We start from the raw sequence: 283,890 nt of genomic DNA on the forward strand, positions 1-283,890 counted from the left end.
AAACAATCAAGCTACTGAGTATAATGTTATTTTACTATATCAAATATCCTAGATTGTGTTTAACTAACACTCTGATCGTACTTGCTTGAAATGAATATGGTGAATAATGTTACCTCTTATGGAAATGTCAGCAAGGAATGGAAAGGATCACCATGTCCACTCTGTGTGTGTGCCTGGAGGCCCTATTCAACATCTTGAAGAGGCTGTTCCAGCAGCCATTAGGAAAGCAGGGCTAACGAACTGAAGATTGTGGTTCACATTGTAAAGAGCAGTGCCTTTCTATGGGCTCCATGGTCATACTTGGAGCGTTCCAACAAATGGCAGAGAAGTTTGAGAAGTCTAGCCACATTTATGGAATTTCAACAAAGCTCAGAATCTGCAACATTGTCTCCAGAACTGATTGTGGCTTTCTTCTAGATGTATCTGCACATCCAAAGAAATATAAACTGAAGGGTGTATGTAGCATCCAAGAAGCCTTATCAGAGAGTCGAAATTCATAGCTTTTTCTAGGAAAGTGCTGCTGTGATTTGGTACAGTTCATTTCTTCTGCCATAACACAACGCTACTTTCATTTCCGAAACCCATATATCCTGAGGTTTACAGGTGTACACTGAAGTGTGGTTATAGTCGTTTGTGTACATTACATCGTTTGTCTGTGAACATCATTGCGTTTACATGTATCGGAGATTTGTGACTATCCTGTCGTTTTCCTGCTGTTGTCACTGTTCGTTTCCACTTGAAAATGTAATTTTGCAGAAGGAAAAGGGCTGCGAGTCACATAAAAGAATAATCCGGTATGTTTTACACTTTTTGTACATTTGCTCTCATTGATGTACCGGTAATTTTATTTTGAACAATAGATGTGTAGTACACTGCATACGTTTTACATGAATGTCTTTTCCGACTTCACACCACGATATCTCTGTCAAATTCCCTCCTGCAGTAGCGTGGGAGCCGGTAGCTTTATAAATTGGGATGTTTTTCCACTTTCTATACAATGTTAATGTTCACAACCAGCTCGTTTATCTTCATATTAACCCCTTAATGCCGAGCGTCACGAATTCTCATCATACCAGTGCGATTCTTATGCCGTAAATGTAAGGTTACCTGTTCTCCAGCGCCAGTGGCGGTAGGTGCGGATTCTGCAAGAAGCTACCAACGCTTCTGACATCTGCCAGAGTGTTTCGGGTACTAATAGAGCGACATAATTTTTTTAATTTTTTTCATCCATGAGAAATTTATTCAGGAACTAAGGGGTTAAACCAACACACAGCTGTGCTGGAGGACACGACGCAACTCAGATCATTCCGCAACGCAGAAGCCGAGTGGCTGGCATCTGGTTAGCAACTCGTTGCAAGCGATCTACTGATGAGTAGGGCCCGGATTTTAATGACAAGACATACTTTTTCTGAACTATAGGGTGAATTTTAGAACAATTTATACACAAATCTAGACATTTCAGTGTCGAAAAATGTATTTTGATTGTGCATATAAAGTCATATTCCAACAAATTTTAGTAATAGGTCATATTGCGGCTAACTTTTAATATGATAGGTCATATTTCCGTCAACTTTTGCCAAAAATGCATATACCGTTTTTCTCGTATCTTACGGGACACACGAATAAGAAAATGAATATGTTGCTCACGAGACAACATTTAACGTGCTATTATGAAAGATAAACAGAGAAATTAGTACACAGCTTTATTTCTCAGGACTGTAGCAAAAAATCGGTGTGCCACAACAGTCGTTTTACGAACATAAAACATTGTTAAGCAGAGTCGACAATACGCTCTCAGAGCGAACAAAGGCGGCTTCTGCCGTAATAATCATAGCAGTCACACAGGTGTTCCCAGTAACCAGTTTGAGTACAGCCTTTGCCTTGTTCAACATGCCTAAAGCAAAGTGCTCCAACAGCGTGAAGTTGCGAGGATATGTTCGAGAATTTGGAGAGAAGTTCTTTGGTACTGATGGGAAAATATTATTTTGAAAACTGTGTGAAGTTAAAAGTCAGTACAGAAAAGCGCTTTAATGTGCAACAACATTGTAATACCGCTAAACACAGCAGCTGTGTGAAACGAAGTGCTGAAAATAACAGCAGGCAAACGCTGTTATTTGAAAAGACAGGTTAATCGTCAACTGTGCAATCATTCTGCAAGGATTTGTGTGAGATGATGGTGTCCTGCAACATCCCATTGGAAAAGTTGAAGAATCCACGCTTCAGACGGTTCTTGTAGAGATACACAACACATCCAGTTCCAGATGAATCTACACTGAGAAAGGACTATTATCCGTATGCTACAATGATGTGCTCAACAAAATACGAATTACTATTGTTGAGCAAAAGATCTGGCTGTCGATAGATGAAACTACGGATATTAGTGAGCGATATATTGCAAATGTTGTTGTTGGTGTTCTAAAAGTTGATGGCCCTGGAGATATGTTCCTACTGACATGTGAAGCTCTCGATAGAATAAACAATTCGACGATTGCTATTTTGTTTGACAACTCTCTGAAGCTACTGTGGCTGGATGGTGTGAAAAGAGATAACGTTTTGCTGCTGGTAACAGATGGTGCTTCATATATGGCCAAAGCAACCAAAAGGCTTCAGATTCTCTTCCCCGGTATGGTGTACGCCACTTGCCTTGCACATGCGTTGCGCAGAGTTGCCGAAGAGGTGCGATCAAATTACCCTGACGTCGACAAATTAATTTCCTGTGGCAGGAAAATCTATGTGAAGGCTCCGCTACAGGTGCAGAAATTCAAGGAACAAGCATCTTCAACGCCCCTCCCACCTAAACGTGTTCTTACACGATGGGGTTCTTGGCTTAATGCTGCTGAGTATTTCTGCACCAATTACACCCAAATAAAGAGAATCTTCTGTGAGCTTGATAGCGATGAATCAAGTGCTATCAAAATTGTGAAAGAAGTTTTTACAGATGCATTGTGTCGAAACTTGGCATACATCAACGCCAATTTTTCATTGATATCAAAAGCCATCAAACGACTAGAAGCTGTTGGCACTCAGCTATGTGAGGCCCTGAGCATTATGCAAAATGTGCAGAGTGAGTTGGGTCGAGCTCGTGGTCATGTGGCTGACAAAGTGAAAACCAAATTGCAAAGTGTTCTCCAACGGAATCCTGGATGTTCTACACTGTGCAAAATTAGCGGCAGTCTTTCAGGGAATGCCGCAACATTTGAAGATACTGAAACAAAGCTGAACTCCAGTGAGCTGGCTGGCTTCAAATACGCTCCAGTGACGTCTTGTGAAGTGGAGAGGAGCTTTTCCAGGTACAAAACTATCGTCAGCGACAACCGTAGATCTTTGACAATGGGAAACTTGAAAAAGCACCTTATGATCCAGTGCAACTTTGCTGATACTGAAGATCATACGGTATTAAATAACATGAAACGCTTTAAATACTATGTAGAAATAAAAACATTGTTTCACTGTTTTTTAGGTAATTAAAATCCGGGCCCTACTGATGAGTCACTCTGCAGTCGTGCCATCTGTGGAGCTCTATTTAACTAAATAGGAAGTAATTTGTAAACGACCTATCACTACAGACCTATTTCCGACTGGCGTCGATAAGTGGTTTCATTAGGGTCGCTCCGTGTGCGAAGGTCTCTTAAATAACTAAAACTGTGTGGTTCTGGAACTGAAGAAACGTATAAACAAATCTTCGAAAGCTTGTACAACTTTCCCCCTTTATTGCTAATTGGTCTATTTGGAATTATTGTCACATGATGTGTCAAGCATCATACGGTGTAGGAATAAAGGTAAGTGGCCTGTAGACGGTAGATTTTAGTAGAAATGATTAAAGCTGAAAGAAGAATTATGCAAAAGGCATTAACAAAATTATTTAGGTATACTATCTAATTGCCCAGTGCCGGAATAACACAGTAATTCTTTTACTCCATAAAAGGGAGTAACCCAGGACACAAAACATAGAAACTTTCCAGCCTCCTTTTCATATTACCGGTAAACAAGAAAATATACTAAAATTACTAGAAATCACGTAAAGGATCACTAGATTTTAATCAAGTAAAGTAAAAAAAAAAAGTGGGTAGCTGAAATCCGTAATTATAATCAATTCTGGAGGGGGGCTTCAAATAGCTAATGATGAACAGTTTTCCTTCGATTTTAGAAGTTAATCTGTGATGCCAGTATTTTAATAATATTAACAGTCAACACGAAACCGCTCGCAAGCGAATACGTTATCTCGGACGCTCGGTATTCGGTCCGTGCGAACAGCTGTGAGTGCCGTGATCCGGCCCGCGTAATCACAGCGTGACCAAGGTCAGCTTTGCCCACCCGTCTACTTCTCCGGCAACGTCTAACGCAGGGGCTTCCAGCGTGATCACCTCACTGTTTCACTCTCGCTATCCCGCCCGCCACACTGCTTGATAACCGTGCATGATTAAGAATTTTATGCAAGCATGAGCTAATCCCCCTCCCCTCCATACAGTCCAAGTGTCCTTGCACACTATCAGTTTACGCTTCGAATATGTGGAACTCGAAAGGCGACGAGTTTTCTGTTTAGGCCGATTTTGCCTTTTTGATACGAAAAAATCGAAAGAGATGAGGCGATACTGTGCGAAAGACTGGTTAGTAAAGGAAAAACTTATTCTCATCTAAATTTACTCTGTGAGCTGAAATACTTCTGCATTACTAGTACAATTATATCAGGATCAATGTAGAAAAATATTTGAATTTCGGATCACGTGTAAAACCTCTGGTTAAAAGCAGGATTTTTTATTTATTTATTTTTTATTTTATTGCGATTTCCGTTGATCCTGATAGCAATGAAGTTGGAAGGATATGGAACGAGTCAGTATTTCTACAATGTTAACAATACAGCAGCACACAGTATAGTTAGTTCATGACAAAACTCATTGTAACAACATGGGACACTAGGAGAAATAAAATCATATTACAAAGAACAGAATTAACACTTCAGTGTACACATTCAGATTAACAATATCAAAGTATTTGAGCAACAATATAACATTACAGCAACAAATAGTTTCATTTATGCCTACATTGCATGGCTAACTCAGTTGTATAATAAAAACTTGCTCCTATGTACTAAAAATCGCTAATTGAATAGAATTAGGAAATAAACAGTTTTTTCAGCCTTCAGTTGCAAGGTAATTTTTACTCGTTTACCTAGGTTTCGATTCCAGTGATGGAATCTTCTTCAGAAAAAAAATTAAATTATTTTGAGAGCCAAGCACTGGCCATGTCACAGATTAAAAATTAAAACAATAAAGACACATAATCATAAGATTATGTCTGTCAAGACTGAAGGCTGAAAAAATTGTTTATTTTCTATACATATACGGTTGCTGGCACGCTGCAATATGTTAAAGATTTGAATAGAATTACTTTTGTAGTAGGTATACCTTTAGTTTGCTCTTGAAATTTGGTGTTCCAGGAGCAAGACTTTTGATGACACTGGGTAGAGTATTATAAATTTTGATGCCTGTACAAGTTACTTCTTTCTGTACAAGGGTATAGTTTGACTGGGTCCTATAAAAATCCTCTTTTCACCTTGTGTTGCGACCATGATATTCACTGTTGATTTTGAAGAGAGAGTGGTTTTTATTAGTGAAAAATACAAGGGAGTATATGTACTGAGACATCATTGTAAATATCTGTAGTTTCCTAAACAGATTGCTACATGAGTGCTTTGGTTGCACATCACAATAAAACATTTGCCAAGGGCTGGTTGCCCCAAAACATGATCAAAAAAATGTGTGTGTGGAATCTTATGGGACTTAACTGCTGAGGTCATCAGTCCCTTAGCTTACACACTACTTAACCGTAATTATCCTAAGGACAAACACACACACCCATGCCCAAGGGAGGACTCGAACCTCCGCCGGGACCAGCTGCACAAAAACATGATCCCGTATGCCGAAAGTGCATGGAAATATCCGAAATAAGCAGCTCTTATGGCCTCCTTGTGGGTGGTTGATGCAATTTCACGTAAGACAAATGTTGCAGAATGTAGGCGTTTTTCTAGATATAGAATGTGGTTGGACCAATTTAGCTTGCAGTCTGTGTACACACCCAGGAACTTAGACGAGTCGACTTGCTTTATTTGTTGTCCATTACATTCTATATTTATATCTCCCAGTTCTTTATGTGCCATGCGAAACTGTACATAATGAGGCTTTTCTTGTATTTAGAGAGAGTCCATTACAGTTAAACCATTTCAGAATGTCATCAAATGCATTGTTCACAGATGTTTCCTGGTTGTTCGCTGTTGCTTTGTAAACTAGAAGAGAAGTATTGTCAGCAAATAGGGTGAACTTACTCACTGACGTGATGCAGTGTGGGAGGTCATTTATAAATATAAGAAACAATAAGGGTCCCAGTACTGAGCCTTGAGGAACTCCAGTGTTGACTGTGCCTCACTTGGATAAAGCTGAAATTCCACTACCGTCAGTAATTAGTACCCTTTGTTTCCTACCTGTAAGTTAGGATTTAATCCATGTTCCAATATTTCCTCTTAACCTCATCTACCAACAGCCATACATTCATATTTGATACGCACTTTTCGCTATTCATGTTAGTTGATAGAATCTTATTTAGCAGAATTTCATGGTTGACACAGTCAAAAGCTTTGGATAAGTCACATAGGATACCGTTGCGAAAGAAAATACAGCACTACACGAAAGACTGACAACAATATGACGATTTCTCTGGAGATGAAGGGGCTATTATGACCTCAAATACCCATCTATAGGCAGATGTAATACACGAGTATCGATTTATGTACCTCATATCTTCCTGCCAAAGATTAAAAAAAATCACAGGAGTTGTTAATACGAAAGTAAAAGGTAATAGTCTGAATAGAATGCCTGAGTACACAGAACTTACCACGTTGAGTCAAAGAGTAGCGTCAAGATCTTGTCAACTTGCAGTAAGTCAATCAGAGAGCTCCATGAAAACAGAACAATCAGGAACCTAAACGAAATTTCACTACAAAACTTTGCTTGAGGAAACCAAAAGACTACACAGGACAAAAATATGGCACCTATGCGAGAAAAGCATACTTCAATATAAATGTATATACTAGCCAAGCCTGCAGGTTGTGCTGTTGTATTTGACTACGAACGTCACATGTGCGTTGTCCTCAGTACGTTGCAAGAGTCAATCGTAGTCAGAACAGTGTTCTGTGCAATTGTGAGTGCATTGTCTTGGGGCTAAGCGAATTCGAGCGAGGATATTGTTGGTGTTCGTATGGGGGTGCTTCTGTTACCAAGGGAGCCGAAGTGTTCGGTGTTTTAAGAGGCACAGTATCGAAGACAAACTGCATGTAGGGAAGGCGGAGAAACATCATCAGCTAAGTCACAACGCGGACGAAAGTCTGTACTGAGTAATGTGACAGACACATATTGAAGAGGAGCATGAAGAAAATTAAGAGGACAGCAGCTGCAAAAGTCACTGCAGAACTGAATGTTGCACTCGCGAATGCTGTCAGCACCAAAACAACACGAAGGAACCTCCAAAAGCAGCGAATTGCAGAGCGACCTGGAGTTTCAAAACCACTAATCAGTGACGCAATGGCCATAACAGAGAAACTTGATGCCGAAGCATAAAACCTGGACTGTGGAGCAACAGAAGAAGTTCATTTGGTCGGAGGAGTCGTGTTTCACACTAGTTTCCAATTTCTGGCCGAGTTCATCGTCCCAAGAGTGAAACATAGCGGGGGTTGAGTGATGATTTGGACAGCCATAGAGTGGTATTCCATGGGTCCCATGGTAACTCGGCAAGGTCACATTACTGCCAAGGATTATGTGACCATCTTCGCCGATCAGGTTCACTCCATAGTACTACGTTCATTCCTCGGTGGTGATGCTGTGTCCCAAGACGACAAGTTCCCTGTTCACATAGCTTGCATTGTCCAGGATTTGTTTTGTGAGTGTGAGGATGAACTGTCGCATCTCCCTCGGTCACCACCGTCAATGTTATTGAATCACAACCTCCATCAGCGCTACCTGAACTTCCGCTGTTTTGCGGAAAGAACGGTATAAGATGCCCTTGAAAATGATATGGGCCTTGTATGTATCCATTCCGAGACGATGTTTTGAATCCCAACAGTTTTTCCACTCCGCATTAGCCATAGTAACGTGTTGCGTTTTTGGTGTTTCCATATTTTTGTTCAGTCCATGTCCAATAACTTCAGTTTGATACAAGAGGAAGAATGTATGAGTTGTTAACGGAGAAAATTATGGAGCCTTCAGTCATGCAAAAAATTCGTACAGACCATGAGTCATTGACCTTCGGTTAGAGGGACTTTTAAAAATTGCATCTTCATGATCGTATTGTATTGCATTAAACCGGGGACCTAGAAACGTAGAAACGATGGAGAGACTTCATCCTGCCGTAGCTCTCAGTGGTTCACAACCCCACAACAGGCTACAGCAGTCCACCCACCCCACCACCGCCCCACACCGAATCAAGGGTTAGTGTGCGGTTCGGGGTTCGGTCCCCAGTGGACACCCCCCTACCCCCCCTACCCCCCACCCCACCCCTCTGGGAACGTCTCATACCAGACGAGTGTAGCCCCATATGTTTGCGTGGTAGAATAATTATGGTGTACGCATATGTGGAAATGGCATTAGCGCAGCGGTCGCCGACACAGTGTAACTGAGGCTGAATAAGGGGAACCAGCCGTCAATCGCTGAGGTAGATGGAAAACCGCCTTAACAACCACCCACAGGCTGGCTGGCACACCGGACCTCGACACTAATCCGCTGGGCGGATTCGTAGCGGGGACCGGCACGCCTTCCTGCTCGGGAAGCAGTGCGTTAGTATGCGCGGCTAGCCGGGAGGACCACAACTTCATGATACTGAAACACACTGTCAATTTCTAAAAAACGACATAACGAATACGACAAATCATCTGCTAGTGTTACCATTCCAACTGGAAGAAGTTCCTGTTACTACTTTCAGACTGAAAACTGATCAAGTCACTGGTGGAGATGTCGTCTACTTTGAGGTGGTAGAGATAAGTCTACTTACAGCACCTTACTTTACGTCATTGCTGCACGACCCTTTACAAATAGACCGAGAGGTCTGGGAAACGGGTTAAGCAATGGCCATCAAAAAATTAAGTGACGAATTCCTGCGCTATCAAAACGTTACAAAACCATTTGGTTACTAAACTCTTTGGATAAGGTCCAGGCACGCTGCACAACCGGCTCCAGACACACAGGGAGAACCTGGAACATATAGGGTCAAAAATAAGCAATTAATAAAGGAAGATTAGAGTCAGGTCAGGAACGGAGCACATGCTCTGATAGGTGAAGGAAGTCAAGCTTGCCCCCATTTGTCTTCAGCGATTTAGGTAAACCACAAAAAGCCAAATCTGGTTGGCTTGATGGGCATCTGCACCGTCACTCTCCTGAACTGAAGGCTAGCGTCGTATCACTGCGCTACCACGCTCGATGGCAGTTGAAAAGGCTCGCCATGCTGTAGACAGTTCGACTCTGAAACATACAGTTACAGCCACGATAGATATCACAACCGCCTAGACAATCTGTGGTGGCCAGTGATATTCACACACCTGTGAAAAAGCTAAATCAATTATTTATAACCTGTACACCCCCCCCCCCCCCCCCACACACACACACACATACACACACACACCACCGATTCTTTAAATAACCGCTATCCCGCTACGTGCTATCGTTATCAAACACTGGATGAGTACAGTTTGGACAATTTGCAAGCCGTCGTCAGAAGAGCTAATTTTTCACTCGTCTCGACGTTTTTGACGCCGTAACTTCTGAACTATGCTGTATGTCGTACAATGATGTAACTTTGTAGGCAGTGGCATAAGTCGATATTGTCTGCAAGATGTTTTGCGAATAAGGGTAGTAGTAAGTTGGTAAGAAACTAAAATGTCATGTGTCATGTCTGAGGCTTAAGTTTTACCGAATGAGCATCGAAAATGTAGTAAGTGATAAGCTTTTTTTTCTTCTTTTCATTATATTATAAGAATTGTCAGCAAGAAAAAGTTTCGAAAATGTTTAAAATTGTGTGTAAAGTTTATTGGAAGTCGCTAAGTCCTGATGAATGTAGTGTTGATAATTTACACCAGAGTCACGATGCCTCGAGATACATACACAGTTTGTTAATACTTAACTTATTGTATTAAACTTTACCATAAGGCTACACCTCTTAATGAGTAGATTTGAGAGCATTTTAAAATTTAAAAATCAATCAATAATGTATGAAATATGGAAAATCAGATTTTTGCTGTGCCAGGAAGCCCTTAGATAACCTATCTACAACTGGGACTGGTGACAGGGTCACCGTTTTAGCCATTTGTGATATATAATAGAGACGCGCCGTCCACTGGTTCGCGCAGTGGAAAAAGGTAAGCAGAAAATGACTAAGGTCTGCCCCCAAAGGCCAATAATGGCATATTGTTGTGGGATCTCAACACTGAACCCGTTTTACACCTTTTAGATGGTGCTGGGGGTAGATGCGTATGCGCTTGCCATATCAGTAGTTGTGCCTCCAGACTCCTGAGCAAGGCTTCGTGGAAAGGTGAGTGATGTGCTTGTGCAGATACAGCAATGGTCCACGCGCAATACACTGGTGACTGGTGCCCATAAAACTTCATACATAGTTATCTATTGCAGCCTATTTGTCAACAGAAAACCTAGTATAAACTAAATGGATGTATTACACTGAAGAACCAAAGAAATTGGTACATCTGCCTAATGTCTTGTAGAGCTTCCTGCGAGCATGCAGAAGTGCCGCAACACGACGTGGCATGGATCGACTAATGTCTGAAGAAGTGATGGAGGGAACTAACACCATGAATCCTGCAGGGCTGTCCATCAATACGTAAGAGTACGAGGGGGTGGAGATCTCTTCTGAACAGTACGTTGCAAGGCATCCCAGATATGCTCAATAATGTTCATGTCTGTGGAGTTTGGTGCCCAGCGGAAGTGTTTAAACTCACAAGAGTGTTAATGGAGCCACTCTGTAGCGATTCTGGACGTTGGGGTGTCGCATTGTGCTGCTGGAATTGCCCAAGTCTGTCAGAATGCACAATGGACATGAATGGATGCAGGTGATCAGACAGAATGCTTACGCACGTGTCACTTGTCAAAGTCGTATCTAGACGTATCAGGGGTACCGTATCACTCCAAATGCACACGCCACACACCATTACAGAGCCTCCACCAGCTTGAACAGACCCCTGCTGACATGCAGGGTCTACGGATTCATGACGTTGTCTAGGTTGTCTCCATAGCAGTACACGTCCATCCGCTCGATACTATTTGAAACGAGATTCGACCGACCAGGCAACATGTTTCCAGTCATCAGCAGTTCAATGTCGGTATTGACGGGTCCAGGCGAGGCGTAAAGCTTTGTGTCGTACAGTCATCAAGGGTACACGAGTGGGCCTTCGGCTCCGAAAACCTACATCGATGATGTTTCGTTGAATGCTTCGCACGCTGACACTTGTTGATGGCCGAGCATTGAAATCTGCAGAAATTTGCGGAAGGGTTGCAATTTTGCCACGTTGAACGATTCTCTGCAGTCGTCCTTGGTCCAGTTGGTTCAAATGGCTCTGAGCACTATGGGACTTAACATCTGTGGTCATCAGTCACCTACAACTTAGAACTACTTAAACCTAACTAACCTAAGGACATCACACACATCCACGCCCGAGGCAGGATTCGAACCTGCGACCGTAGCGGTCACGCGGTTCCAGACTGAAGCGCCTAGAACCGCACGACCACAACGGCCGGCTTGGTCCAGTTCTTGCAGGATCTTTTTCCGGACGCAGCGATGTCGGAGGTTTGATGTTTTACCGGATTCCTTATATTCATGGTACATTGGTGTGGCCGTACGGGAAAATCCCCACCTCATCGCTACCTCGGAGATCCTGTGACCCATCGCTCGTGCGCCGACTATAACACCATGTTCAAACTCCCTTAAAACTTGATAACCTGCCACTGTAGCAGCAGTTACTGATCTAACAACTGCGCCAGACACTTGTCTTTTATAGGCAATGCCGACCGCAGCTCCATATTCTGCCTGTTTACATATCACTGTATTTGAATACGCATGCCTGTAATAGTTTCTTTGGCGCTTCAGTATAATTTTATGAATATAAACTGAACTATTTAAATATATTTAAATTTTAAAATTAATCGTTTAACATTGCCAAGCATAAAACAAATAAAAAACGATGGCAGCAATAAGAATGGAACCCAAGTCATGTGGCCAGCCCACGCAGTTAATCAGTAAGCTATGTAATTGATATGTGTATTGCTACTCGAAAATCCATATGCTGCACACTTAGAGAAGTTAAGCGTTATTAGCGTATTTACGTATCCTATTGCAGAGCCTCTCTCACTGTTACGAATGAGTTACTTCCGTATCTCGATAAATTAAATACTTTTAAATATTTATCATAAGATATACGTGTCTCTTTGCGCGCTGTGATATGTAAAATAACTCGTTTCGATAAACCATTCATAAAATTTGACAATTATTACGACCACATGATTCCCGGTGAACAGGTACGGAAATGGGTGTATCATGATCGACCATCCGACAGACATAAAAACAATATCTCGAAAATGAAATGGGATATCGTTCTACTTTCAATTTTAAATAAAATTTCGATATTTTATCTACATTTCATAAGCAGCAATGTCTGGCCTAGAATTAACCACAAGCAAAATGTACACAACCCGTTTTTACCTCTGCAAATTCTTTAAAATTTTGTGCAATGCTGCACTTACTTTTATGCAGCACAGTAACTTTGATAAATAACGAAAAGAAATTCAGTCCTCTATGGAGCAAAGATATCAAACTATAAAACATGTAAAAAAACAAATTTTATGACTTATTAGTTTTTTAAAATCGAAAGATAAGTATTTCATAGCGGATACTACACGGGAGATCTTCGCAAAAGTGATCGGCAACCCTTTGGACACTTCCGCCGTGCGTGCAGCCTACATGGCCCCTGCACGCCTCAGCGTCACGAACTGGCCTGTCGCAGTAACGGGCGGATACCAGGCGGCTGTACCAGCGCTACAACAGGCCGCCACTTCCTAGGTACCTATCCGCATCTGCCACTCACGTGACCAGAAAATAACGCCGCGAGTATTCCGCCGCCTGTCGCTGTAAACGACGGCGCCAGAGCTGCCGAGGTCAGTTCTTCTAGCTCTCCTAGTCTCTCACCCCACCGTCTTAGTACGCTCTCGATGTCCACCGCAGAGGCCGACGCCGCTATATTCAGCATTCGTCGTTGTTTTCCTCGGTGCAATCAGACTGTATCCAGGATAGGCTGCTCTGTTCATATGTTAGTGTTATTCAGGCCAGCTTCATCAGACTTAGAATATATTCCATACAAGTGTATCTTTCTATGAAGATCCTAATTGTGTTACTTTGTCAGACTCTGAAATTACCATACTGTCAAGTCTTCATACTTGTGAGGCACTGTAATTGTGATTTTTTTTATTATTGTCAAAGCAGACGTTTCTTTCCTCAGTCAACTTTGATCATTGTTTTCCTTGTGTCAATGTGAGCAACACATCAATTTGGTGATGAGGTAAAAGTTTAGTGATGCGTGTCTTCCAATCAAGTGCTCTTACATTTCAACAGTCTCTCTCCTCAGCCTGATTATGGCAGAACAGGTAGACTTACCTCAAAATCTGCTACTTGTCTTTCAACAGTTACAACGGAATGTGGAATTATTATTTGAGCGTGTAACTGAGGATATCCCCGCCCAGCCGGAACTCTCTAATCACCTGACGGATCTCTCGTCCAGTCTCCAGATTCAGATCGGCACCCCCAGCATTCCAACAATTTGACAAGAAGATGGAACCTTGGGTAAACTACACTGCCCAGCTAGAGCAGTATTTCATTGGCCACGAAATAGTAGTGCCGCTTATTTCTTTGCATGTCGGACCAGAGATTTTCCAACTCCTTAAGCAGCTAAACCCCGAAGCAGAGTCACATTCGCTCCCCTACGATCAACTGAAGTCAAATCTTCTAGAAGACTTCGACACATAAGTCCATGTTGCCGCCACAAGGCAAAAATTTTCCGGTTGTCACAAACAAGCCAATCATCCATATAAAGAAAGAATCGCCCGACGGCGGGGCCTGTCCTGAGACTACTGTTTCCAGTGCACTAACCCCAACTGCAAACAGTTATATGCTGCATCTTTGGTCAGAAACACGCTCCTGTCCGTGCACCGGATGACAATCTTCGACAATTGAAGGATACTCCTCTGGAAACATGCGTTCCTATCATTCGAGCATTCGAACAATCACTCCGTTCCACAGCGCCTGATGAAGACCGACCGACAGTGTTAGCGACGAAGTCGGAACATCCATTGAGTCGGAAACAAGGTCCATCCTAGAGACAGCCTGCTAACCCCTCTGATCATTCACATCGTTGACGCTCGAAGCAACTTTCCTCTTGTAGTCAATGTTTCATATACCATCTGCGGCAACAATGCCGATTCAGGCGGTCGAAGTGTAACGAGTGTGGCAGCATAGGACACCAAGCTAAGGTCTGCCGGTCAGCACGTAAAATGTCAGTGGACTGTAACAACTGGGACGAAGCCAATCATAAAACAGTGCGTGACGACATTCCCTGCCTAACCACAAGTTTTGTTCAAGCTACGTTGCCCCACACCGTTGGTCCCACGTATCCCTTTCTTCAGGTCAACAGACAGCCAGTCAGTTTTCAGATTGCTACAAGATCTTCGGCTACCACCTTTGATTGGGCCACACACTCCGCTTTGGGAGCATCAACTCTCATGAGATGCGTTGGTGGACATCTTCAGATGTGTGCCAGGTTCTGCTGAGTCTTACCGACTGACGGGTCGGACATCAGAGGATGACATAAATTACTCGTATTGTGGAAAAGAGGTGTGGTCAAGTTTACACGTAATTGGCAGAGACTTAACTATCGATTGTTGACGGCTAAGATAAAAATTGTTTACGAGTCTGTAGAGCTGTTGTCCATATAGTACTAAATTTCATAGATTCTTCTTTTCTGTGTCACAGAGACACGTCGGAATCTAGAGGTTGGATGAATGGTAGTCCACTTGGAACACTAGGATCACTGCGAGACACATAGACGTCAATTTCTCTGGTATAAAGATTAGTCATAAGTCTCCGTACAAATGATGAAAGCAGTGACTTAATGTTCAGTTGATTTGCGCAAATGGTATAATATCATCCTACAGTTACAGGATATATTCAACATGTCTCCTTTCCATCTCGACTCATAATAGCAGTAGCTGTTTGTTACAATTATAGGATTTGTTCCACACATCTCTCTTCCATGTGGACACACAGTGACAGCCGCTGTAACAAATTTTGACGAACATTTGACAATGTATTTCCTGTTATTTGTTGGCAAGCAAATGTAATTCTTCTTTGAAGATGGTCTTTTCTGGTGATCGGAAAATGTCGAATGTCCAGGAAAATTCAATGCCATAACGCGGTGGTACCCTCTTTTACTGGAAGAATTCTGGAAAGTCACCACTACCGTCCAAGACAGACTTGAAGTCACTTTTGAACTGTCCAAGATAGCCCCTCAAATACAGGTTCGTTTCAATAAAAATAGTACCAACGGTACAGTGACCCAAAACCTTGTACCACACCAACTATGAGTTTGTCTGCAGCTTAGTTTTTACAGTCCGACATCCCCTGTGAATTGCTGTCCATCCAGTATTTGACATTTTATTTGTTCACTTCACCACTGATGTAAAAATTTGCCTCATTTGAAAAAAGAATGGAATTAACAAAACCCTTAACATTCTGGTGCATCTCCAGTGCCTACTCACAGAGCTCTATTCAACATTCTGTATGAAGGCATGATTCACTCTGTACCCAATCTGCACAGTATTGACCCCTCTCAAGGTATGGTGCACCTATTGGTAACTCACAGGCTATATCTGAAACACAGTCTAGTGGGATGTGGGTGAATGAGGATAAGAATCTGCTAGTCATTTGTTTCTGAATTGATTCCGCTTCCATAAAGAGGGGGAATGGAGACTACTTGATTACAAAGTAGAAATACACTACTGGCCACTAAAATTGCTACACCACGAAGATGACGTGCTACAGACCCAAATTTAACCGACAGGAAGAAGATGCTGTGATATGAAAATGATTAGCTTTTCAGAGCATTCACAGAAGGATGGCGTCGGTGGCGACACCTACAGCGTGCTGACATGAGGAAAGTTTCCAACCGATTTCTCATACACAAACAGCAGTTGATCGGCGTTGCCTGGCGAAACGTTGTTGTGATGCCTCGTGTAAGGAGGAGAAAGGCGTACCATCACGTTTTCGACTATTGATAAAGGTCGGATTGTAGCCTATCGCGATTGTGGTTTATCGTATCGCGACACTGCTGCTCGCGTTGGTCGAGATCCAATGACTGTTAGCAGAATATGGAATCGGTGGGTTCAGGAGGGTAATACGGAACGCCGTGCTGGATCCCAACGGCCTCGTATCACTAGTAGTCGAGATGACAGGCATCTTATCCGCATGGCTGTAACGGATCGTGCAGCCATGTCTCTATCCCTGAGTTAACAGTTGGGGACGTTTGCAAGACAACAACCATCTGCACGAACAGTTCGACGATGTTTGTAGCAGCATGAACTATCGGCTTGGAGACCATGGCTGCGGTTACCTTTGACACTGCATCACAGACAGGAGCGACTGCGATGGTGAACTCAACGACGAACCTGGGTGCACGAATGGCAAAATGTCATTTTTTCGGATGAATCCGGGTTCTGTTTACAGCATCATGATGGTCGCATCCGTGTTTGGCGACATCGCAGTGAACGCACATTGAAAGCGTGCATTCTTCATCGCCATACTGGCGTATCACCCGGCGTGATGGTATGGGGTGTCGTTGGTTACACTTCTCGGTCACCTCTTGTTCGTATTGACGGCGCTTTGAACAGTGGACGTTACATTTCAGGTGTGTTACGACCCGTGGCTCTACCCTTCATTCGATCCTTGCGAAACCCTACATTTCAGCAGGATAATGCACGACCGCATGTTTCAGGTCCTGTACGGGCCTTTCTGGATACAGAAAATGTTCGACTGCTGCCCTGCCCAACACATTCTCCAGATCTCTCACCAACTGAAAACGTCTGGTCAATGGTGGCTGAGCAACTGGCTCGTCACAACACGCCAGTTACTACTCTTGATGAACTGTGGTATCTTGTTGAAGCTGCATGGGCAGCTGTACCTGTACACGCCATTCAAGCTCTGTTTGACTCAATGCCCAGGCGTATCAAGGCCGTTATTGCGGCCGGAGGTGGTTGTTCTGGGTACTGATTTCTCAGGATCTATGCACCCAAATTGCGTGAAATGTAATCACATGTACGTTCTAGTATAATATATTTGTCCACTGAATACTCGTTTATCATCTGCATTTCTCCTTGATGTAGCCAGTAGTGTAAATAAGAAAATCCAGATTAGTAGACTATAGTTAGGCCAAATATTATTATAAATATCATTTCAAAGAAGTAGGTGCTCTTCTTCCCGCCTTTAAGGTCAAGTGAAAACTTGAAATATCCATCAGACATAAGTGGGTCTAATGAATCAACTCAGTTGAGACAAGTAACAAGGACTACTTGCACAGCAGTAAAATTGTAACTGTAATTTAAATTTACAGTTTGATGTAGATTACAATTATAAGATTATTTGTATGATGTGCTTATCCACACGAAAATGCGTAGAAGTGAGGGTTGCTAGGGCACACATGTATACATTCAAAGACCACGAAAGCTAGAATAATGCACTGATAGCCATTAAAACTGCAGCACTATGAAGGTTGCTTGAAACTAATGTAAAACTGGCACGCTTGGATGCGCACATGATTAGCCTGGCAGTGCAGAGTTAGCAAGTGTTCTATTTTTACGATCTGTGTGACGGCGTCTGGAACACAACGACTGTCAGCAAGGCGACCATTGTGGCAGATTCTATGGTGCGTCAGCAGAGGGGCGTGCCGCCATTGGTGCTGGCTAACGACAGCACTGGACACTGGAATGGCACCGTTCTGCGTAAGAATAATGATGGATGTATCCGTGGATACAACACGATCGTCTTACAGCTTGACAGATCGAATGGGACAAGTGACGTAGATACTTTCTGACTATCGATCCCTAAATTACTACTTCACCATAGTTCGGCGGAACAGTTGAAGTGTGTGCATAAATTCTTCTGCGGCGTCTAGGGGTATCTACAGGATGGCTCACGGGAAGTAGTACATTTTCAACCGGCCACCCTGCTAGCGCCATCTACCGCATCTGATCGGAGCCACAAAGAATGCCATTCAGTTCAGTATGGAACGTTGACCAGTGCGGGTGCGTACTGAGGCAGTGGGGTTGTTCTGTCGTGTGCAGAACGTTGTAGCTATCCAGTGCGCATGTGCAATGTAAGAGACCGCGATTTCCGTGTTCCAAAGAGGAGGGCAGTATCCAGGTGTATGAAACAACGGTACGAGACCGGTTCTGGAACCAATGTGAAGCATAAGGGATCTGAAATGACACTTCTGCAAAAAGGCCCCCAGGGATCTGTCCGTCCCCATTACAGAACTCTATAAACCCCTCGTGAGTCTTTGCAGGATTTAAATTTTCATCCTTAAAAGCTGCAAGTGGTTCGAAAAGGCTTGAAATTATGTGTAAATCTAAATAGTAATATGTCTGGATGACTGTGGTCTGGGTAATTTGCTCACTAAGTTCCACTGCCTCAAGACAGTTTGTAACTACACTTACTGTGTTAAACCCTTAAAATAAGGTTATACACTTTAATGAGTTGATTATGACAGCATTTTATATATCTAAATTAGGTAAATAATTTATGAAATACTGATAACCAATTTTTAATTGCCCCCTGGAAACCCTTAGACAATCTGTAACCTGGAATGTGCACCAAGAACAAAGTTAGCCGTTTTGTAATATACAGGGTAGCCCATGGAAAACAGTACATTCTCATTTGGTTATTGTGAGGTAATCACATCAATACAACTCACAGATAACTGTTCCACAGACAGTCCGTTACTCAGCCAAAGATAAGTTTATTTCTTCAAAACTACGTCACCAAATAGCTTCCATCGTTGGCGACACTTTACTGTAGACGTTCATAGAAGCTCGTCATTAAATTCTCGATCATTTCTTGAGAAATGGCCTCTGTCTCTATCAGGATTGTGACTTTCAACTATCAGCATTGTGGAGCCGCTGGAAGGAAAACTTTCTTCTTGAGATGCCCCACAGACAAAAAAGTACGGGCTGAAAGAATGGGTCATCTCGCTGGCCATGGGATATCAGTGAATCGTTACCGCATTCGAATGTGGAAATTGGCGGCTAAGAGTAACCATTGATTTACGTGCCGTCATGGCTGTGCCCCATCTTCCTGAAACCATATCGCGTTTAGACGGCTATGTGCCTGGAGCTGTGGAATGAAGAAATTGTTAGTCATCGCTGCATACCGCTCGAAACTGACACTCACTGGCGGGCCGCGTTGTTTAAAAAAAATGGCCCAGTGACTCCAAATGACTGTCCAGTAGCACACCAAACGACGATCCGTGGGCTGCCCAGGGTCTTCTCAGGAACGAGATGCGTATATGTATTCGAGTAATATCGGAAATTTATTTTAATTGACAATTGCCTCATCAGACATCACCAGATTTGTCAGAAATGTGTAATCCTTGTCAATTCTGTCCAGTAACTCTGTGAAAAAGTTAGCCTACTCAGTTTATCTCGGCGCCCCAGCGAACTGACTGAGAATTCTCTTTGAGTACAAAAACATCGGTTTTTAAAGGCTCGTTTCGGCGCACTATTTCTCCCTTCCTCTAGTCGATCCACCAATCCACAGGCACTTCGCAAGCTTTGGCACTTAACAAGCTTTGGCCGCTCTGACGAGTCGCTCTGCACCTTCAATGCGCCTCTGGCCAACCACATTTAGATCCCTCCCCGCAACTCCAAGTTCGGTAGTAGCACGTACAGCTAAAACCTAAACGTCACTGCCGCTCCTGTTATGGACAGCAGCAATAGTGTTTTACGTCACTTGGCCCCGCCTTCAGTCCTTTTGTGAGTGGGGATGATGTTGCAATCCTTCGGAAATCAAGCTTGCTGCCTCTGCTAAGACGTGCCTTTTCATGACGATCTTCAACGGTGACGCCTTGTAACAGCGTCTAGGCGGTGAATGGAGATGCCAGTTAATTCTCTAAAGGGAAACTCCAACTGCTGAGAGCTTCTTCAATTTGCAGGGCTACAATGGTACTATTTAGCTCCAGTAACTTAAACGCTACCACTTTTGCCTGCTCTCTGCATTGTGTCTCCGATTTCCTATCTTGGAGTGCCCTTGATGGCTCCTAACAGCCTTAAGCTTAACAATGTACAAGTCATTACGTCGTCAATATATGACATCTCCTCCCATGGGAAAAATTTGTTGACAATTATTTGGCAACAAATTTGTAATTTGGCTTCCGTTGTAGTTAAAACATCTCAGCTCCAGAAATGACATTACAGTCATTCTTGGTTAATGACTCTAGTTCTCTTTACATTTTGCATTTTGTGAAGTTCGTATTTCACTTACTTTTGCACACTTGTAAACATCAACACAAAACACTGTTTCATTTTTCACTGCACTTATATATACTTAGGTACACAGGCATAGAAGCATCATTGTAAAACATTCATTCATTTTTCATGAAGACATACATTACATAGAACATAAATTTAAATCACTGGCTAGTTAACTGTTTTCCTTTTTTACATTACAGACACAAATACACAACAGAAATGAAATATTTGTCTCCCTTTTTATGTTACTTATACTCAAACTTTTTATTTGTTTATTTTTCTTCACATCATTTTTACATAAACATATCAATGCAGCACATTACATATCATCATTACAATAATAAATCTGAAAGAGGACCCCCAATCCTGCTAAATTCTTGCTTACAATTTATTTATGTAATTCAAAACAGTTATTTCTTACATTCTATGGGAATTTCACAGCCTTGCACTATCTTGATCTCTGCGTGGAGGAAGCATAGGTAGTGCGTCTTTCCTCATTGCATTGAAACGTAACGGGGCCTTCATCACGCTCTTCAATATTTCCTCTGCTTGACCAAAGAGGTTGTCTACTACGAATGTGTTATTTCCAACCCTTCACATGTGTTTGCCATGGTCGTCCTCACACACATTCTGCCATAACAATCATCGCCCATGCCTTTCCACATATAGTTAAGGCACTCTCTAAAACATTTGCTGTGTCTGCATAAACAACATATAAACATAATGGTAAGTATTACAACTCCTAGGTAAGACCAGAACAAATAATGATACCAAGGTTTTTCTGAGAAACTCTGCTGCTCTTGGAATGCTACTTCCTTTTCTATTTCTGTTATTTCATGAGCTGCTACTTTAAGGCCCTCTAAATGTTGTATTACATGTTCCAACTGTTTGTCTAACTGTACCTCAGAAATATTACTTTTTTCTTTATTTATAATACAGCAATTAATCAATCTGCATGTTTAAAACTGGCACTACCTCTTCACTGGTCACATTAATTCTTATTATTTGTTCGGACTGCGTGAACATTTGTGTTTCATACCTTTACATTTTCCATAAATGTTAGTTTCCCTGTACCTTTAACAAGTACACCTGTTGGCTTTTTGTCGTTACACAAAATTGTCTAGTCTTTCTCTTTTGGAGGAATGAATAACCATTGGTCCGGACTCGATGGAGTCCAAATACTATCCTTTAGATTCGCAAACTTCTTGATACAATCTTTGGGGATTTCCCTTAACGATTACAGCATCCTTGCTCCATATGTTTCGTATTCATATGTGGACGTTACAACAAACTCTTATCTACAAATTTTGAGAATGCGATCTGTCTCTTTACACAACAGTTTTCCATAGCGCCGCCTGGATTCATTAAATAACAAATAATCTTTTTCCGGCTATATGTATATAAAGAAACTTTGACTTCCATCAACTTCAGTAGAGAGGGTGTAATACTTTGTACACATCAAACAGATACTTTACGACTAATGGTGCATTCAGTACATAACTTAGTATATGACCAGACATAAACATATCAACATCAGTTATGTGTAATAACTTTCACCCACTCTATTCTGTGAGAGCAATTGGGAACTTCTTGTCTTTTAATATCATCCAGAATTAAATGCAAGAACCTAACTATTTGCACTGGGTTAATTACGTGAAGTTTCAGTATTTCTTTCTGAGCAATTATTATGGCAGAAATTAGCATCTTTTATTCCCTTTCTAAATCATGTAAATCGATGCCAACTGTATTAACTGTTCATTAACAGTAGTGATCACAGCTATGTGCTATATCTTTTGAACAGTACTATTAGCATATTCATTCATGTACCTTGTTTTTAACAATCATCTCCTCGTTACATGCAAAGCTAGCTACTGTATGACTGAAACTCGTCAAAGTTGCTTTTACTGCTGTTACTTGATCTTTGGTCAACTTAAGCAATCGCCTCTGTTCATTTTCAGTTGAATCAATCTTTGATTTGAAATAGGAGGCATCCTGTTTATCTAATGCCCCAAACAAAATTTTACTAATTTCACCCACAAAAGACACCTTGATTCCTACGTGCCTCACATGGTTAGTCCAATTAGACCTTGCGAATTCTGAATATTTTTGACATGCCGCTCTAAGGCTTGCTCTACATTGGTACATTCTTGATCGCTTATTCCCAGACTTGTTAATTTCCGTTTACAATATTCTGCCGATAAATTACCAGGTTAATATAACTGAGGATTTCGACGTCACGCTGTAGATTTGTAACTTGCCAATACTGTCGTAATACAAGCCCGGTGTGAAGGATACTTCTCTACACTAAAATCTTGAAACTGTCCAAGTGTATACACTGCGGCAATACAGCTCATCTGGTGCAAAACTCCCGTCAATTTCTTAACCCGAAATTCAAGAAAAAGTTCTATTTGAGTAGAACTCCTTTAACCTATTGGCATGCAACTTAAAAATTTGTTTCTCTTTAAAAAAATGACATTTGAGCCCTTTGTCCTTGCTACAGTGTATGGGCCACACCACTGCGTGTCTTAGTTTACGGCTTCTGCCCCTTCTAACGCTTTATCGCACGGTAGGACTTGATCACCTGTTCTAAAATCTTTCGCATTCTGGTTTCTATGATAGTACACTTTGTTCTTCTCCTTACACGTTCTGTTATAATCTCAAGCACATTGGTGCATCTGTCTCATTTTCTCTTTTAATAAGAGTACATAATCATCGTAATTATAAATAAAACATGCGGGATCTCTCTGCAATACACCCGGTAAGTTACATGCTTTACCGAAAAATAACTTACGTGGTATGTAATTGTGGCTCTATGGGACGTGATATTCTACACGAATATCGCGAATGCAAACAATTCATACCAAATTTGATTGAATCGTATTGATATATTGTCTCAGGAATTCTTCTATAGTTTAGTCCGATCCTCCCAATGCTTCATCGGATTTGGAATGGTATAACAGAAGGTCTGTATCTTACTAATTTTAACAATATGCGCTCTCTTTACCGTGACGTCAAAAAATTGCTACCATTGTCACTGAGTATTACTGAGGATATCCCAAATCTCAGAATTATTGTTTCTTACATGACACGAGCTACTGTATCTGCATCCTGCTTTTTTATCGGTTCTGCTACAACGAACTTTGTTAGAGCATTCAGGAATGTTAGTACCCTTTATATATCTATTATTTCTGTCTGTTACCGTCAGGTACGCCGCCCGGAGTGGCCTCCGGTTCTAGGCGCTTCAGTCTGGAACCGCGAGATCGCTACGGTCGCAGCTTCGAATCCTGCCTCGGGCATGGATGTGTGTGATGTCCTTAGGTTAGTTAGGTTTAAGTAGTTCTAAGTTCTAGGGGACTTATGACCTCAGATGTTAGGTCCCATAGTGCTCAGAGCCATTTGAACCATTTGTTATCGTCAGGGATAGACGATATCAATATCACTCCTATCAAACACCCCTTCTGGTGTTGGTGCTATAACCAACATTATTTTTGTCTATTTTGCGGTTTCTCCGCCTTTTTTTCAGCGGTTATCTCCTGCTGTTCGTCTTCATCGTCTACCGGCACATCCTCACTTTCAGTTGTCCCTGTTTCGTTATCAGTTGACTGTATTTCTCTTATCCTCGACAATGCAGCCGCTACTCTATTGTTCTTACCTTTTTCGTATAACATTTCATAATCATACTCATCCAATTTCAAACTGAACTTCACTAAGCATGAAGCGTCCAGTCCGTTCAAAATTCCATCTACACGTGTAAGTGGGAAGACTGTGTTCACAGTAATGTCATTTGGTTTTCTGTAACCAGCTACCACCCTCCATTTCCTTTTTTCAGATGCAATTCTGTAAGGATGGCAGAAAATTACTCGTCCCTCTGCTTCAGGTATTAGTTTTATTTGAAGCCAGATTGTATCTCTATATGTCAACTTAACTCCAGCAAAATGGGAGCTATAAATATACGCAGAATACACCTCTATTATGGAACCTTTTTCTACGACATTTAAATGATCTAGCCGTAAGTTTTCTTTTAATAAAGTGATCCTTGATTTTTTCTCACTCGAGACCGCGTCTGCCTTGCGCACAGCCTGCTTCGGGCTTGGGCTAAATGGCGGAACTTCTTCCGCCTCAGTGTTAATCATCTCCATAGAAACCGCCTCTTCTCGCGTATTTAACACGCTAGTTAAACAAAAGCTTTTCCGTACCCTCACCAGCCCCTCTGGTAGGTACACGCCTTTCTGCAACACTTGTTTCTTGACAGTGCCTTCTCTTAGGCTAGTATCTGCAGTCTTTATCCTCAAAATCCTCTCCTCACGAGGACCCAACTGTAATCCATAAGTTGTGATCATTTACCTTAATTTTCGGATCGCTGATTGTCTGAATTCTCACGTTGTCGGCTGAAAACTACTCGATTAGTAGAACCTTCCTCTCCACATTCGCAAATTGGAATGTTGCTACATCACACTCTATGCAGATGTTAGGGGATATGGGCCATGATCTGTTAACGCGTGCACCATACCTCGATTAGGAGTTATGTCGCGGATACTGAGCCTCTACCTAACGCTTAATATTATGCTACATACCTACCTTGCAGTGTTTCTGGTGTCCCAGACAGACTGTCATTTGTCTGATTTCCAGACTCATGTGTTTACAACAGTGCCAAATATGTTCCGATAAACACGGGCCAGAAAACGAACCGTTTGCGAGATAAATGCGAATACATGATTACGAGCCGCAACTGGCTTCAGTATGGAATATTTAATTTAGTAATAAAAAGCATTTAAAATACCAATATTTCAATTACCTCTTAATATTTCATCCTTGGCTTACCCTGCACATTCTGCTGCTGATATAAGGTTGGTTTCTAAGCACTATGGGACTCAACATCTGAGGTCATCAGTCCCCTAGACTTAGAACTACTTAAACCTGACTAACCTAAGGACATCACACACATCCATGCCCGGGGCATGATTCGAACCTGCGGCTGTAGCAGCAGCGCGGTTCCGGACTGAAGCGCCTAGAGCCGCTCGGTCACAGCGGCCGGCGCTGATATAAGGCGACATCAAAGAAGGCAATATGGTCCAAGACGGATAAGTTGAACACAGCCTGTACATTGGCTTCCAAAACCACTTGACTCAGTCCTGCTATATGGGATCATCTCAACTACCCTCCTGTTGAAATGGTTTAAGAAGTGGAGAAGCTAATTGTACAGTCTTGTCAATACTTAAGAGATGATCCCAGGGTGTTGGAAAGAATTAATAACTAAGTGGAAAGACGAGTACACTATTGCTTCCAAATCTGAGGACGATATGTAGAGCACGTCCTTTAACAGGTATTAGTATAAAGTAAATTGTAACGTATCGTGTGCCAAGGGTCATGGGTAAAATTTGAACATAACCGGGTGAGTAATAAACCAAAGTTTTACATTTCAAATACATTTATATTAACTAGGACAATAATTCGTAATTCATAATAAAATAAGGGCTCATAACCAAACATTTACAGTTATCCCGCAAACTGTTCGTTTGCAGGTCCATGATTACTGGAACGTTTTTTTTTTTCCTATTATCATACGCCTTCGGCCGGGTCAATTTTTGCTACTAACTGTGATACTCCCTGACTGGAAATTCTGTACTTTGCGCCTCTTGCGTCCCTCTCAACTTGGCGCCCCAAGCGCCTTTTTGTATCGCTTGACCTTACACTGGCGCTGCCTGTGTGCCCCCAAATCACCCACGGTTTTCATCTTACATTCTTCCTACTACACTGTATATGTACAATAAATTACTCAATTACAGGTCCATATCGTTAACGCCGATATGCAGCAGGATTTTGGAACATACACTGTGTTTGAACATTATGAATTACCACGAAGAGAACGTTCCACGGACACATTGTCAACAAGGGTTTAAAAAACATCATTCTGCACTGTGAAACACTGTTAGCTCATTACTCACACGGAATGTTGAGTGCTATTCACAAGGGATTTCAAATTGGTTCCATACTTCTAGGTTTTCAGAAGACTTTTGACACTGTACCTCACAAGCGGCTTGTAATCAAATTGCGTCCTTATGGAATATCGTCTCAATTATGTGACTGGATTCGTGATTTCCTGTCAGAGAGGTCACAGTTCGTAGTGACAGACGTAAAGTCATCGAGTAAAACAGAAGTGATTTCTGGCGTTCCCCAAGTTAGTGTTATAGGCTCTCTGCTAATCCTTTTCTGTATATACGATTTAGGGGACAATCCGAGCAGTCGCCCCAGGTTGTTTGCAGATGATGCTGTCGTTTATCGTCAAGTAAAGTCATCAGAAGATCGAAGTAAATTGCAAAACGATTTAATTAAGATACAAGTGTGGTGCGAAAATTGGCAATTGACCCTACATAATGTAAAGTGCGAAATCATCCATATGAGTGCTAAAAGGAATCCGTTAAACTTCGGTTACACAATAGATGAATCAAATCTAATGGCAGTAAATTCAACAAAGTACCTAGGAATTACAATTACGAACAACTTAAATTGGAAAGTTGGAAAGAACACATAGTAAGTGTTGTGAGGAAGGCGAACCAGACTGCGATTTATTAGCAGAACACTTAGAAAATGTAACATATCTACTAAAGAGACTGCCTACACTGCGCTTGTTCATCCTCTTTTGGAGCTGCTACGGTATGTGGGATCCTTACCAGATAGGATTAACAGACTACATAGAGAAAGTTCAAAGAAGAGTAGCACGTTTTATATTATCAAGATATAGCGGAGAGAATGTCATGGACATAATACAGGATTTGCGATGGACATCATTAAAATAAACACGTTTCTCGTTGCGATGGGAGCTTTTCAGTCACCAACTTTCTCCTCCGAATGCGAAAATATTTTGTTGGTGTCGACCTATAGAGCAAGAAACAATCATAATAATAAAATAAGGGAAGTCAGAGCTCACTAGGAAAGATTTCCGCGCGCTGTTTGAGAGTGGGATGATAGAGAATTACTGTGAAGGTGTTCGATGAAGCATCTGCCAGGCGCTTAAGTGTGATTTGCAGAGACTCCATATAAGTGTAGATGCAGATGAAATAAAATTCGTTATTTGCTGTTCTTCCTGGTGTTGCAATTTTAGTGGCAAGCATTGTAGTAACATGGTTGTACGTAGAATGTACATAGCTTCTTCCAGGAAGGTATTGTAAACTTGAGCACTTCAGAAGTGACCAGCATTATAAAGAGAGAATTGAATAAAGAAAAATCGAGAAAAATAACAGATAAGCGTACTTTACTGACAGCTAATTTGTTGCACGTCCCGGTTCGATGTTTCTCGGGACACTTTCAGTGGTAGGCATGCTATGAAGCTCTTTCGCAACGCGGCCCCAGCATATCTTATCACAAGAGAGCCTCGGCCATACGATCAAATACTGCACAAAACTTAAAAACTACAGACGGCTATCATCACCTTCCCCATAATGACAAAACTATCAATATCTGAGCTGCGGTACTTGTCACAAACAATCGGAGTAATCTTGCGTTTTATTTCAATGGTTTAAAAGAGGCTCGTACCAAATATCGAACTCAAATTGTTAAGATGCCTACAAAAAGCGTGCGTAAAATTCAGGGTTCTTATGAAGATGACAGACCATATTAGAGATGAAATGACGTCCATAATCGGCAGAGCTCTTACGCTGAACCGAAGTCACGTGACCTTGGGGTAGGGAGTAATATGTGTTGACAAAAATGGTGTTCTGCACATCTGAACGCTCATTCCGTAGAGATATCTACTGTCAACGCCTGTCCACCTTTCACAAGCGACATGGATTCGTGTTCATTTTCGGCTTCACTGGTAATAGATTTTATTTAGGAGGTAGCAGTTGGAGCACGTTACTAACAGCAGCAGCTATGCGGCATCGAATGTCATCTCTTCTGTCTTGTCACTGCAGCTTCTAAGCCTGCCATCACTTAAATTGCCGACCCTTGACAAAGACTTAGGACATTCAGGACATTTCGGTCAAATTTGATTATTTTCCCGGAAACATATACCGTCTGTCGACGTTTAGCTGGTCGGTGGCCAGTGTCCCGCGGGGAGCAGGGACAGGAGAGGGGGAACGTTCCCTCGTCTGTCTTTCAGTGCTGACAACGCCAGCAAGCGTTTGCCTCGTGGCAGGTGAAAAAAAAAAGAAAAAAATATCGCTAGCTGAAAAATCTTCACGAACATAAATGATACAAACTTACTTAAGTAGGTATACTGCAATATCGAATATTATTATGTTTCCACCACGTAAGTGTGGACTGAAATACACACTTACACAATTGGCTTGCCCACGCACAACTGTCTGGCGGGAGGGGCGGCGGTGCGGTGCATGCGATCGTCGATTGTCGGCGTGTTCTTCTAGTCATCAATAAAGAAGTATAGGTAATGTCTATACGAGAGTGTCTAAGCCTGCCTGCTGGTGGTTTTTTAATATAAAACGAACGAAACTACCAACGCGCCAGTTCTTATTTACGGAATTTTAGCTAAAATTTAAATAAATCGTATTTCCGTCCAATCGTAAGAATTTCTTTACACACAAGAAAGGCCCGTGTTTACGCCCCAAAAACTAGGACAAATCCGGGACGAATCGAACTTATGGCAGCCCTAATTTCAACCCCTTAACGGTACTCATTTCATATCAGTGAATTAATTTTTCCTAACACTAATAACTGTTGTTGGTGATTATGAGCTGCGTCACAAGATAAAGTGCTTACTTGATAACATACGTATCATAACAGTAGAGATAACAGTTTCACTCTCACGTTATACCTTAAAGTTTACTCTCGTCTTACGATTTTTTTAGGAAGTTGCTTATGGCTCTCGTTTATTCAACACATTCTTTCTCTTCCGCCTTTCGTTTCTCTCTCTCTTTCTCATTTGCTGCATTTTCTCTCGCGCCAATCTCACGAGGCAACGTTGCCAGCAAACGCATTGGCTGACTCGGTGTGATCGGACGTATTGTTTACGGCTGCAAACTTTGATATCTATTGTTGATGACACTAACATTGACGCTACGTGGAATTTATTTCACATTCTTCGTCCATTTAACTAAGAATAATTGTCATTTGAGTACATCCTTCTACAGAATATAACGTTAGGAATTCAGTCTCTTGTCTGACAATCACACATGCATCATATAACACAACAACGCCAATAAAAATGCCTTTATGTAGTTAGCAGACAATCTAAACAGTTCTTGTCAGTTTCCTAGAAACGTCTGTCGGTTGACTTAAGCCCATTTAAAAATATTCGATTCAAATGCTGGATGAGTATAGTCTGGGCAATCTGAATGTTGTCAGGTATAGTGCCTCAAGACATATACACAGTTTCAAACTGTAATACTTGTCTTGTCGTGTTAAACCATTAACATAAGATTATACCCCTTAATGAGTAGAGTATGAGAGCATATTATATTTTTAAACTCTGTCAATAATTATATGATGTACTGAAAGTGAAATTTAGGCTGCCCTTGAAGCCGTTAGGCAACCTGCAGGCGAAACTGTGTTACTGTGGTCCGAGTTGGCCATTTAGTAATGTAGATTCTGCATGGGAGCTGTAATTGTGTCCCTGAGAAGCCTGAAATCCGTACAATGATACGTATCATTATCGTCTTGTGTGTAATGACGGAGGAAGGGGTATTGTCGTACCAGATTCTGTCCCGAAAGTACCATTTCAAGGCACCAGTTAACGCTTTGGCACCAAAGATCAGTCTTCTTCTACATCTGGACCTGCATACTACTCAGCAAGGGGGGAGCAAAATGGGATGTTGAAGCTAGAGGAGGCCAATAAGGCTACATCCGAGCATAAAACGCCCTCCGCCAAACAACTTCGAGCAACCGCCACCACTCAACTCAGGTGGTGACGCACCAAAGGACGGTTCTTCCACCTGAACGGAACCGCAGCCGCCGCTCAGGTAACAGCTTCAGGAATTATGATTTTTAAGACGTTACGCAGCGATAGAAGAAGGGTGAGAGTCCAAAAATCCATGTTTTCTGGATCTTCTCTTAAGCCTGCATGAGAGAGTTTCGTACGGTTCCTGCAACTTGAAAATGTGTGTGTCTTTAATACCTGTTATTCTTATCGCTGCCTAGGTGATTACTATCGCATTAAGATACTCTGCCCTATGCCCCTGATAATATCCACGATAACGATATTATCACGCTTAATCTGTAGCAATTGTTGTCACAGATGTAATTGATTGAGTACCGCCAAGCCATTTGTACCAGCGGACACGTAGGTTTCCCCCGATCTTCTTTGTCAGCCGTTTTTATGGAAAACAATGCTTCTCGATTGGCTCTAAGCACTACGGGATTTAACATCTGAGGTCATCAGACCCCTACTTACACCTAACTAACCTAAGTACGTCACACACATCCATGCCCGAGGCAGGATTCGAATCTGCGACCGTAGCAGCAGCGCGGTTCCGGGCTGAAGCGCCTGGAACCGCTCGGTCACAGTGGCCAGCTAATGCTTCTCATACATGTCGGATAAAATAGCTCTGAGTAAAATTACGATGATGAACTGTAAGGTGAACCTGAAGTTACCATGAATCTGCTAAAACTAGATGGACAGAGGTCAATTTTAGAAGTGAAGTTTGTCCAAAACGAATACCTTTGACTAGCTCTCAAAACAGAACTTTCTTGTATGGGAGATTTTCTTGATACCTTGCACCTTCGTGGTATTGAAATAACTACGTTTACTCAATAAATTTAAGTCTACAAACACAAAATGAATACGAATACAGGGACACTTTCTGAGTATTTTGATACAAGTGTCCTATGGTCTCTGGTTGCTCGATACTGAGTAGTAACAGACAATGCTTGACAATTGCGAAGGAACAACTGACACTTGTGAAGTAACAACTGCCGATTGCTGTGGAATAACCGACGAAAGCTGCGGAACACCCGACCAATGATAGTAAAAGGAAATTAAAGGGCAGGACGTGTTAACTGCAGCGAAGCCTGTGCACGAAAGGCCTGTATATATTTGACAGTTCATGCAGTACGCTGTTTGATGAACGTTGTTATGGAACCTATTGGTGCAACATTCCGTGTGGTACAGCAACGTGTCTGCAAGGCATCATTTTAGTGCTTACGATCGTGGACAAGCAACTGGACGACTTGAAGCCGCTCAGTGTCATGTCAAAAAACGCCGCTGAAGATGAAAATGCTATGCGAAAGTATGCCCGTGGTCGTAGACAGACTACCACTCCGCAAGAGGATCAATGTTAAGCCCTAGTGGAGAAAAGGAAGAGTCATCTCACTCCTAGGCAGATGGCTGCAGATCTTGCAACCGTTACCAGTACACTTTCTGCCAGAAGCATTTCGCGGTGATTAAATCAGGTTTGTTTGTATGTTCGAAAGCCTGTTAAATGCATTCCACTTCAGTCACACCATCGTCGGTGTCGGTTGGGGGCAGCAACAGTCGTCCAGAGTGATGTTCCCCGACGAATCCCACCTCACCGTGGCAAATTATTCTGGCCACCAATTACTGTGGAGCGAGAGGGGAACACGTTACACACCACGAAATGTTCATGATCGTCATCGGTATATACCAAACGTTATGGTGTGGGCAGGCATTATGCAGAATGGCCGAAGGTTGTCGCATATATTTGCGAGATTATTCTGGATCATGTCCGTCAGTTTAGAAGTGCGGTAGTTCCCGACTTTGTGTTTATGGATGACAATACTCGCCCACCGCCCCCCGTCACCTGAGGTGTCGGACACACTGGAATATGAAGATATTGAATGTATGGATTGCTCTGCGTACTCTCCGGACTTAAATCCTATAAAACATGCCTAGGATGCTCTACGCAGACTCGTTTCTGAACGAACACCCTCTCTCCGAAACGTGCAAGAACTGAAAACTGCCTCTAGAGAGGAGAGGAGAGGCACAGTTCCCCCGAAGACTCTTCAACAGTCTGGTAGTCAGCATGAAGAACAGGTGCCAAATTCGCATTTGTGCCCGAGGAGGGCATCTTCTTTACCAGGAGTCTGATATCCATGTTTATGTTAAGAGTCTGAAAGGTGTCAAACGTGAAGAAATCTGTACCATCTTTTGTTACAAATATACCACTCCACCTCTGTTACGTATGTACTGTATTTCATGTCGCCCATCACTACTTGTGATTCTTCCTGTCCAACAGTGGCCCTGTTCCTCATCAGTTACAAAACAGCGTAATTTCATTATTTGGTTTCGTACCCCAGTTACCTTTGCTTTTATGAAAATGCCTTCACAGTAGTGCAAAAGCCTGCAGTACAGAATCACCAAAATGTACTATGTACCACTGTTAACGCACAACTAATACTATAGGCAAAAAACAAAACTGAGACGGAACTGAACAATGTAGTAGGAGAGAGTGTTGTACAAAGGGCGTTCAAAAAGTTTTGCACAGTCATCTCTATTTTTTTTATTTTTTACAGGAGGAGAATGATTTCTTGCGAACATACTTGAAACATTTAGCTATACTTTGAGCCTACTTAATGTAGCCTCCATCAGCTGTGACGTATCTGACCCAACATTCTTTCCATTATGTAAATGCACTTTGGTAAAATTCTGGGGATTGTCTTTTACACCATTGCTTGACACAGGAAATAAGGTTTTTCTCACTATCAAATGTTTTACCGCGCAGGTGGGTCTTCAGACGAGCAAAGATGTAAAAACCGGACGGAGCCAAATCCGGAATGTAGGGAGGATGAGGAACAATTTCCCAACCAATTTCCCTGATTTTTTCCTATGTCATAAGGGCTGTATGGAGTTTAGCATTGTCATGGTGTATTCTGATGAGCTGGCCCTGAAGATGTGGTCTGTGGGTCTTGATGGCACGTCGCAGCTTGTCCAATGACAAGCAGTAACGGTCCTGGTTAATTGTGGAGCCAGGTTCCAAAAAGCCGATGAAAATGACACCACACTGATCCCAGGAGAAGAAGGCCATCACCTTTCGGCCTGCTGTTCGTGAAAGTCTTGGTTTCTTCTTCCGAGGGGAATCCGAATGACGCCTCTCCATGGATTGGGTTTTGCTCTCCAGTTCGGACAAAAACAACCATGTTTCACCCTGGGTAAGGACGCCGTCAAAACACTGTTTCCACTCTTCAGTAAAGGTCTTCATGAGACCCTCGCACACACTCTTCCTCATCGTTTTCATTTCTCTTGTCAATAATCTAAGCACCCTACGTGCACAGATTTTTCTGTACCCTAGTGACTATACCAGTGATACCACACTACCCAATTACAAACGAGTCATTTCAGCAAGGTGTCGTGTAGTCATACATTTGTAATTTTGGCTGATCTGATCAATGGTCTCCTTATTCACATCACTCACTGCCGTCGATAGTCTACCGCATCGTGGATTGTCCAGTAGAGAGAAATCACTTTCTTAAACCTCTGCAACCACCGCTGGACACTGCTGCGATCCACTGTGTCCTCCCCATAAACAGGGAGCAACAATCGATGTGGCAGAGTCAACGCCGGTCTTGAAGAGAAACTCCCTCACCGACGTTGTCGTAACCTTACAACTACTTCACGGTCCATAATGGCTTACCTGCAAATAAAACAAAATACTTTTATATACCAACTTATAGCTAAATGTTCCAAGTACGTTCACAAAAAATTTCGTTCTCCTCCTGCAAAAAATAAAAAAAAAATTAGAGACGACTGTGCAAAACTTTTTGAACGCCCTTTGTACCTTGATGGTAGTGTGCTTGGTGACACGTGATGTTTCGTGCCCGGTGTTTCAGTCTAATGACCAATATTAGAAACACTTGAATGACTGCGCACTAGAGACCATCATAAGAATTTTCCAGCGTCTATGTTACGAAAAAGTTAACTCAGTGCATGGTCGTGAGGAAACAATTGCAGGTTGCCTATTTACAAGCTTCTAGGGGCAGCAAAAATTGGATCTTCAGTGTTTCATATAATTATTGGCTGAATTTAAAAATTTAAATGTATCATAATCTACTCATTAAGAGATATGGTCTTACATTAAAAGGTTTGGCACAATAAGAGTAGCAATACAGCCAGAAACTGTGACGCAGCGTAGCTCACAACATGCAAATTACCCAGACTATATTAAATCAATATTTGAGAATGAGAGCACTCAGAAACTTCCAACAAAATTTACACGTGATTTCAGTCACTTATGAAAATTTTCTCGCTGAGGCTACCGGCACACAAACTATAGTTCAGGGGATATGACGTCATTAACACTGAGATTCGTGATAAACAAGCTTTTGCTTAAAACACAGCACAAATTACCCACAATGTACTCCAAAAACGTTAGGCTATGAGAGCGTTTAGCGACTTACAACAAATAATAAACGTAATTCCAAACTTTTTCTCGTTTACATGCTTAATATCAAAAATTTAATGCGTCAACTCACTTGTAAAATAATCAGAAATTTGCAACTATTTTATACATGGGAGTTTGATTCTTTAAAGAACCGGATGTTTACTGGCTTTCTGTTGTTTTCGTTGTTGTGAGACATGAGACTGTGTTTTGCGCAGATTTGCAAGCATTACATTTTATATATATTTTTAAAAACCAATTATACAATATGTGGACAGTTAAATTATACGTCGTCGGTTGTGCCTCATTTGTACCTTGAAACGGAAGATTCTTGACCGTATGACATGTAATAGCTGCAAATAAACTGAATTTCTTTAAAGCCTTAACATGTTTACGTGTCCTGAAACGGAAATTTGTGTTTGTTTCCAATATCTTCTATTTCAAAATGCAATTAACTTGTAACTGGTTTCAGATAATACTTCAACTTAATTTCATTTGACTCACTGATAGTTGATATGTAATGGAGTAACATTGGAATACTCTAACTAAAAGTAATTAAACAAACTGTTATTGAAAATGACTACAAAATAGACAGCATATAAAATCTCAACAACAAAATAAAGATCAAAGATAATGAAAGTTGCCACCCATATGTAGAAACACGTAACTGTATACTCGTCAAACACGCAGTTTGCGCAAGCATCAGGACTGTACAAGCAGGTTGATACTTGATCGAATTTCGATTATGCATGCTTGTGCAACTGTTCAAGCATGTGTATACTTGATCGTGCTTACCAAGATTAGGGAGGCATGTGCAAGCATTTGTCAGTGATCTGATTTGATGTAATTTTTATTTGGTCCTGTTAAACTTGATTTTATACAATGGCTGTACTACAGCTTGTGGCTGCACTGTAATGTAGATCAAGTCAAAGAATACCGTATTAAATGGAGAAAGAGAAAAGAATAACAACAGTACTGTAAGACCGTTTCCATAGCGTGCCTACCGGGAATAATTAATATGGTAATAATGTTTTCGTTTCTTTAACGTCTCTTTGCTCAAGATATTACGTTTCCTCTTTAGTTTTTTCCTCAATACAAGGCATAAAGCTGCCGAAGTAAGCGCAGCGTTGTCTGAGCTTGATATTTTCTGGTGAACAAGTATCCTTGAGCCGCGTGGAGGTGAGAGGATTTTGTGCAAGTTTGCTCAAGGACGCTTGCGCAAGCTGCTTGTCAATCATACAATTACTCGTGTGGCCGCCTTCACGGGGTCTTTCGTGCAGCCGGGTACCGGTTAGCGACCGCAGAGAGCGGATCCGCCAAGCAGCGTGGAGACTGTGCAGCTAGCAGACGTACGCCTGCACCAACTCGCGGGTACCTGGTGCACTTTGTAGAGTATTAAGGAGAAGCAATCCGTAAAGTATTACGAAATAAAGTATTTTTATACAACAAGTTTTGTTCTGCATATTCATTTGAGTGGAAAGAGGAGAAGGGTTGTGAGGCCTCCCCCACTATACTTTCAAAATTTAAATTTATCCATCAATGCAGAAACAGAGGCCTGAAAGTGAACTACGTACAACATATCATAACTTTACTTCGTAATGTATTGTAACGATGCTGATTTTTGCATAATTTAGAGTAAAGGAACCCACTGAGGGTGGCAGCATTTCGTTGAAACTATTTTGGGGAAGTAAACAAAAGAGAAGAGTTTTGCCTGAGGGTGCACTCATAATCCCATATTGTTTTACACAGACACGAACCAACAGAAAAGTTCATGTTACAATGAATGTAACACATGGACTATTAAATACAGTATTAACGAGCTTTTCTCCATTGAAACTCTTTTAAATTTCAATAGAATATTTCCTCCTAGGTGCATGACCATTTCGAAATACCTTACCTTTCTAGAGTAATTTTTGTAACTTCAGAAAAAGATTGTGAAGCGCAAAAAGCGAATGCTATCGATTAAAAATGGATTAAGACAATGTATTAAACTTCTGTTACAGAGCTGGCTGGAGGCGAAGTATAACGTTATCCCCTACTGAATGCAAGCTCGTGAGAGAAAGCACTGTGAGTGTATTGTCGCACTGTTGTGCAGATATTTTAAGTGAAATACAGATTATGAGATAAGTGTGGTTGGGAAACCAAACGAAATGCAATCACCTTGTTTCGTTACGGGTCCCTAATACCAAAATACTCTGAAAATATCCCTGAAAAACCTCCAAAAATTCCTCCGTGGACTACGTGTTCTCCAGCCATTGCACAATAAATGGCTCTGGTTGCTGGTGCCGTTATTTATAGACTCCTTTTCACATTCTACTCGCGAATGAGAGCAGGACTGATCCATTAGACTTCGGACGTGCAGTGATAGAGAAGGGTTGCGAGGGCTCTAGCTTCAGTCAGTTGCCTCCCTCGTGAGACGGCAGAAAGGTATTCAGCCGAAACATCAGTTGAATAAACGAAGTTTTGTAACTGCACGTCCGAAGTGTGTGGGATCAGTTAATACGCTCCGAATAAATGAAGGCGCACATCGAGAGCCGGATTGTCTCTATGATACCGTTCGCACCATAATGGTAGAGGATTGTACCGCAAGAAAGCAAGAGATAGGATGATGTTATGGGTTTCCAGTATCCTCTCTCTACAACACAAATGCACGCATGGATTAACACAGTTCTTTATTTACACGAACTGGAGACGTAACTTGAATAGAGTGCATGCGTTGTGGTACAAGCTCATCAGTAATAATTCTCTTGCAGACTGATGTAAAGTACAATTCTGGTTGAGGTGAACTAGTCCTGCTATAGTCACTAATCTGGTCTCTATGTACTGTCGCAGCCTGTGACGAACTAACCCACTCTACGAGTAAACTGACAAGACACCAAACTGCTTGATTGAGTCAGAGACCCTCCGGTCACCAGCGGCGGCCTAAATACTTGCTGCCAAGAGGGCGTTGGTAGGTGTGTCTCTGGCCTCTATCATGATAGGCGAGCCTGATCCAGCGCCTACTAATCGATCTTCGTGCTTCATCTTTGCTGACCAGTGTGCTGGCGACAGCTTACACCAGCACAATAATCTCTCTCTAATCTGTTCGTTTGATTTTTACACCGGACGTCTTTCCATTATCTCTAAAAATGTATTTTTCTAAAGAGGCCAAACACTATTTCAAGTAACCAACGCCGCCAAGTTAAAACAATTTTCACACTCATCTTTGCATGTATTCTGCATTAACTGTACCATATGTCTCAAGTGGTCATCTTCACATCAATGTGTGTCCTAGTAGTCTTAGGACCTTGTATCATCGCTCAAAACATAAACGCTATTATTGTAGGAAATTAAAAATTGTTTTAATACATATACCTACGACACACATGATTATAACACCATACTTCACAGGGAGAACGCCTTTCTTCAAAATATTCTTATATCAAGTAAATGAATCCACTGTTGACGTATTGTCTGAAGTGGTCGCTTGCGATTTGGCGCAGACTGGTATTAGGTCTGCCGATTTGAACCAACCTGTTTTTCTTTCTTTCTTTCTTTCTTTTTTTTTTTTTTTTTTTACATCATGGATGTTAGCCAATTACCAGCACCGAACCCATACTGCCCCGAGATGCGTTTGTTTAACTTGTACCGGTATGGCTCTAGAGGTTTCCCTCTCTTCCCTTATACCAGACAGGTGCGAATTTCAAACCTTCGAGGAACACTTAAGACTGCTGAGTCTTGTGCACCCCTTCCTTTCTTGGTGTACTATTCACACCTAGAATTTTTGCACTTTGATTTTATCTCCCACAAAGAATTTCACGTATTCATTCCACTCCATACCTCTTCCAACTATTAAGCAAATGCCTTTAACCTATGGGAAAGAGTCCAGCGATTAGCAGTTTCTCCTACTCAACGCAAGATACTTAACTGCAACAAGGGTCTCAGAAAATAGTCTACAATCTCCCACATACTATAAAGGAATGGTGCGATTTAAACGACGAAGTTTGTCAGATTGGGCAAGAATGGAGAAGAACATGACCTCATCCGTTTATAAGGATACAGAATTAAGCTAGATTAAATTCGAGATTTTTCTCCTAAACATCATTGATGCGAAATTTTCTGTACCCTCGGCATATGTGATGAGCGACCACGTTTACAACTAGTTTTATTAAAATTTGATAATAATTAATTGGGACAAAAAATTGTTATTTTATATGTAGATGATATCTAGTAAACGCTCAAATATTTATTATTTGTTTAACATGGTTCATGGGAGGCATGTGCGGAACGAAGTTTGACAGCAGAATTTCTACGTCACAGTAAACATTACGATGTACCTCAATCAAAATGTAACACAATAATATTGCTGAAAAATGAATGATGGAGAATGAATGAAGGGAACTCTAGCAGAAACTGTTATTTTAGTACGAACTGCAGTTATCCTCAAACTAGGTGTATGTACTTACACATTGCAATAAAAGTTCAGCGATCTTGGGAAACAGAAGAAGAATTTTATTTAGTAAATGACAGAAGAGAAGAAAACACTAATTTATTATGATTAAATGAGAAATTTCCTACTGAAATGTTGAAAAGCGAAGCTGCAATAATGGGGAGAACAGGATACCGGAACAAGTCCGAGTTTGATAAATGTTACACAATTTTTGGTTTAGAAAAATTCAGACAGGAGAAGATGTATATTTAAAAGTAAATGCTCGCCACTTTAAGTTCTGACTCCTATGATGAAAGAATTTCACCCTTTCACATTTCAAAGGAACCGTCCAAGCATTCACTTTAATCTAATTAGGGGCATCACGGAGAAGTTAAATTGATTCCCTGGATGGGATCTGGACCACAATTAACTAAAATACAAGTCCAATGTGTCAACAACTGCACCACCTAGTCCGGTAGCCACAAACTGACTGCTCGTAAAGGTCATGAACATAAAACCAACAGCCATTATCCCCGCACTACTTCCATGAATTCGACGTGGAGAAATGTTACTGCTGTAATGAGAAAACGTGAACTGAGAAGACTAGGTCATAGAACAAGCCACTACATACAGACAAAATGGTGCTACAGCTAAAAATTTTAAACATGAAAACAAACAAGCTTTGTAGTAAATATGAAGAACGAAAACATTACATTTAAAACTCTGAATTACTGAGAGGAACTTCTGTATAAAGTTACAGTTGTGTGCTACATGAAAGTCTTTCAACTTTGATATAAAAATCTGGGAATTACCACATAAAACCTCTGCATTTCAGGAACACGCCTATTGAAAATGGAATCTGCAAAATAGTTCACATCATCCTGTACATTGGTTAAGTATGTTACACGGACTTCTAAGAAAAACACAACAGCCGTCTTGTAAACAAAATTCTTTTATTATGTCTCAATTTAGACTCACAAATACAATAATAGAATTTTGGTTAAGGAAATATTATCCCAGTAGAAACTGCCTTTCCACCTAGTGTATACCAAGTGAATGCTATAGCTCCTTTTGAATGAGTCCATACTCTCAACCACTAATATCAATTTGGAGTATGTAATAAGGAAATGTGGTACTGCCTTGAGCAAACACAATTTTTATTGATTTACTACCCATACATGTTTCAGAGTAGTTACTTCATCATCAGGAAGTTTTATTTATCATGTGTTGAACAATATACAAAATTTTATGAGTTCTGATATTTATCTGTTTTTTGAGGTTATAGTATTTACGTTACTGTAAGTAACGGCAGGAATATTAACACAAAGAATAATTATATACATTATTATTACATATTGGTTTTAAAAGTATGTTTGCTATTTGAAGCACAGCTACAATTATTGACGTCCAGTATGTGATCTGCAATTAATAAGGGTTTATCATTGTTTTGTCACATATTTCTCATAATTTTAAGCGTGGTATGATATCGTCGGTTTTTTTCTTTCTATAGCAGTATTGTCATTTCCAGAGTTTGAAAGGCGAGACACTTGAACAGTGACCTACCAGTTTGTGACAGCGAAATTTCGGTTTTACGAGAGGTCTGTATCAGCAACTTCATGAACCATATTCTGCCGCACTTTAAACACAATCTGTTCTCTGCAGCCGTCGCGCTGATGTTTTTGTATTTCTTATATCATTTTTATTACATTCACGGTTTTCCGCTAAGTCACTTGTGTAATCCGCAAATATAAGACAATTTGTATCAACTGTCTTGCCGGCCTACAGCAGAAGATAACTTATACAGTATCAAGAAAATCAGTGGACCTAGAATATAAATAGTTGCTTCTCTTTCTTTGCAGATCACAAGTCAGGTTCAAGTTTCCTTCCTGCTCCTTCACATTGGAGGAAAATCTTCCACTTCTTTTTTTTCGGAGACAACTGAACATGTTAGTGAAACTAACCCTTAATTCCCTAATGTCAAAACTTGTTCGAAAGTATAATGCGACCCACATGATTAAACGCTTTTGTTAGATCAAAGAAGGTACCTAATGTCCTGGAGGTACCATTCAGCCTTATACTACTTTGCACATCTGTTGTTGTTGTGGTCTTCAGTCCTGAGACTGGTTTGATGCAGCTCTCCATGCTACTCTATCCTGTGCAAGCTTCTTCATCTCCCAGTACCTACTGCAACCTACATCCTTCTGAATTTGCTTAGTGTATTGATCTCTTGGTCTCCCTCTACGATTTTTACCCTCCACGCTGCCCTCCAACGCTAAATTTGTGATCCCTTGATGCCTCAAAACATGTCCTACCAACCGATCCCTTCTTCTAGTCAAGTTGTGCCACAAACTTCTCTTCTCCCCAATCCTATTCAATACCTCCTCATTAGTTACGTGATCTACCCACCTTATCTTCAGCATTCTTCTATAGCACCACATTTCGAAAGCTTCTATTCTCTTCTTGTCCAAACTGGTTATCGTCCATGTTTCACTTCCATACATGGCTACACTCCATACAAATACTTTCAGAAACGACTTCCTGACACTTTAATCTATACTCGATGTTAACAAATTTCTCTTCTTCAGAAACGATTTCCTTGCCATTGCCAGTCTACATTTTATATCCTCTCTACTTCGACCATCATCAGTTATTTTGCTCCCTAAATAGCAAAACTCCTTTACTACTTTAAGTGTCTCATTTCCTAATCTAATCCCCTCAGCATCACCCGATTTAATTTGACTACATTCCATTATCCTCGTTTTGCTTTTGTTGAAGTTCATCTTATATCCTCCTTTCAAGACACTGTCCATTCCGTTCAACTGCTCTTCCAAGTCCTTTGCTGTCTCTGACAGAATTACAATGTCATCGGCGAACCTCAAAGTTTTTATTTCTTCTCCATGGATTTTAATACCTACTCCGAATTTTTCTTTTGTTTCTTTTACTGCTTGCTCAATATACAGATTGAATAACATCGGGGAGAGGCTACAACCCTGTCTCACTCCTTTCCCAACCACTGTTTCCCTTTCATGCCCCTCGACTCTTATAACTGCCATCTGGTTTCTGTACAAATTGTAAATAGCCTTTCGCTCCCTGTATTTTACCCCTGCCACCTTCAGAATTTGAAAGAGAGTATTCCAGTTAACGTTGTCAAAAGCTTTCTCTAAGTCTACAAATGCTAGAAACGTAGGTTTGCCTTTTCTTAATCTTTCTGCTAAGATAAGTCATAAGGTTAGTATTGCCTCACGTGTTCCAACATTTCTACGGAATCCAAACTGATCTTCCCCGAGGTCCGCTTCTACCAGTTTTTCCATTCGTCTGTAAAGAATTCGCGTTAGTATTTTGCAGCTGTGACTTATTAAACTCGGTAATTTTCACATCTGTCAACACCTGCTTTCTTTGGGATTGGAATTATTATATTCTTCTTGAAGTCTGTGGGTATTTCGCCTGTCTCATACATCTTGCTCACCAGATAGTATAGTTTTGTCATGACTGACTCTCCCAAGGCCATCAGTAGTTCAAATGGAATGTTGTCTACTCCCGGGGCCTTGTTTCGACTCAGGTCTTTCAGTGCTCTGTCAAACTCTTCACGCAGTATCTTATCTCCCATTTCATCTTCATCTACATCTTCTTCCATTTCCATAATATTGTCCTCAAGTACATCGCCCTTGTATAAACCCTCTATATACTCCTTCCACCTTTCTGCCTTCCCTTCTTTGCTTAGAACTGGGTTGCCATCTGAGCTCTTGATATTCATAGAAGTGGTTCTCTTCTCTCCAAAGGTCTCTTTAATTTTCCTGTAGGCAGTATCCATCTTACCCCTAGTGAGACAAGCCTCTACATCCTTACATTTGTCCTCTAGCCTCCCTGCTTAGCCATTTTGCACTTCCTGTCGATCTCATTTTTGAGACGTTTGTATTCCTTTTTGCCTGCTTCATTTACTGCATTTTTATATTTTCTCCTTTCATCAATTAAATTCAATATTTCTTCTGTTACCCAAGGATTTCTATTAGCCCTCGTCTTTTTACCTACTTGATCCTCTGCTGCCTTCACTACTTCATCCCTCAGAGCTACCCATTCTTCTTCTACTGTATTTCTTTCCCCCATTCCTGTCAATTGTTCCCTTATGCTCTCCCTGAAACTCTGTACAACGTCTGGTTCTTTCAATTTATCCAGGTCCCATCTCCTTAAATTCCCGCCTTTTTGCAGTTTCTACAGTTTCAATCTGCAGTTCATAACCAATAGATTGTGGTCAGAAGCCACATCTGCCCCTGGAAATGTCTTACAATTTAAAACCTGGTTCCTAAATCTCTGTCTTACCATTATGTAATCTATCTGATACCTTTTAGTATCTCCAGGATTCTTCCAGGTATACAACCTTCTTTCATGATTCTTGAACCAAGTGTTAGCTATGATTAAGTTATGCTCTGTGCAAAATTCTACAAGGCGGCCTCCTCTTTCATTTCTTCCCCCCAATCCATATTCACCTACTATGTTTCCTTCTCTCCCTTTTCCTACTGACGAATTCCAGTCACCCATGACTATTAAATTTTCCTCTCCCTTCACTACCTGAATAATTTCTTTTATCTCGTCATACATTTCATCAATTTCTTCATCATCTGCAGAGCTAGTTGGCATATAAACTTGTACTACTGTAGTAGGCATGGGCTTTGTGTCTATCTTGGCCACAATAATGCGTTCACTATGCTGTTTGTAGTAGCTAACCCGCACTCCTATATTTTTATTCATTATTAAACCTACTCCTGCATTACCCCTATTTGATTTTGTATTTATAACCCTGTAATCACCCGACCAAAAGTCTTGTTCCTCCTGCCACCGAACTTCACTAATTCCCACTATATCTAACTTTAACCTATCCATTTCCCTTTTTAAATTTTCTAACCTACCTGCCCGATTAAGGGATCTGACATTCCACGCTCCGATCCGTAGAATGCCAGTTTTCTTTCTCCTGATAACGACGTCCTCTTGAGTAGTCCCCGCCCGGAGATACGAATGGGGGACTATTTTACCTCCGGAATATTTTACCCAAGAGGATGCCATCATCATTTAATCATACAGTAAAGCTGCATGTCCTCGGGAAAAATTACGGCTGTAGTTTCCCCTTGCTTTCAGCCGTTCGCAGTACCAGCACAGCAAGGGCGTTTTGGTTAATGTTACAAGGCCAGATCAGTCCATAATCCAGACTGTTGCCCCTGCAACTACTGAAAAGGCTGCTGCCCCTCTTCAGGAACCACATGTTTGTCTGGCCTCTCAACAGATACCCCTCCGTTGTGGTTGCGCCTACGGTACGGCCATCTGTATCGCTGAGGCACGCAAGCCTCCTCACCAACGGCAAGGTCCATGGTTCATGGGGGGGTGGGGGGGGGGGGGGGGGTTTGCACATCTACGCAATCTTCACGCCTCACAGAGTTGTTAGCACAGATCAGTTTGGTCGTGACTCTAGCTGATTATCCAGGCCACGTGATCTACTTCTACATCTACATGGATACTATTCAATTCACATTTAAGTGCCTGGCAGAGGGTACATTGAACCAACTTCTTAGTTCTCCATTATTCCAATTCTGTACAGCTCGCGGAAAGAACGAACACCTATATCTTCCCGTACGAGCTCTGATTTCCCTTATTTTATCGTGGTGATCGTTTCTCCCTATGTAAGTCGGTGCCAAAAAAATATTTTCGCGTTCGGAGGAGAAATTTGGTGATTGGAATTCCGTGAGAAGATTCCGCCGCAACGAAAAACGCCTTTGTTTTAATGATGTCCACCCCAAATTCTGTATCATTTCAGTGACATTCTCTCCCGTATTTCGCGATAATACAAAACGCGCTGCCCTTCTTTGAACTTTTTCGATGTACTCCGTCAGTCCTATCTGGTAAGGATCCCACACCGCGCAGCAGTATTCTGAAGAGGACGGACAAGTGTAGTGTAGGCAGTCTCCTTAGTAGATTTGTTACATTTTCTAACTGTCCTGCCAATAAAACACAGTCTTTGGTTAGCCTTCCCCACAACATTTTCTACGTATTCCTTCCAATTTAAGTTGTTCGTAATTGTAATTCCTAGGTATTTAGTTGAATTTACGGCCTTTAGATCTGACTGATTTATCGTGTAACTGACGTTTAACGGATTCCTTTTAGCACTCATGTGGATGACCCAAATTGTTTATATGGATAAGGAACAGCAAAGGGTCTATAGCACTACCTTGGGGAACGCCAAAAATCACTTCTGTTTTACTCGATGACTTTCCGTCAATTACTACGAAGTGTGAACTCTCTGACAGAAAATCACGAATCTAGTCACATAACTCAGACGATATTCCACAAGCACGCAGTTTCACTACAATCCGCTTGTGTGATACAGTGTCAAAAGCCTTCCAGAAATACGGAATCAGTCTGAAATCCCTTGTCAATAGCACTCAACACTTCGTGCGACTAAAGAGCTAGTTGTGTTTCACAAGAACGACGTTTCCAAGTCCATGTTGTCTCTGTGTGAATAGACCGTTTTCTTCGAGGTAATTCATTATGTTCGAACACACAATATATGTTCTAGTGTGTGATTATTTTGTGCGGGGAGCCCTCAAGTCTAAGGCGTATCGCAACAACTATCGCTGTATTCAAGAATTGCAGCAGAACATTTCGGATAAGATTGCAGCAATTCCAGCACTCCAGCTTCGATCCGCCTTCTGCAACTTGCTGACTACGGTCCAAAAGAGCAAAGAGATGAATGGTGGTCACTTTCAACATCTGCTATAGTCGGGTAGTGCTGTGTTTCATTTCCTCCGCTGTGTTTCTTTGTACCCAAGAACTCTGTTGTCCGGGCCACTTTTATTTGACCCACCCTGTATAAACAAGGTGCATTTTATTGCGATGCCCTTTTTCTGAAGTCAAATTTGTTCTGAATGTAGTTATTCTGCAAGCAATATACTACAAAAATATCCGTAAGCATTGGTAATAAATAAATTGGCCTGTAATTGTCCAGTTATCTCTTTCTCCCTTTTTATAAAATGTTTTTCTAACGAGTGATGTTCCTGTTTGGCAACTAACCGGTAACCACACATGAACGACACTTTACACAGTTGTCTGAGTACTGTGCTAACGTTTGGTGAACTGATTTTCGAAGTACTACTTCAAGCTTTAAAGTGACAAAAGTCACGAGATAGCGATGTGCACATATACAGATGGCGGTAGTATCGCGTACACAAGATATAAAACGGCAGTGCATTGGCGGAGCTGTCATTTGTACTCAGGTGATTCATGTGAAAAGGTTACCGACGTGAATACATCCGCACGACGGGAATCAGCGTACTTCGAACGCGGCATGGTAGTTGAAGTTAGACGCATGGGACATTCCATTTCGGAAATTGTTAGGAAATTCAATATTCCGGGACCCAGAGTGTCAAGAGTGTACCGAGAATATTAAATTTCAGACATTAATTCTCATCACGGACAACGCAGTATCCGACGGCCCTTCACTTAACGACCGAGAGCAGCGGCGTCTTCGTAGAATTGTCAGTGCTAACAGACAAGCAGCACTGCGTGAAATAACCGCAGAAATGAGTGTAGGACGTACGACGAACGTATCCGTTCCGAAATTTAGCGTTAATGGGCTATGACTGCAGACGATAGACGCCAGTGTCTTTGCTAACACCACGACATCACCTGCAGCGCCTCTCCGTGGCTCGTGACCACATCGGTTGGACCCTAAACGACTGGAAAACCTTGGCCTTCTCATATGAGTCCCGATTTCAGTTGCTAAGAGCTGGTGGTAGAGTTCGAGTATGGCGTATACCCCAAGAAACCGTGAACCTAAGTTGCCAACAAGGTTCTGTGCAAGCTGGTGGTGCCTCCATAATAGTGTGGGCTGTGTTTACATGGAATGGACTGAGTGCTCGGTTATGTTCCTCTGCTTGGAGACCAGTTGCAGGCATTCATAGCCTTCATGTTCCCAAACAACGACGTAATTTTTATGGATGACAACAGGCCATGTCACGAGTCCACAGTTGTTCGCAACTGGTTTGAAGCTCATTCTCGAGAGTTTCACCGAATGATTTAGCCATTCAGATCGCCCGACATGAATCCCATCGAACATTTATGGGACGTAATCGAGAGGTCAGTTCGTGCACAAAATTCTGCAAGGGCAACACTTTCTTCGCAATTGTGGACGGCTATAGAGGAAACATGGCTCAATGCAGAGGACTTTCAGCGACTTGTTGCTGCACTACGCCGAGCAAAAGGGTGTCCTACAGTGTATTAGGAGGTATCCCATGGCTTCTGTCACCTCCGTGTACAAGTTCATAACCATGGGAATTTTTCCTTTTCAATGATTTAATCATTGATTCAGTTACTTTTTTGCTTGTTCCCTGCAGCTACAGTACACTACACGTTACTGTCTTAAGACACCAGCTTCTGCATACTTGTCTCTATCAATAATTTCGTTTTCCTATTGTTCCCAGAAAAATGGTTACTTAGAGGTTTCCACAGTTCTGAAGGATCACGGGGAGATATATTCTCCAATAGTAGAAGTAATAAGTTGAACACCCACCTTCTGCCCTCATTCTCCTTTCACAAAAGGTCATTAGAGAAGCAGCATAAGCCCTATTTGAGGAGGGACATCGAAGGAATCGGGCATTTCGTTTCAAAAGCAGACAGGTCGACATATTCCTTAAAGTATTTAAGGAAGCCACGGAACACTAATGTCAGGATGACCGTGCGAGTATTTGATCCGTCGACCTCCGAATGCAAGTGCGGCGCCTTACCACTGCATGGAGTCATGGACTGTGCGGCTGGTCCCGGCGGAGGTCCGAGTCCTCCCTCGGGCATGGGTGTGTGTGTTTGTCCTTAGGATAGTTTAGGTTAAGTAGTGTGTAAGCTTAGGGACTGATGACATTAGCAGTTAAGTCCCATAAGATTTCACACACATCTGAGCATTTGAACCACTGAATGACCTAGATGGGTGTGGATATCAGTGCCGTCTTTGCATACTTTATGGCTATGACGACAAGAGAGATTCTGTATTTCAATACTGATGTGGCGACTGTAAAGCCGGGTATCCAAAAATCAAACTGAAAATTAGATTTCATCTAATGAGTAAGAGTTTAGCAGTTAATCTCGTATTTACGATCCGAGTTTGTAGTATCTCACTATACCACTTACAAAAGTGGTACATTTTCTCATCTAGTATATGATTACGTACTGAATGTACTGACTATTTACATCTTCATCTTCTTCATGTGTCTATACTCCGCAAGCCATCTTACAGTAGGGTACTTTGTGTTCCATTGTCGTCGTCCCCCCCCACCTGTCCTGTTCCAGTCGCAAATGGTTAATTGGGCAATAGATTGTTGGTAAGCCTGTGTGAAGACTCGAATCTTGCTAATTTTAAGTTCGTAGAGTTCTCTTAAGATATACATCGCGGAAAGCAACATATTGCTTGACTTTTCTAGGAACATGAGTGCTCGGAATTTTAAAAGTAAACCGCACCGTTGTGCACTGCATTTGGCTTAGCATCTCTGTGACGCTCTCGTACTTATTAAATGACTCTGTAAGGAAACGCGCTGCTCTTCTTTGGATCTCTGTATGTCTTCCGTCAATCCTATCTGAATTGGATCCCAGACTGACGACCAATATTCAAGTATTGGCCGAAGGAGAGTTTTGCAAGGTCGCTCTTTGTGGGTAGGCCGCTTCCTGAGGCTTCTTGCAATGAATCTCAGTGCACTACCTGCCGTTGGTTTCATGTGATCGTTCCACTTTCAATCGCTACTGAGGCATATTCCTAAATACTTTATGGATGTGAATGCTTCCAGCGATTGTTCTGCAATCGTGTAATCATACAATAACGGGTTTTGTCTATTTACGCTCAATACGTTACATTTGTTTATACTTAGAGTGGCTACACCAAGCGTCGGTCTTCTGCAGGTCCTCCTGCATTTCGTTGCAGTTTTCTATGTTTCGACTTCTCTGAATACTATAGGATCATCCACGAAAAGCCTCTTGGAAATTATGAGGTTATACACTGGTTCATTATATATCTTGTGGTAAGTAGTGAACCTCTAACACTTTCTTGAGATTTATCCGAAGTTGCTTTTACGTCTGAGGATTTCTCTACGTTGATAATGACATGGGCTGTATTCTGTTTGCTAGAACGAGCCAGTCACATAGCTGGACTTATATTCCGTACGCTCTAATTTTATTCATCAGGCCGCAGTGCGGAACTGTATCGAACGGCTGTCGGTAGCCAAGGAATACGACCTGAACCTGGGCGCCAGTATACACTGTTTTCTGAGTCTCGTTGACGAACTGAGGGTTCACACAATCGTTGTTTTTGAACCCACGTTGATTCCTACAGCGATTTTCGGTCTCAGGAATATCAAAAATTCTACAACAGCCCAACGTCAGAGATACAGGCCTATAGTTCCGTGTATCTGTTGGACGACTAGTTTTAATTCATATCTACAATATACTTAGCCACATTAATTGATTAATAAAAACTCACACATTCAAATACGCACACAGTAACATTATGTATTCAAATTTCTTCTGCATATAGAGGAAGTTATTGATCAATATATTTAAATATTCGTTGTAAAAATTTAACTCACTTTCGTTGCTACAACATTACTACTTGTTTTCCAGGCATTGTTCTCATTTTGTATTAAAGACATCTTCAGTAGATCTTTTTTTTTCTTTTCGTTGCCTGTCCTGATAATTTATATGTTATCTTTCATATATTCGTAGGTTAAAAAGCGCAGTTCCGCCTCACCCAAGAAAATTTGACTTATATAAAATATTCGGTTTTATAGTTTGACAAACTTTGCTTTGTATGATGTGAAACACTTCGCTGACGATCTGGCAGTTGCCTAACATGGTTAATACGACAATTGTGATTTATTTGTTTACTTAAAAGCCGCACACAGCAACGATATTATTTCAGTTACGCTTGTAGTTGTTGCTTTTGTCCATCAGCATATGTCCTAGGGACTTCGCAGATTCTCGGCTTCTGTCTTGACTCAGGTATTGTCTTGAATAACGGTTGACACTCTTGTTCCTGGTATTAATTATGAACGCTGAGAGTACTTTCAAATTGCTAATTGTGTTACGACTGTCTCCATAAACAAGTAAAAGTACTGTAAAACAGATGTTAGCTTGCAGAGCACGTTTAGAGACTGTGAATTTGCAGTGTACTGGACTCGCATTCGGGAGGAACTTACCATCACGCCATCCATTTGTAGTTACGGTTTTCAGTTCGAAGACTAGTTTGACGCAGCTCTCCAGGCTAGTCTGTTCTGCGTAGACCTCTTCATCTCTGCACGACTACCGCAACATCCATTCATTTGAGTCTGTCTACTGTAATCAAGCTTTCGTATCCGCCTACAATTAGCCCCCTCCGCCCGTCGCACTTCGTTCTGCCCCCCTCGATGCCTCAGGATGTGCCCTTTCAACGTATCCCTTCTTTTAGTCAGGAACTGTAGAATGTCATGTATCGTTTTTTCTCCGATTCTATTCAGCACCTCTTCACTAATAATTTAAGCTTCAGCGTTCTCCTGTACCGCCAAATTTCAAAAGCTTCTTTTTCCTTGTTGTTCACACTTCACTTCTGTACAAGGCACACTCCAGATAAGTACCTCGAGGAAAGACTTCCAGACACTTAAATTTAAATTAAATGTTAAAAAAATCCCATTGTTTAGAAATGCTATTCTTGCTATTGACAGTCTGCATTTCGTATCCTCTGTGCTTCGATCATTGTAACAAAAATGTACGGCACAAAATGCAGGTCTCATTCCTCACACACACTACTACTACTACTACGTGATCAGGCCCAGTGCACCGCACGCATCTACAAGTTTCCTACTCCTCTGTATTCTGTCCATTGCTGCTATCCGCCATTCGTCCACATCTATTGACACTTGGTTTAAATCTTCATGGAGTCCATCCCTCCAACGCTTCTTGGGTCTCCCTGGCGATCTCTTTCTTGTAGGTGTGAAATCCAGGAGCTTCCGAGGCCATCTGTGATCCTCCATCCGGGACACATGGCCGGCCCACTGCATTCGTTTGGCTTTGACAGTTCCTGCAATGTTGGGCTGCTGGTAAAGTTCCTCAAGCTCTTGGTTGTATCTGACCCTCCATTCCCCTGTATCTGCATCCAGAACCGGACCGAAGGTCTTCCGAAGCACTTTTCTCTAAAAAATAAGGAGCTTATGTAAGACCTGTTTCCGGATACTCCATGTCTCACAGCCATATAGAACAACAGGCTGGATCAGTGTTTTGTACAGTCGAATCTTGAACTGTCTGGAGAGAGATTTGCACCGAAGCAGTTGTGCTACGCTGTGGTAAGATCGGTTTCCTGCTTGTATTCTGGCATTGATATCTACTTCACATGACGAGCTCTCAGTGAAAAGTGCCCCTAGATATTTGAATTCTTGCACACTCTTGTAAGAATGGTCCTGCAGTGATTGTAGATGATCAGCAGTCTTGACAATGACCACGCGTCATAACGAGGTACTCTGTCTTTGCTTCGTTTATGTTTAGCCCAAATTTGCTGGCAGCCTCCTTTAGTGCTTTGGTCATTTGCTCCAACTCCTCTTCCGACATAGAGAGTAAACAGATGTCGTCTGCATAGACTAAGTATGCCAGTCTCTTTCCTTCGATTTCAATCCCTTCGTTCTCTTGGAAGGTCTCACGTACGATCTTCTCGAGGGCAAAGTTTAACAGGATAGGGGACAACCCATCTCCTTGCCCGAGTCCTGTCACAATTTCAAACTCCTCAGTTACGCGATTTCCCATCTTCACCTTTGCACGTGTTTCATTCAGACAGATCTTTATCAGATTGATGAGTTTCTCTGCTATGCCAAACTCCCTTAAACAGTTGAGCAGGCTGTTGCGATGTATGCAATCATAGGCCTTCTTCAAATCAACGAATAAAGTATGCAAATCTTTACCATATTCAACCAGTTTCTCAGTGAGCTGCCGGAGACTGAAGATGTGATCTACTGTTGACCGTCCTGGCCGGAAACCTCCCTGGTACTCCCCAATCACCGATTCTGCCACTGGCTGAATTCTATGTATGAGGCAATTGGACAGGATCTTATAACAGACGTTAAGCAGGGCGATTCCTCGATAGTTGCCACATTTCAGTTTGTCACCCTTCTTATGTTCTGGACAGATCAGAGCTGTTTTCCATTCTCCTGGTAGTTCTTCTTTGGTCCATATTGCCTGTATCAGTCGGTGTATTTTTTCTGCAAGTTTCTCTCCTCCTGCCAGGATCATTTCAGCCTGTATTCCATCTTCACCTGGACTCTTGTTCTGTTTAAGGTGTCTGATTCTGGTTTTTATCTCATCCAGGGTAGTTGGGGGATAGTCTGCATCGGCTGTAATTGGGTACTGGAAATCAAACTGCAGTTTGGGTTCATCACAATTTAGCAGCTGTCGAAAGTACTCTTTCCATCTCTCAGCTATGTCCCTAATGTTCGTCAAGATCTTATCACGGGAATCTTTGACAAATTTCTGCTTGGCCTGGTGACCTTTGCAGAGGTACTTCACCCTCAGAAACATTTCCCTAGTCTTTTGTCCTCTAAAGTCTGTTTCGGCTTCAGTGATGATATTCCTCATGTATTTCCTCTTTGCTCTTCTCAGAATTGCTTGTGTAGTCTATCGGACCTCCTCAAATTGTGCTTTGGCCTGTGCCAGATTTGTCCCTTTCAGCCATTTGTTCCTGGCTTCCTTCCTCCTTTCCAGGGCATCCGCACATTCCTTTCCAAACCAGATCTTCTTGCCCACTGGGTTTCCCATGAGTGTTTCCTTTGCTGTATCCCTAACTGAGCTCTGGATGTTTCCCCACATTAGTTCGAAGTCCTGATTCGCGTCCATTTCACTGACTGCTTCAAACCGGTTACTAAGTTGCAACTGGTATCTGGTCTTCGTTGCCTCATCTTTCAGTTTCTCCACATGGTACCTTTCCACTCTTTTTAACTTAGGCCTCGTTCTTCCTTTACACTGTATGTTTAAACGGCCTCTGGTCAGGAAATGATCACTCCCACCTTCGGCACCCCGCGCTGTCTTAACGTCTAACACCCATCTCTTGGCTCTGAGATCAATGGCAACATGGTCTATTTGATTTACAGTTCTCCCATTTGGTAATACTCAGGTTCCTTTACGTATGTTTTCCGCTGGAAGTTTGAGCTGGAGATGAACAACCCTAATGATGTAGCGAAGCTGATGAACCTAACTCCATTGCCATTGCTTAGGTTGTGTAGACTGTGCCTACCTGTTGTGTCTTGGAATATTTGTTCTTTCCAAACCTTGGCATTGCTATCACCAAAGAAGATCCTCAGGTGTCCATTTGGTATAGCGTCCATCACTGCCTCTAGCTGTGCATAGAACTCGTCTTTCACTTCACGTTCGCTCTCCTCCGTGGGAGCATGACAGTTCACAAAAGTCGCCTTAATATGCTTTACGCTCAGTGTTAGAACAGATATTCTTGGGTTGACTGAAACGAATTCTGAAACATTAGTGGCCAATGTCTTACTGACACAGAAACCAGTGCCTAACAGATGACCTCGTTCACAGGCTCCATACAGAATTGCACAGTTTTCAACATCAATGCTCCCAGCATCGTCCCACCGGATTTCTTCCAGTGCAACTGGGTCTAGTTCGTACCTCTGAATTTTCTTAACCACACTGATTGCAGCTCCTGTCTTGTACAGACTCCTTACATTCCACGTTCCAAATCATATACCGTTTCTTTGCCATTGACGTCGTCTATATTTGTCAGTAATGTTCCGAGGCTTACTTGAAGTCTTGAAAGCATGTTTAATTTTTTACGGAGAGAGGGTGCTGGCCTCCCGTCCAACCTGCGGTGTTACCCTCACAGCTTACAGGACTGCTGGCTTTTCTTAAGGCGTGGGCTCCCCTCACACATAGGCGATGAAATTATATTATATAAACATGGATCTGGAAACGCTTCGTTTTCATCTTACAACTCAACCTGACCTGTTAGGAAATGTGCCTTTACACGTGCGACAAAAACATGTACTTCATGCACGATGGAGAACCTCCTCATTTTAGTGTTAAAGTCCGTCGGCTTCTAAATAACAGATTCGGTGACGGATGGATAGGTAAAGATGGACCAATTGCCTGGCTTCCATGTCTCTCCGGACCTAAACCCATCGGACTTTTATTTGTGGGGGTATTTGAAAGCCATTGTGTATGGAAATCCAGTACAAGCTGTTCAGAGTCTCCGTGCCCATATTATTGAAGGCTGCGAACCCGTACGCAATACTCCACAGGCACATCAGCGCTTCCGATATTCACTACCAGGGCGGGATGATAGATGTGAGAAGAGCAGCGTGCGCTACGGTGGTGCGTTCTGTTCGCGAGTGTTCCCCATGGTTATTGAGTTGGAGAAAATAAGTTGTAACACTGAGACAAAGCGTTCTAAACCCATGTTCATATACACTACTGGCCATTAAAATTGCTACACCACGAAGATGACGTGCTACAGACGCGAAATTTAACCGACAGGAAGAAGATGCTGTGATATGCAAATGATTAGCTTTTCAGAGCATTCACACTAGGTTGGCGCCGGTGGCGATCCCTACAACGTGCTGACATGAGGAAAGTTTCCAACCGATTTCTCATACACAAACAGCAGTTGACCGGCGTTGCCTGGCGAAACGTTGTTGTGATGCCTCGTGTAAGGAGGAGAAAGGCGTACCATCACGTTTCTGACTTTGATAAAGGTCGGATTGTAGCCTATCGCGATTGCGGTTTATGGTGTCGCGACATTGCTGCTCGCGTTGGTCGAGATCCAATGACTGTTAGCAGAATACGGAATCGATGGTTTCAGGAGGGTAATACAGAACGCCGAGCTGGATCCCAACAGCCTCGTATCACTAGTAGTCGAGATGACAGGCATTTTATCCGCATGGCTGCAACGGATCTTGCAGCCACGTCTCGATCCCTGAGTCAACAGATGGGGACGTTTGCAAGCCAACAACCATCTGTACAAACAGTTCGACGACGTTTGCAGCAGCATGGAGTGTCAGCTCGGAGACCATGGCTGCGCTTACCCTTGACGCTGCATCACAAACAGAAGGGCCTGCGATGGTGTACTCAACGACGAACCTGGGTGCATAAGTGGCAAAACGTCATTTTTTCGGATGAATCCGGGTTCTGTTAACAGCATCATGATGGTCTCGTCCGTGTTTGGCGACATCGCGGTGAACGCACATTGGAAGCGTGTATTCGTCATCGCCATACTGGCATATCACCCGGCGTGATGGTATGGGGTGCCATTGGTTACACGTCTCGGTAACCTCTTGTTCGCACTGACGGCACTTTGAACAGTGGACGCTACATTTCAGATGTGTTACGACCCGTGGCTCTGCCCTTTATTCGATCCTTGCGAAACCCTACATTTTAGCAGGATAATGCACGACCGCATGTTGCAGGTCCTGTACGGGCCTTTCTGGATACAGAATGTGTTCGACTGCTGCCCTGGACAGCACATTCAACAGATCTCTCACCAATTTAAAACGTCTGGTCAATGGTGGCCGAGCAATAGACCAGTCACTACTCTTGATGAACTGTGGTATCGTGTTGAAGCTGCATGGGCAGCTGTACCTGTACACGCCATCCAAGCTCTGTTTGACTCAATGCCCAGGCGTATCAAGGCCGTCATTACGACCAGAGGTGGTTGTTCTGGGTACTGATTTATCAGGATCTATGCACCCAAATTGCGTGAAAATGTAATCAAATGTCAGTTCTAGTATAATATATTTGTCCAATGAATACCTGTTTATCATCTGCATTTCTTCTTGGTTTAGCAATTTTAATGGCCAGTAGTGTAAGATAATTTCTTCGTCTACGTGTGAGGAATGTGTCCTCCCACGTGTGCCGTATATTTTTGTTACACTGTGCAAAACATTTCACATACCACTTTCACATTATTTTTTCTTCTTTCTTTCTTTACTGGAATAGCTTACTCTCATAGCTGTGTAATGTATAATATTAACACCGTATTCTCATTCTGAGCTAAACATGTCGCTTGTTATAGAGAGATGCTGACTCAGCTAACAGTGTGTAAATGTAGCATTATGTTATGAAACAGTGTGTGTATAGTATGTGGTTTTGTGTGTGTAGTGACTGGAGTGACAAATGAATGAACTGTGCAGCACTAGCCTTTTTATGTTATTAAATAACTTATTTGTAAAACACTATTGTATACTAGGTACAAACCAGATGAGGCAGCACTATTTTGAACAGTGGAAGGACAGAAACTCCAGTCTTCATCTGACAGTTGTGATCTGGATTTTCCGTGGCTGAGCTGCTTCCGCATCCTCCCACTATCCGAGCCTGTGATCCTCCTATAATGACCTCTGTGTCAACTAGACGTCAAACCGCAATCTTAATTTCCTTCTCCATAAATGAAGGTGGCAAACGGCCTTGCCGCAGTGGTAACACCGCTTCCTGTCAGATCACCGAAGTTAAGCGCTGTCGGGATGGGCTAGTACTTGGATGGGTGACCGTTCGGTCTGCCGAGCGCTGTTGGCAAAGGGGGTGCACTCAGCCCTTGTGTGGCGAACTGAGGAGCTACTTGACTGAGAAGTAGCGGCTCCGGTCTCGTAAACTGACATACGGTCGGGAGAGCGGTGTGTTGACCATATGCCCCTCCATATCCGCATCCGGTGACGCCTGTGGTCTGAGGATGACACGGCGGCCGGTCGGTCCCGCTGGGCCTTCCAAGGCCTGTTCGGACGGAGTTTAGTTTAGTTTTATAAATGCAGGTGCTCAAACAACTGGATACGCAGATATAATAATGTACACGCACATACATTTGTCTTTGCGTGTTTTTATGCAGTATGTGTTTTACGGCCTCTAATATCACTACATGAAGCATTAACATAAGGAATAAAGCAGAGTAAACTGTATTTCTTTAGTTCAGATCAGCAGTCAGAGGCAGGTTATTCTGGTTTTCAGGAAGGATCGTGGGCGTAATTATAGGTCTATATCGTTGACGGCATTTATTTGCAGAATTCTGGAACATGTTCTATGCTCGAGCATTATGACGTTTTTAAACAATGAACGTCTCCTCTATAAAAATGATCATGGATTTAGAAAACGGAGATCTTAAAAACACAGCTGTTCGCCCGGGAAATCCAGAGTGCCGTAGATCAAGGCACTCAGGTTGATGCCATGTTTCTCGCAAAATGACCGCAACAAGCAAATTAGAGAAATTAGGGCTCATACAGAGGTTTGTTGAGAGTCACCATAACGACGCAACATTGGCAAATGGAACAGGGAAGGGGGAAATGAAACTGGCACCAAAAATTCTCTTTGCCACACACCGTAAGGCACCTCGCAGAGCAGAATGCTAAAGTAAACGTCTGGTTTTCAATTACAGTTCTCATTTTTTTTCCACTAGGAGATGTGTGCATGTAACAGGGCTGGTATTTAAATCTCCGTGCTGTGGGCATCAGATTCCAGTAGGGAGGGATCGTTGACCGCAAGAGGTCGGCGCGTGTTGTGACCGCGCAATCAGCAGTGAGCAGCGTCAGCTGGGAAGGAGCCAACAACTGGCGCGAGCTGTCACAACCAGCTGACGGCCTACTTTCGCAGGCAGCGAAAGCGTCGTGGGCGCGCAAGCCGACAGAGCAGCGGATGAATGTAACAGTACTCCAGCAGAGAGGCACTAACAAAGCAAACAACAAGGAAAAAATGGTGTGTGTCCCAGAAATGATATGACACCCTAGTGTCCCAGTGCAGTTGATCACACACTTAAAAAGAGTACAGTGCGCTTTGGAGTGCCGTAGATAGTGTAGAACTGTAATCAAGCGGCCACGTGAGCCTTGTAATACAGTCCGCGTTTCTGAACAAAGTCTTGGTAGTATGTTAATATGTATGTATGTACGTACACTCATGCTCATAAATTAAGGATAATTGCAGAATGTGGTGCCACACAACGTGGCACTACACAAAACTGGAGCTAATAGCATAGGCACATAGGGAACACACACGACACGGATCTGTAACTCCATGGTATTGGTGATAAGTTGAGAAAACAGTCCCGAAACACATATGCTACAAAACGCCACTGTTTCCTGCACATGTACCCCGACATTAATATGGGATATGATCACCATGCTCACGTACGCAGGCCGCACAACGAGTTGGCATACTCTGGATCAAGTAGTCGAGCAGCTGCTGGGGTATAGCCTCCCATTCTTGCACCAGTGCCTATCGGAGCTCCTGAAGTGTCATAGGGGTAGGGGTTTGAAGACGTGCAGCGATACGTCGACAGAAAGCATCCCAGACGTGCTCGATGGGGTTTAGGTCTGGAGAACAGGCAGGCCACTTCATTCGCCTGATATCTTCTGTTTCAAGGTACTCCTCCACGGTGGCTGCTCGGTGAGGCCATGCATTATCATCCATCAGGAGGAAGGTGGGACCCACTGCACGCCTGAAAATGTGGACATACTGGTGCAAAATGACTTCCCGATACACCTGACCTGTCACAGTTCCTCTGTCAAAGACATGCACAGGTGTACGTGCACCAATCATAATCCCACCCCACACCATCAAACCACGACCTCCATACAGGTCCCTTTCAAGGACATTAAGGGGTTGGTATCTGGTTCCTGGTTCACACCAGATGAAAACCCGGCGAGAATTACTGTTCAGACCATACCTGGACTCGTCTGCGAACATAACCTGGGACCACTGTTCCAATGCCACTCCATTGGTGTGACTGTCAAATACTGGATGGGCAAGACGTGTGATATTAGTGCACTTACCGGCAACCAATTTGTGGTTATCCAGTGCATGGACAACGCGCCTCTGCAGATGTGATATTTGCATGTGCCACCATGTCAAACGTGTACTATGAATCCTTCAATTTGGGGAAAAGAGTCGCCACCACAGCAACACTCAACTGACGCGAGTTTACACTGATGAACAAAAATATTGTGACCGCTACCTAAAAAAGGGTTCAAATGGCTCTGAGCACTATGGGACTTAACTACTGTGGTCATCAGTCCCCTAGAACTTAGAACTACTTAAACCTAACTAACCTAAGGACATCGCACACATCCATGCCCGAGGCAGGATTCGAACCTGCGACCGTAGCAGTCGCGCGGTTCCGGACTGCGCGCCTAGAACCGCTAGACCACCGCGGCCGGCGACCGCTACCTGCCGCGTAACCGAATTACACCTGATAACGTTATGGGCACATGATGCGATGAGGGATTTGTTGGAAACTTGCGTCTAATTGTTAGCTTGTCCCAACCTCCGGTTCCCGGGCGCCTAAACAGAAATATTAAGTTCTGGCTCAGGTGAAACTTCGATAAAAGACGACCATAATATCCAAAATTGCCGAATATGTGAAACAGGTAATTGACTATACCGTCTGTTTGTGGCCCCAAAATGTACATCTGACTGACTGTCTTTAATATAAAGCTTTTCATTACGTGACAGTTTTAAGTTAGAAGAATCTATATCAGCTCCAATGAATAAATGTCCTACTCTAGTTTCACGTAAAATTTTTCACTTCAATAAAAAAAAAATTGCACTGTATTTACGTTCTAAGAAAAAAAAAAAAACCACCACGACGGAATTATCCGAATGGGACAGAAATCGGTAGATTTGATGTACATTAGAGACAAACAAGTGACCACTTTTGCAGAAAAAAATTAAATGATTTATTCAAGAGAAAGAGCTTCACAAATTGAGCAAGTCAATAACGCGGCGGTCTGCCTCGGCCATTATGTTAGCAGTTACTCGGCTTGGCATTGATTGATAGAATTTGGGAATGTATTCTGGAGGGATGTCGTACCTAATTCTGTCCAACTGGCGCGTTAGATCGTCAAAATATCGAGATTGTTGAAGGGCTCTTCCGATAACGCTCCAAACGTCCTCAACTGGGGAGAGATCCGGCAACGTTGCTAAGTAAGGTAGGTTTTGGCAAACACGAAGACAAGCAGTAACTTACGCCGTGTGCGGGCGGGCATTCCCTTGCTGAAATGTAAGCCCATGTTGGGTTGACATAAAGAGCAACAAAATTAGGCGTAGAAAATCGTCGACGTACCGCAGTGCTGTAAGGGTGGCACGGATGTCAACCACTGAATGAAATGGCACCCTAGATCATCACTCCTAAGTGTTGGACCATATGGCAGGTGACAGTAGTGTTGGTATCCCACCGCTGTCCAGGGCGTCCCCTGGTACGTCTTCACGTCTTCGCTGGTCATCAGGGTTGAATTCGGGTCTCATCACTGAAGACAATTACACTCCAGTCAGTGACATTCTAGGTCGAAGATGTGGTTAGAGATGCCCCAGTCTGTGGTGGAATACGAACCCGACTGTCGCCCGCCATACCGCCCGAGAACCAGGAGTGATGGTCTGAGCTGACATTTCTTTTCATAGCAGAGCCCCTTTGGTTGTCATCAGCGGCACCCTTACAGCGCAGCAGTACGTCGACGATATTCTACGCCCCGTTTTGTTGCCCTTCATGGCAAGCCATCCTGGGCTTCCATTTCTGCAAGATAACGCCCGCTTGCGCACGGCGAGAGTTTTTGTGGCTTGTCTTCGTGCTTGCCAAGGCCAACATGGTCAGCAACGTCGCCGGATCTCTCCCCACTTGAGAACGTTTGGTGAATTATAGACAGGGTGCTCCAACCATCTCGGAATATTGACGGTCTAACGCACCAATTGTACAGAGTTTAACATGACATCCCTCAGGAGGACATCCAACAACTCCATCAATCAATGCCAAGGCGAGTAACTGCTTGCATAAGTACCAGAGGTCGACCGAAGCGTTATTCACTTTCTCAGTTTGTAAAGCTCTTTCTTTTGAGTTGATTGTTCAATTTTTTCTGAAATTGTAATAATTTGTTTGTCCGTACATGTACATCAAATCAACGGATTTCCGTCCCATTCGGTTAATTCCTTTGTGCTGCGTCGTTTTTTTTTTTTTCTTACATTGTATTAAAGAATACAGTTAATGATACATCACGGGAATACCTAATGAACATTTACTCAATGTTTACGAAAAATATGGTTATTATAAGTAATTAGGCTTCAAACATCACAAATATGTCCGAAAGAACAGACACCATATTCATATAAGTATATAGTTTTGGCAATACTGGCCAAAACCTTCCGCTTCTGTGCGGATGCACACATATTACCCGAACTCTTACGGGACTTGGTAAGAATGTCTTCCACGAGTAATGAGTGTGTTGGGTAGGGACACTACAAATGTAGTGTATGGACATACAAGGTGAGAATGTGGGTCTCACGGGAGGCGTGCGAGAGATAGTCCCTGCAGTCGCTTTATACTCTGTGCCCTCGGTGGCTCAGATGGATAGAGCATCTGTCATGTAAGCAGGAAATCCCGGGTTTGAGTCCCGGTCGGGGCACGCATTTTCACCTGTCCCTGTTGATATATATCAACGTCCGTCAGCAGCTGCAGGTATTGTAACATCCACGTGATAAATTTTTGGCTACAGTGCGACGAGAGGAAATTATGCCTCCAACAGTTATAAACATTATCTATTCGACGTATGAAAAAACAGTGAAAACTTATAGATATTAATTATTTATATAATATTCTATGATATAATTGGACAGATCGATGTGTATCATACAAAGACAATGATAATTGTAATTTCCTTTTATGATCTGCGTTTGTCTTCCTTTGTTTTTACCTTTTGTTGGTTGGCTTTTGTAAGTTGCGGACGCATATCAAACTGAGGTCTGTTAAGAAATTGTAATTATTTGTTAATTATAACTTGCAAATAGAGTTCATTATTACAATAAATATGAGTGAATAATTAATTTTAACTTTAATTCGTCTCTCAGTAAGCATTATCTGTTAATTATTTCTTTCCGCTGCAACGAGCGGAGCCATTGATGATAGCGACTTGTATCGCGTTTTTGTCTGTGTTTTCCTTAGAAACAAATCAAATGTTTGCTTGATGAGGTCTAAATAGTGCACAATATGAAAGTATAGTTTATAGAGTTCAATAATCATTTCAAATACTTACTTATTTGATCTAACAATAGAAAGTCTCTATCAATTGTCTGCCGCCATCTTAACAATTATCTCAGCAGCAAATTCAAATTACCTAACTCTGAAGACATAAATGCCGAACGTAATGCAAATGTGTAAAAATAAATGTGCACCGGTTGTTCCGAACTTATGTTAATGAAAATGATTCGAACCAGATTGGTTCTTTAAAAACAGTGCTCATAGCACGATCGTTATAACAAACTTTTCTAGCTGATGTATGGAGCCGAAATTAATTACGCACGAGTTGCGAAGAATATTGTTTCAGGTAACATACGTCAGTGTTGTGCGCGGCTGATATTCGGTGGTTTTAATGATCATTTTGCTGAAGATAACTGTTTCCATCATAATCCATAGTTGTATAGAATCCGTTGTATGAACTGTGATTTAGTGACACTTACTCAACTTACAGACAACACTTTAACACGACGTTAACTTGGAGTTCTTTAGCAACTTGATCAAATCTTTAGCCGGGAGAAAAATTATTTAGTAATTACTCAATGTAATAAAATAAGATTATCATTTCCATTCACAAATTAGTTAAATACCAAACCACTGAATAACACAGCGAACGCCACAGTATTAATATATAATTATAATTTCGTTCTAGGCGGCTGCAGGTCATCAATGGTGTCTGTTTTTTTGGATATGTCCAAAAGAACAGACACCATATCCATGTAAGAGTAAAGCATCAATTGGACGTAATTTTGCGTGATATACCTCAGGAGGATTTCCAACAATTCTGTCAATCAATACAGAGCCGAATAACTGCTTGCACAAGAGTCAGAGATAGACCAAAGCATTGTGGAGTTACTCAATATGTGAAGGTCTTCCGCTTGAATAAATTTTCCATTTTTTCTGAAATTGTAATTATTTATTTGTCTGTACATGTACATCACATCTACCGATTTCCGTCTCATTCGGATAATCCCTTCATGGTACGTCGTTTTCTTACCTTGAAGTGTACTAAATGCACACATTCACTCAGACTTTCTCAAAATAATAAGAAAAACGACGTAATGCTTGCATAACACAACTTCTACGTGCATTCTGTAAATAAGTGTTATAAGAACTGCGCCTCGTAATTCTCTAGATATCATTCAAATATTTCAATCAATATTAACAGTAAATAAATTCAAATAACCGTCCTGGTAAGGCTAATATCAGTACGTCAGACCGCTAAGTATACATTGAAAGACTGACCGGACATGTTCAAATCAAATATTCATTAAATGGTGCTGGCCCCCAGACGCTCCTTGCTCTTAGACGCATTGTCATGCTACTGTCAACGTGACCCCTGCTACGGCCAGGCACTTCTTTCCCCAGCAAGTTGAATTACTGTGTGACTGCGTGTTATTTTACTACAACTGTTTTCAGACATATTAATAGAATGTTTATCCCCCACGTGAAGCTCAATTCTGTCGCTCAGCAACATTTTTCTCACATCATCCTAGCATTGTTACTTAGTTGGAGCGAATAAAAGAGGCCCAAGGGCGGACGATACAGGCGGACCGTCAAACGGAGGAGAGATGAATGCGGTATCTTTCGAGCAACGATGCGGTTGCAAATGAGGAGATCCACTAACATGGACGACTTTCACAAGAGGCAGATTTTTCGACTCGTTTCCTGCCAACGAGGATCTCAGAAACGGCAAAGCTGGTCGGCTGTTCGCGTGCTACTGTCGTGAGCATCTATGGAAAGTGGTTGAAATACAGCGAAACTTCGAGCAGGTGACATGATGTTGGACGCCCACGCTCCATGACAGAACGTGGAGATCGCAGGTTTGTCTGCTCTGTAAATCAGGACAGACGGCGATCTGTGGCGTATGTGACGTCAAAGGGCAAGTGCGTAGGAGACCATCGTTCAGTGGACACTATTTAACGGTGTGTTCTGCATCAGATGATCCCTAAATGTTGCCAACTTGTCCCAACGATATCGTCAATTACGATAGCAGTGGGCATCGTCAATATTGAACCGTGGATCAATCGAAACGTGTCGCCTGATTGGATGGATCACGTTTCTCGTTACACTAGTAGACGGTCGTATCCAGAGACACCGTCAAGCGGGTGAACCGCTGCTGGAAACATGTACCGTGCCACTGAAAGGAACCGGTAGCGGCAGGAAGCAGTCGTTTTGTACATATGACTGCTTGGCTCTTAGCAGCATTAAATTTGAGCCTCCATTTCGTGGACCATCTTCCTAGCGCTTCGCTCGCAAGCTGGAGACGACGTCGCATTTCTAATATGTTCTTGCTTCGGACGAGTAGCGCCGTGTCGTCGGCATATAGCGCCAGCGACACTTGCGCCACCCGCGGCACTCCAGTCTGAATTGGTCGTTGGGCAGACACTCCCTCGTCCAGGCGCACGTGGAAAGTGCCTTTTTCTAGGTATGATTTCAGTAGCACCCCATGTGGCGTCGGGACCCCGTGCACAAATAGTTTATACACGAGGCCGTCGTGCCACACCGAGTCAAATGCCCTGGAAACGTCCAGGAACACTGCCCCTAGGTATTCCTGGGTTTCCAGGGCTCACATGGGTCTTCCACGAGTCGCAAGTGTTGGTGGACTGTGGACTGGCCCATGCGAAAACCGAACTGTTCGTTTGGAAGGAGATGTTCAGCTTCCACGTGCCTGAGGAGCCGCTTTGCACATAACCGCTCGAATACCTCTGAAAGCGTGGGCAGAAGGCTAACCGGATGGTAGGATGCCGCCAGACGAGGGTCCTTGTTTGCGTTCGGGATTGCTACCACATCCGCATGTTTCCACGCAGAAGGGTAGATCCCTGTACGCAGGATCACGTTAAAGATGTCTGTCAAGTTCTGGTAGGCCTCTGCTGGAAGTTCGCGAAAGAGGATGCTGATGATGCCGTCATCCCCTCCCGCCTTTTTGGGGCTGAGTGTCCGCAGCTGCGCGGACACTTCTTTCACAGAGATCGGCTCTATGTCATCTCCCTCTTCCCTGGCTGCCAGGAAGGTGGGTAGTTGTGTTTGGACTAGGTGGACATATTCCACATCCACAACGTCTTCCATAGGCGTGAAAGACGCCCCGAAGTGGTCAGCCAACACGTTCGCCTTTTCATCCGGGTGACTGATACCGTCTTGTCCTACCATAATAGGTGGGACACGCCGCCGACGTCTCAGAAACCACTTCGCAACGCGCCAAGCGTTGCCGTCAGCAGAATCTAGTGTTGCCACCAGCTCTGCCCATTCCCTGTTGCGGTGGGCCTCAACCGCTGCCTTGATCTCGTGGCGCATGTAGTTTAGGCGGGCTTTGGTGGGAGGATGACGTGTCGGTTGCCATTCTCGGAAGAGTCTATTTTTCTCCCTAATCGTCTTCCTGATTTCTGGAGGAAGGTGATGGGAGTGTACCGGTGAATGCTGTGGGGGCGGCAGAGAAGCTGCCTCCACAGCCCTGAGGAGTTCTTGGGTGAGGTACTGCAGGACAGCGTCAGTGCCGACTGCAGCAGGATCTGGTGCATCTTCCAAGAGAGAGAGGACCTCCTCTTGGTGGAGCTCTCTGTTCAGGCACCTAAAGTTTGGGCGATGTGGTGGAACGGCAGCACTGATGATGTCCACGTCTTAGATCACTGGCATGTGATCAGAAGACATTGCACAGCGCATCGAGGTGGAGATGTGTTGCCCAATACCCTTGATTCAGGCAATGTCCATCACATCAGACAAGTGGCGAGCAGGGAAGATTGGGTGCTCGTATGGCCTCAGCGCTATAGCACCATTTCTCTGGGCAGCCTGGAGAAGGCGACAGCCACTGGCATTTGTGCGGCAGGAGTTCCATTCCGAGTGCTTCGCATTAAAGTCACCCACATTGAAAACCTGCCCACCGACTGACAGTAGGGCGTTGACATCCTGGTTGGAGGGAATCACGCTTGGGGGCTTGTAGGCCGCTACAAAGGTTATCTGACCTATGGCTGTGGACACACTGACCACCGTAGCTTCCATGGCTACGAGGTCAGGGAGGTGGATGGAGTGATGCCTCAGTGTGCGCCATGTGTAGACAGCCATCCCGCCTCCAGCAGTCGGCCTGTCAAACCGATAGCAGGCGTAATTTGCTGCTCAGAGTTGGACGCCAGGCTTAGGGTGAGTTTCACAGACAAGACAGATGTCAATTGCCTCTTCCTGCAGGAAGTTGAGAAACTCACCTTGCTGCCTCACCAGACCATTTGTGTTAAAGCCGCAAACTGATAGGCCTCATATATGGGGATTATCCATTGTCGTTCGGGGCTTGGACAGTGTTGGCCTGGAGGGCCACCATGACTGCTTGGACAAGTACGGGCAGTTGTTGCAACATTGAGTTTAATGAATGCAGAAGTGCACTCAACTGGGTTGTGTCCACGCTGGGATTTATGGGGGGCTCTGGGACAGCCCTCAGGGTAAATGCAGCCACCAGTGTTGGTGTGGCAGCTGCCACGGAACCGCCGACCTGCGCATCTACACGCGTGGATTGGGCGGGAGGGTTGGGGAGGGGGCATTTTAGGCTCTGTCTGCTACCTTGGGTGTCGGCTGGGGACGGTTTGGGACCAGCAGTGGCAGTTGGCAGCGAGTTTGTTACTGCAGGCGCTTTTGTGGAGTTGGGGGGGTGGTTGTTGCTGCCGCTGGCGGGCTGTATCTGAGCCCTTTGCGGCTGCAGCATAGCTTGTCCCCTGTTGGACTGGGCGTGACGCTGCTCTCTGGCCACGACCACGACGATTTGTTTTCATAAAGAGATTGCAGCCACTGTAACTGGCTACATGAGGTTCGCTGCAATTGCAGCACTTGGGTGGCTCTTCTTTTATCTTCTTACACTCCCTGCTTTCATGCGATCTCGCACATTTTACACAACCGGCCAGCATCGTGCAGAAGTGAGCCATGTGGTCCAGGCCCTGGCACGAAAAGCACTGGGCCCTACTTCCTTTTGCCCTGAGCGGCTCGACTTCGATATTTACCATGGGTACCATCTTTAGCTGGAATATGTTACGCACCTAGATGCTGTCGACCAGAACAACAAGGAACAGTGGCATGTCCCTCCATGTCCTGGGCGATTTCATGAGGCCCACAGAGCGTACCCCATATCCCAAGGTGGCGAGTTCCTCCTTGAGATGGGATGTTCCATACTCATGGGGAGGTGTCGGAAGACTATCTTCAGGAGAGAAAGTCGCTCTGCGTCATGTGTGTAGCAGAACAGCCCCTCATCCCTAATCTTTTTCATAGTTGCGCAGTAGTCTTCCATGTTAGCGAGCATGATGCCCAATAACTCACACCCGCCTGTTTTAACTTTGGGCGGTGTGCATACACCATCAGAGAATTCGTCTAGGAAGGCTCGAAAGGTATCCTTCCAAAGAACGTTTATTGGTGGAAGGGCCACCGTTTTCGGCTGCACGGTTGTTGCGTCCATAGCCTCGTAATCTGTCGGCGCGTTCTCGAACGAGTTTGCTGTTGGAAGCGGCTGCACCTGCTCGAGCTTCCTTACCCGAGCCGTGTGCCTCCGCTTGGGGACGACAAACCCCTCTTCGTCTTCTTGGGCGGCGTCGTTGTCAATATAGCGCCCTCTGGGGCACTTGGCTTCTTCTTCTGCTGCGCTCTGCCAACAGAAGAAGTGTTTGCGGACATTTCATCGTCATCCGCTGGTCTCTTTCTGGATAGTACAGCGACTTCCATGGCCTCCTCCTCTAGAATGAGTTGCTCTAGATTTGCCTCTGGAATGTTCGCGTCCTCGCGAGTTTCTGCTGGTAGGTCAGCAGCCTCTTGATTGGCCTGTACCGATGTGGCGGCCAGCAGGACAGTGGCTACTTGTGAAGCCATGCCTGGTGGTGTCCTCTTGTTTGGACACACCTGGTGGTGCTACTTCCTTCAGAGCCGTCTCCGGCAGGGCAGTGTCCTCTTGTTTGGACACGCCTGGTGGGGCTCCCAGCAGTAGCTTGGCCTCTTCCCTGGCTGCACCTGGCAGTGTGGCGCCTAATTCATAGCACATAAACCTCTCGTACAGCTTCTCTGCGGCCTCACGTTTGGAGGCTGAGGCGGCTTTGGCCATACGGTTCATTACGGCAAATAACTCGACCCCCGCGAGAGGGGGGGCAGAGGCATCGACCGTGATCGTGGCCTGGTTTACCGCGGGTTGTGGGTCGGACGTTGCCACCGCCAGAGCGCGCCCTGTCGGGGCGGAGTCCTCTGTGACCATCTGTTCGCCGTTTTTCAGGTCCATTGGTCCCACACAAAGGGAGTCCTGGATCATGGCTTGCCCTATCGTTCTCTAGGCGTGACGCAAATCGATTCCTGAATCGGTTTGTGTCGCAGCCAGTGGTGAGGTACAGACAACAGTTTCGCCGCTAGCGCACTCGCAAGCGAGTCGTCAGCAGTGGAGAGTCCGCTGCAGCTTCTGCCACGCGGTCGTCGTTGACCAGCTTGCCTTGACAAAGGTGCGCGGGCTAAGGCACGCGAGAACGAAGGCGCGAGTGGGACAAAGCGCAGCGTGGAGCATAAGTGACCTGTTGCTACGGCGGCTCAGCGCAGACTGCTGAGCTCCTGAGGGCGGGTGTCCATCTTAAATCCCCTCTCCCTGCGAAGCGTTCTCTCTGCGGTCCGCGCCCGTGGCCGTGTGTTGGCGGTCGCTGAGACACTGGCGTTGGCGTCTGTGGTTGCATCGGTGTAATTGCCATGTTCGCCCTGGTCGCCTGTTCGTTTTCCTTTCTGAGCGTCTTTTTAATTAGACTCAGTAATGGTTCCCATGCCTTGCTGAGGTTATAGCCCCAATCTCGGTTGATGAGTCCATCCCTGGTACGAATTTTGATAGCCTAACAACGCTCTCCCAATATTTAGATGTCTGGTATGTTGGTAGTCCATTTCGTGATTTTCGGACTCTGCGACTGCCGACTTCATCTACATCTACATTGATACTCCGCAAGCCACCCAACGGTGTGTGGCGGAGGGCACTTTACGTGCCACTGTCATTACCTCCCTTTCCCGTTCCAGTCGCGTATGGTTCGCGGGAAGAACGACTGTCTGAAAGCCTCCGTGCGCGCTCTAATCTCTCTAATTTTACATTCGTGATCTCCTCGGGAAGTATAAGTAGGGGGAAGCAATATATTCGATACCTCATCCAGAAACGCACCCTCTCGAAACCTGGCGAGCAAGCTACACCGCGATGCAGAGCGCCTCTCTTGCAGAGTCTGCCACTTGAGTTTATTAAACATCTCCGTAACGCTATCACGGTTACCAAATAACCCTGTGACGAAACGCGCCGCTCTTCTTTGGATCTTCTCTATCTCCTCCGTCAACCCGACCTGGTACGGATCCCACACTGATGAGCAATACTCAAGTATAGGTCGAACGAGTGTTTTGTAAGCCACCTCCTTTGTTGATGGACTACATTTTCTAAGCACTCTCCCAATGAATCTCAACCTGGTACCCGCCTTACCAACAATTAGTTTTATATGATCATTCCACTTCAAATCGTTCCGTACGCATACTCCCAGATATTTTACAGAAGTAACTGCTACCAGTGTTTGTTCCGCTATCATATAATCATACAATAAAGGATCCTTCTTTCTATGTATTCGCAATACATTACATTTGTCTATGTTAAGGGTCAGTTGCCACTCCCTGCACCAAGTGCCTATCCGCTGCAGATCTTCCTGTATTTCGCTACAATTTTCTAATGCAGCAACTTCTCTGTATACTACAGCATCATCCGCGAAAAGCCGCATGGAACTTCCGACACTATCTTGTTGGGGTACCTAAGTCGAGTGTGCCTCTGATGTTCTCAGCTACGATCTTCGATGGTGCGCACTGTCTGTCCAATATGAGTCTTCCCACACTGACACGGAATCTGGTATACGCCAGTCTCTTCCGCAAACAGAGATCGTCTTTGACACTCCCCGATAATGCTCGTGTTTTATTGGGTGGGCGAAAGACAGTTCCTATTCGGTGTTTCCTCAATATTCGTCCTAGTTTCCCCGATAGTGAATTTGATGTTCAGATTATGGAGTTCACACGTATGTAAGGAAGTCTAGGAGCTTGTTCCTTCCATGGGGCCGGATCACGAACGTGTCACCCTCATAATGGAGAAAACAAGTAGGTTTCCATTTGGATGACGCCAAAGCTTCCTCCTCGAAGCACTCCATATATAAATTGGCGACCACAGGCGACAGTGGGCTCCCCATTGCGACTCCTTCTGTTTGTTCATAGTATTGTCCATTAAAGAGAAAATATGTGGAGGTCAGAACACGTCTGAAGAAGTCGGTCGTCTTCTCATCAAATTTCTGTGCAATAAGCTCAACTGGCTCTCGAAGAAGCACCCTAGTGAATAACGAAACAACACCAGAACTCACCAGGATATCTGAGTCTTTCAGCTTGGAGTTGTCGAGACGTTTTACGAAATCCACAGAATTATGAACGTGATGAGTGCTTTTACCCAAAAAAGGGCTTCGTAAAATCTGCCAGGAAGTATGTAGTTGCCCTAATGTTGGTGATAATTGGGCGTAACAGCACGCCTTCTTTGTGGATTTTAGGAAGTCATAAAGTCTTGGTGGTACAGGTCCTTGAGGTGTCGATTTCTTGGCGACACCCTCTGGTAAATCCACGTCCTTGAGAAGAGCCCAAATCTTGTTCTCCACCATATTTGTGGGGTCAGCGTTGGTCTTCCTGTAAGATTCGTCATTTAGCAGGCTCTGCATCTTATCAATGTAGTCCTTATGGGAAAGAACAACCATAGCATTGCCTCTGTCAGCTGGTAAGACAACAATCTTAGCGCTGTTTCACAGGTCTCGAATGGCTGCCCTTTTCCTGCTGGTAATATTCGACTTGATCGGTTTAGTTCTCATCAGAGCACGGCAGGTTTCCCAGCGTACTTCTTCAACTGCTTCAGATGGTAGTCGCGCAGCAACCTGTTCAACTGCACTGAAAATGTCCGCTAGCGGCGTGAACCTAGGTGTGGGAGCAAAATTAAGTCCCTTCTCCAGAACAGAAACTGCATCCCCAGTCAGCCAATGTCCGTGAGATTTATGACCGTCTTGCGTGGGGCCTCCAGCAATGGTTTGTGAGAGAGACGAGAGAATTTAGATATCCAACATCCCGAGGCCTTCTTATGTGCAGAATGGGGAGCCCACTCTCGCCTGTGGCCGCCAATTTCTATATGGAGTACTTCGAGGAGGAAGCTTTGGCGTCATCCAAATGGAAACCTACTTGTTTTCTCAGTTATGTGGGTAACACGTTCGTGATCCGGCCCCATGGAATGGACAAGCTCCTAGACTTCCTTACACACCCGAACTCCATACATCCGAACATCAAATTCACTACGGAGACCAAAGCAGAATGAAGATTACAATTCCTAGACACCATGGTCAAAAGAAGAGCTGATTGCACCTTGGACCACGGGGTAAAAAGGAAGAAAACGCACATCGACATGTATTTGCTTGTGTGTAGCTGCCACCACTCTTCGCAGAGGAATGGGGTGTTAAAAACACTGACACACAGGGCGCAATCCACCTCTGATGCAGAGAGTCTGCCCCATGAGCTGGAACACCTCAAAACTGTATTCCAGAAAAATGGGTACTCGAAATGGCAGATCAGACGCGCTCTCTGCCCCACCTCTACAGTACAGCATGTGGAGAAATGAGATAGCCACTACCTATATACCGTACACTGGCGCACTATCGGGGAAAACAGCATGAATATTGAAGACACACTGAGTAGGAACTGTCTTTTGCCCATCCAATAAAACACGATCTTTATTGGGGAATGTCAAAGACGATCTCCGTTTGCAGAAGGCCAGCATATACCAGATTCTGTGTCAGTGTGGGAAGACTTAAATTGGATAGACAGTGCGCACCATCGACGATCGTTGCTGAGAACATCAGAGGCACACTCGACTTAGGTACCCCGAGAAGTCGGCAGTCCCAGAGCACTGTTTGTCCGAAAATTACGAAATGGACTCAAACATACCAGGGTCTTGGCACAGACATCCAAATAATGGGACAGTGTCGTTAGAGAGGCTATTGAAATTCCTACCAGATACAGACTCATTAACCAACATTGCGGCTATAGCCTCAGCAAGGCATGGGGAAACAGCACTGAGTCTAATTAAAAAGACGTTCAGCAAGGAAAACAATCGGGCGACCATGACAGACGAGGCAATTACACCAATGCAACCACAGACACCGACGCCTGCATCTCATCTCAAAGACCACAGACGCACGGCCGCGGGTGCGGACCGTGGAGAGAACGCCTCGCAGGGGGAGGGAATTTAAGACGACCGCCCGCCCTCAGGAACTCATTCCAAGCTGGGATGCTGCGAGAGCAGGACGTGCATACGGGAGCTAAGGGTGACGCGGATCGCCGTCCGGCGGAGCTTGCTCAGTAGATGGCCCCGTCCGGCCCCCCACTTACGAACCCTCTGTATGCGTCCTCTGACAATGATTTGGCAATGAAATGGATGAAGCATGCTGGGACCGGGGATGCACCTGCGCCCCCAGTCTCCACCACTTCCACCTCCACCATCACCACAACAACCATCACAACCGCCGCCATCTGTCCCACCATCGTCATTCCCGGTCACAGCTTCATTGATGCAGCTATCAATGAAGCTGCACCAAGGACTAGGGAATCTTGTGCACCTGGGCCCCCTGCACGTGGGACAAGCCCGCGTGCGCCGAGGTCAAGGTCACGCTCCCCCCTCCCTCCCTCTCCCCAGGGCCACCCCCGACATGCCTGACATCGAGGATGCCGTGTGCGTCCCGCAACCGTCGTCTTCTGTACCAGGGGACGACCTTGACGCGGTGTTGATGACAGACGCTGACATCCAGTAGGGGCTCGCTGAGCAGCCCATTGCCCTCCATGACGCCCTAGAGGAGGGGGGGGGGGCCGCAGGTCGACAGCATTTGGTTGCAGGCCCTCCTTTACCCAAACATGGCTGCTGCGGCCGACAACAGAGACGACGGGAGTCTGATGGACTATGATGACGACCATCAGCACCTAGTCACTGACTGTCGGAAGCGGACGCTAGCCTCCTCCTCTGACTCGAAGGCCATCCAGCCTGCAGAATGCGGGCAAACCGAGAAGAAGAAGGCGGTTGTTGATGCAGAGGGCATCCAAGTGCCGCGCAAAATGGCACCCTGCCGGCAACTCGCCGCAACTGCTGTGGACGTGCTCATCCGCAACACATTTGCGGCTACTGATGGCGTTGCAGACATCCCCCCACCACCTAACCCTACCCCCCAGCCTCAGCCACCCCCCCTGCTCTCCCACCCATCATCATTGAGTACAAGGAGCCCTTTAAAGGACTCCTTGACATACTGAATTCAATCACCACCTCCCCCTATCACATCAAAATGGCAGGCAAGGACTTCTTCCGCCTGTCCGTTCAGTCCCCAGAAGACCCATAAAAGTCCTCCATAGCCTCCATACCCCAACAGTGAATTGTCGGCCCCCCCCCCCCCCAACCAAGTCTCACCACCTCGGGATCGTCATCAGGGAGTTCTCTATGAAGTACACTGACGACGACCTGAAGGTGGCCTTAACTGCCCTCAACATTACACCAAAAGTAATTTCCAGAATCATCTCCCACTGTATCTGTCGCCCCACCCCACTCTTCTTCGCCTCTGCCCCAGACATGCCAGAGAACTGCCTCCTCCCCACCCTCACCTCCATCGCGTTAGCGTGATGATGGAGGAGCCTCGCTCCAGGAGGCTGACTGGTGTGCTACCGCTGTCAGGGGCTGGCACACTTTGCAGGTGACTGCACCCATGAAGTGCGCTGTGTGAAGTGCGCTGGGGGTCATGCCTCCTCGGAGTGTTCCAAACCCCGAGAGGCGTCTCCCACTTGCACCCGCTGTGGAGGGAACCATACGGGCAGCTACGTGGGCTGCCCCAAAACTAAGTCTTTCAGAGCTAATCAGCATCATTCTTTGGGGCCCTTTGCGATGCCCTGTCCAGGCATCAGCTACTCTGGCGACCTGGGGGGGAGGGGGGGGGTTGGCGCCCTGGACTTACCCCCACCATGCCTCTCGCTCCCATCCCGCCAGTCTGGGCTCCTACCCACCCCCCCTCCTCTCTATCCCCATCCCACACTCCCCCACACCATTCTCCCTCCTCCCTCCCCAGCAGGTCTCAAGCTCTGCTTCCTCCTCCTCACAGTGGGCATCATGCCCCGCTGTTCCTTCCCCACCCCAACAGCGGGTGTCAAGCTCTGCTGCCTCCCCTCCCACCCCGGTACAATTGCAGCAACACCCTCTCCCCAGCCTGTCCTCTACTCCCACCCACTTCGGTGACCTCATTTCCAACATTGTCGAGGCTCTGACCTTGGCAATCACCACTGCCTTCAACTCATTGGTCCAAACCATCCACCTCCAACTTGCCTCCACCCTCTCCCTATTCATGTCCCCCTCCACTGCCAACCCCGCTCCTACCAGTCATGGCAATTAGAAACTACGGGTTGACAGCCATGATCTGGAATGCCAATGGTCTCCGCAAACAACAGGGCGAATTCCAACAGTTCCTCCTCGAAGAGGGGGTCGACATTTGCCTTGACGTTGAAACACACCTCAAACCTGGTGTTTTTGTCCGTGTAGCGAACTACTCCTGCTACAGGACTGACAGGCCCAGTGCCTACGGTGGTACAGCCATGTACGTGCGTAATTCCCTCCGCCACAACCCCATCCCCCTCCCCCAACTCAACACTGTGGAAGCCACTGACGTTGTTGTCCACACGGTGAGGGGTCCTAACACGTTCGTGGCTCTTTACAGACCACCACAAGGCCTTCTCCAAACACCAGACTATGAGGCATTGCTGTTGCTCGGCAACGACGTCTTCGTTGGCGGCGACTTCAATGCCAAGCATGCTGCCTGGAACAGCAGAGTTACCAACACATCAGGTTGTTGACTCTGCTGGGTCGCTGAGCGGCATCACACCCACACCATTGGCCCATACAATCCCACCATATACCCTACTGCATGACATCCCCCAGATGTCTTAGACATTGCAGTGGTGAAATGTCTTCCCACCCCATCACTGCAGACACCCGCATCGCTCTGGCCTCTGACCACCGGCCGTTCATCTGCTCCATCGATCTCGTTGGACATATGGTATTGCTGCATATTGGCCTGAACATCCGTGATATTGACTGGCAGTCCTACCAGCAATGGGTCGAAGCAGCCCTACCCAACATCCCTGCTGCCGATCAAACGGATGCAAATCGCACCCTTACCCATCTCATCACCATTGCTCTCGATGCTGCAGCTGCAGCGACCCCTCACCATCCATATCAACCCCCAGACCATCTGTGTCCACACCCTCCTCATATCTGTGCTCTCATCACAGAGAAAAACCAGACCATCCGAGAATGGCAGCTTACTTGGAACCTGGCAACCAAGGGCTTAATCAATAGACTGCAGCGCCAAACCAAGGCTGCGGTGCAAGACCACCGCAATCAGGCATGGGAGGACAAAATCTCCGCCATTGGCCTGAGTGATCCATCTGCATGGCGGCTCACAAAAAGCCTTTTGCGACGTAGGCAACGGATTCCCCCCCTTCCAGGTCAGTAATGACTTTGTGTCCAAATCTGACGCTAAGGCTAATGCCTTGGCCGACGTCTTCGCGCACAACTTCACTCAGGTCGATGACCCCATCGACCCCAACCATATCTGCCTGTTGACGGCACACCTCCCACAACTCCTTGCCGTCCAGGATCTTGAGGATCAAATCACCCCCATCAACGAAGAAGAGGTTGAACTGCAACTGGGGTACCTCAATTCCAAGAATGCTGGCTGCCCCGACAAGCTGACCAACGCCCTCCTCAAGCAGCTACCCCCAGCTTCTATTCTCATCCTGAAGGCCACCTTCAACAACATCCTCACAACCAGACAATTTCCCACTGTCTGGAAACATGCCGAGGTGATCGCCATCCCCAAGGCTGGGGAGGCTCTTCGTTTCCCCTGCACAGCTACTGTCCCCTCATACTCTTGCCCACCATCTCCAAGGTGTTCGAGAGGCTGTACCTTAAACAACTGCTCATCCACATTGCCCAAGAACGAGTCCTCCCTGATGAGCAGTTTGGCTTTAGGCAGGGTCATGCAACCACTCACCAACTCCTGCGTCTTGTAGAGGAGGCACTGGACGCCATAGAACTTAGGGAGTACTTCGGGGCCATACTCCTCGACATATCCAGGGTGTTTGATTCAGTCTGGAACAAAGGGCTGCTCTACAGGTTATTCTGACTCGGCTTTTCAGTGTCCCATGTACAGCTAATAGCCACATACAATCTACACGACGACGTATCAAGGCAGGAGTGCTGCAAGGCAGTGTACTTGGATCACTACTCTACTCCCTCTTCACAGCCGACCTGCCCTCTGCGCCGAGGGTACATTTAGCCCTCTATGCGGATGACATGGCGCTCTTCTCTCGCTCTCGTTGTGCGGCAGGTCTTCAACAGCGGCTCCAGGGGGCAACAGATTCCCTAGCCAAATGGGCTAGGACCCGACGTCTGGCATTTAATCCCTCCAAAACCCAAGCCCTTATCATCTGCCAGCGCCATATTCCCATTCGGCTCCTGCAGGTGCTGGTCCTTGCTCCCCAGTCCCTTGGACTCGTACTGTGAATTAATTGGACGTTACCCTGGTGCCCCCACATCAATGACGTGCATCGAAAGGCGATAGGGCGACTATGCCTGCTCTACCCCCTCATCAATCCCACCACTTCACTCCCTACACACCTTGCTGTCAGATTGTACACCTCCCTTGTTCGTCACATCCTTGAATACGCGCCGGTGGTGTGGGGCAATGCTGCCCCCACCCACCTCCGCCAACTCCAAACCGTCCAAAATCGGGCTCTCTGGCGTGCCCTCCACCTCCCTTTCGTCTTCCCTACCCCACATCCTGGCCGAGGTGCCACTCCTTCACTCTCGCATCCTTTCTGCAGCTGCTTCCTTCTACCAGCAAGCCCGACACCCTCCCAATCCTTTAATCCTTTCCCTGTGTCCACCGTCTGACCACCACCCGATGGCCTGACCTTCTCTTCCGCCCCCCATGACTCCGCATTCGCTTGCCACTTTCATCTCATGTCACTTTATCTTTCTCATATCATCGCTCCATCTCATCACCATGCCATGACATCCAGCCCCACGGTCACGCCACCCCCACCGCCCCACGCCCCCCCCCCCCAATGTCGGCCTAATCTTTACAGGCCCTTCCCTTTTTCACTTCTCCATCTGCCATCTGTCACTCTCTGACTTTTTTCTCTTTCCCCCTCCTCCCCCCCCCCCCCCTCCACTTCACCACCTCAAGACTGCCTGCCACCGCTGTCACTGGTGCCACCATGAAGATGAGGCCTGGATAATGGCCTTTCGTTTTTATTCAACTCTTACTGTCCCTCCTCCTTTCCTTTAATCTGTCATTTACTTGTAGGTTACCGGCTAGCCAATGGGCCGGTCGTTTTCCTCACTCTCCTACTGTCCCTTCTGCTGTCCTTTCATCTATCATTTTTAGATACTACGCCGGCCAGTCAATTGGGCCGTTCGTCTTCCTGCTTCTTCTACTATCCCTCTGACTATTCTTTCATCTTAAAAAAAAATAAATAAAAAAAACACCAGCACAAAGCCAAGTCACAATCAGTACCACCATGTCATCTCCCCCCCCCCCCCCCCCCCCACACACACACACACGAAGCTAGAAGGAGAAGCACCCTCTAGGCGCTAAGACTTCGCCACCTGCAGAGGGTCAACCCTCAATCATGTGCGTCTGCGTCAGGAGCTCAGTTCGTCAGCGTATCTGCCCCTTGGACGCTATGGACCGGCTGTACACCCATGGAGAAACTGAAGAATCACAACTCTACTTTCAGTTTCCTCTTCGCTACAACTTTATGAGTCTCTTGGATCCTAAGTTAGTCGACGATGTACTGGAGACATACCTGTTTCATCACCTTTTTTACAGGTAAATTATTGAATCCCAGTCTCCCTGCAAGCCTCTACTGTTGGATCCGAGCGGCTTCGGAAATGAAGACAAGTTGACCCTGTACTAGGACAGTTTCGCTTGATTCCCCTCCTGTTATTGAGCCGTTCCTCTTCTCACAATTTCTGTCATGGACATGACTCGCATGCTGTCTTTTGACTGACTGATGCTATTTCATTCAAGAAGCTAAGGAATGCTCTGAAGCTGCTGTCTACGTTCCACCAACAACGACTCATAAACTGTAAATCCCAGTAGCACGTGGTCATTTGTATCTATAGCTCACAATCACAGTTGGCTTGACCATTTCTCTGGATTCTGTATAGGTTGGCTACTGTGTTTCGCTTAAAGGGTCGCCGTCGACTATCACTCATTGTAAAAATGAGTAGAAGGAGTTACAGAACAGAAAATCATTCCTCAATAAGGGCTGAAAAAAAAACAGTCATACCATGCAGAACCATCTCTTTTTTTTTTAAGGGTTCAGCACTCACTGTTACATTGCACTCCACAGAGCTAAGAGATTAACACGGATGCTGGGACAGCACATCTAGACACAGGAAACATTGATAAAGGTCAGCTTATGAGTGTATAAAAAAGCCGTATGCTACAATAGACAAAAAGTTCTCGTTTAAAATAATTTCAAGATTTTAAACATGGGTGAAACAGCAACTACTGAAATTCTTCACGGTAAATGATAACAGCCAAACAGTTGTAGGATAAAAATTTATTAAAATTCTTGACCACGGTTTCGGTATATCTAAATATACTTTCATCAGAAGTAAAATACACTAAAATCACATTGTGCACTGGAGATACGTAAAACAATTGTGCTAAACGCGTGCAAGTAAGTATTTGAAAAATATATTTCAACCGCCAAGAGTTGTTGATGAATATTTGGTTATTTACAACCGTTTTGATCTTCATATCATTTCCATTTATTTTAAAGTTACTTACAATGTTGACACGTAGAAACATTAACGTTGCGTTAAAAAAACATTAAGCCTTCCTCTTGTCACTAAAATCAAAAGTGGCCAATGCAGCCCAGTATTTAGAGCGGCTCCGCACAAAAAGCTAGAACCTGATTACAACAGTAGTCGAGGATCAAATGTGGCAGGCTGAGTTTTAAATTATTTGACGCCACAGTATTAAAGTTGCCATGTTGGCCGTTGTAAATAACTGTAAGATACCCGAAGATCATTTGAAGACTGAAATCGATTGTAAATAAAGAAATATTTATCAGCAACTCATGTTCATTCGGATATGCCTTTTTCTTTAGCGTTCTCTGTTATGTACCATGTCTTATTCGGTTAAAGTGCCAAGCTTTCAACAATAGCCTTAGTAGTAGCCGTCAGGAAAAAGTCTGACTATCGTGAAACAGGGGAGTTGCCATTTTTATGCACAGGAGACGGCTCCTGACTGGCTAACTTCGGTGATTTTCGAAATGTCTTTACTTAAGGTGACATGCAATCACCGTCACTGACAACAGTTTGTATATACTGCCCCACCTTCCTTCTGCCACACTCACGTGGATTAGGTAGTATTATTTTTCGGGATTCTCGTGCAAACATTATCTTTAGAGGTCGCACCATTTGTTCAATTCTTCTGACAGTCCGGATAACAGCTCCGATTCCTTGCCTGTTTAAAAATCTACCCCTCTTAATCGTTATTGTCCCGCACAATAGGGGCCGGACTGTATACTGATCCTCCTCGTTTGACTGAATGGTATTGCGTCATAGTTCCCTATTAGAGCCACCTTAACATCGTCTAAACACCTATGGCGGATTTACATATAGGCCCACTAGGCACGGGCCTAGGTGCGGCACCTTAATGGGGGCGGCATTTTTTGCTCTGTACTCATTTTAACGTTTTACGTTTTAAAATAACTGCGCTTACAAAAGACAAAAATTTTAAATATTGTTAAACAACTTGCTAGTTTAAATAAGCCTAGAGAACGAAATTCGACAGTACAAGCTTGGAAATATACGTAGTTTACTTGGTGACTGAATGGAAATTCAACATTGGGTTTCTGTCTGGTATCATCTTCATAATTGTTCAAAATATTTTGAAGTAAGCTGTCAGGATGGCAAACTACTCTTTTTCTTGCACCGTCAGAGAGCCTCTCGATATGTTCGTAGAGCTCCGAGTTATGCCGCCTTCTGGATTCCCCAGCTTCTTCTACCGGGCCTAGGATCTTTCTGAGGATTCTCCTTTCTCTGACTTCCAATTTCTCCATCAGACCTCTCCAGCTTCGGAACAACATAAATGAAGACATTACACACTTATTTTGTTCGAGGATGTTCTTTTTCGTAAGATACTGACCTTACTTTTCCTCAGTTCCTCAATTAATTAACGCCGGCCGAAGTGGCCGTGCGGTTAAAGGCGCTGCAGTCTGGAACCGCAAGACCGCTACGGTCGCAGGTTCGAATCCTGCCTCGGGCATGGATGTATGTGATGTCCTTAGGTTAGTTAGGTTTACCTAGTTCTAAGTTCTAGGGGACTAATGACCTCAGCAGTTGGGTCCCATAGTGCTCAGAGCCATTTGAACCATTTTGAACCAATTAATAAACTCAATAAACCACTGTTTCAGAATTCCCTCGCAATTGCGTCTGCACAACAAATTAGTGAGGTGATACTGTGGAAACTCCGCTGTGTTTTGGTAAAAGAAGCAAATTTTATCATGGCAACAAGAGAAATTTGGTGGTTTTACTTAAAATTCGCCACTCATAATGTTTCTCTGAAAGTTACAAATGGTTAACAAGTCGCGAGAAAAATTGCTGCATTTTCGGCGGAATTCTTTTTAGATATTAACCAAAGCTGAGGTGACAGCTATTTTTGAATGGTTACCATGCAAACGTGGGGGTGTATGGGCTCCACTTAATATTTATAAAATATGTAAGTGTAGGTTTCAGTTTAGAACGGCAGTTCCCTTCTAGTGCTTAGTATTTCCTCTACAGCACCTTCCTACAACCCCCACCACTATCGCTCTCCCCAAGTATGTCATGCTGTGTGCTCGTCTACTGGCAACGGTTTTTTGCATGGACTCTACAATGAGGACTCAGAAATAGGAAGGACATAGGTGGGTGTGTTTAATTAATAACGATAATAATGGTATTTCCTTTAAACTGCGTTATGCAACACTGCGTTATGCAACACTGAAGGCCAATAGCTTAAAATGCAAGGATAATCAGAAATTTAAAAGGCAAGCTTTATCTTACAACAGTTCTTTATTTAGGCTGAAGGCCCATAGAATCTGAGATTTTCAGAGCAAACAATTTGAATTCAAAATCGGCTGGAAGCCCAACACTTACAGCTAAAAAAAAATTAAGAAAAACAAAAAGAAAAAACAAAGGGCTTACATAAAACAGTTCTTAATTAGGCAAAACTCAACTAAAACAGAAAGGCAAAGCCTTATTTTAAAACAGTTCTTTAGTTAGGCTGAAGGCCCAAAGAATCAGACACTTCAAGAGCAAACAAGTTAAATTCAAATCAGCTGAAGGCATAACACTTAAAATTCCATAACATTAATTTTTTTTAATACCAAAGGCCTTGCGTGAAACAGTTCTTTAATTTAGGCTGCAGGCTTTAAGAGCAAAGCAATCAAACTCAAAATCTGCTGAAGGCCCAACACTTAAAATTCAACAGCATTAAAACCTTTAAAATGCCAAAGGTCTTACGTGAAACAGTTCTTTAAATTAGGCTGAAGGCCTAAAGAATCTTACGACTTAAGGGCAAAACAACCTTAATTTAAAAAAAAATCGGTTACAAGCCATACAAGCACCAACAACAAGAACAAATAAAATAAAGGCAATACACCCAAGGGCATTCAGATGTTCGAGGGTCGGCCTGGAATTCAAACACTAACGTTCGTTTAGGTGAGACAGGCAGTCGGACCAACCATTCACGATCCAACGACAACCCAACTGACTGACAGTCAACGGGCCCAACGACAAGATAACTTCCACTTCACCTGAGCAGGGCACATAGGGAGTTCAACGGAACAACGTAGAAGATATTGGCGCCCACAACCTATCATACATAGAGATGTCAAACTACACACCGTGCTGGACAGCAACAACATGATGAGGAAACTACAGTGACTGAAATTTACAATGGCCAGGGCAGGTAACCGGAATGTTAAGAGTCACAAGGCAGAATATTCCGCTAGTGCTCTTCAATTCAAATAACCAAATACACTGAAACTCCACCGGAAGGTGGCTAGAATTTTCCAACTTTAAAACCACATTGTTGGTGACGGGAATATCCCAGCAGCCGACAATGAACTCCAAACGACACAATGTGAACAATCTTGACTTGCTGGTAGATTAAATCAAAACTCAACTTTCGTGTCCAGTGTCAGTAAGCCACAGACCCCGTAGCAATGGGGACAGCCCCACACACTTCGACACTGCATAGAGACCGCCAGCAGCTCCAGCCAAACTACGTCCCATGGAGAATTCCTCGCTGCTCCACGCCAACCGACCGACTCCCAGGCCTGGAAACGGTGAAAGGACCAAATATACTTAGGCTGATGCGACGACCAACCGAACGACCAACCATTGGTCGTCCCGCTCCAGTCTCCCTCCAGACAGTTCATGTGTGTCGCCAGCAGTCGGCCAGCACTGGCTGTCGACGCCTCACCGGCGCTCCGTCCCCCACTTCACTGGTGCTGCGTCCCGACTGCACTGCTGGTCCGTCCCGAATGGACTGCCAGACATACGACGACCCGGAAATACTATCGGTCGCTGTAGAGATGGTACAACAGTCCACTTATCGATATGCGCTGCTGCTGCCGCTCACGGGCAAATAAGGCAGGAAGTTAGTGACGCCAGTAAATGGAATAAGAAAACGAGGCGGCAGTACGTAATAGAAGATGACAAACAGTAAATGGGATAAACGCTAACCATGCACGGCTCAATGGGACTGAACATTTGAGACCCAGTCCCCTAGACTTAGAACTACTTAAACCTAACTAACCTAAGGACATCACACACATCCATGCCCGAGGCAGGATTCGAACCTGTGACCATAGCAGCAGCGCGGTTCCGGACTGAAGCGCCTAGAACCGCCGGCGGAGGACAAGGCCCACTTGTTACAAAAACTAGTGTTTGCCCATTTCAAGGATGCTCGATACAATTTACACGATGTGCGTGATAGTGATCTCGTGCGTTATGACGCCAAATTGCCCGCAACATAGTTTACAGTGATTTCAAGGAAAGCAGTAGCTGGTTGCATAACTTCAAACAGTGCTACAGTATTGGAAACGTTGTTGTTGTTTTCAGTCCGAAGACTGGTTTAATCTACATCTACATGGGTACTTTGCAAATCACACTTTAAGTGGCTGGCAGAGGGTTCACCGAACCACCTTCACAATAATTCTCCATTGTTCCACCATAGAACAGTGCGTGGAAATACCGGACACTTATATTTTTCCGAGCGAGCCATGATTTCCCTTATTTTAGTATGATGGTCGTTTCTCCCTACGTACGTTTGTGTCAATAAAATATTTTCGTATTCGGAGGAAAAAGTTGGTGATAGAAATTTTGTTACAAGATCCCACTGACACGAGAAACGCCTTTGTTTTAATGTTGTCCGCTCCAAATCCTGATAATACGAAACGAATTGGATTTCTTTGAACTTTCTAGATGTACTGCGTTAATCTTACCTGACAAGGATCCCACACCGTGCAACAGTACTCCAAAAGAGGACGGACAAGCGTAACGTAGGTAGCCTCTTTAGTACATCTGTTGCATGTTTAAGTGTTCTGCCAACAAATCGCAGTCTTTGGTTTGCCTTACCCACAACATTTACTATGTGTTCTGTCCAATTTAAGTTGTTTGTAATTGTAATTCCTAGATATTTAGTTGAATTTACAGCCATTAGATTTGACTGATTTATCGCGTAACTGAAGTTTGCCGTATTCCTTTTAGAACTCGTGTGGATGACCTCACACTTTTCATTAATTATGGTTAATTCCTATTTTCGACCCATACCGATACCTTTTCTAAATCGTTTTGCAATTTTTTTGATCTTCTGATGACTGTACTAACCATAAACAACAGCAACATCTGCAGACAACCTAAGATGGCTGCTCAGATTCCTATAGCGTTTATATAGCCAAGAAACAGCAGAGGGCCCATAACGCTACCTTGGGGAACACCAGAAATCACTACTGTTTTACTCGATGACTTTCCGGCGATTACCACGAACTGTGACCTCTCTGACAGGAAATCACGAATCCAGTCGCATAACTGAGACGATTTCCATAGGCACGCAATTTTATTAGAAGCTCCTTTTGAGGTGCAGTGTCAAAAGCCTTCTGGAAGACCACAAATATGGAATGAATTTGATATCCCTTGTCAATAGCACTCAGCACCTCGTGTGAGTAAGGAGCTAGATGTTTTCTAAATCCATGGTGACTGTGTGTCAATAGACCGTTGTCTTTGGCGAATTCATAATATTTGAACACAATATATGTTCCAAAATCCTGCTGCATATCGACGTTAAAGATATGGGCCTTTAATTCAGTGGATTACTCCTATTGACTTTCTTGAATATTGGTGCAACCTGTGCAACTTTCCAGTCTTTGCATACGGTTGCTTCAGTTTGTTAAGTATGAAGTTATTGCATCAGCATTATCTGGAAGGAACCTAATTGCTATACAGTCTCGACTGGAACACTTGGTGTCCATGAAACTTTATCCTCTGCGAGCCTCTTATCTCGGAATAGCTACTGCAAAGTGCACCCTTCTGAATCTGCTTAGAGTATTCATCTCTTGGTCTACCGCTAAGATTTTTATCCTCATACTTCCCTCCAGTACTAAACTGGTGATCCCTTTACGTCTCAGAATGTATCTTATCAACTGACCCCTTCTTTTGGTCACCTCATTAGTTACGTGATCTACACATCTAATCTTCAACATCCTTCTGGAGCAACATATTGCAAAAGCTTCTATTCTCTTCTTGTCTAAACTGTTAAACTGTCAAATCTCAAGGTTTTTATTTCTTTTCCCTGACCTTTAATTGCTACTCCAAATTTTCTTTGGTTTCATAATCCATGATTCACTTTGATGCGTGGCTACATACCGGACGAATACTTTCAGAAAAGACTTCCTAACACTTAAATCTATATTCTGTGTTAATAAATTTCCCTTCTTCAGAAATGTTTTTCTTGCCACTGCCAGACTGCATTTTATATCCTCTCTACTTCGGCCACCATCAGCTATTTTGCTGCCCAAATAGGAAAACTCATCTACTACATTAGGTGCCACGCTTTCTCATCTAATTCCCTCAGCATCAATTGATTCAATTCACTACATTCCATTGTCCTTGTTTTGCTTTTGTTGATTTTCATCTTGAATCCTACTTTCAAGACAATGTCCATTCCGTTCAAATGCTCTTCCAAGTCCTTTCCTGTCTCTGACAGAATTACAATGTCATCATATCTCAAGGTTTTTATTTCTTTTCTCTGACCTTTAATTGCTACTGCAAATTTTTCTTTGGATTCCTTTACTGCTTGTTCAATGTACAGACTGAATAACATCTGGGATAGACTACGATTCTGTCTCATTCCCTTCTAAACCAATGCTCCCCTTTCGCGTCCCTCGACTCTTATGACTGCCGTCTGTTTTCTGTACAAGCTGTAAATAGCCTTTCGCTCTCGGTATTTTACGCCTACTACCTTCATAATTTCAAAGAGAATATTACAGTCAACACTGTCAAAATCTTTCTCTAAGTCTACAAATGCTATAAACGTTGGCTTGTCTTTCCTTAACCTATCTTCTAAGGTAAGTCGTAGGGTCACTATTAGCTCGTGTGTTCCTACTTTTATGCCGGATCCAAACTGATATTCCCCGAGGTCGGCTTCTACCAGTTCCTCTAATCTTCTGTAAAGAATTCGTGTTAGTATTTGGCAACCATGACTTAACAGCCTGATATTTCGGTAATTTTCACACCTGACATCAACTAAAGACGTAAGATAACGAAATTTCAAACAAAGCGTCAACTTGGCAGTGCACAACAAACGGCGGAATCGGCCCTAAAATTTGTAGATGAGACAAACAAACTTATCCCATCGTTCAGTAAGGACTTTGTTTTTAACTCCGAACAGTCGAGATTTGAAGAGGAAATGCATATGACAGAAATGTTGGAAATTAGAGGTACTGGCACTAAGAGATTTGCATCAAGATCATCTAACAACAATGTTTTAACGCATTCGTATTCAGTTATGCTTATCTGGGTGGTGAATTGGCTGAAAAGTTGCTTATTGCGCTGCGAGAAGTTGGAGGTGCTCTGCCCCCAAGGATTCTTTATCGTGTACGTGATCTTGCAATGCCAGTAAGGAATATTTACGTCCCAGAAAGCAGGAAATGGAAAATGGGCGTAAGAGAACTGCAACTGCTTTGCCAATAGCTGGTGAAAACAACTTGGTTTCGCTTGATTCCTGGTCTGTGTATAAAAATCGCACACGTTTAGAGCAAACTATCCCTCCTGAAAAGTGTGTGACACTGCAGTTCATACCACATGGAGCCACTGGACTAATCCAGCCTCTGGCTGTTTATTTCTCCGTACCTATAAAACATATTATCGCACTATCTGCAGCTACGCCTAATAGGAGAGCCAGCTTCACGATAAGTTCCACGACACATTGTTTCACATTCGGTTTCATACCAACACATTCTATTAGCTCTCATCATCCAGTTCCACCAATAAGATTCTATATGCATTCTTTAAGGGTGGATACCTAGCTGAACGTCTTGCATGGTTTGTGGCCTTGAAGGAGTTTTCCTTCGATCCTGATTCTGCAAATCTTTGTGATCGCTGTCGCGTGCCATTTTTCATAAGGTGTTCATGGTTAAAGTTAATGGTTTGTTTTGAGCATTTCTTTAATGATGACGATGCCCATTTTGTGAAGCGTAATACGCACAATACATGGAGGACTGATCTCTGCACCCTGTGATATTATTGGATTTCAGACATTTTGCATATGAGAAAAGGACAGCCACCGAGCTGTAGTTTGTAGTGATACTAAGCATGACAACACGAGAGTAAAGAAACGAAATCTGTTTATAACGTGCGCTTACACCAAGACGCGCGGCCAGCGTTTAAAAGGTACTTTTAAATACTATGACTCGCTGGGCGCAGATATTTAAAATCATTGCCGCACCGCTTGATAGCAAGAAGCTGCGAAACAGAAGAAAGAACAATTTATCATTTGTTAGGAAAATTCTAGAGTCTTTATAGTTAGTTGTACTTCTGGTCGCCGATATGTTAACATGTACTTCATTACCTTTGATGTTTGGTCGCCGACTTGTTAAGACGTGTTGTGTAGCACCGCTACAAGTTATATTTCATTTAGTGTGAAAAACCACGTTATCACCAAGAAAAAAAAAACGCTTTTGTAAACCTTGTGACGATAAAAAATACTTACGCGCACGCCAGGACATTTAATTTTTACAAAATATCACACATACAAAAGCAGCGATTGTTGGACTGCTCCATGTACGAGAAAAACATAAAAAAGTAAGTTTTGTATTCATTGTAAATTTGTTAATGTTTATAGTTTAATGCCTTTGTTCTTTGAGAATATATTGATGTTTCACTGTACAGAAAATCTATGCTTATTCTTTTCTTTAAATTAACCACAAATAATCTTTATGTTTAAATGAACTTTGTTACAGGTTCGCTCTTTATCGCGGTGTCTCGATTGTATTTGGGAGACCATTAATGTGTTCAGTTTCCGATCTGACAACTTTTTTTTACAAAATTTCACTGTTTTGCATTTTTTTTATTCAAATAGGTCCCTTAGGTAATTTCATTGAAGAGTCTGATTGCGTGAAAGCAATCCGGGTTAAGAGGTCATTTGAGAAACTATTTTCACGCAATCAATCTGTACGTCTCCTGAACACAAGCGAGAACCGACGCATCGTCGATCATTCATTAATTTTTCTCCCTTTCCAAGTCGTACAAAAAAAAAAAAAAAAAAAAAAAAAAAACGGCCAAGGAGAACTGCCGTGAGTACGCAATCTAGTGTTAAAAGGTTGCATTCTTTATCTTGTCGGCAAACATTGCCATAAATTATCATCATCAATGTTATATTTGGTTAAATACGAAAAGCAAAAACCTTTTAACGCTAGTACTTCCCACTCATTTACTGTCACCCTCCTGATGCACATGGTGGGTTATTATTTTCCTGTCATAATTTTGAACACGACTTTTTCAAATGAGCCTTATTAAAGGTTCGGACCTCGTTCTGAAGGAGCTCCTTGCATGACGGTGACGACGACTACCACTACTACCAGTGCAGCACGCTGTGTGTCGGCCTTGTACACCAGCGGAGTGTGTCGTCGGCAGGATACCAGGAGTTGACTCAGTGGTCTGCGTCCCTGACAACTCAGCGCTGCTCGGTGTGAGCCGCGGGCGGCCAGCTGGTGCTTCTTCTTGCCGGAGCGGCTGAGATCGCGGCGAAACGCCCTTGATCCGGCGCTCGAATCTGCGGCCCTCGCCTCAGGATGCGTCCAGCATGTGTTGGAAGCCGGGATGACTGCCTGTGGTGGCGAGCCATGGAGTGGCCCGCCGCTGGCTGGCTGGCTACAGACCCTGCGTCGGCCTCAGGGGGTCGAACCAACGACCCACCGTGAACTGGAACGCTGGCTCCCATTCTGCTGCTGTGTGTAGCCAATGGTGTGATAAGCCCCGCCGTTAAGAAGAGCTGCCACAACTGAATGAATCTCGTTAGAAAACGGCACTTATTTATACTCGGCTGTGCACCTTTGTTTTGCCATATGCGCAGCTTCGCGTCACGTACGCATAACACTTAGGTTGGCCAGCAGCCCTCTTACGCCTGTGACTTGCGCCATGAAAACTGCTATGTGTGCCCTCTCCGGGAGTTCTACGCCCCTGCGGCTTCTATTTGCCTTCGTAACTGCCGGTATGCGTAACCGACTGCTATCTGGCCCGCACCTGGCTGTAACTTGTGCTCAGAATGTCGCACAAAACTAACATTCCCTATCCTAAATGGTAGTACCGCTACAAATCATTTCAGCTCTATTTGTGTAAGCTTCATCGGTTTTTTGTGAAGAAAGTTGAAAAGCAGTTCAATCTTTGAAAATATGCATTGAAAAACGTAGAGAGAGAAAACAAAACAAAGTCAAATCTAGGAGGCTATTTTTGAAACCAAAGGCTTCTACTGAAGTCGTTGCGCTAGAATTTGGATTGTCAATTATTTCATTTAAAACCTCAATTAGCCTCAGATAATTTTCGTGAATCACAGATGTGATTCCAGCGTTACATTCCAATTCATTTCATTGTTCGAAGGAATGCGTATACCAACAATACTGTTTGCATTTGGAAGATCAGTGAAATCAGGAATACCATGATGTGTGGAGGAAAAATTCGTTAGTGGTTTTGCAGAAGAACAGCTCTGCTGCAAAATTAAACTGATGCGATGTTCAAAACAGTGAGCAAAAAGGCCTTGAGGGCAATTTTATGGACCTCAACCATTTAATTCTCCTACCAGAGCTGAAGCACCAACATTGATTTGGGCCACCAATTTGTTCTTATTATCATAATTGCAAAACACATCTCTCAGCACGGTGAATAAAGCAGCAGCAGTTCTAGTTTCGCTGCCATCATGAAAACAAAGAAAATTCTCTGGAATGTCGCCATTGGAGCCCACTAGTCTCACAACAATAGAGCACTGTAACTTGTCTGAAACTTGTGTTGCTTCAACTACACAAGCATAAAATGTAGTTCGATCCAAACATGAACATATATACTCATAAATCTCTCGACTTACACATTCAGTCAGTTCGTTCTATGTAGTTTTCGAAAATCCCTGGCAATAGTCCATTTTCTTCCAGTGTGCTTTCAATTCTGTTTAGCACGAGTTTGAAAATCAGCACTGAAATTTCCAGGACTCAGGGTATCTTCTGTCTCATCATGACCTCTGAAAGCCAGCTCCTGCTTGCACAAAATCAGAATTTTCGTTATATCTCTTGTCAACTTTCCCTTGATTGTTGTCTGATTTTCATCAGTTTGTGATGTTCATTAAGTAGCTCTGAAATACTAAACACTTGTTTAGAAGATTCTTTATATGAAAGAAAACTACTTAGATGATCTTTAGAAAAAGGATAACCACACTCACCCCTAGACAGGTTCTTCAGGTCGTTGAAACTCTCAGCGAACGATAAAGTTTTTCTTGTGCTTAAGAGCAAACATGACCTGTAAAATAATTTTCCTTTTATGGGGTTAGCATATAATCACTTGTGCTGATCATACCACAATCTTTAGGATTCATGAGTTCTGGACGTTTTCTGAAGAAGGTGTAGCAGTGTTGTTGAACGTCTTTCGGTTTCACATCCCCATGTCAACGACAGCATCTGCGAGAAAGTAATTATGTCCTCACTCGATAGCGTTACATCACCAGTACTTGTACGAGGTAGGGATTCATCCATACCCACTGCACACAGGACAACTAACGTAAGAGAAACCTTGAGACGTGGCACCACAACTACTTCCCTCCCGTGTCAGGAAAGTGCACGGCAAGACAGCTACGACAGCCTGTATCCCCCTCTTTTTTCCTAGTAGTGACATCATAGTTACCATGGCACCTGGCGTGTGCAGGTGGCCCAGCATGTGAATGGCCTTCTCGCCATATGCTTCGCGCCTCCATCTGCCTCCACTTTCACATTTTGACTTGGTCTCGTGTGCTGGCAGTTGAGAAGAAATATCACGAGCTACCATCTTTCGCGCTTACTGTCAAAAGTTCAGGAAAGTGTACTGTAAAAAAAAATATTGCTGCTACTACTACTACTACTACTACTACCTTCTATGACAGAAAAATGATGGGGCCTGGCCTCGCTTGCCTCCTCTGATCAGCCGCCACTGCACTATGGCCACGAGCAAGAGTAATTAACTAAAAGCAGGATTTCCTCTTCCTTTAGGACACGTGATTCTACGCAAAACGAGAAGAAGTACTTCTAGCACAAGCGTCAGATTTGGGGCAAATAGTAAAAGTGAAACGTGAAGACTAATCGTAATAAGTCTGCTATACTGTTGCAGGATGACAGAAGTCCTTAAGGTACTTCCTCTAACAGGTGGTGTCTTGTTTATGCGGCAAAAGGATGTAATTTCAAATCAGCAGTGGATCCTAAGAACAGACTGCAATATTTGGATGCTAGAGAATGAAATTCGGTGGTGGAAGACCTATCTGCCAAATTACAGCTCATGATAAATAACCTAACAAGGTTCAACGATACGCAAGGGGGAGTATCAGTTGCTGCAGTCAACTTTTACTCACCTAGAGGCTCAGCTAGATCACACCACGTAGTTAGTCCTGCAAGAGCAATGAAAAAGAGGTAGGCTAAACGTGGGCTACCGAATGTTGACAACAGTTTTTGAAACAGCCCGATGTAGTGGATGTAGAAAATATTAATAAGGCGTTACATCATTACAGGAAGACGCAAAAGGCAACCAGGAGACAGTGGACTAATCACGAATTGTGCATACTCGGGGACCATCAGGATAACATGGATACTCGGTTAATGATTGCAAAATTATTTTTCAACCTCTCCACCAGCATCAGTGAACTGCGTATTGAGACCATAGAATTATAGGGAGCAATGTTAGATGCTGTCACAGGCATTTAACACCAATACTGCTCCTATCAGATCAGTTCCTGGATGGGCTGCAGAAAATTCTAACCAAATGACCCACACCATTAGATTTACTAACACTAGTAAGGAAAGAATTTCTGTCACTATACTACTGTATACTGAGCACTGGTGTAAAGAGACAGAAATCCAACATGTAGTGTTATCATCTTATGAAAGTGCAAACTCTTACTGCAGAACTGCTTCAAGGGGTGGAGGATTATGCATTTATATCAGGAAAGGAACACAGCTCAAATCAAGACATGACCTCAGTACAGCAAGTGAAGACAAATCAGCTATTGAATTAACAGGGCTTGATATCACCAAGAAATTAATCATTTTATATGTGTATAGATCTCCCAATGGAAGTGTGCACACTTTTTTCAATAAATTAGCAGACATTCTAGAGAAAGTATTGAGAACAGAGGTCAACATAATTCTGTGTGGGGACATTAACATCAGCACTAATATCATAAATGAATCCAGCAGCACCCTCATAAATATCCTTCAAAGTTTTGGCATGTTCCTATTGGTCAATAGTGCAACAAGGGTTACTATAATGACTGCATCAGTAATTGACCATATGGCCACAGATACAGACAGGGAAAAATGTGACTTTAAAAGATCTTCAACTATCAGACCATCTCTGTCAAACAACAACAGTAAAATCAGGCATTGACTCATTCCCTAAACTATGAGCATACAAACAACATCTATCAGGAATCAAAATAAAAGAATTTTCAAACGAACTTGCAAAACAAAAATGGGATGAAGTGTATAAGGAAACAAATGTGAATATGAAATTCTCTAAATTCTCCACATTATTTAAATTGAACTTTGAAAAGGCATTTCCAAAAGTATATCTGTCTGTATCAACATCTTACAAAAACAGATGGATAACAGTAGGTATTAAGAAGTCCTCCCAAACACTTAAATACCTCAGTTCCATAAAAAAGAGTCCCAATGATCCAGATTTTTTAAATTTCTACCATAGATACAAAGAGATCTATAGGAAGGTGCTGATTGCTGCAAAAAAGTCATTTAATGACTTAAATAATATATAATGCATAGAATAAAAGCAAAGCAGTCTGGGATGTTATAGAAAAGGAAACGGGGAGAGGCAAAGAATCGCAGAATAACATAGTGTTGAAGGAGGGGGATCAGGTAATAAATGATCCACAACACTTAATACACTATGTAAATGTACATTTTTCAAGTATTGCAGAGAAGTTACAGCAAAAATTCCCCCAAACAAATGTAACACCTGTAAATAATGTTGCACTAAAATAAAATGATGTTACTTCCAACCACAGAGAATGAAGCCAATCAAACTGTTCAAAAAATAAAAAATAAAAAGTCAGTAGGGTTAGATGAAGTACCAATGTGAGTACTGAAACAATGCATAGAGATTATGCAAGGTCCTTTACTAAATATAATAAATGAATCCTTCACATCAGGGAAATTTCCAGAGCAGTTACAACAGACAAGAGTTACATCTTTGCTTAAGAAAGGTAATGCAGAAGCCATAGAAAATCACCGACTTATTTCCCTCCTGTCACCATTCACAAAAATAATAGAAGCAATTATGAAAGACAGATTTATGAATTACTTGAATATATACAACCTTTAAAGTGAATCACAGTTTGGTTTCCGAAGTGGCAAAAATACGGAGTCAGCCATAGTAGAATTCACAAAGGCTGTACTTGATGCTCTTGACAAAGATGAGTGTGTCAAAGGCATATTTTTCGATCTTTCTAAGGCCTTTGATAGAGTCAGCCACAAGATTCCTTTAAATAAATTAGAAGCATTAGGAATAAGAGGGGTAGCTAATGGCTGGTATCGATCATTCCTAGTAGATACGGTACAAAAAGTAGAGATTATACGTACTTCAAATAGATCTAAACATTTAGTAAACCACCTACCGCAACCAAAATACATTACTATAGGGGCTCCACAAGGTAGCATATTAGGACCAATATTATTCCTGATATACACCAATGACTTTCCCAGAAGTGTTACTCATGGTGAAAAAATTCTCTTCACTGATGACAGTAACATTATAGTCACTGAGAAAACAGGGGAACTGCTTGCAGAGAAAGCAAATGAAGCTCTCAAGGAAGTATGGCGATTTTACAACTATGACATGTGGGACCTGAAGATGGCATCAATGTAATGTCAAAACTGGTAGCACATAAGGAGTTCATAAAATAAATTTTTTCAAGACATATGGCTGTTGGTAAATTATTGCATCAAGAGAAAAGTTTACAACTGGTCAATAAGCAATAAAGTGACATTGAACATAAAGAAAGCTAATGCCATGAATTTCAATTTGAAGAGGGAAATGACAATGTTAAATTAAATGTAGCTTGCACCTCTGTAGACTGTGTAACAAATGCAAAATCTCTAGGAATGAATATTCATTCTCAGTTGAAGTGATGTGAACACACAAAGGTACTTGCAAATAGAATGTCAGTGCATGTTATGCCCTCAGAATCCTATCATCAATGTGTAACATGCAGTGTCTCTTAGTTACATACTATTCATATGTACAGTCAGTTCTTAGCTATGGCATTCTGTTTGGGGGAACAAATGCACAAAATATGAACACAATTTTCAAACTCCAGAAAAGAGCCATAAGAATCATAACCAAAAATGATAGTCGAGCTCATTGTAAAGATCTGTCGAAATACATTTACCAGTCAGCTGTACACATCAACAATAGCTTTGGTAATTACTGCAAAAACAGTTCTGACCATGACCATAGAACAAGAGCTAGACTCAACTTACATTTTCCAAGAAAAAATAAACATAAACCTCAAAACAGCATTTTCTACCAAGGAATAAAACTGTACAATACATTACTAAAACAAATAAAAGGAATTGCATAAATACATTTATTTAAAAAGGCAACAAAAAAGTACCTGTTATACAATACATTTTATACACTGAAGGATTACGTAGATAAAACAGGATAGGGGTTTGGTAAAAAAATATTATACAAATAAATAATAATAATGATTATAAAACATCCATATTTCACATAAAACCTTCACACTATGTTTTTTCCTTCTTTTTTCCTTTTCTAGAAAAACTTACCCCCAAGCTATGCATTGCACAATACTAACACCTCTTCCTCTCCCTGAGCTCAACATCTCACTCATTATAGAGGGATGCTGACTCAGTTTCTCAGGATAGCAAATGGGAAGTTGTAGTACAGAAAACGGCCCAGACATGTGTGTATAGTGTGTGCAGTGACTGATAGTGAAATATGAGTGAACAGTGTGGTATTACGTTATTTAATGAGTTATTTGTAAAAAAAAATTCCGTATACCAGGAGTAAATCTAATGATCGTCTCTAACTAGAAATCTATAAATGTATGTGTATACGAATTAGCTTATTTTAAATTGGTCTAATCTTGTCAATACTTTGACATGTTCTATATCCTTGTAAAAAGAGATCTACAGATGAACAAAGCTGCTGCTACTGCTACTACTACTACTATGACCACCATTTCGAGCGCAAAAATGGGTTCCCATTTACAAATTCATATTCGGATACCAGTAATGTGTAAGGACTGTAGATTTGAGTGTTACATTCTTCATGCATATACAGTGGTTTAGAAAGCACTGCGAAAAGTTGTAGATTTAAAAGTGCACAAAATATTACTGGTGGCACTGAATATGTAATCTCATATCCTGCTGTCCATGTAGAAACAACAACTCTGTCAAGCTGGGCCAATCATGAGTTGCCCTGCAAAACAGTTGCATACCGTTCCGAGTTCACGTGAGGTTTCCTTGTTCCACTCCCATAGTTCTGCTACAGAATGTCCAAAAGAAGTTATGTAAGGCAAAAGAATTTTTTTTCAGAGAGTGGGTTTACACTGTTTATAATCTGTAGCAAACCAAATAATTGTTAACTATATGTGTTTCAAGCAAGGCCAGCAGCCTTCATCGGTGAAGCACCATGAGACTAGCAATTACAGATATAGTTTTTCTGTTGTCATCATTGTTTAGTTCTTAAATTCTTTGTGTGTTTCTGTATGTTTGCATAGTTTAATTCACAAATTCATTACGTATTTGTATTTGAGTGGTATGATATTGTGTTTTAGTAATGGTAAAATGTAAAATCGCGCAGTCTGTAATGCAATAGAGATTTGTTTGTTTAGGATGGCCAGCAACTGTTAACTGCAGCTCACTCAGCTGCCATCCTCCGTTGGTGACGCTCCAGGAGATAGCAGGTCACATATTTATCCTTTTATCTTTGTTTCATAGTTTAATTCTTAAGTTGGTAGGGTGGATAGGGTGTGTGGATGTTGTGCGCGAATTCAGGAGGAGCTGGCTGCAGTTCGTGAGCAGCTGAAGATGTTTATAGCCATGGTCAGCCTCATGGTGCCACGGTGGCAGAGAATTTAGCGCATCGCATGGGATACCTTGGGTTTTACTTGTTTCACTCATAGGCTCTACTGCCGAGGCACCTTGCAGCGTACTCGTTGCAGGGCATCGCCACCCACAGCAGTCTGTTCACGAGTTGTAATACATTCACGTCGCTTGAGGCAGAAAGACAATGTGGAGGCTAACTGTCTGGCCTCGCCCATTCACCTCCTTCAGCAGAGTCCGAGTAGATACACAGTTACTGGGATTTCAGATGTTAGGCCTGCAATTTCTGGCTCACGTTAGCACCACTGACGTCTGTTGCTTGGGCTCTGAGGCCATCATCAGTTCATATGGCATCTGGCGGAAATGATGAAGACTGCTGGTCTCACACATGGGATGCAAATAGAGTTCATTATTTGCAGCATTATTGATATCACTGATAAGGGTTGTTTGGTTTGGAGCTGATTACAGGGTCTCAACCACCAATGATTCTGTGATGTTCTTGGCCACGGATTTCTAGGCCTACTTTATGGGGTGAAGCATTGTAGGACTCCTCTTTATAGGTCTGGGGCGCGCCACATAAAGGACGCTGCTACTCAGGTACAGTGTGTTAACTGTAAGATGGCAGAGTTGCGAGGGGAGTGTGGGGAGAGGAGGAAGCAAGCATTGGCTGGCGACGGGAGTGCAGCCGTTGGGGGTGGGGGGGGGGGGTGACAAGGCACGCCTACCAGTTGCAGTGCTGGCACTACAAAATTGCGCGTCATGCTTACAAGAAAGCAGACGAAAAGCTTGGAAGTAAAACTCGCTTTAAATGTTGTTCGTAAACGAAACTGGAAGCGTCATGTACATTAAAATCTATGAATGTATGTATGTTTTTCTACTATGCGCTCACAAACCATTCATCCGACTGCAATGAAACTTTGGTGAGTTGCTCTCCGAACTGGAAGCAGTATTCGCAGGCTCGGCACAATCTTCCGCACTGAATAAAATTCTGCTGTCGTGTCGCGAATGATGTGCTGGTTGAAATAATCGATCATTACTTCTTTATTACTTTACTTTATTACTATATCTTCGTCATTTACCAGCCATGGCTGGACAGACTGCGTCACAAATACAATGTTTATCAACTAACATTTATACAACACCATATACAAAATTTATATTACAAATAAAAGAAAATATTTATGCAGTGCACAAAAACACATAGAACATAGAGGGAACGAAATATACTTAAACAGAAAAGTAAAACTTCATAGCAGCAAATGAAAATACCATAAAGCAAAATGTTTACAAGTCCATGTAGATCACACACACAAAGTTTCATTTTGGCAAAATATGTACTTTAAGTAAAACACAAAATTACAAAATTAAATGTGCAGTTAACATAAAAAGAAGATTAAATTTAGGCAAAATTATATATAAAACATAACAATATTTATTATTTTGTCCATTCACTAGAATAGCTGTTGAAAAACTCTTCCAAGGAATATAGTGGATGTTGTTTCAAGTCCTGAGCAATTTTTTTCCGAAATAATTCATGTGGCAAAGATTTCACTTCTGGAGGCAGTTGATTGTACATTTTTAGGGCGACTGTTGGAAAGCTGTCTTGTGTACTTGATAGGCGACACATTGGCACTTCACTGTTCCTCTTACAGCGAGTGTCATGATTATGTATTTCTTGTCTTATGCTAAAATTCCTTTGATTTTCTTTTATATAAATGAGGCAGAAAAACACATACTGGCTACAAACAGTCATTATGCCTAGTCTGGTAAAAATAGGCTTACAGTGGTCCAGTCTTTTGCTAGAGGATATGATCCTGATGGCTTTTTTTTTAATAGCAGCACATCTTTGCTGCCTGAGGAGTGTCCCCACATCAACAGTCCATAGCTAATGTGGCTGTGGAAGAGTGCATGGTAGACTATTGTGAGAAACTGGTCCGTTATTACCCTCTTCAGCTTCCTCAGGAGGTATATCACACGAGAACGTTTGGTGCATACATATGCAGTGTGATCATTCATGGAGACTTTGCTGTCAATCTTGAAGCCTAGTAGTCTGACAGTCTCCATGTTTTCTTGGTCTTCAATGTTGGTTAGACTGCATATCAAATGTTGGCTTTTTTCTTCATTGATCTTCATTTTGTTTATTACAAACCATTCTTTTATTTCTTCAAACATCAAATTTGATGCACCAAGAGCTTCTGCGGCTGTATGTCGTTTGGCAATAAGGGTAGTGTCATCTGCGAACTGCAACATTTGACTACTACAGCTCATATCATTGACATATATGAGGAATAGGAGAGGTCCTAATACTGATCCTTGGGGCACTCCATGTTCCAGTTTGTGTTCAAGAGAAGTTGCTCTGTGCACTGATACTACCTGCTTTCGGTTTTCCAAATAAGATTGGAGTGTTGATAGAACAACACCTCCTACACCATAGCATCTTAACTTGGCTATTAGTGTTGTGTGTGAGATGCAGTCAAAGGCTTTGCTGAGGTCACAGAGTGTCAGTGCCACACTCTCTCTCTCTTCAAAACTCTGTCGAATTGTTTTTAATAAGTCCAGTGTGGCTGTCACTGTTGATCTCCCTTTGCGGAATCCGTGCTGCATGTTTTGGAATAAGTTGTTTTCCTCAATGTAATTCAGTACCTGGCGGTGCATCACAGACTTAGTAACTTTGGCTAGTACTGGTACCACTGAGATTGGTCTGAAGCTGGACACCTCACATGGATCCCCCTTCTTACATATTGGTACTGTGCACGCAAGTTTAAGGAAGTCTGGGAAGACACCAGAAGATAGACATTTGTTTATTGCTATGGCTAGTGGCTGAGCTAATTCTGCAATAATTTTCTTTAGCAGTGTGCAGGACATGCCATAGATGTCTACACTTTCTGAGTGTTTGTAGGAGCTCACAATTTTTATCATGTCTTCAGGGTGTACTTCCTTCTAGTTTTGAATACTGCAACTGTCTGCATTTCTTATGTTTGCAGTCGGATCTAGGTCAGAGTGTGGAATTTCACTCACTGTCTTTTCCACTATTCTGACAAAATATTCATTGAAGTCATCAGGGCTACATGAATTTAAGCAGGAGGTAGTCTTCTTTCTGTTCTCATTTACAAGATTCCGGGCAGCTTTACAAGGATTTTTGGCCTCTTTAATGTATGTATCATTATATTTCTTTTTTGCTTCCTCTACTGCCTTCCTATAAGCTTTTTTGGCTTTTAGGTAGTTGTGATGATGTAATTCTTTAGCTGGAATGTCTAAATGTCTATAATGATCGAAGTTGAATCTGACTGTATAATTATCTGGAGAGGACTAGTAGGCCTCGGTGAGCTCAAGTTAATTGTTGGATGTTTTCACCAACCTCGCGATTCCATGGTAACAGTTGTACAATCATTCAAGGAAAGTTTATGCTCAGCAGTGCGGAAATATCCAAATCATGCATTATTACATTGAGGTGACTTCAGTAATCCCAGTACAGAATGGGATGTCTATGGAATTACTGCAGGTGGTATGGACACTCTTGTGAAGTACAATTGAACACTTTTTCGAAAACTGCCTTTAACAACTAGTTATACAATCCACACAATAGAAATATTTTATACCTTGCAGCAGCAAACAGGCCTGGCCTTATCGATGATGACACCATAGCGACGATGGTTACTAAAGTTAATAAATCCATCAAGAAGGCTAGGAGGGTATTTTAGCACGAAAAAGCAGATAAACAGCTGTTAGCATCCCACTTACACAATAAATGGACAGAATTTAGTTCCAATACTATGCACATAGAGAAATAATGGGAAAATCTTAAATTGATTGTAAATCGCGCTCTGGAGGCTTAAACTAATTGTAAATCGCGCTCTGGAGGCATGTGTTCCAAGTAAGTGGATTAAGGATGGAAAACACCCTCCATGTTTAATATTCAAAATCGGAAAGCGCTGAGGCACACCGAAATATATGCACCCCTCCAATAACATGTTTTAAATAATAACTATATAGTTTTTAAATCACAATGAATGTGCTCTAAGTTGCTAATAAAAAAGTCACGTTATAGCCTGAAATTATTAAAACCAATACGAAGAAATAAACTAAACTCACCAGTCAGCATAGTTTGTGTCTATATTTGAGATGGTCATCAAAAAATGGTTCAAATGGCTCTGAGCACTATGGGACTTAACATCTGTGGTCATCAGTCCCCTAGAACTTAGAACTACTTAAACCTAACTAACCTAAGGACATCACACACACCCATGCCCGAGGCAGGATTCGAACCTGCGACCATAGCAGTCACACGGTTCCAGACTGAAGCGCCTAGAACCGCACGGCCACTCCGGCCGGCCGAGATGGTCATCAGTTAGGAGGTCAGCTTCGATATGAAGAATGGACAAGGTGTTCAGTCTTTCCTCAGAAAAGGTAGAATGCAGGTATGATTTCACTCTATTAAGAGCCGAAAACAAGCGTTCTGCTGAACAATTTGCAAGTACCATACGTACAAAATTCTAAGACCACGTTAGCATTCGGAAACATGGACTGTAACAGCTCCTTCCGCAGAAATTTACTGATTTCGACCGGTACATTACTAATCTCACAAAATTTCGAAAGTGCTGCGGAATTTATATATTCACTTTGGAAGGAAGGTTCTAAATCAGTCTCATATGACGCTTGGAGTTTAGCTGTGCTTTCAGAAATAACGTCTGGTGAACTATTCTTGAGTTCACTGTAAACTATGAAGGAGTCCAACAGCGTTTTATAGATTTCCTTCATCCTCACCAGTTAGTACAAGTTGTCGAGTATTGGTAAAAATGTTTCGACTCTAAATTTCTCCCTGACATTCAGAAGAACTGCCTCAGTGCGCACTTCCTCATCAACATGAAGTTAACGTTTCCTCGATTTTATATTTACACCATTAAATCTCTGGAATATGTCCTTCCAAATTGTCATCATGAATACTGTTTCTAGTGTACTGAGTTGATTCACTAAAGCGGAAGCCTCATTTCCCACAAGTGGTTTCTCACAGGTGTTACTGGCAAAATGAGAGAGGCACTGATAACACTCTCCCAATTTTCATTTAGATTTACCCATGCTTCCTCTCTTGTTGACCAATGTGTCTTTGATAAACTTTTAATTGTTTTGCTTCATCGTTTCATGAAAGAAAGAAGTTGACTCCAGGCTTTCGTAAACCCAGAAAAAAATTAAAAATGTTTTGCACTAAATTGAAAAATGAACATGTTTGCTGACAACAGCTTGCAGCACTAGTACCAACTAAATTCAAAGAATTTAGTCAGCACATAATGCACTTCCGGAGTTCGTTCTTTAACCCTACGACTCACTCTGCTAAAATTTCCCTAGCACTCCATCTGGGGTCATACATGACCCCAATCAATATATAATTGACTGTGTGTGCTAATCATTCAGAGAACAACGTACTGTCGTTTAATACTGTTTGTTTACATTTTATTTATTATTTAGACACATTTCACAGCTTTTTTAACAGGTATGTACATAGTAGAATTAAATTACATATGGCAGAGTAATTACATATCAGAAGTTACAATATTACTCTAAGTCATACTTTGTTTCACTCATAAATGTTTCACAAATGCCTTCAAATGTACAGAAAATGTGATGAACAACTCAAAAGGAAACATAATTCTAAACGGAATCCGTACCATAGTCATCTGCACATATTTTGGAAGTAGTAACTATTTCAGAATGTTCCTTGCAAACAAATTTGTTACACTTTTTGCATGTTGAGCTGTATTTTGTGTCCTTTGATTGGGGGCAAATGGAGCATCTGCCTCGCTTTCTCTTCTGATTGTCGAGTATTACGTCTGGATGTCAATTGTCTAACAGATCATCAAATCCACACCGTTTGATACTGCTAATGGTATCCTTGTTCCTTGCTTGTGGTAAACTCAAACGACGTTCCACTTGGGGCTTTGCCATTTCTTTGGCCAACTTCATTAGAAAAAGACATCTCTTTGTTTTTTCAGCAGCAACACAGAAGAGCCTGTAGGCATTGAGTGCAGCTAGACCGACAAGATCATAAAATACTGCTAATGGCCAACGTTTTGTATCCTTTTCACAGAATAGTAAGAGCTCATTTGATCTAGCGTATCAACACCTGATTTTGTTGAGTTGTAATACAACACTACTTCTGGTTTTCGTTTCAAGTTGTTTTGTTTGGGCGCTTCAAATGATTGATGTTGTGTTGACAGGAGTAGCACAGCCTTATTTCTTTTTGGAACATACGAAACTAATAGGGTTTTACCACTGTATGCAAATCTGGTAGTGCATTCTTCCCTAGTTTTCGAAGGCAAAAACACTTTTGGGACTTCTTTTCTTGTAGAACGTAGAGTACCTAGAAGTGTCAACTTCATTTTCAACAATTCTTGGCCAAGGTCATAGCTAATGAAAAAATTGTCAGTGGTAATATTCCTACCACTGCCAGTCAGATGATGCACTAAATCTAAGACCACTCTCCTGCCTTGATTCACTTCTCTCACATCACCACTCCTTCCAGTGTACATTTGAAGATTTGTCAGATAACCATGTTCACAGTCTACTGCGCACCCATATCTTGATGCCATACTTTCCTGGCTTTGAAGGAATGTAGACCTTGAAGCTGCACCAACCTCTGTATATGCAAAGATGTTCATCAACAGCTATGTTGCTGGAAGGTATAAATGATGTTTGACATTTCATGGCAAACAAATCAAATATTTCCTGTACAGCTTCAGTCTTATTTCCAGTCTTCTCTTTCCTTTCAAGTCTTGTGATGCGGTCGTCAAAACGAAGTGAACGCAGAATGTCCTGATATCGCCTCCTCGACATAGTAGCACGGAATAGAGGAGTGCCATATTCAGAGTCCCAAAATTCGTCAATAGGTTTCCCCCGGCTCTTCTGTACGCCATACAGAATAAGCAAGCCTAAAAATGAAAGAAGCTCGCATCTGTCTGTATCACGCCAGTCAACTAATTTTCCAGACACTTTCAATTCATTTCTTCGTTGATTTGTGAACTGAACTATTATATCCAGCAATTCATTAGTAATAAACTGCCTGAAACAGTCAACAGCTGAGCTAACACTAACTGTACTAGGAATACCTGCTGAAAATCGTTGAATGTTGCGGATTAGAAATCTACGAATTGATGGTTCTGTACTCCATGCAATATCCTGGCCCCTGCTTACCAGTACTGCACTTTCATCTTCTCCACTGTCATCATTTTCAGCAAGAATATCATTTTCTTCTAATTCATGTAAACAAATTTCATCACTTCGGTCTACCTGTGTCTCTGTTCCATCATCTCCGGCGTCACTACCTTCTGAATCACTACTGCTACGAAATAAGTCTTCCATAGCTTGTTCTACACTATAGCCAGGAGCAAAACGTATTCCATCCATGCTGAAATTACACTGCAACAACAAACGTACAACAAACGTACAAACGAACTTCCAGTTTGAGGTTAGTTCTGAGTAACACCTGAATAACACCTGAATTCAGTGTTACCAACTCAAAATACCTAAGAAAGAGATTGATAGTTGATAATCTATACATTTTATGAATGTTACATATAATCTATCTGGGGTCATAATTGACCCCAACAGTAGCTTTTGTTAATTATTGATTTAAATGTTGCGTCAAGCGCTCTAAAAATTTTTGTGAGAGAACTACAATACTATGTGGTAAAAGTCATAAAATTCTGGATTTTTACAAGAAATATTATTTTATCCATAGTAAAGATGATTGGGGTCACCTATGACCCCAGAGTGAGTCCTAGGGTTAATGTGTGCCTCCAAACCAGTGTAAGCTCCTGACAAATTGCTTGATTTGTCGTATGACTGACCTCTACAGTCAGTAATATGGATGGAAGCTGTAGACAGGACTTTCAGTTGGCCTAAGTTAGGTTTTCAAACTCGTGTCCTGGATCTGGTAAAAACAGAAGGAAACGTTCAACGTGCTCACCTTTCACATTCACACATCTTAATACGAAAGATAATTGATCAATAAATGGAATGTCCACAGTAGAAATTACTAACATAGAAAAATATTTGCCGTGTTTGATATCATTTATGATACTGCATTTTATTCGTTAAGAAAGCATTATTTCATCACAGATTGTTGAAGAAGTGGAACCGGCAACATTTTTTGTTAAAACATTTGTCTACTCTGTTAACCTTTTTTAGAACGTTACCTTCTCGAGCTCACTTTTCCTGTGCTACTTTCCGAAACGTGGCCCCACTTCATTTTGCACGTTTGTTTTTGTCACTCTTATTCATGTTAATGACACTTACAAAATCACCAACTAACACCAACACAAAAGAAAACAAGTTTGTAAATAAAAGCAAACAGTTCAAAATTGCACCACCCAGAACATGATGACAAAACTTTTGACCTTAAATATGACAGTCAACTAACACCAACACTAAAGAAAATAAGTTTGTAAATAAAAAGTATGCTGTTCAGTATCATACCACACAACAAGCGACCACATAGCTTTTTACTTTAAACACAATAGAGATCAAGTGACTAGCTTGGATTGCTTCACTGAAATGCGCTATGAAATAAAATTGTTAAGTACAGAACGACAACGCAGAATAATTTAATTTCATTGTCGCCTCTTTCTCTGTACTCAATGAAGAGAATTTAAGTCGACAACATTCTCGGAATAATGAAGTTTCAAAACTCGCACTGTCGATTGTCAACCTGATAGCTTACCTTAGAATATTATTGAACAATTTCATGAAAACAATTCAGGCGGAAACTGAGTGTTTGAATTTCCATTCAGCCTCCAAGTAAACTAATAATATTTCAGAATTTGTTTTGTCGATTGTCGTTCTTACAGCTTGTTCACACAACCAAGTTATTTCACAATATTAATAATTTTTGTCATTTGTAAGCGTAGTTATTTTAAAAGGTAAGATATTTAAAAAAAAACAGCGTAAAATATGCCGCCCTCTAAAGCTACCACTCCTACGCCCATGCTTAGTAGACCTATATGTGAATCCGCCTCTGATCGTACTGGTGACAATTATTGTGTTATATGAAAAAAACTAAATTATTTACAAACTACGGCGTGCACACACTTTATTCAACAAGTAAACGTCACCTTAGATATTAGAATTTAGGTTATGACATGTTAAATATGCCTGCCATCATTGGTAATGATGTGGCGCAGACAAATAGCGAATTTCTGCATGACTCGCTGAAGTGTCGGAACATCGATGCTGTCGATGACCTCCTGAATGGCTGTTTTCGGTTGAGCAATGGCTCTGGAGCTATTGCTGTACACCTTGTCTTTGATATAACCCCACAAAAAGAAGTCGGATGTTTTCAGGTCCAGTGAATATGGTGGCCAACAGAGGCCCATGCCAGTGGCCTCCAGGTACCCCAGAGCCAGAATGCAGTCCCCAAAGTGCTCCTCCAGGACATTAAATACTCTCCTGCTTTGATGGGGTCGAGCTCCATCTTGCATGAACCACATCTTGTCGAAATCGGAGTCACTTTGGATAATGGGGGTGAAATCATCTTCCAAAACCTTCACATACCATTTGGTAGTCACCATGCCTTGTAGGAATATTGCACCAATTGCTCTGTGACTGGACATTGCACATCATACAGTCAATCGTTGAGTGTGAAGAGACTTCTTGATCGCGAAATGCTGATTATCAGTCGCCAAATTGCGCCAATTTAGCTTATACACAAACCCATCCAAACGAAAAGTGGTCGACAACAACAAGGAGCTTGCGCATACTAATTCCCATCATGCCCTGCAGCCAACCATGCAACTTTTTGCCAATGACGCTATGGTGTACAGGACGGTGTCGTTATTGAGTGATTGTGGGGGGATACAAGATGACTTAGACTGAATAGAAGCTTGCTCTAAATGTAGAGAATTATAATTTAATGCAGATGAGTAGAAAAAACAATCCCATAACGTCTGATTACAGCATTGGTAGGGTGCTGCTTGACGTAGTCACATCGATTAAATTGCTTGGTGTAACGTTGCAAAGCGATATGAAATGGAATGAGCACGTCAGATTGGTAGTTGGAAACAGAATGCTTCACTTGAATGTTGGAAAAGTGTAGCTCTTCTATAAAGGAGATGGTATATAGCAGCCAGTGCGACCTACGCTTTGAGTCCTGCTAGAGTGTTGGGGATCACTACCAGGTCAGGTTAAAGGAAGACATCGAAGGAATTCAGAGGTGTGCTGCTACATTTGTTATTAGTAGTTTTGATCAGCACGTAATTATTATGAAAATGCTGTCTGAACTCAAATGGGCATCCCTGAACAGAAGACAAGGCCTTTCCGTGAGGCACATTTGCGGAAATTTAGAGAACCAGGATCTGAGGCCAGCTGCTAATCAAGTCTACTGCCGCCAACGTACATTTTGCTTAACGACAACAAGGATAAGATGAAAGAAATTAGGGGTTATGCACAAACATTTTCCTTTTTCTCTATTTCTGAGTGTAACAGGAAGGTGAATGACTAGCAGTGGTACCCTCCACTATGTCCTATGGTGGCTTGTGGAGTGTGTATGTATACATGAACGTAGATAATATGCACACGGTGAATAAGATTCTTGGTCAGTGGTTCTTAATCAATGGTACCCAATGTGACATATCCTGACTGACCTGATTACCTGCCGCCATAATACACCCTGAATGTAATCTACACATTGATATATATCCGACTGTACTCCTTGAGATTTAACACACAGGAAACCTAATCTTCATAAATAACCCGACCCATATTACCTCCCTTGACTGAATGTAATCCACACAACATAGCCCCCTTGTCTATGGGACACCATTGAGAGCATGTAAAAAAGTACACCAATGAGCACCACATGTGTAATAGTTATAGGACTCTCTACCTCAGGTGCCTGTATAATTTTCGCTTTAATAGGAATCATTTACTATAAGTTCAAGTGGAAAGCAGGCCAAACCCCATCCGTGCCAACCTCCAAATCTATGGGTTCAAAATAGTTACAGTTATACCAAACGGAAGCAATTTGATGGGTGTCAAAGCGAACAATGAACAAAGATTTCTTTTTAAAGCTACTGGTGTCAGGCAGATAGCACAAAATTTGCAGAGAAATGGAGGTAGAAAGGGGGAGTATAAGTAAGAGTAAACAAACTAGGATCTATATTTCAGCAAAATTTGACGGCGAATTTTCTTCGTAAAAGGGAAGAATTGTAAAGATGTAAAGCTATAAATGAGAGAAACAGCAGTGCAGCGCCAAGCTGGAATCAAGCCAAGCCAGAGTGGGGTGCTGGCCAGTAGACAGCATGGTCAAGGCTTTGCAGCTGCCTTTGTGTCGACAGACAACGTGTGACGACGAAGGGCCGAGCGTTCAGGGAAATATTTCAACCCAAATACAACAACTGAGTCGTCGCCACTGGGCCAGAATATTTGACGTGACCCACTAACGCCAATGTTGCTGTGAAATCAGCATAGAGAAGGAATATTCACATCCAACTGAACCAGCTCGTTCTCATCGAACAACTGGGCAGTTATGTGCTTCTCCTCGCCTTGCCAATGACGCAGACCCTTCTTCCAGTACTGGCACAAGAGCTGCTGCCTGCCATCTAAGCATCTGGATGCCAGCGGCAACCTTGCACTTGGCCACCATCATGAGATCACAGCGTGAGAATCCTGCCATCGTTGCCTTCACTGGGGTAGCAACAGAAGATCACTATGTTACAGACCCTGGAGCATGATGCACCCTGACGATCATGCGGCTGCTGCCACCATGCCTGTTTACTATGGCTGAGAGGCACTGGAAACAGCAGCAACAGCAGCAGCAGTTGAATGCATAGTCAGCAGTCAAAGCCAGTCGCCCTGAGGAAACGCCACCACATTTACCACACTGTGAACTAATGAATGTAAATAAGCGTCAATAAAGAAGTCATTGCAATCGTCATTGGTTCTTATTCAGCTGCACAACATCGTTTCTCAGGAGAGAATCCTTGCACACACTAAAGCCATCCCAGAGACACGGTCAGAATTGCCTCCAGAAGTGTGTTCTTCACTATTACCCCATTACAATAAAAAAAACAGGATGAAATTCATGATATTGTATATATAATTCACTATTAGTCAACGAGGTGTGTAAGGCAAGATCAAAGTGACAGAAGAAACCTGCTCACATATGTACTATTTACAGTGGAGGTAAATGACATATCTAAAGTATTCATCACTGGAATATATAAGACAAGATGAAAATAATGCTAAAACATGATTCTAGCAAGATTTGTTCATTTATTTGTTTTAGTCACATTTACTCTTAGGCACAAATGGTCTGCATTTAGTTGATCTAATGTTTCTGTAGATATTCTGATGAATTTGTAGGTACATGCCATGGTCATGTAACATTTGGGTTTATGTTTCAGTCGTGATAAAACTTTTATACTTTTTGTATCATGTGTGAGCCTATTGTAAAAGATACATCTTGTTTCCACCGGGTATCTGTTAATCTCAGTCTTTTTTTGTCATATGATAATCATTCCTCTTCCTAGAATTATATGTGTGCAGATCTATATTCATGAACACAATACAATGTTCCTTCAAGTACATAATCACTTCATATATATGTAGTTCTGCAACTGCTAAAATTTGAGATTTCTAAATTCTTCTCTCTAAGATTCTCATGGCGCTAACTTTGCAGTACATCTTACATATTTCTTTTAGAGCGCAATCACTCTTTTTATATAACTGTTGGCAGCACTGCCTGAAATCAATACACAATATGATAAGTATACAGATATGAAACCATTTACTCTGCAAGTCTTCTTTCTCGTTGGGAATATGTTTGATCTAAGTTTTGGACATACATTATCTACGCTGAAGGGCCAAAGAAACTGGTATATGCACACAGATTCAAGTACAGAAGTATGTAAACAGGCAGAATATGACACTGCGGTCGGCAACATCTATATAAGAGAAGTGTCTGGCGCACTTGTTAGATCGGTTACTTCTGCTACAGTGGGAGGTTATTAAGATTTAAATGAGTTTTAACACAGTGTAGGCACACGAGGGTTGGGACACAGCATCTCTGAGGTAGTGATGGAGTGGGGATTTTCCCATATGACCATTTCACGACTGTACCATGAATATCACAAATCCGGAAAAACATCAAATCTCTGACATTACTGTGGCTGGAAAAAGATCCTGCAAGAATGGGACCAACGCTGACTGAAGAGAATCGTTCAACATGACAGACGTGCAACCCTTCCACAAATTGCTGCAGATTTCAATGCTGGACCATCAAACAAGTGTCAGCATGCGAACCATTCAATGAAACATCATCGATAAGGGCCTTCGGAGCTGAAGGCCCACTTGTGCACCCTTGATGACTGCACAACATAAAGCTTTATGTCTCGCCTGAGCCCATCAATACCAACATTGGATTGTTGATGGCTGGGACCATGTTGCCTGGTCAGACGAGTCTCATGTAAAATTGTATCGAGCAGATGGACGTGTACAGGTATGGAGACAACCTCTTGAATCCCTGGACCCTGCATGTCAGCAGGAGATTGTTGAAGCTGGTGGAGGCTCTACAATGGTGTGCGGTGTGTGCAGTTGGAGTGATACGAAACCCCTGATATGCCTAAATACGACTCTGACAGGTGTCACGTACGTAAGCATCCTATCTGATCACCTGCATCCATTCATGTTCATTATGCATTCTGATGGATTTGAGCAGTTCCAGCAGGACAATTCGACACTCTCCACCCCAAACATACTCTTACGGGTTTTGTGGACAGCCCTGTAAGATTCATGGTGTCAGTTCCCTCCAGACATAATTCGAACCATGCCATGTTGTGCTGCGGCACTTCTGTGTGCTCGTGTGGGCTCTACACAATATTAGGCAAGTGTACCAATTTCTTTGGCTCTTAAGTGTATGTGAGTTTTCCAAGACTAGCACTTACTTAATACTACACCTAGGAACATATAACTGTTTGACCCATGTAGTCTGTGTTCCCAACTTTAAGGCTGGTGATTTCAGTGAGAATGTTTATGTTGGCATGAACCTACATGAACATTGTTTTCATTCCATTTATGAACATATTTTTGGTACTTAACTACTACTTTTTTATAAGTTCTGTAGGGTCAAATTGAGGAGCAAATCTCCAAGATCATGGGACGTGTCAGTACATGACATTACGCCATAAAAGTAATAACAGATAAAAATAAATGTTTATGAACCTGAAAAAAGTCAGTCCATAAGTTTAAGTAAACGCAATCAATAATACAAAAAGAATCAGCTTTATTTTTCAAGGAACTCCTCGACAGAATAGAAGGACTGACCCATGAGGAAACTCTTCAGTTTCGATTTGAAAGCGCATGGATTACTGCTAAGATTTCTGAGTTCAGGTGGTAGCTTATTAAAATGGATGCACCAGTCTACTGCACACCTTTTTGGGCAAGAGTTAAGGAAGTCCGATCCAAATGCAGGTTTCATTTCTGCTGAGTATAAACTGAGTGAAAGCTGCTTATTCTTGGGAATAAGCTGTTGTTGTTAATAAGAAATGACAGTAAACAATATATATATTGAGAGGCCAATGTCAAAATACCCAATGTCAATACATCTACATGCATACTCAACAAATCACATTTAAGCGTCAGGTAGGGGCATCATCGAACCACGTTCACAATTCTCTATTTTTCAAATCTCGTATAGCTTGCAGAAAGAATGAACACCTATATCTTTCCATACAGGCTCTGATTTCACTTGTTTTACCATGGTGATCGTTTCTCCCTATGTAGGTCGATGTCAACAAAACATTTTCGCATATGGAGGAGAAAGTTGGTGATTGAAATTTCGTGAGAAGATTCCACAGCAACGAAAAACGCCTTTCTTTTAGTGGTGTCCACTCCAAATCCTGTGTCATTTCAGTACGAGGTTCCATTTTCTATATTCAGGAGCAGTCTTTTCTCCAGGTCATTCTCAATGATACCAGTAGTTATAAGAAATATATCATCATCATAGATGATAACATTTGCTCCTTTTGGTGTACTCATTTTATATATGTAAAAAATGGAAAGCAATGGGCCCACCACTGACACCATATTTAACTTGCTGAAATTTAGAGCACATATTTATAATTTTCATTTCCATTGTATTTTTTGTTCCACAAACTACACTCCTGGAAATGGAAAAAAGAACACATTGACACCGGTGTGTCAGACCCACCATACTTGCTCCGGACACTGCGAGAGGGCTGTACAAGCAATGGTCACACGCACGGCACAGCGGACACACCAGGAACCGCGGTGTTGGCCGTCGAATGGCGTTAGCTGCGCAGCATTTGTGCACCGCCGCCGTCAGTGTCAGCCAGTTTGCCGTGGCATACGGAGCTCCATCGCAGTCTTTAACACTGGTAGCATGCCGCGACAGCGTGGACGTGAACCGTATGTGCAGTTGACGGACTTTGAGCGAGGGCGTATAGTGGGCATGCGGGAGGCCGGGGGGACGTACCGCCGAATTGCTCAACACGTGGGGCGTGAGGTCTCCACAGTACATCGATGTTGTCGCCAGTGGTCGGCGGAAGGTGCACGTGCCTGTCGACCTGGGACCGGACCGCAGCGACGCACGGATGCACGCCAAGACCGTAGGATCCTACGCAGTGCCGTATGGGACCGCACCGCCACTTCCCAGCAAATTAGGGACACTGTTGCTCCTGGGGTATCGACGAGGACCATTCGCAACCGGCTCCATGAAGCTGGGCTACGGTCCCGCACACCGTTAGGCCGTCTTCCGCTCACGCCCCAACATCGTGCAGCCCGCCTCCAGTGGTGTCACAACAGGTGTGAATGGAGGGATGAATGGAGACGTGTCGTCTTCAGCGATGAGAGTCGCTTCTGCCTTGGTGCCAATGATGGTCGTATGCGTGTTTGGCGCCGTGCAGGTGAGCGCCACAATCAGGACTGCATACGACCGAGGCACACAGGGCGAACACCCGGCATTATGGTGTGGGGAGCGATCTCCTACACTGGCCGTACACCACTGGTGATCGTCGAGGGGACACTGAATAGTGCACGGTACATCCAAACCGTCATCGAACCCATCATTCTACCATTCCTAGACCGGCAAGGGAACTTGCTCTTCCAACAGGACAATGCACGTACGCATGTATCCCGTGCCACCCAACGTCCTCTAGAAGGTGTAAGTCAACTACCCTGGCCAGCAAGATCTCCGGATCTGTCCCCCATTGAGCATGTTTGGGACTGGATGAAGCGTCGTCTCACGCGGTCTGCACGTCCAGCACGAACGCTGGTCCAACTGAGGCGCCAGGTGGAAATGGCATGGCAAGCCGTTCCACAGGACTACATCCAGCATCTCTACGATCGTCTCCATGGGAGAATAGCAGCCTGCATTGCTGCGAAAGGTGGATATACACTGTACTAGTGCCAACATTGTGCATGCTCTGTTGCCTGTGTCTATGTGCCTGTGGTTCTGTCAGTGTGATCATGTGATGTATCTGACCCCAGGAATGTGTCAATAAAGTTTCCCCTTCCTGGGACAATGAATTCACGGTGTTCTTATTTCAATTTCCAGGAGTGTATTTTCCATTTTTTGCAAAGGATTGTATAGTGCAAGCATATTTTAAAATGATATAGAAGGTTTTATTAAAGTGGACAGTGAAGCTAGTTTAGAGACAAACTAAATGAGCAATACTGATCATGAAACAGCTTATAAATAGAGATTAATGCTCTCAAATTTTGAAATAATTTAATATATATGTTTGTGTGTGTGTGTGTGTGTGTGTGTGTGTGTGTGTGTGTGTGTGTGTTTGTGTGTGTCTGTATCCTAAAAATTGTACAGGGAATTTTCAGCATTAAATAGCCAAACTGCAGTATTTCCCATCAAGAAGTAGATAACATGATCATATACAGGAAAAGAGCGAAATTTTAAGCGAAATTAATCTTCTAAAAAAAAAAAAAAAGAAATCAGGAAAAGCGGACAGATTGCAAAATATAATAATCTATTTAAGAGAATCTTATGTGTTGAGCAATATGTAAGCTATTCGCATTTACAAAAGTCCACAATTTTGTTGGAGAGTTCGTGTATTATTTTCACTATCTCATGTAAGGAATTCCTTCCCTTTGACTCTCTGTATAAATAATTTCAGTGCACACAAGTTCCTAACAAGATATCACAGTGAGGATGGTGAAGAAAAATTTGACTGAGTGAATGAAGTTGAGTGTGTAAACTGGGACATGGGACAATTACAATTTAAGATACATATGGTAATTCAGACGTAAATTTCTTTCCGAGTGATGTTACCTACAATATTTGTGGCATAGACCTATTATATAAATCTTTAGAAAGTCACATGTCTACAGTATTATTAAACGTTAGCAAAGGATGAATAAATATTGTTATTAGTATTTTACTAAGTACTGGGGTGTTATTATTAGAATTAGTATCTGCAGTTTTCTAAGGATTTTCTGTACAAATATCTAAATGACTCAATTTATAATGCATATTAATCCCTTTTCAGCAAGAAAAAGTTTCTTTGATAGTTGGTCATACAAGTTAACAACAAAGAATAGAGTTACAGAGCTCTCATAGCATCCAAATTTATTGTTGGAATTACATATGATCAGTATAATGGTGAATATATCATGTCATAACCTGGCCTAGCAAGCAAATACAAACATCTAAGAACCTAACTATGGACTTTAGTAATTTCATTAGTGACCATGCAATGCATTTTATTACTTTGACTGTAATTTTTTGTGCTTGTAAGTTTCTTATTTATTTCCTGTTTGCATCTGCATTTTCTTATGCTTCTGATTATTACCCCCAGTGGCTTTCTGGGTAGCTACTGGTGGAAGCAAGGAGTTTTCTGGACCATGTTAGGCTTGATAAAAGTTTTGCAGTATTTTATTGATTTATTACAGTTTTTGTCGATCTTGTATAAACTTGTTTTTCGTACACTAGCCTGTTAAAGTGATAGAGTACCAAATAGTCTGTGTCAGTAGGTTACATTCTTGTAGCTGATATTATTTTAAATTTTACCACTTAGTTTTTATTTTTATTCACGGTATCAAATGGATAACTTGGTACAGTGCAAATGTATTTTTTTAAGTTTTCAGTGTATGGAACAAATTTTACTGCTCTTTAAAGTGAGATAATGAAAAGTATACTATACACGAATATAAATAAATGTTGAAAAGTTCAAAAAGAAACAAAAGAAATATTGTTATTGTATTTATTAAGCGCTGTAAATTTTAAATATTTTCCACACCTAAAACTAAAAAAATATATTTTTTAAAATGAACTCACTTCACTCTGCACTTTGGGACCTCTTCAATCAATGACCTTTGTAATACCTGGAAGATCAGATAACTGATTTTCTTGTAACTGATAACTGCTTCAGGTGGAGGGCCATCTAAATTTTTGTTGCAGCTCAGAAAAATAGTCACACATCATTCCTTGGTCGGTTACAGAATGCGATCTTTTTATTTTCATACAGCACAGCACACATAAAATTGGCTTCTTTCTTCTTTAAAAACGAATGATCATTGTTACTAATGTTTTTCAACTTCTTTCTTTGCTACCTAGATACCGTATTGTTTTGCAATTATTCTAACATCTGTCAAGTCAAGGGAAAACGTGACTCACTTGGAGTTACTAAGTTTTTCAATATAATATCTTCCTCATTAGAGAGAGAATTTTGATTATCAGCTTCCTTGGGTAGAAAATCTGCTGATGGTGATACCAGTCTCTGAATACTTATTAATGGCTTCTCTTACAGACAAAATGTTTGCCTTAACATCAGCCACAGCTTTTTCAAGATTCTTCCTTGTATATTATAGATAAGATTTACCATCGACTCTCTTAATAAACTCTACAGGCCTCTTGAAACAAAAAAAGTTATTTTCTTAGAGGTACTTACAATAGTATTTTCTTGAAAATTTAATATTAAACCAACTATATCGAAAAGTAATTATAGATAGTACTATCACATATGAGCCGAATGCGACATAACCAAACTTATTAAACTAACCTAAAAAGAAAAACCTAATAATGATAATGACTCTAATGTAAGTTATAAACACTATGATATACAACTAATTAATTTTAATACAGCTTTATGTAAATAGCACTCTTTAGTTTAGTCTAATGTAATGTTTTTGTGCAAACAACATGTCTCAAGCCACCCCAAGTTAATAGCGAATCTGAAAATCAAAATTATCAATACAAAATATGAGTCTAAAGTTATTCTTTGTTTAGTGATAATTAAGGGGTAAGTGAGGTTATGGTTTAAAAATTAATCGTGTTTACATAATAAAATCTACTTCACTACTAGTCTTTTGGAAATTTTCTAGAGTTTTAAACTAGTAACTACATTGGTTATAAAGCTTATTCTTTATTTTGAGAATATCAGCTACACTATAACGTACAGTCGTACACTGCTCGAGCTCTAAAACAGTGAAACATAGTTACATCCACCCACTGTTGCTAATATATTGTAACACAAAATAATACACTTCATCATCCCGCTGCCCCAAGTCACTGCGTTTGATGTTACGATTAAATCTCGCCGCTGATAGCTAATTAAATATACCACGCACGCTGTAATGTACAATACATATCTAATCCATTGTAATAGTAGATTCTTGTAACCTTCATGTTGTGTCCTGGGTTACAGCAATTGTCAATACAGCTCAGAAAAGATACTAGCCTCTAATCCTCTAATTATATTTGCAACAATAGTAGCATTCTGACCAGAGATCTTATGTGAACACGACAAAAATAATTTAGAAGCAGGATAAACTGAAAAATTGTTTTCTTTTATAAGTACTTGGCTCAAATTGCCAAGGAATTCACATTGGATTAACCGCTGCCGTATTATTAATGTGACACACCTACACATTGCTACTCACAGCCAATAAAAAAAAAAATTCATCCCTATGCTGACGTAGGATTCGAACTCATGACCAGTGTCAACCTCAAGTTACGCTACCCAAGACTAAGGGGAGCAGCTGGAATACAGAAGTTCAAGTGAATGAGATACTAATCTGAGATGTATTTTGTCTACTAAATAAAACGAATATAGATTATAGAAAACAAATAAATAAGAAACGGAATGGTTAACAGAGGAAATCAACATTTACAGAACTTGCGATTGCTTTCACGCCGAATCAGTGCAGAAGTCAGGAACATATATTCAGGCGGAATGAGCTGCGATGTTGTAGTACACCTGGTCGTGGCAGGGGAAAATGTGACCTTGACAGCCAGGCAGTAGAATTCCCAACGTCAAACATTTTCTCGGAGCCAGCCGGTAGTTGTGTATAATCAGCTGAGTAGAAAGCGACATCAATCACTTTGTATTGACTCCAGTATTCGTAAAAGTGTTCTGTGTCGTGGCGGGCATTGACGTTTTCCCTTCTAGTTCGATCACACAGTTCGTTTTCTGTTGCTGGGTGCTGTTAATAGCGTAGATTGCGCAACAAGGGTGCAACATTCACAGGCACGGCTTCGAAAGTGACAAGCCGATCCAGAAGTTTATGCAACGGAGCGTTATATCATTGACCATTTCGAAAGCTAAACTATTTTGGGAAATAATGGCTGCTGTAACAAGTGACGTAATGTTCGTTTGTTTCATGATGAATACATACGTTTATATGTAATGAAGGTAAGGGTAGTATATCATAAAATCAGACTTATGAAAGCCTATATTTTTAGGCAGCAGTATTAATTGATATTTGTGGAGTCACTGGCTATTTTAATCCGTTATAATTCTCTTTCAGCTATATTTTATAATCAAAGTCTGCAAATAATTGGTAAAATAAGTAGCTTTTTATTTAATAGCGAAATACTATTGATACTATGTGTTTGGTTAGTTGATGCTCATTAAATATCATTCCACTGCCGAACTTGGAGGGCAACAGTCGTAGACCAATGCTTTACAATTATACATTAGCCTTCCCATGATAGGCCTACCTCCCCCAACAATTTAATTGTGTCATTAGAGCCCACTGTAATGTTACCCACCCACCCCCCTCCCCCATAGAAATACCTTTTTATTCACACTTTATATTATGCTAGACTTGTTTTTATATATAATGATGCAGTATAAGCTTACAGTAAACTAAAAGTGTAAACAGATTTATATATCCTTACTACAAGTGCTGTAGGGCTCTTTGCTAATCACTGAGGTTTGATTTTTTTTTTAAACATGCACTACTGATTGTGTAGAACTGTGGTTTTTTGCTGCAGTAATGGAACACATGTTGGTATGATAATTTTACCAGGGTTGAGTACCTGTCAGTGATGTAACATTTAATAGCAAAGTTGTTCACTAATGAGTTTCCCATTATGTTGTCAAAGTTTGTGTGCCATGCACCATGTTGATATAAATTACTTCTTTCATTGGCAACAAAATAAGGTTTACTAACAGTTTTTGCTAAAGCAGAACTTGACATCAGTTTATTGATTATTGTACTTCGTGTATTAAAACATTTTGTTAGTATGGACTTTTCATCCTCAAAGTTTGATTGAATATTTTGTAGTTTTGTACTGTAGGCATACAGTTAAAGTACATTACTTACAGTTATGTTATTTCTTTCAGCATGACCAAAATCAACGAAGGAAATAAATACCACTTCAATCCTTTATCATAGTTGTACTCTTTATTCAGATTTTTGTCCAGGTCATACAACTACAGTACCTCATGTGTTTTGTGTTACAGCCATCATCAGATACAATGTGAAGACTGTGCTGAATGTGTAGTTTCAATTGACCATTTTACCACACATGTCTCGATTAAATGTTATGCCTAACCACAGGAATAAAACATGCACATCCTGCCGGTCGACTGTATACAGTGCTGAGGAATGCAACCCTTAAATTTTGTAACATGAAGTTGTTGGTAGTTTGTTATAAGCTTCCTTCATAGTCCACTGAAATTTATTCTACTGAAAGAATTCTAAATGGACTGGTATAACATTTACTGCTGTTGTAGGACAGAATTTAATTCTGTACCTGGTAGGTACAAGGGCATTCAGTTGAAGTTTCTGATAATAAGTAGTGCCCTGTCTATAATTTAAAGAATTTTTTTATAGACAAGATCACATTCAAAATAGTTTATTAACCAGTTTTGACATATTGTATATTGCACAGTCCACACAGGTTTGTCAAAAATAAAATTACAAACAGGTTTGTCATAAGTAAAAATGTACATAGCTAGCTAAAATGCATATTGTGGAACTTAGCATGTCTCTTTGATACTAGTCAGTTGGTAAAATCCACTATATGTAGTAAAAGTGCACATTTATGCCAGTGTTTACATTTACATTGATGAAACACATCTCAGAACCTTCTCACTCGAAATACATAGTGCAACTGTACTATGCACAATATGTGCAGACATGCCAAATGCCACACGGTGCATTTTTGCTGTGTGTATTTTTTCTTGTGAGAAACCTGTGTGGCATTTGTGTTCTGGTTGGTTTTGCCCTGTCTCTGTGCTTATTGCTGATTTTTCAAATGGGCGCCTTAGTCAAGATCACTAGCTGTATGTTGTGACAGGAAATGGAAGATTTGCAGTCTTCTGTCGGGTTTGTTCAGAAGTTAAGTGTGATTGTTGATTACTGCAAATGTGTGTTGTAAAAGCATTTGGCTAACTAATAAAATGTCTACCAGTCATTATTCAGATACGTATATATTGGTGCAGTAATTTATCGTCTTCACTATGTCAAAGGACTTTCTTTAGAGGTAAAGTGAGAGTTTGTCGATTACACCAGCTTAACTGAAGTCATCAGTACTGCTTTGCCAACTTGCAAACTGTGTGTCCCCCTTGTAATGCAACCTAGAAGTCGGGTACACTTCAGATCAATCTGTCACCACCCCTTACACTCCAAATCCAAGATGGGTAACAGTATTATGAAGAAAATAGTTGCTACTGCAAAAGTATGATACCACATGCCACAACGTCATTATGCCTTGGATCAAAGCCATCATCCAGTATCAGTACGCAAATGAAATCTTTGATACCAGTTACTTAGTTACTGCAAATTTTTTGATTTGTACAGTCTTTGATACCAACAGTTATTCTGTTTTTTTTTTTTTTTTTTTTTTTTAAATGCTATTATTTTACCTTTCATTTTGTTCCCACCTCCACCTGATGCCCACTGTTAGCCTTTTAGGTTCAATATTTATTTATATTTACAGTAGGCAGCTGTAATGCCATGGTTGCCAGTTTGCAATCCTGTTTGTGTCTCAGAACTTCTGATGTCATTGATTAAAGTCAACAGGTGGTGTCTAAGGGATCTCTCTCTCTCTATCTCTCTCTCTCTCTCTCTCTCTCTCTAATGAGGCAGGTAGTTGGCTTTTTGGTGAAATTTGAAAATGTGAAAGTAGTGCATTAGGAGGGTCTTTAGAAACTCTCAGCTGACATTAATGAAGAAGAAATGGATGTTGATTGGGAAGAAATAGTTTAGCCACCATCAAAGTCAGTTTGATACAGCTTTGGAAGACTTTTGAGGGAGCAAGGCAGAAGACACTGATAACATTCCTTCTGAATTTTTAAGTATGCTGTGGGATGTGCCGATCAAATGATTACTCATATTAGTGTGTAGAGTCTATGAAACTGGAGATACACTATTGGAACTTAAGAATAATTTCATTCACACAAGTCCAAAGATATCAACAGTAGATAAATGCAAGAATTATTGCAAAATCAGCTTAACATCTTATACCTCAAATTTCCTGTCAAGAATAATACACAGGAGAATGGAAAAGCAAATTGGTGATTTGTTAGATGACTAGGGGTTTTACTTTAGCAAGGTAAATGCACCAGAGAGGCAGTTCTGATGTTGCACTTGATAATGGAAAAACTGACAAAATTTCATTTGATTTCCTACTGCACTGATCAGTTTCTTACCGTCACAGCATCATTGAGGCAAACTCCTGTGTTCAGGTGTTTCATAGAATGGTGGAGATAAGGAAGCTGCTCTTATTCTCACGTAATGAGGTAATCTACAATTTTATATTCTCCATGTGGGTATTAGAATCAGCTCTGCCTACTGCTAGGCACTTCTCCAGGACCTTATCAGATTCATTATGTCATTCTGTCATATGTGCCATGAAGTCAAAGACAAGCCCTTATCTGTTTTGATGGACAGTACCTCATGACTTGGAAGATGGGAATGTTAATTCCATATGGAAATGAGGCAAGGATCATACTGACCCTAACAGTTGGACTGTAGCACTTACCAGTTCTATGTGTAGAACTTTCAAACTTATGGTCAACTGCTGCCTCGTTTGGCTCCTAAGGTCCAGAGATCATGTCTGCAGTTCCCATTGCAGTTTCAGGCACTGCCGTTTCACTCATGACAACTTAACCTAGTGGAGACAGTGATATGGGATTCCTTCTTACATAGTTGGTGTGTTTTTTGACCTCAAAAAAGTATGAGACCACTTGAAGGTACAACATTCATTGCTAACTTCATGAATGGGGACTATGTTGATGGCTGTCACTTCTTATCCAGTCATTTCGCAAGGAATTGCGCTTTCAATATCCTGTTGGAGATGCCTTGTCCGATTGCTGTGTTAAGGGGTCGGCGGAACCGTCAGATTCCATCTGTTGGTTTTGACCCGTGACATAAGACTGTTGTGGTGTGTGACGTCACGACAGGCGAAGTTTAGTTCGCGAGTGTCGTGTGTTTGTAGGTGTAATGTTGATGCGGTCGGTGTTCCTCTCTGGTGGTGTGTTTGGGGGTTTCGTGTTACGTGGTGGTGTGGGTTTAGTTTGAGCTTGTGATGTGTTTGTAGGTGTCATTTTGCTGTGGTCTGGGTGCTCTCTGATGGTGGTCGTGGGTTGCGAGTTGTGTGTAGTATTGGGTTCATTTGAGTGGTAGATGTTGACTGGTTTTGTCGTGGTGCTAACTGTGTGTCTAGTGAAATATTTTGCAGCGAGTTGAAGGTGTAATTTTTTTTGTGCCTAAGTTACTGTAGTGTTGTTTTTGGTTCGCTGTGTGTGAATTTTGTATATTACTGCTGTTATGTCTTTGTTTTGTCTGGATATGACCCGGAAGACCAATAGTTTTCAGTTATGGGGGCTTATGGGCGAGACTCCCTTGTTGCTTATAAAGTTCCTGCAACTTTTCAATCTTTTGGCTGCATTATGCAGTGTTCATTGTGTGGAGAACCTATGAGGCTTACCAAAGTTCGGAATAACGTATGACGCTCCATACATTGAGGTTCCTGGTTCGAGAAATGTAGGTTGGGCAGGCGTGAGATTGTGTTGATGAGTTATCATTTTTGTTATCAATCCTCTCACAGTTTCTGTGCGCATGAGGTGGTCGTTAGTGAGTGAACAGTGCTTGACTGGTATTCTTTTTGTCGTGAGGTTTGTTCTTGAATATATTGAATACAGGGGTAAGTTGAGTGGGCCTGGGGTAGTTGTGGAGATTGACGAGTCGCAGTTCGAGAGGAGAAAGTATGGGAGGGGTAGCCTGTGGTTGGTATATGGGTGTGGGGGGCTGGGTCTTCAGAATGTGTTTTTAGGGTTGTTGAGCATCGTACAAAAAGGGAGTTAGTGGGTTTGATTCAGGAATATGTAGAAGAGGGCAGTACTGTAATTTCGGATGGGTTTTCTTTTTATAGTGGGTTGGGTTGGGAGGGGTACCAGCATTTAGTAGTTAACCACAGTGTCAAGTTTAAGAATTATGAGAGTGGGGCCTGTACTAATACTATAGAGGGATTTTTGGGGGCTGGTAAATCTGTTACTGGGAGGGGGAAGGGGTGCTCTTTTAACCTTCAGGCTCATTTAGATGAGTACTGTTGGCGAAAGAATGTCCCTGAGGGCTATTGTATTTTTAGAGTTTTTTTAAGGGCTGTCAGTAAGATGTGTTAGGTTTGCAGAGGTAGGTTGGTGGGAGGTGGTCGTGGTTTTTTGATTTTGTTGTGGAGGATTTGTTTTGTTGTAGTTTTTTTTTAGTTTTTGGTTATTATTTGTTTTAAGGTCTTAAATTTTTGGAGGCGGGGTAGGTGGAGGGGGTGGAAATTTTATTTGGTTGTGGTTTATTATGTGTGTGTGTGTGTGTGTGTGTGTGTGTGTGTGTGTGTGTGATCTGAAAGACCTGTGGACAGATGGCTTCAAATCATTGAATATTTTAAAATGTCTCAGTGGAAAGATGTGAGGAGCTGACAGGTCCCACCTCCCGCAGTTTTACAAGGCATTCGTCGAATCGCAGTTAGATTATGGGAGGGTTGTTTATAAATCAGCCTGTATTTTGTACTTAAAGATGTTACAGTGTCCACCATGAAGGTATTCGGATATCGACTGGAGCATTTTGAACCATCCCAGTTAAGTGTCTGTGTGCAGAGGCTGGTGAACTGCCATGCTAGATTTGGAGGGGAGGCCCTGAAAATCTCAGTATTATCTTGGTCATAGGCATTTAGTGTGGAGGTCCACCCCAACAGTGAGTGGTTGTTCTGAAAATCTCAGTATTATCTTGGTCATAGGCATTTAGTGTGGAGGTCCACCCCAACAGTGAGTGGTTGTTCAGAAATCGGCCCCATGTGACCAAGCCATTTGGGATACTTGCTACTGACTGTCCCAAGGATCTGGATATATCATACTTGCAAATACACAGCTGTGGATGGAACAAACTGTTGCCATGGCATCTTCAGAAACTCAAATTGGTTTTAAGCTTTACGCAGTACAAGAAAACTTGTACTCGAGAGTTACAAAATGTACTTTCTAACTCTTTTTCCTTCAATTTTAAGTTTATACAGATGGATCCTGGCAAGTGAATGCCCTCGGTTGTTCAGCTGTTTTCCCTGACAGGGTTTTCAAGGTGCACCTCCCAGAACAATTTACAAATTGTGATGCCAGGTTATATGGCAGTATGACACCACTGGAGTGGATTCACAGGCATCACAGTGTAAGGTGTCTCATCAGTTCTGACTCGCTCATTGAACTACAAGCAGTCCACCAAATATATTCCATAAACAATCTGATCAAGCTCATCTATGACTCCTTAAGTGGCTCCAACACCATGATGAGGTGGCAATCCTTTGCTGGGTACTGGCCATATCAAGATACAGAGAAACAACATAGCCGATAAAGCAGCTAGAGAACATGTCGGGGCAGTGTTGTATGTCGATGTGCTGTCCCTTTGCACACTATCATTTCATTATATCTGACAGACAAATCGTGTCAGTGGGAAATTGAAGGTGGCAGAAAACAAACTGCGGCCTCTCAGATCAACCGTACTGGCATGGTGAAAGTCATGCCAACTGTACTGATGAAAGGAAGTTTTACTCACCAGACTACGTGTAGGATATAGCCCTTTAGCACATGGTTTTCTCCTCTGGTGGGAGGATCCATTGTGGTGTGAAACTTTCGGTTCAGCGTGTTTTGGCTATGTGCATCTTGTATACTGACAGCAGGGCAGCCCACAGTTTGGCTGGAGATCTGCCCACCATACTGGCTGATATAGATACCAGTGTGAACTCTTGGGCCTCACCTGTAAAGTGCTTGGGAAGGGAAGTGGACTTAAATATGAAGTACACCATATTTAGGAACAGCCTCTGATCACCCCACCTCCCACACTCGCCTCCCCACCCGTCCAGAATCTCAGGCTGACATCTCGTCAGGGTACTGATGACCATGCTGTTGAGTGACACGTGTCCAAAATCTTGAGAAAGTGTTTGAGAATATAAAATGGTGCAAGATATTTGAAATTCCCTGAAAAATAGGTATAAGCCATCAGGAAAGACAGGTAGATTACGGTACATGCAACTACCAAGAGGGAAAAATAAAAATGATGGACCAAGAGAGAAGTGCTCTGATTTAAAAAAACCTGCTGAACTTGTACATCAAAGAAGCAGTGATGAAAATAGTGGAATAGGCCTGGGATTAGAACTGAGAGTTAAAAATATATAAATTATTTGTTGCTGATGCCCTCAGTGAAACTGAGAATAAATTACAGTACCTCTTGAATGAAGTGAGCATTCTTAAGAGTTCAGAATATGGACTGAGAGTAAAACAGAGAAAGACATAGGTAATGAGGTGTAGCAGAAATGAGGTTAGTGACGAACTTAACATCAAAATTGGGGACCACATAGTGAACAAAGTGAAGGAATTCTGCAACCTTGGAAGCAAAGTAATGCATCACAGATGATAAAAAGGCAGATAAAAGAAATAGAGTAGCACAGGGAAAGAGGGCATTCCTAGAGAAAAGAAATCTGTTAGTCTAAGACATAGGCCTTAATCATAGGAAAACATTTTGAGAAAGCATGCCTGGACACTACATTGTATGGCAGTGAATCATAAATTGTGGGAAAACTGGAAAAGAAGAGAATCAGTGTTTGACATGTGGTGTTACAGAAGAATGTTGAAACCGAGTGAACCTAACAAGAAATGAAGCGGTGCTCTACAGAATCAATGAGGGGCAATATTGCATAGCATGTGTTGTATTTCTACCTGTTTGAAAGCAATGTTGATTATTATTCAGTAGACACTGGGTGTGTGTGAAGCAGTAGAGATATGTATTTTACCTGAGACTGAGCTTGTGGCATCATTCCATTTCTTACCCCCAGTTTCAGACAGTCTGGATTTTGTATGAGTTGGCCGATTCCATTTGTGACACATTGATATTTTGGTCATAGGAGACCACATTTTTAGGTTTTGTGATTTGTGCTATTTTTACATTTATGAATATTCAAAACAAGTTATCAGTCTTCACACCACTTTCAAATCTTAAGATCTGATTGAATATTTGTACAATGTTTCTCTGATAGTACTTCATTTAACTAATTACATCATTGGTGAAAAGCCTGAGGGCACCATTGATGGTGTCTGTCAGTTAATTCATACACAACACTTAACACAAAAAATACCAACACACTTTACCTGAAGTCACTGGTGCATCTTACTATAGCTTTTGATCCAAGATTTGATGCTGTCTCTTTCCTACCAAGAAACCCTCAATACAGTCACAAATTTCGTTAGCATTTTTTCACAGTGGCAGTGGACCTGTCAGTTGGATACTGAAGGTATGCCTCATGCAGCACAAGAAGCTCCAAATTGTTTCTGACTGTTTTCAGACAGCATTTTTCACCGCACCATATGGTAGTTCACTCTTTTTATACAGCTAATTTTATCCATTTCGTATTGAAATTATTTTTGTTTGCTTATCCCATATTAAAATGTGAAAAGTTAGACTGCGTATCTCATTCCCTTTAGAAGAATTTTATTGGTCTTATACTCCCAGGATCGTGGGATTGGCAACCCTATAGTAAGTCAGTCCACTCGAATAAAATTAAGAACGTCTGAAGCTATAATGCAAAATGTTGGGCTACCTTGTAATTAACATTTATTAATGTTGTGACACATTATATCGTGTTAAGAGTCTGCTCGCTTCCCACTGTAAACTAATTTTGCTGCTGTTGTTGTTGTTGTTGTTGTTGTTGTTGTTGCTGTTATATACACCTTTATTGGAAACTAATCCATAACATAATGTGCATTGAAATGAAACCCGGTCACTAGTGTAAAGTAATTTTAACAATTTTACTAACCCAAAACTGTAGTTATGTACAGTATACATACTCAAAAAATAGCTGACAAAACTGTTGGCACATTTATCCCGTTGCGACACTAGCCACTCTATTTCATCCTTGAAGAAGCTAGTAGGCTGCTGTTGGATCCAGGCCTGGACCCTGTCACACACTTCGTTGTCCGTTTCACATCGAGGTCTGTGAATAGCTTGTTTCATAGGTCCTAACACAAGAGTCACACGGTGAAACGTCTGCATTGTATGGTGGACGTTCCAGTGTTTCCACTGCTTGCTCTGACTCTTGCTTTCTAGTTCAAAATGATGACACCATGTTTCGTCAGCTTTGACAATATGCTCATGTTAACTTTGCAGATGACTCAAAGACAGCACCATTCGAGTATTGCACTGTTTTGCGGTCAGTTGGTGGGGAACCCACTGCACACAAATTTTTCGAAAGTTGATACATTATGGTGTGGGTGGTGCCCTCGTTAATACGTAATGACAAATGGATCTCGTCAACGGCTATTCTGCAGCTGTCCAAGACTAAAGCATTCACTTCCGCAACTATTTCCAGTGTGATGACACGATGAGCCTGTCCAGGACGACCATCATCATCATGATCATCATCATGATCATCATCATCCTCCAATGACTCACGCCCCTCAGCGAATCGTTTGTGCCATTCCACAACACTTGAACGACTCAGACTGTACTCACGGTACACGGCCTCATTCCGTCGATACATTTAACAGCCTCCAACTCCCTCCGCCGTCAAAAATCGAATCACCCCTCGTTGTTGCTGCTTACTCGCCTGCATGTTCGGTAGTGGATGATAACTTGTGTGACCACCTTCTCTTCGGCGTGAAACAACACTGACGCTATGCAACATCAAACGGTGTGCACATATCCGTCTCTTTACCAATAGATGGCGCCACCATACTCGCAGTTGCGTTGTGCCACCTTACGTGTAAGGCAAAGGTAGATGCACTGACCAGGTTTCATTTGAATGAACCTCATACATGTAACATCTCACTGTATATCTACATGGAAAGTATTAATAACTTCGAAGATAATTACATTGAAAATAATAATAAAACCTAATTTTCAGAAAAGTTATAACATTCAGTTTGTAGCTTCCCAGTAAAATTCAGAGATATGCATAACAACTTAGAGAAGGAAACTTAGTAATGAACCAAAGTGTGCAAAAGTTAGAACACATAATTTCTGGTGTCGCTGTATAGTTTGCAGATATTGGCTTTCCCTGTGCTTCCACATCCAAACCTGAGCATAACAGTAGATCATCTGAATCCATAACACGAGCTATATCACACACATACTTGATGTAGAATGAATGTGGCTCATTTCCCTTTTATATTACTGTTGCAGTGCTGTAAACATGAAATGGATAGCTTAAATTAGTAAAAAATATAGTTTAAATGTGTTAGGAGTGTGTTTTGTAAGTATGAATTGCAGAGCAGTGTTTTCTTCTGTTTCAGGCAAATCTCTTTCCTATTATGGCTGCCTAAATAAAAGTGGTGTATTTTGCCCCCTGCACCAGGGGGCACGAGTGCCTAAACACCAAGAAGTGCAAAGTGAAAAACACAACTTAATAAAAAGACTGAAGATTAATCACTGTGATTTGTATCGGAGTATTAATTGTGCTGCCGCCAATTACTATACTCCGTGCATGGCCAATCTAGTCAAGAGCTTCCCATTAAAAGTGCAATGTGAAAGGCTGTTTCAAAGCCATATGGTGCTGAATACATATGTATATAGTTGAGGTTTTGTTAGAGTGTGTGAATGTGCAATAAAGTTGTACAGCAAATGATTATATTTTTGTAAACAGAAGAGACAGATGTTTGTTTGAATGAGCAAGTAATACAACATTTTATTTATTCTTGAAAAATAAGCTTCCTGTCATTAACATTTCTTTTTTTTGTGGCAGTGTTACTCTTGCAAGTAAAAATATCATTATATTTGTTTGCAATAAATGTGTGGATATACATAAGCTACGTGTTGTCTTGAAAACGTAAAAGAGGAAGCAGGGTCTGTTGGAGGTTTCTTTAAAAGATAGCAGCAGTTCCACATTTACCTCTGTCACAATGAATAGATGTGCTTCAGAACGTGAGTGTCATGAACATTGTCGTTCACAACAACATGGAATGGAGATCTGCAGTGTTGTTACCCGTCGTCAATTAGGAGATGAATTATTGGCGGGATATCTTCAGTGGCTATGCTGCAGTTGTGGTCAAGTCAGCGACTACTTGGGTCGCACTGCTCTACATATGGCAGCATCCTGTGGCCGATATAATCTAGCAAGATGGCTATTGCAACATGCCGGTGCAAATGTGAATGTTCGTGATCTGGAGTCTGGCTATACTCCCCTTCATCGAAGTATCTTCTATGGTCAGCTGCATATTGCAAGCTTGCTTATACAGGTATGTATAGCATCTGTAGTCTTCTATACCTATGTACACTGGTTATTAAAACCTATAGCGGCAGTAGTGCTGATTCATTCTTTGACCTACAGTTTGCATTTGGGTTTAGGAATATAGAAGCAAATAGCTAGTCAGGTTCATGTTCAGTGTGTACCAATAACTTAACACCATTTGTCATCATTGTGTGTGTGTGTGTGTGTGTGTGTGTGTGTGTGTGTGTGTGTGTGTGTGTGTGTGTGTGTGAATTTTGCTGCATTGGACCATACAGATTTGTCAAGCACAAGCAAGGCATTATACTCTGACTCATGCTGTGAAACACACCTCTATCAGCTAATCATCTCAGCTCGAAGGGCCTTAAATTGGACAAATACACTAACTGTACAACAGGTCCTGCTTGAAGTATTAAGTAGTCTCAAAAGTTGACAGCTGTGCTCACATATAAACTGTTTCATTATGCTGGAACCAGAGTAAGTTAAATTTCTGGAAGCTGATTATCATAGTATTACATCCCAAATGCTAACTAAATAACCTTAGTTAGTTCTAACACTAAGTGTGAGTGAGTTCACATAATTCCAGATGTGACTGTACCAATTCTTAAAATGACCAGTGAGTGTAAAATAGGCCACATCTGTAAACATAACATTTTTGTTGAAAAACCCAATGCACATTTCAGCTACAAAATGGATGGTGCTGTTGCCTGCACCTGCTGAAGTTGTTAAACCCGTGAACATAGTCTTGAGTTATCTACTTAGTATTAATTCGATAGAAACTGAAAATACCAAGTATACTTGGGCAGAGTGGACCTTTGAAAAAATGAAATTTTGCTTATATCTGTTTCAGTGCTGGTAGTTTAGTGTTCAGCCACTAGAGATCATCCAGTCCTCCATTTGTAATCTGGCTGTCGACAAAATGCATGCTTTCAGCCTCTGTTCTGTACAGTTTTTTAGGCGATGGTTATGAATAAGAATGGCTGTAGTGATCTTGAATTTGACCTTGAATTTAGTGGCTCAGAAAGTGAAGAATAATCTGATGTTACTTAGTTGTAGACAGAAAGTTGATGGCATTCATCAAATGACAGATAAATGCTTACATATAGTACATTATAAATGTGTACTGTGCTCCAGCCACCTCCTCAAAGATTTTTATTTACAGGAAGCCGTTGTGAAATACATGGCTGGACTTCATATCTACATAGGAAGTGAATAATAACAAAGTTTCAGAATACTTTAGTCAAAGCCTAGTGCATGAGTATAAGTAAAGCAGCAATCAATCTTTGATTACGTTGGAGGTGGTATGCCACTATCTTCCTCTATCCTTTAAACTGACTTGTCCAGCCAGTTAAAGGGGTACATACAGTTTAACATGGATTCTGAACCACGACATAACACAGCGTTCTTCACGTCAGTGAACATTAATAGAGGTGAAATAAGTCGCGAGTGACAGACAAAAATCCTTTGCTTGACCGGGGGATGAACCCAAGGTCTTTGAAGTTGTAGTTGGCACTTTACCACTGACAAAGGAACATTCCCAAGTGTCAATAATCATGGAGGAGGCCAAAATAATGCAGTACTTATTTTTTATTTATTTATTTTTTTGTTTGTGCCCAATTTCACTTTTGAGGGGTAAAACACCCCAAAAGATAATTGGGCATGTTAGGTTTGGAGGGGATATCTTTGAAATGATGATACGTAAAAATGTATTTCATGTAAAACTTCATATGTAATCAGCATCCTTGAAAACTCTATAGGCCTAATCGAATTTTATTATAATTTCAAATTTTGCAATATACACCATCACCATTAAATAATTTTGAAAAATGAAAACTTTTGTTACAACACAAATTAAACAAGCTTTCAAGCTGTGTACATCCGTGTGTAATAAAGATAGTTTCTGGAATACCGTTTCTGAAAAGTAAGCTGTACACATTGCGCTGTCAGGGTATTTTGAACATATGTAATTAAAGTATCTAAACGTTCATTATTAGTCTATGTTATTTATTTTACTTATATGTGTTTTATGTTTTAAATCGCTTTTTGAAGTTGTACAATTTTTCCTGCTTACGTGTATTTTGTTTGAAATAATGATAATCTGCAAATAAATGTTTAGACATAACGTTTTCTTACACCATGCACATAAAATTAACAAATTTTCTGGACATAATATACACAACAGAGAATACAAAGTGAAGCAAAATTCAGCAGGATTTGATTTTGTCGTGGGTGATCATCTAAATGCCCTGATTTGTATTGGGCATATTGCAGTACATCAGTAAGTTTTGGCAAAGAGAATTGATTATGTTCTACTGACTGCAGCTTTTATATTGTTCCTCAAGTAGAGATTGACATCAAAATCGTTCAATGGAACTACATCTAAAAATCTTACAAGGTTATTCCAACATCAAAAGCTATGTACATACCATGTCTGTAATTGTGTTGTCGAGTCCTTTCGAATCACCAGGTGAACTAATTTCTTGTCCTCGGGTTTGACGGTAAAAATGGTTTTTTCACACTGATCACTTGCCTCTTCACAGTTTTAAAAGAAACTGATGACGAGTTTGGATCTAGAACTCGAGAATCTCTTTTTGAAGCCCCAAATGTCCTTGTGACTGCATTGAAATCTAGCAAACAAACATCTGACCGGGTCGAAAGATATATGAAACATGTTTTCTTTCCCAGTGAGGGAGAAAAATCTGTATTATTGTTAGTTTCTTAGGGTTGCCAATGTGAAAGAACCATATAGAGCATCATACCTGATGACAAGGAACTTGTTCATTTGGTGATCCCAAAGGACTCGACAGCACAGGTGTAGTTGTGAGATGTATATGGCTTTCAATGTTTGAAGAACCTGGTGAGAAGATTTTCATGTATAGATTTGTTGAATGATTTTGATGTTCATTTCCACTTGAGAAATGACATAATTAAGCTTCAGTCACCAGTACACAATCAGTTCATTTTGCCAAGGCTTACCAATATTCTGAAATGTGCCTGATACAAATAAGAATCTTTAGAGGGTCACCTGCAACATTTCAAAATCCTGCTGAAGTTTGTTTTATCTTGTGTTCTCCGTTGTGAGTATTATGTGAAGGAATTGTTCATTTTAAGTGTATGGTGTACAGAAAGATTATGTTTTAAGCATTTATTTATAGATTATCATTACTGCAATGATTTTGTGTTGTAATAAGGAGTTACTTATTATCAATTAACAAAATGCGCACATAGAAATGGAAAACTAAAAGTAAGTAAATGTAAAACAATAATTTAAAATATGAAACAAATGTAAGTAAAACATGTAAATAGACTAATAAAGAATGTTTAGATATTTTAATTAAGTATGTTCAAAATACTCTGACAGCACATTGTGTAAGCCTATTTTCCAAAAATAGTATTTCAGAAAAAAGCTTTAGTGCACATGGAGTATGTTGCTTCAAAGCTTCTTTAATATATGTTTTAACAAAAGTTTTTATTTTTTAGAATTAATCAATGGTGGCATGGTATTTCGCATTTTGAATTGTTGCAAAATTAGATGATACAGTTTTAAAGAATGTGAATTACATATCAACTTTTATATGAGAAACATTTTTATATATTATCGTTTTGAAGATATTCCACCAAACACAATATGCCAAATTACCATTTGGGGTGAGTTTCCAACTTCAGAGTGAAATTGGGCACAAAAAGAAAGGAAGAAAAATCGTATTGCGTTATTTTGCCTCTCTATACACCTGCCAGGTTTCATTAAAATTGTGGGTTGGCACATAGGAATGTTCCCTTGTGAGCCACTAGAATACACTGGGTTTTATTAATGGTGATAATCAGAAATATGTGACCCATTATTTTGAGCTACAGAAGCTACCTTTTTATGTCTATATGTAATGTCTAGGATGGAGGAGGAAAACTTCCTGATAGCACCTTGTAAAGGCCCCTTTTCAGGATTATGGTGAAGACCTCAGCTGCAATGAAAGCAGAGGAGGTGGACTTCAGCATGGTGGAGTTGGCAAAAGAGTCTGCATGTTGTCCAAAGCTAAAGTGGAAAGATGACACAACAGTTCCACATGTTAGTGATGCTGCCTTGGAAGCATCGGTTCCCACTTGTTAGTGGTGACTGGATCAGTAAAATTCCAGGCTAGCAACCTGATCTTATTTTGGAAATTCAGAGGTCGTCCTGTGTTCCTTGCTCTTTACAATTTGCAACTTCAAATCGTTAAGTGGAAAGTTTGCTTGATGGTGGATGCACTACCATCAGTAGAAACACTGAGGAAGAATCCACCATTAAATCTTGTAATGCGTTGGGACCTGGGTTCTAGGGATTCTCAACCCTGTCAGTGAAGAAAACAGAATATATTGAAATTTTTGGTAATTTTCAGAAAGTACTACTACTTTGGAGCATTAAATGTAAATTCTCTTCTGAAAAATGGAAAATGGAATTGGAGTTATTTCTACTGAAGAAAGATGTACAAACTTTGTCAACAAAATACAAATTTTGTCAGTGCAGGAATTGAGATTCTTAGGTTAGGATATAGTTGACACTCAACATTATAGAATTTGCAAAGGAAAACCAGCTATAAGAATAATGGAAAACCAGCAATAAGAATAATGGAAAACGTGCTTATGTTTGGAAAGTATTTTATGTAAGCCAAGAATATTTTAGACAGTATAAAAGATTGTAATTCAAATCATAAAGAATTTCCATGCTAACAATAAAGTGCAAAAATAAGCCACACCCATATGAGCTGCCAAGCACCTCTAAATGAAAACAACAAAAGAAACCTGCATAAAGTAAATCAGTTTTGGGATCTTTTAGAATTTGAAATCTCAAACGTACCTGAAAATACTTCTCGGCAACTTCAATGTGCAAGTTTGAAAGAGAAAGTAATTTAAGAGTTTTGTAGGTTAATATCCAGCATACTTAAGAACAAGCAGAAACGCTGAAATACCGATCAGTAAGTGTAAAATGTTCCTGTTGGAACTGATGACCAAATATTTTTGCAAACTACAAAGACAAGCTAAAACTTCTATATATCCAAATCCAAATAGAAGAGAATAGCAACTGGATCACATAGCTGTACCCAAAAGGGATATTGAGAAAATTATGAATGTCAGAGAGATCAGAAGCAAGGAATTAGATTCAGATCATTGTCTTGCTAAGGTTAAAATATGATTTCTCCCATTTAAAACAAAAAAGAAAAACCAGAAGTTTATTGGAAACAATTCAAGTGGAGCTAGTTTTACGATAGAAAATAGAGAAAAATATAGAGAAGGAACTGAGACAAATAAAATGATGCTTGACATGAGTGCCAGATACAAATTACCAAAGTAGTGGCAGAGAAAACATTAGGGCTGTCCAGGCATAAAAAGAAGGCACGGCAGACTGAGGAATGTGAAGAAGTACTAGAACAAAGAACTCAAAAATTGAGATACAAAAAAGAACCATACCTACAAAAGGAGTGTAGAAAGTAAATGAAACGTGTTGTCACAGGCTTCAGCAGGTACAGTTCTGCCGCGATATGGATAACACAGTGTGTGATTAAGAGGTGCAGTAACTGGAGACTTACTCAGAGTTTAAGTACACAGTACAGTATGATTCTTGCAGGCAAAATGTCTAAATTGCACTCATTCACAGCGAAATTTGGCCAATGTATGGACCAAATTCAATACTGAATCTTTTGGCAAGCTGAAGGAACATCTGGAGGGAGATTTCCAATGATGAGGATGTTCGGACAGCAGTTCTCATTTTGCTCTCTGAAATGGCTGTGACCATGAACAACAGATTTCTATCAACGAGTAATTGTTTTGTAGAACATTGTGACCATAACCAACAAAACTTAGTGACTACATTGAAAAGTATCAGTTTGGAGTGTACTACTGCATTTAATAAGTTACTTAGCCTGTCATAATGACCCATCAATTTCTACTCGAAGTTCCAATGTAGAACAGTTCCAGCAGAAAAGAAAAGTACCATAAAAAATAATCTGGAAAATAAAAAGAACTTTTGAAAATACTCATCTTTTAGAAATACAAGAAAATTTCACGAAAGAAAACAAATTTTTTTTAATGTAAGTCTGCAGGCTTTCGTGGCCGTTGTCACTGAAGTTAAAATCTTCTGGGTTATTAGACCGCTTCATGTTTCTTCTAAAATGTTCGACGTTTCAACCCCTCTGCTGGGATCTTTCTCAGGATCCCAGCAGAGGGGTTGAAATGTCGAAAATTTTAGAAGAAACATGACGCGGTCTAATAACCCAGAAGATTTTAAGGTCAGAAATTTTTTTTCCAAAACTTTAAACATGTGCTTAAAGGATATGAAGCTCCAAGCATTTGTTTCAAAGATGAAAATGGCAAAATAGGATTAAATAGAAAGGAAAATTTTTGACACACTCTTAAATTGTCCATTTCCAAGAGTTAAATTAGAATTTTTCAAATACCAGAAAGTAATTATGATTTCTCACCAATAGAGCCAGAAATTCATGAAGCCATCAACAAAAACGACAAAGCAGTTAGTGAAGACAGCAGAACTATTGAAAGAGTTGGAAGCAAAGATTGTAAGTAATCTACTGTTGCTTTTTGAGAACATTTGGGAAACAGAGAGATTCCAGAAGAGTGACAAACTGCATTAATCCACCCACTACACTGAAAGAGAAAGTAGTAAAATGTCAGCATTTACAGCAGTGTGTCACCTTTGCCAGTGACATACAAATATTATCAAAATTCTTTCGAACAGGCTTGAAGAATCTTAAGAAAACAACTGAGAATATCTCGGAGGTTTTGAAAGGGAAGATCCTACACAGAACAGATTTTTAACTTAAACTGCATAATTCCCCACAAAATGTAACAAGCAAATCTATAGTAGTACCATTTAAGTACCATTTATTGATTTCTAGAAAATGTTTAGTTTGGTAGACACACAGTAGATAAAGTAATTTGATAATTTAAGTGTCAAAGCAAAATTAGCAAACATAATTCATGAAAAACTAACAAATACAATATGCAAACCTGAATTTAGGGGCGAAGTATGGGGGCCATTTGAAATAAAAGCTATTGTTAGTTAAGGGGCTAGCTTACCACCTTTACTGTTTACACCGTTTTAGGAAAAAAAAGTCCATCTGGAATTTGGAGCTAAAATATTGCAAAAGTGAATCAATAATTTGAAGGAAAATAAATGTAATTAAAGTAAATTGTGCAGCTCTTGTAGATAATTTTGCAATACTTTCAGAGAATTGACCAAAGCAGTTATGCAAATAAATCTTCTGAGTTAATAAAATGGAAAGAGTGCATCATTTGACAATATCTACAACAAGAAATGCATATAAAGGGAAAAAAATAAACTAATCACGATTGTGAGGCCTGAATGTTTATAAGCATGTGAAAGTTTATTGATGAACTGTAATTTCAACAGAATAGAGATACTTGCAATAGAGATTCTTAGAAAAATAATAGGTGCAATACAAACCACAGATTGTTGAAAAATGAATAGTAATGAGAAGACCTAGAAAAATAAGGAGAAAATATCAGAAGCAAGGGCAGAGTGAAGACTTTGGACACCTGTGCCGATAGAAGAGAACAGGGTAACGATACAATTATCCCTGTGTTTCTGGAAAGAAGAGGAACTGAAGTTGTTACGTGATCTTTGTTGATGAATACAAAGATTAAAAAAAAAACAAAAAAAGACTTGAGCAAAAAATTCTATAATTAAATGAAGTTTTGATCTTGGTGAGTGAATTTAAATCATCTGTTGTGTCACTCGGTAACCATACTGGCACCCAACTGAAGATGGAAAGAAGACCTATGTACGGAATTAAAAAATGGAAAATCCAGGATGGAATGTAGCAATATTAGAGAAGAAAAGTTGTTACTCACCATATAGCTTAGATGCTGAGTCAGGATAGGCACAACAAAAAGATTCACACAATTATAGCTATTGGCCATTAAGGCCTTTTGTAAGCAATAGACATACAGGGTTATTACAAATGATTGAAGCGATTTCACAGCCCTACAATAACTTTATTATTTGAGATATTTTCACAATGCTTTGCACACACATACAAAACTCAAAAACTGTTTTTAGGCATTCACAAACGTTCGATATGTGCCCCTTTAGTGATTCGGCAGACATCAAGCCGATAATAAAGTTCCTTCCGCATACGGCGCAGCATGTCCCCATCAATGAGTTGGAAAGCATCGTTGATGCGAGCTCGCAGTTCTGGCACGTTTCTTGGTAGAGGAGGTTTAAACACGGAATCTTTCACATAACCCCACAGAAAGAAATCACATGGGGTTAAGTCGGGAGAGCGTGGAGGCCATGACATGAATTGCTGATCATGATCTCCACCACGACCGATCCATCGGTTTTCCAATCTCCTGTTTAAAAAATGCCGAACATCATGAAGGAAGTGCGGTGGAGCACCATCCTGTTGAAAGATGAAGTCGGCGCTGTCGGTCTCCAGTTGTGCCATGAGCCAATTTTCCAGCATGTCCAGATACACGTGTCCTGTAACGTTTTTTTCGCAGAAGAAAAAGGGGCCGTAAACTTTAAACCGTGAGATTGCACAAAACACATTAACTTTTGGTGAATTGCGTGAGGATTGTCTACCGCCCAGATTCGCACATTGTGTCTGTTCACTTCACCATTAAGAAAAAATGTTGCTTCATCACTGAAAACAAGTTTCCCACTGAACGCATCCTCTTCCATGAGCTATTGCAACCGCGCCGAAAATTCAAAGCGTTTGACTTTGTCATCGGGTGTCAGGGCTTGTAGCAATTGTAAACGGTAAGGCTTCTGCTTTAGCCTTTTCCGTAAGGTTTTCCAAACTGTCGGCTGTGGTACGTTTAGCTCCCTGCTTGCTTTATTCGTCGACTTCCGCGGGCTATGTGTGAAACTTGCCCGCACGCGTTCAACCGTTTCTTCGCTCACTGCTGGCAGACCCGTTGATTTCCCCTTACAGAGGCATCCAGAAGCTTTAAACTGCACATACCATCGCCGAATGGAGTTAGCAGTTGGTGGATCTTTGTTGAGCTTCGTCCTGAAGTGTCGTTGCACTGTTATGACTGACTGATGCGAGTGCATTTCAAGCACGACATACGCTTTCTCGTCTCCTGTCGCCATTTTGTCTCACTGCGCTCTCGAGCGCTCTGGCGGCAGAAACCTGAAGTGCGGCTTCAGCCGAACAAAACTTTGAGTTTTTCTACATATCTGTAGTGTGTCGTGACCATATGTCAATGAATGGAGCTACAGTGAATTTATGAAATCGCTTCAATCATTTGTAATAGCCCTGTACATACCTACACACACACTCATGCAAACACAACTTGCACACACATCTACAGTCTCGGATACCTGAAACCACACTGTGAGCAGCAGCACCAGTGCCTGATGGGAGTGGCAACTGGGTGGGGGTAAGGAGGAGGCTGGGGCGAGGAGGGGGAGGGATAGTATGCTGAGGCTGGCGGACAGTGAAGTGCTGCAGTTTAGATAGAAGGTAGCGGGGAGAGTAGCAGAAAGGAGAGAAATAAAAAGAAATTAAAAGATTGGGTGTGGTGGTGAAATGATGGCTGTGTAGTGCTGGAATGGGAACAGGGAGGGGGCTGGATGGGTGAGGACAGTGACTAACGAAGGTTGAGACCAGGAGGGTTACGGGAACGAAGGATGTATTGCAGGGAAAGTTCCCATTTGCGCAATTCAGAAAAGCTGCTGTTGGTGGGAAGGATCCATATGGCACAGGCTGTGAAGCAGTCATTGAGATGAGGGCATGTTTGGCAGCGTGTTCAGCAACAGGGCGGTTCACTTGTTTTTGGGCCACAGTTTGTCGGTGGCCATTCATGCGGACAGCCAGCTTGTTGGTTGTCATGCCTACATAGAATGCAGCACAGTCATTGCAGCTTAGCTTGTAAATCGCATGACTGGTTTCACAGGTAGCCTTGCCTTTGATGGGATACGTGATGTTTGTGACCGGACTGGAGTAGGTGGTAGTAGGAGGATGTATGGGACAGGTCTTGCATCTAGGTCTATTATAGGGGTGTGAGCCATGAGGTAAGGAATTGGGAGTAGGGGTTGTGTAAGAATGGACGAGTATATTGTGAAAGTTCGGTGGACGGCGGAATACCACTGTAGGAGGGGTGAGAAGGATAGTGGGCAGGATATTTCTCATTTCAGGGCACAACGAGAGGTAATTGAAACCCTGGTGGAGAATGTAATTCAGTTGCTCCAGTCCCAAATGGTACCGAGTTACGTAGGGAATGCTCCTCTGTGGCCGGACTGTGAGACTTTGGGAGGTGGTGGGAGACTGGAAAGATAAGGCATGGGAGACGTGTTTTTGTACAAGGTAGGGAGGATAATTACGGTCAGTGAAGGCTTCAGTGAGATGCTCAGTAAATTTTGAGGGGGACTGCTCATCACTGCAGATGTGACGACCACGGGTGGCTAGGCTGTACGGAAGGGACTTCTTGGTATGGAATGGGTGGCATCTGTCGAAGTGGAGGTATTGCTGGTGGTTAGTAGTTTTGATATAGGCAGAGCTACTAATGTAGCCTTCTGAGGTGGAGGTCAATGTCTAGGAAGGTGGCTTGTTGGGTTGAGTAGGACCAGGTGAATCAAATGGGGGAGAAGTTGTTGAGTTTCTGGAGGAATATGAATAAGGTGTCCTCACCTTCAATGCAGATAGCAAAGTTGTCATCAGTGAATCTGAACCAGGTGAGGGATTTAGGAGTCTGTGTTTTTAGGAAGGGTTGTTTTTAGGAAGGGTTCCTCTAGATGGCCCATGAATAGTTTGGCATAGGATGGTGCCATGCGGGTGTCAATAGCTGTACCCCCAATTTGTTTGTAGGTAATGCCTTCAAAGGAGAAGTAATTGTGGGTGAGGATGTAGTTGGTCATTGCGACTAGGAAGGAGGTTGTTGGTTTGGAATCCGTAGGGTGTCTAGATAGGTAGTGTTCAATAGCAGTAAGACCATGGGCATTAGGAATGTTAGTGTACCGGGAGGTGGCATCAACAGTGACGAGCAGGGCACTGTGTGGTAAAGGGACAGGAACTGTGGAGAGTCGGTGGAGGAAATGGTTGGTATCTTTTATATGGGATTGGGCCACAGTAACTGGCCACAATGGGTTGTCCTGTAGCAACTTTCCTTCTCTAATATACAGAATTAGATATTCCAAATTTATTTCACTGTAGACGATTGTGATATGGCTCCTAGTTTCAACCACCACATGAGCAGCAAAATTATAGATTATTTATGTGATTATGTAACAGAAAATCACCTAAAATTGCTCAACTGTGGAAAGGCACCTTGACTGCATGAGACATCTAAAGATTTTAGAGAGGTTATGTAAAAGAACTTGCTTCCCTTGTAGCAGTAGTAGTTTATCATAGGTGACAGCGACAATGAAGGGTATCTGGCGATTGGAAAAAAGTGCAGATCATTCTCTTTATTCAGGAGCAGTGGACAGATGCCCAAAATTAAGGCCTATATTGCTGAAAAACCATTTGCTATAGAATTATGGGAACGAAAATTTCCTCTATAAAAATCAATTTTGTGATTGGATTCTGAAATTCCTTGCAGGTGGAACTCAGCATGTTGTTCACAGTGGAACAAAATGGACTGATATAAAGGTAATTTTATGAATATCCTAAAGAAGTTGGATAGGGCTATTCCTGTTTATGATATATGGTAGAACATCACTAATCCAGTCCCTAAGAGATCAGGACCATAGTCCTAATGCAGAAGAGGTCAGATTATCAGACGAACATGTTATTGGCCCATAACATCACATTGCAGTGCAGTACAACTTTCATTTCCAACTGGGTGTACTGTCTGCAATATTGTTCCATGTTAAAACAGTAACAAAACAAAATGTCTATACTCTAAAACGTTTTACACAAACATGTAATGTACAGTTGTGCCTGTACCGTAAAATAAGATTTTGTTACGGTGGATGAAAGTTTAACAACTGCTCGTACCTTATTATGGTACTGCATTGAGAAACAGCTGATTTGCACTTAACTGTTACAAACATGAGAAATTGCACAGTAAAAAATGTTTTCTTCTTAAGCAGGATGAAAACAGTGTGTAATGTTCATTTTGCCGCAATGTAGCACCATTTTTTACTTCACAAAATGTTTATCGGCATAGACTTACAGCTTTCTTTATTGCATTGAAGGGCATTTTTAGCATAAATACGATACAGTTTGCAAATCCCTCAAAATCGCTGGAGTTTCTGTGACTTGACCTTCATCACTTATTACATGGGCTGTTTCATCTTTATTTTCTTTCCTTTTTGGCTACAGTTTGTGCCAAGATCTTTCAACTGTTGATGCCAGAAATTAGATACATCTTTTATATTTATTGATGCCAGAAATTAGATACGTCTTTTATATTTATTGATTTTATTGCCTGAAACAAGCTGTTGCCTTCTTGTGCCCTCTCTAAAGTTGATCCAGTGTATTTTCCAAGATATTGCATTTTCAGTCACTTGACGACCCCATGGTCCTTGGGTTGGATCAGACATATTACATTGGCAGAAAGAAATAAAGCATTTATTTACATATATCAGGTTTATATTCAGATGGATGATGTGTCTCATTCTCGCATATCCATATGGCATGTTCAGGAAGTTTTTTACAGCAGGGATGAACTGGTCATCAAATCGTTCCTTAAAGAGGCTGGATACCATTCGTGTTGACTTTTGGTTACAATAATGTACAGGTAGTGATGCCATATTGATGTTTTCGAATGCCCTTGCCCCCCCCCCCCCCCCCCTGCCGATCACAGTAGTTTACTACCTGTTACAGATAATTTTGTGATTTTGTGTAACAAGAGTTCCTGTAGGAAGCTGTTTGTAGTTCAAGCCAGACTTACCATTAGTTAAAGCCAGACTATCCAGTGTTGTACAGTTGATCGCATGTCATCTTAAGTTCTTCAACTAAGTTTTCAAATTTCAGAATAAATGCATTGGTAACTGTTTCGTGAGCAGACAGCTCTTCACTGTAAATAATTACATTTCGAATGCCACGTCATTTTGTCCACTGATGTAGCGATCCTTCGCTTTCTGTAGATTTCATGTTCTAGTCTCCATCTAACTTTTGATACAAAATCAGTGCCTTTTCTTTTATGATTAGTCCAGATAATGGAGTTCCTTTTCTTCTCTCCTGCTCAAACCTGTCTGGAATTTCACTTTTAGGTTTCTTCCAAATCTTGTGCATTTTCAGCCATTTCTCATCATAAGTCGTCATTGTATGACTTCAAAGAGTTTTCCTGTTTTTTCTCCAGTCTTTAAAAGTTATGCCCCCCCCCCCCCACCACCACCACCACAACTCACTTGCAACATTTTGAAGATTCCTTTTTCTAACCTTTCAAACACTTCGTTTCTCAGCTACAGACAACGTAACATGTTTACGTTTAGTTGATGCCATAATTTAGTTTTACACACATAAATATGTAAGATGAACAGTGACACTAATTTACATGAGCGAAAGCAACTGGTAGACCTACCTAATATTGTGTGGAGGCCCTGCGAGCACGCAGAAGTGCTGCAAAACGATGTGGCATGGACTCGACTATTGTCTGAAGTAGTGATGGAGGAAACTAACAACATGAATCCAGCAGGGCTGTCCATAAATCCGTAAGAGTATGAGGGGGTGGAGATCTCTCCTGAACAGCACTTTGCAAGGCATCCCAGATGTGCTCAATAGTGTTCATGTGTGGGGAGTTTGATGGCCAGCTGAAATGTTTAAACTCAGAAGAGTGTTCCTGGAGCCACTCTGTAGCAATTTCGGAAATGTGGGATGTCGCATTGTTGTGCTGAAACTGCCCAAGTCTGTTGAAATGCACAATGGACACGAATGAATGCAGGTGATCGGACAGGATCATGCAGGGTCCACGGATTCATGAGGTTGTCTCCATACCCGTACACATCCATCCGTTGGATACAATTTGAAACGAGACTCACCTGGCCAGGCAGCATGTTTCCACTCATCAGCAGTCCCATATCAGTGTTGCCGGGTCCAGGTAAGGCATAGAACTTTGTGTCATGCAGTCATCAAGAGTACACAAGTGGGCGTTCGGCTCCGAAAGCCCATATTGATGATGTTTTGTCGAATGGTTTGCACAATGACACTTTTTGATGGCCCCATATTGAAATCTGCAGCAATTTGCAGAAGGGCTGCACTTCTGTTGCGTTGAACAATTCTCTTCTGTCGTCGTTGGTCCCATTCTTGCAGGTTCTTTTTCCAGCAGCAGTGAAATCGGAGATTTGATGTTTTATTGGATTCCTGATATTCATGGTACACTCCTGAAATGGTCATACGGGAAAATCCCAACTTAATCCCCACCTTGCAGATGCTGTGTCTCATTGCTCATGTGCCGACTGTAACACCATGTCCAAACTCCTTATATCTTGATAACCTGCCATTGTAGCAGCAGTAACCAATCTAACAACTGCACCAGGCATTTGTTGTCTTATATAGGCATTGCCGACCGCAGCGCCATATTCTGCCGGTTTAAGTACCTTTGTATTTGAATAAGCATGCCTATACCAGTTTCTTGCCGCTTTAGTGTATAAAACAAACACATACAGAGAAACATTGATTAAGTTAGGAAAATGTTATTTGATACTAAAACTGATTGAGCAATTGCACCTGTCAGCGGTCAACTGCCTTGTGATCCATATTGCAGATGATGAGTTATTGTTGAGTCCAAACAAACACCGGTATTGGGATGGTCAGACTAAGTGAGATGTCAGACCACCCGTAGTCAGATTAGCAAGGTTCTCATGTATATTGATGAACTAGTGCATAATGCTAACTCTATGAGGCTATTCGTGTATGTTGCTGTTATCTCTAGGGTCAGTGTACCATATTGCACATGTGTAGGTGAAGAAACCCAAAACTGTTAGATCACACTGTTGGCAATTAATTACTGAAAATTGCAACTACTGTAAAATCTGTGAGAGTAACCATATGGAGCAACCCAAATTAGAATTACTGCATAAGGCAGTTCGTAAGAAAAGCAGATGCTAGACAGAAATTTATTGCGAGAATCTTAAAGAAGTTTAATTCATTCATGAAAGAAGTGACTTATAAAACACCTGAGAAGTATTATAGTTTTTGGTATCAGTCTGCGACCTAAGTGGGTTTGTAAAAGAAACAGAGAAGATCCAACAAAGACACACATTTCGTCAAGTTGTTGTTTAGCCTGGGCAAGAGTGTTACAGAGTTGGTCAATGAAGTTCAGTGGCAGACTGTACAAGAGAGGCATTGTACAGTATGAAAAGATTTACTGGTGAAATTCCAGGATCGTATATATATAGTGTTAGGTCGGTGTACAAGTTCATAGCATTTTTGTTTTGCGTTTTGGTATTCTGGTTGCTATGGGCTTACAAATATCGATCATCATTTTTTATTTGTAGTACACTATTGCTATTTGAGTTTACATATTGTCATTTGGAGAGTGTGTGTGGGTCCCTGGGCACTAGTAAATTGAGTGTCAAGTGGAGAAACTGTAACATTTTGGACATATTCTTCTGTTAGAGTTCAGTAGAGTGGTGGCAGCAGTGGAGGCAACCAGAAATATTTGTACCGCATGTGGGAATAATGCCACTGGGTCTGGCCATACTGATTTAGATATTCCGTGATTTCCCTAAATCGCTTCAGGCAAATCCCGGATGGTTTCTTTGAAAGGGCATGGTCGACTTCCTTCACCATCCTTCCCCTCATCGGATTGGACCGATGCCCTTGCTGTTTGGTCCCCTGCCCCAAATCAATCAAGATTCCAATGCCATTGGACAGAACATGGCCAGAAAATGTTTTTTTAGGAGCATCATTTTGACATCAGTGACTTTCCATATTGAGGAAGGCATTCAGAGTTTGATTGGATTGTATAATTGCATTAATCCACAATGGTCCATGTCAGTGTACTTGAGAACTGACGGAGGTGGTGATCTGTGACCATTCCACCATCGTGCAACATTTGCCTGCTGTGGGGAAGGTTCAAAGATGGGTGCGTGGGTACTACATTCTCTAAGCCAAAATAACAAAAATCAGTGAATGGTCGTATATGCTTCTTTGCTTGCTCATGAATAATGTTGACCATTTGTGTCCTGTGTGGTTACTGGTGACAAGAAATAGTGTCCTTATGCTAACCTAAGGAAATGAAAGCAATTGTTAAGTCCAAACAAAGCGGCAACTCCCTGTACGAAGACCTGTGCACATGCACAAAAGATAAAGTTATGAATCTGATGGAACGACTATGGTGTTGTTTGTTACGAATTGTTTACCTGGGGTGTAACCATTGCTGCTGATATTTGTCAAAAAGTGAGACATCTTGAAGATGCAATCCAATAACAGATAACACCTGCTTGCATTCTGCTAGACTGACAAAGAAAATGCTGTACAGGAGTTGCGTTGGGAAATCATTCCACACCCTCCTTATTCACCTGATCTTGCACCCTCAGATTTTCACTTTTCCACTCTGTATTGAACAACCTTCAAAGAAATTACTTTCCAGATGAAAATGCACTAGTCTCTGTTATGTGTATCTTTGGTCTTTATTAAACTAATAGGAAAAACGTTACGAACTTGTGCACCAACCTAATAGAAAGAACCGGAATATGTATTACTTCCTCTCATGGAATGTCTTGTGACATGCCTACAAAAGAAAATCAAACTAATTACACTTCAATTAAAGTAACTTTGTGATTGACAGATGCTGTGGTGAGAAGCACAGTGGTCACCTCTTAATTAACATGCCACATGCTCATGTGATCGACACGAAAAAGAAACCACTACCCTATGGACCTCCTCTCCTGGTCCCCACCCTCACCCCGCCACCACTTGGGACCTGCGTCTCGCAGCAAGGCACAGAAATGTCAGTCACCAAGTGATTTTAAATGAAGTATAGATCTTATACTTAGTATTGCTGACAGTCATTCTGACCATTCACTATTCACCAGATGGAAAAAAGAAGGGGGGGGGGGGGTAGTGGTACCAGAAGTACTATGTACCTTGCACTATAAGTTGGGTTGTGGAGTGCGGATGTACAAGATAGAAATAAAAAGTGATCTATTGTGGTGTTTGATGTGCCAAAAAAGTAATCTACTGTGGTTTTTGATATGCCATTGCCACAGCACATTAAAATGAAGTGAAGTAGGACGGTAGAAACAGATGTTTCTAAAATTAAGCCTTTCACAGTAGTTTTTCTGTTAAATTTCAGATGCCAAAACCACATGCAGTCAGCATCATTGGAACTAATAAGGTTACGCAGAAACATTGTTTTGGAGCTGCATAAAGTATTCCTTTTATTCTTAGATATTTCCTTTTAAAATTTTATCACTGTTCTTTCTTCACATTGTGAACAGTTCATAGATTTATTTGTGTGTAAGAGTTTGGTCTATTAACAATATTGAATGAAGGTGGTGTGTGATTTCTTTAATTTCTAGCTTCTGTCATACATGGTGTGTATGGTACTAATATCCTCCATAGTATGAACAAACTGTAAAAAAACTTATTTTTGTCTTCTATATGATTTATTCATCAGTTACTTGGCAATTTTGTTGCCACAAATGTTAGTTACCCTAACAGTGGAAAGTCTGTTGCACCATCTACTTGTTATGTGTGTGTGAATTTTGTTTTAACTATTTGCATTTCATTTCTTGCCTGGATGTGCTGAAATACTTAGGAATTTTATTAAAGATGTGTCAGAGTAATTAATGAGCTGAAACTTGGTGTATCTTTTTATTTCTTTTAAGAGATCTGAACATGCTCAACTAAAAATTAAACATGTGAGCAATGTAAAAATAAGTGTGCTGATACACTGTATTGAAAGACATTGTTGTAATTCAGTTGCCATGGATTTTCTCCAATTGACAACATGTTAAGATTTCATAATTTTACTGTCATAAACATCCGCTATGCTGGCCACACAACATGAAATAACTTTGTAGTGAAGCTGTCCACTGCATTTGATTTGCAAATACTAACGGTGAACTTTGGATTATGTTAAGTCTTTCTGTAAAGCAAATCAGCAACTACCATTGTTTCTCTTTTCTGACTTTGTTTGTTCATATCTGTTTCATAATATTCTTCAACTTACGAATAAAGTTATCTATTTGAATTTGGAAGTAGATGATTCTCACAGTCTGAGTTTGAATAGGGTAACTACGAACACCTCACTTCTGTAAAACCTATTTTCGGCTCGCAACTATTATGAGACTGTCTAATAAGGATAAATATAATGGAAAGGGAAATGTCTTAAAAGCAGTGTTATAGTACTAAAATAAAGCTTAGTGTAAGAGAAGCGGAGCAACCATGATAAATTTTTCTATAGTCTACTAAGACAGCTATAATCATTTAAAAATATTGTCTGGATCACTATTTCTTTTATTAATTCTTGCCAGTTTCTATGTGATTATCGGATCATTTTGATATCTGTGTTGCAAAATGCATCATTACTGACAAACTGCACCTTACACCACCTGATCTAAAAGCAATCTGCAAGTTAGATCGAAACTAGTAATCAATAAAAGAAATAGTCCAGTATCATTTTGTATGAACATTGAGGTATGGTTTCTGAGACATAGTGTAGTTATGAAGGACTAAAATAGTTGTTTTACTTAATATGCATTGATATGCAATCCAGAGAAGACTTGATTACAAATGTTATTTGATATGGTATACTGAATGTTGTCTAATTACTAGCCTTTCCATTGTTTTCATTTTTCATTCATCTCATAATATTGGTGTGCAGTTTATCCCAGATAAGCAAAATCAGTAAACTTGGAATCAAAGTTAAGAACAGAAATTTAACTTTGGAGGGAGGGAAGGGGGGGGGGGGGGAGAAGAGTAGGTGTGTTTTTGGATATAATTTTTCGTTTAGGAGAAATACAAATGTGTAAACCCTTTAAACTCTGGCAGTTTTCAAATTTTTCTATATGAAATCGCCGACCAAATTTATTTGATAATTAGATTGGTTATAAGGATTGTATGAAAGGAATGTAACAAGGAAACCAAAAACTGAATTGGAAGTCAAAAATCACATTCAGTGTTCTAAATACGGGAGAAACACATTGATAATTTTTCTGAGTGTGGTTTATCTTGAAGAAAAGTTCCGTACACAAGCTCACGAATATGGTTACAAAATTACTGGTGTGAGAAGTTACTGTTTGCACACTTTTACTGGGAGTGGAAGCTTGCGATTGGCTTGTAACACGTTGGCTGTTTAGACAACCCGCGACTCCTCCTGCCAGAGCAGCCAGCGTGTAACTTATAAAAGAAATGAACATGTAATGAATTAATGTGTCACAGAAATGACACAAAAGTTCGTGGCAGCGTGCTAGAAGGACCATCTCTTCACTCTTTTCTGTAAATAATATTAACAATCAGTAAGCACAACACAACAAACAGGTCAATGCTATATTCACAACAGCTACCTAATGGTATGCCGAACAGTGCTGTTACATAGCTAAGATTGGCAATGTGTATAAACATTCTGGAACACCCTGATATCAGGTGACTTCCAGCAATCACAGAGGACCCAAGTAAAAATGTGACCAGTATATGTGCAAATGTGTGGGTGAGAGTTGAGAATGTGTAAAAATGAGACTCCCAATGTTCTAGAGCAACAGAAAAAGATTCAGTGGGAAGACGGTGATTTCAGACATATAAATAGCCCAGAAATTATATCCAATGCAATAACAGCACATCCCATGGAATTGTTCAGAAAGAGCTGAATGCAGACATGTCACCTGCAGCTAGAGTGTTAATGTACTTGACAGAAAATCTTTCAGGAGTGCATGAAACTGTGGATAATACAGTGTTACACGTAATGTTACTGTTCACATTTAAAAGAACATTCTCTTGTACTGTGCCCAGCACTTGTTGGCAGTAATTTGAGTGTGGTGACAGGTTTTAAAGAATACCACTTTTTTCCATACAGAAAACATTACCACAAAGAAGCAGCTAATGAATGTTATGGTTCCTTTTAATTTTTTACCAAAATACCTGAGAAAATATGTTATTCATGTAAGTAGGGTTTATAGTTAAGAGGAGATTCTTTTTGTTCATAGCCTGACTGAAGTTCTCAGACAGAAATAAGATCTCCTATACATTTGCATCTCAGTGCAAACACTTTTAGTCTGGGCCATCTCTGTTTGCGTGTGTGTTTACTTATTGCTGCTTTTGTGTGCAAGTAATATGCTTATATTGGACTCTCTCTCTCTCTCTCTCTCTCTCTCTCTCTCTCTCTCTCTCTCTCTCTCTGTGTGTGTGTGTGTGTGTGTGTGTGTGTGTGTGTGTGTGTGTGTGTGTGTGAGTTCCTTCAAAATGTGTATTGCAGTATACAGTGCATAAACTAGAAACTAAAGGGACACTGTTGTCATACCAAAGCCAAGGCTGAAATGATGCCAGTATTATGAAAAGGATAAATAAGAGGAGATGTTGAGTCACAGAAAGGCCCAACAATAAAAAACTGCTATACATGTTAATGCAAGAGAAGTTTCCTAGTATTACAGTACTAGTATAATACTGCTTATCTCGATTGTAGTTTGTTCGTTTCACTAGTGCCCCATGTATTAGCATATTTATTACTACCACAACCTGTAACTATAGCTACATTTTGTTTACATAGATGGGAGCAAGTGTGACTGCGATGGACTTCGAACACTTGACGCCACTGGATATTGCTTTGAAAGATCGCCTTCCCTTCGTTGATCTAAGTCTTCGTAATCCATGTGAAGTATATGTATGGGGAAGCAATAGTAACTACACCCTGGGTACAGGAAATCAACAGAACAGGTCTATGCCAGAGCTCCTTGAAACTTTCCGTAAGCAGGACATCAGCATTAAACAGGTATGAATTGTTTCATAAATTTGTCTCCAATTAAAAAAAAAAAAAAAAAAAAGTGTTAATATGAAGTTTACTTTATTGAACTTGGCTATTGGTGACTGCTGATGTGTTGAAAATGTTGCATAATATTTGAAATGTTGTGTGGCCGGCCGCTGGTGGCCGAGCGGTTCTGGCGCTACAGTCTGGAACCGCGCGACCGCTACGGTCGCAGGTTCGAATCCTGCCTCGGGCATGGATGTGTGTGTTGTCCTTAGGTTAGTTAGGTTTAAGTAGTTCTAAGTTCTAGGGGACTTATGACCTCAGCAGTCGAGTCCCATAGTGCTCAGAGCCATTTTTTTTGAAATGTTGTGTAGTAATAGAGATGACACACACACACAGAGGTTGTCCATAACTAAAGTTCCAGTTTGAGAATCTTGTAGAAAGAGAACAATCACCCAGAATGATGTCAAATTTGAAAGAATATTATTGACGCAGGGGGAAACGCCATGGAACAAATCTATTTTACCAACAGATGTTGCTGTGAGTGTCTTAACATAAATGGTCTGGCTACAAATGACACATGAATCACAGTATGACAACCATGATCTGATTTGCACATTACACCGTGCATGACTGCAAAAGTGTAGCAGTCAACGGTTGAGGCACTGTTAGCCAGGTAAGCCCATGCACAACAGCAAAGGCCTACCGCATTGGAGGCGGAAAAATCGTTTTTTTTTTTTTATTTATTTATTTTTTTTTTATTGCCCTGAGGCCAAAAACTACATATAAAGCAAAATGACACTGGTTTTTAACTATAATGGGGCCAAAAACAGCACAAAAATCAAAATTACATCAGTTTTTAATTGTAGTGAGATTGGTGCAACACACATTTAATGTGCTGTCCACCGTTTTCTGCCACAAGTTGAAATTGAGAAACAGCACGTTCCACAATAGATTGGAGTATCTCCAGGGTAACATTCCGAATGCATTGTGCAGTGCCTTCAATTCAGTTACGTTTGTAATTGGAACAGTGGTCACATATTTTAGGTAACACCACAGCCAGAAGTCATGTGGATTAAGATCAGGTGATCTGGACGACCAGGCTGTAGGGAAATGACATCTGATAATTCTAGCATTTGCGAAATACTTCTGCATCAGCCACACCATTGGCTGTACAACATGAAGAGGAACACTGTCTTGCATGAAAATGATCCTTGCCACACGTCCATGCTGTTTAAGGGTTGGAAAGTAGTTGATGCGCAAAAGACTTGTAGAATTTACTAGTGATGGTACAGGGAACAGGACTCATATCCTCATAAGGCACTACAATAAACAGTGCCATCAACACTGCACCAAACAGTCACCTTCGCAGAATAAAGTGGTACTGGTTGATGTACTTGCAGATTTTCTGTTGCACTAATTCAGCAATTCCGGGCATTGATTGTCCTTGGAGATGGAAATGGGCTTTGCCTGTCCACAGAATGTTCCATGGCCACTCGTCGCCCACTTCCATGTGAGCAATAAATTCCAGAGTGAACGTTTGTCTTACTGGCAGGTCAGCATGGAGCAACTCCGGAACATGTGTGGTTTTGTGTGGATAGCAGTGCAAGATGTTTCGTAGGACTTTATGCAACGTGCTTGTAGGCATGTCCATTGTTTGGGCAAATCTCGATGCACTGGATATTAGATACCATTGCTTGACCCCTCCTGCAATGCTGTAGTCACATGTTGGCATATATCAGATCAAGTGCTTTCCTCCCTCTGCCACATTACGTTTCAAAAGAACCTTTTTTATCATTTTCTCCAAACCCATATCAGACATTGGACCAGTGCCTTTTTTCATACCCTTGAGTGTCCAGAACTTCTGCATTGCTGCTGGCACACAGTCACCATTCTTGTAAAAGGTCTTTATCAACAGTGCTTGATCCTTCATGGAGACAGTCATGTTGGACATCTCAGATGCAAACTGAGGAATAGTCATGTACCACCCATTTGTTTGTGTGCGTATTCTGATCCTTAATGTGCCATCTATTAGTAAAATATTTGTTAAATTGTTTTTTTGTCCATGATGTTCCTACCTGGGTCAATAATATGCTGTTCAAAATTGATCTAATTAAGGCCATCTGCATATATAACTTGTTATAAGAAAACTTTGCAAAACCTGAAGGGAAAGGAATATTTGAGTCGTTGAATAGTTAACAAAATGAATACTGTGTCATAGGAATACTATTCCAGTCTAAGAAATTTCTATTGATGTAATGCAAAGAAAAAGTCTCGAACTGACAGCACACTAGAGTCAGGGTAAAAGTGTGCCAAAATCCAGTTATGAAGAAACTGCTTAAAGGGGGTGTTGTTAACATTGTTGTTGAACCAGACTTAAAGGGTGATTTGTTTTAAAATGGCATCACAGCCTTTTTGTGTGGTCTATTTTATCATTCTGTATGTGGTCAGCTCCACTCTTGTTTGAGGAATTTTAATGTGTTTTTACTCTGTTCTCAGTTCGTGGATATGTTTATATCTTTATAAAATAGTTGATATGGTAAGCAATTTTTTTTTATTATGGTGTCTTCTTCCTTCCAATTTCTGATAGGTTTCTTTAATTTCACTACCACTATTTAGTTTTCATCATTTCTTTTTCCCATGTTCACTTTTTTCTGCTATTTTGAATCAAATCTGCTCTTTTTTTTAATTCATGTTGCGCTACTTGGCAAATGTAAACAATATTGTGGCAACCATTCTTGTAGATGTTATGAAGTTTGTTATTCACCTACATTGTGAATTTTTATCAGTTGGAGGCTACTGAAATAGAAATATTCTGATACACCCCTTGTGGTGAACCAGATACATCCTGGCTGCCTTCCACTGTGAACTATTCAGTCTTGGAAAATGACAAATAATACTATTCATACATGTGAGTTGTTTCCAGACATACTTCAATGTAGAATCATCAGAATGGCATTTGATGCAAGTGAGATGTGATGTCCAGGTCACAACTTACCTCCACCATGTGTTCAGACTTACTGAAGATGAAGTGACACTTGCTTGGTAGTGATCAGAGAACTGCTAATGTTAAATCATGATGTTACCTACTAGTACCATGGTAGTGTTACTTCCAGTTGTTTGCTATCCAGAAGTCACTTTTATAGCCAGCATTACGCCGTGGCTGGTTGTCACATTTCCAATTGGAATCCACAGTTGGTGTGTTAATTTGCCTGAGGGTTGTATTTTCAAAGAATTTAACAGTGCAGCCAATTAAGTTGAAGTCTGATTAAACAACATTTGCCATGTAGTTCCTGTGACTGATTCTGCTAGATTGTCGGAGCTGTACATCTACATCTATGTACATATTCCACAAGCTACCTTATGGTGCATGGCAGAGGTCCTGTTCCACTCACAAATAGGATAAGGGAAAAAATGACTGTCTGTATGAGCCCCAATTTCTTGTCTTGTCTTTGTGGCCCTTAAATGAAATGTACATTGATGGCAGTAGAATCATTCTGTAGATTTGGGTATCGATTCTCTAAATTATCTCAATAGCATTTTGTGAAAAAAATGCTGTCTTCCTTCCAGGGATTGCCATTTCAGTGCCCAGATCATCTTCATAATACAGCCTGCCTGTGAATTGCTTTGATGTCTTCCTTAAATCTGACTTGGAGCAGATCCCAAACACTCAAGCAGTACTCAAGAATAGGTCGTGTTAGCATGCTATATGTTCTCCTTTTAAAGATGAAGCATGGCTTCCCAAAATTCTCCCAATAAACCGAAGTAGACTATTTGCCTTCCCTACCACAATCCTCACATCGCTTTGCAATGTTAATATGTGGATATCTAATTGGTGTGACTGTCTCCGGCAGCACACTACGTATGCTGTATTTGAACATTATGGATTTTTTTCCTCCTCAGCTGCATTACTTACATTTTTCTACATCTGGAGCTAGCTGCCATTCATCAAACAAACTAGAAATTATGTGTAAGTCATCTTGTATCATTCCCATACTCCTCAGTGAACAACTGCAGCTTGCTGCCCACCCTGTCCACCAGATCATTTATGTATATAAAAAATAATAAGTCCTATAATATTTCCCTGGGGTACCCCTGATGATACTCACTCACCATTGAGGACTGTGCAGATTGTCTTGCTATATGCTCTGCACTACTTTTGCAGGAAATTTGTAAGGATCTAGGCTCCAAAAGCCCAGGTCTTCTTAGATCAGATGGAGAAAATAATGGGTCTTCATTTTATAGTGGTGACACATTAAATCTTCTTAAATTCCTTGATTCCATATTTTTTGCGCACTGTAACTGTGCTCTAGCTTGTGGCTTCTCCTTTTCCAGACCATGTCTTCCCAAACTTCTACTTTATATGTGATAACTTTTTATCTCGACTGAACAGGACGGAGGGCACTGTGAATGAGCATCTTAAATGTATGCTTTCACGATTATGGATACACAGCAACACAAGTGATTGAAAAGTTTTCCTACATTAGTTTCTTTTGTGATTCTTGTGGTGTTCAAAGCTGACTGGTAGTAGGTGACACATAATGCAATGGTGACACATAATGATGAGTTTGTAGCTATTCCATTTACCTGCATTGGTGGTCTTGTTAGCTGGCGTCTCTTGGTTTTGTGTGTGTGTGTGTGTGTGTGTGTGTGTGTGTGTGTGTGTGAGTGAGAGAGAGAGAGAGAGAGAGAGAGAGAGAGAGAGAGAGAGAGAGAGAGAGAGAGAGAGAGAGAGAGAGAGAGAGAGATTTTAAGCATTGAGGCAAAATAGGCATTCGAAATTATGAGTGTTGAAACTTTTAATGTCAGGTATTATGTAAGTTAATTAGTTTCAGGTAATTTAAAGTATGTTCTCAGAAAGAGAGAAGTGTCTACTTTTGAATGCCTATTTTGTCTATTAACAGTGCAAGTTTCTCAAATACTTACCATATTCAGAATTTCAACTAGCCATAAGTTTAGTTAACTAAGCTTTCTGTCTTTGAGTAGAAAGTAATTCTGGCCTAGGGATAGGTTTCATTCATGCCATATGTATTATTTTTAGTTAATGTAAATGTTTGCTGATATTTTGTATTTTTAATGTGTCCTGAGTCCTTTTTTGTGCTAGAAATGACACACAGACGCAATAAAATATTACAACATTTAATTTTTTTAAATGCAGGTAGCCATGCATAAATATCATTCTGTATTCCTGAGTCATGATGGAAGCGTGTACTCATGTGGGCATGGACAAGGGGGACGACTGGGCCAAGGGACAGAGCAAGCTTCCCTCTCACCAAAACCATTGAAGTTTCCCGAGTCAAAAGACAAAGAGATGTGTACTCAGGTGGCTATAGGACGAGACCATACAGTCCTGCTCATGGAAAATGGATCGGTTTGTTTTCACCACTTGTTATCTTTGTATTTGATTGTTAGCAACGTATTTTGTATACATGTTAAATTATACATTAAGAAAAGTAATTTCTGATGACTTGTTTTAATGAGAAAATAATAGGTTGTGAATGAAGGCTTTCTTGGTGAATTCCTCTGAAGAGTTCTTCTTGGTATATCAGCCAAATAAACTAGTTAATCTGTAGTGATGTTTTGGTAAGTTTTACATGTCATCACCGCCAGAAGAAGGTGAGTAAAAAACATGTTGAAATGTCTCTACACATTGACCAGTTTACTCAGTTCATATTCTAAGAATAATTCATCAGTGCTTTGGAAGTTTTGCAGATCAACGGTGCAGGCCAAAGTGTTGATCACATACTCAGAACTATTGCTTATTGCACATTGTAATAGATTGAGAAAGGTATTGTGAAAAGGATATAGTATGAAAGGTGTCTCTGTATGATTACTCAGGATAATGAGCGATAACGCAGAAGGTCAAGACTGAAGTTGATCTTAAAAAGTAATGGCTGAGTTTTATGAAGTAAAGTTACAGAGATTAGTTAAAATTGGTAGGAGGAGAGGAAGTAATTGGAGAATTGAGTGTGACAAAACTGGATGTACGTACCAATAGGCATAAAAAGAAACCTGGGGTAAGGAAAGAGTGAAAAAACAGGTATGCAAAGTGGTAATTTACTAATGAATGAAAGGGGTGGTGGTGGTGGTGGTGGTGGTGGTGTAGGTTGAAGAAAATAGTTAGATCGACAAAGAAGTGAAAATATGGGATAAGTTTAAACGTTGTGATGAGGGAATAGTAACCAACATTAAAGAACTTCAGTTAAGCTGAAGAAAAATGGCTAGAGAGACAGAATTTTGATTTTGGAAGAAAAGTCCCACTTAGAGTGCTCAAATACTCATACTAGGAGAAGAATGTAAATTGGCTGCATCATAAAGGAAACACCAAAGTCTTGGTTGCTTTTTGCAGCATGTAAACTGTGCTAAGGAATTCAGTGTTACTAATATACAGTCTTTCTACATTAATATGATGCAGTTGTGAAGGTGTAGGGACATATATTTGAGAGAAGAGCATTTCATATTCTCATCCAACTGTCCAAATTTAGGTCTTCCAGTTTCCCTCAAATTGATTAACGCAAATGTTGGAATTGTTACTTAAAAAAAGGATACAGCCAGTTTCCTGCCCTTTATTTGTTGTGTTTGAGTTTGTGTTTTGTCACTAAAGATATGCTTATCTTCATTCCTTTGGTGTATGTGTGGAAAATTGATGGAAGAGAGGCATTAAGTTCTCAAAAAAACGTCGTCGCTCCCAGAATGAAATTTTCACACTGCAGCAGAGTGCGCGCTGGTATGAAATTTCCTGGCGGGTTAAAACTGTGTGAAGTTTGGAAGGTAGGAGATGAGGTACTGGCAAAAGTAAAGCTGCGAGGTCGGGTGATGAGTCGTGCTTGGATAGCTCAGATGGTAAAGAAATTGCCCATGAAAGGCAAAGGTCCCATGTTAGAGTCTTGGTCCAGCACACAGTTTTAATCTGCCACGAAGTTTCAAAATGTGGTGTTGGGAGACCAGCAGAAAGCTGTACCTGGTATGGTGCGGGAACCATGTTAGGGCTCATTTCTAGTGCTGGAAATAAAAATTGGCTATAACAACAAAATATTCCTTTTTTTTCAGTGAGGGGGTGGGATAGGAGGTGAAGGGACATAACTTAATAGTTTGCAAAACAGTAATTCTCAAAAGTACGAACTTGAAGCGTGTGTAGAAGAGTGATTTTTGTTAGCTCTGAAGGAGTACATTGGCTGAAAGGTAAAAAAATTCATATCATGTTAATGTATGGCACTGCAATTCACCACTGTCACTGTGTGGTGAAACGGTTTCCTTTACTCTTTCCATTGCTTGTATACTCTCAGGACTTGTGGGTGTTGTTGTCTTTAGTCTGAAGTCTGGTTTGATGCAGCTCTCCGTGTTACTCTATGCTGTACAAGCCTCTTCAGCTTCAATAACTTCTGCAACCTACATCTTGCTGAATCTGCATACTGTATTTGACTCTTGGTTTCTCTCTACAAGTTTTACTGTTCACACTTCCCTCCAATACTAAATTGGTGCTCCTTTGATGTCTCAGAATGTGCCACAAATCCCTTGTCTCCTCAGTTGTATTCAGTACTTCCTCATTAGTTATGTGATCGACCCATCTAATCTTCAGCATTTTTCTGTAGCACCACATTTTGAAAGTTTCTCTTCTCTTTTTATCTAAACTGTTTATCGTCCATGTTTCACTTCCATGCATGGGTATACTACAGACAAATACATTCAGAAAAGACTTCCTAACATTTAAATCTATATTTGATGTTAATAAATTTCTCTTCTTCAGAAATGCTTTTCTTGACATTGCCAGTCTACATTTTATATCCTCTCTATGTTGGCCATCATCACTTATTTTGCTGCCCAAATAGCAAAACTGATCCACTACTTTGTGTCTCATTTCCTAATCTAATTCCCTCAGCATCACATGATTTAATTCGACTGCAGTCCATTATCCTTATTTTGCTTTTGATGATTTTTATCTTATATCATCCTTTCAAGACACTGTCCATTCTGTTTAGCTGCTGTTCAAGGACCTTTGCTGTCTCTGACAGAATTTAGATATCATCCAATGATTAACACAGTAGATGCATGATATATATGTCACAGCAACAGTAGACTCTTTATTTTTTCCCCTTAATTGTTTCCTTGCTTTTGTGGACTTAGGAAACTGTCTTTTCTATTGAAAACATGTGTAAATAAAGTTTTATTACTGATACAGCATTCCCAGAGCATCTTTAAGGCCAAAAAAGGCTCTTAGTGCTTATATAACATAAATTTGCATGTTAAAATTGAGTCTTCCGCATATCCTGTTTTTATTGTTTGGAGTCAGCTGGTTTGTGCATATACACACAGGAATGTAAGACTTCCACCAGTGTGACATAAATTTTTATTTTGTTGATGTCTCACAATAAAGTGTAACTCAGAGGAGGTATAGTAGGAGAACTAAATAAAGATCTCACTAAAATAATATAATATTTTGAGGGTAAAAAAAATTCACACAGAGATATCATTAATACAATGAAATTTTGTTTTTATTATTGAAATGGATACTTGAATGCAGTGTCACCATAGAATCCGTTTTCCTTATCTCACCAACAGCAATTCATCCAAAATTAGTAAAGGTTTATAAGGCTAAGGAAAGATAAGAACACAGCAATCAGCCGCAATCACATTGGTTTTTTTATTATTCTTGCTTAACCAGACTTCAGCTAAAAACAGCTGTCTCAGTGTGTTTGTTGGAGTTATAATCCAACTCAATCAAATGCGCTGAATATACAGTTGATGTGCACAACTGTTCTGTATTGAGTCAAAGTTGTTTTATAAAGAATCTACTTCTTCATTTTAAAGTTAGAAAATGGACACCTGAATTCAAATGTGGCCATCGTCCACTTACAATAGAAGGAAATATTGAGAAATTGATTAAAAACAGAAGTAAGCTGTGTGAAATAGCTGATGATACAGGCATATCAGAAGAAAAGTATGATAAACTTAACATGATGAAACAGGGTGTCTACGACCCGGGACAACCGGGAGATCCAGGAAAAACCCGGGAATTTTTTCATCCGGGAAAAACCTGGGAATTTGTTTGAAATCCGGGAATTTTTTCATTGTGTTTGTTCTCAGTTAAATTTTTGTTACTTTGACTGGTAAGAACCAATACTCTAACAAAGGATATTACTGTATCCTGCTACTGCAGAATAATACTGCAGCCATAAAACATGAACGAGAGAAAAAACTAAAATAAAACTAAAATAAAACTTAAATTGCAAAGGAAATGCGCCATATACAGCAACAGAACACAGTGCTCATACAAGCGTCTGCCAGCACCAAAACGTGTCAAAGGCTTTAGTAAGACTTCGTAACAACAAATTGCGTCCGATGAGCATGACGTCACAACTGTTAACATTAGATTTGTTTTAGCAGTTAAGAGTGGGATAATGCGCATGCGCAGTTGAGTAGTACCTTCTTCCGGTTCTGGCTACAGAAAAAAAAAAGAAGCAGCTAGGTGCTACTGGGAAAAAGTTTACTGGCACGCCCAAGCTGCCAGATTGCGCAGCAGCCCTGGATCTAGAAGAGGGGGGGGGGGGCAAATTCATATAAAACTTGTTTCACAAAGCGCCTAGCACCCACCACATGTTGGTCTATAGATTATTCATATGACTTTGAAATGTGTCCCTGTCGGTTTGTGAACATTGTTGAACACATTCTGAGTTGATTTCTGAATGAATCATAAGTTGATTTGTGAATACGTGCATAGTGTACGTGATGTCTCTGTCAGTGGAATCCTCATCACATCTAGAAATAAACATTCCTGCAGACAAAGGGGGCTATACGAGCTGAGCAGAGTATAGCCGAACGAAAGAAAGCCAACCACTGTCTGACTATGTGGTTGATAGGGTTTGCGAATGATGAGCGTTGTTACGATTACCAGCGAAATCCATAGATTCAGACTACCAGAGTGCAAATAAACGACTAACAGAAATAACAGGTAAGAAAGATTACATATTATCTTCTCAATGTATCCAAGAAAACAAAGTTTTGACAGAAAATTTTTGGCCAGATCGCAATACTAGCAAGGGCCAGTTCTACAGTCTCCCGCTAGCAGCTGCTTTAAGGTCTATTCTGGAAGTAGCACGGAAAACGTGTTGTATGAACACGTAACAATGCCTAACTGGAGAATAATCGCGGGCTAACTAAACTGGCGATTCTGGCAGAGTTAGTGAAGTTAACCGGCGAATAAGATTTGACATTGGCAGGAATAGATACGGAATTAGTGATGACAACATTGTTTGTTAGAACGAGGAAGGAGAAGAAACGGGGACATCACACAAATTATGGAAGAATAAGACGATTTCAAATGTCTATAAAAATTTCGCACTACTACTTATCGATCTCAAGCTTGAGAAACTGGAGCGTATGAATGAAGTGTAAAACTATTTCCTAACGTAAAGATTTTTACTTGTAGTAGACCTAATAGGCATTTGATATTGGTACTTTGTGAATTATGATCTGCCGTGTTATAAAAAGGACCATTTCTGCCAAAACAGTCTAGTTTATTTGGCGTGTGTTAAAATTGCTGCAGTATTATAAAGCCCATTTTGTTTTATCTCGCAGACAGTGACAAAATATAAGTAATCAGGTCGAGAAACCACACCAGTCTTGGGCCTATTTGTAATTACAGCTTTTTCAGTATTAGACAGCGACATTTTGATTTTTCATGTAGCATAACGTTTGACGAACTTTGACGAGGTAACAGATCCTTTCACAGAAAGGAAAGCACGCCATGTAAAGCTGTATCAAGATTAGGCAGAAAAAAAATCTAGGAGCTAAGGATTGAAGAAATGTGTACTGTCTTGCTTGTCTCTTCTCTTTACTGGCTTTATGTATCCTATATTTAATTTTATGTCATACAAAGCAGCAAGCTGTTAGCTAATAGGGAATAAAGAGTGCAAATTTTCTGAAGAGTTTTTATTCTCAAAAAAAGAAAAGAAGGAAGGGCAGGATGTCAAACCGGCAGACTGGAAGCAGGAGAGGCACCATAGGACGTTTTAATTGCCACTTGTGAATATAGTTTGATGGAATCTAGTACAAAATATACACGTTTCAATTCCACAGATCGAAATACAGTGACGTGCGATAGAAGAATGCTGTGTGAAGAGGTGTGGTGCTGCACTTTGGCACACTTAAGGTCAGATAACATGTCTTACAATTCCTCGGACACGTATGTTTTATGTATCAGAGTCTTCAGAAAGACGTGCGCTACAAAATGAACGTATTTTTCAAAATTCTATTTTTTTAAATTTTCGACGTCCTATCTCAAACGCTCGAGGGACGCCACTATCTTCTATTGCCCCGGTTCGGAAATATCGTAGATACAGGTCTGATGCGCAGAGTAGTCTGAGTTATAATAGGGAAGCTGGTAGTCTCCATGTGACCCGTGCTTACATTTAGTGATTTTGCTGTTTCCTCTTCGTCTACTGCACTCACATCAAATGAAAACAAAATTGATTTCTTTGGCCGGGAGCTGTCATGTGAATTAAAATACATTCACATAATTACGGATGGCTAAAATACGTTATTAGTTTCAGATTTTATTTTATTTCCACCTTTCTGACAGTCAAGCATTAATTGCCATGCAGAACAATGAAGTTATTTTTATTGGTTTGCTGAAGAAATTTTCTTTCATTAATCTTTTCCGCTGAGGCAGTCAATATATTTGAAACAAAGGGTTTAATTTCAAACTATTGGCTAGTTTCAACTGTTCAGAACATTTCAAGTGTACGTTTTCATCTCCTAGAACGTATGGCATTATGCCATGACAAAGAACCAGACATGAGATAACAAAGTACTGGTACCCAAGGAAATTTACATCCTGAAACAACATTGAAAAGCTTAATATAAGGTTGATGCCTACTTCACTGGGAATCTGGGACTCGTTTAAAAATCAGCTCTTTGATGACGAGCTACTTAGAATAATTTATAGCCCAGAAGATCACACTTTTATGTCGTTATTAAAAAATTTACTGGTACATTTGTGTGATATATCTTAAAATGTAATACGTGCATAAAAGCCCAATATTATATGTGAAAGCTTAGCTTCTCTTGCAGCGTATGGGCCTTAAAGATCAATATTATATGTGAAAGCTTTGTTTTTCTTGTAGCAACATTATATATATTAATTTAAACCATTAACTTTTCCTGTTCATGTGTTCGCGCTACTTAAGTGATGTTGCTATGGGCTGACTACACCACGTGTCCGAAGCTCTGATATACGCTGTCATCGGCTGGCAAGATCACGTGACATGAACTATGACTGGCTTACAAATTCGCATCGCAATTTCGATTTCAATGCTTCGGAGAGTAACATGCGGTGCTTGATGGAATTCGAATTTATACTTTTGTAATACGAAAATATGCAGCGTACATGTTACTGCACATAAAACATCTTTCCAAAAGGTGTTTTGTTTTCTAAAGGGCTGGGAAATTCTATGCGCATGTATAAAACCATAACCATTCAAAGGATTGATAAGTTGTACAGTTCCGAGAGAAAATATACTGTCAATTAACAGGGAAAAACTATGTTTCCACCCGGGAGAAAGTGTATTTTTAACCGGGAAATCTGGGATAAATCCGGAAATTTTTTTTCCTTGTCCACGTATACACCCTGTGAAATGACTGTGATGCAATCTTGAGTTTGATGGATGCCCAGTTTATTTAATGCTGCCCATAAGTAATTGTGAAACAAATTTATTAGAAGCTCAAAATGGTAGACAGCAGCAGTCAGTCGTCATTTCTGTTCCAGCTTAAAGCAAATCCAGATTTTGGCTAGTAACTAGCCATTATCAGTGCAGTATTTCAGAGTTGTTACTCATGCCCTAGTACATCTACACCAGTTATTTGGGCTCCTGTCACTGTTCATTAAAGAGTCTGATGAACTGTGACAAGAGTTCCCTGCTCTCTTTATCATTATGAAAATCGTATCAGAGTCATTGAGTGCATTTCACTTTCCTAATTGAAGGTAATTTTTGAAATTTATTGGTTTTTTGGTGGATTTTATAAAGAATTCAATTGAATTGCTTGAAATATGATAGCTGTAAAATCCATAGGTGCATGCTGTTGGCATTGTATAAAGAAAATGTTAAATATATTCATTTGTTGGAATGATTAAGGCCACTGTTTCTCTGAATGCAAGAGAGATTCTCGTTATTGAGTTAGCATGAAAAGTTGCAAATATTACACAAGTATTCTGAACCAACTGGAGGGATAAAGAGGTGAAAAAAACCTGAAATGCAAAAGAAGAAAAAATCAACTTTAATTAAAACCTGAACTTGCATACAAAGGTGCTGTGGCAGTGGGAGAGCAGAGATCTGAAGTACAGACTGCTGAAACATCCTTGCTTTTTATCACATTGACATGCTCAAAGTTGCACACATTCTTATAATTACAGAAATTCAAAATGTTCTGACTCAAAATATGTTATGGCAGTCATAGATGGTTATTTTGCAGTCCTAGAATCATATGTCAGGGATGCAATCTACTCACTGGAAAAACATTGGAAAATATCATTGCCTGGGAAAGCAAGTGCAATCTGTTATTTTCCAGCAGAGCACTTGCCATCATTATTCCCTAAATAATTTTACTGTATTTAATAATGCTGCTGCAGCTGTATTTTACTTGTGTTTGTATCCTTTGGAAGAGGAAGAATTCTGTTTCAGCCGATAAAAAAACCCTGCACTTTTGGATGTTGCAGATTTGCTCCTGTTTTCAAACTGCGGCTAACCATACCAACACAATTATGAAAACTGCATCCTTGCATTTGACTTCTTTGCAGTTTACCCTGCCAGTTGTAATTTGATGACTTTAGTAGGTTTTTTTGGTCAAAGGAAGTGGACTTCTCTTAAGTTAGCATATTCGTTGTCATGCCTTTTCCTCTCATTTGCAGAATGATTACAAAACAAAAAGGGGTTGTGTTCTTTCTCTCAGCCATCTCCTAAAATTTTCCATGTGTGTTTCTTCATCATTGATTTTCATGTAAATTTATTTGTTATGCATTATCCACTGATCAGCCAAAACATTATGACCACCTACGTAATAGCTGGTATGTCCACCTTTGGCACGGATGACAGCGGTGATGGGTCATGGCATGGAAGCAGTGGGGCCTTGGAAGGTTGCTGAGGTAGATAGCACCACACTTGCACACGAGTCACCTAATTCCCGTAAACTCCTGGAAGTGAGCCGATGAGCTCTGACATCACATTCGATCACATCCCGATGTGTTTGATCGGTTTCAGATCTGGTGAGTGGGGGGTCAGCACATAAATTGGAACTTGCTGCTATGTTCCTCAATTCACTCCATCGTACTCCTGGCCTTGTGACATGATGCATTATCTTGCTGAAAAATCACTGCTGTCGGGAAACGTGATCGTCACAAAAGGGTGCATGTGGTGTGCAACTTGTGATTGATATCACGTGGCTGCCATGGTGCCATGCACGAGCTCCACTGGACCAGTGAATGCCCAAGTAAATGTGCCCCAGAGCACAGTGGAGCTATCACCAGCTTGTCTCTGTCCCACGGCAGAGGTGTTGAGGAGCTGTTCCGCTGGAAGACGGGTTCATGCCCTGCCATTGGCATGATGAAGCAGGTATTGGGATTCAGCAGTCCATGCAACACTGCCACTGCACCAATGTTCAGTGCCAATGGTCACATGCCCTTTTCAGTTGTAGTTGCTGATTTTGTGGTGTCAACATTGGCATATGCATGGGTTGTTGGATGCAGAGGCCCATTCGGTGCACTGTGATCAGACACACTTGTACTCTGCCCAGCATTAAACTGCGATGTTAATTCTGCCACAGTTCGCCACTTGTCCTATTTTATTAGTATTCCCAGCCTATGATGTTCAACATATGTAGTGAGAGGTGGCCCCCCAACCCCATGAAGTCTGGATGTGGTTTCACCTTGGTTTCGCCATGTGTTGAAGACACTAACCACTGCACTCGTTGGACATCCAGCAAGTCGAGCAGTTTCTGGAATGCTCATGCCGAGCCTCTGGGCCATCACAATCTGCTCTCGGTCAGACTCAGATAGATCGCACACCTTCCGCATTCTACACATAGGCAGCACGCTGACTGATACTATTTGCACTGTGGGTGTGTCTGACTAACAGTCACTCCTCACCAGGTGATGCTGCTATCGCATGGGCAAGTTTGTGTGATAGTAGGTCCGTGGTCATAACGTTCTGCCTGATCAGTGTACATTGTTATATTTGCTTATACTGTAACCATGAGATGTACTATTAAAGTTGTTTATTAGGCAGTACTCCTACAAGTTTGTTTACAAATATTTGCCATAAGTAATATATTTAATTTTTACTTTGTAGGTTTGGACATGTGGCTTGAATGCCTATCATCAGCTGGGACACATGCCACCACCTCCTCATTTACTATCTCCCAGGGAAGTGCCACAACGATACTGTCGCTTGCCAGGATCTGCACCACTCCGTGGTGTGTGTGCGGGACGTTTCCATACTGTGATGTGGGGAGAGAAAGGACTCCTCACTTGTGGTCTCCATGCGGGTCAGCTCGGCCATGTTAAAAGTCCAGAACACACTGTGTTGCAGCCCAGATTGGTACTTACTTGTATTAATGTAATCTGTGATACACTGCCTTAAGTGAAAATTGCAACACCTAGAAGTAGTGTGCTTTTAGATAGTGAAATGTTCGTGGTAGGTAAAATACTACTATACTTCTATTGATTGTTGAAGTAGGACTAGTTGGTTTTCCTTATGACTGATTTTTGTGTGTACTAGGCAGGTTGCAGGTAGATTCATGCAGACAGGAAGTAAATGGGCAGGTGAAAGTTGTGAACAGAGTGGCGCAAGGTACAGCAGCTGTACAACTGAAAATAAGCCAAAGTAGTTCTGTCACAATACCACAATAGATTGCCCAGTAAATAATGTGCGAGTTATTGGAGCAATTAATACTGTATGTGCATTTGTAGTAAACTGGTGATTTAATTTTTATCTTCTCTCTTTAAATACTCATATTCACCTTTGTCTTTTCAAATGTAGTGTGGGCAACTTGTACATGTGTGTACAGATTGATGTTATTTGAGCAGTATGTGCATATTTCTGAGTTTTATGTATGTGTAGTAAGTATAATCATATAGCTGTTCAGATTTTAGTCTGTAATGTGGTAACAAAACCAGTTACCATTGTTTTTTGTGTATATGTAGGATGACTTGAAAATGATCATTGTGGCTGAATATAGACTTTTATCTGATAATTCCAGTCAAATAAAGGAGAAAAAATGATTTCACTTAGTGATGCCAGATATAACGGGGATTTCATTTCATATCATTTAAACATCCTGAACAGACACTGTGACCCAATAGTTCAAGTGACCTTTTCCATGCTTTGAACATACAGCAACAGTGTTTCTGTGAGGAAATGATACATGTGTGTTGCAGCAGCTTCTTTACCTCATAATGAGAATTAGTTCTGTGATAACAGCTACTCATTAGTGGTTGTCATTGTTAACCTCTACAGACTGCTCGGGCTCCCCCAGGGGGTCCACAACTCTTTCGTGGATACGTGCATGGTGAGCACGGAACCCCGAGCTAGTGAGGCTCTCTTTCCTTACCGGGGTGCATACCTTCCTTTTCCACATCCTTCCCCGTCCCCCTCCCCCAGCCTCTTCCTTTCCCCTTCTCCCTCTTTGGGAGTATGTTTTGTGCCTATGTCTGGAGACGGACACTTGTAACTGTATGACATAGTTTCTCTTCTTTGCTCTCTATGCTGGAAAGTCCCTGTCCTCCCTTTGTCCTTCTCTTTTCCTTGCCTCTTCTCTTTACCCTCTTCTCCGCTGTGGCGTTCGAGACCTCTCTTCTTTCCTTTTCTTTGTTCCTCCCTTTCTCTTTCTTTCCTCTCTGTGCGTGTCTGAAGGCCATCCCATGCATTCCCATGCATAGCTGGTGATGGGGTGACGCGTAATTCTGTGCCACGGCTAGAGAGGTAGGACATGTACATAACCCTGGTAAAGGCCAGGGCTAGGGAGGGGTGATTACCCGAGCAGGTACCTTTCGAATGTGACGATTGATCCGTCCGTCCGTTTCTCGGGAGGTGTGACCTGAGGTGTGAACAATCATCTAAGGTGGGAGTGCCCTCAGAGAGGAGCCCCTCCTTGAGGAAGGAGCGCGCCATCGGAGACGCCGGTAATCATGGGGGGGTACTTTCGCAATGGTTTCCTCTACGCCTACAACTTCTGCTCACAAGCGAAAGTTAGATGAGTCCCAGCCACAGACAATTCTTCCATCAGTGCCACAGTTCCTAGTTGTTTCTCGGTCTGACAAAGGTCAAAACTTCTCCACAGTCAACCCTTTCATTATTCAGAAAGGCGTCAACCCAAGTGTTGCTCCCGATTACAAAATGGCACTTTGTTGTTAGTCAGTGCCCTCCAGGCACAAAAATTGCTGTGAACTCCACTGCTACACACCTTCCCTGTCCGGGTGGACATGCACTGCACTTTAAATTCATCACATGGGGTGGTTTATACACGCTCATTCGACGGATTGTCCAACAAAGAAATTCAAAACTACCTGTCTGACCAGTGCGTAACGGCTGATGAAAAGGGTTGGCAAGGACTTGGTACCAACCCATACTCTCTTCTTGACATTTGACAGAGTTCAACTTCCATCAAACATTAAACTGAGATATGAGATAATTTCAGTTTGCCCTTACATCCCCTACCCTTCACATTGCTATAGGTGTCAGCAGCTTAATCATACCGGCCAGTCGTGTTCTAATGTGGCCAAATGCTTACATGTGGCAGGGATGCCCATTAGGGTGATTGTCCACCTCCATCCTCTCGTTGCATCAACTGTATGGGCGACCATGCCGCTTCCTCTAGAGATTGCACCATTTTTAAAGATGAACGAATTATTCAGGAAATCAGAGTGAAGGAAAAGGTGTCTACATTTGCTGCTCATAAGTTATTTGCGAGTTGAAAGCCCATTGTGCCCCCAGCAGGTAAATATAGCACTGTCCTTGCATCTCCTCGGCCTACTAAGGAGGTAGCCACATAGACTTGCGATCTCGCCTTTAGTGCCACAGTCAGATCGGCTAGCGCAAAGATCGCCTGTTTAGCATTCCAACTATCACCTGCTCACTCTCCGGCTCACCCTTTGTCAGCTCCTGCTAAATGATGAGCCCCAAAATCGGATGCCTGGACTTCCAAAAAAGGGCCTACTGACGAAGATTTTTTACTAATTCCGACTTCACATTCATCGATTCCTCCCTTATCTCGGCAACCTGTTTCCAAGAAGGCTCATATGAAACAAAGTTCCTCTTCTTCTCCACCATGACGTGTCTCGTGTACAGCACCACCCGGTGGTAACCACCCTCGTCCACCTTCCGTGTCGTCAAGGTGCACCGCTGGCGGCCTATCAACCAGCCAATAGCTGGTGGCAGGAGCTGCCCCCGAACAGCCTATGGATCAGGATCTTCTGCCTGTGGCTGAATGCTGTTCCACACTATTGGCCACCAGCTCTCAGCAGTTGTTAAGTTGTCGGCACTTTTCTGTCCACCCAATGTTAATTAATCATTGGAATATCTGAGGTATTCGAGCCGATCAGGATGATTGTCCATCCTCTTATGATCCTACTCCTCGGTTGTCTTCGGTCTTCAGAAAACAAAGCTGCGTCTTCACAATCACTTTGTTTTCCCTCATTTCCAGTCAGTCCAGGTTGATCTCCCTTCTGTTGATGGCACTCCGGCACACAGGGGACTTAAGATTCTTCTCCATGATACTATCCATTATCACCTAATCCCCTTAAACAGTCCTTCCAAGCTGTCACTGACCGTCTTTCCCTTTCTGGATACACCTTCTCTCTTTATACCGTATATATTCCATTGTCCACACTGATGGCAAGAGCTAGCTCCTTCATCTCCTTGGTCAGCTCCTCCCCCCCCCCCGGCCCCCCCTCCCCCCCCTCTGCCCCCCCCCCCCCTCTGCACCCCCCCCTCCTCTCCTATTTGCTTGTCCGCCAGGCTCTCTGTTGATTGACCTCTTCCAACAAGCGTATCTTGTTTGCTTCCATACTGGAGAACCTATATTTCTCTCATTTGGACCTTTCGATTGGTACTGTTCAGCTAGCTCGGCACTTTGAATGGTTCACTCTTGCTGATACACACTTGAGTGACCATTTTCCGTGTGTCCTTCGATTACAGCCACAACTGCCATCTATGTGTCCAAAACGCTGGAAGTTTTCCCAAGCCAATTGGACATTTTTCTCCTCTCTAGCGACATTCGATGACCGTCACTTTCCTAGCATCGATGATCAGGTCACTCATGTTACAGAAGTTATTCTTACAGCCGCGGAACATACCATACCTCACACATCCGATTTGCCCAGGCAGAACAAGGCGTGGCATGATGAAATACGCGAGCGGAGATATGCTCTTCACGTTTTCCGCCACCATCCTACTTTGGCCAACTGTATCCGCCATAAGCAGTTACGTGCGCGATGCTGTGGCATCATCCACGATAGCAAGAAGGCAAGCTGGGACTTCTTTACCAGCTCCTTTAACACCTTCACTCCATCTTCAATAGTTAGGAGTCAGATTTGACGATTATCTGGCACGTCTAGTTTTTCCCCGATCTCTGGGCTGACTGTTGCACACGATATCTTTGTGGACCGTCTCGCAATTTCTAACTCATTGGGTCAACACTTTGCGGAGATTTTGAGCTCTTCAGATTACCTACCAGCCTTTCTCCCAAAGAAACGTGCAGCGGAAGTGCGACCTCTTGCTTTCTCCTCTCAAAACAGCAAAATCTATAATACTGTTTTCTCTATGCAAGAACTCCAACACGCACTCTCTTCTTCTCGCTCTTCCATCCCAGGACTGGATGGCGTCCACAGCCAAATGTTGCTGCATTTATCATACCATAGTCTGCGTTAACTCCTTCACCTTCGAATTTGGACCGATAGTATCTTTCCCAGAAGATGGTGGGAAGCTATCGTCATTCCTGTTCCGAAACCTGGAAAGGACAAACATCTCCTCTCTAGCTGTCGCCCCATATCTCTCACAAGTAGTTTATGTAAGGTTTTGGAGCATATGGTGAACTGCCGTTTAGCCTGGTGGCTGGAGTCCAGAAACCTTTTAACACCTGCCCAATGCAGTTTCCGAAAGCATTGTTCTGCAGTTGACCATCTCATTGCTGTCTCAGCTTATATCATGAACAATTTTCTCAGGAAACGTCAAATGGTAGCAATATTTTTTGATCTGGAGAGAGCATACGATACCTGTTGGAGGACAGGCATCCTCCGTACACTGTTTGCTTGGGGCTTTTGGGGTCGAGTATACCTTAATATTTGTGGATTTATGACAGAGAGCACATTTAAAGTACAGGTGAACACTACTCTCGCCCATACTTTCTCCCAAGAAAACGGGGTGCCCCAGGGCTCTGTGCAAAGTGTTGTACTGTTTGCCATCACCATAAATACAAGCATGGATTGTCACCTTACTGATGTCTCGGGCTCCCTCTTTGTCGACAATTATGTGATCTTCTACAGCTCTCAACGGACCAGCCTTCTTGAACGACGTCTTCAAGGATGTCTCGATTGTCTCCACTCTTGGAGCATTGAAACTGGCTTCCACTTTTATCCCAGTAAGACCGTCTGTGTAAATTTTTGGCATGGTATGGAGTTTCCTCCACCTTCCCTACAACTAGCCTCTGTCGACCTTCCATTCACAGACGTCGCTAAATTCTTGGGACTTATGTTTGACAGAAAACTGTGCTGGTCCTTTCATGTTTTCGGTTCACTGTCTGCGATCCATTAACACCCTCCATGTTCTGAATGGTACCTCCTGGGGAGTGGACCGAGTGATCCTTCTCCGCCTATATCGCACCTTAGTGCACTCAAAATTGGACTATGGAAGCATAGTTTACTCTTCTGCTTGGCCATCTATTCTTCGGCGTCTTGGCTCTGTCCACCACCGTGGAATTCGTTTAGCGTCTGGAGCTTTTTACACCAGTCCTGTGGAAAGCCTTTATGCTGAGACTGCTGAACCTTCGCTGTCCAATCGGCGAGCTGTCCTTCTAAGTCGTTAAGCTAGTCATCTGTCTTCCATGCCTGATCATCCGCCCCATGCCCTTTTTTTCGACACCAGCTTAGATTTAGGGTATGTAGGCTGCCCTTCCTCTCTACCACCACCGGGAGTCCACTTCTGTCATCTGCTACATTCTCTTTCCTTCCACTTTCCTAAAACTTTCAAGGATAGTAACCCCCCCCCCCCCCCCCCCCCTCATTGTTTATTGTCAGGCATTTGCTGCTCTATACTCACAAATGGAGGATGCCACATTTATTTACACTTACAGCTCAAAAACATCATTTGGTGTTGGGAGCGCCTATATTGTTGGTGACACACCTAATAGATTTCGACTTTCCGACCAGTGTTCAGTTTTTACTGCGGAGCTTTACGCTGTTCTCTAGGCTGTCCAATACATCCGTCACCATAAGCGGATACAGTATATTATATCCTCGGATTTGCTCAGTTCTCTTCTTGGCCTCCAAGCTCTTTATCCTGTCCACCCTCTGGCCCACTGGATTCAGGACTGCCTCCACTTGCTGCACTTGGGGAGGCGTCTCTGTAGCATTCCTCTGGATCCCAGGGCACATTGGTATCTGTGGAAACGAGGTAGCTGATACAGTGGTGAAGGCTGCAGTCTCTCTTCCTTGGCCCGCTGTTTGCATGGTTCCCTTTGCTGATCTACAGAGTGTTTCATGTCGTCGTGTTGCTCTTTTATGGCACACACATTGGTCTACATTTCCCGATAATAAATTGCGGAACATGAAACCTCTTCCCTGTACTTCCTGACCTCGTCATCGGGAGGAGGTAATTTTAATTAGACTTCAGATAGGGCACTGTCTTTTTAGTCACTGACATCTTTTAAGTGGCGATCCTCCCCCGCTTTGTCCTCACTGCTCTGAGCCGTGGACGGTGAGACATACTTCAGGGCCCCTATTTTACTCCACTACGCATCCGTTTACAGCTGTTGCCTGATATATCTTCCATTTTAGCAGATGACACGCACTCAGTCAATCGCGTCCTCGAGTTTATCAGTGTCAGTGAGATTACATCGGGCATTTGAAGCACTTTTTTGGGAAAATCAATCCTCCTCCCCCCCCCCCCCCCCCCCCCATGTCTATAGTGGTATTCTAAGCTTTCCTTCTGTTTTTAGTTTCCCCCTTTTTGAGTTTCGTTCCCATTGCTGCTGATTTCCCATTTGGTACCCTTCCCTAAGCCACAGAACGGGTGCTTATGACTGTAGCTGTTTTGCGTCCTATAACCGTAAAAAGAAAAAAAAAAGACTGCTCGTGTACACTCACACCCTTAAGAGGGGGGACCATGCAACTAACAGCGCCTGCTGCACAACTTTGGAGATGTTGTCAAAGTGTCACCCACTCATGAGCTGAAAGTGAGAAAATGCACTGATGTCATATGCCTTCTCCATTATGCAGTCAGCTGGTATTCTAGAGGCCAGTACAATGTCTGAGAATTGCCTAGTAACTTGATAACACAAAACTTTATTGTTTCACAGGGCTGTTTCATCAACAGTTATCTCTTTCTAATTAAATTGCCCATAAGTATTATTTGTTTTAAGAGTAACTTGCATAATTAAATTTATTATCAATTCATTATTTCTGGGTTTTGTGAGGTTTCATAATTGGCAGTGTATCTTCTGTTGTCCTCCACATCAGAATTAAATGTGCTAAGAAACTTTATATGTTTTCATCTTTATTTGTTCAGGTGTCTGCAATGAATCACAAAGAATGTGAAATAATCCTGGTGGCAGCAAGTGATGGCGCTACAGTTGTGGCTACAAAGAAAGGAGATGTTTATGTTCTCCACGAGTACCAGTGCCGTAAAATTGCCTCTAGGTATTTATTTCTAATACAGTTTTAATTTAGCAACTGAAATTTCAATAACTAATTATGGTCTTGTTAAGACATGTTACATATAGTAGAATGATTATTTTCTTCTGAAACAGCTGCCTCTGTCTTGTTAAAAACTATACAAAATTTTCCTTCTTATTAAATCCATACACCACTCGCCACACTCTTGTGCACCAAAACTTGTCATTTGTAATTTGTTTCTTTATTGCTTTTATACCTTCTGAAGCCTGTTGACTCCTACCCTTGAGTCCTTCAGCTTCATCCTAATGGATTATGAAAAGTGTGCCGTCTACCTCGATGTCTTATTCTTTCTTCTATTTTTCGGAGCAACCTGTTCCATTTAAGGATGAAAGTTGTCGGACTATTAAAGCGCTTCACAAAAAATTACTTTTGCTGTGTTGTGTGCTGCATATACTGGTTTATAAAACGAAACTTTAGTCCCTCCCTCCCTCCCTCCCCATGCCAAGCTCACCACTAGTTACAGGCAGAACACTATTGAATATTTGATAGTATATGATATTACTTCTTCTAATAAGTGTGGTTTACTTTCTTAATGACTTTATCACTTTACAAAAGCCATTGAAAGTTAGTATTTACAAGCTTTATCGTTACGAGTATATTTTGTATTTTGTGACTTGCACTTCTAAGACAACAGCTATTTATTACGCCACAACGTGAAACAAAAGTCCATAAGTTCACACTAAAAGAATTTGCACAAATAATTTACTGTGCAAACAGATTAACACTCAGCATACCAGAAAATCTGTACAGCATTGCCCACCAGTTGGGATTCTCTGCCATGTTGTTTAAATTGACTTAAACTGATACTTTTTTGACTGCTTATGATGTGAATGACTTTTGAGGTATAAATACTTTTAAAACTATTTTATTTATGTTTAAATTTTAAAAACACAGTTTTTATACTTTTGCTGGTGGCCTTTAATCTTTTGTGGAAATTTGCTCAGGGTCTACAGACAATAGCAGGATGTTCCAAGCATACAAGTTTGGTGGACATGTAACATGTAATTCGACTTTTTCTATCATTCTTCTCTACACAACATGCACATCTTCTCCTTTTCTTAACTGGTGGTTTCGCTACCCCCAGTGAATCTGGTCCTTCTAATCAATTCATTGACTTCTTTGCCCCTACTTGTTGCTTCTCAAATTGACACTGAAAGGCTGCAATTTTTTTTTTTTTTTTAAGCCAGCATCATCCAAGTTACGTATCCATTCAGTACACTTATGTCGATCATGTTGAAGAAAACCACCAATGGCCAGCGCCTTGTTTTGCTTTTCAGTCTGTAGGATTGCGTCTTCTGTTCCGCGGTGTCAACACTGCCCTTTGTGGCATTGTATGCTATTGTAACTTTGGGCTTGTTTACATGTGATGGTTTGTCATGAAGAGAGCTAAGGATGGTAACAACTTTGTTTTTCTTAGGAAAGTAAGAGGCTATCATCAGATTGTAAGATTTTTTGACAGCTAATAATGAGCTAAATCAGGAGATGTAAGAAAATTATCAGAGGCGATATTGTGTATGCTTTTCAACTTCAGTCACCATGTAATTCACAACATTCTCTCCAAGTCGCACTGCTCTGGTTTCTTCCTCCTTCCCCAAATACTCTTTCATCTTCCAGCAGTAGCTTGTTGTACTGTCACAAAGTGCCCAGAACTTTATTCCATATACCAAGTTTTGATGGGATGTATTTTTGAAATGGACAGCAACCTCGAAATGTGAACAACTGTTCATCTATGGTCATGCACCATCCTGGAATTTAGGCATCCATAAGGGTAATTCCCACATCTCAGAAACGTCTCTGATTGGTTTGTCACTTGGCCTATTACAAAGCAGCAGCCCGTCATGAACAAAGTGCAACACACTCAGATAAGTATGGAAGTGGTTGCGAGACATAATTTTATTGAACAGTGGTCAGTCATTCTCAACATTCCTAAGCCGATTGATATCTTTGTTTCTTGAAGTGTCTCAGAACGCCAATAAAATGTATATATAGACAGACAAACGCATGTACGCACAAGTCAGCCTTACTTATTGCTCTAGGTATACACTATGTCAGTGAGGGGTACATGAAAGAACAACAAAAAACAAGATGTCTCATTATCACTGTTCCTAATTGAATAACTTGCAGGTCCCTGGTCTTGTTTCAATATGTCCTTTTTGCTCTGTCTACCAGAAGTTCCAGCTTGAGGAACTGTAACCCATATTTTATTCCCATTAGAAAAACAAGAAGTCACACTCGGCTGAATTTGCACTGAATTGTTGTTCTTCATCTCCACGAATTGACTCTTTGTGATCATCTTCATGTAATTCTGAATTGTCAGCAACATCTACCTCATTATCATCATCATTTCTGGAAAATTCACGTTCGCTAGATGGGTTTTCAAAATCAAAAGACTGTTCCAACAGTTCCCTTGTCTCCTTATCTGATAGTTCTCTTCTCCGTAACATTTTCAGTTTCTAGAACAGACAACTGTTATGAAATAATGCACCAAAATAAACATGTACTTATCACAAGGAGGACTGTTGAACACTGAAATAGCAGCATGAGTCAACAGTGGCAAATGACATAATAGATGCTGTGTTGATAGACATCTGGTTGTTGAAAAATTGCTTGTAACAGCATGGGCCATATGGGAGGAAACGTCCACCAACACTGTAACACAAAGTCATAGCTAAATTTTTATCATATTTTTCAAAAATTATGACTAACTTGACAAATTATGAAAAATCATAAAATTTCATTAAAATAAAATGTATAGTCACTAATAGAGAAGATACTAAACATCAAGAATGTGACTCTGTGGCCCTATGGTAGGTAAAGGGTTGAACTGAATACAGGCCAGTGGCTATGTGGTAATACAGGTGTGGTGATATTGAAAGATGGTGGTCAAAACAATCACCATACTTAGTTACTTTACTTTGCTTGGCTGAATAAGTAAATCAGTCCTTGGGAGCCAAAGTGTAACGTCACCCTAGCAGTCTCATATGTAGGCCTATTTGACTTGGGCAACAGTAATAGCAATCCACTTTGTTATCCGGCAGAATCTGTAAATGTATTAGTGATGTCTAGGGAAGCATTGGTTGGATTGGAATATGGTGTCAGCTGACTGAAGAGAATGACAAGATTTCATGGCTACTCTGACTAAAATCAGCTGGCTAGATGGCTTCTTGTAACTGGTCAGCTGGAGATACTATGTTTTTCTTACTGATAGTGCCCTCACCAGACATACTTAATGACACTTGTTGATAGTTTATTGCCTTCCATCAATATTTCTCGCAGGCTTACAAGAATATGTATACGGTAACCACTACGTAGCATTAACAAAGTTTGTGTGCTCTGGAATGCATATTTGTGCTAGTCTAGGCTCTAGATGATCTACGAAACAGATGGTGTAAACATGGAACGATATTCAGGAATTAAAACAAAAAACAGCAGTTTTGGCTTGTGACCAGGAAGGACACTGTGTCATTTATAAACAAAAGGTATTATACAGGATGAGTCAGGAGGAAAGATACGTGCTTTGAGGGGTGATAGTATTAGTGAGTCTTCACAAAAAACATCGTATGAACACAAGTCCTGTTCTTAACAGCTTGTGACGAAACTAATGAAAACAATGGGGAACAGGACAAATGCAGGTGATAGCAAATGAAACATTGTGATCTAATGTTTTCTTTAATTGTGTACATTTCCTCATGAAAGGTGTTCAAAAAGTCCACCATCAACTGCAATGCATTTTGCAGCTCTTGTAGACAGTTGCTTGTCTGAACTCATTTGTTTAGCCCTTTACTTTAGCACTTGGGCATCAGTCACACGTCCTTCTTCACCAGCAATCTCATATTAATACAACCAAAGGAACATAAGGCTACATAGTGTTGTCTTTACTAGCTGTTTTAATGTGTACTTCATTTGCGCATGGGGCAAAGAATGTGTGTTAATACAAGTGAGAAGTGTAAAATACATGAGAAATTGCTTCTTTGTGTCCATTCTGGATTTGTAGACATCACTTTTAAGCCAATCCCACAAACAGTAATCTAATGGAGTAAAATTGGATGACCTCAGTTGCAAAGAAATGACTCCACAGCGGCCTATCCAGTGCCCAGGATAAGTTTCAAGTGTCACTGGCTGTACGCATTTTCAACCAACTGAATGCCAGATATGGTTAAGAAAAGGGCATATGTTCATTTGAAGTTTTTTGTTGAGAATCGACAATACTGTCACTCCTCAAATCATGTACCTTCCCTCCTGTCTCACCCTGTATAAAAGGTAGTAGTACTTTAGTGTTTGCAAGACACATGAGAAATAAACTATTGTCAAATAATTGTTGATGAAGTCTGAACTCCATTAAATTTAAGAGGTCTCAGTGTAGGTGTAGAACTTCTTACATTTCACAAGTTTGAAATTTGTTTGGTAGTCTACAGTATTATTTGCAGCAGAATATCAGCAGTTTTAGTCTGTGTCTAGAAAAGATGATATTTTCTAGTGTGAATCATGAGCTTAGTGAGCCTAAAAAGAAAGTATTTACATCTGAAGGACAGTCAACAGCTCTGTCAATGTTCCAACCAGGCACTTTCTATGGTGCCTTACAATATTAAAAAGTTGAAAATTTTTTTAAAAAAATAAAGATAATCACATGAAAATGATACAATCTTGTTAGTATAACAAATATTCTGTCTCACTTTGAATCATGCCATAAAAATTAAACATAGCTATGTAAGAGGCATGTTTTTTAAGTAAGGTCTGTTTTGTTGTAGACACTAGTAGTTTGCGCACATACTGCAACGAGTGGGTGCATCGTGTACTGGCATGCCTCGGGAACAACTGTGCTCAGTTTCAGTTCTGTAGCTAACCTGTACGGTTCTGTTGTGTGCTTTCAAAATGTTTAAGACTATCATCTTGCCTGCCGCGTGAGAGGTTTGCTCAGTGATACGGTTTTTGTCAGCAAGGAACCTGTCTGCTGTAGAAATTCATCAACAGATTTGTGAAGTGTGCGGTGATACTGTTATGAGTGAAAGCAAAGTGTGTAAGTGGATAAGAGAATTCAAAGATGGCCGTGACAATGTCCATGATGAGGACCACTCCGGTCACCCTTCTTTGATTACAGATGATTTGGTGTCTTCAGTTGAAGCGAGGATTCGTGAGAATAGGCACTTCACAATAACAGGTCTCTCAAACGAATTTCCTGACATGTCATTGCTTTACAACATTAGGTGTTCGGAAACAATGTTTAGGAAACTGTGCTCCTGTTGGGTCCTGAAACTCCTAACAGAGGATCACACAAATCAAAGATTTGACTGTGCGATGAAGTTCTTGAGCCGTTACCAAGAAGAAGGTGACAGCTTCTTGAGTCAGATCATAACTTGAGACGAAACATGGGTTTCATATATCATGTCCGAATCGAAGCAACAGAGCATGGAATGGAGACACACACACACACACACACACACACACACACACACACACACACACACACACCTGTAAAGGTGAAGGCCAAACAGACTCTGCCCCAGTAGGCATGGTGTTTCGTTGGTCGACTTCATGCAGCGAGGAACCACTCAAACCCAGAGAAAGCTACGCAGAGCGATTCAACACAAAAGATGCGGCGTGATGCAAGACCTCACACTGCAGGTCAGACCCGCAATTTATTGGGCAGTTTTGGCTGGGAAGTTTTAGGCCACACACCCTACATTCCTGATCTTGCACCAAGCGATTACCATCTGTTCCTCCACCTCAAACACCACCTCAGTGGCAACCGTTACAATGATGACGATGACGACATGAAAACGAGAGTGAGCTCTTGGTTATCGGAGCAGGTGGCAAGTTTTTATAAAGAGGGTATTTTAAAATTGGTTAGGAGGTATGATATGTGTTTAAACAAACCTGGCAACTATGTCGAAAAATAGAGTGAAATATGTACTTTCTTAAAATAAATTTACTTTTTTGAAATAACCTTTCAATGTGTACTTATGTTCAAACGGACCTTACTTAAAAAACACTCCTCGTATAACATATTCTGGTTTCAGCTGGACATTTTCAGTTTTGTAGATTGTAGCAGCTTTCATCACTGTTGAACAACGTTTTGCTTTATTCACTTAGGCAGCTGGGAATCACAAAGTTGTCTGTGATAGGAGGACACTTGGATGCACATGTAGACAGCAATGTTCTCATGGACAAAGGTGGTGAAGAGTTGAAAGTAGCTGCACTCACTGATAGAGGAACTGTCTTAGTATGGCAAGAGTCGGCACCACAACTTTCCCGGTAAGTTTTGAAAGCTCTGCAAAATTTGAAATGAAGTATGAAATATGCTGTAATAGTGTGATTACTGGCAAGAAATGGAAAGGACATTGGCACATACTAATTTTGTGTATTGTTTTGCAGCTGTGTTTTTGTGATAAACCGTTCACTAGAGGTTGCCGATTTTGTAGCTAATCGCAGTCAGTTGTTGTTTGTTACTAAAGATGGTGAAGCATTTGAGGGTGAAGTAAAGATGAGAAAAGGCAGAAAAAATGTACCTGACAATAACAAGCAAGTCAATGGCATACATGAAGAACCAAGAGAATTTGTGAAAATAAGAAGACTACCTCATGTGCATCGGGGAGTAAGCGTTGCTTCAGATGTGAAAGGGAGGAATTTTGCCATTATACAGGTAGGTTTGGCAGAGAGAGAAATATATCTAAGAGGGGGGGGGGGGGGGGGGGGGGGGAGAGGTCAGCAAGCACATAAAAATGAGAATTTGGCCACTTGGCTCTGAAAAAGGATCTCCCAGTCTTGTTTATAAGATTTTCGACAAGACGACGCCTGTACTATTAGACGAATTGTTGCTTTTTACCGCTTGAAGTATAAACAGCATGTCATTGCATATATGTCTTTGTATGTCTTTGATAAGAGCAAGGGCACTGTTTTCTGTTGTTCTGTCTTAAATATCTGCTTTGTGTGTTTTTATGGTACTTATTCTACATTTTGTATTTTAATATTATTTTTGCTGTAAGTTTTTTTTATAGTATTGTTAGTTTTGTGATAGAAAAGCTTGAAGGATTATTATAAGGAAATAAATGACTGAGCCATCAAATGGCACTAAAAACCAAAAGCCCATCAGTCATGAGTGGAACCTGCCATCATCTAGTGACTGAACTCTTGCCCTTTGGAAAGTGTTGTTTGCTGTACTGACAAGAAGACCACATGGCAATTGGATTTTGTATTTCCTGTTTTAATATTTATGGTATGTGAAACTTAGAACTCAAACATCAGTCACCCAAAGCAGTTCGATGCAGTCTCAGAAATGCTGGAGAAAATAGACTTTGAAGTTTCCAAGTGTTGTTAATTCTGCAAATCGAGTTTGGTTTTTGGTGGGCTGTGTGGCTCTGTGCCAGAGTGCTAGTCTGCCACGTTGAGGCATCCGGGTTTTCCCAGCCAAGGCAAATTTTTAGACAAAGGTGCATGTAGTACAAGCACTTAAGTGATGATTAATAAAAGATCACTAATTAACAGGTTGTATTTGCAATGAAAACTAGATTGTTGTGGGATATGTTATTAACAAAAAGAACATTCATTTGTCATAAAAATGACACTGTCAATATTAGGAAAAGGATAGTGTGCTGCTAGTGATACAGTGGAGATGTTGAGTCACAGACAGGCTCACAAAAAGACTTCTAGACAAGTGAGCTAAGTAAAACACACACACACACACACACCACACAACACACCAAAAACACGCGCGACCACTGTCTCTGGCCAGCCAGACACTCTGTGTGTGTGGTGTGTGTGTGTGTGTGTGGTGTGTGTGTGTGTCTTTACTATAGAAGGAGGCCTTTGGCTGAAAGCTCACTCCTTTATTTGGCTTTTGGTTGTGCCTTTCTGTGAATCAGTATTTCCACTTGGGCTAATATAACAATGAAAACAATCAATTATTGAAAAAATAATTAATTGGCTAGATAAAAAATCTCTCACCAAGCGGCAGCAGAACACACGCTAGAAGACTGTCATATTTTGCAAGCTTTCGGAGCCAGTGACACCTCCTTCAGGCAGAATGGTTGAAGGAGAAGGAAGAACGTTGAAGGGAAAGAAGTGGAGAAGTCTAGAAAAAGGGTAGATTTCAGGAAAGTCACCCAGAACCGGGGATCGGTGGTTTTCTTCTCGTCCTGTTGAAAAAATTAACTTTATATGTTTCACTTTTCTTGGAAATCATTGTAGAACATGCACATTTATTTACAATTATGCGTTGGCAAGGAATGCAACCCACGCCACTAGCAGAGTAATGAAGGCGCTACCACGGGGCCACACCACCTGTCAAAAAGCTGACCATACTTTAGGGCACTAAAGACGTTCAAAGTCATTTTTCTTTACATGCTTTGAGAGTCATATTGGAATGCTTTGGGTGATTGGTATTTAAGTTTTGAACTTCATGGACCATAATTATAAAACAACAAAAAATAAGATTGTCATGTGGTCTTAGGATGAGTTAAACATTCTGTCACACGGACTGCCAGGAGGTGTAGGTTTCCTTGCACTGAAGCATTTTAAAAGCTTTTCCTCTAATAAAACTGATTTTTAAAGAAAACTCTGAATGTTAGATTTAATAATTAATCCATTAACTACCCCTAAGAACATATTAGTGTGCTGCTCACAGCATACTATTTTGCTAAGCTTTTATACAAAATTTTATTTTGTTTTGGTACCAGGACAAAATTTATACAGGGTGTTTCACAAGTGATGGTCAATATTCAGGGATGTGGCAGGAATGATCATCCAAAACAAAGTCGAGTAAACTTGAGCTCTAAAGCGCATACCTTAAGAGCAATTCTTGATCTCAGATACTGTGGAAGAAATCTCTTTTACTGCAAGCTCTTTGCTTTCCATATTTTGGGAGTGGTAGTATGGACCAAAACAAGAAAAAAGTCTAGTAAACATTTGTTCTAAAATGTATACCTTAAGAGCTATGAGCACTTTTTCATCTTCACTACTTTGAAACACAACTCTTCTAATAAATAAGTGCTCATGATTTTTAAGGCATGTATTTTACAGCACATTTTTACTAGACATTTTTTCTTTTGTTTTGGTCCAGTTTCAAATGATCATTCTTGTCTTATCCCTGAATAATATTCACCATCACTTTTGAAACACCGTGTGTGTGTGTGTGTGTGTGTGTGTGTGTGTGTGTGTGTGTGTGTTCCTTCCTTCCTTCCCCTACTCCCTTCCTTGCACTGAACATGATATTTGTCATTTCTGATTTTTCAGGTACATCCAAAAGCAGCTTTATTAGAATGTCCCCAAGTTACAACCAATGAAATGAAAGAGCAAATGCTCAATTTATTACAGACTGCCCATTCTGAAGATCTATTCATGATGTCAATATTTCAGGTCAGTACTAATGTATTACTCAACGAGGTAGTGTGTGGTAAGGTGTATGAGCAGTTTACCTTTCCAGAATTTAAATAATCCAAGAGATGGAAAAATTCCCCCCAAATTTTTATTGTGCTTTATATTCAATATCTGGAAGTTTTAGTTTTGAAACTGCAGTGTTACAAAAATTGTTTTCAAATAGATTGCAATATAACCTCAATTGACTGAACTGATGGCACATTCAGGTCAGAATGCTTGTACTTTCTTATTCTTATGTTGCACATTACTGGCAGTTCACACTGTAGTGTTCAGATCTTTTCAGTGTCCTACCTCGATACCCAGAGAATAGATGTCATTAATTTTCTGGATTTGGTCTCCATTTTGAAATACTTTTATGCCATTACACCTATTTAAATTTATATCTGTTATTAAGTTTGGTCTCTGGATTATTTAGCTACGTGAGATCTTTCCTTTGTAAGCATTTAAACTTCATGCAATTCCAGATTTTGCAAGTAAGTAAGTCTGACTGAAGACATAACATAGAACATTTGTTTCTCGTGGTGATATTTTTGTGTTGCACATTTTATTATTATATTCAAGGCAATCTGTCCACCTATTAGCCAGAATATTTCTCAGAACACAATCTGTGTGTTCTGGCTGACTGATTTATCATGCATTGGTAATTGGTGAATACAGACCTCTTGGCTTGAAAAAATTACCAGTTTAGCTTTTATAATTGAATTGGCGAGCTGGAAAAGGGCTCATGACTCAAAGTAAATTTTTCACGACACCAAAAAACTGTTACTATGCAACGGGTCCAAGCAAGGCGTTGTGGAGTTGCTACGTTGCATTGGCCCCAGGGTGAAACAATATATACCATTACAACATACTGTAGCCATTGAGTGTGGTCAGTAATCCTGTTTGAATCTACTGCAGATGATTCTTTTTCAAACCTGACGCTGTTGATGAAGCAACTGTGCTATGAGCGTGCAGATTTATTCATACTGCACCCAGAATGTGACCACAATCTAAATGGGTTTGCTTCATTTTTATCTTGTCTGTTCTTCAGTGGTGACTGGCAGATATTGTTATAAAATGATTCTTCTTGTTATGCATGAATGTAGAATTTTCTTTGTCATTTAGTTGCTTGTTTTTTTTTTATTGGAGTAGGTCCACCATACATTTATTTATCTGGACATGGCCTCTTCTCTAACTCAATAGCCATCTAATTATAACTTCTGTTGATGGGATATGACCCGTTGTTAAACCAAATGATACATACAGATGTAAAGGTTAGATATCACTGATAAACATAATGTGGAAGAAAACTGGACATGACCCCTCCAACTCACTGATTCAATTGTTTTCTTATTGTATGCCTGTTAGCAGATTTGACTGTTCTAACCTTCAAAGACCTTTTTGACTAGTTGACTGTTCTAATTTAATTTAATTTGATGATATACTTTAACAGGGACAGTAAAAAAATGATGAATAATGAGTATTTGAGCAATGACATCACTGCCCTGTCTAATGTTTTTGATGACAAGAATGTGTGAAGTTGTATTGCAACCTTCCCACTTCTTTTACACAAGTCAACTTACTTGGTATTCACAGCCGATCTTCTTCTCTGGGTAGCAGACTAAATAAATCTCTAAAAACATTCTTCTCCGAAGAATGTTGCTAGTTAAAGAAACATATAAGACACTCTCTCTACTCATGAAATAAGTAGGTACTCGAAGAGCACTTCTAGTTCACTCTCAGTATATTTCAGCTTCCACAAAGAACAAAATTATCATTTCTCACATAAATATTCATCTTCTTGTAAGTCTCCTATGTTGTCTCACATTAGACACAATTAAGATACTTTTACAGCAGAGTTGGTTTAACAGCCACAGAAATCATAAACATGTTTTGCCTCTACCAAGTCTGTGCTAAAGAGTTACTTAAGTCTTTCTCAACTCAACTGTTCTTTTATCACTAACAGTAGCCACCATTACAAAACAGCACAGAATAACACAGAATTTCCTTGATTCTTCTGTGTGCTTTCACTACGCCTTCCATGGACCGACCAACCAACCAACCAGTACTTGTTGGTGCCGTTCGACTGCCGTGTCTGAAGTCTTCTCACGACAAACTTCAGACCTGCACACACAGACAGGTGGCATGCAGTAGATAGTGTTCCGTTTGCCCACTCACATCTAAAATATTGTGTATTAGAGATGTTGGAAGGCCGAGTGGTTCTAGAATTTACGCAGAAATTCTAGAATCGCTCCACCTGGCCTGCACTACCACCGTGCAACTGTGCTATTTATTCTTTGTTTTTTGCTGTCCCTGTTAATACATATCAGTAAAACAAATATTAGGTTAGACTAATTTGATAACACTATCAAAGAGGCCCACAGATTCTGCCTTAAAAATCATTTGATTTTTAAAAGGAAACAAACCGATGCTTTCCATCAACATGGGGCATCACTTGAAAAATGGGATGAGAAGTATTTGCTTCGGCTGACTTCAGCTACATGTTGCAAAAACAAAATTACAAACATTTGCCAAAAAACCACACAATATGTACCTGAAGACTCTCACGACAGACACCCCCCTGTATAGTGGTTTACATTAAACCTACCAATAACCAGAGGGTTAGCAAACAATCACACTTACTCATTTACAACATTATTGCTGGAGGCAAATCTACTTTGGGTGTTGCTGAAACCTTTAAGAAGTATATCTGTAACACTATATTTACATTTACATTTAGCAGTCATCCTACCTCTCTCTTGCACAATCAAATGGCTCAAGCTTTGATTAATGTGAACTGTATTCAACTGTACCCCCCCCCCCCCCCCCCCCCACACACACACACACACACGCACACGCACACACACACACACACACACACACACACACACACACACACACACACACACACGACTGCAGTCTCTGGCGGCTGCAGCCAGACTGCGGGCAGCAGTGCATTATGGGAGAGGGAACTGGGTGGGGGGTGAGGAGGAGGTTGGGGCAAGGTGGGAGAAGGATAGCAGGATAGGGGTAGGGGACAGTAAAGTGCTGCTGGGAGTGAACAGTGACGAGGTGTAGAAAGGGCAGGACAGCTGGGTGTAGTTGGGAGGTTAGACAGTGGACAGGAGAGAGAGGGAGGTTAGTGGAAAAGGAGGGAAGTAAAAACCGAGATCCAACTCCAAATCAGCCCCTGTTAACTTTCCAGAATTTCATCTCGAGCCTTGCCTCACCATCATTCACGAAATCCCTCAACATGCAAGCTAACCTACCTTCTGCAGAAAGATCTGAAATCTGCCACCTGAAAAATGATCCCAACCTTATAATGCTACCTGCTGACAGGGCTCCACCACTGTTGTTTTCAATGCAAGGATTGCCTTGCAGAGGGACTCTGCCAGCTGTCAGATTCATCCAGCTACAAACTCTGCCACAGTGACCCCATTCCAGAAATCCAGTTGAATCTCAAATCTCTCCTCAAACCCTTAGGCCCATCCCAGAACCTCTCCCCGGAGTACATCTCTCTCCCCACCCCTACCACTCCCCCCACTCCTACCTTCTACATGCTTCCTAAAGTCCCAAACCCTATCACCCAGGACGCCACATTGTGGCCAGTTACTGTGTCCCCACTGGGAGAATCTCTGCTCTCGTAGACCAACATCTTCAGCCTGTTACCTGCAACCTACCCTCCTATACAAAAGATATCTACCATTTCCTGCACTGACTCTCCACAGTTCCTGTCGCTTTACCACTTGGTACCCTGCTCGTTACATCATTACAATTGATGCTTTACACTAACATGCATTATGCCCGTGGCCTCACCGCTATTAAACACTAGTTTTCCAACACCTGACAGATTCCAAACCACCTCCTCCCCAGTTGCCAAGACCAACTATATCCTCATCCACAATTTCTTCTCCTTTGAAGGCATTACCTACAAACAAATCTGGGGTATGGCTATGGGCACCTGCATGGCATCATCCTATGCAAACCTGTTCTTGGGGCATCTTGAGGAATCTTTCCTAAACACTCAGAATCCCAAACCCCTCACCTGGTTCAGATTCACTGAGACATCTTTGTGATCTGGCTTGAGGGTGAGGACACCCTATCCATATTCCTCCAGAACCTCAACACCTTCTTCCCCATTAACATCACCTGGTCCTACTCAACCCATCAAGCCACCTTCCTCGATGCTGACCTCCACCTCAAAGATGGCTATATCAGTACCTCTGTCCATATCAGATCTACCAACCACCAGCAATATTTCCACTTTGACAGCTGCTGCCCATTCCATACCGAGAAGTTCCATCAATACAGCCTAGCCACCTGTGCCTGTCGCATCTGTAGTGGCGAGTGGTCCCTCTCGAAATATCTTGAGGGTCTCACTGAGGCCTTTGCAGACTGTAATTATCCTCCCAACCTTGTACAAAAACAGATCTCCCGCATCTTATATTTCGTCACCCAACACCTCTCAAAGTCCCACCGTCCAGCCACAGAGGAGTATTCCCCCGTAACTCAGTACCACCCAGGACTGGGGCAACTGAATTACATTCTCTGCCAGGGTTTTGACTACATCTTGACGTGCCCTGAAATGATAAATATTGTATCCACTATCCTTCCTACCCTTTCCACAGTGGTATTCCGCTGCCCACCGAACCTACACAATATCCTCGTCCACCCCTACACAACCCCTGCCCCCAACATCTTGCCCCATTTCTCACATCCCAATAATAGACCTAGATGCAAGACCTGTCCCATAGAGAAAACAGTGTCAATTTTTTAGTGTGAAGAAAGCATTAAAAGCTATGACACCATTTGTCAATGGTCACTTACTAAGAGAATTCATTTTCTTCATTTGAATGACAAATAAATACAGAAATTGATTCATAAATGGTGATCATCCAGATTCAACTGTAAGTAAGTCAAACCGATAACAAGCAGTCATATTGATTGCAACGTGTAACTGTAAGTATTTTAAAAAGAAAGATGATGAAACTTACCAAACAAAAGCGCTGGCAGGTCGATAGACACACAAACAAACACAAACATACACACAAAATTCTAGCTTTCGCAACCAATGGTTGCCTCGTCAGGAAAGAGGGAAGGAGAAGGAAAGACAAAAGGATATGGGTTTTAAGGGAGAGGGTAAGGAGTCATTCCAATCCCGGGAGCGGAAAGACTTACCTTAGGGGGAAAAAAGGACAGGTATACACTCGCACACACACACATATCCATCCACACATACACAGACACAAGCAGACATTTGTAAAGGCAAAGAGTTTGCCTTTACAAATGTCTGCTTGTGTCTGTGTATGTGTGGATGGATACGTGTGTGTGTGCGAGTGTATACCTGTCCTTTTTTCCCCCTAAGGTAAGTCTTTCCGCTCCCGGGATTGGAATGACTCCTTACCCTCTCCCTTAAAACCCATATCCTTTTGTCTTTCCTTCTCCTTCCCTCTTTCCTGACGAGGCAACCATTGGTTGCGAAAGCTAGAATTTTGTGTGTATGTTTGTGTTTGTTTGTGTGTCTATCGACCTGCCAGCGCTTTTGTTTGGTAAGTTTCATCATCTTTCTTTTTAGATATATTTTTCCCACGTGGAATGTTTCCCTCTATTATATTTGTAAGTATTTTAATATTTATTACCAAAGTTGTGTGTGAGAATTGATTCTAATAGCTTTTGCTTTACAGAATATATTCTAAAATGATTTTTTGTTGTTGTTAAAAACAACATTTTTTTTCCCCTGTGGTGCATCTTGTGGGACTGTTTGGTTTCAAAACAGAAATATTTTGGCTTTTTCTCATTACTGGAACTGATAATGAAATTTTGTGTGGATAATTCTCTTATTAATAGAATTGAAAAAAGTGGTAATGAAAATTTGTAGATCTTATTGCGCCTGATAAGTTTAAGTAATGTTGAGTGACTAAAAAGTTAAAAAAGTGTTGTAGTTCCACTGATTTCCTTTTCTATCTTAGTGGCTAATGGTGTTACAATTTTTAGTTATTTTAATAGAGGCTCCTATAGTTCACTGTTGAAATCTTGATACTGGTAGGGATTACATGTGTTAGGGTTTCTGTGGAAAAGTTGCTTTCATTATTTGTTGGGTGTTTATTTATTATTATTGTTTTGTTTTCAAATAGCAGCACAAACATTAATATGTAAACTTTTATTCCACTTACATGTATTGTGGTTGTTTACAGGTGGGTGTTCGGGAGTTTCCAGCACATCAGTACATAGTGGCTCTGTCCAGTGATACATTGCTGCACATGATAAAACAAGAAAAGTCAAATGATGATAATGAAAATAATGTGTCTCGTGTGAAGATTAAGAACATTCGTCCTGAAATATTTGAACAAATATTGCAGTTCTTGTATACTTCAGATTGTGATCTCCTGAAGCCAGGTCCTTGCAGTGTAGAGTAAGTTACTCTATTGGCTCACCATGATTAATCTTCATTGTTTTATTAAAAATTTAAGTTTTATATGTAGCTTAGCAAGTAATTTCTTCTTTGCATAATAAGTATGTAACATATCAAACGTGGTAGCATGTAGGCTACTAAGCAGACAGATAATACCTTCTAGTCATAGGATAAACGAGGAGTATGTGGATTTAGTCTTACTGTGTAATAATGCAGTCACATTTTGTGGAAAATAGAGCATGGACACTTAAAGATAACCAGATTATAAAATTGAAGGGAAATGTGGTGTCTCACATATGGAAAAGGGCGCATTCATATGTGCAGCTACCAGGGAAGAGTATTTTCAAGTGATGCTGTTGTAAGGTCATACATTACATTTATTAACTCCTGAAATTTGTCTTTGCAATGACAAGGTTTGTAATTTTAAAATATTGGCAGTTTGAGGTTAACAGGCTTATTCCCATGCAGTTCCACTCACAACACATTCTGTAGTCTGTTTCACAGTAATGCTAGTTGTAAGAGCACTTACTGTAACCATCATCTACTACACACCCTAAGATTTTGCTAATTTTACAGCACTTTTCCTCCATCACCCTGATCTCAACTGGGTTTATTATTGAAAAAAGTGTCTGGTTGCTCTTGGAACTTCATGGAAAGCAAGGTTTGCTTCATTCTTGTCCTCCTCCTCCTCCCCCCTTTCCCCCCTTTCCCCCCCTTTCCCCCCCACTCATATTTGGCAGGACGACGGTTTAATCCCTGGTCTGGCCATCCTGATTTAGGTTTTCCGCTATTTCCCTAAATCGTTCCAGGCAAATGCCAGGATGGTTCTTCTTAAAGGGCATGGCCGCAATCCAATCCATGTTTGGACTTGAGTTTCAGGATAGTATGATTGTCTACAAAGATTTGGGTTCCATTTGAACACCCATAAGATGAATACCTCAAAATTCTCACTCTCACATTCACAAAACTTGAAACGTAATTTTAGTCTTTAGTTAGCATGTTAGTAAAAGTGCCAAAATTATCGCATACACACTTCGTTCTCATTTTATCATTTCTGATCATGTTAAGAAGGAACTTTAAGGTATGAATAACAAAGAAAAGCATACATTAACATGTAGAAATAGTTGCCAAAACTAATGCTGTAGATTGTATTAGCAGTTAACTGCTGCATTCTGTATCTGCCACACACAAGTCGTAAATTCACTCTGTAAAATTAGCAGGAAAGCTGCCACAGGGAAAAATATTGCAGCTTCTTTAGTTATCATTTACACCAGACACATGATATTTATATGCAGTTGTCCAATTTTCTCATAATATGGAGTTTGTTCTCTTTAGTCTTCAATGTCCATACAAGTACTGTTGTGATACAGTTACGCTTACTGCTGCATATCTGCCACAGATAACCCGCCCTCTGCTTTCCAGCTGCTAAACAAATCTAATACCTGAGCTTTTTGTGACTCCTTTCCCTCGTTTCACAATCACTGCTTTAACTTTATCAAATGCTAGCTTGGCATTTGTGTAACTTTCCATCTTTCTTTATCCTAACAGAACAGTCTGAAGTTGTGCACAGTTACCAGTTCTATGAGATCAGCTGATCTCTGTAATATGTGGTTTGGAAATTAACTACATCAATGAAATTTGCTTGACCATAAGCACCAACATATTTTTAAGATTCACTACACTTGCACCAAAGACAGATTTACGTAAATAATTTAAGAGAGTTTATGTTAAGTTGTCTTTTGACAGTATTTTTATGAAAAAATATGTATTTAAAAATAGTGAGTTGATATGTCTCTTCATGCCGAGGGTAAGTATTACATAACAAATCTAAGTGTTAAGTTTTGAGTGCAAGTTGGTTTTAAAATTTTATTTGGCACTTAACATTTATTTCACCTCTGACAATGCCTCGTGAATGTGAAAAGTGCTAAAACTCATCAAAGCATCATATTCGGTTTTAAATTATAGAGGCACTATAATGAAGTTACCTTACTCATGGTTACGGGTCCCAGGACATGCTGTTTTTCAGCATTTTTATCACTTGCCTTCCAAAAACAAGTGTAAAATGAATTCTAGCAGAAATACAAGCAAACGTTATCATCAATCCCAAAGTTTATAACAATAGAGGGAGTGCTGACCGAAAATACGAGACAGGAAAAACAATGTTGACAGACCATCCATTCCAAAACCTCAAAACTCAACCATTGCTTTTCTATTTGTCTGGCAATCTAACCCAGTGTGCTCTCATGTTACTCTCAGCTGTAATCAACATACTACAAATAATTTACCCAGGGACATAATTCTCCTTACTTTAATGTATGTTCCCTTAGCTTTTTTTAATTTTTAGCATTATGTTTATTTCTTTGATATGTTTCAGGATAACAATTCAAGAATCAAAAGAAAACAGCTGCCAGGTATCTCAAAGACATCATGATGTATTCAAAGAGCTTGATGTAAATGATATGGAAAATACTTCAGCATTCAGTGTGTATACTGAAAATAAACAAAAGAAGAAAATTAAAGCTACAAAGGAAGAAATTCAAATAGACTCAGAAAAGAGACAGAATCCTGTTCGTCTAGCCCAGGAAGCATCTAAGAAGCTAGGAATTTTACTGCTTTACCAGAAGTTACAAGAAGTACGGTAAGCAGTCTTTTAAGTGAAAGCAATTACTTTGTACTTGTCTCAGCTGCATAAAATGCAGGGGCATTGAGATACAATTTAATAGATGAAAAGGAGCAGTTTTTGAAATACTGCCATTTAGTGTGCCAACATGTCTGGGACTTTATTGTAACAATGGCACATCATGCAGTAGCTTGTGGGGGAATTTTTAAAATAGAAGGTTTCCACTGGCAATGAAGTACATTAGAAAAGTGTGATTAAGTCTTAAAGTGAGAGTAGGGGTTTTGGCTTCTGAGAAACTTTGTCTTTTGGTAGAGAGATTTTTATAGAATAGGGAAGTTCCAGGTATAATAAAGTTTCTGTGTGCTTACATTTTAAATTAATTCCTTGAAAATGAAATTTCATAGGTTAATGGCTTTTCATTTGCCATCTGTGAGATGTGTGGCCCTACACCAATTCAGATGTCCATCTCAGAACTGTTGAAAATTAATATCAGAGGTCTTATTAACTTTCACCAACTAAAGATGAATTTCTGTTGGCAATAAATCATCCAAAATAAAGTACATTGCAACATTCAATATTCCATTTTATCAGTTTAATAAAATATACACAATATTACTGTTATAAAAAGTCATATAAGTAAAACATTTGTGCAGGTTAATTTAATATTTGAATGTGCTAAGTCACAAAAAGGTACCAGAGTTTTCATTTGTGTAAATGATGTTTCTGAGCTTGGCTGGGAAATTTCCACCACGTCTTTGTACGTGTTAGTAATTTAGGAAGTCTACTAATACAATATTTCATGATACTGTTACAATTTTTAAAGTATTGTTAAATCTAAATGTAATGTTTATGTGCCAGTCATTTTCCTGGACCAGTTGTGTGCATTTTATGAAGTGATTGAAACAGCCTTTTATCATATGAGAACCATTGATGCAGCCTTTTAACATTGAAAGTTTTTTATGCTCTTGTACATAATATTTTATTTTCTGGGACCAGTTGTTGGAAAATTCACAGATTCTCAGAATATTTTAATACTCAGAATATGTCTCTCTCTTCTTTGTCTTATTTGTTTCCTTTTAAATTCTTAACTTCTTTCTTTATCTCCTTGCTTGTTTCTTCCCCCCCCAACTGTGCTCATGTTGGAAACTATCATTTTACGTTCTATTTGCCTTTATCACAATAAGTTGGCTTTATTACTTCCTTTAGTTATCCGATATTGTGAAATTTTTGTGCTAAGTAACACTACGTGAATTCCTTGTCTGTTGTGTGATCTTGGGATGATTTTGTGTTCTGACTAGTCTAATAGTCTTGCAACTAAGTTTCTTTTCAGTTCATTTCTGATAGTGATGGCTGTAGTATTCTACATAGGAACTGTAGGGTTTACATAATGCACTTCATTCTGTTCTCTGGGTTTGGCTGATGTTATTGTTTTATATTAAATAATTGCTATAAACATTTATTTTTGAAATTGTTTGTGATATTTTTTTTTTTTTTTTTTTTTTGCACACTGTTCCTTACAATCATAGAAGAAACAAGCACGTGATCACTAAAGGGTATTTTACATGAATGCAGGTATGAAGCTGGTTACATACATATGAAAAACGGTATTCAACCATCACTGAGGCCCCGCCTATCCTACAACAAATATCAAGATTTGTTTGATGTGAAAATAAAGTGTGAAGATGGCCGGGAGCTGCCTGCACATAAGTGTGTGTTAGCAGCAAGGCTGCAGTTCTTTGCTGCTATGTTCAGTAATCGTTGGCTCGGGGTATGTTATCTATTGTACAGATTACTTTCATACATTCTGTAAAAGTTGACATTCTGCGTACTCTGCTATTATTTGAATATTAATTGAATGGTGTTTTTTGGAGGAATTTTGTTACTATGGAACAGCTGTGAATCATAGACTATTTATTAAAGTAATTATCATACCCTATACAAAATATTTCTTCCCAGTTCACAATTCCCAATAATAGTTAACATAATCTTGCCTGTTTTTATACCCAGTAGATGGACAACATATGTTAGAAAAGTAATAATTCTGGGAATAGTGTATTATCATTGGTTATGGGATTGTAGATCCCTTACAGCCTCCCTCTGATTGCAGTTCAGAAAGTCAGGGCACAGAAGCTTCACATTCCCCCCCCCCCCCCCCCCCTTTTTTTTTCCCCCACAAAATTTAAATCACTACTGGTTGACCAACAGTCTGGCCTCCTAAGATACTTCACTCTTTCCTCATTGTCATCTGATTTCATTATTGAGCTTTGTCTTCCATTATTCTCAACCTGCTAAAAGGAACTTACGTCATCTACACGTTTGTGACACGGAGAAGGAATATTCTCCAGAACCTCTTCGTAGCTTTTTATAAGTCACAATAGCAGGTCCAGCCAAGAAAAAGTGCATTTTTAACTGGGAAATTGGGGAATATCTCTTTCTTGTCCACATATACACCCTGTTCAGTGTTTTATAAAGGTTTACAGTGTGCCGTATATTTGTGTTCACGCCAGCCACTCACTGGCTTGCAATGAGGATTGTGTGTGTTAACCATTATTACAGTGTGTGACACAATACCAAGCGTTCTGACCTTTGATGAGATTAACCCTAACTAGAAGTGCGAGACAAAAATTGTATCTGCCTCAAAATTATGATTTATCTGAGTCAAACTGTTTAAAACATCTTGGGATTGGTTATTGTAAAACCCTTTAATCATTGTGTTGAACATTGTTGAGCAACCACATTCTAATTAGGAATTACTCCCGAGGCAGCTAAATCCGATTAGCACTTAACAGTTAGATCCTGGTCACATCAAATTTAAAGGTAGGCTGCTGTTTCAGTTAACAAACATTGACCTTATATTAATTGGGAATGTTTCTGAATACATTATAGAGGCAAAATTCCAACGCCAGGAGTGGCACACTGCAAACTCTCCAGATCCCGAGCGAGAATGAGCAAACTCAAAATAATAATTCTGTTTTTAGTCTGGGGGTTGTCCACAATGAATTTGTGCCTCCAGGACAAATACTCACTTAAACTTTTTATTGGATAGTCATAGAAAGATTCAGGGAAAAATGAGGCACGTGTACAACCCTGCTTTGCAAATACTTACATGCTGCCTCCCATCACAGAGCAATACTGTAGTAAAGTTGGTGTATGACGATCCCTGACAGTTGCAGTGGGCTGTGTGTGGCAGCTGTGTATGCATGCCACCACCAGTCACATAACACAGTTTTTTGACACCTCTGTGGTAGCACCTCAGAATTGCTGGAGCTATATAGATGGCTACTGTTGTGACCTACAGACATCTGTATTTCACTGTTGAAAGCTGTCAACAGTGCTGCAAGCAAAATAGCATTCCTGTGGTTCCTCAGCTTCCCTGTATGCTGGGTCCCAATCTATATGATTTCTTTTTATTCCTCAAACCCAAAAAATCATTTGAAAGGGCTTTTGGGGAAATATCCAGAAGAGCAGAACTGAGGCGCTGATAGATATTTCGGCAGAAACCTTTCAAACCTATTATAAAGACTTGAAACATTGTTCTCACTGGTGTGTAATTGCCAGAGGGAGTTTTTCTGAAAGGAACAACCTTGTTGTACATAAAAAAATTAAATTTGTGGTTACAAAAATTATATTACATTACTTTTCTAACACACCTTGCACACCTTGTCCTTACATACAAGTAGAGGTCAGAGCTGATGTCATCTTTCTCATATATTCCTTAATTATAGTTTAGACTGCATAACTCTTTTGTATGAAACTTGGCAGTACTGCTACTTCTCTGAACAGTTATCAGAACATTTGTGGGAGGTAGTTAAACAGGACTGTTTCATTTGGAAAGAATTATGCAATTTATACGGCTCTTCTTTCCTTGTTCTTGCTATTCTTTTCTCCGTTGTCTGTTAACCCCCCCCCCCCCCCCCCCCAAATCCATCGCTCCTCTCTCTCTCTCTCTCTCTCTCTCTCTCTCTCTCTCTCTCTCCCCTCCCCTCCCCTCCCCCCCCCTCTCCCACCCAACTTGCTTCCCCCCGCCCTTTATTATGTTTCAAAATATAATGCTAGCAATTCTGTGAATTTGGAACTCTAGGCTGCTGTTACTGCCTATATATCTTACCTTTCTTTCTATAACAACAAAAACAATCAATTATTGATAAAATTATTTAGTGGGTAGATAAAAAACCTACTCACCAAGTGGCAGCAGGAGACACACATAAAAAACTATTGTGATTGGCAAGCTTTCAGAGCCAGTGGCTGCTTCTACAGGCAGAGGGGTTGAAGGGGATGGAAGAAGGGCGAAGGAAAAGAACTGGAGAGGACTAAGAAAAGGGGTAGATTTCGGTAAAGTCATCCAGAACCGCGAGTCAGGGGAGACTTACCAAACGGGATGAGAAGGAAAGGAAAGGAAGGAAAGCTTTCCTTCTCATCCTGTTAATTTTTTCAACTTTATGTGTTTTACATTTCTTGGAAATCCTTGTAGAACATGCACCTTTGTTTAAAATTATGCATTGGCAAGGAATCGAACCCAGGCCAAACACACAGAGGATAGATGAAGGCTCTATCACAAGGCCACGCCACCTATCAAAAAGCCAACCGTACTTTAGGGCACTAAAGACATTCAAAAACGTTCAAAGTCACTTTTCTTGAAACGTTTTGAGAGTCGTATTTTTATGCGTTTGGTAATTGACTTTTAAGTTTTGAACTTCATGGACCATAATTATAAAACATCAAGAAACAAGATTGTCATGTGGTCTTAGGGCGAGTTGAACGTTCTGTCACACTGACTGCCAGGAGGTATAGGTTTCCTTGTACTGAAGCATTTTAAAAGCTTTTCCTCTAAAATAAAACTGATTTTTAAAGAAAATTTTGAATGTTAAATTTAGATTTCATCTATCCATGTGTGGCCTGGATTCAACTCCTTGCCAATGTATAATTTTTAACAATGGTGCATGTTCAACAAGGATTTCCAAGAAATGTTAAACATATAAAGATGGGAATAAATTAATGGGATGAGAAGGAAAGCTTTCCTTTCCTTCTCATCCCTTACGGTAAGTCTCCCCTGGGTCTGGGTGACTTTCCCGAAATCTAGTCATTTTCCTATACCTCTCTAGTCCTTTTCCTTTACCCTTCTTCCTTCCCCTTCAACCCTTCTGCCTGAAGAAGGAGTTCCTGGCTCCGAAAGTTTGCCAATCACAACAGTCTCTTATGTATGTGTTTTGCCGCCACTTGGTGATAAGATTTTTTATCTATCCAATTAAATAATTTTATCAATAAGTGATTGTTTCAGGCAATTAAATGATGCACGTAAGTCCTTTAGCACTAAAAGCAGCCTAATCAAGAGTGAAAGAGATAACATTATAAGTGCAGAGAAATGAATCTGAATGATAATGCAGGCAATTTGACAACCTTCTCAATTCAAGGTTCACAAAATGAGTTCCCATTGATGAACAAGAAAAAAACTAATGAAGAGAACTTGACCACTCCAACTGTTGGAGAAGTAAGAACTACCCTGAAATAGCTAAAGAACAAGGCAACCAAAACAGACAAAATCCTTGCAGCATTATTAAAACAGGGTGGATAGAAACTGGCAATTGGAATGACTCCTTTTAAAAATGGTGATGCAAAACTGAGACGAGGAAGAGATAAGATATAGAAGTGGAATGGTGAAATTATTTGCATACATTACAAAAAAAAATCAAATGGAGTATGCAGATTACTTAAGAATTTCATTTCTAAATTTGTGTTGGGACACAGAGTGACAGTCGAGGAATATTTCTGGAGTCACTGTATATTCACAATCTTCTTTCCCACCCACCCACATCCCGAACATATGTTCACAGTTTCAAATGTGCAGCACAATTAGTTTGTTCTTGACAAATAGAAAGGTTTGACGTGTTTTAATGTGCTCAGTGATTTTTTTTTTTTATTATTATAAACAATTGAGCAAAGAATTTGCATCCAATTTTGTGTGAAAAATGAAATAAAGTGCTCTAAAACACTTCAAATGTTGACAGTGACATATGGTGACTCTGCTTTATGTCATAAATAATAAAAACAAAAAGTGGTAAAAGCTCTTTCAATAAGGCTGAGAAGATGCCAATGATGAACCTCACTCTGGACTTCCCAGCACATCAACAGATGATAACATCAAAGCTGTGATGTTTTGAAAATCATCCAATTATCAAGAGAAGTTGCTGAAAATGTTGGCGTATTGGTTAGTTTGTGTTGTGCAATTTTTTCGGCTGTTTTGGGATGAGCTGTGTGTCAGCAAAGTTTGTTCCAAAACTTCTCAATTTTGATCAGAAGAACCGTCACTTGAGTGTCGCCCAGGAGCTCTCAAATGATGTCAATGATGGTCCTGATTTGCTCAAAAGGGTCATAACTGGTGACAAAACATGGGTTTACGGTAATGGCATTGAAACAAAAGCCCAATCGTGCCAATGGAAGCATCCCAGAGAGCCAAGACCGAAAACGGCATGCCAAGTTTGATCAAATGTCAAAGTTTTGCTCACTGGGTTTGTTTCCTCCCCCCCCCCCCCCCCCCCCCCCAAAAAAAAAAAAAAAATTTACTGTGGTGCAGCGCATCATGAATTTTTGCTCAAGGTAAAATGGTCAACAAGGAGTATTACTTTCACTCTATGCACCTTTTGTGAGAAGAAACAAAAAAGTCCAGAATTCTGGAAAAACAGTTTATGGCTTTTGCATTACGACAATGCACCTGCTCATTCATCATTGCTTCTGAGAGATTTTTTGGCCGAAAAGAACACGGCAATCATGCCTCAGCCACCATATTCAGCGGATTTGGCCCCTTGCAACTTGTTCCTGTTTCCAAAACTGAAGAGACCTATGAAAGGATGAAGATTTTCAATGATTGAAGAAATAAAAACTGCATAGTTGGAACTATTCAAGGTTGTACCAAAAAGTGCTTATGAGAAGTGCTTTGAGAGTTGGAAGAAGTGTTGGCGCAAGTGTGTTGTATCTGAGGGGGATACTTTGAAAGGGACAACATGAATATTGATGAATAAATAAAAATTTTTTCATTAGAATATGAAGTCGCCTTACTTTTTGAACACACCTCATAAGATAACTTGCATTTTGTACTTCTAGAGCAGTGGCTTGCATGCCAGTTATTGTGATAGGATTTGAAATGTCTCCTATCACATAGTATGTTTGTTGTCATGTATGTTACTGCTATCAAATTTTAGTCAATGACAATTCTTGATTATGTTCACCATAACTGTTGTATAGTGTAAATGTGGGACTGACAAGTCAAAGAGTCTAAATCAGCAGTATTTTTTGTTATTTGTAAGATCATATTAATATATGTATCTGTGATATGCTTTCATCTACATAATTTACAATTCTTTGACAATTGGTGTACGAAGATAGACACTACAAAAGACATAATATTGTGAAACAATCCAATATATCATATCAAATTAGACAGTTTTTTGTGTTGGACATAGATTCCAAATCAAAATTATTTGGTTAAAACACTTGAAATTTTATATATACGTCTTATTCTGTAACTTTGTTCATTAAGTATGTTGTCTGGTTGTTTTGTTATATGGATATATATTTCGGTTTCTTCTAGAATATTCAGTAACCTGCCATTTTCTGCTTTATGGACAATGGTGATGTCCTTGCTAATGTCATTAGCAGTATGCTTGTATTCTCTTAAATGAGCACTGAATGTTGAAGGATTTGCTTCATTAACATTAACATGTCCTCCAAGTCTTGTTTGGAAGTTTCTCCCTATTTACCCAACATAAAATTTATCACATTCAGTACATATTATTTTATACACTTCTGACATGTTACATGTTTGGCTCTTATCTGTATTGTGTATAAGATGAGGTCTTGCATTGTTATCTGCCATGAAGCTAATTTGTAACCTAGGTGTTTTCTTGTTTTGGGGTGGGGGGACCGCAACTCATTCTGTTGGAGATATGTGAACCCAATATGGTAAGGTTATACATATATTTTTCTACTTGCTCGCTCTTTGCTACTTTATTTGTTTATTTATTTAAACATAGAGTTCCGTAGGATCAAATCGAGGAGCAAATCTCCAAGGTCATGGAATGTGTCGGTACATGACGTTACAACATAAAAGTAATAATAGAGAAAAATGAAATTTTCATGAACCCAAGAAAAGTCAAGCCATAAGTTTAAGCAAATGCAGTGAAAAGAATAACACAAGAATCGGCTTAATTTTTCAAAGAACTCCTCAACAGAATAGAGTGAGTGGACCATGAAGAAACTGTTCAGTTTTGATTTGAAAGTGCGTAGATTACTGCTAAGATTTTCGAATTCTTGTGGTAGCTTACTGAAAATAGATGCAGCAGTATACTGCACACTTTTCTGCTCAAAAGTTAACTAAGTCTAATCCAAATTCAGGTAGGATTTCTGCCAAGTATTAATTGAGTGAAAGCTGCTTATTCTTGGGAATAAGCTGACATTGTTAACAAGAAACGACAATAAAGAATATATACATTGAGAGCTCAATGTCAAAATACCCAGACTAGTGAAGAGGGGTTGACAAGAGGTTTGCGAAGTTACACCATTTATCTCATTTGTGTTCTTTCAGTCGGCCCCCCCTCCTCCCCCCCCCCCCCCCCATTCTCAAGAAACTAGGCTACAAATTGCCTCCAGGGCAGACAACAATGTAAGATCACATCTTATACACAATCCAGATAAGAGCCAACACATAACATGTCTGGTGTGTATAAAATAACTTGTAGTGAATGTGATAACTTTTTTGTTGAGCAAACGGGGAGAAACTTCAGAGTGAGATTCAGAGAAAAATGTCAGTGAAGTGAATCCCTCAGCATTCAATGCACATTTAAGAGAATACAAACATTCTGCTAATGACATCAACAAAAACAAGCGTCACTGCTGTTTGTAAAACGGAGAAAGGAAGATTATTAAATATTCTAGAAGAAATTGAGATATACACCAATATGAAGAAACAACTAGACAGCATACTTAATGAACAAACAGGGTTACAGAATAAGATGTATACACACAATTTCAACAATGCTGTAAACAAATAATTTTGGTTTGGATTCTATGTCCTGCATGTAAAATTGCCTAATTTGATGTGATATGTTGGATTATTTTGCAGTATATTCTACCTTCATATACCAATTGTCAAAAAATTCTGTGCCACAGGTTGACTTACATTACTGCTACAGTATATACAGATGACATTTTGCAGAAATCAATGTACATTCAGTTGTTTATGGCTCTGTATCAGATGTCACTGATGATGGGTTATAAACCCAAAAATCAGTTTTAGCAAATAAATATTACTAGTGCAGCTCGTGATGTATAGATAATGTCCTTTAATAAATTTTCTGTTTGTCATATTACACTGTGAAACCTGCTTCTAAATAGAACAGTAACATTGTATTGTATGTGAAGCTGTATATATATGTGACCTTCAGTCACGGTTATCACTTCGGAGACTCCTACTTAGAACAACATTGGCTTCGTAAACTGGCCATTTATGCAATTACTTAAAGCATTGCTGACACACATGTAATTCACGTATGTTCAAGAGTAACACATATTAAAAAGGGCCAAATTTCAAGGTTTATTCATATTTTCTTTAGCTGTTCAATAGTTAACAAATTTTAAAATAATGTAGACAGTCTAAGTATCATCCAAAGATAAGAGTGCAAGGTGAGTTACTGAGCAATTTCTCCCTCTGGAGCTTCAAAAAATTGTGCTCACTCAAGAAATGTGGCATTTGTAGCAGAATTATAGCAAACTGCGAAACCTAACAAATACATGAATGAAATTGTCAATGCATTCGTATTGACTCAGCCATTCATGACAGCAGCTGTTATGTTCACTACTGTTTCTTTCAAAATAGTTCAAGGAATTGACATCAGAAGGAAGCACCAGTCAAGGGGAAGGTTGCAAGATGTCTGTGCATTGTTTTCATATGAAATGAGTTCAATTTTTTAATGATAGGCGGCTCATGTGTCGAGAAAATCGTGGTCTGGCCTATACTCTGGCACATTCAAAAGAATGCAGCGTGAGCTATGCTTGGGCTTGGTTTCCAAAATGTCAAGATGACACAATATTAATGTGTATGCTAGAAAGGTCTAGTTAGGAACACTTTTGCAATATTAACTCCTCCACTGCTCTAATTGGCGAACGAGGACTCTTATTTGAGAGGACAGTGGTAGCCATCTAGATGTAGGTTTTCCGCGTTTCTCTAGATCGGTTAAAACAAATACTGGTAGATGGTTCCTTTGAAAAAGTTTTCCTTGCTAGCCTTCCCCCACCTGTGCTTGTGCTCTGTCTTTAATGGTCTTGTTGATAGGACATTGAACACTACTCTTCCCTCCTCCCTCCCTTCTTACCACCCCACCCTCTGAAAAAGAAGTTTTGGTACATATTTCCAGTAATAATTTCAATTTGATAATTTATTCTGTTACACCAGAACATATAGAAAAGTGCAATAGTTGCATATTTCTCATATATGTGTAATAGAAACCATGTCCAAAGGGTAATGGGAAGAAAATGTGTTTTTAAGCGGTCAGCAAATTATTACTCATACCAACATATTTGTAACTTAAAATGTTACAGGATCAGTGACTAAATAATTACAACCTGTCATTCATTGTTCCAGTCTTTAACAAGCAGTTCCTTGAACCTGCCAGTTCCTTATAAGGTTCTGGAGGTACTGGTTCACTATCTTTATGAAGATGAAGCACCTGCTGTTCTTGCTTCAGAGGATATTGACTTTATATGTAACACACTTGTCCTTGCAAACCAGTTGTTTGCTACACGGCTTTTGGAAATTTGTGAAGTGGCACTTGCTAACTTGGTCACATTACGGAATGTGGCAGGTCTTCTTCAATTGGCTGACACACACCAGGCAAACCAGCTAAAGCAATGCTGTTTGCAATATATATGTTTGAATTTAAGTGCAGTATTGGAATCAAGGTGAGTGAGCTTTCAAATTTCTTTTTACACTTTTGTAATGGCAGTGTAAAGATTGTACTGATTGTCTTAAGTAAAGAGAAACTTCTTCTTAATAACAGATTTCAGATTGTTTAAAAAATGAAAGAAACTGAAATAAATTACAAGGGTTCATATCTGTGTTGTATGGATGCAGAAATGTGTGGCTGTAACAAGTATGATGTTACAAGATGTCACACAGGCACATCTTTTTTCACTTTATCTGAATGATTCAGATCATTCAAGAAAGTGTGTCTAGTACATTAATTGCTGGTTGATGTCTTATGGTCTCAAATTGTGATAATGATAATATTATCTAGCAACAAAAAATAAAATAAAAATAAAAAAGTGCTCACTGTTCTTTTTTTGTACTCTGTTCACTGTTGGTGAGAGAGCATCATCAGGAAAGTTACATGCTTAACTCCCACTTTGTGTCTGGATCAAACTGGTATAGTTGAATACTGATTTTTTTAAATTAAAATCGTCAATAACTTCTCGAGAGAACATGAAACCAGGAGCTGCTGTGTGTGGATTGTATGTTGTGGTAACTACCTACTGCATATCTTCTTGATATGAAGCCTAAGAGTTTATTTAATGAGCCGTCAGATTCAGTGACTGTCCTTTTAAATTGTTTCCTAAATTGAAGATAAGGTTAATTTTGTAGTGACTTCAGTGTAATGCATGGACAGACTGAAAACATTACTGACGGTAAGACTTCTGTGTAGACTTCCATGGCCAATAGTGACTGAATATTGTATGAATTTGGGTGTCATTCCTCCAGATGCAGTAGTTACAGCTTGTTAAAAATTTAAACAGTAGATTAGCTTTGCTTCTCTCTCTCTCTCTCTCTCTCTCTCTCTCTCTCTCTCTCTCTCTCTCTCCAGAGTAATCAAGTAGATGTTGATTGTAGACTAATTCTATTAAAACAAGAATTCACTTGAGCAAACAGTAAATTATTGGGAGTCAGAATAGTTGGCCAGTTCATTCCTGCAGGAGGTGCTGTTCCAGTATTGCTGATGGACACATTTACAAGTGGAAAAAACTTTTCCTAGCCCTTTGAACTGTGGGTTCCTTGCTGAGCAATGGAAAGCTAGTTGGGGTGGGGTTTGACTAATAACGGCAATGTCTCCTTATGTTGGTGAACAGATGTTGGTGGCATCCTTACATATACAAAGGCAAGTGTCAGTTTGACTTACTGTGAGGACCATTATTACAGATTTCTTTTTCTGAAGACTAAAACAAAGGTTTGGCAAGTTCATATTACAAGTTAATAATGATAAAGAAAATATAAAAGCAGCTACATAGACATTGTGTAAGGAGTGAAAATCGATAGATGAAAAGTAAGAGACTAGAGCTTCATCATCCACTGTAGGCTTGTACCTTCAAAATCATAAGTGGAAAAGATGTGCAGGGAACAGACAAAAATACACTCCTGGAAATTGAAATAAGAACACCGTGAATTCATTGTCCAAGGAAGGGGAAACTTTATTGACACATTCCTGGGGTCAGATACATCACATGATCACACTGACAGAACCACAGGCACATAGACACAGGCAACAGAGCATGCACAATGTCGGCACTAGTACAGTGTATATCCACCTTTCGCAGCAATGCAGGCTGCTATTCTCCCATGGAGACGATCGTAGAGATGCTGGATGTAGTCCTGTGGAACGGCTTGCCATGCCATTTCCACCTGGCGCCTCAGTTGGACCAGCGTTCGTGCTGGACGTGCAGACCGCGTGAGACGACGCTTCATCCAGTCCCAAACATGCTCAATGGGGGACAGATCCGGAGATCTTGCTGGCCAGGGTAGTTGACTTACACCTTCTAGAGCACGTTGGGTGGCACGGGATACATGCGGACGTGCATTGTCCTGTTGGAACAGCAAGTTCCCTTGCCGGTCTAGGAATGGTAGAACGATGGGTTCGATGACGGTTTGGATGTACCGTGCACTATTCAGTGTTCCCTCGACGATCACCAGTGGTGTACGGCCAGTGTAGGAGATCGCTCCCCACACCATGATGCTGGGTGTTGGCCCTGTGTGCCTTGGTCGTATGCAGTCCTGATTGTGGCGCTCACCTGCACGGCGCCAAACACGCATACGACCATCATTGGCACCAAGGCAGAAGCGACTCTCATCGCTGAAGACGACACATCTCCATTCGTCCCTCCATTCACGCCTGTCGCGACACCACTGGAGGCGGGCTGCACGATGTTGGGGCGTGAGCGGAAGACGGCCTAACGGTGTGCGGGACCGTAGCCCAGCTTCATGGAGACGGTTGCGAATGGTCCTCGCCGATACCCCAGGAGCAACAGTGTCCCTAATTTGCTGGGAAGTGGCGGTGCGGTCCCCTACGGCACTGCGTAGGATCCTACGGTCTTGGCGTGCATCCGTGCGTCGCTGCGGTCCGGTCCCAGGTCGACGGGCACGTGCACCTTCTGCCGACCACTGGCGACAACATCAATGTACTGTGGAGACCTCACGCCCCACGTGTTGAGCAATTCGGCGGTACGTCCACCCGGCCTCCCGCATGCCCACTATACGCCCTCGCTCAAAGTCCGTCAACTGCACATACGGTTCACGTCCTCGCTGTCGCGGCATGCTACCAGTGTTAAAGACTGCGATGGAGCTCCGTATGCCACGGCAAACTGGCTGACACTGACGGCGCACAAATGCTGCGCAGCTAGCGCCATTCGACGACCAACACCGCGGTTCCTGGTGTGTCCGCTGTGCCGTGCGTGTGATCATTGCTTGTACAGCCCTCTCGCAGTGTCCGGATCAAATATGGTGGGTCTGACACACCGGTGTCAATGTGTTCTTTTTTCCATTTCCAGGAGTGTATATAGGAAGTTATGTAGGAGACTATGGGTTATAAGTGTACCCAATAATAACTTGATAGGGTGAAATACGGAAAAAGAAATGAAGGGGGGTGTGGGTGGTGGTATATGGATAAATAAAGTAAGAATTTAACAAAATTGGAATTCTGGCAGCAGTGACCACAGGGCTAAGTAGATGGAAAAGAACAAAATAGAATTTAATATTTGAGAATATAGGTACAGCAAAGAGGTGGCAATAAAGCCATGGGGAACTTGTTATACACTCCTGGAAATGGAAAAAAGAGCACATTGACACCGGTCTGTCAGACCCACCATACTTGCTCCGGACACTGCGAGAGGGCTGTACAAGCAATGATCACACGCACGGCACAGCGGACACACCAGGAACCGCGGTGTTGGTCGTCGAATGGCGCTAGCTGCGCAGCATTTGTGCACCGCCGCCGTCAGTGTCAGCCAGTTTGCCGTGGCATACGGAGCTCCATCGCAGTCTTTAACACTGGTAGCATGCCGCGACAGCGTGGACGTGAACCGTATGTGCAGTTGACGGACTTTGAGCGAGGGCGTATAGTGGGCATGCGGGAGGCCGGGTGGACGTACCGCCGAATTGCTCAACACGTGGAGCGTGAGGTCTCCACAGTACATCGATGTTGTCGCCAGTGGTCGGCGGAAGGTGCACGTGCCCGTCGACCTGGGACCGGACCGCAGCGACGCACGGATGCACGCCAAGACCGTAGGATCCTACGCAGTGCCGTAGGGGACCGCACGGCCACTTCCCAGCAAATTAGGGACACTGTTGCTCCTGGGGTATCGGCGAGGACCATTCGCAACTGTCTCCATGAAGCTGGGCTACGGTCCCGCACACCGTTAGGCCGTCTTCCGCTCACGCCCCAACATCGTGCAGCCCGCCTCCAGTGGTGTCGCGACAGCCGTGAATGGAGGGACGGATGGAGACGTGTCGTCTTCAGCGATGAGAGTCGCTTCTGCCTTGGTGCCAATGATGGTCGTATGCGTGTTTGGCGCCGTGCAGGTGAGCGCCACAATCAGGACTGCATACGACCAAGGCACACAGGGCCAACACCCAGCATCATGGTGTGGGGAGCGATCTCCTACACTGGCCGTACACCACTGGTGATCGTCGAGGGGACACTGAATAGTGCACGGTACATCCAAACCGTCATCGGACCCATCGTTCTACCATTCCTAGACCGGCAAGGGAACTTGCTGTTCCAACAGGACAATGCACGTCCGCATGTATTCCGTGCCACCCAACGTGCTCTAGAAGGTGTAAGTCAACTACCCTGGCCAGCAAGATCTCCGGATCTGTCCCCCATTGAGCATGTTTGGGACTGGATGAAGCGTCGTCTCACGCGGTCTGCACGTCCAGCACGAACGCTGGTCCAACTGAGGCGCCAGGTGGAAATGGCATGGCAAGCCGTTCCACAGGACTACATCCAGCATCTCTACGATCGTCTCCATGGGAGAATAGCAGCCTGCATTGCTGCGAAAGGTGGATATACACTGTACTAGTGCCGACATTGTGCATGCTCTGTTGCCTGTGTCTATGTGCCTGTGGTTCTGTCAGTGTGATCATGTGATGTATCTGACCCCAGGAATGTGTCAATAAAGTTTCCCCTTCCTGGGACAATGAATTCACGGTGTTCTTATTTCAATTTCCAGGAGTGTATATGCAATATTATGAATCAAAGAGAAAATAAAAGAATGCAGTTGGAAGCCCTCAGGTCACAAAATGAAACTGACAACTAGTAAATATGATGGAAAATTGGAGTGAATGTGGGAAAAATGTATAAGTAAGTTAAAAAAATACTTTTTAGGAAAAATCCCCTGTATATTTAACATAGTTTAGAGGAGGAGGAAGAGATGATAGTGTCTGTGTTAGACATTGAAGTGGAGAATTACGTGATCCATTACTGTAATCACAATTTGACCAAGCACTGAATTTTGGAACTCAAATGAGCAGAGCCGAAGAAACACATGGGATTTAATGACCAGAATGAGATGTATCCGAATGCATAGTGCTGTCCAAATAATTTCTGCACAGCCTTTTCTGCAAATAATTCATTCTTTGAGTCACTTAGTAATTTCTAAACTCATTTAGAATGAAAGGTGATTTACCATCATAGCTGAAGTAATTTAGTTAATTACACATCTGTTAACGACTTCAATAGAGAAAATTCTATTTCTGTCACTTTAAAAGCCAACTTCTGTGGTAGTCAGTTATTTTATTCTGCTTTTAAGATAACACTTTATTTCTGGTGGCAGGCATCTCATTGTCAGTATTGTTTGTTAAAAGGTGTAAAACCCAGAAAGAATGTTCAAATGCATCACAACTTTGAGAATGTGTAGAACAGTGTACAAATGACAAATCATTAAGATTACAAAGAAATGGCTTCTATTTAGGCCCAGCTTTACCCTCTCGCATGTCTGGAAAGGTCAGTGTTGAGTCAAGCATATTCAGTGAAGAGCTGTCAAATGTAATCGAAACATGAAAGCAAATGACAGGATGCTTTGTCAGTATCAGGGGATGAAATATCATGTTTTGATTGAGTATGAATGTTGCAGATTAGTCAGTTAAGGGAAATGGGTTTGTCATATCGTGGCTTCGTCATATCATGGCTTCTGTGCTCATGTGTATCATACTGTTATGAAAATGAGTACAATTGGATTATTGTAGACAGTGAGTATTGGATATGGGACTAGACAATGTCAACATAATTATGGTTGACAATTTTTTGCCCTTGTGTCTGTAATAGATCATACATCTTCATCCACAGTGTTGAGTTGATGCTAGAGCACTGCAGTTAGTGTGGACTTGCATGTGCTAATGGTTCATCACTGTCTGTCACTTTAGTGCCTGCTTCCATTGTCCAGATAATCACAAACGTCATGAGATCAGAATAAGCATGTGAACTTCATATGTGACATGACTGATGTTTTTCGAAGGGATCTTAAAACCTTTCTTATAATGAAGTGTTTCAGCTTGGCATTGCTGGTCAGTGCAGCAGGTAAATAGGAATGTAATGATTTGGGGTACCATGTGATAAAAGCTATAACAGCAGCTTGCTGGTACTGTAGGCAAGTGGAACAGAAACTGCTTCGTCAGTGTCTGATGCACTGACCCATCTACATCCAACTCCTCATTCCAATTTCAGCAGGACAGTGCACTACCATATGCAGTCAAGAATGTGCTAGTGTTCTTCACAGAAGGACAACTACCACTGCTAACTTGGTTGCACACTGACCTAGCATGGTACATATCAAACATGTGTATGATGTGGTTGGTTGATTGATAACTTGTTTTTTGTGGTTTTTCAACAACCACTGTTAATACTTTGTGTGCTCTCACAGACTCTGTACAGAGAGATTCCTCAGAAACATATTCTGGCACTCTTTTACTCCCATGCTCTACACTGTGACATTTAGTAACTCTTAATTGCAACATATGGAGACTTCACACCATATTGAAATCTGAAAATACAAGATTTTATACAGTTGTGTAATTCTGATAATTGGTATTATTATGTACATAAAGTTAATTTCTTTCACAAATATGCTTCCTGGTGTTTTTAATTTTCACTGTCATCAGTGTAGTTGTGTTCTAAGAAGCAATTTCATTTTATCTTGTGTCTAATGTTTTTGTTCTTTCTTGCAGGTCATTAGAAGCTGCCAGTGATAACATTTTGGAAGAGCTAAGCAAGTACTATTGCGAGTTAAACCCTGCATTGTGCAAACGTATTATCACACCATACTCAAGTGCACCAAGTGAAGAGGTCGTTCAGTCAATAGCAGGATCTCATCCATTCACCTTTGACTTGGATAAAGGTACAAAAGTGATAAAAACAAATAATCTTGTACTAAAGATGACTAAAATGCTTTCTTTTTTTTATATTTTTATGTTCAGCTTGAAATTGCCTCCAGCCCTCACTTACCGTAGTAGCAGATTATATAATTTGAGTTGCAACGTAACAGCAGATGTGGACACAAAGAACAGGTGGCTCAATTTCTTTCTTTTGGAGGTAGTGGTCCTCTCAACTCACTGAAAAGATTGAAGAGTTTGAGGACAGCATATTTTATGATTAACTAGTAAAACCATCCAGAATCCTAATTCAAAAGAACTAAAGTTAGCAGTATCAGTGGCCAAAGTCTTTCAAAGAAGACAAAGATGATGAAAATTTTCATCATTTGAGCCATGTTTGCTGTTGTTGTTGTTGTTGTTGTTGTTGTTGTTGTTGTCTTCAGTTCGGAGACTGGTTTGATGCAGCTCTCCATGCTACTCTATCCTCTGCAAGCTCCTTCATCTCCCAGTACCTACTGCAACCTACATCCTTCTGAATCTGCTTAGTGTATTCATCTCTTGGTCTCCCTCTACGATTTTTACCCTCCACGCTGCCCTCCATTGTGATCCATTGATGCCTCAGAACATGTCCTACCAACCGATCCCTTCTTCTAGTCAAGTTGTGCCACAAACTTCTCTTCTCCCCAATCCTATTCAATACCTCCTCATTAGTTACATGGTCTACCCACCTAATCTTCAACATTCTTCTGTAGCACCACATTTCGAAAGCTTCTATTCTCTTCTTGTCCAAAGTATTTATTGCCCATGTTTCACTTCCATACATGGCTACACTCCATACAAATACTTTCAGAAATGACTTCCTGACACTTAAATCTATACTCGATGTTAACAAAGGCAGAACTGGCACCAATGTGTTCTGGAAGAATTGCAGCATATTTTCATTCTAGTTTTATTTATGGTAGCAAATTGTTAAGATTACATTCTCGTGCGTAAAGTTTATGAAAATGCATTTCTTGGCAATGTTACTGAAAAGTTTTTTGTTACTGAACTGAGGTGAACTCATTTTGCAAATGAAGCCTTAAACATGAATCGTGTTTTTATTTGCCTCAAATTGGCAATGAATTGGAGATCTCTAACATGAGGTCATTTCAGTTAAATGCAACACTTGATGGTGCACTCTCGCATGAAAACCCTCCGTGATTGCTTGTTTGGTTTGAATACTTCATTACAAGATACACAATCTGAGGTTTATAATTAATCCATTCTTGAAATGAGGGAACTTATAGTGTCAATTTGGAAGAAAGAAGAAAAGTATTGTCGCAATTAAAATGCAAACAGTGAGAGGGGTTTCTATTATGTAACCAAGACTGACATCTAGGGATAGAATCGAATTTTTGAAATCATCTATTCGGTGATATAGGTTAAAATCCAAGGTAGCACATTCTAGAGCCATTCATTCTGCTGGGACCTTGTTTGTGAGTAATTGATGAAAAAGAAAATTTGGAATTTTGTGTGGTGTTCCAGCATTAAAATTGTTAAGCACATGGAGAACAGTTTCGTGGCATTTTGGTTGATATACTTTTGTAATGTATAGAAGGTTGGGGTTTGAAACTCAGCATTGAAACGACTTTGATCTTTTTTTAAAATTAGTCTCGAGTAATATTTTTAATTGGTAATCCTCATGTCATTACAATCATCATATCAAAAATTTCATTTGCTCTTATTTTGTCTTGAAAAAAGGAGGATTGAAATCTTTGTGCATGTGATTTTATTTTTATTTGTCTATTATAATATTGAAACATTTGAAAATGCAGTTCCGTCAGTTAAACATTTGAAACATTAATTCTTATTGCACTGTGGACGAAATAATGCATATAAAGATTTAAATGAAAGAAAGGATTGGAAATGACATGGAATTCAAGCAATGTGGAAGAGAAATAATGAATGCAATGACATGGATGAAATTATAAAACAGAAGTTGTTAAATCACAGTTAATAGATAAAAGTAATAAAATCACATGCACAAAGATTCCTTACTATAAAAAGAATGATTGAACGACAAAATAAGAGCAAATGAAATAGTTAATATGATTAAAATGACTTGGCAAAGGCTGAGGGATTTAAAAAATATATATATTTAAGCCAATTAGTCGAATAAAAATGATGATGATGAAAATGATGTCAATAAACATTTGAAAATAAATTTAGAGCATCTTATGAAATTCTAATCCATGACCTTCTGTACACACCCACAACAAGTAATGTATCTATTCCACTATGCCACAGGGCTGCTCTTTGAATGTATCTTATCCACTATGCCACAGAACTGCTCTGCCTATCATTTTTAATGCTGAAGAATATCATGAGAAATTTCAATATTCCTCCCCTCCCCCCACCCCCCACACCCTACGCCCACCCCCATTCAGTTATTTGCTAACAAGGGCACCCCAGGGTGAATGGCTGCAGTGTGTGATACCTGGGACCCTAACCTACATCACCATATAGACAATTTCATGTCTGGGGACCTCTGCTTGTGAGATGAACTTCATTTGCCCTCAATTGCTGACAAACACATTATTACTAACAGTAAAAACTCACAGAAATATAATTTTATGAAAAGGAAAATTACCACTCACCATATAGCAGAGATGCTGAGGTGTGTTGTGTGTGTGTGTGTGTGTGTGTGTGTGTGTGTGTGTGTGTGTGTGTTGAGGGGGGGGGGGGGGTCTATTGTTGACAAGGGCCTTAACAGCCGAAAGCTTTATTTGTGACAGTCTTTTTGTTGTGTCTATCTACGACCTAGCATCTCCACTACAGGGTGAGTAGCAACTTTACTTTTCATAATATTGTTACATTCCATCGTGGATATTCCATTGTTTGAGAAATATAATTTTGCCATGCAGATAGCAGATCAGATAGTTAAAGTGCATGCATCAGTCTTTGATCTGAATCCACCTTTCTTGTGATAAAGGAAAATCTCTACAGTTATTGAAGTGACTCTGTCATTGTCATTGACATGCTTATTTCCTGCCCCCTACCCCATGGCTTCCAAGGTGTCATCAGGCCAGGATGCCAAAGCATAAGGAGGCCTCCACAGCAGGTGGACACAATCATTCACCATTGTGCATTGCCAAGTTTTGAGCTAATGATGTTTACACCAAATCTGCACGTATGACAAACCAGAGCACACACAGTGGGCTGTTCCACACTTAACAACTACCCGAACATTGTTTCCTGTTTCCCTGTTTTGTTGGTCTAAGAATCAGATGTAGAACGTGTTTTCCTGCAGAATCGACATGCTACTCCACACCACTGAATAAAATTTGATGGACTTATTTCTGACATATGTGTCTCACAGCACACAACAAACAGTAAATAATAGGTAGAATATTGACCTCACAATTCTAAGAAATGAAAACAAACGAAATCTCGCCGCCAAGCAAATGATCTCCCAGAACAGCAAGCTGCCTGACACTGTAGCATAGTGGAAGTGGGAAGTGTTGTAGTGATGGGAGTGAAGGTCTGACGACTTCAGAGTGGTTGCTGTGACTACAGGGCTCATGAGGTTGGCTGAATGGGTGCCGTGCCTTCCTTGTGTGACTCACCCCACTACTACTTCATAGCTGACAAGCTTAAAGTAATTTCAGACTGACTGTAGAGTAACAACAGTTAAATCAAACAGGTTTCCCACGTGCTTCATCAGATATATGTTGGGTGCTTCCAGAGGTTGCCTGTTCTTTACCCTTTCATCTTACCTGTCGTCCAACTTAAAGCTCTTTTTTTTTTTAAACTGAGATTTGTACTATGTTCACAATGTTGTTGATTAGGCCACAATTCCCACTGCAGACTGTGTTGTTCCACTGTCATACCCAGTATTGTATGCTGGAGTATGAAGATGAAACTATAGTAGCCAGTGCTTAGCACATAGCAGGAAATATAAATTTCTATTTGGCCTTTAAGATACACACTGGCAGTAGTTCTTTACAGCAGGAAGTAACGCTAATAGAGCACATTGTGAGAGAGTGGCCCAGTGAGGAGCAGCTCTTTGCTGACTCCGCCACAAGCTGCCCATTACATATGATGACCTAATAAAAGGAGATGAAGGCAGGCTATCCTCTCAAGAAAACCAAGTTGCCCATGTACACCCTGGACAATGTTGTAATGTATGTGTGCTGAAGAGTGTTCCTTGCTGGAGCCAGATCAGTTGTAACTGCTGTGTTAGCAACAGCAGAAGACGAAGAAAAAGAAGAGGAGCAGCATCCAGATTTGACAACCTTGCAGCTCTTCCACTAGACTAGTACAGTCCTGTATGCACTAAGAAACAAGATTAATGCAGTCTCTGTTGTTGAGACAGTAAGGGTCTTGGAGCATTTGTATATTGAATATCTGCACCAAGCATTCCGCTGTGTTGATTGATTGTTGGGTGGAATGGCTTAGAAGGAATTCTTGATGTTGTTCCCATTGCAGAGTCCTACACGAGCTGGACCATAAATGTGGTCATTAGCCAGTAACACGGCATGCACTGCGACTGGTGGCTCATCAGTTGTTGAGTGAATGGTAACGTCATATAATAAGTGGTGTCAGGGTGCACATACAGCCATTCACTACATAGTATGAAGTGATCCCATGAGATCTAATTTTATTTTTTGCCTTGTAGCTTGAAGTGTGAGCCAAGTTATAAATACTTATGGCACTCTGGCCTGTGTTTGCTGCACCTTTAGTATGAAAATTTTGTTTGCCAGAACAAATGTTCCAGTGTCTTTGTCACTGTGTGGTCCACACGTTGTGGGAACAGATGAGCCAGATTCACCAATGACTCCTGTCATATAGCCATGTTATTTGGCTATGGAGAGACTGGGAAATGATAATGCAGTGTTCTTCACATTCTGTGGCTAGTAAAGTCCTCCACAAATGTCTGTATCTGAATAAGAGTGGATGTTATTTGTGTATGCAGACAGACGTGCAGGCTATCCTTGACAAAGGTCGTATAGAAACATCCATAATGTGACATTCTGTCTAGTAGCTTTCTGACCCAAGTTGCATTAATGGGAAAGTTGTTTGTGTGGCTTGCCATGCTGATTTGTAAACATAAGCATTCCAATTTTACATGGTCAGATGAAACTGAAACGTACTTTAAAACTATTCTACAATTTCCTTTTGTTTCTCATTATTTGTGGTCTTAAAATTTATTGTGCTTAAATTTTCAGATCCAGATTCACCTGATACTGCTGCAAAGAAGTTGGTAAAATCAACCAAGAAAAAGATTAGAATTCGCAAAATAAGTGAGGGAGGAAAATTAAATGAACGTTCTCGGAATGAATCTATTTCATCTAATGCATCTTATAATTCAGATGATGGCGATACAAAAGGTGTACATTTAATGCTAGAAAATCTAACAGAAATAAAACATGAAGAAGCAAGAGAAGATTGTTTGGATTCATCTCAAAATACTAGTGATAGTCAGTCACCCAAGAATACGAACTCTTCCTCATGGGTTAAAATAACTGGTAGCAATAAACATCAAAGGATAATAAAAGCAAGATTAAAAGCAATCTCTTGTGCTCAAGAAATATCAACAGAAAATCATGGAGAGGCCTTTGAAAAATTAGTTTCTAGTTCACAACACTCAGCTGGAGATTTCCAAGAACAACAAAAAACTGTTATTGTTCCGCACATTGTGCGAGCAACAGATAATTTGGAAAATAGTGGGCACAAAATGTGTGAAAATGATTTCCCAGAATTATGCAGGTCACCACCCCAACATGAAAGTCATTTCGTCAAATCTGGGAGCAGAGTAAGGTAAGAAGCAGTAATTCTATTTTAATGATGATTTATATAAGATATGTTAGAGATTGGAATTTATAGTGTATGACAAATGTTTCTAAATATGGTACATTACTGAAAAGTCTTACAGAGCGCATAAAAACATTTCCTTGTTTTTCACTTTTTAATGAGCTTAGCTTGTCTTGGCTTCCTTCAGTTGCCTCTTATCAGTGTGAGAGCTACAGTTCCAACAGAAAATTTTAAAAAGTTCATTATTTTGTAGAGCTGTGTTCTCATCTGCTTCATTAAATTATTTTCCAGCAATTTTCATATTGTTCCACACTGCCGACTTCTGTTATGTCATTGCTATCCCACTTGAGCTGAATTTCATCATAAAAGTTTTAAATCTGTCACTTACTTGGGGGGAAGTGACCTCTGAGCAATATTTTGGGGTGTACTCGATTTTTATGCTGGGAGGATTAGACATTGGCAGGAGGTAGGGGTGGTGGGAGGTCATGAAGGAAGTAGTTTTGAGTTCTTAATCTACATAGTTACTCTGCAATTCACAGTGAAGTGCCTGGCAGAGGTTTCAATGAACTAGCTACCAGGTATGATCATTTCTTTCTATGTAGGTGGTCACCAACAAAATATTTTCGCAATCAGAGGAGAAAGTTGATGACTGCAAGTTCACGAGAAGGTCCTGCTGCAATCAAAAATGCCTGTGTTTTAACGATTGCCTCACCAATTCATGTATCATGTAAATCTCTCTCTCTCTCTCTCTCTCTCTCTCTCTCTCTCTCTCTCTCTCTCTCTCTCTCTCATCTTTCACAGTGGTACAGTACGAGCTGCCCTTCTTTGAACTTTTTCGGTGTTAACTGTCAGTCTCATTTGATGCAGATCCCACACCACAGAGAAACACTCCAGAAGAGGACAGACAGGTGTGGTGTAAGCAGTCTCTTTAGTAGACCTGTTGCATTTTGAGTGTTCTGCCAGTAAATTCCAATCTTTTATTTGCTTTCCCCACAAAGTTATCTATGTGATCTATACAATTTGTTATTTGTAATTGTAATCTAATTATTTAGTTGAATTTACAGCCTTCAGATCTGTGTGGTTTATCATGTAACTGAAATTTAGTGGATTTCTTTTAGTCCTTGTGTGGATGATTTTAAACTTTCCATTATTGAGAGTTAATTGCCACTCTTTGCACAATACAAATATCTTAGTTGAATCATTTTGCAATTGGTTTTGATCTTCTGATGACTTTACGAGACAGTAAGTGACAGCATCATCTGCAAACAATCTAAGAGCACTGCTCAGATAGTCTCTTATGTCATCTACATTTATCAGGAACAGCAGAGAGCCTGTAATACTTCCCCGGGAACAGCAAATGTTACTGTTGCTGTACTTGATGGCTTTCTGTCAATTACTACAAACAGTGACCTTTCTGACAGGAACTTGTGAATCCAGTCTCACAACTGAGATGATACTACATAAACATGCAGTCTAATTACAAGTCAGTTGTGAGGAATGGTGTCAAAAGCCTTCAAGGAATCTAAAAGTATGGAATCTATTAGACATCCCCGGTCGATAGCATTCATTACTTAGTAAGAATAAAGAGCTAGTTGTGTTTTGCAAGAATGGTGTTTTCTGAATCTGTGCTTACTATTTGCCCCCCACCCCCCTCCACACACACACACACACACACACACACACGCACACGCACACGCACACACACACGACCACAGTCTCTGTCTACTGAGGTCAGCAGTCTCTGTGTTTGTTTTCTATCTCCAATGAAGGCCTTGTTGGCCAAAAGCTCATTTTCTGAGATCTTGCGACGAGTTCTGCTAAGTATACTCTGAAAGGAGCCTGACTGGTACACAATAAGGACAGGAGGCCTTGCCTTTATTAAGTAATTTAAGCTGCTTCACTGCACCAAGGATATCTAATTCTAAGTTACTCATGTTGACAGTTGTTCTAGGTGCAAATTTATGAATATTTACTTTGTCATCTTTGGTGAAGGAGTTTTGGAAAACTATGTTTAGTGACTCTGCTTTAGTGACACTGTCACTGGTGATATCACCATCGTTATCACACAGTGAAGGTGCCGATTGTGTCTTGCTGCTGGTGTACTTCACATACGACCAGTATCTCTTTGCATTTTGTGTCAGATTTTGATACAGTGTTTTGTTGTGGAAACTATTAAAAGAATCTCACACTGAAGTTTGCACTAAATTTCAATCTTCTGTGAAACTTAGCCAGTCTTGGGCTTTTGCTTTCTTTTAAATTTGGCAATGCTATTTTTGCTGCTTCTCCGTCAGTGTTCTGGACCTATTTTATGTACCAAGGAGAAACAGGGACCATTGCTTATTAATTTATGTAAGATATATCTTTCAATTGTCATCTATACTGTTTCTAGGAACTTGAACCACATCTGGTCTACGCTTACACAATCAGATCAGATGGAGGGGTACACTCTCTTTGAAAGGCGTGAAGTGAATTTTTATGTGCTTTTTTAAGTAGATGTATGTTGCATTTATTTTTGGTGGATTTGGACATTATGGTAGTCAGTCTCACTACAACAGCCTTGTGGTCAGTAATCTCTATATCTGCCTGAGGCTCCCTACTTGCTCAGGATTATTTGTTGCTATGAGTTAAAGTATGTTTCCATAACCATTTACAGTTCGAGAGGGCTCCTGAAGTAATTGTCAGGAATGTATGAGTGGGGTAGTTATTTGAAATAAAACTCAGGTTGTGTTTGGAGTGTTCAGAAACTGTAATCACATAAGTTGGTGTGGTTGGTAAAAGGAGCCAATTATTAAATTATTCGATTTGACAAGTATAACCTCTACCTACACTAACTCACAAGAACAGTCTAATTTAATTTTACTACAAGATACACTACTTATGACAGCAATAAACACTCCAACACCAACTGTATTTAATCTATGCTTTCTGAACACAGTGAGGCCAATTGTAAAAATTTCAGCTAAACTTATTTTCGGCTTTAGTCAGCTTACTGTATGTAGAATGATTTCAGATAAAGTGTTTTCTATTAGCACTAGTAGCTCTGGTTCTTTCCCAACACATCTATGACAATTTGCAATTATAATAGTGATGGTTGTTAGGTCTTGTCTTCCTGAGTTTGCCTTGCACCCTTGTTGACTGACACCTTTTCTGTATTTTCCTGAGACTCTCCAACCTGAAAAACGGCCCAGTCCCCTCCACATAGCCCGCACTACCCATGTAGCTACTTCTTGTGTGTAGTGAATCCCTGACCTATTAAGTGGAACCTAGAAAACCCTCTCCAATGGCACAAGTCAAGGAATCTGTAGCTTACATGGGGACAGAGTCATCTGAGCCTCTGATTCAGACACTTCACTTGGCTCTGTACCAAAGGACCACAGTCAGTTCTGTTGACAGTGCTAAAATTAGTGAGGTCCACCTTCATCTCACAAGCCAGACTGGCAGTTTTTACAGCTTCAGCTAGCCACTAGAGAGAATCACTTCCGATCCATAGCAACACATATCATTTGTACAGACCTGAGCTGCCACCTGCAGTTGGCTGCATTTTGTGTTCTTTGTAGCATGTGGAAGCACCTTTTCCACAGCTGGAATGACTCCTTCCGGTACGCACAGAGTGGACACTGGATTCCTTCCCTCCTTTGCAGCCAAGAAAATTAGAAAATAGAAAATTAAGCTGCTTGCAATGGATGTGTTGATCAACTGATGGAGAGATACTCCCACAGGAACTCAGTAACTAGTTACAATGTGGCATTCAGGGTTATTAGGCTTGTGGATTTTGGGAAACCCATACGTGATCTGCTGGGTACAGGTGTATTGGGTGAGGCTGTGCTGAGGAAGGAGATAGATTCGGAAGCAAGGTTCTGGGACAGATATGTAGCAGGGATGTCCAACCCATGGGTCGCATGCATGGCTCAAAACAAATATCACTGCAGCCCAAGAAGTTGAGCAGGAATTCCTGTAAAATAAGGAAGTAGGACAGGCTTTAGGAAAGTCAAATGTTCATTCTGTTCTGTTCTATTTAGTGATTAGTAGGAAAAGATTGTTTTCACTGTAAGGAGTGAATGAAGGAGAATACTTTTTGAATGACTCCATGCTGCCTGTAAAGTTAATTTTTATTTTATTTTTGTAATATTGCCGTTGCAGATATTTAATGGCCAAAGAGTTAAGAATTGGGTCTAGGTGCTTACAAAGGGCCTACGGCCAAAATTGTTAAATATCGGAGATTGAGTCAGCGTTTACAGTGTTCTTTTAGCTGTGAGAAGGCAAGTATTCAGTCTGGGAGACAGTGTTGAAGAAGTTGAGACCACAGAATTGGAGTATCAGAGTTAGTTCGGGGATGCCTGTACCATGGTAATCAGTTTTTGTAGTTATATATTTGTGAGGAGTATTGCAGAATATGAAAGCTTTTAAAGGTGTTTATAGAATGTGCAGTATCCTAGAAACGGGAATGTTTGTTGTTATGTCACTGGGGTGTAAGAAAATTCCTCATATCAGTACTTGCTTTCAAATTGAGTGCACAAACATGTCTCCCATGCTTGTCTCCTAAAACTCCTATCACCCCAGGCTGGAACAGCTTAACCAAACTCCGGGCTATGGACTTTCATCTTGCTCTGGAATGGAACAGCCCTTCCCAAAACCCTTCTCACCACTTTCAAAAACAGCATGTCCTCCACTCATCCTGTCAAAGCGGTATCCTTTCTCCAACGCATCCCACATAGCTCCTAGTTTCATCGTGTACCACACAAAACTTCCTCTTTCTGCACTAGGGTAAATTTGTCAGTGCCATTTCTGCATTCCATTTCCTTGTAGTTGTTCCCTCCCCTGCCTGTCATCCATCCCTTTTTCACCCGTCATTCCTTTTCTCCCTCCCCCTGTTGTGTACATCGTTTACATAAGTACTGAAATGGATTACCCACCACCTCACATTAATCTGATTTACTTTGATCCCTAGACACCTTTATCAGACATTAATGGATGTCAGTGGGTGCAAATTGTTGAGCCGTGAGAAATTCAATGATGCATCTGTGTTTTCTACACACCTCAATGTTTTCTACACACCTCAATGTAGAACACTGTTTTCCAACCTTCCCATGCTCCCGATATCTATTAGAGGGCCACAAAAGAAACAGGATGTTAGTGAAAAAATTAAAAATTTTGTAATACTTCAGTCTGCATCAGACATTCAAAGTCAACACAAAGGAAGAAAGAGGGGCTTTAGTTTCAGAATAACCCTTGCAATTTTTCCCTGTACTGTTGATGTTCTGCTGGTTAATTTAAATTATAGGATGTAAAAAGAAGATTAGTTATAAAAATAATAATCACCATTTCTTTCTTTAAAGTGTTAACTATGTTTCCATTAAAATTTCATGGTTTTGGTCTTAGTCTAGTGAATAAAATGTGGCTTCTTTGCAGTGAAATTAGAAAGATAACGAAGGTATCCCAAAAACAGTTGAAGAAACAGGCAGAATCTGGCACATCTCCGAGAACAGAACCTATGAAGGTTAAATTGGCATGGAACAGTTCAGATGCACACAGTGACAATTCTTTGTCTCTGACTGATATTATGAGAGAAGAAGTCAAACAAAACCGTCACTGCACTGAAATGATTCCAGCACAGAATAATGAGCTTCCAAGGTACGTTTAATGTTTTATGCTTTCATATGCAAAGCTAACTGTATTGGATCTGAGTTTTCTGTTCATGGTGAGAAGAAAATCAGGAGGGAGAGGGAGAGGGGGGGTGAGGGGGGGGGGGGGGGTGGACGGCAAACCGAGGTATCTACAGCACACATTGGTCTATAGATTATTCATATGATTTTGAAACACTTCCCTGTTATTTTTTGAGTGCATTCTAAGTTGATTTCTGAATGAATAATAAGTTGATTGTTGAATACGTGCCTAGTGTATGTGATGTCTCTGTCAGGGGAATCCTTGCCGCATCTACAAATAAACTTTCATGCAGGCAAAAGGGGATGGGTCTATACAAGCTGAACGGATGAATGCCAATCGCTATCTGATTATGTGGTTGATTGGGTTTGCGAATGATCAGTGTTGTTATAATTACTAGCGAAATCCATAGATTCAGACTACCAGAGTGGAAATAAACAACTAACAGGAATAACAGGTAAGAAAGATTATGTATTATCTTCTCGGTGTATCCAAGAAAACGAAATATTGACAGAAAATTTTTGACCAGATCGCTACACTACTAAGAGCCAGCTGTATTTTCAGTCCCCGCCTAGCAGCTGCTTAAGTTCTATTCTGGAAGAAATGTGGAAAATGCGTTGTACGAACATGTAACAATGCCTAACTGGATAATAATCATGGGATTCTGGCAGGTTTAGCGAAGTTAAACGGCGAATATGTTTTGACAGTGGCAGGAATAGTTATTGAATAAGTCTTATCTCTAACGCTCAAGGGAGGGGGAGAGTGCCACTATCTAGTATTGCTCCAGTTCAGAAATATCGTAGATCCGGGGCTGATGCGCAGAGCAGCCTGAGTTATAGTCGGGAAGTGTTTACATTTAGTGATTTTTGTTTTTTTTTTCTTCATTTACTGCTCTGACGTCAAGTGAAAACGAAATGGATTTCTGTGGCCGGGAGCTATGAAGTAAATTGAAATACATTCACATAATTATGGAAGACAGAAATATGTTATTAATTTCAGATTTTATTTCCCCCTTTCTGACAGTCAAGCCTTGCAGAAGAATGAAGTTATTTTTGTCGGTTTGCTAAAGAAATTTGGCTTTTATTAATCTTTCCCTCTGAAGTAGTCAATGTATTTGAAATGAAGTGTTTAATTCCACAGTGTTAGCTAGTTTCAACTGTTATTTGCGTTTAAAGCGCACGTTTTCATCTTCTGTCTTGTATGGCATTATGCCATAATAAAGGGGGGGGAGGGGGGGGGGGGGATGAAATAATGTAAGGTCTTTTAATGTTCACACATACAAACATAAAGGCTTTCTGTGTCATCATAGCTGCTCAAGAGTGGTGGCGCCTGTGTTCTGGTGCGCTCTGGCAACTGCTGAACGAACCTATTTCTAACAGGTCATGGGAAAATATTGTGAATGATGGTTTGGAAAGCGATATTTTCAAAGTAAATCTTCTTTTATGCAAGTGCGAGAATGTACGATGAACTTCTTAAATCACAGAGCGTTTGACTCACGTTTAAAAATTAACTCTTGGATGATGAGGCATTTAGAAGAATTTCAAGCTCAGAAGATCAAACATTTATGTCATTATTATAAATTTTACAGGCACTTTTGTGTGATGTATCTTAAAGTGTAACACACGCAAAAAAGATCAACATTATACGTGAAAGCTTAACTTCTCTTGCAGCCTATTACCTTTAGAGACCAATGTTATATGTTAAAGCTTTGCTTTTCTTGTAGCAACACTGTATATTAATTTAAACCATTAACTTTTCCTGTTTGTGTGTTTGTGCTACTCAACAGTGATGTTGCTATTGGGTGACTATACCGCGTGTCTTATGCTCTCATATCCGCTGTCCTGAACTGGTGAGATCACGTGACAAGAGCTGCGACTGATAAAAGCACACCGCGATCTCGGTTTCAGTGCTTTGGAAAGTAATATGCGATGTTTGGTGGAATTCCAGTTTGTACTTTTACAATATGAAAATATGCAGCGTACGTGTTGCTGCACATCAAAGATCTTTCCAAAACTTTTTTTTTCCCCCCTGAGTTTTGTCTTCTAAAGTACCAGGAAATTCTACGCTTGTGTATAACACCATAACCATTCAAAGGATTGATAAGTTTTACAGTTCTGAGGGAAAATATACTGTCACTTACCACGGAAAAAGTGTCTGTTCACCCAGGAGAAAGTGTATTTTTAACCGGGAAATCCAGGGAATCCCCCCCCCCCCCCCCCTCCATTCTTCCTTGTCCGCTTATACACCCTGGTAAAGCAGTACAGGTTCCAGGGGTTGGAGGAAATGCAAGAGCTACACACTATTTAATTGACGTAATTCATGTATCTTTAGAAGGCAAGTGGCACTAGTAGCCATGTACTCTCTTATTGTATGTAAACTGCACCACAGTATATTTTGAATGGCTCTCAGTACACGTAGTGTTTTTTATGTAGCCATGTTGGATACATTTTACATATTTTATTTGATTTCACCTTTTTGGGGAATATGACTGTGGCGTGAATAGTGCCCTCCACCACACACCACTTGGTGGCTAGCGGAGATAGATGTAGATGTAGAAGCAGTTTTGGAAGAAAGATTGTAGTATTCTGTCCTTCATTTCATCATCTTTCATTTCGATTGCGTTGTGGTCAATATGCAGTTTGACAGTCAACTACATTGCATCCATATTCTGCAAACCACTGTGCAGGAGGTCTGTTGCGTTGTACCATGTATTGGTGATTAGATTCGCTTATGAAATGTAGGAAGAGTTATTACTTAAATGTTTTGTTGTTCGTTGTAATTGACATGATCTTGGGTTCAATCACTAAAGGAGGGAGTCGTTGCATGCAGTAACATATTCCTTGATTCTTAATTAATACTGGTTTTTAAAATTTTGTGAGAACTGTATATACCCAAATGCAAGCTTTTTTCTAATTTTCATGATACAAAAATGTGCCATAACTAAGTTATTTTGCCACACAGGCCATTGTGTTAGTGTTTATAAGATTGAATGTTAATTACTTTTTATCATGGGGAAACACAAATTTAATATTGCTCATCTTTGACTACAGCAGTTTTCAAATATCCTTAGCAATAAAAAGAAATCTTTCAACACACACACACACACACACACACACACACACACACACACACACACATATATATATATACCAAAATGGACATTTTTAAGAAATTCTCAGAAATTGGCAAGCATTGTAAATACAGATTTATATTTCAGTAGTAGGAGCTCCATTCATAACATGTTGACACGCGTCAATGAACATCAAGATATTTCTCAATGCTGCCGGTATTTGCAATGTAACAATAAATCCCAACTGTGTTTAGGTATGCAGTGTAGTGAGACTCACCTGTGATGTCACTACTCGCAGCCCACCTGCGTGTAGTTCCTAATTACAGCCGCCTGTATTCTAGGCAGCCATGACCTAATTTGTTTGTCAAACAACATTGACAGATGTAGGAGATGCTGCAGGAGAGAGATTATACACAGTGATGACAGTACTTTGTGTGGACCACATGTGTTGCAAATGGTTCTGTGTATGCAGATTATATTGTTTAGAATTAAAAAAGGACTCTAATAAAGTACTCCATCTAACCACTACCAGAGACAATACAAACAGTGTCATGAATATGTGGAGTGCTCTATGCCCGGTTTACATCCTTTAAATCAAGTGCAATACTCGGTCAAGCCAAAATATAACTTTCTTGGGCGAAAACATTGTATTTCATTGAAAGAAAACAATACTTCAGATGATTCGTATGGTATGGAAAGACTGACTTAAAACTCGAACATGATTTGGTACAGCGTATAAAAGTCTTAGTGGTCCCAGCTGCACTAGTTCTGCTCGGAATATTTCAATAGGTATCGTGAAGTCTCACTGCCATCAGTGTCCGTGATGTAACAATAATTTTAAGTGTCCAACAGGCTGAATTTTATTCCGTGCAAATTGCTGAGAGGTGGGGTCACTTTGTAACTCCCACTGTCCACCCCTCAACCCCCCCCCCCCCCTTCCTCCCCCCAAGTCTCATTCTGGAGTGTGGCTTGCATTTGAGATCATGTACGTTTGGGTAAAAATGGAATACTTTCACGTGGTGGTTTGCACCTTATCTTGAAGCATTTGTCAGTTAAGGTTTTTTACTCTTGCGTGACACTCTCTTGTGGGTCAAAGAAACCTTTCACCATTAATGATGCCCTTCTTTGTGTGTACTGAAAATCCCCTTTCTTATGGGTCATACAAGTTTTGCAAAAAAAAAATTGCAATCAAGATGGATTATAAGTAATATTAGGTCATACAAGTGTCCTCCCCCGAAACAATACTCTTTGTAGTAGTTCTAGCAATATCAGCTGTTTCTAAACACAATTGACACTGACATATTTATGAATAATCTTCGGACTTGTGTGTGAAATAACCTGAGTAGCACACCTGTTTCTTACTTAACAAAGAAAGGTTTGAAAACAGAGTTCAGCATTTCTGCCTTTACTTTGCTACCCTCAATTTCAGTTTGTGTCATGTGCAAGTGGGTGAATACCAACTTTGGTCATACTAACAGTCTTCTATGAATATTGTGACAGACCTTCTGCTCAGATTCTGATAAGGCAGTCATTGAGTGCTTCATGCATTGGCCCTTTTGAGAGACGAACACATTACATTTAACAACTTCCTATCTATATTACTATGCTTAACTTCACACCTATTATGCATCACTCACTATTAGGTAAGAAGTTTCATTACAGAGACTATACCCTGAACAGTCCTTCCAATTATGAACTGTTGTATTGTGTACATATCAATCCAGTGATGGTGGGGAATTTTTTTTAACTTGGGTCACAAGCTTATCCCCAGAACTAAAATAACATTAGATCTAATGTGCTTCCATTATGAATACACTTCTGAGTTATCTGTCGTAAGTAGTTGTCAAAGAGACTACTTATTATTGTTATGCAGATTGTCTTATCAACCACTTACAAAAATGTAATTATTCCAATCAATTATTGGGTGATTATTGTCTCATTATTGTCCCCTCCAGTAATGACAGTATGATGAGGGGTCATATGCAGTAGTTCAGCAAGTTTTAATGTTTTTTACATCTGTGATTGCACCTAGTGGCTGGTAGAAAAACCGAGTTGTAAGTTTATGCCTGCAACTGGGTCTTTGCTAATCATTCTCATATGTAATTCAGTTTCTTTCTCAGTGGATTTGAATTTCTTGTATATCATTCCAATATACACTTAGATTTATTCCATTAATGTCATTGCAGATTTCTGCCTCTGTGTTTACTTGATTTTGAAATGTTTGGACCCAGTCATTGCCAATAGATAGCACATTTCTCTCTAGCTGGGCTGTCTCACTAACTGCTCGAAATAATTTTAAGAACTGCATTTATTACAGTATCGCAAGTTCAGGAGTCCCTGCCTCCCATTCTAAATATGTGCATCCCCCTGTCAATTAGTAACAGATTGAAATCCCCACCTACCATTACGGAACACTTTGCAAATTTGCACACAATATTTTCCAGGCTTTTTCTGAAGCATTCCAATGTTTCATTACTTAATGTAGGTGGATTCTGACTCTGTATTCATGTCATTTAACATTATCAAGTTCTTTATGCCGATAAGTACACCTCCACCATTTATGTTCATCCTCATCTTTTGGTGTATTTTCTATTCTGAGTTTAGTAGTTCTGTGCTATTTATTGCTAATTTCAATATACTTTCTGTTGCAAGAATTGTGTATGCAATGTTGCTGTTAGTGTGTGACTAATTTTGAGACCTTACTCTGTACATGTCTGCTGTTAAATAATATTGGGAATAAATTTTATTTTTCTGATAGACCCTCATTTTGTGAATGCAACACATACTCTGTTATGAGAGCAGCTGCTTCCAAAGTGTAGTGCACATCTAACTTATTAACGGGAACTCTAACAGTTTTGCACCCAATCAAACAGATCAAAAAACTTAGAGCATGTATCATAGAATAAATGAGGTCTTTGGCTTAAGCCTTTCTCTCAGCTTTAAACCAATGGGTGGCAGTTATTCTAGTGGATGATGCAATAAATTACAGGCTGTGCTATCAAAGTGCAAGTGAGGTTAGTGACATTTACCATTTCATTTAGCCATTGAAAGAGACTGAGGAGGGCCTTGAAACCCAGCCAACAGGCATAATTGATATTCAAATCAGTCACGACTTGCAGCCACCTGCACCCTGTTGCATTCAACAGCTGCCAGTACAGACTCTTTCCGACTCTTGAATTGGATGGACCTGAAGCAGTCATATCTCGCCCACACTGGACTCTCTTCACAAGGGGCTCTATCGTCCATCTAATATTGGGATCTTCCAATAACAAGTAAACCTTCCCTCTGTGCAAGTCTGGGCCTTGCAGGAAGATTGACCCTATCCCAACCAATGAGACAGTTCTTACTAAGTCTTAATTTCAGCAATGAGTGATTTCATCTCAAATCGTACAGATCATACCAACTCATGGTCATGAATTTCTCTGGAAAAAAAAAAAAAAAAAAAAAAAAATAATACACTACTGGCCATTAAAATTGCTACACCATGAAGATGACGTGCTACAGATGCAAAATGTAACCGACAGGAAGATGATGTTGTGATATGCAAATGATTAGCTTTTCAGAGCATTCACACAAGGTTGGCACTGGTGACGACACCTACAACGTGCTGCCATGAGGAGAGTTTCCAATCGATTTCTCATACACAAACAGCAGTTGACCGCCATTGTGTGGTGAAACATTGTTGTGATGCCTTGTGTGAGGAGGAGAAATGTGTACCATCACGTTTCCGACATTGATCAAGGTCGGATTGTAGCCTATCGCGATTGTGGTGTATCGTATCGTGACATTGCTGCTCGCATTGGTCGAGATCCAATGACTGTTAGCAGAATATGGAATTGGTGGGTTCAGGAGGATAATACAGAATGCCGTGCTGGATCCCAACGGACTCGTATCACTAGCAGTTGAGATGACAGGCATCTTATCTGCATGGCTGTAATGGAGAGTGCAGCCACGTCTCGATCCCAGAGTCAACAGACAGGGACATTTGCAAGACAACGACAATCTGCATGAACAGTTCGATGACGTTTGCAGCAGCATGGACTGTCAGCTTGGAGACCGTGGCTGCGGTTACCCTTGACGCTACATCACAGACAGGAGCGCCTGCGATGGTGTACTCAACGATGAACCTGGATGCACGAATGCCAAAACGTCATTTTTTCGGATGAATCCAGGTTCTGTTTACAGCATCATGATGGTCGCATCCGTGTTTGGCGACATCGCGATGAACGCACATTGGAAGCGTGTATTCATCATCATCCAGCGTGATGGTATGGGGTGCCATTGGTTACACGTCTCGGTCACCTCTTGTTCGCATTGACAGCACTTTGAACAGTGGATGTTACATTTCAGATGTGTTACGACCCGTGGCTCTACCCTTCATTCGATCCCTGTGAAACCCTACATTTCAGCAGGATAATGCACAACCACATGTTGCAGGTCCTGTACGGGTCTTTCTGGATACAGAAAATGTTCGACTGCTGCCCTGGCCAGCACATTCTCCAGATATCTCACCAATTGAAAACGTCTGGTCAATGGTGGCCGAGCAACTGGCTCGTCACAATATGCCAGTCACTATTCTTGATGAACTGTGGTATCGTGTTGAAGCTGCTTGGGCAGCTGTACCTGTACACGCCATCCAAGCTCTGTTTGACTCGATGCCCAGGTGTATCAAGGCTGTTATTACGGCCAGAGGTGGTTGTTCTGGGTACTGATTTCTCAGGATCTATGCACCCAAATTGTGTGAAAATATAATCACATGCCAGTTCTAGTATAATATATTTGTCCAATGAATACCTGTTGATCATCTTCATTTCTTCTTGGTGTAGCAATTTTAATGGCCAGTAGTGTATATTAGACCTCCATATCATAAGTGTTAAGAAATAAAGTATTTTTGGTTTATCTTAATTTTTGCAAATGGTACAGCCCTTTGAAAAATATAAATTTTGTAAATCACTCTTGAAACAGTAGAGAACAAAAAAAAAAAAAACTAGTAAACCAAAACTACTGGAGACCTGGCAGATGTTTTATGTTAAAGCTCCCTCTTATTGTGTTGAAATAGATTCGACACCTGCACACTTATGGGCTTCTATTAACTTATAAATTTAAGACCAAAATACAAAATTTAACTTAATTTTTCCACTTAAAAAATTTTTTTTCTAAATTTTAAAGTCGCAGAATGTTATCTTTTCTGTCATATTACCAGATACTACTCGCCTAATTACGCTGAAGAGCCGAAGAAACTGATACCCGTCCCTAATATCGCGCAGGGCCCCCGCAAGCATGCGTAAGTACCCCAACCAGATGTGGCATGGACTTGACTAAGGTCAGTAGTGTCGGAGGGAACTGACACCATGATGAATCCTGCAGGGTTCTCCATAAATCGGTAAGAGTATGAGGGGGTGGAGGTCTCTTCAGAACAGCACTTGCAAGGCATCCTATATATGCTCAATAATGTTCATGTCTGGGGAGTTTGGTGGCCAGTGGAAGTGTTTAAACTCAGAATTGTGTTCCTGGAGCCACTCTGTAGCATTTCTGGATGTGTGGGGTGTCACATTGTCCTGCTGGAATTGCCCGAGTCCGTCAGAATGCACAGTGGACATGAATGAATGCGGGTGATCAGACAGGATGCTTCGTACATTTCACATGTCTGTCGTGTCTAGAGGTATCAGGGGTCCCATATCACTCCAACTGCACTCGCCCCACGCAATTGCACAGAGCCTCCACCAGCTTGAACAGTCCCCTGCTGACATGCAGGATCCATGGATTCATGAGGTTGTCTCCATACCTGTACACGTCCATCCGCTAGATATAATTTGAAGCGACTCGTCTGACCAAGCAACATGATTCCAGTAATCAACAGTCCAATGTCAGTGTTGACAGGCCCAGATGAAGTGTAAAGCTTTGTGTCATACAGTCATCAAGGGTACACATGTGGTCCTTCGGCTCTGAAAGTCCATATCAATGCTGTTTCATTGACTGGTTCGCATGCTGACACTTCTTGATGGCCCAGCATTGAAATCTACAGCAATTTGCGGAAAAATTACACTTCTATCACGTTGAACAATTCTCTTCAGTTGTTGTTGGTCCCATTCTTGTAGGATCTTTTTCCAGCCACAGCTCTGTTGGAGATTTGTTGTTTTATTGGATTCCTGATATTCACAATACACTCGTGAAATGGTTATACTGGATAATCCCCACTTCGTCGCTACCTCAGAGATGCTGTGTCCCATCGCTCGTGCGTCGACTATAACACCACTTTCAAACTCGCTTAAATCTTGAAACACGTAGTAACCAATCCAGCTGTGCCACACACTTGTCGTCTTTTATAGGCATTGTTGACAGGAGCATCGTATTCTGCCTGTTCACATATTTCTGTATTTGAATATACATGCCTATACCAGTTTCTCTGGCACTTCAATGTAGAAACAGTATCTTCTATGCTCCTGCTGTCTGTATTATGTAAATATTTTACTGAAAATGTAAAAAATTGCGTTTTTATGAATTATTTACTTGATAACTTCCATATGAAGACTTTTCATTATTACGCAAAATATTGTTTGGTTAATATGTTAGTAGTCAGTGCAAAAACAGTGAGCAATATTTGTCTGACTAAAGTGTTAAAAATCTTTGAACATTGTGCATATTTTGCATCACTGAAATCCTAGTGTAAAATGTGTGTGTTGACAACACTGTTTCCAGCGCTCTTCTGTTTATAACATACGAGTGAGAACAAGCACATAAACCATTTTGCATCGAGTTTTGTGTTTGGTTTGAACTTCTTGTTAGATATAATGTCAGTGAGGAAATACAGTAGTGAATGAGTGAGGTGTGTGGGCTATGAAAAAAGACACAAGTAGGTGATGTTTCAGAAAAATGAAAAACGCTTAACAGTTGTTCGAAATCTGTCGGAGGTATTGCAAAAAATCTTGGTTCTCAAGTAATAGCATTAGCATCACATCCATTGTGCGGGAATTGCTACACTCACTAAAAGAAGAAATTTAGTGGCAACCCACCTCAACGATCACCACCACCCAAATCTGAAATTGAAGAAGGCAATGCAGATATTTGTAGTCATGGGTGTGAAGTTGTTGATGCATTTAATGTTAGAATTTCTGCTGTAGCCCTTACTATATCCCCCTTACCAAAGACTTAGGAAAGGTAAGAAGCACAAGAAGAAAACAGTGTATAAGAAGAAAAGTAGAATAAATTTAAAAAAGTTTTACGCAAGCAATATCTTCAGAACTTAGTGAAGTTTATAATGTAGATGCACTTGGTACAGAACCTGAAGATAGTGATAGGTACAGGAAACCTGATGTGTGGTTTCAAAACCTAAGTACTGTTATCACAGCAGCTATCTGTACTGAGAAGGTACAGTTACTGACAATGATACCAGGTAGCTACTCTAAACAGCAGATACAGAAATACGCACCCAGTTCCTCATGTTATTTGGTTTCAAAAGCTCGTAAAGAAAAGAATGGGAAAGGTATGTGTGCATCCCCAGATTCTCACTGTGGGCATCTGTTGCAAGATGATATGCTTACTGTTGCTCTGGAATATTACGTACGTGATGACATAGATTGTAGCAGGCAAAGTCCTAACTGGGCTGATGTTATCTCTGTTAATGAAAATGGTGAAAGAGGTAAAAATGTATATGACAGCATAAGAGAAGCACATCTCCTGATGAAAAAGGAGAACAATAATTTAAAAATTGGTCTCACAAAATTCGCCTCCTTACAACCAAAATGGGTAAAATGCCAGCCAATGAAGGAAGTTTGCACATACTGATACCAGGTAGCTACTCTAAGCAGCAGATACAGAAATACATACCCACTTCCTCATGTTATTTGGTTTCAAAAGCTTGTAAAGAAAAGAATGGGAAATTAATTTGAAATGTGTTTGTTTTACCATAAGCAGTGTCATAGGAAAGTAGTACACAGAGATGGACCTGATGCTTTTGTTTGTATGTCAAGAGCTGCAAGAAAAATGTTGGTTGCAGGAGTGTGCAGTGTGTCCCGGTGAAGAAGTGATGACTGTTGAAGCATCCTTCAGGAGGCTGACAATGATGTAACCTATTATGCATTGTGGGAGGGAGGAGAGGTGGTGAAGAAGACAGCAGAGACAGAGAAGATTGGTACAGAGTTTAGGCATTGGGTCATGAAAAGGAACAGTTCACATCCCGAGGATTGAAAGACAGGCCATAGCAGAAGTAAACTCAGCCACTTCCCAGAATACTGACACATTAGTTTTTCTTGTCGACTTTGCTGAGAACTGGTTTGTTGCTGTGCAGAATGAAATTCAAAATTACCATTGGCACACAGCACAGGTATCAATGATCACATATGTTGCTCACTTCCTTGGAAAATAACACTGTGACATTCATGACAGTGCACAGTCATGCTACGCTGTCAGCATGATAATTGATGACATAGCATCTTGAGGCCATGCATTCCCTAAACATGCGTATATGACTGATGGTGCAGCATCTCATTTTAAAGACTGCTTTCAGTTTTATGAGCTTGGTCAACACTGCAGTACAGGAATTAAGACAAAAATGGATATTTTCAGCAACAGAACATGGGAAAAATGCATTTGATGGGATAGGAGGTCTCTGTAAACATCTTGCAAGATGATTTGATCTCAAGCATGAAGCTGTTGATGGTATAAGAGATGGTACTGGATTTGTACACACCATATCAACATTAGTAACAAATGTGAAACTCTTAATTCTAAATGAAAGTGCATTAAGGGAATTCCATTTAAAAAAGAGAGAAGAGTGGTCTGCTTTGAAGCCTGTGGTAGGAATTCAATCAAGTCACGACTGACTTGCACCCCAGAGTGGTATATACATTGCAAGAACGATTCTACATGGAATGTGGCCTGTTACTGTGTATGAAATGCAGAGACCACAGTATAAGTTAGAAGACTTTGTAGTTAGCTGCTTCATTTCTTTTGCATATGGCAGTCATTGGTGGGTGGGACAGATAATAAGTATTGCTCATGAGCTGCAAGGTATAACCATCTCCTTTATGACACCTCATGGTCCTACTTATGCTTTCGAATGGTTGCCATCAAAAGATCAGCGCGCAGTTCCCATATCCCAAGCACTGTTTTTGTTGGGTCATCTTTTCCATGTGCAACTTAATCTTGGCTATACAAGTTCAATGAGAAGCAGATGAAAAAAAAAAAAAAAAACTGAACTCTTCTCAACAGTGCACTGTTGATTGTTACATTGTAGGCAATTTTAATTCTTGGAAAGTCATGAAGTAGTAAAATCATGACACAAGACCAATAATAGTTTGTGAATAATATCACAAAAAGAAAATGTGTGTAAATATTCTATATCTCATTTTTGCTATAAAATGCTTTCAAACAAAAATATGAATTGTTTTCCCAATCACTTTGTAAAGTAATTATTTTGATTCAAAAATACCAATTTTGCATGACATTTACTTAAAATCAGTGATCAATTTAAATATTTGAGTCCATGATTTTTTTGACTGTGAGAATAGAGCTAGGTCTACCTAAAAAATTTCTCGCATTTTGTACAGACAAGTATTGCCCACTCTGATTGTACTTTCCCTAAGTAGAGTGACCAAACATACCATAATATTTTTTAGAACATTTACGATGGGGTTTTTGGAGAAAATAAATTTCTAAATAACCAAAAAATTTCAGATTCTTTCACCTTTCTGTACAAATATTTTGAGAGTTTAAGAATTTTATGCATTAATGTCATAGCTGACAGTTATCAGTCCTTCCACTTTATCATTTCTCAAGACAGTTAACATCCTGTGACTATTCATATTTTCAAAACATAATTTTTATATTTTCAGAAAATTACAAATTTGCATAGTTCATTTTTCAAAAAGAAAAATATCTCAGAAGTGTTTATGTATCAGTCATGTCTCATAGTATTGGGAACAAAGTATTTATTGAAAATAAATTCAGATCCATCACTTTGACTTCTTTATTACAGTTTTTCAATTTTCCCTTTCATTTCGACGTTTTCACAAACACACTTATTTAGTGAGGTCTGCAGTGTTTTAACAAATTATCAGAAAATCAAAATATTGTAGTTTTGGAGTACCGTGTGGAACTTCAGCATACATTTTTTTCAGCAAACTTTGAAATAGTGATGTGACACATTCACTCTTGGCCTGTATGATTTGAGATGAAATCAGCCAGTAGACATAACTTTAACTTGTTGTTATGGTGTCTGGTAGAAGTCACACAGCCAGTAGCCACATTTAACCTCCACCTAGAGATATGCTCATGCCACTGTGTCATCTCTGGTAACGACATGGGGGATGAAGCATGTCAAGTCGTGCAGCAGGTTCAGGATTCACAGGCAGTGGCAATGGCAATGACAAGAGTTGCAACGACTGTTGCCCCAAGTGTCATCATAACTGCTGCAGGCCTGGGCAGCAACCAAATGGCCAGCTGAGCTTCATGCTGTTTGTAGATTGTGACCAATTTCCCCTGCATCCACACACAAGCATAGTCCCTAGTAATTTTTCACTAATAAATAGATCTAATGAAATATATGAAAAAACTAAAAATTGCTAGGGTCATGTAACGCTAACACCTGAAAAATACACTAACATTAAATTGTTTACACACTTGGAAGCCAAGATTGCTGCATTATGATTGGAATGCTATGAATGGGCCATTCATGCAAAGATTGTTGGATGAGGTATGGAATGGTGGGAATCAAGGCAAATCTTTCAAGGGATATACTCCATTTTCCATTTCATGGCGTGTGGCTGCAGTTTTGATGGTAAATGTAAGTAAGCTGTTGAGTTATGGAATGGTACAGTCATAGCTAAAGGTGTAACAGGAGGATTCTCTGATAAAGGCAGTGAGTGTAAGCTCGATTTGTAGTGTCTGTCTCTGCGGCATTGGCTGGAAACAGATTACAGTTCATTTTTGTGTTATTGATTTCTAGTTAACTTTCAGAATCTTACTGTAGCGATTTCTCGCATACAACAAAAGCAATAACATAAATTTTTTTCCAGATCTAAAATCATAACAAGGCACACTCAAGAAGTAACTCTTAACAATCCTTGGACGAAGCCTCTCTCTGTTTCTCCAGATTCCCCGAAATTTTGTGACATTATAGCAGATGAGAGAAAACAGAGGGAAAACTGGACAAAAATGCGAGCAAAGCCTCTTGAGCTTACACAGGTTAGTACTACTGCAGTAATGTCAGTTTCCATTCATACGTACTTGTAACTTCTACAAATAACGTTTTGAGACCAGTTTACGTATTAAAAACTTTGTTAGGTTGCATAACCTTTTTTCCGTATTTAAATTTTGTTACAAAGTAGGGGAGCATAGTTAATGCCACATAAAGCCTGTCACTTACATGTCTGCTGTTCTTCGTCTTTTTCTTCTCCTCCTTCATATTTTCATAACCAAATGCTTTGCCTTTCGAATGAGTTTTCATTAACGTGTTGTAATAAGGGTTCTGACACAGCCCATGTGTACAGATCTCATAACTGCATTACAATATTTTTATTATGTTAACATTGTTGTCACCTACGTGGTAATACTTGTGAATCAGATGGCTGAACCGCATTACTCACACTTTTTACTAGCCAACTTATTTTATTGTACAGCAATTTTTTGTGGTTCTTTATAGAGATTGCTAATTGGCTTGTACTTTTAGCACTGGTTTTGTAATAACCTCTGTCAACTGGCGGTCAGGTTATATAACTGAGTGTCATAGTCAGGTTATATAACTGAGTGTCATAATAGGCCTTTAACAAAATCCATGCGCACTACACATTAAGCATTTGGTTATGAAAATTTATGTTTTCCTAATAGACAAGAAATTTAAATCCTCCTCACTTTCATGTGATTATTTCATGTTGCTAGTTTGTCACTACATTTTAATTGCTTTAGTAAGTAATTGCAGAAAAATGTGTGTGATCTGGTTCTAATTTGTCTACAGTATGATGTATATTTTGGAAATAATTTGTACTGTTACCTTTCCTAAGTTAAGACATTTTTTCTGGATGCATGATGTATGTTACTACTTATCCACACCTTGCATTTTAGATTAATTTTTATGGCCAACTTTGGATATATGGGTATTTTCAAAATTAGCTTTTATCTTATAGGGGGTCTGATTGCTGCTATAAGACATGTAGTAAAATTATCTCCTTTATATGAGTATTCAAAACCGTTTGCTTGACAGTTTTCATTTTTGTTGTATCAGCTGTAAATGTATGTATGATGGGTTCTGACCCAGTGCTTGTGCAAAAGTGTATAACAAGAGTGTGATTTATTTCTTGGGACAAAGCTTTTATACTTTAAAGAGAACACTGTTTCCTTGTACCCAAGTTCTGTTTGTATCATATGAGGAAGTTTTTCTATAAACAATATGTGTGGTAGTGGAGGTTTCTACTAGGCTAGCATATTTCATAAACTTGTGTCTCTAGCCAACATATCACTAATTCTTTGCAATTTGTAACAGTAGTTCTTACTGATGAGTGCGCTAAACGATCTCTGTATCCACACTGTGCTTTTATATCATTCTACTTTTCATAATTACGATGATTTTTTTGTAATTAAGCCTCAGAAACAGTTATAATGTGTTAACATGTCCAAATGGAATGAATGAGATGTGTCATGTCATTAAATACAATAAAAAAATTGTTAGTCTGCACCCAAAAATTTTTTTTTATATAGAATATTGTGTTTTATAACATTTTGACCTCTTAAAGCGTGGCATATATTGTACAATGACTACTATTTATGTAGTCGACTTCTTGATTTCAACATAATATTTTATGTAAATTAAGAACTTTGCACATCTGACTTCCCACGCCAGATGGCAGTTACTGTGCTGTAGCAAATTTTGTTATATTTGATGTCATGTTATTTGTATATCTTTCTTTTTTACTAGTCCTGTAATCTGACACCTTATAGTTTACCTATTGATTTTTATTCTTGCAAGTTTTTTTTTAAGTTGCTTTGAAAATAACAAGCCAGTGTATGTTGGCAAGATGTGTATTTCCCCATTCCTTTTAGCTATGGGCTTATAATGTACAATTTTAAATTTGAAATATTAAATTAATGATTTGCAAGTGCACATTTGGTATTTTGTGGTAATCTCTAGCCAAATAAAATAATGTTAAGTCTCCACATGACACGTCACATAGAGGGCGTTCCAAGCCCGTCACACTGAGGTCTGCTGTATAGGTGAATGTAAACAGCGGCTTCAGTTATTGTGATTGTTCCATAGTGTCTGTTACTGCTAATAACTAGATGCCAGTGCCTGCGAGCTTTAATTTGTACACTAAAGGTATGTTCTTACTAACATATGGTTTATACTCATGTGTATTTGTGGTCTTTTTGTTTTTTATTCACCGATCACTATGTGAAATGTTACCATCCAGCACTGAAGATGATCATTATGTGATCGAAAGTTGATTTTGCTGTTAATAAATCATCAAAATTACAGCGAATGCTGACCTTCCTTCTAATTTTGTTAAACACAAGGTCGTTGTGCACACAGCACTCTATGGAGCTGCCAGTCAGTGTCCCTAATATAGCTTTCGGCTAGTAAGGCCATCATCAAAATTAGACAACATACACGCCGAGTTCAGTTGCCTGAGACTGCAGTCTCTCTCTCTCTCTCTCTCTCTCTCTCTCTCTCTCACTCTCTCTCACTGTGTGTGTGTGTGTGTGTGTGTGTGTGTGTGTGTGAGAGAGAGAGAGAGAGAGAGAGAGAGAGAGAGAGAGAGAGAGAGAGATCTAATTTTGAGAAAGGCCATACTGGACGAAAGCTGCATTTGTGATAATCTTTTTGTTGTGTTTATCTGCGACTCAGAGTCTCCGCAATATGGTGAGCCGCAACTTTACTTTTCACAATATTGTTACTCTCCATCCTGGATTTGAAAGAGAATATATTATTCATGACCGAGCGGGGTGGCGCAGTGGTTAGACACTGGACTCGCATTCGGGAGGATGACGGTTCAATCCCGCGTCTGGCCATCCTGATTTAGGTTTTCTGTGATTTCCCTAAATCGCTCCAGGCAAATGCCGGGATGGTTCCTCTGAAAGGGCACGGCCGACTTCCTTCCCCATCCTTCCCTAATCCGATGAGACTGATGACCACGCTGTCTGGTCTCCTTCCCCAAACCAACCAACCATATTATTCATGACTAAAGTCTCTGTTATGTGTATTAAATGTATGGGAAAACACTCTGAACTTACGTAACAACACTACACATACCTGGCTCTATTCTCTTTCCATTATATAATGCCTGATTTGATCTCATACCTCTGTGTAAGCATTACAGTCTTGCTTCCTTTTTCTGTTCCGCTGCCTGTCTACATTCATCGTTGTACCTCTCTTTGTTTCTAAGTCTCCTTGTGACTGTTGTCAAAACAGCGTTTGTAATAGTGTTCCGTTCTTCGTCTGTATGGTCACCACCTTTTTTTGTTTGTAACTTCTGTGTCAATCTGTTCTGATACTCTTTCATTTGTTTGGTATACTATTTCTTTTTGATGGTGCTATTCCCATTTGCAGCCATAGCTAGTTTCTGCCCAATTTTGTCTTCTACTAGGTAATGGTCTGAATCCAAATCAGCTCCTCGGTAAATCCACTCATTTTTCATATCGAATGCACTCCTCTTCAGTTCAGTATTTGGTCTGTTTGGTTTGCTTCGTTTGTTCCTGGTATTTTCCATGCCACCTTGTTGCATATTTTTCTGTGGGAAGTAGGTGCTTACTGCTTTAACTTGTCCACAGCAGCAATGTGGGCAACCTTCATGCTGTTATTACTAGTTTCTTCGGGCAGACTTTCCTTACCAGGCACACCCTGAAAACTTCCCTGTACAGTGTGGTATTATAGTTGCCAAGGACTATTTTGTAGTCATAGCTAAATATTTTATCACAAACCTTGTGTAGATGATCGTAGGAGCCATCTACCACATCTTCATCTGATTCTTCCCCCATTGGTGGAAGTACACACAAAAGATCACATTGTGAAATTTCCGTTTGATACACAGAATTTCTTCTTGTGTGTCTCATCCCTGCACTTCCACCTGAGTTCCTGTGTGTATGCATGTTCAAAGTTTGACTGCTTTATCAGTATTTTTGTTTCTTGATGCATTTCGTCTTCATAAGCACAGTCCAGTATCCCTTGTTAAATTATTTGTGATGACAGGTTTTTTACGAGGCAGTGGCGCAATATTTTATGCAGCTCCTCTGGTGGGGTCAGTCTGGCTTGGGTGCCCTCTCCAGTAGCAGTGATACTGTTGGCATAGCTTTCAGATTTCTCTGAGCTCACAAGGCTCCCTGCCCAGAACAGAATTTGCCTGCTCAAGGTGGTGTCCCCTTGACAGGCATGTTTTCTGTTAAACATAATTAATTTTAAAATAAAATTTTCTTTGCTTTTAATTCTTTATTTTATTTTAGTTGCTTTTGATATTTGCAGGCAGTTGCTTTCTAATAGTACTCTTAATAGTACTGTGACATCCTGAAATATTAACACAAGACTTATATTTTTACAGCTCGAAGATAGAGCAATTGAAGATTTGCTTGCATTCTACAATGCTACAGAATCAACAGATGAACGCATTTCAGTTCATCGAGTAATCACAGATGTGGTAGCTGCTCCTGTATGGATTACATCACAGTCTCATGGACAGTGAACTACATTATCAGAGTACAATAATTCGTTTTATGACAAAAATTAGTTGCAGTTACAAGTACAGTTATGTCAATGTCATTAAAATGTATTTAAAAGTTTACTTTTGTATAACTGTGTAGCTGGAAGGTCTCTGTCTTGTAGCCCTAATTTTTCTCTTTGTGAGTGAAAAATCTATCTGAAGGTAGTGAAGTTGTTCTTGTAAAGAGTATGTCACATATATTTTTATAATTTAGCCTTTGTAATGTAATGTCTGTATTAGTCTCTCTTGAGTCTGTATAATTCATTGTTATCTGTAATTCTGCATTTAGTTACTGGTTATCTTGCCTTGTAAAATGCTGTTCAGATTCTTAGAAATGTACAAGTCTCAGTCAAAAGGTAATGCTGCCACTTTTTTTATTTTATTTATCAAGAATTTCAATGCAACTACATAAGTTGAAAATCACATAATTGATGTTTAACTTACGAGTTCATTTCCCCAGTTTTAGTCTATCTTTTAACAAAAACATGTATTCCATTGTTATAAAGTGCATGGTCTTGCTTCTGATATCTTGATGCATGAATGTTTCCACAGCCCTCATCCCACTATGAGCTGCTTTTAGCAGCAAACAAATGGTAGTCACCAAATGAAAATTCTGCAGGGGGGAGGGGCAGTTGTTTATCTTGTCTCTCTATTCTGGCTGTTTAATGTTCTTGGTTGGTACCCAAGTTACGAAACTTTTGAGTTTTATCAGTTGAATAATTGTCACCACACTGCATTTACTGATGGAAGTAATGCAACACAAATCATCTGCAGTCACTCAATTGCAATTGTCATCACAGATTACACCATTGACTTGCTGAATGTTCTGCAGTCACTGGTCTGCTACTCTTCCTCACCCAACGGTGTTTGCCCTTCAGGTTTGTTGCGGTGACGAACTCATCTAATGGTACTAATGTCCACTCTTGCATCAACATCACAACTTTTCAGTCCTTCGTGAATGCGAATTAGCATTTCATCTTCTGAATTCAAGAATTCTATCACAGAATTATGTCTGATATGAACATCAGTGTCTGCCATATTGCCAGCAACTGCAGTTCTGGCATCTGTTGAGAAAGGTAGTACTGCAGTGGACTAGAGCCACAGCTATGTGGAATAGTGCCAGATTCAAATTTTTCATTTGATTAGCTCTATTCAGGGAGGAAAAAAGTAGTTGCCATTAATTTTTGACTGACCCTTGTTCACAAGAGAATAAGCATTATTATGATGTAAAAAAGTATATTGAAATTTGAGTTTTGATGCATTATTTACATGGAGAAAGTCACATGTAATTTCAGTGCCTTATGTAGAAGATACTCACCAAGTCAAAAAAAAATTCTTTCAGTGCCCTTAATTTAAAACAGTGAAATAACTGTATCATGTGTGATAACCAATTGCATTTCAGACATATGTCTAAACAAATGATGAGCTGAACTAGATTGCTGTCTTGTGTTTTAGAGTTGGTATTGTGCAATAACAAGGGGAAAAATGAGTGTATTACATATTTACGTAATAATACTCAAAGATACTCGTTTTGAGTTCTGAACAATGTTTACGGTGGTTCTAATGGCAGCAACTATTTGAGGCATGTCAGTTTCATTCAAGAATGTAGTGCCATTTTATAGTGATATTTACATCTGATTTAATTGCTAAGATAGCAGTGCTTGATAATATTTGCAAAACATTCTTCTTAATTGACTTTAATGAACTGCTGCTGCCACTACCACCATTATTGGCAAAAGTGCTAACAAACACAGAGTAGAAGTTCCTTTCTGAAGAGGCATTATATGTATATGGTATTTTTTTTAACTGGATTGAGATTTTCATGGCTTAGCAGTTATTTCTTTGGGCAAAAAGCTGTTACTCTTCATGCTTTTTAATGAAATTTCTATGAAACTGTTTTTGTTGTATTTTAGAAATCACTCAAGATGTACTTGTATAGACACTAATTATTACAAATGCAGTATTTATTACTGAAGTTGCTACTTGTTATTGTGGTTGTGGTATGTAAAAGCATTGACTACATATCGTACATACTGATCTGAAGCACTATGCTTATCTGCATATTACCAAAATATTTTTTGGTAAAACTGTACTTTTCATGAAAACTATTTGCAATTCTGTATTGATGTAGTGAACTAATTGCTAAATGGCAAAGAAAAATGTTGAAGGAAATTACCAGAATAAATAATACAGTCAGTTATTTAATTCTGTTATTAAAGTCATTTTCTGGATCAATTTCAGAAGAATATGAAATTGGCATTTCGGTACTTAATAATCAATATTCTGTATGATGTAGCACATGTAACATTTCAAATCGATTGTTGTATTTACACAAGGAAGCTAATGTTTCAAGAATTCATAAAATGTTTTGAATATTAAGAGTGTGGTGATAGAATGTAGAGATTGTGTGCTCATTGAAATAGTTTGGATAGGAAAGTGTGTTTGTGTTTCATAATATGGTGCTCTAAAAGTAGTGATGTGTCTACCAGAAAGCATTGTAGATTTTATGCTGATCTCATACTATAGGAAAAGCTGTAGTTTTTTGTTTAGAATGGAAACTTGCCTTTATTTTCACCAAGCATAGTGGTGCCTTAATTATTGGGTGAAGTTCACAGGAAATCTGGGACCACTCTGTTTAACAGTATTGAGTACTGTTATACAACACAATGCTGAAACGCCACCCACATGAAGCCCTGAAAAATTGTGGGGCTGCTTTTAAAGTAACACGTATTCTTTCAAGCAGTGCGAATAATTCTGCTGTCAGTATGGAAAAAAAATTCCTTCTGTCTCTCTTGTTCAGATAATATTTATGCAATGGCATGAATTTGTTCATGTAAGTTTATCAGTTGTTTTGCGTGATACAATGTAGAATATTGTAGGTATTCACTAGAGTAAGAGCAGACAAATAAATTTTGTAATCAGCAGTTGAGTGTCTTTGTTTTATTCAGTCAGGTCTGATTTACTGTGACCTCACAATTATATGTATACACTTCGCACAATTTCATTACTGTAAACATGTAAATATTCAGTAAATGATGGTCAGTTTTAAAATGTTACCTGTTTTAATTGTTTAGCTCTCCTTTTTGCTTTTCAAGTGCTGCTGAAACATTTAATTTTTTTAAAGAGACCATGACTTTCTCCTTTTATTATTCTTGCAAACTCCCTCCCATTTCCGAGAGATTGGAATTACCTCATTCTTTCCTAAATGTTTCATAAGAGGCATAATGGTGACATACTTTTATGATTGACATGATTTAATAAAAAATTAAACGTGAGCTTGCAATCTCATCATATCAAGATGGCAGTATTTCATAATGTAAGGATTATTTCCTGGATTCTTGGAGGGATTTGTCTTCAGCACATTTTAGATAGTTGAGTATATTGTAATCTCCATAATCGTAAATATACCAAATCTTAACTGTCACGTTCTTTTTAAATTCACAACTTTTGTTCAGCGAAACTAAGTTAATCTTTATTGGGCACAGTTCAGGCCACATAATGAAATATGTAAGAATATGTATTAAATTCACTATTGTTGATTGCTAAATAATATCCTCTTCTGACAACTGTTATCCACCCTCAAGTTTTCCAACCTTTCTTCAAAGAAAAGTGAATATATTCTTAGTTTCCAGATATCTCACACCTCTGAGGTGCGGCTTTTTCTTTTAATTGGTAATTTTGTTAAAACTGCTTGTTGCCACCATCAGTGTCATTTGTCTTGATGGGTTCTCCGAATGTAATTTGACTTACCTCCAGCTGAGAATTAAGTGTCACAGAAAAGGGAGTCCCCCTCGCGCCCATTTTGAACAGACCAAACAGTTGGTGCATTGGTTAACTGTTGGAGCAGATGTGCAGCATGCTTGATACACACATGTAAAGGATAATTGTTTATGTGTTACCAAGGTAAATGTATGAGCAGAATCATAGTTTAATTTTAGTTCAATTAAACGATAATAAAACACTTTCATTATATCAGTCTGTTGGCATATTCAAGTGTTACCAATTGATAATGACCCACTTGGAGCATTACTCAGGTGCAGTTGCATTGGATCCCCACCAAACACTTATTCGATTACGATTTATATTGTAGGCAGCTGCATCATTAACTGGTTGTTCTGCTAGCTCACAATCTGGGACATTTTCTTGCATGGATTTAATATTTTTCTCACTTGGCTTCCTGTTTATTTTGTATTTTACTGCTCAGTTGGGCATATAAGACCACACCGTATAACTGTGTTAGCTCAAGCAGTAATCAAGGAATAGAAGTGGGCCTGAAATTGTAAAACAACAATGGTACAGTACTAAACAATGTTATTTGTGGTTGGCTCACTTTGTCTGTAGCCACACCCACTCGAGGATTTAAGTACAGACCTTGGATTCGAGAGGACAAAGGTTCAAAACCCTGAACAGTCATCCAGATTTAGGTTGGTCTCAGTTTCCTAAAGCACTTAAAGCTAAAGCAGCAATAGTTTGTTTTAAAAGCCCACAGCCAAATTTCTCAACCTTCTTTGTCCAGTCAGTTTTTGTTCTTTGTATCTGAGGGTTGCTCATTGGAGGGAGAGGAAATTATTACCTTCTTTTCTGTATAGAAACATCAAATTATTACCTTCTTTTCCGTACAGAAACATCAAATTAAAATTTCTTTTTATCATACACTAGATAACTAATGTCAGTGCTGCATCCGGTGTACTGATCCCTCTATGATTTCAATGTATATAGAAATTATAGAGGAATCAATATACTGGATGCACTGTATTAAGTATACTTCATAATTCTGAACAGTAGACTAAAAGTAATATCCGAAAGCTTTTAATCAAGGAACAAATGAGTTTTTTAAATGTAAAATCAACAGTGGTCAATGTTTTCACAATATTACAAATAATCAGAAAGTGTGTTTAACAGAGAAACCTGCCTGTAATTTGTTTACAAGCATTGACCAGAAAGTAATGCACCACATTCTTTTTTTTTGTTCAGCAATTATTTATTACATGTTGTTGTCTTTGTTTTTTGGGCCTCTTTCCACTGGCCGGTGTGGCCGAGCGGCTGTAGGCGCTTGAGTCTGGAACTGTGTGACCGCTGCGGCCGGAGGTTCCAATCCTGCCTCGGGCATGGATGTGTGTGATGTCTTTAGGTTAGTTAGGTTTAAGTAGTTTTAAGTTCTAGGGGACTGATCACCTCAGATGTTAAGTCCCATAGTGCTCAGAGCCATTTGAACCATTTGGCCTCTTTCCGCAGTTGCAGATATACAAGTTGTATAGGTTAATAATCGTCTTTTGCAACTGTAATGGAAGTCTTATTAGGGCCAAACGTGTTTCACTTCATTATAAACCATCTTTAGTGGTCACCATAACAATATGATTTTTTCTTTTAAAATTTTGCTTGCTTGGATCACGAGCAGTTCACATGCCAGGTTTATTCCTATAAGTAGTTTTAATTCTTATTGTTGTATTGTTGTCTTTTAAAAAAAACTTTATTCTTGTTCTTCCACGTGTATGCATGGTATTTTAGCACACAGCACTTTCACTATGCTAAATATATTCATGTTTCTCTGTTGAGAAGAACCACTGTCCTATCACCATTTCTTATGTTTTATTTTGCTGTTAAGAGATGTCTTTTGTTTGTTTTGGTAGTGGTGGGAGTGTCAGCTATTGTTCTATTGTTCTGTGGGTGTTTATATTTTCCAACTTTGTGTGTGTGTGTGTGTGTGTGTGTGTGTGTGTGTGTGTGTATGTAAATTATTGCTGCAGTATGCTACACTGGTGGATGATCTAAACTAGGGGTATTGCCTAGTTTGTGATATTATATTGTAGTGTCTACAGGGTTGTTCTTTCTTTAAAATATGCTTTATCAGCTCAAAGAGCATCTGATTGTGTGTTTAGTCATCTATTGCATGTGTCTTCTCTATTCTTGAACACAATAAAACATACACACAAGAAATAATAATATTTCTTCTACACTCCCTATTTTGGCAAGGCATCTCCTTCACATTCAATGGCCTTCCTCCAGCAAGACACAATGGTATGTATGCCCTGTCGATACCACTCCTTGTTCTGGTCACGATTCCATTTCTTCACCAACCAAATCGCCTCCTCATCATCAAAATGTCTTTCATGAATAAGAGATGTCAGCTGCAACAGGCAGAAGACATGCTTTTTTGGTGCTGCACATTTTAGGAATTTTGGTCGAGATGAACTCATGCTGCGGTGTTGTTCTTCATTATGTCCCTGTAAAAGTGTGCACAGAATCAGCTAAGCAAAAAATCCATTCAATAAGCACACTTATTTGTATATAAAAGTTGACTTAGGAATTTTCCCATGTGTGAGACAGCGTGTACATGATTGTGTAGAAGTTTAAAGCTCTAGATTCTTATATTCTACTGTTTGCATCGCTTCTGCATAATCTTTGATAATATCCATTCTCCTTCGTATTGTGATACATCAGTGTTGTGAAATTTTGAACATTCGGTGAGTGCACGCTTGAGAAATAGGTTAGTATGAGAATTTTTGGATGCTTACAAAACTATATTTTTGTAAGTTAACAGTATGAGTGTTTTGGATATGTAAGTTATTTCGTAGCAAATCAGTGTTTGTGGTCAGGGCTGGCCTTAGGTGGCACGGGGTCATGTGCAAAACTTCTGCATGCTGTTCTCCTGCATCCCCGGCTCCCCGGCCCTCCTCCAACACAGTTATACACGCTCATCACATTCAAAAGAATTCTATGTTTCGTCATTGACATACTACATGTACCAATATATCAAAAGACTGTTACTACCCATTTCAGGCCCTGCATACACAATTGTGTGTTTGTGGTATTTCATACTTTATTTCTTTGCAATTAATGCTAGGAAGTTCAGGCCAGCACTGCACAATTGTGGCTGGTGGGTTTTGATGTTTGTGACTCCTTTTACTTCCAAGGTTGATAACTGGATGGCACTGGAAGTCAGCAAACTAGTAGTACCAGTTGTAATGGCAGCCAGGAAGTGCCTGTTAGGCTGACTGTGATAACATAAATTTGGTCTTCTCCACTCCCTCCATGAACAATGAACCATGCTGTCAGTGATGAGGCTTGCATGCCTCAGTGATATACATAGCCATACCGTAGGTGCAACTGCAATGGAGGGGTATCTGTCGAGGGGTCAGGTAAACATGTGGTTCCCAAAGAGGGGCAGCAGCCTTTCCAGTGGTTGCAGGGGCAACAGTCTGGATGATTAACTGATTTGGCCTCGTAACATCAACTAAAAAGGTCTTGCTATGCTGGTGCTGCGAACAGCTGAAAGGAATGGGTAAAAACCACCGTAATTTTTCCCAAGGGCATACAGCTCTGCTGTATGGCTAAATGATGATGGCATCCTCTTGGGCAAAATATTTCGGGTAAAATGGTCTCAGATTTGGATTTCTGGGCAGTGGCTACTGAGGAGGACATCGTTATCAAGAGAAACAAAATTGACATTCTAAGGATCTTTGTGTGGAATGTCAGATCCCTTAATTGGGTAGGTAGGTTAGACAATTTAAAAAGGAAAATGGATAGGTTAAATTTGGGTATAGCGGGAATTAGTGAAGTTCGGAGGCAGGAGGAACGGGACTTCTGTTCAGGTGAATACAGGGTTATAAATACAAAATCAAATGGGGATAATGTAAGAGTAAGTTTAAAAATGAATGAATAAAATAGGAACACGGATAAGCTACTACAAAAAGCATAGTGAATGCATTATTGTAGCCAAGATAGACACAAAGCCCATGCCCAACACAGTAGTGAAAGTTTATATGCCAACTAGCTGTGCAGATGAGGAGATTGAGGAAATGTATGATGAGATAAAAGAAATTATTTAGATAGTTAGGGGAGCTGAAAATTTAATTGTCATGGGGACTGGAATTTGGTAGTAGGAAAAGTAGTGGACTGGGGGAAAGGAATGAAAGAGGAAACCACCTGGTGGAATTTTGCACAGAGCATTTTTTCATAGTTAGCACTTGTTTAACAATCTTGGAAGAAGGATGTATATGTGGAGACAACAGAAGGTTTCAGATTGATTATATAATGGTAAGACAAGAGATTTTGGAACCAGGTTGTAAATTTTAAGGCTGGCCGCTGTGGCCGAGCGGTTCTAGGTGCTTCAGTCCAGAACCAATCTGCTGCTATGGTCGCAAGTTCGAATCCTGCCTTGAGTATGGATGTGTGTGATGTCCCTTAGGTTAGTTAGGTTTAGGTAGCTCTAAGTCTAGGGGACTGATGACCACCAATGTTAAGTCCCATAGTACTTAGAGCCATTTGAACCTTTTTTTTTTTTTTTTTTAAGATATTTCCAGGGCAGATGTGGACTCTGACCACAATTTATTGATTATGAACTTCAGATTAAAACAAACACCAAAACTGCAGGAATTTAAGGAGATGGGACCTGGATAAACTGAATAAACGAGAGGGTGTAGAGTCTCTCAGAGGGAGCATTATGGAATGATTGACAAGAACAGGGGAAAGGAATACAGTAGAAGAATGGGTAGTTGTGAGCCATGAAATAGTGAAGGCAGCATAGGATCAAGTAGGTAAAAAAATGAGGACTAGTAGAAATCCATGGGTAACAGAAGGGATATGGAAGTTAATTCATGAAAGGAGAAAATATAAAAATGCAGTAAATGAAGCAAGTGAAAGGCAATACATATGTCTAAAAAATCATATCCAGGAAATACAAAATGGCTAAGTAGCAGTGGCTAGAGGACAAATTTAAGGACGTAGAAGCATATGTCACCAGGGGTAAGATAGATGGTGCCTACAGGAAAATTAGTGTGTCCTTTGGAGAAAAGAGAACCAACTGTATTAGTATCAAGAGCTGAGATAGAGAACGCCCTAAGCAAAGAAGAAAAACCAGAAAGGGGGAAGGAAGGGAAGGTGTATTTGAGGACAATATAATGGAAACAGAAGAGGACATAGATGAAGATGATAAGGGGGGAGATATGATACTGCGTGAAGAATTTACAAAGCACTGAAAGATTTAAGTAAAAACAAGGCCCCAGGAGTAGATAACATTTAGTTGAGCTACTGATCACCTTGGGAGAACTAGCCATGACAAAACTGTTCCCTTAGGTGAGCAAGGTGTATGAGACAGGTGAAATACCCTCAGACTTCAAGAGGATATAACAATTACAATTACAAAGAAAGCAGGTGTGATAATTACCAAACTATCGGTTTAGTAAATTGCAGTTGCATAGTATTAACACAAATCCTTTGCAGAAGAATGGAAAAAGTGGTAGAAGCCGACACCAGGCAAAATCAGTTCAGATTCCAGAGAAATGTAGGAATGTATGAAACAGTACTGACTCTACGACTTCTCATATAAAACAAGTTAAGAAAACTCAAACCTGCTAATAGCATTTGTAGGCTTAGAGAAAGCTTTTGACGATGTTGACTGGAATACCCTCTTTCAAATTCTAAAGGTGGCAGGGATAAAATACAGGGAGCGAAAGGCTATTTACAATTTGTACGGAAACCAGATGGCAGTTACAAGAGTCAAGGGGCACGAAAGGGAAGCTGTGGTTGGGAAGGGAGCGAGACAGGGCTGTAGCCTATCCCTGATGTTGTTCAATCAGTATCTTGAGCAAGCAGTAAAGGAAACCTAATAATAATTTGGTGTAGGAATTAAAATTCCAAGGTGAAGAAATAAAAGCTTTGAGGTTTGCTGAAGACACTGTAATTCTGTAAGATACAGCAAGGACTTGGAAGAGCAGCAGAAAGGAATCAACAGTGTTTTGAAAAGAGGATATAAATTAACATCAGCATAAGCAAAACGATTATAATGGAATGTAGTCAAATTAAATCAGGTGATGCTCAAGGATTTAGATTAGGAAATGAGAGACTTAAAGTAGTAGAGGAATTTTGCTGTTTGGGGAGCAAAATGACTGATGATGGTCAAAGTAGAGAGGATATAAAATGTAGACTGGCAATGGCAAGGAAAGTGTTTCTGAAGATAAGAAATTTGTTAACATTGAGTATAGATTTGTGCATCAGGAAATCCTTTCTGAAAGTATTTGTATGGAGTTTAATCATGGATGGAAGTGAAATATGGATGATAAACTGTTTAGACAAGAAGAGAGCAGAAGCTTTCGAAGTGTGGTGTTACAGGAGAATGCTGAAGATTAGATGGGTTAACATATGAGGTTGTACTGGATAGAATTGGGGAGAAGAGAAATTTGTGGTTCAGCCTGACTAGAAGAGATCGGTTGGTAGGACACATTCTGAGGCATCTAGGGATCACCAGTTCAGTACTGGAGGAAAGTGAAGGGGCGTAAATATCGTAGAGGAAGACCAAGAGATGAATGCAGTAAGCAGATTCGGAAGGATGTAGGTTGCAGTAGTTACTCAGAGCTGAAGAGGCTTGCACAGGATAGAGTAGCATGGAGGGCTACATCAAACCAGTCTTTCGACTGAGGACCATAACAACACAAGTTTGGTTTAAGTAATTTACATGGCATAAATGTACTTTAAACAGATCGTTTTATGTGAATATGTCATAAATTGTTAGTTTATTTGAAAATTTATGGAGATACAAACCAAAATATTAGCGTAAGCACAATTGTGTATGTTGGCATAATGTCAGATTAAGACAATAGCATCTTGACAAAGTGTTGATGTCCCCATTTGTTTCAGTGCTTGTATCTATCATGTCTGACAGCTAGTTGATTTTATATGATCTTGTGATGTTTTTTTTGCCATTAATTTGGTAATATCACTTTGTCTAATATTTATTATTAATTGAAAAGGAAAATTAAAATTGTTGATGCAATTAAAGCATCTCTGAGAGATTCTGTGATCACTGCTTTTCAAAATCTGTCAGATACAGGCGATTGAAGCAGTGATGATAATACTTCTGATTCTACTTTGCTCACAACTGCAAGTACAGTGAATATGACATGAAGCAGCATTAAAATGAAAACCTGGAGAAAATAAACAACATTACAAGCAACAGCTAGAGGAACAAAACATGCTTGTTCTGGTAATAGCTGCAGCAGCAAATGGCGAAAAATCTAGTCAATGACACATCTGGGGAAAGAAGCCTTTTCTCAGGTGTCACCACCTTCTGGGGATCAGACAGAGCAGTACACCTTACCGCATACATATATTAAAGCAGTGATTTTATATGTGCACAATATTTTTCAGGAATAGTTTTATTTCATTTGTTACAGGTTGTTGTCAGAATTACAAGTACAGCATCTTCCTTCCTAAACTATTGTTCCAATAAACTCCTGCCTGTAGACATTCACTACATGACTGAAACAGGACAAGTGGCAACAAGTTTACAGGAAATCAGAAATTGTTCAATTCGCACACCAACTGTAAGCAAGTGCATCCAATCAATGGAAGAAATTGATGTGTCTGATCAGCAGATGGAGGCATATCATACACACGTAAAAAATATTAACTGGATCCTGGAGACAAATTTATATATGAAGGAAGTGGCACATGTGAATTCAGTACAGTAAAGATAGTAAAGCAAATAAAGCTCTAACAAAAGACATACACAACCTGCTTGCATCCCAGATGGTCGTGAGGGAATACCTCGTCAAAGCACAAATTGGATGTCTATACAGGGATTGATGATTATGCTGAAACAGTAGATGAATATTTAATGACAACCAAAACCAAAAGATATATGTATGATAATGTTCACTATGCACAGGTAAGGGGTTGGACAAATTTGATCAATGGATTATTGATGATGATTTAAAATCTGCAAGACATTGCAACAACATGTTGCAAACAGTTAACAAGAGCAAAATGTGATAATTTTTTATGTGCACCTGTGATTATCAAAAGATACCAACAGTTTTCACTTGTGTTACATAAAAAAAATGAGAATGAAGACATGACAGATTGCGTAAATCATAAAAAAAGTTGTGGTAAAGGCCAAATATGCACAAATATGTAGTTTCCAAATTTCTAGAAATTTCTGAAGACAAATTTATTTTTATATTGCTAATGAATCCATGACCGGCTTTTACGTTGAAAAAGTTCCTAAAATGCAACCTTGGGTCTGAAAGGGCTACAGCAGACCTACTGTTGATGGGAAACTAATCAATTGGAGAAGGATTCTTAATAGGTATGTCAATTACTAAAATAATGATAATAAAAAGTAACTTAGCTAAGGGAATCCTTCCAATTTAATGGAATTCAAACTTAAGTTGCTGCTCAAAGAAATTTTTTGAAAGCGCCTTTTTGCGAGTTCAAAAACTGTTTGTGTTGTAGCTTTTTCTTAATCTTTTGAGCACGTGAATCGTATTTTTGACTCTCCCTTTCACAAGACTTTTCCCTGTTGGCACTTTGAACTTCACAGTACAGGCAACAATGTTGTATCTTCACACAGAGTGCATACACAACACCCGAAACCGCGTGAACTGGAGTGAACTACAACGATAAGTAGAAAGGGCACGGAGAGGTGCTGAGACAATGAATCACATTCCTCTTAATTTATGCATGAGCAAAAGTTGTGTGTTCACAATAGGTATTACTATAGCGCATTAGTATCATAGCCCCCGATTCCCTCAACTCTGATGCAGGCACAATTTTCTGAGACGTACTGCAGTGGTCATAGTCATGTCACAATGGGTATATAATTGAATTACATTACATAAAATGTAGTTTCAGAAACACCTTATTTTATTTTCTTTATTTAACTGTAGTAATAAAATTGTGGGTGACAGTTTTCAAATACCTTCTAATGTCTTGTGCGGGGCCCGTAGAAGTGCAGGGCCGTCTGTGATTGTACTGTTTGCACATGCCTAAGCCTGGTCCTGTTTGTGATTTACAATTCAGCCAAAGAATACATCACCCACGAATTTCGTTGTACATCAACATAAACAAACGTGCGTTTTTGAGAATTTTCAGGAGCTATCATTGTTCTTCACCTAATCTAGCAAATTGTAGCAAACAGAGTTAATTTATGATAAATGTAGATAATATATAGGGCTGCTACTCTTTAAGGGAAAACTGCATGTAACACAATATGAGACTTTCTAATTAACATATTGTGTTACATGCAGTTTTCCCTTAAACAGTAGCAGCCCTATATATTATCTACATTTATCATAAATTAACTCTGTTTGGAAGTTTGCTAACAACTATAATTAACATCAAAACATTTTAGGAAACTAGTAATTTTTACCACAGGTTTTTGTGTCGCCTTAACAGAAATCTTGTTTTGTGCATTTGCTTCAGATCTTATAGGGAATTAGCAACTTTTTGGCTCAATAGATTAAGATATAATCAGTGGGCTCAATTTAAAGTTATCTGTCCACTGCCTTGTGATACAATGAAATACAATGAACAAGCCAAATTGCAGTCCCACTGTGAATGCTATTTTCAAATACAGAATGAGTTGTTTGACATTTGTAAGCAGCTGGAAATCATCCTGACTACTGTCAAACGACTGGCAGCTGCTGCGACTCAGTATGTTGGAAGAGCTCCCAGGAGTTGTGTACCAGTGATACCCTGTACCAGAGGTACCTCATGTACTGTCTTCTCCTGTGGATCCTGTCTCCTCCCCAGAAAGTACAGGATCTGTCATTACGTGTCCACCTGACTGTGAGTGGCATGTCAAGGATAGGTCTAGGCATCCTGTATAGGGTGGACAGGGACCAGGGACCAGGGAGGACTCAGGATATTGTACTGATCCCCCTAACCAGCAACTGTGCTGTGTGTCACTGAAACTGAAACCGACCAAGTGGGACTCACTTCACCTGTTTTGGAGAAACCTGTTTCCTCCAGTGTCAGGAGGCAAACGCTAAGGGTAGGGATCTATTAATCATTGGTAGTTCAAATGTATGGTGAAAGATTATACCCCTTAAGGAAATGGCTGCAAGGGACAGGAAAGGATACCCGATGTATTCAGTGTGTATGCCTGGGGGGTAAATTCAACATGTCAAAGAGGCTAATCTGGCAGCCATTGAGGGAACATGGTGGTACCAGCTACAGATTGTGGTGCATGTTGGAACAAATGATGCCTATCATGTAGGCTCAGAGGTCATTCTCCGCTTTGTTGGCAGAACACTTGGAAGACGCAACAAACCCACTAAAGAGACAGCTTACATTACACTTGTCCGTTCTCTGCTGGAATATTGCTGCACTGTGTGGGATCCTTACCAGGAAGGATTGACGGAGGACATCAAAAGAATGCAAAGAAGAAGGGCAGCCCATTTCGTGTTATTGCGCAATGGGGGTGAGAGTGCCACTGATATGATATACAAGTTGGGGTGGCAGTCACTGAAACAAAGGTGATTTTCTTTGCGGCGAGATCTAATTACGAAATTTCAATTACCAACCTTCTCTTCCGAATGCAAAAATATCTTGTTGGTTCATGGTGTGGGTTCCTGTAGTCATGTCCTAGTTCATGAACCACGGGCAACGTATGAGTGGCCAAGTAAGTGGTCCCGACAGTCGGGATACCAGTTACTTTGGAATAAGGCTGGGAATCTCGGACATATTCTGAGTCGTGGTCACCTTTGTGCTCATACGGCAAAGACTACCAAATCCACCGGTTAGTCCCTCAGCCGTTAGGGGTAAAACCCAATGGGACTCGGGGCAAGTAAGGCTAGCAACCTGCTTCCCTGGTACTTTAAATATGATGCTGGCAACAATCAGAGCAAAATGCCTCGGACCTTTGGAGGTGACGGAGTCCCACCTCTAACTGACAAACCAGGGACTCCTAAAATACGACTTGGCAAACAAATGGTAATGAGATGGGGAGCTATTAATATCAATGGGGGCTACTCTGGGAAGAAGGTAGAGCTGGCAGAGGCTGCAAGTAAGATGAGGCTGGATGTTTTAGCTGTTAGTGACATTCGGGTAAGGGGTGAGAAAGAAGAGGTAGTGGGAGAATACAAGGTCTACCTGTCAGGAGTCAAAGCAGGAATAGCACAATGGGGTGTAGGGCTTTAAATCAGGAAAGAAATGGAACCCAGCGTAGTTGCAATAAGGTATGTAAACGAACGACTAATGTGGATAGATTTGACAGTGTCTAGCAAGAAAATTAGGATTGTGTCAGTATATTCGCATTGTGAAGGGACAGATCAAGATAAGATGGATAGTTTTTATGAGGCAGTCGGTGATGTAGTTGTTAGAGTAAAGGACAAGGACAGTGTTCTGCTCATGGGTGATTTTAACGCCAGGATTGGAAATCAAACAGAAGGGTATGAAAAGGTTATGGGTAAATTTGGAGAGGATATGGAGGCCAACAGGAACGGGAAACAACTCTTGGATTTCTGTGCCAGTATGGGCTTAGTAATCACAAACTCCTTTTTTAAACATAAGAACATTCACCGGTATACTTGGGAAGGCAGGGGAACCAGATCTGTCATTGACTATATAACAACAGATCAGGAATTCAGGAAGGCTGTGAGGGACACACGTGTATTCAGGGGATTCTTTGATGACACTGATCATTATTTAATCTGCAGTGAAATTGGGATTGTGAGGCCGAAAGTGCAGGAGGTCAGGTCCATATGTAGTAGGATAAGAGTGGAGAAACTTCAGGATAAGGAAATCAGGCACAAGTACATAACAGCGATCTCAGAAAGGTACCAGTTAGTTGAGTGTAGTCAATTACAATCATTGGAAAAGGAATGGACAAGGTACAGGGACACAGTACTAGAAGTGGCTAAAGAATGTCTTGGAACAGTAGTGTGTAAAAGTAGGATGAAGCAAACAGCTTGGTGGAATGATACAGTCAAGGCAGCCTGTAAAGGAAAAAGAAGGCGTATCAAAAATGGCTACATACCAGAATCCAGGTAGACAGTGAAAGTTATGTTGAAGAAAGAAACAAAGCCAAACAGATAATTGCAGCATCCAAGAAGAAATCATGGGAAGACTTTGGAAACAGGTTGGAGACTATGGGTCAAGCTGCTGGAAAACCATTCTGGAGTGTAATTAGCAGTCTTTGATAGGGAGGTAAGAAGGAAATGACAAGTATTTTGGACAGGTCAGGAAAACTGTTGGTGAATCCTGTGGATGCCTTGGGCAGATGGAGGGAATATTTTGAAGAATTGCTCAATGTAGGTGAAAATGCGATCAGTAATGTTTCAGATTTCGAGGTAGAATGGGATAGGAATGATGATGGAAATAGGATCACATTTGAGGAAGTGGAAAAAATGGTCAATAGATTGCAGTGCAATAAAGCGGCTGGGGTGGATGAAATTAAGTCGGAACTCATCAAATACAGTGGAATGTCAGGTCTTAAATGGCTACACAGGATAATTGAAATGGCCTGGAAGTCGGGACAGGTTCCATCAGACTGGACAAAAGCAGTAATCACACCAATCTTTAAACATGCAAACAGAAAAGATTGTAACAACTACAGAGGTATCTCTTTAATCAGCGTTGTGGGTAAAATCTTCTCAGGTATTGTTGAAAGGAAAGTGCGAGTATTAGTTGAGGACCAATTGGATGAAAATCAGTGTGGGTTTAGGCCTCTTAGAGGCTGTCAGGACCAGATCTTTAGCTTACGGCAAATAATGGAGATGTGTTATGAGTGGAACAGGGAATTGTATCTATGCTTTATAGATCTAGAAAAGGCATATGACCAGGTTCCTAGGAGGAAGTTATTGTCTGTTCTACAAGATTATGGAATAGGAGGCAAACTTTTGCAAGCAATTAAAGGTCTTTACATGGATAGTCAGGCAGCAGTTAGAGTTGACAATAAATTGAGTTCATGGTTCAGAGTAGTTTCAGGGGTAAGACAAGGCTGAAACCTGTCTCCACTGTTGTTCATATTATTTATGGATCATATGTTGAAAACAATAGACTGGCTGGGTGAGATTAAGATATGTGAACACACAATAAGCAGTCTTGCATATGCGGATGACTTAGTTGTGATGGCAGATTCGATTGAAAGTTTGCAAAGTAATATTTCGGAGCTAGATCAGAAATGTAAGGACTATGGTATGAAGATTAGCATCTCCAAAACGAAAGTAATGTCAGTGGGAAAGAAATATAAACGGATTGAGTGCCAAATAGGAGGAACAAAGTTAGAACAGGTGGACGGTTTCAAGTACTTAGGATGCATATTCTCACAGGATGGCAACATAGTGAAGGAAGTGGAAGCGAGGTGTAGCAAAGCTAATGCAGTGAGCGCTCAGCTACGATCTACTCTCTTCTGCAAGAAGGAAGTCAGTACCAAGACTAAGTTATCTGTGCACCGTTCAATCTTTCGACCAACTTTGTTGTATGGGAGCGAAAGCTGGGTGGATTCAGGTTACCTTATCAACAAGGTTGAGGTTACGGATATGAAAGTAGCTAGGATGATTGCAGGTACTAGTAGATGGGAACAATGGCAGGAGGGTGTCCACAATGAGGAAATCAAAGAAAAACTGGGAATGAATTCTATAGATGTAGCAGTCAGGGCGAACAGGCTTAGATGGTAGGGTCATGTTACACGCATGGGAGAAGCAAGGTTACCCAAGAGACTCATGGATTCAGCAGTAGAGGGTAAGAGGAGTCAGGGCAGACCGAGGAGAAGGTACCAGGATTCGGTTAAGAATGATTTTGAAGTAATAGGTTTAACATCAGAAGAGGCACCAATGTTAGCACTGAATAGGGGATCATGGAGGAACTGTATAAGGGGGGCTATGCTCCAGACTGAACGCTGAAAGGCATAATCAGTCTTAAATGATGATGATGATGATGATGATGATGATGATGATGATGACACCCACCTACTTAGGGAGAAATGATCATCGTAATAAAATAAGAGAAATCAGAGCTCGAATGGAAAGATTTAGGTGTTCCTTTTTCCCATGCACCATTTGAGAGTGGAATGGTAGAGAAGTAGTATGAAAATGGTTCGATGAACCCTCTGCCAGGCTCTTAAGTGTGAATTGCAGAATAACCATGTAGATGTAGATGTAGATGTAGACTCCAGTGACTGGCAGAAAAGTTTGAGAAGACCAGCTTTCCATGTGGACTTTCAACAGAGCTCACAATGTGCAACATTGTCCCCAGAACTGATTGTGGGACTTTTGTGCTGAGCTGAGTGGAAGAACCGAACCAAAGATTTTTTTGAAGGTTCTGTGACAAGCTAGGCTACAACTTCCTGGACCTTGTACAGAATCATATTATTTTTTCCCCCCCCTCTCATTCTTTTCTTTTTATACATGTAAGATACAGATATAAAATAATAGATAATATTGGCATACAAACAAAACAAGTAGAGATACACTCTTCAATTGATTAATCTTCACCTGTTTGTCTCTATAAGTGATAACGGGCAGATGTATTACGAGTACTGCCGAGATAATATCGTTAAAAAAATGTGTATTCCAACCATACATTAAAGAAGTGTTATAGAAAGTTATCAGGAAAGCAAAGTTTATTTGTACATTCATATTCTGTTCATCATTTTGCTTGTGCCAAGAATCCTGTATCTAGAGGATAATTTGCTTGAGCAGAAGATGGGTGATCCGGCACCAGTATTGTCATACCAATCTCTATGCACAATAGCGGTAACAGGAAAAGGATGTATGTAAATTTATGAATGTTAATCTAATAATGTATTGAATATTAAAGGTCTCTTGATATTAATGACTGTTGAGATATACTCAGGAGATGAGTATTTTCCAATTTCTTTCAGTTATTCTTCCAAAACTTCTTTTTTAATTATCTAAGCAGCACTTTTTAATCAGTTTTCATTACGTATTTTATGCACACTTCACTATTTTCTCAGACATTCAAAGAACGTTGCCGAGCAGAATATGAACAGACCTTTCAGTTGTTGAGATAAAATTTTTTTGACCTTAATAGTCCATTTTATCATTACAAGAAACTAATGAGTGCTGTATTGCATTTGTTACATGTCCATGAGAATGGGACTAATAAAAACGTGAAGGAGCAAATTAAAATTAAATTCTGCCTACAAATGAGGCGCCGGGAATGCGGATTTCAGCAGTTAAGGTAGGAAGCTGCTATGCTGTGTGCTTATAGAGCCACGCTTGGTGCCAACTCTCTCACAGTAGATAATCTCTTTTCCTTCCAATTATTATCCTTTATAGAAAGTGCATTTGTATAGGAAAGATGAAAATTTATAGGAAGTCAACATTTAAGTGCAAAATAATTCATTCAAATTCTGTTAAGACTGTACTGTTCACAATGGAGTCAAAGGAAATGGCCACTGTTGAAAACCCATTACAAAATGAAATATTCAAAGATGTCGGAAATCCGAACTTGGCAGCAGCTGAAAGTAACGTGCCAAGTTGTGAACTGGGCTATAGCTACAAAACAACCAGGTTGGTGCCCCACTATTAAGAATTGATGACACTGGTGATATAACTGAACATGATGTCACTTTTACGCCACTCAATGAGACAAATTCTCAGGTCTCACCGGGAAACATTTTTTCAAATAGTGAAACTGAAGCATACGACAATGAAAATTCCTTTGATTATTTGCTCACGACGTCGCGAACGCAAGAACAGGAAACAGTTCACAAAAGCAATGCAAATACTAGTGAGATACACACTCCGACACAGCTCATGCAGCTAATAACACAACAGTTTACACAGCAAAATCAGGCATTTAATGATTTCAAGAATAGTATTCGTCAACAGTTCAGTGAGGTGAACAAAACTATACACACTGAATTATCTGACAAATTATCCAGTAAGTTCACAGATCTCAGTAAATGACTAAAACGAGAAATAATTACCTACATGTCCTGCATTATAAATACACTCCTGGAAATGGAAAAAAGAACACATTGACACCGGTGTGTCAGACCCACCATACTTGCTCCGGACACTACGAGAGGGCTGTACAAGCAATGATCACATGCACGGCACAGCGGACTCACCAGGAACCGCGGTGTTGGCCGTCGAATGGCGCTAGCTGCGCAGCATTTGTGCACCGCCGCCGTCAGTGTCAGCCAGTTTGCCGTGGCATACGGAGCTCCATCGCAGTCTTTAACACTGGTAGCATGCCGCGACAGCGTGGACGTGAACCGTATATGCAGTTGACGGACTTCGAGCGAGGGCGTACAGTGGGCATGCGGGAGGCCGGGTGGACGTACCGCCGAATTGCTCAACACGTGGGGCGTGAGGTCTCCACAGTACATCGATGTTGTCGCCAGTGGTCGGCGGAAGGTGCACGTGCCCGTCGACCTGGGACCGGACCGCAGCGACGCACGGATGCACGCCAAGACTGTAGGATCCTACGCAGTGCCGTAGGGGACCGCACCGCCACTTCCCAGCAAATTAGGGACACTGTTGCTCCTGGGGTATCGGCGAGGACCATTCGCAACCGTCTCCATGAAGCTGGGCTACGGTCCCGCACACCGTTAGGCCGTCTTCCGCTCACGCCCCTACATCGTGCAGCCCGCCTCCAGTGGTGTCGCGACAGGCGTGAATGGAGGGACGAATGGAGACGTGTCGTGTTCAGCGATGAGAGTCGCTTCTGCGTGTTTGGCGCCGTGCAGGTGAGCGCCACAATCAGGACTGCATACGACCGAGGCACACAGGGCCAACACCCGGCATCATGGTGTGGGGAGCGATCTCCTACACTGGCCGTACACCACTGGTGATCGTCGAGGGGACACTGAATAGTGCACGGTACATCCAAACCATCATCGAACCCATCGTTCTACCATTCCTAGACCGGCAAGGGAACTTACTGTTCCAACAGGACAATGCACGTACGCATGTATCCCGTGCCACCCAACGTGCTCTAGAAGGTGTAAGTCAACTACCCTGACCAGCAAGATCTCCGGATCTGTCCCCCATTGAGCATGTTTGGGACTGGATGAAGCGTCGTCTCACGCGGTCTGCACGTCCAGCACGAACGCTGGTCCAACTGAGGCGCCAGGTGGAAATGGCATGGCAAGCCATTCCACAGGACTACATCCAGCATCTCTACGATCGTCTCCATGGGAGAATAGCAGCCTGCATTGCTGCGAAAGGTGGATATACACTGTACTAGTGCCAACATTGTGCATGCTCTATTGCCTGTGTCTATGTGCCTGTGGTTCTGTCAGTGTGATCATGTGATGTATCTGACGCCAGGAATGTGTCAATAAAGTTTCCCCTTCCTGGGACAATGAATTCACGGTGTTCTTATTTCAATTTCCAGGAGTGTACATTAACAGAAAAAGTAACATCTGTAGACTATAAGCAGGAACAACTTGCAAGTGAATTACACAACCTTAGTGAAGCATATTCTCAAATTCAGGAGACGCCGTCTGAAGTGAATGCATCAGTAAAAAATGTGACAGGCACAGTCAGCAAGCTACAAGAGGTAAGCAAAAACCTACCTACATAAATACACAAATTGAGTCTAAGAATAGGTCAGTTAAGTTAAGTGTCAGTATTTGTTAAATAACAGAGAGGTAAGTTATGTGCAGATGTAAAGGAAATAACTGAAAAAAGCTGAAACCGGGATGCTGAATAAGGGCTGCGCCCTTGTTGAAAAGGTAGTGTCAGAATTCAAAATTTATGTAGTTACTGTAGAAGCACCTCTAAAAGGGAAAGAAAGTCAATTATACCTAAAACAGATTCAGGTATAAAGGAAGCAGGGGAAAGTTTACATGGCAGTGATGCTAAAACTACTGACATTCCAAAACAACATATGTCAGGAAACAAACCCATGCTTTTAGAGAAGTTAGATACCTCTACTGGTTAACCACAATATGGAATTAGTCTGTTGAAGGAAAATAGAATGACATAATGCAACAACACTTGTCAACAGTTGCGCAGTTGCCATGCTCTATGCCACAAGCGAGCATAAAAATGCCTGTCACTGACTAAGCCGCATGTTTGTCAACATTACTTGCAGATGAGGGATTACTTAGGCATCGACAATTTCCAATATTTACTTATGAAGGGAAAAGAACACACCCTGTGGACTTTATCAGATCATTTAGAAATGTTTAACCACGTACCTGGACTGAAGTCCGGAAAATTAGATTTGTTGTTGGATATACACAAAATGACATTCTGCTATGGGCTATGGACATGGCGGACTGTTGCCACTATTATGAACAATTTGAGATAGCTTTTCTGGATAATTATTGATCTGAGGCCGTACAAGAGAGCCTCAGACATGAAGTATTCAACCTAGCTCCATTCAGTAGCTAGTACGGAAGCTTAAGGGGCTATTTTGAAAAATATTTGAATAAAACCGGATACTTGATGAACCCGGTAACTCAAGTAGATGTGCTGTAAGTTTTAAAGAGCCATCTTCCACCCACATTAGGGAAAAACTCATTACCATCCTGGAACACGACATCGAATACTTTCTATCTATACTGGACTCATTAGATTTGAAATATGAAGAGAGACCAGTACCATCCAAGCCTGCAAATATGCTGACAGCAATACATATTTATGGACCAAGAAGTAAACAACAGATTCGTAGTACAACACGGATGTCAACCTTACCCTGCACAGACCTATGGTAATGGTAACCGTAATCACAATGGCAATGGAGAAAGCCATAAATACAAAGGTGGATATAAAAGAATTGGGCAAATATTTAGCAAAAACAACTACAACAGGCGAGTAGCATATGGCCAGCTTGCACAATATGTACAGACACAAGTTACCGGCATTAATCAGCTGATCGCTTGGCAAACGCAAAACAATACCAGACAACAGAATAACCCACAGATGGTGGAATTTGGCCAGCAAAGTAACACACACATCCCAAATAACGTGCAGAGGCAAAGAGAAGTTCAGATGAGAGCCTCTCAGGATACTAGTTAGCATAATCAAACACCAACAGTCCACGTAGTGGAAGTTAAACCTAATCCAGAGACCAATGCCACCAGGATGCCGGAAAGGTTGAACTGGTCATGGTAGGCCCCCGTTCTGTGACCTTGGAGGGGAGTGGGGGCACAAGCTTGATCGAGACTTGCTTTATCAGATACAATTATGGTAATGATGTGAGAGATGATCTGTACCAAGATAATGAGGGTACATAGAAAAACTTGACAGAGAACAAGGTATAAGCTACTATTAAAGCCAAAATATTTGACCTTGATGTGCCCATTGTGCTTGACACAGGTGCTACGAATAATTTGATGTCGCAGAGATTCATTCAAGAATCGTATACCCACACTGCCAGTATAAAATTGCGAGGTACAAACTGCCACTGGTCAGATATTGAAAGGAGTCAAGATACTAGCTTTAATTCACATAGAATTAGGACAGTTTTCCGTATGATGCAATTTTTGATAGTAGAGGAATTAATAGTTAATTGTTTAATCAGTATGGATACATTTAGGACATACCAAGTACTAATTGATACAGGAAAAGGACAATGTCATTTTACTGTAAATAACCAATATTTATAATAGATCTAACCAGGGAAGCTCTAATAGATATAAAACTGAAGTTACTCATGACTTTGAAGTTCAATTGGTAAATCTCATAGTTATGTTTGTCAACACGTACAATAACGAACAGAAGTCAGTAGAAGAAGTAAACGTTGGCACAATAAGCACAAAAGTAAGTGAATGAAAGTGCCTCTCTCAAGAACAGCAAGCGGAACTTTGGGAACTGATACTTGCTTGTATACATGTATTTGAAAAAAAGGTGTTACTAAGGATTTCGTGTACAAAATGGAAGTGTATCCTCACGAAACATTTTCTTCTACCTCATACCCCATACCATGGACAAAGAGGGAAGCAGTAAGGAAAGAGATTAACAGGAAGCTTGAATGGGTCCTAATACAACCATCATTTTCCCCCTATTGTAGTCCTATCTTGGCTGTGAGTAAGCCAGATAGCAAAGTGCACTTGGTCCTCGACACACGTATCACTAATAAGATTATTGTATCAGTCAGAACACGTCCAGTCAATTTAGAGGAACAGCTGATGAAATTCTATAATGCTAAATTTCTTACTATAATCAACCGCTGGTCTTCATATTGGCAAATAAAACTACATGAAGAAAGTCGGAAGTACACCACCTTCGTATGTTGGGGCAAGAGCTTCGAGTTTCAAGTATTGCCGTTTGGATTGAACATAAGTGCAGGTCTATTTATCTCTGCACTCAACAAAGTGCTAGGGTCCGAACTTTTGAGTAAGGTAACAGTATATGTGGATGACATTTTAGTCGCTACACCCACCTGGGTAGAACATTTAAGATTAATTGAACAAGTATTGAGCCATTTTTTCGAATATGGAGTAACAGCAAATCTCGAGAAATATAATTTTGGACAAGAAAAGGTAAAAATTTAAGGACACATAATCTATTCGGAAGGCATACTGCCAGATCCTAAAAAACTTGATGCCATTAGGAACTGCCCTGTTCCTCAAAACAAGAGACAATTAATGGCATATTTAGGCTTAGTGTCATTTTTCAGAACTTTCATCCCTAACCAATTTATGAACAACGATGCTTCACTCAATCTTCTCCAGAAAAACAGACCTTGGTTATGGGACAAGCAATGTCAAACCAATTTTGAAAACATCAAGCGAGCCTTATTAAATGCTAATATTTTATTTCAGCCAGACATGAAGAAAAGTTTTTGTTTATGCACCGATGCATCTTCTCACAGGCTGGGTGCGTGCCTTTTCAAATGTTACAAGAAGAGGGAAATCTCATGCCTAAAGTAATTAGCTTCACCAGTAGCATCTTATCCAAAGCTGAACGTTCTTATTCAGTCATGGAGTTGGAGATTTTGGCTATAATTGGTCCTTTAAAAGGTTTGAATATTTTCTTTGTGGTAAACAAACCAAAGTATACTGTGACCATCAGTCCCTATTGTTTTTGTTAACTTGTAAATTGCTACACGGAGAGATAGCCAGATTGTGTATGTATCTTCAATAATTCGATTTTGAAATAGTATACATGAAAGGAAATCAAAAACAATTGATGATGCTCTTTCTCAATTACCACAAGGCTTAGAGGAAGTCATCAATCTTTTAGAGCAGGAAGGTGAAATAAGAGCTATGTTGATGGAGGACAAAACATTCTGCCCATACTATGTCCACATGTGTAAACATATGGAGCAATTACAGCAGGAAGACACACACTGGGGTAAGGTAAGAGCAAAACTTACACATAACGGCGATGGAAAAATTGAAAAGGTATTTCATTCTTCACAAAGTGTTCTATTCCATACGAACCCTCCCGAAGTAGAACAATGGCAAGTGTGTTTGCCAGAGGAATATGTGGATGATTTTACCTTATACACACACGTTACTTGGGGCCATTATGGCACTGCAAAATGCACTGATAAAATAGTTAAATATTGTTTTTCCCCAACCTTATACGCAGAGTACTACAGGTGGTGAGAAAGTGTATTATTTGCCAGAAAGCAAAACATTCTAACATCTCCAAACAGGTAGAACTACATCCCATTGTGGCTAAGAAACCTCTAGAAAAGGTGTTATTAGATGTGGCTGGACCCTACCCCAGAGGTAAAGGGGGAGTAAAGTATATAGTAGGCCTGGATGATATTTTCACAAAATACGTAAAACTGTATGCTGTACAGAAAGCTATAGCCAGTTCAATTATAAGACGAATCAAAGAGGATTATTTTGCAAGAGTACGAAAACCAGAAGTCATGTTAACAGATAATGCCTCATATTTTGTGGGATGTAAATGGAAAGAGTTTGTAGATTCCAACCAAATCAAACACATCTTAGTATCCAAATTTCATCCCAAAGTGTCCCCAATAGAAAGAGTGTTTAAGGAATTCAACAGGTTTGTGAGGACCTATATACCTTGTAAACATTCCAAGTGGATTGAATATTTCACTCCTTTCTTACAAGTTGTTAACAGCCTTCCCCATATGTCAACTGGATTTACACCAAATGAGCGGATATTCAATTGCAAACAAGTAGACTAATGGAAAAAACCTTTGCCCTAGATCCCTGATACTGGAATTATCACTGGATGATAAAATGTGACAAGCAGTAATAAACCTCGAAACCGGGGCTAAATTTAGGAAAGGAATTTACAACAGAAAGGTGAAACGTACAACACAGTTTTACAAAGGACAAAAAGTGTTACTTAGAACACATCCCAAATCCACAAAAATTGGGAAACTGAACCTTAAGTGGCAATTATCACACATCGGACCATACGTAATTACTAAAATACCCTACCCGGACCGAGTAAGGTGGTGCAGTGATTAGCACACTGGACTTGCATTTGAGAGGACGACGGTTCAATCCCATGTCTGGCCATCCTTATTTAGGTGTTCTGTGATTCCCCTAATTGCTCCAGGCAAATGCTGGGATGGTTCCTTCAAAAGAGCATGGCTGACTTCCTTCCCTGTCCTTCCCTAATCCGATGAGACTGAAGACCTCGCTGTCTGGTCTCTTCTCCCAAACATCCCCAACCCTACCCTGGAGCATACAGATTGGCACACACGAATATGGGCAAAGACATGGGCCTTTATGCACACAAAGACTTGAGGAAGTTTACATATTGAAGAAGGGCTGTATACCCTCCAAGTTGTATATATGTATAATAATATTAGATTTATGATGCTGGAAAATCACATTCCAGAATTTATGTTGTTAGTTGATAAGAAAAATTTTTGTTTGTGTTTTTTCTTATATGTCAAATCTGTGAATGATAAGGTGAGTGGGTGTAACAAGGAAAAATTTTACTTTTATGTGTCTAGAAATGATCATTCTTTAAACACAACTCTTCGCCTTGCATGTAGCCCTGTTGGTAAACGAACAAACAAACTTGTGAAATGCGTAATAGTACGCAATGCACTACATAACTCGCTGCAACGTTGGTGGTAACAGAGCGATGCAGTGAATGCACATTGGGGAGAAAGCTAGTCAACAAACTGCAAGCACGTGCACGGCAGACAGACACAACTGGAAGTGTTGGAGCACCCAAAACAAACAAACCCTACGAGCTACAGCCTGCACTATCATTTTTAAATCCTATTGCATACTGTAAGCAGGGACATAGAAAATTAAGGGACAGTCTATACTACAACTGTCTACATAAACACACAAACAAAGATAGGTTAAGGGATTGTATAAATGGAAAGGGATCCTAAACTAGGAGATATTTACTGAAGTTACGCTACTATCTGCATTATTCTACATATTTAAATATTGAAAGTACATGCATTAATTGTAATTGAGGGACCAGAAAACTCTTGCTGTAGGCAAACAAGCTAGTACAATATAAGTGGCAAACTAAACAAGAGATTGCACCACGCTTATAATACACTTTATCTTTCCAATTTATAAGGTAAGTAGAGATGCAAACAAGACATTAAATGAGCTTGTGGTAGCCCAACTGCACACTAAAGTAAATGAATATATAAAAGGGGTATTAGTGACTACCAAGCGACTGTCCACTTATCTATGAAGATTTAGTTTTAAGTTAGTATTAATTTTTTTTTCTTCCAGGGAACAATGCGTTGACATGTGCTAAAGTGAAGAAAGATAAATGCTTGTCGAGTGTTAGGTACCATATAAACATTAAGAGAGGACTGCACTGTAAGTAAATATAGTTGTAAGTTCATAATATGTATGAATGTGATAGTGTGAAAATACGAGTTCCGCAGAGTTAATATTGTTAAAAAAAAAAAATGTTTATTCCAACCATACATTAAAGAAGTGTTATAGAAAGTTATCAGGAAAGCAAAGTTTATTCATACATTCATATTCTGTTCATCATTTTGTCTACGCCAAGAATCTTGCATCTGGAGGATTGAAGTGAACAAGAAGAATTTGCCTGAGCAGAGGAGGGGTGATATGGAACCAGTATTGTCATGCCAATCTCTATGCACAGTAGAGGTAGCAGGAAAAGGATGTACATAAATTTATGAATGTTAATCTAATAATGTATTGAATATTGAAGGTCTGTTGATATTAATGCCACCTAAAGTTCAATCAGGATAAGAATACTTTCCAATTTCTTTCAATTATTCTTTCAATATTTCTTTTATAATTATTTAAACAACAATTTTTAATCAGTTTCCATTATATATTACACTACTGACCATTAAAATTGCTACACCAAGAAGAAATTCAGATGACAAACGGGTACTCATTGGACAAATATATTATACTAGAACTCACATGTGATTACATTTTCACTCATTTTGGGTGCATAGATCTTGAGAAATCAGTACCCAGAATAACCACCTCTGGCCATAATAACGGCCTTGAAATGCTGGGCATTGAGTCAAACAAGCTTGGATTGCATGAACAGGTACAGCTGCCCACGCAGCTTCAACACGATACCACAGTTCATCAAGAGTAGTGACTGGCGTATTGTGATGAGCCAGTTGCTCGGCCACCATTGACCAGATGTTTTCAATTGGTGAGAGATTTGGAGAATGTGCTGGCCAGGGCAGCAGTCACACATTGTCTGTATCCAGAAAGGCCCGTACAGGACCTGCAACATGCGGTCATGCATTATCCTGCTGAAATGTAGGGTTTCGCAGGGATCGAATGAAGGGTAGAGCCACGGGTCATAACACATCTGAAATGTAACGTCCACTGTTCAAAGTGCCGTCAATGAGAACAAGAGGTGACCAAGACGTGTAACCAATGACACCCCATACCATCATGCTGGGTGATGCGCCAGTATGGTCATGATGAATAAACGCTTCCAATGTGCGTTCACTGCAATGTCGCCAAACATGAATGCGATCATCATGATGCTGTAAACAGAACTTGGATTCATCTGAAAAAATGACGTTTTGCCATTTGTGCACCCAGGTTTGCTGTTGAGTACACCATCGCAGGCGCTCCTGTCTGTGATGCAGCATCAAGGGTAACCACAGCCATGGTCTCTGAGCTGATACTCGATGCTGCTGCAAACATCATCGAACTGTTTGTGCAGATGGTTGTTGTCTTGCAAACATCCCCATCTGTTGACTCAGGGATCAAGACATGGCTGCATGATCCATTACAGCCATGCGGATAAGATGCCTGTCATCTCGACTGCTAGTGATATGAGGCCGTTGGGATCGAGCATGGCATTCCGTGTTACTCTCCTGAACCCACTGATTCCATATTCTGCTAACAGCCATTGGATCTTGACCAACGTGAGCAGCAATGTCGTGATACGATAAACCACAATCGTGATAGGCTACAATCCGACCTTTATCAAAGTCGGAAATGTGATGGTACACATTTATCCTCCTTCCACGAGACATCACGACAACATTTCACCAGGCAATGCTGGTCAACTGCTGTTTGTGTATGAGAAATCGGTTGAAAACTTTCCTCGTGTCAGCACATTGTAGGTGTCGCCACTGGCGCCAACCTTGTGTGAATGCTCTGAAAAGCTAATCAGCATCTTCTTCCTGTCGGTTAAATTTCGTGTCTGTCTCGCATCATCTTTGTGGTGTAGCAATTTTAATGGCCAGTAGTGTATATTTTATGCATGCCCCCCTATTCTCTCAGACATTATTCAACCTGTGGCATATGACTGATACTGAGGTCATGTATAGAACTGTGGGGTCCCTCTAAATGGGCCAGTGTTTGCTACAATACTGCTTAAATCTTGATTAGAACTAACTGTCTGAATTAAACAAAGCAATTTCCTGCTGACAGAGGGTATTTTTATCCAAAATCATAGCCATTGTGTCTCCTGTTTGCTACTGTTACTGATTGTTGTCTGTTACAGAGGAAAACTAGATTCATAGTGTTGTAAGAATATTTTTCTAAAGAATGAATATTTAATTATGTGTCCTTTATAAATTTCTTCCCATTGTTGATCCTATAAATACTCTCTTGATACTGTAACTGGGTCAGCACTTATAATTCCATGAAACTGTATGGCTCCGTATCAGTCAAACATGATTGATAGGGATACCTCAATGGTGCCATTTGAAGGTAAACAATTTACTATAGGGGTCACATTTGAGAGACAGATGAATTTAGAAATAAATTAACAGTTGTTGTTGCACTATACTTTTCTATTCCTGTTGGGAATACTACTGTGCGGACCAAACCAGAGCTATACAACAGCAACTCTTAAGTGCTTTTGATGAAAGATATTTCCTAAAGAGGCACATACACACAAATCAATAAATAAATGAATGTGATGTGATAACGATGGCAAATCCAAAGAAATTTAAAATTTTCGGCCATAGATGCTTTATGCAGATCATAGGTGGGCAACCAGCAACCTGCGGGCCACATCTGGTGCACAATAAGTTTCAGTTTGGCCTGCCAAAGAAATTCCAGGAGAAAGAAAAATGAGTGTTATTTCAGAAAAACATGTTTTGAGGCATAATTTAATGGCATGGTATTCAGAGAAGGAAAACCATTCATATTGCAGAATTACCCAATAAACATTGTCACAGACACTACAGTTTTGAATTTGTGCTAGGAGCATTGCTGTTGCCTTATGATGCAGCCCGTGAGCTTAAGGGGACATTTTCAGATTATTATCCCTTATTAATATTTGATCTCTCCTGAATAATTTGATGCATTATTTGTCAAAAAATTCCAATTGGAAGCGTAGTTTCTATCATTTCAAAGTTAATAGTGCGTGTGTAACATTATCTGGTCGTTCTGCACTGACTTGCCTAAGTATCTCTATCTGTTGAACTATTCAATCTAGAAGACTGTGGTTTTCACCTATTTATTCCTTGAAATCATGTTAATGTTCGTGTTAAGAGGTTGGATGCACTGTGTAAACAGAAATGGCAGTATAGCACATGCATTTTGTTTATTTACTTTGTGGTTGTCATGTTTCATAAGTTTTGAACTGAAAACATAGTGGTTTGGTGTGTTATTATATGCTCTTATACCTCTTTTCAACATGACAAAAAGAAAGGGTTGTTTTAAGAAGCGACATTTCCATGGAAATCAGCATATCACAAAATCTGTGTTGATCTTGAAATAGATTTTTCACAGACCCATGATAAGAATACATCTACTAGTGCTTCAAAGAGGAAACTTGGAGACCATGAGGATTTATTTATTGGCAAATATCAAAATAGTTTAGGTTATGTTATTTTAGATTTGAGTGTGTTAGGACAAGTTTTGCAAGAATCTGTGTCATGTAAGGTTTGTGGTGGGCAAATTAGCATCTCTGAGGACTCATCTGCAAGGACTGGACTGGCTAACAAACCTGATATTCAGTGCAAATTCTGCAGGCTCTCGACATCATTTTGGACTTCTAAAAAGTGCAAGAATGACTTGTTTGAGAGCAATGTTAGGGTACGTTAATGCTGCCTTCTCGCAGCTGGCAGCTTGCTGCTGGCACACGGCACCTTGCTACTTGCCGGCAGTCTTGTTGCATGTACGCTGCAGGTACCTTGCTGCTCGCCGTGTGTATTCATCCTTCAGCTATTACATTACAGGAAAGTGCACAACTACAGTGGCATCAAGCATAAAACGTGTTCTCCACATCATCTGATGACAGTGACAGTGATTCGTTTGCTACAAAAATGTGGTTGTTGGAATGGAGAAGGAAGAGGAAATATGGAGTGCACCCTTTGAATGCTGAACGTCCTCACTACAGATACTTTCACAAATATTACCAACAGCTCAAAATCTATCCAGATCGCTTTTTCAGACATTTACGAATGTCGCAAGAAACCTTCCAGTACATTCTAAATCTCATCGAACCAGGAATAGCTAAACAGATGAAGATTCAGCCCAACATTGTTAATGCAATTTCTGTGGAGGAACACCTGGCACTCACTCTGAGGTAATATTCTTCAGATTTTATTTATGTCTACTTTATGTACTACATCTGCCATCTGCTTAGGGTTGTCCTAATAGTAAAATTTATAACTTAGATGTAACTATAACTTTAAAAAATATTACACCCAATTATTAATGATAGATCCTATACAATATTTTTCTGTTGCATGATTTTGAATTACAGGGATATGAAAGACTAACAAGATAGCTACAAATAAAAACAATAATAAATACATTTCTGATAGTTTTATTTTATTTTAACCAATTCTAACTACATTTCAAATTTGCTTTATAATGTGACAAGGTTTATTTAGTCCCCTTTTTAAGCTCAGTTGTAATGCGGGTCCATGACATTCACAAAACTTACTTCCGCTTCACTTGGGCGATCGTAGTCTATACCACCAGTTATCTTCTCGCCTGGGCTTGATGTTTGTACATCATTAACTGTGCAATGTTGGTTACTAAGTGCTGTTCCTGGTGCAAATCTGATGGATCCATTCTCAGTGCTAATATTTGAAGTAGATGGATGAATATGTATATACCATTGCGAAGCTTCATCGTATCCTCTGTAACTTCGATCTGAAGATCCATATACTCTTTCCATCAGTAGTTTCTGCACATCTATTCTGAACGACATTTTGTCAAAAGGAGTCATGCGTCTCGCGTGAGGAAGAAGAGACATGAAGAAAGCTATATCTTCATCTTTTTTTCTGATAACAGCGACTCTTTTTCCTTGCACATACGCAACTTCTCTTTTTCAATTTCTATCAACTGAATTGCAATTGGGTCTACAGGTCATGGTCTCTTCCTATAGGCCCTATGTTCAGCAGGTGTAGAGTTTGGTGGTGTCTCAGTGTGATCAGAAGACACTGGGGAAAGTGGTGATGCTAAAGATGTTGTTGGTTAGCTATGAGCTATAACAGCATACTTGCTGTTGTGTTCAATTCCCACTAGTCACTCTAGGTTCAAAATTATCTCATAAGAACATCATAGCCTCAAAATACAGCCAGTGTACTGGAGCCGTCTGAGCAGCACCGCCTGAGGTGTGTCTAGGAAGCGTGTTCAGCCTTTCTTTGAACTGCTGTGGAAGACTTTTCCATTTTTTCTTAACATCACAGACTACTGAAATAAGAGGAAAAATATCTTTGCCAAAACATTAAAGAATAACCAATTCCATTAAGTACACAATGTAGTTACATAAATACACAGTGGAAAGTAACACACCTTTTTTTTTTTTAATTTCAGGTTCTTGGCAGCAGGGAACTCATATGCAACCCTAGCAGGAGAGTTTAGAGCAGGAATAACTACTGTTTCTCAAATTGTAAAACAGGTTTTATCAGTGTTGTGGCAAACACTACAACCATTGCATATGAAGCCACCAATGGAAGAAGAATTCAGAGAAACAGCTGAAATGTTTTACAAGAAGTGGGGGTTTCCAAATTGTCTAGGTCCTGTTGATGGGGAGCATATATGAACTGTAAGCCCTAAATGGTCTGGTTCTATGTTTTTCAATTATAAAAAATACTTTTCAATAGTTCTGCAGGCTGTGTGTGATACAGACTGTAAATTTACTTTTATTGAAGTTGGAGCATTTGGAAAACAAAGTGACGGAGGCACTTTCAGGATGTCTGTTTTGTACGATAAAATGGTGAAAGGCGTGCTTCACATTCCTGAAGACGACTTTCTACCAGGTACTGCTGTTAAAGCCCCCTTTGTCTTCATAGTAGATGAAGCGTACCCCCTTCTCAGACACCTGATGAAACCTTTTGCCAGGAGAAATCTTGATTGCTTGAATGAAAAGTTCAACAAAGTTCTTTCACGAACTAGAAAAACTGTTGAATTTGCCTTTGGAATTGTGGCTGCAAAGTGGCAATTACTAAACAAACCAATTGAAATGAAAGTAGAGACTGCAGAACTGATTGTGAAAGCTATTTGCGTTTTACATAACATGATTGTGGACAAAGAGAATGTACTGAACAATGTGGAGTACAGAGACGTACTTCCTGTAGTTCAGCCATCAAGAAGAAACAATGCAGCTCCTGCTGAAGCTATTGATATAAGGAATCTGTTTAAGTGTTTCTTTAATGAATAAAATATTGTGTAATGCAACAGACAATATGCTGCTTATGTTTTACATAAATAAGTAATCTGTTTGAGTGTTCGTTTAATGAAGAAAGTATTGTGTAGTGAAATTAAATTGAAATGCAACTTACATGTTCCATATTTTACTGCAACTTCTTTCCAAAGTTTATCCAGTATGAAATGGTTGTGATGATCTGCATGCCAGTGGTCCAAGATGGCGTTCCATTCAAAAACAGCTGAAATAATCATTTGCTTCAAATCTTCACTCATTGTTTGTGGCCTGTACAGAAACTGCATCCAACAAACAAAATTGTGCACGATGGGACACGACAGTACCACATGCGCAACAAGCAGTCAAACAGTGCTCTGCTAGAGTGACCTTGAAGCAGCCAATCACAGTACAAGTTTCAGGCCAGACGGCGATGGTCGTAGCGTGAAACACAAACCAGCTTGATATCATCGCTTGGCGAGGATCGCAGTGAGTAGTGAGCAGCGAGCGGTGCGAGCTACGATGGTGCACGCTAAATGGGGTGATAAGATTCTGTGGGTTTGATTCATCATCGCCGTGCCGTGCCGGCAAGCAGCAAGGTGGCAGCATAAACGTGCCCTTAGATTCCTGTATGGAATGAGGTGCATTGGGAAAGGATTGACTGCAGCTGAAGTATTATGTGCAATGCTGAACTTGCCAAACCCACCAACCAGATCAAGTAAGTACACAGAAGTAATTGGTGAATGTGTCAAATCTGTTGCTGCTGCTTCTATGAAAGCTGCTGCTAAATAAGCAGTAGAATTAAATAACACAACAGTCTTATCTGTGGCAGTTGATGGCACATGGCAGAAGAGAGGTCACACATCAAAAAATGCAGTTGCAACTGTCACTAGTGTTGACACAGGTAAATTTTTAGACATTGAAGTGCTAACTAAATGCTGTCATCAGTGTAAATCAGTTGATGAAACAAGTGAAAGCCATAAAACAAATTGTGCTAACAATTATGAGGGAACTAGTGGGGGTATGGAGGCTACTGCAGTTGTTTCTATGTTCAGGCATACACAACAGGAGAGAGGTGTGTGTTAGACTGAGTACTTGGGGGATGGTGATTCAGAAGCTTACAAATCAGTAGTGGAAAGCCAACCTTATGGTAATAAGCAGATTGTTAAGATTGAATGTGTGGGCCACATTCAAAAATGGATGGGAATACATCTCCGAAAATTGAAGCAGACAAAAGGAAAAGAGAAGTTATCAGATGGAAAGACTCTAAATGGTAAAGAAAGACTTACAGACAAAAACATTGATGAACTCCAGCATTATTATGGAATGGCAATAAGAAACAATACACATGACCTACAGGTGATGAAACGAGCAGAGTGGGCTACATTCTTCCACAAATCTTCCACTGATGATACACCTATACATGGTCTTTGTCCACCTGGTGCTGATTCATGGTGCTAGTACCGCAAAGCTCAGGCAGCGGGTAGCGAGGAACAATTTAGGCACAAAAATAGCATACCATCTGCAGTGATGGAAGCTATTGAACCAATATATACAGAATGAGCTCATCCTGACCTTCTTTCCAAATGCCTCCATGGTCAAACACAAAACCCAAATGAGTCTCTCAATAATGTAATTTGGACCAGCATACCAAAAAATGTCTTTGTAGGAAGGAGAACTCTTTGCTTGGGTGTTTGTGATGCTGTAATAACGTTTAATGATGGTATAAAGGGAAGAATTGGGTTCTAGAGGAACTTGGTATCACTCCAGGTGCCAACGCACTGCAAGCCTTTCAGTGAATGGATCGACTTAGGATCATGAAAGCCCAGCGTGCAGCAGAGGAAATGAGTAAAGAAGCAAGAGGCAGGAAAAGAAGGAAGCTTCTAGGTTTGCAGGATAGTCAAGAACAGGATCCAGATAATGCTGATTATGGGCCTAGCTGTTTCTAGAAGCTGGCATGCCTCCATGTGTAAGTTAATATCAAATAAAATGTTTGAACTTGATTTGCCGGAAATGACATTTTTAAAATTATTTGACCCATTAATGAATATTACAGATACATATATCTAATTTTACACTATGTTACCACTTAGTATACTGCAGCTACTGAACCTCCCAAAACATCTCTACCTCTAATGGTTTTTTACTTATGGAAGAAAAAGTGGACTTATTTCTCTGTATATTTTGATTCTGGTTCAGTAATCTGAAAAGGAGTGATACTATACATCCCAAAAATTTCAGATCTCTGTCTATCACAGGTTCTGAGATAATGGGTCATCAATATTGCAAATTTAACACTGAGGGTATAGGACGTACGTACTCCCCTTAAGTAAGTATGTGAATCAGTCCCATGGATCACCAAAGGCTGCCCATGTCTGATATAAATGAAAGATCCACAGAGAGAAAATGAAACATATACATAATCATTTTCCAAAAAGAATAGTAATGGTCCAAGACAAATCATGTCATGCTAATTTGAAATCATAAACATATTTAAAAACCATATAACATATCTATGTAGTGGAAACACAGTGTCCCTAACAGCAAAATACCTAATAATCAGTTGATAACTAAATACTACTTCTTAGATAGAAATCTCAAAGCAGGACTGCAGTTTTTGAACAACCACAGTATGTACTAAAGTGCACTCCTGGAAATTGAAATAAGAACACCGTGAATTCATTGTCCCAGGAAGGGGAAACTTTATTGACACATTCCTGGGGTCAGATACATCACATGATCACACTGACAGAACCACAGGCACATAGACACAGGCAACAGAGCATGCACAATGTCGGCACTAGTACAGTGTATATCCACCTTTCGCAGCAATGCAGGCTGCTATTCTCCCATGGAGACGATCGTAGAGATGCTGGATGTAGTCCTGTGGAACGGCTTGCCATGCCATTTCCACCTGGCGCCTCAGTTGGACCAGCGTTCGTGCTGGACGTGCAGACCGCGTGAGACGACGCTTCATCCAGTCCCAAACATGCTCAATGGGGGACAGATCCAGAGATCTTGCTGGCCAGGGTAGTTGACTTACACCTTCTAGAGCACGTTGGGTGGCACGGGATACATGTGGACGTGCATTGTCCTGTTGGAACAGCAAGTTCCCTTGCCGGTCTAGGAATGGTAGAACGATGGGTTCGATGACGGTTTGGATGTACCGTGCACTATTCAGTGTCCCCTCGATGATCACCAGTGGTGTACGGCCAGTGTAGGAGATCGCTCCCCACACCATGATGCCGGGTGTTGGCCCTGTGTGCCTCGGTCGTATGCAGTCCTGATTGTGGCGCTCACCTGCACGGCGCCAAACACGCATACGACCATCATTGGCACCAAGGCAGAAGTGACTCTCATCGCTGAACACGACACGTCTCCATTCGTCCCTCCATTCACGCCTGTCGCGACACCACTGGAGGCGGGCTGCACGATGTTGGGGCGTGAGCGGAAGACGGCCTAACGGTGTGCGGAACCATAGCCCAGCTTCATGGAGACGGTTGCGAATGGTCCTCGCCGATACCCCAGGAGCAACAGTGTCCCTAATTTGCTGGGAAGTGGCGGTGCGGTCCCCTACGGCACTGCGTAGGATCCTACGGTCTTGGCGTGCGTCGCTGCGGTCCGGTCCCAGGTCGACGGGCACGTGCACCTTCCGCCGACTACTGGCGACAACATCGATGTACTGTGGAGACCTCACGCCCCACGTGTTGAGCAATTCGGCGGTACGTCCACCCGGCCTTCCGCATGCCCACTATACGCCCTCGCTCAAAGTCCGTCAACTGCACATACGGTTCACGTCCACGCTGTTGCGGCATGCTACCAGTGTTAAAGACTGCGATGGAGCTCCGTATGCCACGGCAAACTGGCTGACACTGACGGCGGCGGTGCACAAATGCTGCGCAGCTAGCGCCATTCGACGGCCAACACCGCGGTTCCTGGTGTGTCCGCTGTGCCGTGCATGTGATCATTGCTTGTACAGCCCTCTCGCAGTGTCCGGAGCAAGTATGGTGGGTCTGACACACCGGTGTCAATGTGTTCTTTTTTCCATTTCCAGGAGTGTATGTGATACCTGTGATTAGATTACTGTAAAATGTTTCTAAAATACTTTTCAACCATTTCCATGACAATTTTACAAAAGATGACTCTAACAAATTATGAGTGTATTCCTCAACCTCAGTTAACCAATAACAAACCCTAATGATCACTGACATATTAAGGGCATTTCACATGAAAATCATATGTAATTAGCAAAGCACATAAACAAAGTAAACTTTGTACATTACACATAACAGCGAAATAAACAAGTCTTTCAGAAACAACATTAAGTCAGATTATAAGAATGACTGGAAAGAGTTGTACACACATTTACAGAATTTACAGGGTTAAAAAAAGCTTTTGATAATAACTGGAATATGCTCTTTGAAATTCTGAATTGTGAATTTAATTTAATTGTGTTTTATTCATTTCATGACATATGTTTACAATTCATTTGGTTTGCGTAGAGGAGACATGTCAAAAATTTATAATACAGTTAGAATGATTTTTACATTAATAAATAATAGCACTACAATAAATAATAACACTATAGGGATGTTTCGTGGAACATGTAACACATTGTGTACAGCTCAAATTTCCAGTCTGCCCTGCATGAATTCATCCACTGAGTAATAACACTTCTGTGTCAGTACCTCATGTAGCTTTCTTTTAAGTGAACCTAAATTCATCTGCATCAACTTGTTCCCTTTTAATTTATTGCAAATTTTCATTCCCATATATTGAGATCCCTGGGTCTACAGTCTGAGGTTATGGGTGGGGAGTATAAATTTTTCTTGGTTTCTAGTATCATGTGTGTTGTAATGGTGACTGGAATGGTCGCGGGATAGTAGTGACGGAAACGCGGTGGGACACGTGGAGTGGCCCGCGAACACCAACACAACGGGAGAGGACGGACACAACCAACATAGGACGTTACGACACAACAAGAACAGACAACAGAGTAACAAACCAAACAAGACAACCACGTCCACTGGAATAGAAACATGATAGTAAATACACTGTCTGAGGTGATACGTCCTGAGACACACGCAACGTTAGACTGCTGGCTGAACGCGAGGCAGGCGCTTAAGTATGCTATCGGGGGTGCTGCTATTGGCTGCTGGGACCACGTGTTCCACGGTGGTGCACTCACACTAAAAGCAGGCCAGGAGGCGCGTGCCACCACAACTTACGGCACGATGGTGCAGAGACCTCTATGGGTCTTCGACGTCCATGACGTCTGGTGCGGATTCAAATTCTGCAGCACGTGGTACCAGAATGTGAATGGACAAAATGGTTTCCCTCAAATAATTCGTGTCTGGTGTGCAGAAATATAATAATCTCATATATGTATAAGGATGGCAAAGTTAATATGTTAAGTTTTCTAAATAATGGTCAGCATGGTTCTTTGTGATTTGCAGTGCACATACTTTGAATGATTTTTTTCTGTATTTTTAGTATCCATGCTATGATTGTCAAGTTACCCCAAAAAACAATACCATACCTAATAATGGATTTGAAGTAGCTTGTATACACTACTTTTTTGTGTGTCCATGTCACTTGCAGTTGATAATATTTGCAAATGCAGAGCTGCTCAATTTGTTTGCTAGCTATTCAATGGGTGCCAGCCAGCTCCAATTTTTATCTACATTTAAACCTAAGAATTTGACTGAGTCAACTTCTCCTATATCTTGGTTATTGTGTACAATCTTAATCTGCTCACAGTTTGGCTGTTTGCTTTTGAACTGTATCATGTTAGTCTTAGATATGTTTAGATTCAACCCAATTAGCTGAAACCAAGTTTCTAAGGGTACTGATGGTACTGATCACAGATTTGGGAATTTTTTCTGAATCCTGATCTTCAAATAAGACAGAACTGACAAGGAACTGATATTTAATGGTAAGTCATTAACACAGAATAGAAATAGGACTGGGCCTAATATGGAGACTTGTGGAACACACTGAGATTATCTTTTCCAGTCAGAAAAATAATATGCGCCATTTGAATAGAATCTAACTCTTTGCTTTCTGTTTGATAAGTAGGGTTTAAGCCATTGTAGGGCACTGCTGCTAATGCCATACTTCCCAAGTTTGTAAACAAGTAATGCATGGTTTACAGAATCAAACGCCTTTGTGAGATTGCAGAAAATTCCTACTATCTTATTTCTCTATTTTTATGACCTACCAAGTATCTATGAATATCTTACTGAATATTTTTGAGCCCAACCTATTCAGATGTAGACCATAGTCAAAGTAGACATGTTACTTTACTTTATTTGTTATTTTATTGCTGCAGAGTCTAGGTGGAAATGTTTCATTAAAGACCCCAAGAAAACTATTTAGGAATTTCTCAAAGTTTTCATCACTTGAGTTACAATGGTCAAAAGGCCATGTTTTCTCTTTTAGCTTCTCACTAAATGTTAGCATGTTTTCTTTGCTAAAGTTCCTTGTTTTGTTCCTTGTTTTGTTTCTTAGTTCCTGCTCATATGAGTTCTCATACATGAAATGTTCCTGTTTGTCTGTGGCAGCTCAATGAACAATGCACAATAATCTGAAATACCTAGATCTAGACAAAATTTATACACATCTTCACATACATAATTAGTTAGAACATTGTCAATACATGTTGCTGATTGCCCATTGTCTCTGGTAGATTCAAAGAAATTCAGTTTGAAACCATATTTCTTTACCAAGTCAGTGAATCTTGAAGTGTAGCTACTATCATATGTGATAATATTAAAATCAACAGCTAATACCTTTTTTCTTTTTTTCTCTACAAAGGTCGTCTAGCATAATTTGAAGCTTAGATAAGAATAGTTCTGTTGTTGACGTCCCTGGAATTCTGTATATTGAGATTATTATAACATTTGTTAGTGAGTCCACTATTTCTAGACAACAGCTCTCAAACACACATTCTTCATTTAAGTAATTAAAACAGTTTCTGGTCTCATATTTTATATCACTATGTAGATATTGTCTCATAATTTATATCACTACGCAGAAGTATACTGAGCCTCCATGTGACTTGTTTTTTCTGCAAAAGCTACTTGCTAATCTGAAATTCCCTTTTTTGTTTACAATTTTGTCTCCTCAGTAAAACAGTGCTCATTTAAACAAACAAACTTCAATATTTTCACATTCTGACAGAATGATTTCCAATTCATCTATTTTGGAGCTTTTATTGTTTGAAGCATCAGTGTTTAAAACATTTATATTCCAGTGGATAACATATCTACTTTGACTATTAGTTAAGGGCTTCAGCGTATTTCTCACCAGATAATGGTTTGGTTTTGTCTTTCTTAATGCTACACAACTTTTTTCACCCCCATCACTACTTATCAGTTTCCCTTATTTTTTATGACCTACCAAGTATCTATGAACATCTTACTGAATATTTTTGGGCCCAACCTATTCAGATGTAGACCATCTTTGGCAAGAGACTTTGCACTTAGAAATTTCTTGGGATCAATGAAAACGACTCCTTGTTTATTGCACTGTTCTTTAATATTGCTGTTTATTCTCTGCACATATCTGTCAGTCACCGATCTCCTGAACACAGTGGCACTTATTATTATTCTAGAATTTGAGTAGAGTCTTCTGGCCATTCAGATGAAGTTCCTTATGTGATTTACAATTTCTTCCTCACTGTTGTTTTGAAGCAAATTTGTTCCCACATCGATAAAAACACCTTTTGGATTTCTGTTACGCTTGTGTGCTGTGTTGTTTAGGTGTGTATGCAATTGATGTGTCCTGATTCCTGGTCGAAAGTCAATTTCAGAGTTTGGAAGGAGTATGTTTTTCAACAATGAGCCACCTATAATAAAGAATTCACTTTCTATCTTATTATAATGCTTCTTTCTATTTTGTACATTACACTGGTCCACTTATATTTGTTTGGTTCTTCCGTATCTTCAGTTTCTTTTTCTTTCGTAATGGCGGCTGCATTTTTTCATGGTTTGTCAGTTGGATCACTCCACGTATTTGCCAAAGTAGGTCCATCTAACAGTGCAGATAAAATACAGGGAGTTAAAGATCACCTACAAGATGTATAGAAACCAGACTGCAGTTATAACAGTCTCAGAACATGAAAGGAAGACAGTCATTAAAAATAGAGTGAGACTGTTACAATTTTATTCCCATGTTATTCAATCAGTGCAAAGAGCAAACAGTAAAGGAAACCAAGGCAAAGTTTCGCAAAGGAATTCAGGTTCAGGGAGAAGAAATAAAACTTCAAAGTTTGTCAATGACATTGTAATTCTATCAGTTATGGTGCAGGCCACTCAGAGAGAGAGAGAAGGTGTGTGTGTGTGTGTGTGTGTGTGTGTGTGTGTGTAGAGCTGTGTCAAATCAGTCTTTGAACTGAAGACCACACCAATGTGTGTTCATTTCAAGTAGTTTTGCTAACCTTTGCATGGCAGAATTGCAGATCAACTGAAGGTAAGATTGAATTTAATTTTTAGTGTGAGGAAGTTTGTATTTTTGGAGTTGCAATATTAAACAGAGAATTGTGTACTACTTTGTAAGGAAAGCCAAATTCTGAACTGCATTCTACAATTTTTACTCATATTGCAATCATGTTGTAGCTTTTGGGTTTTTGGTGGAAGTAATTGTAGTAGATTATCAATGTAGGTCTTACTGACAATATTCCCTAGCAGATCACTCACCAGAGGATCTTCTGTCCCAGGCGTCAGACTTTGTCTCTTCTGCAGGTGTTTCATAGCCTACTAAGAAATTGGTTTACAAAAGGGACAATAGGGAAGCTACAGACAATGAAAGTTGGGGTAATATGGCGAAACATACATTTAGAATTCAACACACAAATCCAGACGTAGCCCTATCGCAAGCATTCATAAATTGTTACACGCAGAACGTAGCCGCTGGGCGAGCATACTTGCTGTAGGACAAGTTGAAAGTACATAAGATCACTCACAAACCTGTCTTCAGTATGAAGACCAGTCCCCAGAAAGGGCACAGAAATGCAATAGCGGATATCACTATAAACAGAGAAACTAACCGTGGGTCACACTAATAGCAAAAGGGGTCAGCCAAAACAGCTTACTACCCTACATGCCAGTCTGCTGCACTACTGTCTAGTGGTACAGATGTATCACTAATGCACTCAGAACCACTGTAATTATGGAGTGCTTCAGAAACACCACAATTCGTTTCCGAATGACTAAACCTATGCAGTTCCCAAGGCAATGGGAAGCACTAGCCATTAAACGGTGGTACCTGCCATACACTGAACTTTGCAGTGTTGACTCCTCTAGAAACTGCAATGGAATGGGGCTGGAGAGCTGCTTTCAAGGTGATGAAAGGTTTGGTCACTGCGTTACAGTGCACCAAGAGGTATGTGAAAAAGTACTCATAGCTAACCTAACAAGGATGAGAGGTGGAATCATTCCTGCTATTCTGGCCACCTGGAGTGTATAGCGTCCCCAGTGCCATATTACGAAAAGACTTTAAATTATTTATAAAGAAGACATTCATAATTTGTAAGAGATTTTTTTTCATGTAGCCGTAAAATAATAATTTCTCTGTGTAGGTTTAGATTGCAAAGAAATAATTTATGACAGAATGATCTAAAGAGACGACAAGTTACACTCTTTTGTTAATTTTTTTTAGTCGACCTTACTTCTTCTCTTGTCTTTATTGTGTACATACAACATCTAGCGAGTGCTGGCAAATGTAAGCATATTTGTATGAGTTAAGCATATAATATACCGATTTAATATTATTGTGCACTTTTAATTTGTAAGAGGTGATCCCGATTTCATGTCCGCCTTCCTTGAATTAACCTGCATTCAAGTAATTTACAGCTCAACAATCGCAGCGGCCGATGCAGCCAACGACGCCATTACGTGGCGATATTAACTTATGAAAAATTAGCGGAAGCGGAAAACTTGCCCGCTATTAGCATAATATTAATTTTTCTCCACAGCCGCACGAAGTTGCATAAATACTTAGCTTTAAGATTCTTATTTTCAGTACCATAGCTGAGAGCCAGAGCCAGGACTCCGACTACAATACAATGGTCAACGGAGGTAAGAAAAATACTCTCGCGCGTGTGTGGGCCGCAATTGTAATTAATAACTAAAGATCTTTTGCTTTAACGTCAACTGACTAGCCGAGGAAATTTATATGAAAAGTTTATTACATTGTTCAACTTAAATATCATTTTTATTAAGGCCCACCACGTAAGTCGGCAACAATCAAAAATAATAATAACAATAATAATATATATATTAAATTACGACGACCGACGGACGCGAGAAGTGGTAGAGTTCTGCCCGTCACATTGTGTGTTCAGAACTGGCAAGAATTCTCAGAAGGCAGGACAACTCGTTTGTGCCTCTGCCACCGCAAGCTAGATTTCACCATCTTTGGCAACTTTTATATTAATTAAATGGGGAATGCTAAAATTATCCTTCCCCCTCTAACCAATGGTCCTCTATTGTACACAATACCTTGATAATTTCTTTGGACTTAGGAAAATTACTTTAGTGGTATAATTCAATGATCAAGTTTGATGAATTGTTAATTAATTATTCAACTGCCAGAGCTAGATATCAGTTTGCTAAGAATTTTATGTGGAATTAGAATATGTTATCAGAATTAAAGGAGTAATTTTATTTCTCTCTCTTCCTTTATGGTGAGGACTGGTCTGGACAGTTGCTGTGGCCTTGCAACGTGCTTGACAAAGCCACTGTGTTACACCTGCCCCTTCAAGGGTCTGATTCAGGAAACAACTGTTCTCAAAGAAAACAGAATCCATCCCAATTCCAGTAGATAACAACAATAAGAAACATGTACACAAAACAGTTAAGACGTATGATACACAAACCAAATTTTTAATGAATGGTATCCAGCAGGACTATCTCTGTACAAGATGTCTTATACATTAATTTCTTGTCCTAAACGTAATTTGCCCTAAATACTGCCTCAATCATTTTTTTTTCAAAATTTAATTTCATTGAGAGAGGGAGTACAGTGTGACCAGAGAAGGACCTTTTCATTAAACAATTTTGAACAGCACTGTAATGACTGTCATTAATTCAACCCAAATCACTGTACTGGATTGAAGTGTTAGTTTTCCTGGATGATTCATTGAACAAGGGTTTGTTGGTCCCTTAATTTTACACTAAACACTGGCACTCACAACAATTAATCAGAAAAACATAGGGACACTACCTGCTGTTGACTCTGGCCCCATCTGGTGGATGGCTGAGTCAGATGGGCAAGGGGCCAAGGCAGCAGTCATTTCCTGTCAGCAGCTGCATTGACCACATCCCCAATGGCAGGAGTGGCAGCCTTTTGTCAGCGATTCTGAAACACTCAACCCTTTGCCTCCTACTGGCCTGTGACCTTGAGAAGCATGCGCTTACCACCAGCTATTGTCGCTTTGTAATAAGCTGTCTGGTAAACTCACTGTAGACATGTTTTTTGCATTCTCTGAGGGAGTTGCTGGCAATAGAAAAGCTACAGTGACGCAGTTGTGGAATGTCCTCTCATAGTCTTCAAGTGTCATAGTTTAACATTTTATAACTAACACAAAAATTTGCATATTAATGACATCAGTTTCTTGTCCACCAATATTCTCTTATCAGACTTGCAGGCTCTGTGATCCTATTTGAGCTTTTGAGGGCCCAGCAATCGTACAATATCTTAAGGTAACATAATCCCTTTTGTTACGCTGAAAGTCTTTGGGTTGTCCGCTTGTACAATATCATAAGTTAATTTAATCCCTTTTTCAAGGCTGAATACTCCTTTGGCTGTCTGTTCTCTAGCAAGATTGCTACATTAATTGTTCACACTTCAGTTTCATCTCACTATGTCTCTTAGTTTAATATTGAATCACTATAATACTCACTTACACTACAATTATTGTTTTGCTTTTTCTCTCCTGGGTTTCTTTCCCACTGAAATCATTATCACTGAACAAG

General features: G+C 40.8%; 1 protein-coding gene across 1 annotated transcript; it reads left to right on the forward strand.

The window, feature by feature from the left end:
- Positions 1-116,556: 116,556 nt before the first annotated feature.
- Positions 116,557-241,150, forward strand: LOC124595315 (inhibitor of Bruton tyrosine kinase). Its single transcript, XM_047134015.1, has 18 exons — positions 116,557-116,969; positions 127,338-128,279; positions 148,883-149,104; positions 154,239-154,451; positions 164,419-164,667; positions 171,850-171,980; positions 178,107-178,268; positions 178,389-178,656; positions 181,245-181,367; positions 187,562-187,779; positions 190,154-190,417; positions 191,972-192,167; positions 201,033-201,349; positions 207,876-208,045; positions 213,227-213,818; positions 219,222-219,443; positions 233,559-233,727; positions 238,068-241,150. Exons 2-18 carry the CDS (start codon positions 127,944-127,946, stop codon positions 238,206-238,208), a joined length of 3,993 nt encoding a protein of 1,330 aa, XP_046989971.1. The 5' UTR covers positions 116,557-116,969; positions 127,338-127,943; the 3' UTR covers positions 238,209-241,150.
- Positions 241,151-283,890: the final 42,740 nt, after the last annotated feature.

Source organism: Schistocerca americana, chromosome 2 (assembly GCF_021461395.2).
Source record: "Schistocerca americana isolate TAMUIC-IGC-003095 chromosome 2, iqSchAmer2.1, whole genome shotgun sequence".
NCBI classification, from domain to species: domain Eukaryota; kingdom Metazoa; phylum Arthropoda; class Insecta; order Orthoptera; family Acrididae; genus Schistocerca; species Schistocerca americana.

Excerpts from the sequence above, each read along its gene's own strand:
- LOC124595315 (XM_047134015.1), top strand. The coding sequence starts at position 127,944 with ATGAATAGATGTGCTTCAGAACGTGAGTGTCATGAACATTGTCGTTCA. Across the intron at positions 171,981-178,106 it reads TGCCGTAAAATTGCCTCTAG|GCAGCTGGGAATCACAAAGT; the intron begins GTATTTATTTCT and ends TTATTCACTTAG. Across the intron at positions 190,418-191,971 it reads CAGAAGTTACAAGAAGTACG|GTATGAAGCTGGTTACATAC; the intron begins GTAAGCAGTCTT and ends ACATGAATGCAG.